The following is a 254,399-nucleotide window of genomic DNA, read 5'->3' as shown; positions in this document are numbered from 1 at the left end:
AGTTTCGATCGGCCGGCCAGGAAGTAGCTGCGTTCAGCTTGCCGCAACGAGCCAGCCTAGGCGGTACGATCCGCCTCACCTCTTTATACCCGGGTCGCCCGGACTGTACGAGATATGGCACAACCTCCCCACACTCCCGCTCAACCTCCCAAAAGGTTTCTTCCAGCTTTGGTTACGGCTCCAGAGAGTAGCAAAGTTGGTGTATCGGCAAACATGGATGCTACTCCGAGCCAAGTACAGGCTTTCGAAGAGTGTGAGTTGTCCTTTGGTCTCGGCAGGTCGGATGCTGTAGTCTGGCTGAGCTCACGATATCTACCTGCCTTCGTGCTAATAGACAAGCGAAGGCATTCAAAACAGAATCGAGATATCATCAAGTAAGCGGTTCCATCAGATGAAGCTTCAGTGCATCAAGCTAATCAGGACTTGTGTTCTTGCAGGACAAATGCAGATCGGGCTATGCGGATACGATGCCTAGAGGACGAGAACACGCACTTGCAAATGGAGATCATCAATATACGACACGAAAAGTCGATAGTCGTTGAAGAGTTACGCAGAGAGAAAGAAAGGGCCAACAAGATTCGTAATAACGTCAGTCTCGATGTGGGGTCACTCAGCAAGAGGCTATCGGCTGAAGTGATTATGTTGCCGCACCAACAGCCGGATGTCAAGCAGGCTCTCGACGTGCTCCTCCTAGCCATCCCACAAATCACCCAACTGAGGTCTCTCCTATCATCCTCATCCTCGTCCTCATCATCACGTCGCTCAAACTCCCAACCTTCTACTTCCTCGGACCCATCTGATGGCAGGTCAACAAACACGCGGACGAGGTCGAGAGGTCTAGAACCGGCTACCAAAAAGATCGAGGTCCAGACCTGGTTGAATCGGCCAGCAATCGTCAAGGCAGGGAAGCCGACGTTGGAGAACTTGGCAGAGGGTATCGAGGAAGCCGGGGAGGACCTGAAGATGGTAGAGATGCTGGTTGAGGATGCGGTCCCGGCGGAAAAGTGAGCAATTTCAAGCGACCGCGAAAGTCGCGCATAGCGGTTCACTGACCAGGACGGACATGTCAGGTCGAAGACGGTCGACTCGAGCTTACCCGGTCCGGCTGCCAAAACCCTGCCCATCAAACCAGCGGGACGTCGTCAAAGCGGACTGTTCCGACCAGTAGCCGATGAGGCCTCGAATCCGTTCGACCCAGCCAGCACATGTCCTGCCGATATCCCTCTTTCAAACGACATCTTCGACGTACGAACTTCCCCTACAAAAAGACCCGACTCACAGACGTCTGGGTCGACTGTCAAAGCCATGAACCAGGAGCCCGCTAGGCGATCTCCCCGGAAAAAGCCTGTGAAGAAGAATTATGCGGATGATGAGCGAGACGAAGAGGTCATGCCGGTAGAGACCGCCACGGTCAAGGGAAAAGAAAGAGCTGTGGCCTCGCCAACCAAAGCTGCGATCAAGAAGCGACGATCGCTGAAACCTGTTGAAGGCGGGCTTGCTCTGAGGTTGGAAGCACCCGCCGAAGCAGTGGAGTTCGTGGATGAGAGCGACAACAAGGTCGGTGTAGATCTTCTCAATGAGCTGCCAAAGAGGGGCACAAGAGAAGGTGAGCAACTTTCAGTTTCAAGGTCGTGGGTGGGATTCACGGATTGACCCTTTCCTTTTTCAGCAACACCCCCGCTGCAATTGCCGGCGGTACACGAGCAGACTCTGATGCGTATGGCCAAGGCGGCGAGTGGACCCGCAGTCGCCCCAGTCTTGGTGGTGACGAGCTCGCGATCGACAGAGCTTGAAATGCAGGAAGAGGAAGAAGCTGGAGGCAGGCAAAGGAGAGCAAGAAAAAGCGTCAATTACAAGGAGCCCAACCTGCACTTGTGAGTTTGCATGTGTCAGTCATACCTGGGGCGACGAGCTGAGAAGGCCGAGGATGATTCACAGCAAGATGCGCAAGCCCGAGTCCGTCTCAAACGGTCACTTGTATGTGTCAGGTCCTTCGGCTACGAGCAGTACGTCGCGAGCGAGAAGCTCCACACCATCGAATACGCCCGGTCGTAAAAACACCACAGCTCTGGTACTCGACGAGACGGATGTTCCGAATGTTCCCATCGTCCCGGTCGGGTTGAGAGCCGAGGCAGGACTGAAGGGGGACGGACAGTACGGGTTGAGCAATCTAGAATCCGTCAGCACTGGAGTGATGCGACGCAAAAGCGTCTTGCCGAAATCGAGGAGAGTCGAAGCGCTAAGCGAGAATGCGCAAAATGACGAAGGCAGTGCGGGAGGCAGTGATTACGAGGTGAGCAGCGTGACGAGCATGCTGTATGGCTTCACAAGCTGACGTATGGTCGTCTAATAGCTCCCAATGATGAAGGATCAAGGTGGGACGCTGGGAGGAGAAATCGAAAAGATTTCTTCCCGACGTCGGGCACGGTTAGGTACTCCAGAGAACGGCAGCGGTGACTCGCCATCTCGTCTCCCACTTCAGCCCGTACTCAATTCGAGCCAGGGCTCGGTGGAGAGGCCGCCCGATCTCCCCAAAACAGACGACGGCGTGGCGCGACGAGCGAGACGGCGATCTACCTTGTTTCAGACCACGATCGGCGAGGTTTGAGGACAAAGGTCGGCAGAAAACTGTACACGTGTAAAAGAACCAATAACGACACCCTGCAGGGATATCTATAATCAAGCAAAAAGCAAAATTCACGATTCTCGGTTGCAATATTCTCTTTGACGGACGACTACAACTTGGCTTTCGCATAACTCTTCCACCTCAGATATTTCTCCTCGTGACCCTCCTCGATCTCGCAGCACCGTTCGACGACGTCCCTCACGCGTTCCCGGATCCCCTCGACCCATTCGACCTCGACCTTGGGATCGAGTTCAAGTCTCTCGGCCGTGTGCCTCACAATCCTCTGCTTGAGCTGTTCTTCAGTCAGGGCGAACGCTCCCGATCCTTTCGCCGAGCCGGTCACGTACGACTTGACGACCTCTTCGCTTGGGATCCCCCACGCCCTATATTGACCCCAGGCCGCTTGGTCCTTTTTACCCGACGTATTGGATTCTTCGAGCTCGTACATTAAGGGAGCCTTGTCGAGGACTTCGGATTTGGATCGGTCGAACCAGGTCGTCATGAGCTGTTTTTCCTCGAGCGAAGGGTCGTCCAAGCTCGACGGGACCCATGTGGGGGTCTCCTTTTTCTTTTCGATCAGCTTGTGGAAGATGCTGTTGACCATGTCACCGGTGGGTGAAGACTGGAAAAGATTTTGTTTTCAGTCGGTGTTCTTATCATATGAACCCAAGCACGCGGGAAGACCTACTAGGAACGCCGTGGTCATGGCGAGATCCCGGTTCAGCTGCGTCTTGAGATCCTGGTCCTTTTTGGCCTGCCTGTAGTTTCCTAGGGCGATCTTCATTCCCGTCGGGCTTCTCGTGTCCATGACCTTGACTACGCCCTCTGCCCAGTGTCTCGCCCGTGCATCCCATACGCTTCCTTGTTCATCGGCGATAGCCTCTCGAAGAACGCTGTAGATCTTGCTAACCGTCGGCTGGGAAAAGGCTTGGTCCAAGAGTTTCCTCACTGATCCGCAAAGAGGGGAGATGGCCTCCGGGTTGGACTTTGACGAGTATTCCGCCGGGTCTTCGGGGAGTTGAGAGGGGCGAGGAGGAGCCGGCACTGAGTGTTTCGTGATCAACGCGGCGAGACGGGGAAGCGTGGGGTCTGAGAGGTTCCTGATCTCTTCGACCAAGCCGGCCAGTGCTGTCTGAGGGACGTAGTGTGTGGCGATCCCTAGTTCACTGTGGGCGCCGAGTGCACCTCGCCTTAGCTTTGTTTTTTCCTGACTGACTGAGACTATCGACTGCTTTCCACTTACTAAACAGCCCTTCCATGCACGCTCTCTCCGACCAGACCCAGATAAGCTCCGATAGCGCCATCGAGCTGGGCCAAGTAAAAGCTCGCTCCGACATCCGGTGCAAAGCCGATAGCGGTCTCGGGCATGGCAAAGTTGGTAGTGGAGGTTGCTATCCTCAAGGGGGCGGGGTAGGAGAGGCCGGCTCCTCCTCCCACTGCGAAGGCCAGATTGGATAGCGAAAGAAGACGAAGGATAGGAAGATGAGGAGGAGAAAGAAAAGATGTCAAGCTCAGTGAAGATCGATAGATGGTCAAGGTGGGTATGAGAAGACTCACTGGTGATCCCCTCCATGAACACCACATAAGGCTTGCCCAGCTTTGCCAACGTATAATCGAGCGTGTTCTCCCGCTTGAAGAACTCGAGAGCTTCTTCTAGTCTCCCTTCACGGGTCACTACCGCTACGGCTGTTGGTGGAGGATGTTGCAACAACGACTCGTGAGCGTCGTATTGCGGGAAGGGACAATAGCACGTCACGCATGACCCTCACCTTTAACGTCGCCTCCAGCACAGAAGGCCCGACTGTCTCCCACTCCGAGTACGACTTTACACTCGGGATCTTCCTTCCACTCCTTGATCTTGTCCGCCAAGGGCCATACGATGGACGGGTCGAGCGAGTTGAGCGCTTTGGGACGGTTGAGTTTGTAAGTCCGGGTCGAGCCTTGGGATTCGAAGAGCACCGAGGGGGGCTATCGAACGCGAAATCGAATCGAGCTTTTAGCAAGATAATCCTGACCTACGCGAGACAAGTTGAGACTCACACCAGTCTCCTTGCCAGGTTCTGAAGCCAAGGTGGACGAGCTCATGGTCTGCACGATACGAGTGGGTAGCTGATGGCGGGCGGTGACGAATGACGATGATGGTCTGATCAATCGAGTCGACAGTCGAGATCCGATGAGCATCGGGGCAGCGATCTTGGCGTCTTTGTGAGGATGATGAATGAGTAGCAAGATGTCAACCTGTGAAGTGCATCGAGGTCTGATAACAACGTCTACCACTCCGACTCTCTCCAAGCTCATGTCGAGAGGTCGAGGACCGGCAACCCTCACGCATCCTCTCGGCCGAGGGGGAGGGGGGGGTGAGCCAATCTTTCGGGAGCAATTGTCCCATTCAACAACGGTTACGGGCGACGACACAGCGGGGCAAGGGGGACCGGTAAAAGGCAGTTATGCGCGCGTGTAACTGCCCAATCCTAACTGCCTCTTAGCGTACCCCAAGCAGGCCCTCAATTAACGGGCGCGTCACAGCTCGCTAGCGCCCGACGCGCTTTTACGTCTCTTGACGCGACGCGCTTATCGCGTTCTAGCACCTACACCCTCGCGTCTCGAGAAGCATGTAATAAACTTACTACTAACTACTACTACGATAGGGACTTTTCACCCAGACACATCTAGACATCTCTCCACGCTTTGACGACCCCCTAACGACTCTCTTACGACTCACCAACGGCCCGGAAAGACGCCAGTTAACGCACCACCCCTAGAACCGTCAAAACCCGTCATCGAGAAGCCAAGAAGCTCAACTGGTAAAAACACGGTCCGAACGGACAATGTCCGGTTCGGGGGAGCAGTCGGAGCGGGGTTCTGTAAGTACTCCTTATCTCCCCATGAACTGCCCCGTTAACTCACTGATGTCAGGGATGGGCACACAAGGACCGGGAGGGGAACAGCGTCGAAGCCTACGCTCCCCGTAAGTTTTACCAGTCTTGTATCCGGCCTCTATCAGGGTGATCGATAGCTAGTTAGCTGATTGTTATCTATTTGCTCTCGTCAGTCAAAAAGAACAAGGGGAAGCAGAGGGAGCAGGCTGTTGGTAAGCTTCTCAACCGCGTCAAGTGCTTCTCAACTGTCAATTAACTGACCGGTATCCCCCGTGTTTGTGGGGAGTGCTTATGTAGACCTGGTGGCCGACGGTATTGATCCTACTCTCGACGACGATGACTTGAGCGATTTGTCGAGCGATGATGAAGATGGTGAGCCAGCCACGCTTATGTCACTTCAACCTGCCTCTAACCGAGCTATAACTGACGAGTTGTGGCGCTCCTTGTTCCGACTTAGAGGTCGCACGCCAACGCCCGGCCGCCCAAACAAGTCGGAGTCCCGAGCTCGAAACTCTCGAGCAGGTAAGTCCTTACTTTCACCTCCACAAAGGCCTACTTACCTGACCGTTAACTGCCCGATATAGATTGCTGCTAGAGAGCTTGCCGAGACGAAGGCAGCGGAGGACAGGGAAGCTTTGCGAGCGATTCAAAGAGAGGTGAGTATCGACTATGAGTGTTGCTATGCGTCTCCTAACCCTCCCTTAACTATCTGGTTATGTATTCTTTCAGAACCTCAAACGCAAGGCGACCTTTACCGACCTTCGTGCTGCGACCTACAAAGTCGTACGTAGTCAGCGCCATAACTCCGTATAAACGTGTCACTAAGTAGAGACTTACTGGGCTGTTTCGCGACGTTTGCTAGAACCGAACCGAGACCGTAAGTTAAACCCCCTCTAATCCGGACACTTACACGACAGTTAATCGCCATTTATTCCCTCACAGGACCTTGGGCCTATGAGGGAACCCGGACGTCTAGTCACCAATCATCAAGTGAAAGACGCAGTCAAGGTGCTACCCAGCCGGTTAGCCGCCCGTTATCACGCTGTTCTCGAGAAGCGAAAGGCCTTGCCTCCCGTCGGCCAGAATCCGACGATCAAGAGCCTTGTTCCGGTGATCCATACGCAAACGGCTTTACTGGACGAAATCGTGGCTCTGACAGGGGAGATAGCGAGCAGTTATCAGTGGGTTAGGGCGATGCATATGGTCCAGGATCATCTACGAGCCCAGCTCACAGTCGAGGACGAAAAGCTCAACGAAAGGATCAAGGCTCTCGAAGCCGACGCTGGCGGCTATCCAGCACACCCAGCACCCGCGGCTGCTCCCGCTCCTGCCCAACCGGCCCAAAACACCCCGGTAACCGGCATCACTATGGCCGATTTGAAGACCGCTATCAAGAACGATGAAGGTCTTCGAAAGGTTCTCCGTGGTGTCCTGGTTGGTATGCCCCCGAGCGATGTTCCTCAGGCCTCCGTAGCGGGCCCATCGGGGACCTCTAACCAGGCCGCTACAAGCGCGACATCGCCCACCGGGAAGAGGTCGAGACCCCCGCGAGCGACACACCGAGACGTGCGTTGCAATCACACATTGAGACTGTCACTTAACTGATGTTTAACTGCCCCCTTCCTCCCCCGTCATCAGGCCGGTGTCCATTACGCCGTCAAGAAGCTTATCGGCATGCAGTGTCACTGGGGCAGGCACCTCCGTGACAACCACGACGACGAAGGATATCTGGTCGAGAACGACTGGCCACTCCCCATGGAAGACGGCAGTTTGAAGGCCGATATCGAACTCGCCAACGGTGATGTCGAGGTTTCGGCGTGGCGTCCGGATTGGAAGGCGGTCAAGGTTGGGTCGGCGAAGTAAGTTCCTGTTATCGGCCTTTCAAGTACCTAATAACTATCCAGTAACTGACCGGTTATACGGCATTTAGATGGGCTCCATTCATCGAAGAATGTCTCGCCACCGTCAAGGATGGATGGAGGCCATTGAAGATGGGCGCAATCGACGACGACGACGCGATACGGGCCGCTATCTGCCAGTATTGTGCCACACGAGTGGGCAAACAACCGGCGATTGCGGAGAACGGAGGCAAGCCGTTCGCTGTGTGGCAGCGCCGACGATTTGGGATGGTAGGTCTTTTTTCAGGGCAAAAACAGCGTGGTTATCGAGCAGTTATATGGCAGTTGACTGACTTACCCTTGGTCTGGGTACTTACAGCTTGCCGATCGACGACTGGAGCACTTTGCAAACAGTCCGACGAACAAGACCGTCAAATCGTCGATTTACACCCTGTTAACCGGGGTGTTATTTGTCCCCTCGCTGCACTGTGCCGACCCTCCCGATACTCGTCGATACCCGGTCCTTCCCCAAACTGGCCCAGATGAGCCCGATATCGAGACCGATGGATGGAAGGTATGGAGGCGTTACTGCTTCGACGGTAACAAGGAGGCTGCCAACAAGTGCGACGAGCTCTGCTACCCGTACTGGTTGTCTGACGAGGTGAGTGCTACGTGATGTCGTAACTCCCTAATCACTGTCAACTAACCCCGCTGTTTGATGTCCGTTTATGGCCACTTAGTATATCGGAGTCGGGGCCTTCCTCGATGCTATCCACTTGGAGAAGTATCGATCCCAAAACTCGTCGAAGCCCCGTTGGGTGGGACCTAGACGGTATTGGCCGGTAAAGAAGCCGGTTACCGACGACTTAAGGGCCAGTTTGAAGGACGACACGACGAAGCCCGACCCCGACGGCAAGGGCTGGATCATCTACCGGTCGATGGTCAACGACGAAGCGGCCCAAGATTGGGAGGCTAACGACCCACTTTTGTGGGCGTTAGTTTACCCCGATCCTCCTATCCCCGTCGAGCACCAAGGGCGCCCGTCGATTGAGACCTTGTCTCAAGCGCAGCACCGCGGTGTGTGGGAGTTATCGAGGACGTTAGTGGCCTGTCAAAAGCCCGACTTGACCGACGAGCAACTCCTCGACCTCGCCAAGACCTACGCCGCCATCGATCAGACCGAGCTCATCGCTGCCGGTGCCGCCGACATCGAGGAGGATCTCGAGGACGAGGAGATCGAGGACTAAACGGGGCCATAACTGGCTAGATTCAAGACGGTTACTAGACCGTCAACGTCAACATGTCTCTCGGGGGACTTTCTACGGCTTTGGACTTACGAAAAAAAGAAGAAAAAAAAGCAAAAAAACGAGGTATATGTATATTAGCAGGTGGGTTATGAGTCGGACATCCGACAGTTACGATAGGCCGAGGTTGCAATTCCGGTCGACGACTTTTTACGAGCAGGGAAACGAGATCGAGTTAATGTCTTTAGATGTCGTATATCTGGGCGGTTACGAGGGTGTTATAGGCCCTCCTTTTTTACTATACCATATAATGTCGGTCCCTGCCTACACACGAGTACATGCTTGGACGGCCCAGATAAGGTGATTTGGGGGATTATTGCGGCCTCCTAACTCCCATGTAGCTGGCCTGACTTCGAGCAGTGTCACGGGCTTCAGCGTGCTCATGACGAAAGGTTCGAGAGGAATTACTTCAGATGGCGCCTTGAAGGTTCTAGCTTCGTAGAGTCGAACATCCACGGCTGGGCTGGTGGCTTGAAAACGGTCGATTAACTGCCTCGTTACATGCTAGTAATAGGTCGCACTCACTGCTGGTAATAAGCCGGAAGCACAGACGGTACACGATGGTCACCAAGAGGTACAGCTCGACGACCCATGCAGACCAGTTTCGTGCTTGTATCGCCCTCGTAACTGACCAGTTGTACGTCATACACAGCTGTCAAAAGCCAGAGACCTCCCCCTGGAGTGGTGTTTGCGTTATGAGTCGTAAACGCCTTCCGAAAACAGAACAATGTGTCCTTGTAAGCGGCCAAGTTAGCGGTCCGATATGAGCCAATTGCACTCGGCCATGATTTGAAAGTCTTGTTTTGGTTGGCTATGCCCCTGTATCTAACTGCCACAGTTCGGAGCGTTATCTGGCGAGGGGAAGGGGGATTAGGGAGCTGTTCTCCTTCAAGATAGTAGTCATGAGAGGGGTCCATCTCGCTAAGCCTTGTCCTGATAGCCAACAGGCTGTGCTTAGGTGCTTCGACGAGTTCCCCATTGAACGGTGTTAACCGCTCGCTATCGGGTGCTGAACGGGCCAGTTGCAGACAGGTTTCAAGCTCCTTGATATCCCTGTTCATCTCGTCGAGTAATCTATTGGCAGCAGCGCCCGAAGACTGATCACTCTCCATAAAAGCCTGGTACTTATCAGCCAGTTGCTGCACAGTTATCCGTTCTGCGTCGGTCGTGGCATCACACAGAAGCTGCGCCTGCAGGAGTGACGACATGGCGGCCTTGTAACGTCCCTGTAACAGGGTGGTTTCGACCTGCTTGCCGTTGGTATTGATGGCCTTGAGAAGTTTGCCCAGGCGTTCGGCTGCAAAGACCCATAGCGAGTAGCTAGGGCCATGTAGCAATATATCGTGCACTAAGTGGCTCAATTGATGCCAGTTACGGGTCCGTTGTATGCCCGGGTGCAGCTTGAAAACCAGATCCTGCCAGCGACGGATAACCTCGGCCAGATATTCCACCTCTGACTGGCTTATAACAGGCCTTAATGCGAGTATATTCACCTCCGATAGCAAGAGAGAACACTCGAGCTCGTCATCAGAGAGTAGAGGGTTGTGCTGAAGGCTGGTACTGCCTAACCGTTCGTTGTGGCGCCAAATAACAGGCCAGATAAGAGGCACATAAACCTCCGTAAAGGTCCTCCATTGAGCCGACGTCTTGGTGCCCCCCTTCACATCAAGGAAATCCGTTCCGATGCGATGATAGATCCCGCTTGGTAATAACACCTGGAGTGATTGACTTCGGTCAGTTAACTGTGGGCAAACAGCCAGCATCTGCAACACTTACATGGCCAATAGCTTCACCGATCATGACGAGATTTGCGGGAGTCAGGATGCCTCTTTTTGCCAAGGCTCGTGATCCAGTGCTAATACCTACTCGAACTCTTGGCTGATGGATAACTGGGCGATTATCGGGCCGTGTCCGGGCCGTTGAGCTCGATGCGATGGCCGCTGATTGGGAGTCTCGCATCGCCCTTTCCAGGGTCATCTCTTCGATGCTACCCTCTGTGGGCCCCGTTACCGGCTCGTTAACAGGCCGACACGCAGGTGGAAGTTCATCTTCAGTGTCGGTATTGGATCTCGACGATGCGTCGGACTCTTCTAGAGGCTCATTAACCGCCAAGTACTGGCCCAGTTGTAGGCATTTTCGAAAGTAGGTTTTGTTGTTGCCCTGAAGGAGATTGTGCATGGGATCGAAGACAGTATTCTGGAATTTGTCGAAATAAGGAAGGAACATACAGGCCGTTAAGTGCCCTGTAGCGTCGGCGTAAGGGGCGTGTTCGAGGGCGGTTTTCATCATACTGTTGGTGAACTTTGCGGGCCGATATAGGGGTGGTTTATGTCCTCTTCCACGTCTAGGAGCCAAAGCCCAAGCTTCACGTTCGTACTCGTTGCGCTCCACCAAGAGGTCCTGCTCTCTATTGTGCTCATGACGGGCCTGTAACACAGCGGTTATCCCCGCGTCGGCCTTCCTCAACACACCCAGATTGTGCTCGTGCGAGTTCCGAAATGGAAAGACTAGAAAAGTAGGTGTTCGATTGAGGGCCATTTTACGGCCTTGTAACTGGCTACACTTACCATGGGTATCTGCCTGTTGCTGGTGTGTCGCTTCACATCGAGTACAGATATCCTTGAGCGATGTTTGCGAGCCAGCCCCTATTGCGGCAATTGCCGCTGGTCTATCAGCGCAGATAGCAGCCAGTACCAGGCGGCATAGACGGCCGTTAGGAAAATCTGGAGTCTTGATGGACACCGGTTCCTCCCAAGCTTGACGCAATTCTAGCATGGTAGGTATCAAGAATTTCCAGAGATTGACATGACGGGGCTCTCTCGGGCCTGTACAGGGGTAGTAAAAGGGCAGTTAAGCAGCTGAAGTGAGACCGACTTCTTCGAACCAGGAATCAACGCACCGGGAGTCAGGCCACAGCACATGATCAGGTTCTGAACCCCCCTCAAACCCTGTGGTAAGTTGACCGCTTGGAGGGAGATATGACCCACAGAGTAGCCAGTCGTAGACATCGAAGATCGACAATTGACCCAATCGACGTAAAGGTTCATGTAAATAACTGGCGGTTCACCGTCTTTTGGGGGGTCACTTATGAGACGGTTACCGTCTGGGCCCAAGATCTGATCTAGCGCTGAACCGCTCCACTGGTCCCGGTAGATCTTCTGGCCAGGGTGTTGTGAAGCATCCCAACGGGCCGCTAACTGCCGTCTTTCTTGCCAGTTGAACATCAGTTCCTCGATTCCTGGATGCGCAAGGACACGCTCGAGCTCAGATTTGAGGGGAATTCGAGCGAAGTCACGCCACCAGGTTTTCGCTTGCGATCGGTCCATCAGGTGCCCACATTCTGGGCAGATATCTGGCAGATTTCGGGGGAGCTTTGGAGAGTGGATTGATGATAGAGAGACTGGGGAGTTGATGTGGTACAATACGGCTTGACAGTCCATGTTCGGGCAGACAGGGTGGGTGATAGAGGGCACATTTGCGCCCATTAGAGATCGGACCGTCCTAAGAGTTTTGGCTGGATTTTCACTCAGAGGGGATGGGTTGACACCTCCGGCCGCTAAGTGGGTCGTAAGTACCAAGATAACGAGCGTATTGAGGGTGTATTCCACTGCTCGCCGCACAACCCCAGAGGCTGCTAGTAACAAGGTGTGGGCGTAGATCAACTTCTCCATGAAGGTTGTAGTAGGTCGATCGGCCTCGCAACTGGCCTCTAGGGGTGCAGTTGCACCGCTGATCCATGGCCTATCAATCGCTGGAGGAACGTCCCTCGGCCATAACGGGCGGAAGTCGTGAAGCTCAGATGCATAGCTGGAACAAGGTATGTCCATCGGTCCCCTATCTGCCCGACTCTCCGGCCGATACGGGGGAGATGCAAGTGATGGAGCTGGAGATGGCTGCCTGTTAACCGGAGTGTTTGGTGGGTCGCAATCGGGGGTTAGAGGATTCATAGGGTTTTCCGGGTAGTCGACCTCGTAGTTGGCATCTGCATTCACAAGGTGACCTGACGGCAATGAGGGAGGGGGAAGATTGGGTTGTAACGGCGAGATAACGGGGGTGGTGTGGGCCGGCTGTAAGGGCGAGTCTGGCGGCCCCCCAGAGCCAATGGAAAGGCTCCCCCGGACGAGGTTGTTATGGACCTCTAAACTGGCCGCTAAGCGGCGGATATGTGTCACATATGTTTTGCCGGAGATGCGACGTCCTGAAGGCCCACAACCTTGGCATCGGCAAATACCAACCGTCGATTTGGGCTAGTAATGGGGATGTTAAATGATGGTTAATAGCCTGGTGAATGCACTTAAACTGACCACCCGTTTCGCAAGCTGGTCAGGAGTGCAACCAGCAGGAGGATAATCGGTAAGAAAGTCGGATTCCATAATCGCAAGATAATCGATGATAAACACAGTAGTTAAAGAGGGGTTACAACATGGATTTGGGGGACGGTTGAAGGACTTGTTGACAATGACGCGTCGAAGAGTTTGGACTTAGAGAAAAAAAAAACGATTTGAGGGTGTCAAAGGACTTAGCGAAAAAAAAGGGGACTAAATAGGGCCCATAAAAGGCAGTTAGGTCAAAATCGTAACGGACCTCCTGTAACTGGCCTCTAACCGGCGCGCGTGTTTTGTAACCGGCCCCCCTTGCCCCGCTGTGCGAGTTAACCGGTCATCGTCGTTGGTTGCATCTTCGTATCGATCGTATCGGACAATCACAGGCAGTCATATATATACATGGGGGGTATCGTTGCTCGTATTCTCTATCAGTGATTATCTATGTCCTTCTGTATTCAGTATCGAATCTCTTTTCATCTATAGCTCTGCCTCAAGCCGTAGCTGCGGCCGCACCGCCTTTCGACCTCGGCATGACCCAGACCGGATGAACAAAGATGAAAGTGAACGTCGCCAACAGGATCAACATGCCGTCCAACAAGTTGAACAGCGTCTGGTTCTCGATGATCTTGCCGTTCCATCCCTCGGAGAGTTCGATGGATCGGTAGATCGATCTATACGAAGCCAAACGAAGCGATGAGGATCAGCGTTGATCTCGACGAGACCGGTTCGGTCTGGAAGATAGACTCACCGGATGAAGATGAAGAACGTCGCCACCACACAAGCCGCCAACAAGATCTTGGCTCCTCTGATCTCCTTTTCCGTATACTCGACCCCTTCCTGAGCCGACCCAAACTTGGTCTTTGTCCCCAGCCTAGAGGACGACTTGCCCCGCCCACCCCACCTGGTCTTCCCGACCGCCTTCTCCGCGTCGACCCCTACGTTCGTGTTGGTCGATTGGGGCGAGACGATCCCCGAGTCCAACCCGGAATCGATCCTCTTCTGATCATCGTAGGCGGTCTTGTACTTTCGAGTCCTCAACGCCTGGGGCCACCACTTGAACAGCTCGACCTGTTTCGCGCACGGGCGGTCGGTCCGGAACCTCCAGACGAAGGTGCCGAGGACGAGCATGAAGGCGAGCATGATGACCAGTTGGAAGATGACTCCGCCGAGCTGTCAAGTCGGGGACGAACCGAAGATTAGCTTTCGAGACTTGGCTGGAAAACAAGAACTTGAAGCCCTGAACTGACCATGATGTAACCCCCACGGTTGGCCTCTTCCAGAGTCTCCCCGCTCGCCGCTGTTCCTCCTCCGATGGCTTGGACGACGAGGGATACGATGTCACCTACGACAAAGAGGACGGTGTATGAGAGGGGGTGGACGAATGCGTATCGGGGGCTACGTTGGGAAGGAAACAGGGCGAAGCAAGAAAGTCGTCTCAGCTTAAATCCAGGCCTCCATCTCCGACTCGACATGAACCAGAACGCACCCAAGGACCGGAATGATCCTCCCCAACGCGATATAACAACCCGCCTGCAAGAACGCCGGCGAAAAGATCAAGACGGCGATCTGGGCCATGAACGCCGTCCTGTTGCTCCTCCACACCCCGCCCTCGGAAGGGTCCCATTCGACGGATTTCGAGGCGATCAGACGGGCGGACCAGCCGATGAGTTCTCCTAGGGTTCCGAGGAAGAAGGTCAGGAGCGTCCAGGGTTGGCGGGAGATCAGGCCTAGGACTAGGTGGGCGACTGCGAAGTGTTGTCAATTGGCGGGGAAGGAAGGTGAGTGGAAAGACGACAAGAGGGCCATGTCAGAACCAGGTCTCGTTTCGACTTGACACCCGATGATGATCAAAAGAGAGACTCACGAGTCGTCAACCCGAAGAAGGCTACAAAGATGGCAGCGGTATACAGCTGGATGTTGTACCCGTAGAAATCGTACTCGACGTCCCCTTCAAAGGGGTTGATGGATCCGGGTACGTAGTTGCAAGACGAGTTGCCCGGGGAACAACCTCCCATGTAAGGGTCGAACGAGGTGGACATTGCTAAGGTAGGGTTGCGAAAGGATGGTTCGTGGTGATGTGGTGATGGGCGAATTGTTGTATCGCCTTGATGTGATCTCGCCTTGTGATGAAGGATGTAATGTTGGTTGTAGGAAGTCGGAATGAGATGTGGCGATGTTCTGAGGAAGAGTCAAAGGAGGATGTCAATTGTTGACGATCAACCTGACCCGACTATATACTCGTCGAGATGGTCGTCCGAAATCCCTATCTCGATATCGAAACTTGATCGTCAACCTCGGGCAACGGGCTCACGGGCACGGATGGGGGAGTGGAAAGAGTCATCCCATCGCAATACACCGAGGGGCATGGGGCGAGGGGCAGTAGAGACCTCCTTTGATACGAAACACAGCAAGCATGGTCGCACAGCGATCACCGATCCTAGCGATCCCATCGATCCACCCACATCTCACGGGCTCGCATCGGGGTAGTCCCCTGCCCGTGTTTTGTGAAAACGACATCGAGGGAGAAAGAGGGAAAAAGAAGTTGCTTGCCTCGGTACCGTGTCGTCTTTCGATTTTAGCTCGTTCCATTCCCTGTCAACATCGGGCATCGTGCCCCCCCCCTCTCCCTCCTGCCACCGATGTTGCAGTGTATACCGTTTCGTCTGGTCTCTGTCGTCATCGCCGAACCCAGCGACAAGCTCTCAAGCCACAAAAGCCACTCGGTGTGTCACCCTACGACACTCAACAAACACGGGCACGGGCATCTTCGTGCCCGCGTTCGGATCCGCGTAATGGCGCGTCACACAGCTGTAATCATGTGAAGGGACACGGCCCCGAGATCCGAGATCCCCTCTGTTTCTCGCACTCTTTTGTTTCATGACGTCGTAATTCGTAACGAACGTGTGACGTCCAGCTTGAAGAGCTCGACAGCCTCGACGACTCGACACCGATCTGAGCTTCTCTGCGCCTAAGAGTTTCTGAATCCCAAACATGGTTGCATATGCTGGTCGCCCTTTGAGACTTCTGTTGCTCTAGTATGCTCATACGTACGAGGTTCAACAGCTTATTGTGATAGATCATAGACGGATCCGACTGCAACAGACGAGCAGATAATCGTTTATGCGGCGTAACGCATATGATACAATAAGCGTTCGATTCGATACAACGGGCGAACGGTCCCGCCACGCTCAGACCTGGAGTCAACCCTGGACGCTTCTATCTAGAAGGTTGAACTTCGTCAGTGAGAAGGCAAAATCAAGGTATACCATATTGTACAGGCTGCATGCTGCGCCTTCAGATCGTTTCGTGTGAACCTAGGCGGCTTACGACCAGATGTAACAGATAGAATGTTTAGTGTATACAAGTCCAGTACCAAAACGCCTGCTTCATGTTCTGATTTTGATAGCTAGTCTGAACGGAATACAACAACTGATATGTGCTTTTGAAGAAGAGATGTATCCTTTGAGTTCCGCCCGCATCCGGTTGGAAGGTAGATAACACGAATCGTAGCCGATGTCATGCCGTCCCATCTGATGCCCTCGAATCTGTCTTTGTAGAGCTTCGATCGCTCGGAAAGTGTTCAAGCTCGATCCGATCTAGAGAATTGGAGACGAACTGAGGCCTGTTGGGATCCAGGCCGATCATCAAGTCACAGCTTTGATAATCCTGTAACATCTCCTTTTTCCGAAAGGGATAGCACAGGAGGTAAATATCAGCCAACATCTAGTCTTACAGCTACACTGTTCAAAGCTGTCGTATAGACTCACAGTTGCAATGCTTGAGTCGTCGGGGCTGATTGACTTCGAACTTCCGGTTTCGAATCCGTTCAAGCTGAGGTCGAAAGAAACATCGGTGCCCGACTGCGTCCCTCCTCAGGATATAAGCTGAGTTCGTGCAACAAGCGTTAAAGCTCCCTCACCATCAGCTGGGTATGGAAGTCTTCCCTATCGTCTCGAGCTCTCTTAGCTGCACGCCCATCATAGCAGGAAATACTTCTAGATAGTTTAGTTTCTGCTGCCGTCTTCATAGTCAGCAATCCAGGGCACATTATGTGAAAAAGTATCGAGTCACCATGTGATGTCGTGCTCTCGTCATCTTCGCCCTCTGATAGCTTACTATCGCGATCACAGACAAAGTCGAGTAGTCCTCGGGTTGTCCCGAGCTGCCTTTTACCGAAGTAGAGGAAAGGGCGATCTGCCTTGCGGCGACAGTTGCCTGCTGGCCGCGAACGATGAGCTTCTCAACATCTTGATCAAATGTATTCGTTCTCGTCCATCTCACCTCTTTCCATTTCTTCACCTCTTCTGGCGGGAAGTAGACGTCGTTTTTGCAATTGTTCAATAATGCCTCAAGCTCCGTCATCTGAATCCGAAAATTAGGACGGTATTATCTCCCATGGGGCCGGTTAAGCTCACCTGATAATCCCTTCTTAGTTCGGCAGCCTTCTCGAACCATTCTTTTGCTCTAGACCATCCCACTGCGCTTGATGATTTGCCCAATGCACACGCAAGATCGCACAACACTAGTCTCCTATCCTTTGTAGACTGCTTGATTAGGTATCTATCTACCGCCTTTACAAAAGGATACGTGATATTCTGGATTCGTCCCGTGTCGGCCAAGCTCCGTCGGAGTCCGTGTAACCGGTTCATTACCACTCCGATCTCGTTAAGAAATTTTCCTTCTCGGTCTTTAATGCGATCCACCCCATTCTGTTGTACGTAGCGGTCAAGATCTTCCAGTCCAAGCTTAGTGGATTGAATAGGCGTTCTCCTACCCAGATGCTTGTGCTCCTTGAAACTCTCGCGATCTGATGAATCACTCGGTGCGAAAGACTGGTTCATCGACATAAATGAAAAGGGCGCTGCAGTCAGCAGCCTTTGAGTAGTCGTCAAGGTGTGGTCAGGTCGCCTGAGGAAGGTACAGTACAAGATAATCTTATGGACGGCCGATGCGAATGTCTGCGTTGTATACACCCGATGACCTGCTACTATATAAGGGGCTTTTTTTGCGCAGTTAATATAATTGATATTTCATTGATTGCTCCTTTCATTGGATTGAAAGTCAATCTCCGAATCACTGATTTCAGGTTGCTGCAGCCGACAAGCTGCTATACCGATCCCCTGCGATGACAAGCGCCAGATCACTCTGAAAGGGTGAGTATCGCCTAAGGTGTTGAGCTGAAAGTATGGCTGAGTAGCATATGGCTCTTGGCGATATGACGTGATTGAGTGCGGCACAGCAACCTGTAAGCGCAGGTTTTAGGTCAATCATGCGCGAGATGATCTTTTGGATTAGGCTGCGGTTCTCGGTTCCTTCGGATAACAGTACAGCCGCTTGCACCGATGCAAGCTTGTGTCTCGAGTGCTTGTGTCTCGAGTGGACCTCTTCTACTCTTCAAATTCCCTGTCGATAAGTAGCATGGACCGAATAAATGGCGAACGACTTTCCATGACCGGTCGGAGAAGACGCGTCGCTCAAGGATTGACGGTTTGATGGTCAGGAGTCTCAAAGTTTGCAGGAAGAAGGACATTACATGTCACAGGAGAAAGTGAGTCGTCAATCGATCTAAGGCTAGGTATTTCGAGATACACGTTCGGTAATCGGCTGCAAGAAAATGTCTCTTATGATGAACTTTCATCTGATGAACCGATACGCTGTGTTCAAACATGTTCACTCTCTCTAGAGATGGTTAGGGGTAACGGAGCTTTTTGAATTCGGTTTCGATATCGACGAGACCTAGTGCGACAGCTGATTCTTAATATTACAGAACACGGCCTCAATCTATGCAAACGAATTCTCTATGTTGGAGCTGTCGCTGAGGCGTCGCTTCGATCTGTCGGGACAGCGTATTCCGTTTCTCCCTGTGTCATTGCCATTGGTCCTGTTGCATCGACTTACTCTGTCTGGCGTAGTACTCCGAAAAGAGCTCATGCCGATCTTCGAGATGTGAGCGACCAACTCACCATTCTCACGTGAGATAGTAAAGCCCCGCTTCCTGTACGCCATAACGACTTGGTCCCACAGTCAACGCCGACACTTGGGAGTAGCTCAGCTGAGGCTACGAAGCGCGCCTATGAGTTGAGGCGATATACGTCTTGTACTCACATCTGTATTTTCAAATGAACCAGGCTTCAAGCAGTGTGTTTCGAAATCCATCGAGCCGTCGATTTCCCGGCGGCTATAGGAGCTGCAAAGACTTGATGGCTTTGTTGTCCAAGGTGTAAGTCGACTGCACGACGACGATGCCAAAGTCCCATCGAGCCATGGTTTGAGGTATGTTTCCTCTTCTGCGCCCCTAAACCTCTTGCCGAGACTCGAACCATCGGGCTCTGCACGGTGATCGGTAGAAAAGTTGCCATGAGACCGTTTCGAACCTGTCTCATTCTGTACAGATCCAGAAGACGGGTCGAAGGCAAAACAACATAAAGCTTAGATGATTGAAGCGCAGTCCATGCTAATTACAAGGACGACATACTGCTGCGACATCAGACACGGATGAGGACGCCTCTGTCTGGATCGATTCTGCTGTCCCTTCCGCAAAGCTGGCAGCAAGAGTGATCTTTTTTTGCGTAACAGTTGCCTGGCCATCGCCATCACAAATGATGAGCAACTCGATTCGTGGGGTAATGTGCGTCGCTATTGTATGTCCCTCACATTTATCCAAGCTTCAACTTCGTCCACTGGAAAGTATTCATGGTTTGCGCAGTTTTCACCGAATGTTTCGAAACGAGGGAACTAGAACAGGGGATCGAAAAATCACTGCAGAACGACGTCCTGGGTCAGCTGCACAAGGCTTACGTCGTATTCCGTCTTCAGTCTTTTGGCCTTTTCCTGCCATTTTCTGCTGCAGAGATTTCTCGCAAGTGCAGAGAATAGTAATCTCCTATCGTCTTCAGATGGCCTAAGTAGATAGGAGTCCACCAGCGAAACCAGAGCATATGTGATGTTTTTTCTGTCTTGTGCCTTCAAGGTCTCATTGATCTCATCCAAAGCCTCGATCATATCTTTGATTATCAAGAGGAAGGATGTTGCTCTGTCCTCAGATGGCCCTTCAGCGCGTACATTCTGCTCTATGTAAGCTTCAATGTCCTCTATGCCCTTGGCAACAGCTTTAGTAGGCCTGAAATTGAGATGCCTGTGAGGCAAGAAGTCTCCATAATCTTGTGATCCGTTGCGCATCTTGAGCCAGATGAAGAATATGACCGATGATCTAGGCAACAAGCGTGGATATCCAGCGGGCAGCGTCTACCGGCAATCCTCTTTATATGTACGGCTAGTCAAAGACCACTTGTAACCAGCCTCGATGGATACATCCTTTCATGGTCAATCCCGAACCCCTTGTTTCAGTCGGTACTTCAAGGCGCCACCGTTCTCTCCGCGGTACAGGGCAGACCGGCCGTGAAAATTCGTACTGCACACAAATTCAGATCAAAGACGTAGAGGTGGGCAGGACCACTCGGGTGGGCCTGATGGGTGGCTAACAAGATTCGTTTGCTCATGTCCAGAAGGAGCTCTTGGATTTCGAGACCGTCCTAGCTGTACCTGGAGCAGTCAGTCTGGCAAGTGAGATCCAGACCAGGAAAAAGTATTTGCAGAGTCACTTTTACGTACAGAATGAGACCTGTCGAGATCCCTTTCTGGGACACCATGAGCTCGTTTGAGCCTCCACGGGTAGCAAGAGCTATAACTCCTGGATCTCTCCCTCTGCGTTGTCCTCTTTGATCCCGTCCTCGATCTCTCGTCCATCAGATACACCAAGCAGGAGCGGAAGCAGGCTATACATGCCGGGCTTGCACGGTCTGCACGACAGGATCTCGTTAGACTTCCTGCCACGAATGATGAACCTTAGACAGAGAGGACAGCTCGACTGGCAGACGCGAGGGCATGACGCGATGACTCTTGTGCTCTGAATGCGTCGTCTGCACGACGCCACATCTTCTGGCCTCTGATCCGCTCCGAATCGTGAAACGCCATCCTCAGTCCAATGGAGACGGTCAGCCGACCTGCGATTAAACTAAATGCTGATGGCACTACAGGTCGAAGCGAATCACGGGAGCACGGAGGAGTTTCAGGTTGATGATGAGATTGGCAGAAAACACACGATCCCTCTTTACTGAATTACAAAGCCAGGAAAAAGTATATAGGGGGGTCGGCGAAGAGAAGAGACGATGGGGTAGGCGGGGGTGTTATAGAAGGGGGAAAAGGGCGCGCTTATCGGGCACCGGCCATGGCCTTCTGCATGGCTCGCTTCAAGCCGAGCTGCGCTCGCTTGAGCTCGTCACCGGTAGAGTCGGCGTTCTCGAGCTTCTCCAAAGCCTTGGCGAGCTCCTGCTCGATCTGAGATCGGGCACCTCGCTTGATCTTGCTTCCGAGCTCGGGCGAGGCCAAGTTGGTCTCGACCTGGTGGAGGTACGACTCGAGGTCGGACCTGGCCTCGTGCTTGGTGCTGAACTCCTTGTCAGCGGCCTTGAACCTGAGGGGTGCGAAGGGAGGATACGAATCAGTACTTGTGCCGGGTAGATATGCGTCGCAAGAATCGAAACTCACTGCTCGGCATCCTTGATCATCTGGTCAATCTCGGCGCTCGACAATCGACCAACAGAGTTCTGGATGGTGATGTGAGCCTTTCGGCCAGAGGCCTTGTCCTGGGCGGAAACCTTGACTATAGGTTGCAAAAGTCGAATTCCTCATCAGCTCTTCGTTTCGGTAAACTCGCTGTGCTCGCCTCTTGTACTCACGCAAACCGTTGGCATCGACTTCGAAGGTACAGATGAGCTCGGCCTGACCTCGGGGCATAGGGGGGATACCGGAAAGCTCGAACTCTCCCAAAAGCCTGTTGTCCTTGCAAGCAGTCCTCTCTCCCTCGTAGACGGGGAATGAGACGGTGGTCTGGTTGTCCTCGACGGTGGTGAAAGTCCTCGACTTGTTGGAGGGGATGGGGGTGTTTCGGGGCAAGACGACTCCGAAGACGTCACCCTGCATGGCAACACCGAGGGAGAGAGGAGCGACATCGAGCAAGAGCAAGTCGGCGGTCTTGTCCGAGGTCATTCCGGTGAGGACGGCAGCCTGGACGGCGGCACCGTAAGCGACGGCCTCGTCGGGGTTGATGGACTTGTTCAAAGTTCGTCCACCGAAGTACTCGGAAACGAGCGACTGGATCTTGGGGATTCGGGTAGATCCACCGACGAGGACAATGTCGGTAACCTTGGAGGCGGGGATCTTGGAGTCCTTGATGACTCGGTCGACGGGGTCGATGGTCGACTTGAAAGCGGCGGCGTTGATCTCCTCGAATCGGGCTCGGGTGATGTTGGCAGAGAAGTCAACACCCTGGAAGTTTCGCAAGCGCAGACTTTGATCAGCTCCTCGTTCCACAACTGTACGATCTGGCACAAGCATCGCTGCCCACTCACGTCGAACAACGAGTCGACCTCGACGGTGGTCTGGGTGACCGAGGACAAGGTCCTCTTGGCTCGCTCACAGGCAGACTTCAACCTCCTGACGGCCCTGACGTCGCTCGAGATGTCGAGCTTGTTCTTCCTCTTGAACTCCTGCTTGAAGTGCTCCAACAAGGTGTTGTCAAAGTCCTCTCCTCCCAAGTGGGTGTCACCAGCGGTGGCCTTGACGGCAAAGACACCTCCCTGGATGGAAAGAAGCGAGACATCGAAGGTACCACCACCGAGATCGAAAATGAGAACGGTCTTCTCCTCCTTGGACTGGGTGTCGAGACCGTAGGCGATGGCAGCGGCGGTGGGCTCGTTGATGATACGCAGAACCTCGAGACCGGCGATGGCACCAGCGTCCTTGGTAGCGAGACGCTGAGAGTCGTTGAAGTAAGCGGGGACGCTGAAGGTCGAGAACGATATCGAAATAAAATCAGCCATCCCGTTTCGAGAAGTATCGAACGTTTCCAAAAGCTCACGTAACAACGGCCTTGGTGACCTCTCGTCCGAGCTTGGCCTCGGCAATCTCCTTCATCTTGGTCAAGACCATGGCGGAGATCTCCTGGGGAGAGAACTGCTTCTTCTCCTTGAGGTACTCGACCTCGATGACGGGGGCACCGTCTCGGTCAACAACCGAGAAGGGGAAGTTCTAACGAAAAAAGACCAACGCAAACAACCTTCAGCGACATGACGTCCCGAAAACTGACGAGCGACCGCTTCTCCTCACCTTCATGTCCTTCTTGACATCGGGGTCGTCGAAACGACGACCAATCAGTCGCTTGGCGTCAAAGACGGTGTTGGTGGGGTTCATGGCCGAGACGTTCTTGGCCGAGTCACCGATGAGCCTCTCCTCCTCGGTGAACGAGACATACGAGGGGGTGGTTCGGTTACCCTGGTCGTTGGCGATGATCTCGACTCGGTCGTTTTGCCATACACCGACACACGAGTAGGTGGTACCCAAGTCGATACCTGTTGTTTAGCGGCGACGAAAGTAAAGAATGCCCCAAGTTTTAGCGACCACGTTCTCGAGCTTGCTTGATATGGCGGTAGCTGCAGTACGTACCGATTCCGAGCTGGGCCTCGATCTGAGCGTCTTCAGCAGACATTTTTAAGAGTTTTTTTTTTCGTTAAAGGAGAGTGAAAGGGAAGGTTTTAGGGGTTGAGCTGTTGCGGCGTGAAAAAGTTTGTTTGACGGGTAAGAATTCGGTTGCAAGTAGCGATACGTCTAAAGAGCTGATGGGTACTGACACGATGCTCTTTTGATTTGAACAAGAAGGAGGACGGGTGGCAAGAGGATGAATCTGGAGTGATCGATGATGATGGAGTGTTTGAATAGCTCCTACACCCTGACAGTACCGTCGTCGTACCGAAGCTTGGACCCGCTCACACACAGTAGGTCCTGGGCTGGGTTGGCTCTGGCTGAGCAGGGGCCTGGCCTGGCCTGGGGATATTTTTTCCTCGGCTAGTTCCCCCTAAGCGCACGCGAAAATGTCACACACTAGAAGCGCATCTAACATCATCTACCTCGCAAAAATGTGTCCATGTCCGCGCAAGGGCGTGAGAATCGCGCGAGATCTAGTGGCGTTCAGAGGCGTCTCGACATGATGGAATGGGATTGCCCCTTGCAACTGTTCAGCTTGATGTGAGCTAGACTCTCACTACGCTCCGAAAAAACCACGCTGGACTCGAACGTTGCCGACCTATGATATTGGTTTGCGCTTGAAAGGTCGGCTGACCATGGCGAACAGCAGCGACCGACTGCGTTTGTGCCCAGCGACGTTTTATCGTATGGTCTCGTCGAGCCTCATCACGGTGCATGTTGAGCAAGAAGGCGAAATAGGTACGACATCAGGCGAATCGCTCACGAGCACACGTGTGCAAAACTTGAGTTCATGACGAATAGTGGTGTGCTGTCGCGTGATATTCTGCTGTGCTCGACTCCTTTCAGCATCGAGCCTGTTCAAAGGAGAAGACCGTTTCAGCTCCAAGCCGTCGCGGGCATATAATGCGTAACCTGTGCATAGCGTCCTCGTAGATGTGATTCTATGTGCTTTGATCGGTATCTCATCCCTATCCAAGTATAATGAATCAAGAATACCGATCGAATAACATTGAGCTTAGCAACCTCTCGAAGGGCGATCAAGGATCCGACAACGCTCGACCCGACTCCTCGAAAATGTTCATATCGACCGGAGCTCTCAGCTTCTTGACCTCCGTGTGGGAGTCGGTAACTCAGGACATTGGAAATTGTTTGCCGTTCAAAGGCGGATCAAACTCCGCTCGAGAAGGAGACAGAGAGGCAGAAGACGAAGAACGGGGAGGCTATGAGCAGGTTACGGGTCTTTACGGATCTGAGCATGACCAGGTCATTTACGACGCTGATCGAATGATACGCCCAAGCATCGAATCATCTCCCGGCGCAGAACAGGAGTCACACTCGAAGGCTGAAGGACATAAAACCCTGGCTGCCACCGCCTCTTCCCTTCAGAAGAACCCCGCCTGAGCGATCTGAGCTTGGTACATACGTATACAATACCTGTTGTACAATCCGAAATCGTATATCGTAGCAAGGTCCAGATCTTCTGGAATGCGACGCCTTTGGACTCAATTTGGTACTGATGCCCAGTTTGTGGCTATAAACCCGGGGTCTTTTCAGGTATCTAGCTGTACCGCTAGGCTGTCTTACTTCGTCGAATTGCCAAGAGTCCAATCAGCCAAGCTTCTGCCTTCACAACGTGTCAGTCGTCCGATGACAGCTGAAGACACTTGCATTTCGACTATGATAGTATAGATAAAACTTATGGTCGTGATTCAACCGAAGGGAACTGTAGAGAAGTGAGATCCTATTACTCTCAGGTAATCTCACGAGACCTCATACCGCTGTTCTCGAATCTGATCCAATTCTAATGACGTTCGATCAGCATGGTGAGCGGGGTCCGGATCGAGTGGACGAGGTCTTGCGGAGCAGCGGTGTAGTAGGAAGAATCAGGCGAACTATATGCTATATGCATGGGTCATCAAGAAAGACTGGTGAAACATGGCACACGCGTATCAAAAGTGTCGCGTATCCACTGCAGTTCTCCTGTACAGGAAATACCCTCCACCATGATCCCGACGTGACGACTGAAATATGCCATCGGTATGCTACCTAAAATCATGCACTCAATGACGATCTGGTTCCGGTTCCGCAACTTGAACAAGATGTCGTCTTGATCGTTTTGAGTAGCACGGGTCTTTCAGTCGATAGACCTGAAACTCGATCCATCCCCGCCTGGGCCAGGGGCGACGCGCTTCCAACACACCCCCTGCCCCGCTCAGTCTGCAGCCCTCGGGCCAATCGTTTCGCCTGCAAACCAAGCTCGCGGATTGCCCCGGTTTACCCCGATTCACCATCCAGAGTCAGCAGTCGACCATCGAACATCATCGAGATCGACCAGCTGGTTAGACAGCATAATCCTTCTCTTACGGCCTGTCCTAGCTCTTCTCAAGCTCAACGTCGATTCTCTCTCGCCATGGCCATCATCACCGCCGCTCGTCCTAGTCTCTTGAGGGTTTGCGGAGCCGGTGAGTTCGAGCTCGCCGCCAGGGACATGGTCTGGGAGGCTCATGCAGTCGTTGCTTTGAATTCTTCTTGCCCGCCCTACTTCAATTTGCTCGCTCTTCTACGCTCGTGTGCTGGACAATCTGGATGATGTCTGTCGAGGACTGGTTGCTGGCGGATCGGGACGGTGGATTGGACGACCTGGTTGTGGTGGTATCGAACGGCCAATTCGATGTGTCTACTCGGAACCGCCGATCGAATGCGGACTACACTTGAATACCACATCGACGATACACTGCATGTCTGCCTGCGGAACATATGGCTATGGATCGCTTTGTGGAACGCACGTCTCATCCGGCGATCTCGCGACATCTTCGACCTCACCTCATATTCGGCCGGTGAACGTCTTGCGAAATTCGCCCCGAAAACATGTTCATGACATGTTCCGATCGTCCTCGTTCTACGGACATGATGGCTCTCATCTATCTCTGGAATACATAATCGATACCGCTCATGATACGCCATGCGGCCATCGCGACCTGCATGTATTCCTTCTACCTCTCAACCACATCGATAACAACCCAAACCACAAACTCGCCTTCACACGCTGCAACGTGTACGCATCAAACACCTCCTCATTTCAACTCGAAATCGACATCCCGGGTTGCCTCTACAGCCCCGGCGCTCCGATCGACCGGACTCTTCGCCCCGGCCTTGTTCAGGCAGGCTCGGAGGTGAGTCTCGACTCGTGCCCACGGACCGGCCCGCAGTCCAGTGGAAAGGTTTCGGATCGCTGACTTTACCCGGTCGCCTTTGGCTCGCTCGTCTCGCAATCGCAGGTCCATCCAGACCGAGTCGTTGACCCCGCAAGAGAACTTGGCGTTGCTCAATGCTCAGAGGACCGTCAGGCCCAACTCGCCTCATTTGACCATCTACCAACCTCAGGTATGTATCGGCGTTCTTGCCTTGAACAGAAAATCAGAGCACACAAGCTCACTCATTTCTACCCCTAATGTCTTTGCCTGGACAGCTCACCTGGGTCCTCTCCTCCCTCAACCGAATCACCGGGACCGCCCTCTCCGGCCTCCTGTATGCCGGCGCCCTGACGTTCCTCCTCCACCCCGTCTTCCCCGCCATCGACAGCGCTCACTTGATCGAGTTCGTCGCGGGGATGCCTGGATGGCTGAAGACGTCGATCAAGTTTACGTTGGCCGTCCCGTTCACGCTGCATTCGTGGAACGGGATCAGGCACTTGATGTGGGACATGGGTTACGGTAAGTAGAAGGCTTGAATCACTTTTATCTCTCTGTAACTCGACGAGAACTGACGCCTCTTCTTGCTACGTCTGCGTTTGCGTCGCTGTCTTTTAGCCTTGTCCTTGAAGGGAGTGTACGCGACCGGGTACGCCGTACTCGGATTGACCGCCATCTCGAGCATCGGTCTGGCCATGCTCTAAGCTGGTCGTCTTTGAATTCGCCTTTCCCAGCCGTGACGAGACTGTCTCTTGTCCGGTAGCCCTGTCCATTGTCTATCTATGATGATCTCGCTGTAACCATACGATCGAATAACGATAATTACAACCGTTTCGTGCACGTCGCCCGTCTAATGAAAATGAAACGCGACGCGTTTGAACGCGTTTCTGAGAATTCGACGCGGTGCGAGGGTCGAAATGGCTGGACTGGATGTTCATTCAACCAAGTCGTTCGACCATCATCACGACCTCGTATACCTTGCACACGACTGTAACGACTGACCTCTCGGAATACCTCGTCTATGACGTGGTGGTACTAGTCTGGATATCATATCTTCTGCTGGTCAGGAACATAGCGTCCAAACGCACACCCCTCCCGAACGATCGATCAGGCCACCCGAGCCTCGATATTCATACCCCGGGCGAAATGATGATGAAGATCGCTTCGTTCCCCCAAAACGGCTCGGGATCCTACGACACCCTCAAGGGAAAAGACAAGATCTTGTTCGACAAGGTCATTGTGGGGATAGTGAACAGCAAAAAGGTCGTCGTGGTAGCTGGAGCGGGGTTGAGTTGTAGTAGTGGGATACCTGTGAGTCTTTCGGTTTTCGGAGTAGATGGATGATGATCGACGATCGATGATCAGCGTTGGGATCAGCGTTGGGTTATGGGCGGTTTCGGGGTTTGAGCTGATCGGGTCCGAATTGGATGGTTAATCTAGGATTTTCGGTCGGAGAATGGACTTTACTCGTTGGTCGGGCAGATGGAATCGGACAATACCCCTTCAGGCAGCAGCAGCAGCACATCATCACCACCCCCTTCCAACCCCTTCCAGACGGGTAAAGACCTATTCACCTCGACAACAGCCTTTGCGACCCCCCATTCTACCTCGCTCTACTTGCGGTTCATCGGATCGCTCCTCCTAGCCTCCCGAAAGGCAGAACCGACGAGAGCGCATAGGTTGTTGAAGCGGATGGAGGACAAGGGGAGATTGTTGAGGATCTGGACGCAGAACGTGGACGGCCTCGAAGCGAGGGCGGGGTTGAGTGGAGGAAGGGGGTCCGTGGGAGAGGAAGAGTTTCGGACGGGCAAAGTTTCGGCCAGGCCATCAGTCTTGATACCGCCCTCTTACGCATCCGTTGTCGCTCGATCCAGACCGGGACCGGGACCATCTACTTCATCTTCACTCGCATCACGACGTCGATCCATCGCCAAGCCTCGCCCGCCGGTGACGATGGAGTTGCATGGCAACGTCCATTACGCGAGGTGCAACCTGTGTTCAGAGGAATATGTGACGAGAAAGGAATGGGTCGATGAGTGGGTGCAGGGCCGGGGGATTGAGTGTGAGGCTTGTGGAATCAGAGGTAGGTTCGAGGTTGCCGTTGGACAGCTCCCTACTTCATATGCCTCGGTGCTGATCGTTTCGTCTGTATCACTCGGTTCTCGTAGCCATCGAGAGAGAATTCAGGAACGCACGGGCGATCAAGACGGGCATGCTCCTCCCCTCTCTCGTCCTGTACGACCAGCCACATCCACAAGGAGAAGAGATCATCACCTCGCAAGACAAGGACCTGGCCAAAAAGCCCGACTGCCTGATCATCATGGGTACCTCGCTCAAGGTCGTCGGGATAAAGAGGCTCGTCAAGGATTTCATCAAAGGGATCAGGGAGGATCAAGCTGCGGCCCGTATCAAGGCCCAGGCAGCGGCTAAATGTCTGGCGAAACCCGCCACCCCGAGTGCCGCTGCGCGAGCAAAGAAGCCGTTGGACAAGTTGCCGGTGATATTCGTCAACAAGACCCCGCCGGACAAGGAATGGGAAGGTCTGATCGACGTATGGATAGAGGCCGAATGTGATGCGTTTGCAGAGGGGTGTGAGAAGATTTGGAGGGGAGTCAGGCCGGGTGATTGGGAGGTACAGGAGACTTTGGATGATTGTCGGGTCGGTTGGAAGCAGGTTGAAAGGGCCGTGCAGGGGGACAAGGGGAAGGCGGTCGGTAAGTCCGGTTTGATAATATAGTCAAGTTGTATAATGGAAACTGATCAAGGCTGTTTGATTTGCAGCTACGCCTTCCACACCCAGAAAGAACAAGGAGAGGAACCCCTTGGGATCCGGGTTAAATGTCATCAACCGCCCCGAACCGACGACCGCCACTCCATCGACGCCTAAACGAAAGTCCACCATCAACATCTTGATGACTCCGGAAAAGACGCCCTTACGATCAGCGACCCGAGCCTTGAAACGAACCCGAAACGACGATGAAGAGAATGACCCGTTCAACAGCTCGGCGGGCTCGATCGCTCTGCCGCCGACGCCTGAACAGACACCAAAGAAACGGAGAAGACACACGGATTACGGGCCTGCAAAATGCGTGGCGAAGTCTGTGACGGCATCGGTGCAGGAGCCCGTAGGTGTATCACAGCGGCGATACAGGACCAGGTCGCGGGTGTCGGGTTTCGATAGTGAGGAGTCGGACCTGAGCGAGGGCTTGGCTTGAAGAGCGACGAGGTGCTTTAAAATGGTGGGAGCAAGTGAAAAGTATTTAGATGTAGCAACCATAATGAAGACGATTAGAGAGACGTCGCGCACATTGTATCCGTAACGAGGCGATCAGCGCCCTTTTCCACCGAGGTGGTTCATGATGAAACCTTGAATGTCATTTTCGTCGGCGCAATGCAGGAGCGACCGTCATCAGCAAGTCTCGATCTGACGACAGCTGGCGGAAAGCGAGATTCAATAACGACCGTCATCTGTAAAACATGCAGATTTTACCCAGCGTCGTGCTACAATCAATTTGAGCCAAGGGTGCCCAGCTATCCATTGATCGTCCTGCGCCTCTCTATCTTGCTTATGCTCTTCGCTTCTTCGACCTTCGCCGCCAACTCACAGTGGTTGAGAGAGCAACCGGTAATCTCATTGGTCCTCTCTCTCGTTCTTGTCTGATACCCCGTAATTCCCAGGGCCATGGGCAAATCCATCAGGTGTTCCTCATCTTGATTTTCGTTGGTCTAGTACAGTCTAAGCAGAACTTGGAGCAGGAGCAAGCAAGGAAGGCCTCAGCAGGGTCAATCGTATCGAAAGAGAGTAAGAGCATTAACAATTCACCTTGCGCTAGTCCTGAGAATGAATGCCCCTAGATATGAAAAACCTGGCGGCCATTCGGTCATGCCTCTCACTCCAATGCCATCGCCGAATACCGAAACCCTGTTGGAGGCGCTGCTGCTGTGAGAGAGATTACGACGAGTTGTGGTCCATTGCTGAAGGGGCAAGACTGAAGGATGGTAGACTTGCACCAGCTCTGTCCGATTGTGGTCTACTTCAGCCTTAGTGGAGACACTTTGCTGTATTCAGTTCCTGCCTATGCCCCGGGAATTACCGTACTTAACCATTCCTTCAAATGACTCTTCATCAAGCCTATCTTTACCGACCGTGTCTTGACCAACTGAAAGGCAAACTCCTTGGGGCACTGCCAGAATGCAAGAGCAGGTGTCAAGTCGTTGAGCGCTGTGGGGAACTGCTTGGTCAAAGCCATCAGTCAGCTTCTTGCCGCTGAGGTCATGGACAGCTGCAGGACAAAACACCCGATCAGATGCAAAATTGAAAGCAACCTGGACACTGCGGGCGATGGACGCTTCCTATTCACCATTTATGATCTTGCTAGAGTACTTCAGAGAAAGCTTTCTTCCCTGACTGTTCTGCAACACACTTTTGCAATAACGACATGCAACGCCGCATTGGGACGAATCTCACGGCTGTGGTCACGATATTTCTACTTATCTACTTAAAAGGAGACTGGCATACAGTGTCTACCGGGATAGGGAGCCGGCCTGTCAGTGTAGGGTTCCCTCCTTCTTCGTATGAAGATCTATACTGTTATAATGGGATCATGACCTGCCCGGCGTAGCGGACTCTACAAGGATACAAAGCGAACACATGCGAAGACAAGGGCAGGACATCTGATCATTCTTCCATATCTTCGTCCTCGTCCTCGTCATCGCTCGCCTCGTCCGCCTCGTCCGCCTCGTCGTCGATCAACCCTCTTGGTCGGTCATCTTCCGAGTCGTCGTCCTCGTCATATTCATCCTCGTCGTCATCGTCCTCTTCATCTTCCTCGTCTTCCTCTTCTTCATCATCACTGGAAGCATAACCAAATTGCGTCAATTTCAGAGCCATATAGAATCTGCAAGAGCTTCCGCTACTCACTCGTCATCCGATGCCACTAGCAATTCTCTCGAAGCCTTGCCCTTGCGGCCATTCAACGCTCTTACACGAATCTCGCCATCGGCCTCGTCATCATCTCCGCCGGCGCTGCGACTCTCGGTCTCTCTCCGGCTTTCCAGTCGCACGTCCTCGACCTCGCCGATATCCTCCTCGTCACCCTCGATCTCGACATCGCTGTCCATATCTTCGCCATCGTCCGAATCCTCGTCATCGTCGTCGGTCTCTGATTCTCCCTCGACGTAGAACGTTCCCTGTCGCTTGGGTTTTGGTGGTACGAGCGATTTTCGAAGCTCGATCTGGGCCAAAGCAAGGTCGAGCCGTCCGGATAGGGAGAGGAGAGGGGTATGAAGTTGTAGGCGGCTCTGCAAGAGTTGCGAGAGCGATGCGAGGTGGACAGGCAACGAGGGGATCTACGGGACATCATCGGGGTCAGCTTGGATCTCGTGCGGGAGCGATCACGCTAATTGCTCACGGTCATCAGAATGCTACCTCTCTCAACCAAGACGCCCCGGATCCATGCGACGACACAACCGCCCTCCTTGCCGCTCAACCCGCCTCCTCGTCCACCACCTCGCTTCTCGAACCCTCGTCCCTTTCCGAGCCTCTCGACGCAGGCCTTCAACAGCGGCAAAGCCATCGATGCCGGCAGCTTCCTGATCGTATTCCTGATCATGCCCGGAGTCGAGTTTTGGGGAGAAGTCAGAATGAGGGTGAGAAGCGACGGGTCCGACGTGTGCAAGGCTTGCAATAACAACCGGGTCAACGATTGGGTGGATTGCGGGCCTAGCTTTTGTCCGCCGTCTTGACCCTCTTCCTCCTCCTCTTCGATATCCCCATCTTCGGCCTTCTTGCTTCGTCGTTCTGACGACCTTGCACCGGAAGGAACGTGATCGGGCTCCAATACGGCCAGACGTTCACCCAAGGTCAGATCGGCTAGATCTCCCTCGACGGGCAACTCGAGGTCTTTTTGAGCGAGATTCTTTTCCTCTTCCGTCATAAGCGCTCGAGTGGCGTTGTTGTTGGCACCCGCGGTAGATTCCTTGAATCGTTGCAATGGAATGGCCTGCCAATACAGAGCTATTCGTCAGTCACCAGTGAAGGCTCCGTCAGTGAGTAGCTTGTAACTCACGCCCTCTGCAGACTCGCTGGCGACCAGTTCCTGCCCACTTCGCTTGACGACCACTTCCGGGATGATCCCACCTCCAACTTCCCGGTATCGCTATCATCACAAAACCGTATGCACCATTCCGCATCAGCTCTCGATTCAGAATTGCCAAGACCCGCGAACTCACAATCTTCTCCCATCGAACTCGTCCCACACCTCCCATCCACCCGACAACGATCTCCTCCTGTGCCTCGTCATCAACATCCATACCGCCATCCGTCTCTTGCTTTTGGCCACCTCTTCCCGCGCTGACACAGGCCAAGATCCGCATACCGACATCCTCGTTCCCCAGACTCGGAATGACCACCGAGACCTTGGAAACAGGTTTGAGCGCGGGGACGGGCGCGGACTTCTTGCCCCGCTTCTTCTTGCTCGAGGACAACGAGTTCGAGTTTGCGTTCGTAGATTCGGTATCTTGAGTAGCGGTGAACGACGAGGCGTCCAGCGTGTAAATGCTGATCTCACCAGACATTGAAGTCGCGTACATCTCCATCTCGTCTGATTCCGGGTTGATAGAGACCGAGATATTATGAATGGGTTCGGAAGTAGGCGAAGGGATCGTAGCGATGGTTTCTACGTTCTGTTCCCCTGATCCGTTGGGGGTGGCGGACCAAACGGTCCCGACTCGGGATTCCTCCTCCACGGTGATGAACCTGACTCCGCCCAGGGGGAGTGCGACGATCGTTCGAATAGGCTCGATGGAGATGGATTGCGGGCGGGTCCATTGAACCTTTTCTTTTGAGGGGAGTGACGTGCTGAGAGGAAGAGGGAGTGTGAGGACGGTAAGATTTGTCGAGGCGATGGCAATGTTGACGTGCTCGGCCGAGTCGTCCAGGACAGAAATGGCGATCGGAATAGAAGATGAGGTCGAGGTTGAGACGGAGGCTGGGGTGAAACCATCTGGGAGCGGGGTGGAGAGTTGTACAGATCCAGTGACAGGATCGATGATCTCAAAGGTGGTGGATGAGACTGTGAGAATATGGTGCTCGCCTCCCCGGGTCAGTGCGATAGCGGTGGATGGTGTCGTCGAGAGGTTGACGACCTTGGCAGGTTTCGCTCCTGTCTGTCCGGTAGTATAGTAGAGCAACGAAGCTGCCTGGACGACGACGACGCAATCCACCTCTTCCTCGTTGGTGCCCGATCCAGCCGGGCCCGAAGCGCTCTTTCGCTTTCTCTTCTTTTTTGAGGAGCCATCCTCCTCAGCATCAACTTCCCCAGAGGTACTGGCAGCAGACCCTCCCATAGCCATACTCGCCCAAAAGACCGCCCTAGCACCCCGTTTACCCTCCTTGACGTCCAGCGGCAGATCCCACTCCTTGACGATCGAGCTCCTCTCGACGTCCCAACATCGTAAGCGTTGACCGCCAGCAATTCCAGCAGATACGACGGCGGCGAAATGTGTTTTGGTGGGGTTGAAGCTGGATAGGGAAGGGTGGGGAGGCAAGGGTTGAGTGTGAGCGGGTGCCGAGTTCAGGGTCGAGGTCGATTTTGCGCGGGACGAAGGGTCGCCCTTTTTGGATTTGTTCGACATGTTGATAAGGATGTCGTCCGTTCGTTCTAGAGAGAGAGAGAGAATGTGTGTGGGGGGAGGGAGATACAAGTTCAAGAATGAGAGTTTTGTTGAACCACCTCCAACTTGCAGCTTCTCCCTCGAGAAATCTCGTACGCGAACAATTTTTTCACGTGATCGCGAACCTCAGAAGAGGCGGCGATTCTGAAACTATATCATCTACACATGCATTCGTGCTCGACCTCTATCGATGTTACATGCACAAGTTCGCGTAAGTATTGTATAGCAAAGCCGAGGCTATCCTCAGGAATACGCCGAAGTCACTCCCTTCCAAGCTGCCGCGGCTTGTCCCGCCACGGCCGATTCTTCCGCATAACTGTAATTTAGAGTCTGTTGTGCCAAGTTCCACCTCATCCGTCTCCTCGTCCGCTCGTCGACATGTTGCGCCATACCGTTGATGTTATTTTCGGGTACGACCCACATGTCGAGGTCAATATAATACGATCTGGATTCGTGAGCCGTAAAAGTGATGGTGGCGTGTACTCTCGAACCACGGTTGACAGCCAGAGGTTCGGAGAGCAGTAGACGGCATTGCTGCCAGTGTGTGCGTTGTGCTGATGTCGAGGAAATATCAAGCTAGTAAGTCTACCTATTCGGTCTGCAACCGAACAATGGGCTTCGAAGCAGCCTGTATGCAAAACTCACCAAATGGACCGGTATCCAACTCCACTTCCCATCCATCCTCAGGCGCCTCAGGCAATTCAGGAGGATCCAGAACATTCTCTCCACCCGTCCCGTAATAACTATAAACAGCGGCCTGTTGAGCCATCTCCGCTGGGGTAGGGACCGCGGCCCAAGCGGCTCTAAGGAGCTCGTTCTCGGAGTTTTCGTCGTTTTCAGGGCTCGATGAGAGGGGTTCGGTACCGCGAGGTGGGAGGAAGGATAGGTCGAACCATGATGCGATCTGTCACAACAAAATTCAAAGGCGATCCTGTGTCAGCCGACTTGCCGTCATGAATTTGTTTTACTAAAGTCATAGCTTTCCGGGGATAGACTCACCCCATGGATCAACCCGACCTTACTGACGTCCCATTCCACCTCGACCTCGAATTTTTCCAGTTCCTTTTGCGTCAACGTGTAGAAATCGAAATTTCGGGGACATTCGGCTTCCCCAAACAGGGTCGCTGGGTTGATAGGACCCACGACAGGTTGAGCTGGAAGTGATTCAGATCGCAGTTGTGGAGGTCCGATAAAAGCGTGCAGAAGGCGAAATGATAGGTGGAGGGTCTTCAGCGGATTTCCGATTTGATTCAGCTCGTGGGATAACCACTTACAGAACACTTCTTCCCGAGCGGCATCCAACAGTGGACTGAAATCCGTCCCAAACAGTCGTTGATTGAAGAACGACGCCTGCAGCCGCAGAAGAAGCAGAGCAATGAATCAGCCAGAACGAGTTATGCTATCTAGGAAGAAGGAGTTCGTTCGCGGTCAAGACTGACCTTGGTCTCGGTCTCTGTCCAGAGTGCCTTGTCTTCCAAGGGCACGAACCACAGCTTCCCGCTGCATGGGTATAGGGTCCCGTTAGGTTTGAGATAAAGATCACGGGCCATTAGGAAAGATTCCACCTGTCCTCAGTGTCCAAGTCCAAATTCATCCACTTGAAATCAGTCCTGTTCGATATGTCAGGCGGGTTGCATGTAGTGCTCTGAATAGCCTCACCATCCTTTCGTGGAAAAGCAACACTCCGATGGGTTCAGAGACGATCGTGTCCACCTTCCCATCAGCTTCTCCGTCTCCACTCAGATAGGAGCCGATCTCGGCCTGCGTGGAAGGGGTCTCGATCTTCCCTCGAACGACGCGGATGGATCGGAGGTGGGGGTTCAGGTCGGATTGCTCGGATAGGGAGATGAGCTGTATTGATGGTCGTCGTCGAGTCATCGAGCATATTCAGCGAGTAATGAGCTGCATGTATATCTTGGGGATGAGCATAGAAACTCACCTGCGACATCTTTTCGGCCATCGAGCTTGCTTCGACCGCGACGACCTGTTCGGCACCTGCCTAAGCAAGGTGTCACTCTGATCAGCGAGAACCAGGCAGGGCCAGGCTGATCGACCGAATCTTCTCACTTGGGCGGCCATATAACTCAGAATACCGGAGCCTATCCATGTCATTCGTAGAGAGATATCAGCTGACGATGGACAGAAAGAATTCTGGCACGATCACGAACCTGCTCCGAGGTCCATCACCTGTTTCCCTTGAAAGGCCACCTTTGCATTCCCCAAGATCGCCCTCCGGTAAGCTTCCGTACGAGCGGTATCCCCGAGCATGTTGGCCTGGGATTGTAAGCTGGAATAGTACTGAAAGTAGACTGGTAGATACAGCGTCAGATGAGCGTGCTGAATCTTGATGTGTGCCTACAAAGCTCGAGCTCACAGTCGGTGTCTTTCGAACCCTCTTCGCCGGCTCCATCTGGACCTTTATCTGAGAGCATTTTGATGTCGGGTGATTCGGTCATGATACAGTAGTGTTCCTTTCAAGCAGTGCAACAATGTAAGTGTTATCATATGTAACAGATCACAGATCTTTTCCTGCAAAGGATGATCATATTTATGATTGTCCGTCTCTATGGCGGATGATGTTCGGTGATCGTCGACCCATCGCGGGGTCACGTGAAACGCCCCAGGACGTCGTCCAACAGATAGTACACCCATACACCCATACGAAGCTGTTCGGCAGATAGACAGAGACAGAAGATCGAGATCAGAACGGCAAATCATGATATATGCTATGCGGTGGGCTACCCTCTAATTACTCTAATCGATACATAAGCGACGTGGACGACGTCTTTTTTACGACAAGAACCTGAATCCCTTGGGCACGGTGTTGGCGTCGACCGGGTGATCCTCGCCAGCCTCCTCCCACTGCCTCTCGGCCTCCTCGAACTGTCGGTTCATCTTCCTCAGGATCAAAGAGAACCAGAGGTTGCAGCCGATACCGACGACGAAACAGCAGAGGGTGATGATGTAAGAGTTTCGGTAGGTAGGTCCGAACTGCTTGGACCAGACGTAGGATCCGGCAATGTTTCCCAGTTGGGAGACGGCGTTGAGCAAGGCGATGGCCACGGCTCGGAGGGCGGGAGGTCGGGGGAAAGAGCTGGCCATCCAGGAGTACATGATGACGTAACCAGCGTAACTTCCAGCTGCGAGGGAGATGGACAGGAGGATCAGTATTCGTGAGATCGCGCAGAATCACCCCCGAGTAGTTTGGACTAACCTTGAAGGAACAAGGCGAGATACCGGGCGGCAGTGTTCATGGTCGCGATCGAGATGACGAATCCGACGATTCCCATGCCGATGGGCCAGACGGAGTGCCAGAACTTTTCCTGCGTCTTGTCGGCGTGCCACGAGTTGACCAGGGCGACGATACATGAGAATACCCAAGGAGGCGCACAGAGCAACAGGGTCTTGGTCCTGTCGTATCCGAGGGTACCGGCGAGCGTGGGGAAGTAGGCGTTGAAAGACAATCCGGTGACGACGGCGATAAGACCCAACATGAGGACGTAGAGTCGAGACGTCCTGAAGGCGAGCTGAAGACCGTAAGTGATCGGCTGTTGCTCTCCGTCCGTGTCGCTCTCTCCGGTGTCCTCGTACAGACGAAGCTGAGCGACGTCGAGTTCCTCCTTGGTGAAACCCTTGGAGTTGTGAGGCATATCGGGCAGCATGAATCCGGCGACGACGGCGACTCCCATGGTGAGGGCACCTTCGATGAAGAACAACCAACGCCAGGCGGCATGTCCGAGGACGCCTTCCATGTTGTTCAAGATACCGGCGGCGATGAGGGAACCAAAGGCGTTCGAGATCAAGTTCTGTCAGGGGTTCAAGCGATGAGCACCGGTCGAGGAACTCAAAATCGGCTTTTTGTGCTCATGACTCACTCCGCAAAAGAGGATGGTGTATCGCAAGGCGATCTCCTTCTTGGTGTACCATTTACTCAACATGAACAGGGCTCCGGGCAGGAAGACGGCTCTGAAAAAGACGAGGCAGATTTATCAGCATTCTTCCTGGAACGCTCGAGAAAACGAGAATTCGGCAACTCACTCGACAAATCCGAGGAAGAACCTCGCGACGAGGACATCGGTAAAGTTGCGGCAGACACCAGTGACGACAGACTGCACGCGACGTGAAACGGATCAGTCGAGAGTTCCACAAGTTAGGGTAACACGCGCGCGGCGCTGCCAACGGGCACTCACGATCATTCCCCAGATCAACATGGCCGCAGCGATGTACCACGAAGGATAAGAGATCTTTGAGAGGATCATGTTGGACGGGACCTGCATGAGGATGTATCCGACTGGACGCGCGAAACAGCAACTAGGATAAGCGCGCCGATTGGCGTTTCGAGGCATCTGAATAGAAGGCTCACCGTATACGATGGATAGGACGGTCGCGAACTCTTCGCCCTTGAGACCGAGGTCCCTCTCGAAACCGGCCAGTCGCGCCTGAGAAGCGTTGTTACGGTCGATATCTGCGTGAGGGAAACCGGACACCGTTAGTGGTGAAGCGCGATTCCTTCGCAGACTTCGGCAACTCACAGTTCAGAATGTAGATAACTACCAAGATACTGAATCGCAAGTCGAGCTTGAGCTTGAGCTTCTTCTCGACCTTGAGGCGCCTCTCGTAGGTCATGTCGGTGTGGTAAGGCGACCCGGTGGTGTGCGGGAGCGTCTGGTCGAGCTGGGTCTCTTCGACCTTCATGACTTCCGATTTCGACGTCATGGTGAGCAGAGAGTCTAGTTGATGGATAGGAATCGCTGAATGAGCGCATACGGGCAAGGCGGCGCCGAGCAGACATATCTCAGCTCGAGACTATATACTCGACCTCGCAATGCTCTCTCGGAGAAGCCGGAGAAGACCTCTCCGGGGGTGAGAGGGGCACACATGTCTCCATGTCCCCCTCGATGCATCTCCATTGGCCCCAGAAGGGGTCTTCGAAAAAATCAGCTGGGGTGGCGCGTTCGAAAAATGACCGAGGTGCGGCAAGAGCCTTCGGTTAACGTTAGCGCGCGTTTCATGCCCGTGCCCCGCTCGATCGAACATGTGTCCTCCTCCACTTGCTGCCTCGGTCGACGGTTTCTATTTTCTGTACAAGCGAGGATCACTCTCGGTCGACTGATCGCACAGGCTGCATGCCATCAACCTGCGGCAGGATCCGCAGGAATGGAGGTTCTGATCCTCCGCGAGCAGGTGTGATCGCGGGGCTCGCGGGGCTGTTCTTGACGTTCCCGCTGAAAGCGCGTCGCCTGCGGCGCCTACATGTCAGATTTTCCCCTTTGGGACTTGTAGTTAGTCTAGACCCTGATGACCAACCCTCCCTAGTGTTCTCATGGCGACGCAAGCTTCGTTGTTCTTCAACTGAGAACTCTAGGTAGGTGCCGTGTATAGCTCCCAGTTCCCGAAATTAGATCCCTGATCCGAGTTCCATAGCTCCCGCAAAGTCGAGATCAAATTTTCTCGCCACCGATCACTGGATGGAGAGACAACCTAGAAGTTCGACAATCGAGCAAAGAGCTAGAGTCCAATCCCTACCGGCTACGTCAACCTCACGCTTAGCACCTGGAGGATCGGGAAAGAAACTTTCAGCTCCCCCTTCGAGTTTAGCTCGTACGACAATCACCCGAAAAGGTACTACCGAATCAAGTACCAAATCGTCGACGTCGACTCAGGATACGTCATCGAACCCGAATCCTACAAAGACGACCGATCCGAAAACTTCTTCGAATACAGTAGACGATCTAGCTTCAACCTTCAGCAGACTCAAGATGGATCTTCCAACGTACTCAGGGAGTAGCTCCACCAGGGAGGCCAAAGATTTCATCAGGAAATTTCGACAGTCGATGCTACTCTTGAAGGTGACCGAGGACAAGGATAAGGGAGCGTTGTTCTCTACCTGTTTCGAGCCTGATTCAGCTGTTGAGAGGTGGTACGAGAAGTTGGACGAAGCGACGAGGGATTCTTATGCGAGTGCGGAGCGGGCCTTCAACACGGGGTGGTGTGACGCAGTTCGTTCGAAAGACCAAGAACGTGCAGCGCTGGAAGGACTGATGGAAACGAAACTCGAAGATGGAGACGTGGACGTGATGATGCCTGACGGGAAGACGTACCGACACGTTGCGTGGTCAGAAAAGGTAGGAGAGTTAGCTGCGAAGTGCTCTTCGGAGACGACGGATTACACGAAGGGCGTAGCGATCTTCAAATGCATCGGAAGTCATTTGCAAGATATCCTACGTGGAGCCGTGGACATCAACTCGTTTGATGCGGTAGTCGAGTACGTCAGGGAGCTTCCTCCTCATGTGATATCGTCGATTCAGAGGCAGAAGAGGGTGGACAGGAGCTTGCTCGGATTCGGTTTGAACAATCGTGGTAACCAAACAAACAGGACGATGCAAGCTCCGATGTCGCCGACCTTGACCCCGCCTAGGAGTTTGAAACCGTTGGACTACGGGAACGAAAGGCGTGGGAGCTTCGAGAATGTTCCGCCTAGATCGAACGGCAACGGGTACTATGGACAGCGACCTGGAGTACGATACAAAGCGATCGAAGACAGGCAGCAACGGCAGATCGATGAGTACCTTAGGCGCAACAACGGAGTGATTAACGTCAATGAAGAGTTTCCGTTGACCCCGGGGACCGAGCCTGTAGGATCCATGGAGTGCTGGAAGTGCGGGACGAAAAGGCCGATGCCGCACCTTGGCAAAGACTGTACGAACGAACAGGTACCGCCAGCGGAGCAGCAGTATAGGTACCACAAGGGGAACGCAATCAGGACCGGACAAATCAGGGTAGACCGTCAAAGCGATGGACAGGGCTATAGCGGATTCGCCAGGGGAGCGAATGCGGTACCGGTCAGGTCGTTGGGTTTGACGTTCGAACACGGACAGATGACGCCGGAGGAGGAGCTGTTGGGCATGGATTTTGACCAGTACGACGATGAAGACAGAGGCCGAGGAAGGTCGTGGATCATGGAGGCGGGAAATGGTGGAGGGTCGAGCCGATAGAGGTTGGTTCGACCCGAAATGAAGACCTCGAACGATGGAAGCCAGGAGGGAGAGCGGAAGGGGTATTGAAGGGAGAGGAGGATGTAGCGGTTAGGCATGTAGAGACAGATCAAATCGGGACACCCCCGTGTACTGGGCTAGCATTACCAGTACCCACTAGGACGGAGGGCCTGAACGCCCTCCAAGCACCTCTCGTGAGTAAACGAGCTCGCGATGTGAACGAAGGGCAGAAGACTGCTGATGAGGCACCACCTGCGCCTCCCTTCGAAGACCCGACATACCAAAAAGGGAATGGACAAGTCATCACGCTATATCCGGAATACAAGGGTCCCAAGCCGAAGCCTTTCGCATTACGACATACATTGGAGTCTTATGGCTCTTACGAATGTACCGCTGGTCGTAAGGGATTCGTAGATGGAGGAGCAATCACTTCCGTGATGGATTCCAGTTTCTACGACTTACATGCCACCGGTCTGGAATTGCAGCCGAGTCAAACGATGATCAAGGTAGCAGATGGATCAGTAAAGGCTTGTCGTGGTAGAGTCAAAACGGCTATCCGGTTGGATTACGATGGGGGATCTATCCGATCACCTATCACATTCGAAGTCATGGATAGTGATGACGAGTGGAGCATCCTGTTTGGACGCGACTGGCTGAGACAGATGCATGCGGTAGAGGATTATCGCCTCGACACGCTGTGGATAGCCGACGCCGACGGTGCTCCACAAGCGTTCAGATCATACTGGAAAGGAACGGACCGAGCCAAGGAGATGATGAACTGTTGGCGAACGGATATCCATCATTCGGAGTTACAACGCCAGATGGAGACGGTGGAAGCTGAAGACGAATCGGTGCTAGATCATATCGAGATCGGACCGGACCTCAAGGACGACGAGCGAGAGCGAGTCAGAGCTATGCTGTTGAAATACAGACGAGCGTTCGCCCTAACGACGAAGGATATCGAAGCCACGGATCTGGGGGTACACGACTTTGAAGTGGACCCGTCGATCAAACTGTCGACCCGGCCTCGGCGTATTCGAATGACACCAGACGAACTACGGGAGGCTTCAGCTCATGTCGACGAGTTACTAGAGGCGGGAGTTATCGCACCGATCGCTCCACAGGACGTCAAATGCGTTTCGGATGTTATCATGGTTCCGAAGAAGATGGAGGTTTCGCAACAAAAGATCGAGGAACTCATCGAGAGTGCGCTAGACGGGAAGACATCTGGAGCGTCGTCTGGAGGCGATAGAGGCGAGATGGTACCGAAAGGAAAGAAGTTCAGAATGGTACATAACTACAAACCGCTGAACCGGGCCACAAAGTCGGCGCCCTACTTGCCTGGTAACCTAGGTGAAATGATCTCTCGTCATTCGGGCAAAAGGTGGACGAACATCTTGGACCAGTTGGGGGCATACTATGCATTCCCACTGGCGGAACGGGTACAAGCGTATACCTCGTTTTACGTCGAAGGCAGGGGGTACTTCAAATATCTCCGAATGGCCCAAGGTCTGACTGGCTCCCCTGCGACGCAACAAATCGGGATAGCGAAGGCGTACAAGGAGATGTTTACGAAAGGAGAGCTGTCGTGTTGGATGGACGACATGTTCACTTCGGGCGATGATTTTGAGGCGGTTCTCAAGACAGTCGAGAAGGTTCTGAATATCGCGCTGAAGCACAAGTTGAAGTTCTCCGCGAAGAAGACTAAGCTGTTCATGTCGAAAGCTACGATAGGCGGTCAGATCGTCAGTCGAGACGGTGTACAAGCTGACCCGGGCAAAGTCGACGCCATAACTCAATGGAAGAAGCCTACGACGGCGCTGGAGTTATTGACGTTCCTCTCGACGGCGGGATACCTTAGGCCCTTGATAAAGGACTTCTCGAAGATAGCTGATCCATTGCAGCGACTAGTTCGAGAGTGTAAGGCGGACAGGAGTAAGGGCAGAGGCCATTACAGGAGTTCGCTGGAAAGGTCCAAAATTGGAGACAGTTGGGGTCCTGAACAAGACGAAGCTTTCCGCGAGCTGAAGCGTGCGATCTCGAGTGCTCCGGTGATAGCGGCACCGCTTTACGATGGTACCCCTTTCCATGTTGCAGTGGACGCGTCAGCGGCGGGATTCGGAGCGCATTTATACCAAATGCAAGGGAACCAGCAGCGGACGATCGAATATGGATCGAGGAGGACTTCGGAAGCTGAAGCCAAGAAACACAGCTTTATCCTGGAACTGAAGGCTGTGCGATGGGCGTTGGGACGTTTTCGCAGCACGATATATGGAGCGAAAGTGATTTTGCATACCGATTGCACCGCAGTCAAAGGTTTACTGAACTCGGACAAACTGACGTGGGAACAAGCGTCGTACAAAGAAGCGATATTGTCTTACGATATCATCGAGTTCGTCCACAGGCCGGGACGCCTGAATGCGGTAGCGGATGGCCTTTCGAGGAGCGGATTAGGTCCCCCTGAACTTACGGATATCGAGGCCGGTTGCGACAAATTCGTAAGAGAGGTCTGGCGGCTCTCGGAAGACGAACATGTCGCTTTGCGCAAGAGGTTCGAGAAAGATCGATTATACGCGATAGTGGTCTTCCTTACGGGTTTGACGCTCACGTCCGATGATAGGGTCCTACAGAAGGCCAAGCAGTACTGGATCAAGGACGGGAAGGTATGGACGAGACATCGGGCATTGAGTGTCGACGTCGAGGTCGTGACGGATAAAGAAGGACCAACAATAGCGATCCAGAGTCATGAGGATGGTGGACATCTGGGACTAGAGCTGACTCTGCGTCGTACGCAGAGAAGATACCATTGGACCAACATCAGAAAAGACGTCGAAACGGCGTGCGCAGCCTGCCAAAGGTGTCACCGTTTCGGTTCGATGTCGAAGAGGAAGTCGTTGCAACACGTGCTAGCGAGAACAGCTCCTTTCGAGATGGTCGCTGTCGACTATGTGCACTTGCCGGAAGCAGCGACAGGGGAGAAAGTAGCTTTGATAGCGATCGATGTCGCAACGAGGTATATCTGGACCTGGACTTCGACTAGACCTCCACATAGCCAAACGACTATCGACTTTCTAAGGTGGATGGCAGCCTCATATATGCTTCCGCGGGAGGTTTATAGTGACAACGCTGGGGTCCTAGTCGGCCGAGATGTGAAAGAAGCGATCAAAGGGACGATATTTACGACAGCGGCGCCTTACGAACACGTAGGCGTTGTCGAGAACGCGATCAAATTGGTCCTAGACCGGCTGCGCAAGAGGTTGGACCACGACCTGTCGAGCGTAGAGGGCGCCTTAGTCGGAACTGATACGAGCGCGTGGCCTAGCCGCTTGAGGGGAGCTATCGAAGCATTGAACAACAGGAACCTCGAATACCTAGGCGGGTATTCACCGCGGGAACTGTTGTTCGGCATCCTGGACGATAGGACGGTGCCGGTAGAACTCGGTGATGGCCTAGCTGAAGGGGAACTGATGCGCCGTGAGGCGGTACAGGCGTTCGAGGACCATAGGACGCGCAAGGAGAAGTCGACAGGAAAAGGACCGCGATTCGATGTCGGGGACCTAGTTCAGGTATACAACCCTAGATGGGACGCCACACACGAGACCGCGAAGAAGCTTAAGGTCAAGTGGGGTGGACCGTATAGGGTCGTAGGTCTTGGGAGATCGTCGGCGAAGATTGCAACGGTAGATGGAGCCATGAAGGGGTCGGTAGGATTCGGAAGGTTGAGGCCTTGGCTGGGAGTGATGAGGGACAAGGAGGCAGAAGACGAGGCGGAGGAGAACGTAGGAGACGGGGACGACGGAGCGGGAAAATAAAAGAAAACAAAAAGAAGAAAACAAGCATCACGACAAAGTAAAGACCGCAAGACGGCATTGATCACGACAAGCACACGACCCTCGCGAACTCATGGACGACGGGCGTAAACGAAATATATACAAGACAATATAAAACACAAAAAGAGCGGATACGATTCAAAGAAACGACAAAACACAAAACGACAAAAAGAGCGGATATGGACATTCTAGTTTAGCTTAGCGGGGGGTGGTTAGTAGCGACGAGGGCGTCGCTCTCGAGAGGATGGGGGTGAAAGCGCGTCGCCTGCGGCGCCTACATGTCAGATTTTCCCCTTTGGGACTTGTAGTTAGTCTAGACCCTGATGACCAACCCTCCCTAGTGTTCTCACCGCTCGAGTGCAAGGCGTTTCGGACCGATGCCAGAGCTGCCCCGTCGAACCCCCGCGACCCAAAGGAAGGAAACGACGACGCGTTTGAGGAAAGTGCCGCAGGAACGAGAGTTTCGTTCGTGATATCACATGCTTTCTCGGGTGGCCGATCGTTGTCGATCTGTCTGCTGTCACTGAGTCAGGCTACTTACCGCTGTGTAATCGCTTCGTCATCCCCTCTCCCATCATCGTCATCCCTATTCCTTCCCGCCATGTCCCGGAAAGAACAAGCAGACAGGATCCGCAAAATCAACCGCAACGGTCAAGCGCTTGTCAACCGAGTCTTGGCACGGCACAAGAGGTTTCCCCTACGAATCGTAACATGGAGGACGATCTTGAAACCGGGTTGGAAAGAGGCTCTGCAGCGACTCTTGCCTTTCACAGCGCTGTTGTTGTTTCTGGCGCCTTTTACCACCGTTCAGAGCGATTCGTGGTGTCTTGTCAAGTCACAGGGAGGATATCTTTCCGCTTGGGATGGATCAGCGTGGAACAGCTTGTAGGTATCGCGCCAGTCTGGAATCGAGGCGAGCTCTAAGCTGAAAGGTTGACGAGATGACAGCATGAACGACTCGGCGCAGACGACCTCTTCGGACGTCGTGGGACCCTGGACGATCCGATCATCAGAATGGGGGCTGCTACGACTCCTGCCAGCTCTAACGATCATCAATCTTTTTCTCTTCCTCTGGTGCAGCTGGGTCGCCTATCATATCTGGCACGATGTCAAGGCGAACATCATCCTTCCTCACTCACAGCCGGCAGTCTCGGCAGCTTCTAACTTTTTCGCCTGTTCAGGCGGTCTCGCTGCGGCATATGGGGCGATGTTCTGCATCGAATTGAATGGGTGGGATTGGAGAGCCGCCTATCAGTCGACGGGTTTGACCTCCTCACAGCCGTCCGGGCTAGCGAAGAGGGCGCCTAGTGATCAGCTAAAACTAGGTCCTGGTCTGTACAGGTGAGACCGATTAGAATTCATCTGGGGCATTATCTGGGTCGATGACTGATCCCAAACGTCGGATCAGCGCTTTCGCAAGTCCTTGCGTTGCAGCTGTTTGGTTTGGCTTGTTGTGGTATCAACAGCATCAAGCGGCCAAAGAAGACCAGCGGGACGAATCGGAAGTAGCAGATGGCGATCAGAAAGTTTGAGACGCGGCGGACGCAGTGTGTGATGCAATTTCGAGGAATGTCTGGGGTTACTGCTACAGTACACAAGCACGATCTCATCACATATGCGCTTGAATCGATCGTTCATTCAAGGTCACAGGGTCTGATCGGACAACGGACAGCGCACTTGGTCTCCCATTAGCAAGGGTTCTCGACCCTTCATGACTGCGACGATGCATGCGTTTTCTTGAGCCTCTCACAAAGCCTTTCGTCATGGTCATCGCGTCGATACAGATCCCAACAAGTTCTACACGAAGGTCAATTGCAAACTGATCGGGAATATCCGGGATCGCCGGACAAAGGAAGACGAGATCACTTCGACCCCGCAGTGTTCGACTGGCTGGTTAGACTGGGCAAGTCTGATGCTGGCAGGGTCTCGATTGTCATAGGATCGAGCGCGGAGTATTCATTGGCGCCCCGTGTCTCGAACGACCCGTCGCTTTTCCGCACATCGTGAGTGTCAGTCTTGGAAGCGGATGCGGTAAACACACAGCCGGGTATAGTAGTCGCAGATTCGGGCACACCGCCCGACGCAGCTTGATCACCACCTCCTTGCCTGTCGCGTCGCAATCCCCTCGGTAATCGGCTCTTTCGAGGCTCTAAAGGGTCGTAGAGAGGAGCGGGAGGAGGAAAAGAATCTTCGAAGCCGTGGTGGCGAGGATTGTTCCCAGTCGAAAGCACAGGCTCATTCCATCCGCTGTGGGACTGGCCGAGCTCTTCGTGGTCCACTCCCCTTGTCGCGTACGCATCCCGATGACCGTCACGATGGCCTACCCTGCCACGTTCGAAAAAATCTTCGGTGAAGCCAACAGCCAGGGCGACATTTTCTATCACTCGTCGCTTCGCCTGCTCAGTTGTGTTCCTGGTAATGTAAAGGCCACAGGGCATGATCAAGTATGTCGTTGATACCTCTTAGAGACAGACAAATGGCACTGCTGATGATGGGTACTGCAGATTCCCGCCATCAATTGCAAGGGGGAGGGGGAGGGGACTACGACTCGCTCGATAGAGCACCGCTTATATGCTTGTGGAAGAGGGTCCTCCGTGATCTTGCGTCAAAATCGCGTAATGACCTTCCTTTGACATGGAGCATGCTGTGCAGGGTCATGTGATCGTGATCGATCGCGACATCTTAGCATGCTATGCCGAAAGTTACCGAATCAACCACTCGATATGCCATACGACCTGGGCTATGCAAACGTCGATCACGTGCTTACATAGCCCTCCGAGGAGACTGACGACAAGCAGGGAAACGCTGGAAGCCAGTTGAAACGGTACAGATCAGGAATGGATTCTCGTTGAAGAGCTTTGGAATAGCAGACGGTGACCGGACAGCCCGACGGTTTATGCGGGTTCATGGTGTTAGGAGTACATGGAACTTCATTCCACAAATGCCGACGATCAAGCTGGCCACATTCAGTGATGAAGGGTGGAGCACGGCCGTGACTTGCATTCGATAGCTCTTGAACCGGCTGCTAGCTCAAGTGGATTGGGTTTGACTGATTTACGATAGTCCTGAGCGACGCCATCGCGCAGTGAATACAACGTCGTTGTAGAAGATACCGTTCGACGTTCACACTCTCCGCTCTCTTCGGTCTGTCGGCCTAAGGGCGGATCTGGTTGCGGCTCTCACGGATCAATGGCACCTTGATCAATTCGTATGAAAATGAACAGATATGGTATCCAGACATGTCGCGCAGCCATAACGAGAACTTTTGCTATATTTTAATCGAGATGCGATGTGTAGGTATCTTAGCGGTTTGCCACCTGCCCACCTGACGCATATGGTCATCTTCGCTTCGGTGTTCGTGATCCAGATTCTGCTTCCGAATGCCCGAAGTCGATACAGCCGAGCTCGTTTGTCCGCTCGTGATCCTCTTGATCCTTGATCAACCCTAATATCGAAATGTCTACCTGCTACCTGCCACCCGTTTCTACGTCTGGTCATGCCAATCAACACTTCACCATAGAATCGTCCGAGAAAGTACTATGTCTGGTTCCAGAACTCCAGAACAACCGATTGACGAAACGAATTGCCTTCCGCCTTCGTACGGCAAGTCAAATCGTGATCGATCAGGGTCATTCTGATGAGCCTATGAGCTGATCTATGTCTGGGTCACTGCATACTCCGCCTCTCGTTATCAGAGAGCCTTCAGAATAGACCGAGAATCCTCGAGCCCAGAACGACACATAGTCAAGCTTCTTCTGACCACCAGGTCCACTCCTCGACCCAGACTCGTTCGACGCCCTTGGATCTTCCGCCAATCCGACCTTTCCGCGGCGCGCCCGACGAAGACATTCAACACTTTCTCGACAAGCTGCGTCTTCGATTCCGGCTGGATGCTAATGGATTTCGAGATGAAGACAACAAGGTTCTCTACACGCTGACTCTGTTGGAAGGACAGGCATGGAGGCTCGTACAAGGGGTCGGAATGGATGGAGCGGACGGGCATGGGGGTCCGGTAGGAGAGAACCTCGAGGATTTCGAGGCGATCGCCGAGTTCTTGATGAACGCCTTTGGGTCCCTCGAGTCCCGTATACTCGCCCAAGGCGGAGAGAAGGCAAGAGCGTTGGCGGCGAGGAAACTTTCCGCTGTATACCAGACGTCGTCTGTCTGGCAATACCTGGCCGAGGTCGACCGGTGGGCAAGGAGGACGGGATGGACAGAAGCCGCGATCATCAGCGAGGTCAAGATGGGGCTCGAGCTCGAGTTACGGGGGGCCGTTTCACGGGAGATGACGAGGCAGCCTGGATTGCGACTCGATTTCAACGCTTTTCGCAAACGAGTCTTGCAGTTGGATGAGACGATACGCGAGGCTTGGGAGGAGAGGAGAGACGAGGAGATGAAGGCGAGAAAGTGGGATGCTACGTCGCGGGGGGTGGATCAAGCAGACGATTACAAGCCGGATGATTTAGCCTTGGCAGGGGAAGGACGAGGGCAGGGAATTAAGCAAGCTCGAGGTCGGCGGGGAAGGAACTGAACGTAATAGCAGAGGTGGATATACCACTGCAATTATCATCGTCGCTTTCATAACATGTTGCCCTGCACGGACCGCCCATGGAACGAAGAAAGCGCTCAAGATCTTGAACAGCGCAAAACCGAACCCACCCGCTGATTGGATCTCGCATATACCTGGCCGTTCATTAGATTTCGCTAGGAGACAGCTGCCTGGCAACCTGAAGCAGGTTGGCCCTGGCTTGTTCCTGACGATCTCGAGCAATAAAGATAAGCAAGAAGATACGTTTCTTGAAATACGGCCCCAGGCGCTGCGAGATTTATTGCGGGCAGATTGCGCCGCTTCGCCTTCAGTCCTTTGCACAATTGCACTTCACTGCTCTCGTTGTTTGGGCACAAAGTGTAATTTCGAGCCCGGCCGTATCATCGGGTCCTCTGCAGACCTGATGAAGGACAACCGCAATCAGGCGGTTGGACAAGCTGGGAGGTCGCGCGCGGACATTGAGAGTCATTCAGCAATGTCCGCGAAGAGCTGACCATGCACTCAAGTGACTCAAGTACTCAAGCAACCACCGGTCATCTGTTCTGGAACTCTTGTAATTCTATACAACCCCGAGCTCAAAGCTTAGCCATTACCTAGACACTGAACGTGATCATTCCATTATCGACCATGTCGTTATTCGCCGGAACGAGTTTTGTAGCGGATCCCAACAAGCCGGCGTCCGAGAACACAGCGAGCACGCCCACGGCCATCGCCGCAACGAGTTCAGGTCACACTGGTATGAACCGATCCTACTCTACGACACAAGCACGGAGGGGGAAGAGCCAGGTCCACAGCTGATGAGGCCGAAAGCTTCGGATCGTAGCATGCGTCCGGATCCTTCGGTCTGTCACGCCATGATACTGGTTCTTTCCTCTCCTCATTCGATGATGATCGAGAAGACACCTTTTCGCTAACGCATCTCGTGAGGGGCGTCCGACTCTGCCCCCCTTATTAGGCGTACAAGATGGAAGTACGACGAATAATGCAACAGGAACCAGCGGAGTAACTCGTCCAATCGTAGGGGCTGGTACTGAGATCCCGGTATCCTCTTCGAGCACGGCCAATAAGACGGGGTGGTCCGCTGCTCTTCGGTTCGCTCCGGCAGCTTCGAGGAAACCGAAAGCTGTTTCCAAACCTTCGACATCCACGAATACTACGACAACAGCGACGACCACGACAATCCCTAGCGGCTTCAAACCTGTCTCTATAAACGCACCTAGCACCTCCTCGACGTTCTTCGCGGCCCCAGTTGTCCTCGCTTCGGAACCGAAAGAGCCTGGGGTGCCGTCGACATTGACTTTGGTGGACGGAAAGAAGACTTTCAAACCACCCTCGATGACGCTAGAGGGTATTATACCCGGAGGAGGAGCGGGAAGTAAGAGAGGGCACCCGGGCGGGGAGGCCGATGGGAGGGGGAAGAAACGTTGGAAGAAGAACAAAAAGGTGTGTATTGTCTCCTGTACATGCTGTCATCTGGCAGTTTCAGGTCCTTTTGGGTCAGATCAACCATGACCGGACTTCCCAAGCGTCGTCACTTTCAGCTCGCTAATATTCACTCCTACCATGCTTGACAGAAACAATTCGAAATGCCCGTCCACATCTTCCAGCCTCACGAGCTCTACAACCCCGCTGAACCCAACGATTTGCAGCTGTACAAAGAGTACAGGAAGGCTAAGCGGGAGGAAACGAGGGTCAGACGTAAGGAGGAGGAAGAGAGGAAACGGAGAGGAAGTGAGAGTGAGGCGAGTTATTATTCGGAGGATGAGCGGGAAGAGCAGGAGGTCAGGAGGGATGGTGAGTCGCGCTTTCCAAAAGAAATTGCTTATTCTGCTTTATAGAGTGTCGTGTGAAGGGGAATTGACTTATGCTTCCTTTTGAGCAACTCAGCTCCTAGGACGTTTGCACCTCCCACATCCTTCTACAATAGCCAGCCTGGAGAACCTCCTGCGCCAAATTACACAGAGACGGCTCCTCCGCCGGACGAAGTTGATGCAGCTCGAAGGCAGGCGATGCAATATAACAAGAACGAGACGGCGGATGAGGCTTATGCTAGGCGGTTGGCGCTTTCGCAGCCTCAAGCGCAGATACAACCGGTACCGCAATTTCAAGTGGGGACGGGGATTGGGGTCGGGTCTGGAACGAACAGGGCGGAGACCGCCGATGAGGCTTATGCGAGACGGGTGGCCATGTCAGCCGGCGGTGGAGGCGGCGGTTTGGGGTCAAGTGCTGGGTCTGGAACCGGATACGGAGCGGGTTTGGGAGCCGGCGCGGGTGGGCCTCCAGCCTTTGTCAGACCGGCAAGTTCGATCCCGACGTTCGTCGCTTCGAACAACACCTTGGTCCCACCTACATCGATGCCGCCTCCCTCCACGAGCTCTCCAGCGCCAGCATTCGTTCCTTCTGCACCTGTTCCGAGTGCGGTCCCGGCGGAAGACAGGGCGGCTCAGATACAACAACGTATCGCTGCCGCCAAAGCTATCGCCGAAAAGATCGCTGCTCTCAAAGGTCCGCCGGCTGAAGAAGAGGTTCGGGCAGTGGTGAAAGAGGTCGAGGAAGTGAAAGACACGACGGGCATGAGTGGAGAAGATGTTGTGGCCATGCTTGCCAAGGAGGTGGAAGCCAAGACCGGGTCGACCGAGTGAGTCCAGGTGACAATCAGCTCTGCCCGGCCGTAATATTGACCGTTTGAATCGTGATTAGGGCGCCGACGGGGACATTCGCAGAGAGGAGTAAGCCGAAGAGGTCAACTTGACTTGCATCCGGAGCGGTTCGTTGACCCGTTCACCCTTTGTGACACCTCAGTGATGAAGAAGTGGGGCCATCAAGAGGGTCAAGGACTCGGCAAACAAGGCGATGGAATCATCCACGCCTTGGCGGCGGAAAACATCGACGCATCGAAAAAGAAGAGTCGAAGCGGATGGGTTCAGGCGAGCTCGTCCAAGGGAAAACTGATCAACTCGAATCAAGATACGAGGCGACAGGAGGACAAGGAGAAGTACGGAGAACCGAGTCAAGTGGTCTGTCTTTCGAACGTCTTGGCTAGTCCGGACATGGCGGATGAGGATCTGCAAGCCGATATTGGCGATGAGTGCGGGAAACATGGGTGAGCAAATCACTCTCGCTGCACAAGCGATCACGAGTAAGGACCACGCGCTAATGACACTCTGCTTTTCAAAGAATTGTCGAGCGAGTCGTCATGCATGTCGTTGATCCACCACCAGCCGAGCCTTCAGACGGGTTCCGTATATTTGTCGTCTTTTCCGGCCTGGCAGGAGCTTGGCAGACCGTCAAGATGCTCAATGGCAGGATGTTTGGCGGCAGAGAAGTGGTAAATCCCCTCGGCTGCTTGGCTTCAACAGTGTGCAAGACAAAATGCTGACGGCTTCATTCGTCATCTGTGTCTAGCGTGCGACGTACTTTGATAAGGGTAGATTCGATCGAGGCGATCGATCGGGCCGTCTGTTGTAAAGATTGTAGGGGATGTGTCTTGTTTGTGTCTTGTTGAAGATGTGGACAAGGACTCTCGGTGGAAATTCGTTCCTCACCCATGGAATTTCCCTGATACGTTCGCGCTGTAGAGGCGAACCATCACGAGGCTTGACGGCACAACTCTCGGACTGCCCTTGTTCTGCTCTTCTCGCGATCATCCCAGGGTTGTTGTCATACTCTACAGGCCTTGCTGTGCACCCAGCTTCCCGACGATGAACTCCGATTCGACCCTTATACCAAGCGGTCAGAGACCACGCTATGGCTCCTTATCCGATACTTCCACACATGAACGTACCCGTTCCATTTGCATCGCGCGACAACGAGGACATTTTTGAGCGACTCAAGGATCGGTCCAACGAGACCGCTGAAGACTCTAGCTTTCACGTTGGGCTCCTGTTCGGTCAGCCGGTACGCCCGAGCGGGCAATATGTACGAGTACAATCGCAATGCAAGAATGGGAAGGGTGTAATCTCATGCCACACAATGCAGAATTACCAGAAGGGCGATCTTGCGTAAGACGCCAGACCCAGCGAAAGCCCTACTTGTCAGTCGAAAGGCCTGGAAAAAACGATAACTACCCCTCCTCCTTTGCTGCTGCCGATCGCTTTGACATTTGTATTGCGTTCCAGAGTCTTTCCCTCGCCTTTACGAGCGGCAGATCTGACACACCATTGAAACTCCAAATCATGACTAGCCGTGAACGATAAAACCCTTGCTGCTGGCGCCGCAGCAAGTGGTTTCCAGAACCACTTACAATGCGTAGGAACTGCATCGTATAGCTTGGCCGTAATTGCCATCAAAGCAAAGGGCGACCCCCCAGAAGTTGCGGTAGTGTCATTATTGAATGGGAGGAATCGGAGGGAGGTAGATTTATCCCAGCGCCGTCTATTTTGGCCTCGGTGGAGGCAGAAGTGCTTTGCCATATCCTTACCCCGCTGCCCCTCCGTACTGGGCTGCCCCTGCCCAGATCTCTTGCTCAATTCCACATTCGCCCACCATCGAATACCTGCGAGATAGTACATTGGCCAATGATCACGAATCTGCTCTGTAGCGGCTTCACTGACCCACTCGTAGGTGGATCCTGAAACAAAGATTCGACCGTTTGGCGTCGTTCTTCCTTGCACTCGTGTTGACTTGCTATAAACATGTTTCAGAATGAATCAGAATATCTACTCATCCTACTATCCATCTCGAGTCAGATCCCCGTCATGCGGCCACAAGATCCACCCCATGCCGTCCCGGGTTGCAAAGCCAAAGTCGGCTCAACTCACAGGAAGATCACAGGCCACCCTTCCAACAAGGCTCGTCACAACGATCAAGCAGCCGTCACTCGACTGATTAAAGAAGAAAAACACCTCCGACTTGATGTCTGCGAGGACTCCCGCCGGAACTCCATCTGGCAGGCTTTCCTTAAGGATGGATCTATGCATATAAACCCGATTTACAACAGGGCAGCTTTCAAAAGTTCTACATTGGGAGAAGTAAAGATATCGAACAGCAACTGGAGACTCCCTTCCGAGGACCGCAATTATCCGTTACACAAAAGACAAGATGGAAAGACAAACCGCATGGTACTGTCGTGACCTTTGGACCCGACTTCGTCCCAACTGCGATTTGGTCTGCTCTTTGGTTCATCCCTAATCGCGTGCCATGGCAGTATCCACGCCCCGGATCTGCCGAGATCACAGGTCTGGAAGAAAGCATAAATCGGCGTCGACATATAGTCTCTTATACATCGTACGGCTTATGGAGGGCCTCCAGCCGTAGCTGTATACCACGCTAAATTGCCCTACATAACCCTATTTGGGATCAACCTTCTCCATCCCAGTAGGTGGGCAGTCATCAACACTTCTCAGCTGAACAACAACATTGGTCTGCAAGCTGATAGCATTGTTACCGTTCTCTCGGTACGAGATATCGGTAGAGCAGCAAGTCTGGCACTACCTTTGTCCACATGGCCCGCAAAAATTCCACCCAAATCACCCTTGCCATGGCGATTGCTTGCTATGTCGAAGGGCCTGTTGATGATGAGCGGACCCAGACTTACGTCAGCGCCTTTCAACCTGAAACACGCGCCGAACAAAGGGCCCAAAGGGACTTTTTCGTTGTGGGTCTTGATGGAGAAAGGAAGAAAGTTTTGGTTTTGTACGGGTAAGGGCAAGTCGAAGAGCATATAGAGGTATTCCTCAAGTTCTGTCGAACACTGCACGACCATCTGTTTCTCTGCCAGCGTCAAGATCAATCCAAACCGACCCAAGTCGATATCATGACCCGTCAAATGACTTCTGAAGGCTCGCAAGATCGTTATCTCGCGCGCAAAGCTGACGAGGAAGACCTCGACGCCATGGTAGAACTCTTCAACGGTTTCCACCAGTGCAAGCTCTTCCGACTACTTTACCCCGGAGTCAAGGACGCCTCGGAACTCTCTTCTACCCATCGACACGTGCTTGTTCAGTGGTACAACTCGCCAGTCCGCCGACTCGAAGTGATTGTTGATCAAGCGACCGACGAGGTGATCGCCTTCTGTAGCTGGGCTTTGGACGACTCGCTAGACATGCCGTTGAAGGAAAAGTATTATAGAGGCCCTGGAGCTAATACCGAGGTGATCGATGCGTTCCTCGACAAGATCGAGCATTACGATGAGTTGCTCTGCCAGTTTCCTGACTTTATCTGTAAGCGCCGCTGTGATGGTTGGTAGCGAGTCGATTAGCTGATGACGACTCGACTTTATAGATATCGACTGGATCATTATCTCAGAGGAACACCGGAACAAGGGAGTCTTATCGCTTCTCCTCGCTTGGGGATGGAGGTGGGCTGTCCAGATGAAACGCTACATCATCCTGGACTCTATCGAAGGTGAGCCCTTGCACAAAGCGTCGATGTTGCGAAAGTGCCTTACGGGGAAGTATGTCGTATGCGATTCGATTTGCAGAAACCACGAAACTCTGGGAAGATCGCGGATTCGTCAACCTGACTGGCGCGAAATCGCAATGGAGCTTGAACACCCTGGAAAAAGACGAAAATGATCCTAATAACGCCGCTGCGAAAGACATTCCATTCGGACCCGACACGGTCGGTACGGCAGAGACAGGCCAGACGCAAGTGAGTCCAGTCGTCATGATCTTGCCTGGTATAGGTGATGTGCCGCTGACAGCTGTTGGGATCGCGTAGTTACAACCGATGATTGCAGACCTGGAAAAGCTGGGCCAGAGCCTGGGCAAAAGCAAATTTGAAGGGAGAAACGTACATGGGGATTGGGGTTGGAACGATCTGCGTTCGTTCAAACTGGCATTCCATGGGTCCGTCGAGTACAGGATCAAACCCGCCGAGCCCGATGTGTAGCGAGGCGTTTGTACCTTCTTAACTCGATGAGTCTCTGTTTCAGCTGTTCCGTACGTTGAGCTGGAAGATGTCATTCCTAGCGTAATGTCCCGAAACGTCCAGGTCGAATTTCCCACGGATGATCGTGTCCAGATCGAGTTCCGCCGTCAATACCCTACAATGACCCAACCGAAAAAGCTCATTGGTCAGCTGTCGAGGCGAAGTTACAATTTCTGCCGATGAGAAGGGCTTTCCAGACCCACCCTTCTTGTCCCCGCAGAGGACCTGCCAAGATGGTACCCATCGGATCGACGATCATACTTCCTCCAGCGATCTTGACGTCTTCCTCGGAAGCCGATGCCTCGCCTGCGGTAAATGAAGAACCTTGTACGTGGTCCTTGGCTTGAGAAAAGTATGGTCCGCATGTCGGATGGGCGATATTAATGTCAGTCCCATGATCCTTATCTTCAGTATCGGAGTGGATTCGGACTCATCTGATTGGCGCTCAGGACGAAACATCTCCCTTCCAAAGCGATATGAACCATGGTGTTCGCCCAGACTTCCCGCCCGTCCACCGTCGGGGCGCAGTATATCTGAGTGCCTAAGTCGTACAGGTGTTGGCGAAAGAGAGGCATGTAGTTTTCCCAGCAGATTGTCGCGGAGATGTTCAAGTTCAAGGCTTGAGAGGAAGACGAGGAGGATGGAAGGGTGGTGTTGATGAGCTTGGCGTCGGATGCGTCTCCTTGCGCCCAGACGAGTCGTTCTGAGGCGGTCGGCATGAGCTGAACGGCCTGAAATAAGCTTTCTCATGATCTTAGATTGTATATTCATGGAAGCACTCACCTTTCTCCTCTTCCCGATCAAGCCTCCTTCCGGATGCACCCAGACGACCGTACAAAACAACGATCCTCCGACCTTTTCCTTCTCGATCACCCCGCTGACGATCAAGACACCCGATTCGCGGGCGATCTTCTCGATCCGGGTAATAGCTGGACCAGGGATAGTGATGGCGGCATTATGGTAGTCTAGGTAATCTTGACGGCCAGAGGAGTGCCGTTCGCCGATGACACAGCCGAAGGTCTGGCCCTTTGGGTAACCGCCGATGCTATCGAACGTAAGCCCACCCGACTACATTTAGCAAGTATGATAGGAGACAACAGTGAGAGCCTTTTGTACTGACAATGCTTCAGGGAACACGACCATCCCACTTCCATCCCGATCTTTCGCGACCTTGACGAGCCGCTCCATCTTTTCCAAGGTCGCGTCGAGGTCGTAGCGGACGGTACAGGCTTGGACGACCGAGGCTCGGATGGTGTTTGTAGGAGACATTTTTGCAGTGCAGAATGACGAGTTTGGGGCGTTGGTACGGATCCTGTGAAACGAGAGGCTACTCGGATCGATAGATCAGGTCTGTTATTGCAGACAAGTATAGAACCGGTCAAGGTGTCCAAAATCCGACTCATCTGTCGAGGTCAACCCCCTCGTCGGTCATCGCCGACATTTGCATCCGCAGGGGAACATCGAATTGATGATGTGCTTGGCGACCAAGTCGGAGTTGTATATCGATGCTACATATCTCGTGATTGCCTACAAGCGCTCCAGATACAACAACCTCAGGGCGCCTCAATGGACCTCGACACGTTCAACGCCGAGCCAAAGCTCTTCTAGCCAGGATCATCAGAATCAGAGCGTACTTCTCGAATTGGTCCTTGAGCATGAACAAGATTCCTGTTCATACATACGATCAGCTCCTCGCCCTCTCCTCTGATACGTATGGGAACACGGTGGACATACCTTGCGACAAGACCGCCTTTAAGATCTGAGCCGACATGCCCTGATACCACCCCTTGAACCCATGTTTCGCATAAGTATATTGCAAGAGCTCGACAGCCGAAGTGAACTTCTTCTTCTCGACCGAGGCCTTCCTTGCTTCTCGTTCTGTTTCTCCAGTGACATGCGGTGTTGAAGACGAAGCTTCGGTCTTGTTCGCCTCGAGGTCGGTGGAGGTGACGAGATGGTCGCCGTGTTGATGAGCCGGTTCGTGCTTGACGACATCAGCAAACGACCCGGGTGGCGATACCGACGTCGTTGTTTGAGGTTGCTGTTCTGACGTCGAGGGCGACGCTGTCGAGTCGATCTTCGGTGATTTTGCTTGGAGACGTACTTTTGCCTGCGATCGCAGTTGACAACGGAAGCTTCAGTCTCTTGCGTGGAACCTCGTACGAACGCTTCGATACTCACAAAGATGTAAGGATACGTGACGACCGTAGCCAACGTCTTGCTCGTCATACCCAACAAGAAGCTCCACCCCGGTCCCAAATTGAGGGCCTTCGCCAGCGCAGCATCGTCCCCGCTTGAGCCAGCTGCACGAACAGCAGCAGCGGCCAAGACCATCCCTTTCAATTTTTCAAACACGCCATACGTGATAGCAGGGTTCACTGTGAGCACCAAACCCGGTTTCAACCCCGTCCACAGGCCCGTCACGCCGGACTCTTCGATGATGTCACGGGCCGTATCGAACATGCTCGGATCTCGAGTTTCCGGGCTGCCCTTTGTGCGTTCGTAAAGTTGCTGACGGGTAGCGATGACGGCTACGGGGATGGTAAAGATCTGAGCGAGAGCTCCTGCGAGGGCGCCGAGGAGGAGTTCTAGGGATGTAGATAGAGATTTGGAGGTGCGGCGTTTCAGAACGGCAGTTCTTAACGAGGAGTGGAAGAAGAAGTAGGCGAATTCTACATGAATCGTCCAAGAACAGAAACGTTCAGAGCTGCTCACAGCATGTCTCGGAAAACTGCTGGCGACCGGACTCACGCATGCTGAAAGTACTAATCATGTTCGCTCCGAATCCTCTGAAGAACCCTTCTAAACCTTCGTTCTTCCACGTCTTGAGTAAGACTGCCAAGATGGCGTTCTTGCTTTTCCTATCAGGTCCGGTCAATTTCGTCACGCTCGAATCGGTCGACGAGCCCTGAATTCGCGTCTTGACCCTGTCGGCGAGTGCAAATGGCAATGAATAACAGAACTTGACAGTGACTAGTAGTATACCGTGGCAGTACTTACGTATCTAATGGGTAGACGAGAGCGCTGCTGACCACCGCACCCATAGCCCCGGCGACGGCATTCCCGAAAGGCGTCAACCGCTCGGTCTTGAGAGCTTCTTTCAAAGTGATGTTCTTCGCCATCGTACCCAGATCCAGACGGATACGCCGAGTCAGATTCTAGAGAAGCTATTGATACAGAATGTCGTGAAACAGATGTCGAACCTGTCTCGTTCATATATTATCGCAGTTGAGTCTGAAAGATGATGCAATCAGCACGCAGCGATCCTCCTCTCGGGTACTCTCGCGTGATTGCGATTAACCGGAAGAACGGACATCGATGACAAGAGTTTGATGTCCGCTTGACATCCTTCCTTCGAGGTAGGGTGCAAGTTGTTTTGGCAGTGGAGACTGACACAACAAGTTATCTCATATGCCTAGGCCAAGTGATACTGACAATGGACATCAGTGACCCCAGAGAGAGGTGGATGAGAGTGCCTGTAGTTCATCGATGGCAAGCATTGCAGCTTTATTATGAAATGGCATAGAAGTCACAAATCAAATCCTCGGGCGGGAAGGAGTAAGGGAAGTATAACGGTCGATCAAGCTCTCTCAGATATAGGTCCGCATGCGGTGAACAGACCTCTTAGTGAACAAGCTTGAGAGCTGCCCAAAGTCTGTTGCGGTCGAGAAGGTATCAGTTGACCGTATCCATGCTCTTCGGTGCTGTCGTGTACGAGATCACTCACAGAATACGATAGATCACCATGATTGCTATAAGAATGCCCGCTACGAATCGAAGCATGACCATATATGTATAAGTCTATTTGGCATGATTCTGAGGAATACAGACCGATGCTCACCCCACGCGCCATAATTGATGTCTCCGATCTTGAGCGCGTTCAAGACGTCTTGCCCGAGAAGTTCATCGGGGCCAACTGAGGAAGGATAAGGACATCCCGTGCCGTCGCAACGGAATCCCAACCCTCTAAGATCCGAGTTCGCCAACAGCTCAAACGCGTACTTCTGGTAGTCCATCCTGGTTGGGCGAGTTCATAATCAGCTCCAGAACGACCACATAGAACACCCCAGTGTTCTTTCCGGTCTACCAACCAGTGGAAGGAGTAGTACCAGAAGCGAGGAAGATTGATGGCCCGGATGCTGGTAGAACCGACCGGCATTAAAGAGTACTGTAGCGCTTAGCATGAAACGGTAGACGAGATCACTTACAAGTACCCTCCAACGCTCATCCAGAAGCCGTTCAAAAAGGCGGACACCGCCAATGCCGCTACGAAGATCGGCAACAAGGCGGCGACGACCAGGACTTGACTTTCCGCTACGTAAATCGATAGGAAGAGGAATCCAATATATCGGAATACAGCCGAAGCGTCATCATTTAGGCCCTACAAGAGAAATCCAGTGAGACAGGGCACAGCGGAAGTGTGCGCGGAGGTGATTGAGAGGTAGGACTCACGATGCCCCAGTACATGATGAGGACGAACAAGGTCGAACATGCGAAAAGGAACGGTATGGTCACGATCGAGTTGGCCAACACGAAGGGCAGGGCACCGTATAGGCCGTTGGCCGTTTCCTTTACGAAATTGGCGCGCTCTTCCAGGACTAAAACGTGTTAGATCAGCTTCCTGTACATGTACCCAACTCAGGTTCCGACTTACATCCGGGGATACCTGCTACTGACACTAATACATGAACACATCTTCAGTACAATGGCCGATACCGGTGCTCGACTCCAAGGTAGAACTTACTGAACGCAAGGAAAGCCACCGAATAAAAGTGCACGGAGAGTCGATCATTGACAGTGCTGGCTTCATCGCCCAGTCTGATCCATATAGTAGCGAGCATCACGCCCATTCCTACCGGATTGATGGCAGGTTCAGTCTCGACGGTAGACAGCGAAGTAAAAGCCAGCTTTCGGACAGAACTTACCGGCATACATGGCGGCACGGATTCCATAGGCCAGTAGATTGCTGTGAAACCTCGACATCAATCAGTCGGACCTTGTCCAAAGCTGGGTAATCATCACCGATACTCACCGAGAATAATTCATTGCCATACGTCGGGAGAGGATGGTAGTATGGTACCATATCTTAGGAACCCGACCTATCTGCCCTCCTTCGACTGTTTCGATAGGGTTGTTCGAGCCGACCGGGACGTACGCAGTCTCGCTGGCCAACGAGCGCGACTTCCACTCCAAGTAATGGCTTTGAAACCGCTGAACGGTATCGGGCCCGTCTTGAGGGTCCATCTCATTCGTCCGGCTGAAGTCCGTGTTGAGCAGTTGCATGGCAACGTCTGTGGGTGGTACCTACAAGAAAGGGTCCATATTCAGCTCGGCGGCCACGAGAGCTTCAGCAACGGTTTATGACTCACAAATGGCAGAGCTTCCGCGCCAAAGTCGGAGAGGAAGACGTCCAATTTTTCGACTGGGCCATGGTAACACATGCGACCTTGCGAGAGCAAGACGAGGTCCGTAAACTCGTTGAGGGTCGAATACGAAGGTTGATGAATGCTGGCGAGAACCATGATGCCTTCCTTGCGCGCAAGAGCTGCGACGCAGGATACCACCTCTTTCGCCGCCGTGGAATCGAGCTGTGGAAGCGAATTACGTGGGAGTAAGCGGAAACCCCATCAGATACGACAAATCAGATCATGGACCTGTCACAGCTTACACCGGAAGTGGGTTCGTCCAAGTACAGAATGCGACTATACATGACACGTCTGTTAGCCTTCGACTGTTACGAAGCATACCTGCGCTGGATCTGTGACCTACGGATAAGTGATTAGACTGCATCCAATACTAACCCGACGCTTCTGTCCTCCACTGAGCCCCCTGCGGTATGGTGTACCAATAGGCAAGTCTGCGCAGGCATCTAGACCAAGCATCTCGACTACGCTACTAACGCGCTCTTCGACGAAAGCGGCTTTGGCAGTGGGGTTAGAAAGTTGCAAAGCGAAGCGTAACGTCTCTCTGGCTGTCAAAGTTCCGAGTAGTGCGTCCTCCTGCTCGACAAAGGAACTATCGGCCGCCCCATCCAGGTCGTCAACATCAGCTTTCTGTCGAAAAGCTACGGACTGTACAACTCACGACAATGCCTTCATGTCCTTGGGCTTGACGGTCCGACCGTTGAGTGAGACCTTGCCTCCTGCATCGAACCGCTTCCTTCCACTTAAGAGGTCGAGCAGAGTAGACTTGCCTAACAGATGAGAACGTGTTAGAGACGAGTCGATCTCGATCGCGACGTTCGAAACACACCTGCACCAGATGGGCCCATGATAGCTTTCGGTCGACAGTACATTTTCAGTTCATTACGTTTTCTTCGCGATCAAGCAGTATCATGGAGCAAGACTCACCTAGCATATCTCCCCCCCGCATGGAAAAAGAGATGTCGTCCACGAGGACCTTGATCTGCGTCTTCTTGGGCTTGACAGTATAACGCAAAGACGAGAATTCAAGGATAGAGCCAGAAGTTCTGGACTTTATCATCCTGGACAGACCGCTTGTGGGGGATGAAAGAAAGTGTTGGGGGTGAGGTGATCGTCGGTCTGAATGCGTCGTGCTTCAATAGTTGGAAGCCGCAGGAATCGCCGAGGTGTCGAAGTCGAAAGCGCGATGAGACGAGAAACCGAGAGGTCAGAGGGGATAACAGGGAAGGAAGGAGAAAGACAGGCGTCCGGAATGCTTCTTGAGCCCTTGAACTCTCTGTATATATATGGATTTGCCACGAGATCTCTCAAAGGAAGGAGTGAAGGATCGCCATCATCGGGATCGCGACGGTGGTGGATCATTCGGAAACGACGGAATCAAAGTTTCGTATTTGCTTCCGCAACTCACGTCGACATCGTAGAACCTGCGACGCGAGAAGTGTCGAATCCGAATGTACACCAAAAGTGCATCAGTTACAGCTTGGCTCTCCTAATCGTTTACTGTCAATGTGGCTAGAGTAATCCGCCTTGTATTGTCGCTGACCAACAAAACTCGCGGTCTTCGGCACGACCATTACGCGAGATCCAGAATCGATTTCTCGATTTCATGCAGATGGTCAGATAAGGTCGTTAGCATTCGACAGGACGGGCCCCCCTGTTGGCCTACACATACAATGCTTCTGCAATTCAGAGATATTTGCCAACATGACGGAGATCAGAGCGAGACCAAGAGAATCGTCGAGATGTGTTCAAATCTGGGAAGTGATCGCTGTTCTCTATGAACAGCGCGGTCAATCCGCATAGCTGCGTTTTGAGTCTTGCTAAGGAGTCAGAGTCGAACCTGCTACTCATAATGTTAGGTCTCTTTGCGGAGCGGAAGATGAACCTGAGGTCTGAAACGGCAGTAAACACGTGGAAGCGGAACTCGTGCACATATGACAGGCGAACTCCAAGTCGTTCATGCTCGGCGCTCCACATGACCACTTGCATTCGTGCGACGAGTGCATGCACTACCACTGTAGAGAGGCGAATTGCATCTAGAAGCGCTGTCAATCCTCTGCGCGCTCTGTTCAGGCTGTGCTATCCATTGCAGCTCGCAGCTTGTGCGTTTCGCCCGCCAAGAATGACAGGCGGCCTTGGAAGGTGACATCTCATCGGAACGGATCACAACAGGCAACTTTATTCAGATCCCGTTCACGTGAACAGGCGGGATCATTTATTGTATGACTGGCAACAACCACCGCGTTCGGGTTCTCGGTAACCCCGAGATCTCTCCGATGCACTTCCCAAGCCGAGGGCCTCGAGGTCCCCGTATTGTTCGCGCATTGACCGAATTGGGCGGCGGCCTGGAATATCTCGAGCTGTTCGCGCGAGTCCTCCTTCCGCAAGACAAACAATACGGTTGCATTCCGGTGACACCACAACAAGCGAACAAGCTTTTGCCCTAGCGACCTGGACCTGGACAAGCCCTGTGTCGGCGCGAATTCAATGTCGACAAGTTGTCAAAATCACACGCCGTCGACCGGATATACTGTTTTTACCGCCTCGACGCCATCCATGGATCTGGGGAAAGAAGGGTATCGCTTCTCCCCCATGTTTCGATCCTGGAGAGGCCGAGCATGTCTCGGCCGTCAACCCCACCCGTTTCGCGATCGAAGTGGCTGTACCAGCCTCCTAGTCTTTCGACGTCTCGTACGGTCTCGATAATACGAGAAAGGCCTGCCGGGTAGACCTTCATCCCGGTAACCCGTCGGAGAAGAATCCACCATCTTCTTCTGCTGAGACACACACACACACACACAGCTCGCCGGCCATCTGAAACCGTCGTAGCGGTGAATCCACCAGCTCGGACTTCCGGTCCGTATCGAGATGTACGAGATCGTTAGCTCGCAAGCTAGAAGCAAACCATGGGATAGCATTTGCGTCCACGTAACCTCCCGAACACTTGCTAGCGTCCGCATCCCGCACTATCTCAACGCTATCCGTCATCCATCGACGATATTCGGAGGTCCGCATCAGTATTGCTGCGAAGTCGTACGAGACGATTCGCATCATCATCGATCTGGTTCGTCCACGTACGCCTCTCCACATCTACTCTGGGTACCCCACACAGGTCGAAGACCGGCATCAGATATTGGGTACGAAACCCTATGCAGCGTTTGACATGCGCTTCTCTACCCTTCCGAATAACCACCGGCCGTGTTCGGGTGGATCTAGATCGCGAAACGAAACGACCGAGAACGCGGGGGGAGAGGTTGGGGTACAGCGCGAAGTCTGGCAAGCGAGCGATCGGCGACCGGGAAGCGTGGCTCGTCAATACCCTTGTTTGCCGTCGTATCCACCTACACCCATGTCTCTCGATCGTCCGCCGGAGCTGTCTTTGTTGTTGTTCTGCTGGCCAACCGGGTATCCACGATTGCCATGTCCATCCCCGCTCTCACTCGCCGTGTTTGTCGTATGTAGTCAAACAACGCTTCGTCATACGCTCCACCGTCTCCATCCGTATTGCATTCGTAGTCGTCGTCAGTGGTGTCATACTTTCTCTACCTGCTCCCGTCCAACTCGCTCGCAGCATCGAGACAGTTCCGAGGCGAAAACAAGGAGCAACCACGGAACCATTTACTCCCGCGATCTGAATCTCGCTGACTTGGCCCGCGCTCGGTAGGATACTACTAACACCGCGCTCAGATTCCAAGGGTAGCGACGATCGACAAACCCCTCCTGCGCCGCCGCCTTCCCCGTTGGTCCGCGCCGAACCGATCCACCGAGCAGTCCAGTCCCAGTTCATTCTCTCGGTGCGAGCGAGCTACCGTACGACACATCACCACGTACGAGACTCATAGATCGTCTGAGCCCCGCGCTGTGACCCACCAAAAACACACACAGACGTTCAAATCCCTCTCGACCGGCAGACAAGAGTGTGTTGGTTTACCGATCCAAACCAACCTTTGAAAACTACGGCCGTCGAATACCAAGGATTCAACAAGGACGGGCATCCGTCTCTTTTTTTCGCCGATCCCGATATCCGGAACCTCACCACATAGAAAGTCTGTCACCGTCAAACTCCCCCTAGCACTCGCTCAGATTTTGAATGGCGAGCGTCACAACGACTACGAGTACGATCGGTTCATCTTCATCAGCAGAGATTTAGATATAATACAACCTTCGTATCTTTGGATCTTTTCCCCACCCCCGCTTGCGAGTCGAACATTGCCACACCACCATCGAACGCATACGCACTCAGGGTTCATATTCCACAGGAGTTGGGAAACGTCATACGATCGGGATCTACCCCAAACATCGACGTCACTTAGGATCGACACCACTTGCGCCAACATACTCGACTCGACAGAACATTGCTAGGACTTAGGATAGATTGCTACACACACACACACACACATAGCATCAAGAACCATTGCCACTTGCCGTATAGTTACAGGTAGATCGTAGAAGGCGTTTCACAAGGTTAGTCTTGGTTCCGCCTTCCGTTTCGATTTCTAGAATGTGCTGGTGGGACCTTTGAAACGTGATGAGAGGAATACCCAAGGAGGTGTATCACCTGGCTCATCAGGGCTCGAAGCGATCACGGGGCATGAACGGCAGAGGGATGGGCGATCGAGATTGATCGAGTTCGAAACACGGCCGGGCCGGGGCCAACGGGGAGGACCACACACAGCCCTAAGCGACAATCATTCCAAAGGAGGTCTGAGATGGTGGATCGACGACGACCAACGACTTGGTTGCCGGTTGCGAGCCTAGGCGAATACTCGGTAGAGTCACTCGACCGGGCTCGTCGGAGTCTAGCCAGCGATCAGGAGGAGGTGGAAACAGGGGTACGAGTGCAAGGTGCAACGTGTGTCCTCTTTCGAGGTCGAGAGCTTCTAGACCGTTGCCGTGAGACGCGGACGAGGTTGGCCGAGGGGAGTTGGTCGGGAGCTTGGATAAAATGATCGACGGTTCCATGCCGAAAGGACGACGAACAACGGCGGGGGGGGGGGCCACGGTCTGTCGATCCACGCGTATCCCCACCGCCGACACACACACCTACATCTACACCTACCTCTCTACCTCTACCCATTTCCTATCGCTATCACTATCACACCATCTTGTCTCTATCCACCCGTCTACCTCAAAGGTTTTCTCGGTCTTGGTATCCATCTCGATCACCGGACTATTTCTCCGCCGTGCCAGGCAGGATATATAATCCTGCAGGCGACCTCGCCCTCCCTTCCGATCCATCTGCCTTTCGATCTTTCTCTGCTTGATAAACCAGACATCGCAAACTTCTTACCGAGCAACAACGATGGCTGACGTACATCTTGCCTCTCTACCTCGCCTCCTCCCCTGTACCACCACAACTACCCAACCGCAATCATCCCAATCACGACGACCTATCATGGCTACCTCTACCAACGCCACTCTCGCCAACTTGCAACCTCGTCAAACGCATCGATCGCGTTCGATCTCGTCATCGACCAACTCGACGCCTCGCATATCGACATCGAATCGATCGACGCCTTACCTTCGTCCTTCTCCGACTTCTCGACGTCGTAATCGTCACTTGTTGCCTCGCCAACCGACTCTATCTCGTCAACCTTCACCTGCGCTCGACACATTGATCGACTCGCTCGAACAATCTCGACTGAACTCTCGAACTCGACAACGCGCCCGTCCTTTCCCGCCTCGCCCTCCCACAGCCGCGACACCCGCCATCACACTCGCACCTACCGACATTACCGCCACTACCGTCAAACCGACCATCAAGTCGAAAGACAAGATGGCTTCCACATCAACATCAACATCGATGCATGCCGGGCCTTCCTCGTCGCAGGGACAAGTCCGCGTCAAGCAGGAGGAAGGCCACGTCAGGGTCAAGCAAGAGGAAGGCTGTGAAGCTTCCTCTTCGACGCAACACCAGCGACACAGTCAGAGTCAGGCTCAGACTCAGAGGATTGACGAGAGGCCGAGGTACAAGGACCCCTACCATGGCCATGAAGAGACCGCCAAGATGTCGGCGCGATTCGTAAGCATCATGTCGTTTTCGATTACATCAAAGTGGTTCAAGAAGCTCACTCTCGATTGTCCGGTTTGTTAGATCATCTCGCTGTTCAACTGTCCCGTGATACCTCCCCAGACTGGACCCAACAGTCCTCAACCTCCTTTGGCACATTTCATTGCCGTGAGTTCTGGGCAACAGGCTTGCGCTTCAAGTTCACCTGACTGACGTTACATCACGTTCGCCTTCGTAGTACGCCCTCCACCGAACACGTCTCCCCCACTTTGTCACCCTCTCCGGCCTGCTCCTTCTTCAACGCCTCAAAGCCCGTTACCCATCAGCGCGAGGTTCTTCCGGGCACCGACTGTTCATCTCGGCGTTCATGATCGCCAGCAAGATCGTCTGCGACGACACGTACTCGAATCAGAGCTGGTGCATCGTCGCGCAAAAGATGTTCGAGTTGAAGGAGATGAACCAGATGGAGAGGGAGATGTGCGGGTACTTGGAGTGGAACTTGGTGAGTCGCCGGAGTCAGGTGGTAGTGCATGTGGGCTGCTTGCTGATCTACCTGGAGATTACTTGTGATAGAACGCCTCATCAAACGAGATCGACGCTTTCGAGGCCAAGGTCAAGGCCGACCATTCGTCCATGGCTTACAACGCCCGCAAGGCCGCCATGAAGGCTCAACAAGCCGCACAGCAGCTCGACATTGCTCGACGGGAACAGGAACACCAGATTCAGTTCCAGATGCAATTGCAACAGCAGCAGCAGCAACAGGTGCAGCGACCGTCGTCTTCAGGTCCTCGACCAATGAGCGGAATCGACTCGGCACAGAGGGTCACCGCGGCCTTGCCTCAGCGCACACCGTACACAAAGGCCTGGGCTTCACGACCACCGTCGATGACAGCGCTCAACTCGACCGCTTCGTCATCATCGTCGAGCGCAACCGCTTCGTCATCATCAAGACGGCTGGTCACTCCGATCAACAGCTCGACGACATCACCCGTACCTGGCATCGTCCAGCCTTTTCATCAACGTGCTCCTCCTACCCGGGTGTCGAGCACTTCGAGCGTCCCTACTCAGATGGCGACCCTGTCATGCTCTGCCAGCAGCAACAGCCACCTGAACGGTCACACCGCCGGGCACCACCACCACCGCACACATACGACCGACGTACCGACGTTTCACCCGGGTTCCAGCGCTCCTGGCATCGTTAACAGTCCGTTGACGAACGCTCGACGGGGGTCAAAGGCGGGTCTCGTGGGGCCCAACGCCAAGCTCACTTCGGCTAGCCGGTCGAGTTCGGGTTGGAGCTTGAACAACATGATGGCCAGCTCCCACGTGAACAACAACAACAAGCGGGACGACACGCATTTTAGGTCGGGGGAGTTGGCAAGATCGGGTTCTGGAGCCGGGACTTATGTGAACACCCTGAGCGGGAGGCAGTACGCGGTTACAGGATGTGACGATGCCGACGAGGACGATGTCGACGCCTACGCCTCGAGGTACCCTATGGCCGTCTCCCCTGGACCGGTCGTTGACGACTCTGGCATCCACTCGTTGTCGACGACTTGGCCCAGGACGATGATGGACAGGCAACAGGGCGGACCTTCGCGACAGCAGGTGCCTTCCATGCGGGTCTCGCGACATCAACAGTTTCGGGACGTCCAGTCCAACCCTAGCTCGCCAGGATCTACCGGGTCACACCTGCGCAACTCCCCACATCCCTCGTTGACGAACGATAGCAGCAATCAGTCGAGTCCCGACAGCCAACTGTGTCGGACGCCCAGCCCCGCGCCCTCGTTCCACAGGCCTGCACATGAGCGGTCGTTCTCGTCCTCGATGACGGTACGGGGAGGTTCAAAGCCTATGCCCATCCGGGGAGCGCAGGATCGATACCAGGTCGCGATCGAGTGATCACTAGGTGTCCATTTGCTCACTTTTACGACTCGGCCTGGCTCTACGATCATCACCATACCACTGGACACGAAACATCATACCTCACAACTTCGACTCTTACGCTCGTCGTCAAGGACGGAGCTCCTCATATCATACCGGCATTCAACCTCTTCACGAACAAAGCTTCACGTAAATCACAATCACTATTCGGAACAAGATACAATCAGACGTCGAGGACACCTCTCGTCTTTGCGCATGGTCATTAGATACCCCTTCTTTCGTCTCATAGGATAGTCTCGCAATAAAAGAAACCTGTTGTGTCATATATAATTTGTATCGTTAGGGACGGCTACTATCGATTCCAAAACACTACTATTGTTTGTATCGGACCCATGTCGGGATTTTGACACCAAACTATCAGATGAATTAGAATCACTCACCGAAAACTTCCAGGACGAGCAAGATTTTCACACGCGTAGTAGATGACGTGTGACGTTCGACATCACGTGATGACCGATTTCCGTGAGCCCGATCTGGACGAGATCGCGCGAGAGCCACGTCGGCGATGGTGCTGACGTCGACATTCTCCATTGCGAAACGTCACGACCGCCGAGACCGCCTTGTCTCGAACACGATGTTGATCCCGAGTCGGTCAACCTTGCAACAATTCGGTAACTTCGTACGTCCGGTCCGAAGGAACCGAGGTTTCAAGTCCTCTTGGAGCCCGTGGAGCCGTTATCACGAGGCGCCGCACGTCGCCGCAGTTGGTGTGAACCAGATATCTGTGCGCTTGATGCCGCCGGCTTAGTGCGCAGTCGAAACGAGTAGGTCGCCGGTCGTGTGATTCGAGGGGAATATTGCTGGAACAAACAATCTTCCGGGGGGAGAGATCTGGATCGGCGTCATCCAGGGTCGAATCGTCTGGCGCCTGGACGCAGATGCGCGTGACAGCCCGTCAGCCCTTTTTGCGCCTCCGGTGCCAAGTGTCGAGGTTATTAGAGTTCACGGCCATCAAGCGATATTCTAGTGTCCGAGTTTCAAGGCCAGCGGAGATAGCGATCAGATCAACAAGCGCTTGCTTTCGCCGACCCCGATCCCAATCCGCAAGTGATGATCCTCTGGGCCGACTTTGTGGATCGATGAGTCGTATCTTGTCGAATTGGTAAACACGAACGCCTTCGTTCGCCCCGCAGATCGAAGAAAGACCTCATTGAGACGTAGTCAGTCGGTTTCCCTGCAACCCATGCTCTTGGACGAGAGCAAGTGCTCAGCTCGATGCATACCAGTAACAGCGATAACCAGGCAGAAATATGCTGTACGAGCTTTGTTTACGGAGCGAATATTCTCTGCATGCAGGTCACACCTGCCTTCCTTTGTTTGCGGCGCGCCACGCGCCGCCACAGGAGAGGCGCCCCCTCCGTGAGTATATCATAAGCCCAGCGAGCGCTGCCTGCCCAGACGAGGATGCGGATTGGACTGGTATCCATGAACAGCGATAAGACATCGCCTGCTATCCTGCAAAAATCATTGCGCTTCAGTTCTCATGCGAAAGTGCTACCAGAAATGAGGGTTACCACGGCGACAGCCTTAGGATCGAGTCAGTCTCGACTGGTAGCAGTCATGGCCAGAGTTTTTGTTGTGTCCAATCGATGAGTCCCTATAACGATACCCGTAGGCCTGTACCGCTTCATTCTAGCGCGCTCACTGTGGGACTCGCTACCACGCATACTCAACTTGCCCCCTTGCAGCAGGCTAACGTATTTCAATGGACATGTCTTGAACCATCGAGGTATGTGCATGGTCACTTGACCAGTGCACTGTTCCTGGGATCACTTCAATGGGATGAATCGATTGTGCAGGTGCCGCTGGGCTTTAATGTGTGCCAAAGAAGGGATACTTGAATAAACTGCTTCTTTCGTTTCGTTCCCTTTCGCTGTAGGTACAAAGGCTACCTGCGAGCAAGCTATATCATAGGCTAACTCGATACTCAAGGCCGGAGGACCCCTTGGCTTCAGTATCTGTTGAATCTTCACATTAACACGGCAGGAAGGAGTCGAGGACAAAACTCCGATCAGACATTGCCGTGCAAGCATGATGAACCGGGAATCTCGAAACCTATCCGCCTGTGGTCCCGTTGACTGCCTTGTATAAGCGATTTTGTCATATCGAAACTCATTCATTCGCGCTGCGACAAGCATTTACAGTTCATTCCCTTGTGTTCGGTTACACAGACACGCTTGTCTGGCGAACACTTGTCGCAGCCCAGTTTTCCCTGAGGCGGAGATTTAACAATGGCGTAATTGAGTCTGACCTCCTTTGCTGAACGCGGCTTCTAGCGGTAGCTCACCGATACTTCTCAAGGTGATACAAGAACCCACATCCGATGTATGGTGATGCCTCCCGGTTTAAACATTACAGCCCTTCCTCTTAGACTCTAGCGTAGATCCCCTAACTCCCTCTGAACGACAGCTCCTACAGACGCACTCAGCCATGGTCAGTACATTCATTGCATGCAGATGGAAAATCCACTTACAACTCAGGGCTTCGATGGGACGGACGCAGGTCGTTACCCTTCTCACTGAGACTGAAAGGCTCAAAAGGTTCGAAGAACTCTTGGAGACGAAGGTGAGCTTTTCGTATGTCATTGCCTCCATGAAATGACACTGACAGAACAAGGTCGTACTATATTGAATAGAAAGGCAATCCTACAGCGTACGATGAGGTAAGAGTAGATGAATGACATGGGATCGAAGGGGACAACAGAGAGAAGTCTGATGCCCCTTCGCTAACAGGCGATGAAGGCGATCGCGGAGCAGAAGAAGTTGATCGCGCAATTGAAGAAGCAGGAGACATCCATTGCTGGATCCTTTGAGAGTTCCAGCGCCCCAGATCCATTATCGACAAGGCCCGACCGCTCCGAGCAATCGGTCAAGAACTCTCAAATTACCAATGACACCAGCTGAGATAAGGGACAATCTCGTCGGCGAATCAAGGTTGGATGATATAGGACGAGAAGCTCCTCCTTGTATCAGACACCAGTTACATGCTATGGGAAACCATGAAGTATGAGACGAGGTAATGCGTTTCGAGCGTTTGCATCCACCACCGCTAGTGATGCAGCGACTTTTCAATGTCTCGGAGCTACACCATCCCGAAGCTGAATCGCAACCGAGGTCCATGCCTGCGAATCACTGACGCAACGTCCCGCGTCTGGCAAAGTCGCAAGTCACAATCGCTTGTTTCACGATTTCGATTTTGCATTCTTAGCGCGCGATGGTGCCTAGAAGCAGGAATCGAGCTGTGTCGATTCAGGTGACTTACACCGACTTCCTCTTATTATTGTTCGTTTCGAGTTGTCTCGTCGTGTTGTCCGTATTTGAGATCGTGGAACGATTGTCGAGTATGGCCTTGATCATGAACCTGATCGTCGTCACCTGACATCGATGTTTTCCGCATTCGCCAGGGTTGCTTCTTGCCGTCGTCAAGGAGAAACAAAGGATTACAGAGACAAAGTCGCTAGTTCTAGCTTTGAAGATACGTATAGAGCTCTCGTACAGGGGAGGCTATCAGAATGCTTGATTGTTCAAGCTGATAATACTAGTACGTCATATGATGTGTTCGATGGTCGTGTTAAATGAAAAGGCTCTCGATGAGAGAGCCGCAATGAACTGTAATCTGAATGCCCATCGAGACCAACGAAAAGGTGGCTGACACGACCTACGTGCAGGATACTGGGAATGGTTGCCAAGAGCTGTGTTATTGAACGTGACTACGAGTACATGCAATATCTGGAATGTCCCAATCGCGGTGGCGATAGCCGAGATTCCGCGTCATCATCAGCGCCGAAGGTGGATGGTGGATGTCTCGTGACCTCAAGAGGTCCCTGCAGCCGATCACGTAAATAGGATTCTTAGCTCATGGTTCTTCATTATTACCTGCTGATACCTAATTCGTGATTCGCATGAATCTCGATATCAAGGGTTCTTGATCGATGATTCTTGATCCATAATAATGTTCTTTCGCGCGTTTGAGACGGCAATCAAAGGATTACACATTTCGAGTTGCTTCTTCAAGCGTCTGATGAATCATATAAGGGGCAACAGCAGGGCAGTCTCAACCGGACCGAAAATGGATCGTCCAGCTTGGTGGCTGGTGTGTGCTCACCTTTTCCATTCACGCATCGCTTCCACGACATATAGATCAACACGCTATCTAGAATGGAGAACACTCGTACTCCGGGAAAGGATGAGGCCAGACAAAGTGCTATAGATGCTCGGCAAGTAAGCGATCTTTACTGAGTCCGTAAGAATGTTTTGCTTGCTCATCGATCTGGACGAGTCTCAGATAGAGATACAGGAGCAGCAACGTCTTGCTCATCAGGAGGTAAGTCGAACGGCTCAGCGAAGCTCATCTTACCCCCCTGATGAAGCCTGTTACTGAACGGTTTTGTAAAAGCAACAAAATTTGAGGGCAGCAAAGGAGCTGCTCGAGAAGAGACGGGCCAAGGTCGACCAGGAATTCTTGGATCTCAAGAAATACCGCGCTATGTGCGATGCTTACCTGAAACAAGCCAAACCTTTCGAGTCTCTCGATGACTTCAGTTTTCGACATACCGTTCTCCCTGATTCAAGTGTTGTGCCCACCGAGAGCATCAACACCGAGGGGGGCGCATCAACTACTGGCGGTTCTAGCACCTAGTCCTGTCCGTATCAACGCGAACCTCACTGTCAGGTTTCTCGAACCGCTCGGACCTGTTTGCTTGTCAACGTGACTATGGTACCAACCGAAATGTATACTATTGAGAGAATTAGATTGAATGATATTTACGAAGATAACCACTTATGCATACGACCTGACCCTCAATATTTCTATAGGCGGTCAGCTAGTCAATCTAGCTCTGAGAAGCTCTCCCTGGAAATCTCTGAGCGCAAGAGGCGAATCAAGCACGTAAAAGAACGCGCCGCCCCATAGGAGACCATGTCGTCTAATCCCCGGATCCTCGCGATCAAGGCTTAATATATGATGCGATTGATATACGCACATAAGATATGTGACGACGAGCGTCCAAAGTAAGGAACCTAGGCCTCCGGACCAGATCATGATCGACGATCGTGGTACGAGCATTCGACCCATTATCGAAAGACAAATCTCGATCGAGAGACCCCCATTGCTCTCGAACCGGCTCATCTCCTCTGTATTCGGCTATACAAAGGAGCGCGACCTGCTGTCTTTCTCGCCTGGCAGTAAAAACAGGGCGGAGCACTTGAAGGATCACCTCGGGGGAGATCGGAGGCTTCTCCATGACGACATCGGTCATCATATGTCTAGAAAACCCTTTGTCGACTTGCTTATCGGTCGCAATAGATCGGTTTCGCAGCAGCTGACGTCAGGTGAACACAAAGGATCAGCCATATAGAATGCCTTTCGATTCATGATTCTCAGTCTTGCGTCTTTATATCGAACGTTCTCGATCGAGGCGTCATCGCTCAATAAGACGAGCGCCAGCGTCGAGGAACATCTGGATTGTATCTCCGGTTCGCGTGCAGGAGTAGGGAGCCCTTTGCAAGAATGCGGATACGATCTCATATGCTGTCGACATCGATAGCTGCCGAAATCGTGCTGGTAGCTAGTATACGGGACGGTCAATCACAAATCATTTCGCTAGCGGGACCTGGATATCTCGTTAGTATTGTCAATAATTGATATCGTAGATCGCCAGGTCGAGATCGATCCTCACTTCCATTCCTTTGTTATGATTTTAGGGGCAGCTGCCGCTAACGATGTATATACGGGTGCTTTGCAACCTGAATTTTACGATTTCTGATTGAAGAGCTCTTTCATTCAGTCAAACTACCCTGTCCTAACTTTTACAGTACTGACCACTCAATCGCAACCCAACGCAATCATGTCGGATATCCAGGAAGTCAAACCTCACTTCGAACCCTCGACTATCACTCTCAATCTCCCCCAGGAAGACAACTTCAATCCGATGATGAAAGACTTCATCGAGAAACAACTCAAGTCTGACCATAAACTCGACAAGGTTAGATTTTGCTCAGGGGTCGGAGTGTTAATCGTCTTCGTCCCAATGCTGACAGATCCATATATCAGACTTTGAGCCGCAAAGAATTTGGCGATTACTTCGACTCCAAGCACGCAGCCGTTAACGAGATGAAACCCTCCACGAACGAAGAGTACGAAGTAAGTTATGCTGCCCTGTAATCTGTATATGTCGAGGCTGATCCCAAGGGATTCAAACTGCAAGGAAAGGCAAGACGTAAGACTTCTCCATGTGTCCCTTCCTGTCGGGCAAACGGAATGCTAAAACCCTGTCTTCTCTAGTTGATGAAATTTGTAGAATGGTTGCACGGTTTGGAGGTGGAGGCCGAGGGGAAAGATGCACCGAGGTATTTAGATTGGCAGATGGCTCGGCAGATTGAAGAATGGAGCAGATCGGGAAAGAATGGCGACGGTTCGTCCCGAGCGGACACCGGACCTGACAGTAGTCTCGGAACCGCACCCGGGACCGGCGAGTCAGGTCAGACTTTCTAATCTCATCAGATACATCCACCTTTCCATGTGATTCTCTGAGGACCTTGTACAGTGTGTCATCAATTCGAGATGTCGGAATGAGCTGCAATGCGAACGCGAAGTTGAACCGGCTGACAAGGAGGCTGAAACGCGATGCCGAGAGAGAGCTCTGTTGCCGAGCGAGAGATTTAACCATCCGCGGATCACCGTGTACCCTTCGGTGGCCGTTACTCATCATCACGCATCATCGAGCCATCAGCCATCTGCACAAGATCACAAGATCGACGTCGTCGTCTTTCAACTATACATACCCATACCCATACTTAGTTACTTACAGCATATACTCAGTATTCAGAACTCACAAACAACCAGATAATCCAAGAACAAACTACACACCCCATAATGTCCTGGTTCAGGTAAATCTCGTTTTCCGCGCGATAACACCCCGATCGCCGCAAGCTAAATAAACATCTATCCTCTTTTCCTGTACCGTGTCTTCAATCATCCTTCATTTGTATGACGATGACAGCTCAAGCAAACAATCCGCCACGGCCTCTTCCGGAGAACCCAACTTTTGGCCCGTCTCGTCCCTCCAAACTGGGTACGGAGAGTTGTCTGATAAGGATACCGCCGTACGTCCTTCGCTATGCCGTATCTAGTTCTCGAAGACTTGTACTGACAATCCCTATGAATCCCTACCTACAACTCATCGTTGATGATGGTGTGGTAACCGTGACGACTCGTAGTGGGCATGCGCGACCAACCGAGGGTTCCAGACCGAGACCCAGATCTGGTACTCGGTACTCGCAGACGGTAGTCTGCTGCTGCTCCAAGTCATCTGGAGTTTCATCGGGTGAGCTTTCTTTCCCCTCCCATTTCCTCATGACTCCTGCACTCGTGTTTGGTGTCGATACACTCTCTTCAGTCTCAACGTGCTCAACTCTGCGCTATCAACAGAGTCTGGCCAGTCCCCGCTCAAACGCAGATGACGTTCAAGCTCTACAACCCGACGACCAAGAAGTCCATCTGGCGTAGTCTGAGCGCGACCGGTTTTACCGTGGACGCCAAGGATGGGAGGAGTTGCAAGACCAACGAATACGTACGTCCTCTCTCCGTCGCAGATATCTTAGGTAGATTATCTGTTCCAGGAGGGAACTGATATCGTTAGAACTTTGTCTCGCAAAACAATAGGAAATCAAACATACCGGCTCAGCCTCCGGTTCCGAGACCTACACCATCCACGCTCAGTTGGACAAGACGACCACCCTCAGCCTCAACCTCGTTCGACCCGCAGATGCACCCGGTTTCAAGCTCGGAAAGGGGGAAGAAGGGGGTTATTCGAGGTTTGGGAAGAACATGGGGGACGATGGGTTCGTCATCCAGTGAGTACCAAACGAATCGCCAGGGTAGACGATTGCGGCAGGAATTAAAGGAAGCAGCGGGGCTGATGGGGTGTTTTTTGCGTTGGCAGCCGATTCCACCCGCACGTCCAGTCGTCTGGGCAGATCATGATCGACGGAAAAGTCATCGACGCCAAGGGCGAGGCCATGTTCGTCGCCGCTATCCAGGGTCTCAGGCCCGATGCTGTAAGTCGAAGAGCCGGTCAATCGGCTTAGCACGAAGCTTCCTGCTGACGATTTATGTTTCGTTCAACCTGCAGGTCGCCTCGAGGTGGAACTTTGCCTTCTTCACGACCACCCAAGCGTCCGAGGACGAAAAGCTCGGAAGCGTCCGAGCCATCCAAATGGAATTCGAGACCCCCGACAACTACGGTGCGAAGGGTCCCAAATCCGGTCGGGTCAAGTCCAACATCGGTTGCATCTACTCGTCCAAGATTGGTCAACCGCTCGTCGTCTGCAGCCAAACGGGACCCGACGACGCAGCGACCGTCTACGGGGTCACCCGGCCGGAGCCCGTCTCGTCGGGTGATATCTGCCGGGCGACGCATACTTCTACGGCCAAGGACCCCGAGACGGGATACGATGGACCGACTGGGTTGAAGTTCGAGTGGGTCGGGAAGCAGATCGGACAGCCTGGCAAGCAGGTCAAGGCTAGTCTCGAGGTGGCGACCAGTATGGACGTCGGCAAGGGCGGATTGATCGAAAAGGTACATCGTCATCATCGCATGAGTCCTGTACGCGTTTGGCTGACAAATTTACGTTGGGACGCACTGCAGGTCAACGTCCTCAATGAGATCCCTTACCTCGTCCGAAAGGCGCTCAGTTCGATCACAGGTACCAAGCCTTACATCTTCCAGGTGAGCCCCATCTCCAAACCCTGCCGACTGTCTACCTCGCCCGACTGACTCTTCCGTAACGTCTTATAGTTCCACAACGAAGCCACTCTGAACGTCACAACCGGTGACGAAGAGTCGATACCCGTCAAGGGCTGGTTGTTCAACGAGGCCACTTTCGTCTCTCCCTAAGATTCAGCGGAATCTCAATCGGGTCCGGTACCTCTGCCATTCCCCCTGCACTTTCCTTGCTTTTCGACTTCACCATAATCTCTGTCATCGCCTATCTGGGTGTATATAATGTGTATCATTATCTTCTATTGCCATTCGGATTTCAAGAGATCAGGAATTGTGGCTTGAGACAGCAGGAGCGATATGGAGGGACGTCTACTCTTGAAGCGTATCAATTTGTCGAGAGTCTCCGTCCGAATCCTTGATGGTATGACACGACATAGCACATATGCTAGGAAGGCCTCAAACTCGAGTGATATACAGATGTTTCGAAGTCACGTTGGCCGACCATGCTCTGTAAGGCATTTAATGCAATCAGTCACTTCGTCGTGAAGCATTCTTTCGACCAGCACTCACGTGTTGACAAAGACGGTTTGTGTCTCGTCGATGATGAGCGCAGGACCTTCGACGAGGTCTCCTACTTCTAGCGAATCGAGCTCGAACACCGGCACATCCTCCCGGCGGCCTTTGGTCGATCCCGGTGCTGAAACGTAGACGGACTGGAAGCTGTCTACCTTGCTGGATCCTGCAGTGCGCTCGACTTTGCGCATATCTAACCGAGCGAACTCTCTGAAGACAGATTCACCCAGGTCGTCAAACGTCTTTCCTACGCCTTTTACCTGCAAGGTCAGGGGTTTCAGCTCATATCATTTACAGGTCGGAACCACTGAGGATAGCGACCCACCTTGACATCGTCGACCACGACCGGAGTGTCAAGCACGAAACCAAACTGCTCCTTGTAAGCCGCTTTGAACCCCGCCTCGAACGTTGTATCGTCCTCTGCCGTGATCATCAAGGCGGTATCCGTCCCTTCGAATCGCATGTTAAGCATGCGATCTAGCCTGATCTTGTTTTCTGGGAAACCTTGGCGACGGAGTTCAGCGGCTACGCCCTCACCGAGCCTGTTCAGCGTTTTTGTCAAGGCGGGGATGGTTTCCGAGTTGTAGGCCGTCGAACTCGGTTCTTGACTTTCAAAGACTCGTTCGGCTAGCGCCAGACCGTATGCCGACAAGATCGACGAGTAGCGGTGAATGAGTATCCGAGTTATACCCAGGTTCTCTGCAATCTCGCAAGCGTGCTGTCCACCGGCCCCTCCGAACGACGAAAGACTGTTACAGCGGCGGGTCAGCTGCGTCCAGTGAACAACACCATCGCTTGGATTCGACCTACACATGTTTCGACGTAGCATACCCCCGCGCTTCCGTTAACGTCCGGATCGGCCTTGCCATGGTCTCGTTGGCGACGGTAACGAAACCATAGACCATCTCGTCGAGCGTCATCTCGGACTTGGTCTCCGCCCGAACAGTTTCTAGCAGCTCCTTGAACGCGCTTTCGGAAGCTGCTGGATCCAGTGGCTCGTTCTCGTTGGGCCCGAAACATTTGGGGAAGCTGTAGCGCCGAGCCGTTTCAGCCTCACAACGTAGACGAGATGCTCGGCTCGCGCCTCGACTCACTATTTTGGTACAAGTCGTCCGAGAAAGAGGTTCCCATCCGTCAACGCCAACGGTCCTCCTTTTCGATAACAAGCTGGACCCGGGTGTGCTCCCGCGCTCTCTGGACCCGCTTGGAACATGCCGTTACGGAAGGTGAGACACGAACCTCCTCCAGCAGCCACCTGAGCGCCGGGATCAGAGCTGTTAGTAGTGGTCATAACCGTGTCATGAACAGCGTCGAACTTTCACGCACGGTATTGATGTCCAGCTGTGGGCTCTGGATACTGATCCCCGCCGTCGTCGTCTCGTAGACAATCTCGTACTTGCCATCAAACCGACTGACATCCGTCGACGTCCCACCCACGTCGAATCTGTCAAGGAAGGCCAACTATCAATCCGAATGCAGCCAGGCAAAGATCCGGCCACTGCCTGTAGCAGAACCGGCACTTACCCGATCACGGGTGACGGATTCTCTTTATCCCAACTCGTCAATGCGGAACCTACCACTCCACCCGCCGGGCCCGACAAGATACTCTTCAGGCCAGAAAAGTTCTAAGCAGACCCGGTCAGGTATCAGCGCCTGACCCATGATTTCGACTCAGCATCACCCAATCCGACTTGACCAACCTTCAAGTCACACAACCCCCCATCACTCCCCATAAACTCGACCTTCAACCCCCCTTCCCTTCCCCCTTCAAACCCTCCATAAAACCCGTCCAGATACGCTCCCAACACCGGGGTCAAGTACGCGTCCGCCGTACTCGAGATCCCCCTGGGTACCATCTTGATCATCGGTACCAACTGTGAAGACAACGAGATGTGTTCGAACCCGATCTCTTTGGCTATCCGACCTATGGCGAATTCGTGTGCGGGATAAGTATAGGAGTGACAGAGGACGACGGCGATGGATCGATACCCGTTTAAATAGAGGGTCTTGAGTTGGGTCGTGATGGCGGGTTCGTCGAGTGTTTGTAGGACCTGGACGGCCTCCCCGCTGATCCCGCGGACGATCTCAACCTCCTTGTCTGTCCCTTCATTTGCACTCCCGCTTTGGTGATTCTGCGACCCGACCCCGGTGTACCCCTTGACCACCTCTCCGTCCTCTCCGAATTTGACCGCGTTCCCCGCAAACGCCGGATCAGAGGTATACCCTACTAGGGTCACCCGCTCGTCCACCTCCACGACCTCCTTGTACAGCGGAGAAGGTCGCTTGATGTTCAGATCAAAGATCCTCGGTCGGGACTGACGCAAGGTAGTAAGAATAATGATCTATCAATACCCCGCTTCAAACTATCCTTCTTGTTAGGCCATGACTATAGTCATACCTGATTGCCTATACTCAAGAGGTCCTTGAACCCCCGAGTGATCAAGAGCGCATGACTCTCTCCTTTCCGTTCGAGCAGAGCGTTTGTAGCCACGGTCGTTGAGAGTCTGACGAATTCTACGATGCATCACCGGGTTCATGGTATGGTTTCAAAACGGGGAGACGCCGGAAGCCAAAGATGATCAGCATCAGAAGACTACAGAGCCTGAAGAAGAGGTCCAGAGATCAGGACTGACCGATCTTGTCCGTCGGGAGAGGTTGTCCGCGAGGGAACGTCTGCCCCGTTCGTCTTTCCAAGGCTCTTCTGATCCCCTCTACGTTATCCCACATGATTCGAGTCAGAAGAACCAGGGTTCATATCATAAAGCGTGCAGGTGTTCGTATAGCGTGCACATTGAAGAAGTGTGATGAACGAGATCGACATCAGCATACTTGATCGATTACAGAGTCGCTGCCATCCTCTCAACCCACCTGTAGGCGCATCAGGGTAATTAGATGGATCGGAGGATAAGAGCTTGAGGATGAATTCTTTCCGGCTAGACGAAGTGGGGGTTTCCAAGTAGGACCTGTACGATGAGCAGATGATACCATTCAGTAAACAGTTTGTGAACTCTTTTCCTGGTGGTCGTTGTCGCAATTTCGTGGTAGACCGATGATGGCAGACGAGTGGGCTTACACAAAGACGTCGGTGAATGTACCGCCCTGGAAGTACCAAACAGCGGAACAGGCGGTGATCAAGTATCAGCTCGAGCATAGACACATCGCAGGTTGGAAGTTGCCCAGCCGACTTGCCCTGTCGATGCTTATGCGGATCGAGTTGTCCGGGACGTTTTGCGTGGTAGAATCCAACATTATTGATTTCGTCTCTGATACTCTGACTAGTTCTGATCCAGGGTTGCCAATGTGATTCGATGTCAGGTCCTGATTTATAGCTTGACAAGCATAGGTCATGATATTCCCGGAAACCGATAGGAAGTGGATATGGTTCCGATGTAATTCCGGGTGGATAGTCTGACGAATATCGCTCGCTCTCACCCGATAGATAGGGTCATGTTGGGGGGTATATAAACACCATCACACCGTCTTCGACTGCGTCGGGTGGTGGACTCTAGCTCTGGACCATTCACATCAGCTCAAGCGCATACTTCATCACGTTGCCCGTCATGACTACCGACAAAGCAGACTTTGATCCGATCCTCCTGTCGCTCTTGTAAGTCGTCTTCTGCCGACACCCCGTACGCATAGTCAAGCTCAGACCTCTTGTACCTTCCTCGAACCCCGCAGCTCGAACCGCTTCATGTCGGTCGCAGAAGCCATGGGAAGAGCTCTTCAACAGACTTCCATCTCTACAAACATCAAAGAACGACTCGATTACAGCTGCGCGCTGTTCAGCGCCAACGGCGACCTGGTGGTAAGCTCTTGCCCACGCAGCCTACCCTATGTACCAGTACGCTAATTCGACTCGCACTCCGATGGCGTGCAGGCCAACGCTCCCTTCATCCCCGTACACTTGGGATCCATGTCGTTCGCCATCAAGTACCAACTAGACCTCCTCGGACCATCCTTGAAACCGGGAGATGTGTTGCTCGCCAACTCGCCCGTAGCTGGAGGATCCCATCTACCGGATCTGACCGTCATCACCCCGGTCTTCGCTTCATCTTCTTCTTCCTCCAACAACAACTCATCGACTTCAACCTCGTCTTCGGGTAATCAGAACGAAGGACCCGTCCCCGAGGCTGGGAAGCAAGAGATAATCTTCTTCACCGCCTCTCGGGGCCACCACGCAGACATAGGCGGCGCCCAACCCGGGTCCATGCCTTCCTACTCGACCTCCCTCTCGCAAGAAGGAGCCGAGATCGTCTCCTTCAAGCTGGTCACCGAGGGCAAGTTCGACCGAGAGGGATTGAGGAAGAGGATGGTGGATGTGCCCGGGGAGGTGGAGGGGTGTTCGGGGTGTAGGGATTTTAGGAGCGTGGAGAGTGATATCAAGGCGGTGAGTTCCGAGTGCCGAGTTCGAGCGTAGCGAGAGCGAGGACGTGGTCGAGGTCGAATGGACGGGCTGTGACTTCGTTTCCGTCTTCGACTTCGACTTCGTATGAGCGTCTCATATGCCGTCTGGATCACCGCTGACCCCAGGAACACTTCCATCATAGCAAATCGCCGCCAACTTCAAGGGGATCCAACTCCTCCACGCCCTCATCGCGGAATACGACCTGGAGACCGTGCACGCTTATATGAAGCATATCCGAGAGTGAGTTTCTCGTTTGCAGGTATATCGTGATATGCTGGGAGCGCTGAACCGTCTACGCGGTTGCGGTTGGGACTTCGTGTAGTAATGCGGAACAAGCGGTCAGGAAGATGTTGATCGCTGCTGCCAAGGTGGCTGGGACGGATACCCTCTCTGTAAGATTAAATCTGGCCTGCTCGTACTACTGACAGTATGCTGATGACCCACCATTGACACTTGGAACTTCGCCATCTCGCACCGCGTGACATATTTTGATGTCACCGTGGTGGGTGACTGTCGTAGGCCATCGACTACATGGACGATGGATCCCCTATCGCACTCAAGGTTACCATCGACAAGGACACAGGAGACGCGACGTTCGATTTTACGGGGACGGGGCCGGAAGTGAGGGGGAACTGGAACGCGCCGATCTCGGTCGTACATAGTGCGATCATCTATTGGTAAGGAGTTACCCACGGTATCAGGCAGATCGAAGAGGAATGAAGCTGATAGCGGCCGGAACCGACAGTATGAGGGCGATGGTCGACCAGGATATACCTCTGAACGCCGGGTGTCTGGTGCCGCTGAACAGTATGTCTCCATTCACTACTCGCATCGACCCGAAATCGAAGACTGACAAACATGCGAGCAACGAAAGTCATCATCCCCGAAAACTCTCTCCTCTCGCCTTCACCCGAAGCGGCCGTTTGCGCCGGTAACGTCTTGACTTCGCAGAGGATAACGGACGTCTGTCTGAAGGCGTTCCAGGCCTGTGCGGCGAGTCAGGGGTGTTGCAACAAGTGAGTCCGCGGCACTTCGCGCTCGATCCTGGGAGTACTGGTGGGTCTGCGCGCTGACAAGCGAGATGAATAGCTTGTCATTCGGAACCGGAGGGAAGGATAAGGAGACCGGGGAAGTTTCCCGTGGCTGGGGTTATTACGAGGTGAGTCGTACTGGAGGCTGTTTGCGCGTCGATGTGACATCTGAAAGAACTTCCTTGGTAGACCATCGCCGGAGGTAGCGGCGCGGGACCCAACTGGCATGGGACTTCTGGTGTACACGTACATATGACGAACACGAGGATCACCGATCCGGAAATCTTGGAAAGACGATATCGTAAGCCAGATATGGTCATGACCGTTGATTTACTGTCAGGCTCATTCGCTCTGCTTTCTTACAGCCGTAATACTGCATCAATTTGGGTACCGCCCGAACTCTGGAGGCAAGGGCTTGTATAACGGTGGCGATGGGGTTATCCGGGAGATGGAGTTCCTCCAACCCATCGAAGTATCGTTATTAACAGAAAGACGCGCTCGACAGCCTTATGGAATGGCAGGCGGGGAAGACGGACAAAGCGGGCTCAACCTCCAGATCAGCACGATCAAGAGGAAGACGACGGATGGCAAGGAAGAGCTGGTCAAGCGGGAGAGGAATTTGGGAGGAAAGGCTACTGTAGCGTTCAACGCAGGGGACAGGCTCGTATTGAACACGCCTGGTGGAGGTGGATGGGGAGTACCCGGGGGACCGGCCGAGGTGAAGAGCAAGGTGGAGAGCTTTGCTTGGGAACCGAGGGGGAGTTTGGCGGAAAGGAGCGCTTTGGAGGCGGCTTTCGGCGCATGATGGGACGGCGGGGATTGTACCAGAGTCAATATGGTTGTACATCAATGCATTCAGATAGGGACTGCTCTGAATCCGCACCGGCATGGAAGAGGCCCGTCCACGATCTGTCAAGAGTGCTCGGTTCGCAATGAGACCGATCTTCTCAGTTACTACCTTACGTCACGCGTCACGCAACGAACGGAACCAAATCGCAAATACAGGGATCTAGGTCGAGAGGTTGAACGCTATCCGTGATCCGTGCTCTGTCTCCTTGCGACGTGACATAGACCATCGACCTAAGACTTTCAAGGTCGGTAGAGACAGACCCTCAGGTAGCAAATAGACAGAAACGTCAAGATGGCGAAGAAGAAGAAGGGCCTCGCACCCGTCAATCGAGGTTTCGCTACCACCTCTCAACCGAAAAAGGCGGTACCCGTAGTCGAAGAAGCACCGGAAGCTGAAGAGCCGGTCGTCAACGAGTCTAACAACCTCAAGGATGGAAAACCTGGAGGAGGCGCAAAGGCCGGTGATCAGAAGAATGGTACAGCGGCTGATGGAAAGGCTGCTGCGACGGGCGAGGACGATTGGGAGAACGAGTTCGAGCTGGAAGAAGGGATCTACCAGGGTTACGTCGAGCGGTTGCAAGAAAAGGGAGAAAAGGAGATCAACAGAATCATCAAGGTATGTGAATCCATCTCACTTGCCTGAGAAGCCTTGAAAGCTGACCTTTACGAGTGCAGGCGATCGACTTTGATAGGCGGATGAACAAGGGGTACATCACCCTGAACCTCGAGGAATCGTTACAAGAAGAACTGCTCGAGCTGAACAAGACGACGGTGAGACGACGTACGTCGTCCTTGCCCTATTTATCAGTTCTTTGCGCATCGGAATCTCGAGTTACTTGATCTGATCACGATCTGTTATTAAATTATTACATAGCGGCCGAACCTCTCAAAATACCAACAACCCAGCAAGAAAAGGAAAAGACGCTTCTGAAGCTATATATCAATTTCGGGGTCTTGACACGATTAGGGTATCAAGAAGAGAAGGTTCTCAAGGTAAGTACGATATTTCCTTCGTTACTTCTGGCTCGCTCGATTGAAAAACAGGGAAGCTGAAGACTGTCATGTCAATGATTCCGATGTGCCTCTGCGTAGTGTCTAGAGGTAGTTGGCGAGAAAGGAGGGTGGGAGGAAGGACTCGATTGGGTAAGTACACTGGTAGTTTCCACGAAAAGGGCGGAGAAGCTTATTAAGGATGATACGTTATAGCTCTTGACAAACGTGGGAAAGCCTGAACAACAGAAATAGAGAAACAGAGGGTTCAAGCGAGAGTCACGGTAGGTCCTGGCTAGTCGTCGAGTTGATATTTCAGATCCGGACAGATTGACCTACTATGCATCGCTCATCCCTCCAGGTGACCATAGACGAGCTCATACTGTATCGAATATCAAAACAATGCATCCACTACTGAGAACGAAATCAAGTCAAGCTTTCAGGAAAACCACGAGAGAAATGGCCGCACGGGAATCGGTCTACTTGGACAGACGAGAAATGGCATTCCCTGAGGGAAGCATGGCGCTGGTGAAAGGACGATTGAGGCGAAGGAAATTACTCCAGAATTTCAGCGACTGATACGCTCGACCATGTTTGTCCCCCAAGAGCACATGAAAGGCCCTGAAGAAGCTGTCGATGTGCTTCAAAGCTCTGCAAGGCTCAGGGTATCCCTCTTCGAAGACGAAGTCAACGCTGGCATCCAATGACTTCATCAAGCGCCCGGCGATAAGGGCGTTATCCGGACGAAAGAGTGTGATCCAGTCTAATGCAAGCTGCGAGACCCCCCTGCCATTCTTTTCACCGTTGGTCTTCAGGTTCTGAACATACTACAATAGCAGGCGTGTTCCCGTATCATCCTGTCACTCAGGGTGGTCTGTGTTTGATATTCCTCTGGCATAGGAATTTGACAGACATTTGTAATCCTGCTGACGGGATCGTCAAGCTCCTTACTGAATTGACAAGCAGAATAATGCGACTTAGACCCCCATAGGATGCTGTGTCGGTGTGCTATCGCCACTGCTGCTTTTTTTTTACTGCTGTATCAATCGAAGGGACGTGGTCCGGCTACTACTGGGGTGGAATTTTGGGAAACGGACCAAACGGCTGATGATCTGCTCGATATGCTTGTGATGTGTCGATATGCAAGAAAGTGGAATTTACATGTCGCTGGCGAGCCTGACCTTCGTCCGGGCCTGGGTGTAAGGCCGCTTACTCATCTACGTCGTATAACCACGTTGGCTGCCGTTCCTCCTGAACGCCTATGTTCAGATCGAGTGCCCTACTGCCCCTCCCTCTCTCGGATTCTCCTCTCCCGCTCCTTCCTCCTCTTCTCCCTCGCCTCGTTGCTCCTGTTCGGGAACGGCGTCGATTCGACCTTTTGAGGCGTCTTGAGTTTGATAGAGTCGTTGTCCCCTAGTTCTGTATGAGGGGTCAGGCGGAGACCTGCAAGTAGAATAGAAAGTTGAATTTCAGTCGACAGGATTGGACTGAGAAGGCGACGAGCAGGGTGGGAGAGAAGGTGGAGAAAGGGTGGTCTTGGGCTTACGATAGATCGGACCGTCTTCCTCCTCTGCTGCCTCTGCCTGGATCCTCGCAGCTTCCTCGGCCTCCTGTTGCCTTTTCAATTGCGCACGTTCCTTCTCGATCCTCTCTCCCTGCACGATATTCTCCCTCAAGATCTTGGCCACCTCTCTCCAGTGTTGCAGCTTTTCCAAGTACTCCGGCTCTGTCAGCGAAGTGGGTTCCGCTGCAGGGATCGGTGTTGGGGGTGGAACGACGGTCGCCCCGGAGCTAGATGTTGTTGCTGAAGACGAGGATGCCGGTGTGGAACAGGATGTAGGGGGAGGAGCGGCATTGCTCGGTTTGATCGGCGAGGTGAGGGTCGGGGAGAGGAAAGTGGTACGAATGACTGAACGGAACTGGTGCTGTGATGCGATGTCGCCTGCAAGAAGCCCAGTCGTGCAATAATCACATTATATGAGTAAGGGTTGTAATCAAGGTTAGCAAACAATCCTAAAGTAGAGGAGGCGAAGAGCAAGCAAGAGCAGACTCGCCTGCGAATGTCGAGTTGGAAGCTCGGATGAGCAGCCGATACACCGATCTGGCCTGGTTTGCTAGTGGTCCCGGTGTGCTCATTGTGGCTGATTTCTAGGTTGTGTTGAATGGTTGAAAAGTGTTGTACGAAATATGATAGGAGATGTTGTAGGTGGTTTCCAACTTTTTCTCTCCTCGGTCGAGGTCGAGCTCGCGTCCGAAGCTAAACCCTAGGCATCCTGGTTACGTTTTGACCCATCTCTACATCCATGGCCAGACACCATAATAATAAAATGTATCAACCCAGTTGCACGGATACTCGATCATACAAAGGAGACTCGACTCCTCTGTACGGCCTGCACGTAAAGTAACTTCGCCAGCCGTTGATCTGAAAAAAACGAACAGCCAACAGGCTCGACCGGTCGATCGGACAACATCGACGATCTAATCGTAATATCGTAAACAATTCAGAAGTTGCAAGTTGTCTGGTCGTCGTCGTTGATTTGGAGACCACCATCTGGAGCAACCTACAACCCTCATTACTGAGGTGCGGCTGACCCCTAGAAGTCTAATAAGCTCGAGATGTCCCTCTCGGACGAGCTCGCTCAAGTTCGAGCAGAGATCAAGACGTGGGAGCGATCGTTCAGGGCAGAGAACGGCAGGGATCCGAGTAGAGACGACATCAAGGCCGTTCCCGAGATCAGTCAGTATCACAGCCCTCCTCGTTCGTCTTACTATGCTGATAGAAATCACACGAATTTCGTAGCTCTCAAATACAAGCTATACAAAAGTCTGAGTAAATCGAAAGACCTTTCGTCATCCCAGCCCGTCAGCTCTCAACCTTTGCAATCGCAATCACAATCCCGCCCACCTTCCCGTCCTCCAACAAGACCCCTAGATAAAACACCAACATCGAGCACCCGGTCCTTCTTCCAATCGGTCTCTAGTATCTCTACAGCTGCATCTATATCGACACCTGTAGCGGACGACCAGTCAAATCCGTTCTTGGAGAGTACGCCTGTGGTCAGACGCGGATCCTCCATGATAACAACAAGAGGGAAACCTTCCACTCCGGTGCAGGATGACACGTCTAATCCGTTCTTATCCCCGACTGCCGGAGGAAAGAATGGCTCGACCTCGACGTCAGTCTCGGAATCTCGGTCGGGGACGAACGGCGTAGCGGCTGGATCGTTATCATCGGCTAGACGCAGCAGCCGACCGTACGGACCTAGCGTACCCGATCCTTCGTTCCCCGATCCGTTTGCTAGTCCATCGAAATCTCAAGCTCGGGTACAAGCGTCGGGATCTAGATCTTCGACTTCGGTCTTGAGAACCCCTGGGAAACCATCGTCATCGTCCCAACGAGAAGGACAAGCGGGGTCGTCTGCGGAAGGATTCCTCTTCGCGCCCAGCCCGTCTAGGTTGAAATCGCTACTAGAGGCCAACTCGTTATCTCGCTCGCCTTCCAAAATGTCGCCCCCTGCTGGACCTTCCGCGGGGCAAGGGATGGGTATGGGCATAACGCCTCGGACGAAAGCTAGGAAACGATTACGGGGGGAAGAGGTCGAAGATACGCCTAGACCTAGGGGTAGGGGGTCGAGGGGATCAAGCGGGGCCAAGGGTTTCTTCGGTTCGGATGGGCTAGGACGGGGAATAAGCGATGATGAGGATGACGATCGGGCTGAGGATGAGGACGAAGACGAGGTTCTTGGGCCGACACCGAAGAAGGGGGAATCGGGAAGGAGGGGGAACTTCAAGACCCTCTTTGGGGTGGATGAGGAAGAAGACTCTGATCTTGACAACGACGTTGAGCTGGGATCGGAGGGGAACCAAAAGAAGAAGAAACGAGGGGAGATGGGAGATAAGATCGCGGGTGCGACAGGCGGAATGGGAAAGATGTTCAAGAAACGCAAGATCGAGATTGGGGAAGGGTCAGCAAGAGCAAAGGACATGAAGTCAGGCGTTGTGAATGGAAATGTCGCCAAAGATAACGGCAAGGGCAAAGGGAAGGAATTGCCCACCAACGGGTCGACAGATATGGGGCCCCCGAGTACGCCTAAGAAAGACCTGAAGGAGGTCGCTCAGAGCCCTCGGTCGGCTAGCCAGGCAACACCGCTCAAGGGCAAAAAGTTGGCGTACCTCGCTCAGCTCGATAAGCAAGATGGTACAGCGGAGGAGACCGACAATTCGGAAGCAGTACCTGGCCTGGACCTCTCACCTGAGGATAAAGGCCGAATACACGTCGAAGAGGATCTCGTCAGGGAGATCGAGTACTCGGATAGTGATCCAGAGGATGAGAATCCTGCGCTCGATGGGAATGACATGGCGCTTGATGCGGCGCCTCGAAGACGGACGATGAAGGTCAAGATAGAGCCGTACAGGTTGGATCAGCAGCGTCGGGTCGCCGCTGCAGGTGGAACAATACAGGCGCGGGACCTACGGGGTGGCGGGAGACAGTTCGAGCGGACGATGTCTAGTTCGAGTACGGGTGGGAAAGGAAAGATAAAGACGGTCGTACGAAATCCTGATGTTCTCGATGAGGGTGACGTCATCGAGGAAGTAGCAGAGGAATCGGACGAAACCGACAGCCTGTCCCGCTTAACCCTTCGCTCGCCCGAAAACGACATCTTGAGAAAAACGATGGCATATCACGAGCGTAAAGCCATGGCCATCTTTTCCACCAAGGCCGCGAATGATCTGCGGCTTAGGCGCAAGGGGATCGAAATATTTGCCGCCGGAGAGGGATTCGAGGGCGAGGATGACGATGGTGAGGTAGAAGATTATGGTCGAGATGACGAGGAGAGTGAGGGGGACGACGATTGGGACAGCGAACCGGAAGGATGGAAAAAGGTCGGACTGGGAGTCGACGATGATTGGTAGCGCGATGTGGGATTACATGCGAAGTAACCTCAAGCGGCAACGCATGTGCAGTTTAGGCGCATATCGTCTGTTTCACCCATGACTAGTCTATGTACGATATACGAGGTGCCTAAAAGCATTCCACCGAGATTTAGGCCAGCTATCCCAGACGAATTCGGCCCGGTCCGAACGACCTGAATTTGCCTGGGTACGGGTATTACTTCAAACTCATCGCCGTTGTATATTAACTTAGGGCATGCTTCATTGCGAATGAGTGGATTCCGATCGATAAGCATGGGCGGAGCGACCATAGGCGCAACCGTAGGCGGAGCGATCGTAGGCGTGATCGTAGGCGTGATCGTAGGCGCAACCGTAGGCGGAGCGATCGTAGGCAGAGCGACCATTGCCGGGAGGGTAGTCATGGTTTCCGGACTACAGACCAAGGGCAACAACATCAGTCAAATATTAGAAGCAGCGAGATGGATTCTGCTTACCTTTTCCCTTTTTCCTTGACGTTTTCCTTGCCCGCGAACATTATCTCATACGGTCGTTGCGCTTGTCACTCAAGGCAGGTGGGACCCACGATTGATCTGTGTCTTTCCATGGTCTGTACCGAGAGCGAGGCTGGGACCACGGCTAACTGCACTTGATATGTTTGCAGATAAGTTAACTTGTTCAGCTCCGAATAGAATCGAGACTTAAGATTGATCTGACCGCATTGGTGTGCCTTGATCATCAACCGCTCTTGAGAAGCTGGCATCAATTCCCCTAGGTGACAAAACCTTCTCATTTCGACCGCTTGAAGGGTGGACATGTGCTCAGGCGGGTGCCGACAACTGCTCTGTTCTGGTAGGCGGAGGGTGTAGATATCATGGGTACAGCACATTGTAACAACATGCTCGACGTATCAACAAGCTTGCAAGAGTATCTGTACGGTGTCGACATGCTCAAGCATTCGGGGCCTTTTGCACAACAGTTTTCATATGCCAGATTGTAGACCGCGTTCATTAGGACCTGCTACCGAGCTTTGATTTACAGAAGAACCCTGCTGCATGTGTCGCCATGTCGCTACCGAAGATCCAGCTGCGATCGCTTCCGTGTGAGAGTAACCCAAGCATGGCTTCATGTAGCTATGGCATGACGTGTACGCCTGGTGATTACAACCTCACAGGCGAGTGCGGCATCCTTCCAGTTAAATGATCCCTCTGAGAGAAGTCAACTTGCAACAAGCTTGGCTGGAACTTCCCCGGAAGAAGAGGCGCTTCACCGCGAAGCCAGTGCTAGTCGCTTTGAGTGAAAAAATAGCTACCGCCAGTCAAGGGGTCCTTTACTGAGGACCTTAAAGGGTTTCTTGAGTCTCCTGTTATTGTGGATAGCTTGGGCTGCTCAGAATCTCATGCAAGAAATCGCCAAGATGTCCCTGTACATGTGGCAGGTTGGATTATGGGCTGGAAAGGGAGGGGAGAGGAGGAAGGGGACAATAACCAGATGGCCAAGAACCTAAAAGTCTGGAGTATTTTGGGCGTTGAGTGGCCCTCTTAGCTTGTTATCCAAGCAGACCAATGGATGGGCGATGGATGGAAGTCTTTCCTGCATCCTGGGCTCAAGCGCAAGGCGTTGTAGGGATCACCGAGTAGCGCTGCCGAGACGAAGCGAATCAACCACGACAATACGCACTCAAACTGTATCACAACCAAATTGATCAAGCCACCGTGGGTGAAACACCTTCGGAGACAGAATTTACAACGAAAAAGAATGCAACCAAAAAAATACCCAACACACTCGAACCCAGAGGCAACGAGACATGTACACACACTTTTCCTTCTTCTACAAGTGCCAACTTCTACAAGTCGGCCAACTGCTTGGCGAGGCTCTTAGCCTTGGTCAACTGGGACTTCAGACTAGAGTTCTCGATACGGATAGACTGGAGTTGACGCTCGGCTTCGGCCAATTTGGCGCGCAGGTCAGAGACGACCTTGTCCTGCGAGATGACGCGAAATGAGCGGAGCTACTGAGAAAAATCGTGAACGTGCACTCACATCGCCCGGGTTTTGAGTGGTGATGGGGGTCTTGTCGCCGGCAGGGGTCTCGACACGAGCCACCTTGTCCGCCTTCTTCTCCTCACTCCCGCTGACATCCACGACGGAGGGTTTGGCCTCTTCCTCGAAATCGTCCTCATCCACAGGCGCCCTCTTCTTGGCCTCGGTGAGCTCCTCGTCGTCGCTGTCCGGGTCGTCCTGCTTGATCTCGAGATCTTTGGGGTTGAAATCGGTCGGTTCCGGAACCTTGGTGGCCGAGAGCATAGGGACGTCTTTCGGGTACTCTGCGGTAGCTTCGGTAGCAGGGGCGACAGCTGGAGTGGGGTTAGGAAGCGAGACCGATCGAGCCGGGGTTTCCTTCTTTTCTGCCTGAGCGGGAGGGCTCTCAACCGGGGTCTCCTTCTTCTCAGGTTGAGCGGGAGCCTGATAGGCCGCCTGCGCCCTTGACTCCATGTCGATCAACTTGGGAGGACCCTTTTTGCCATCCATCCATTCCTTGGCGGTAAATGCGGCTTCATCGGAAGGAGCAGGAGGGAAGATGTCTGCCTGGAAGCTTTCAGCCTGTGAAGTGGCGCAGTTTTCGGGTCAGTTGATTGCCATTGTCGGAATAACCTAATCAGCATCACTGACTTTACGGGGAACGACAAATCCGATCGGTTCGACGGTGCTCGTAGTGAGCTTGAATCCACGAGCGATCTCGTTTTGTCCGACATCGACAGCGTGTCGAGGCAAGAGGGTGAACCCTCGTTCTGGTACAACAGCATGGACCTCGTCGTCAGTTTCGGCTTCGGCTTGGTCGAATATAGTACGCGCGCGAGTGTGCGGACGTACGAGGATCGGCACTCTTGTGTTCGTTCAAGTAGAACAGCTCGTCGTCAGCGTATTCGTAGTACCTGCGTCGAGAAAAAATGGGATCATCGTGAGCCTGAGTCACCAGCCTGATCTTTTGTGAGGATGAATGATTTACCTGATGTTCCCGTCTCTACGAAAGACGAAACGCGGAACTCTTATCAGTCTCCATACCGAAGATTAACAGCCGCCTTGACCCGTCAACTCACCCCTTTCCGGCCAACAACAAGACCGAGTTGCCCTCGACATAATGCGGCATAATGACACCGCTGCAGTGCACAACCGTGCCAAAAAATAACGCATTGAAGAGAAGCATACAAACGATGTCACATCAGCGTCCATCTCGTGCTTCCCCTAGGATATGAACCCGCGCCAACAAAGGAGACGAAGGGACGTAGACTCACGAACTGCTATCGATATTCTCCGTCGAGATCGGCTTCAAAGTCGCCGTATCCCAAAGGATCATCTGTCTGTCCGACATCCTGGAGAACCCGGTCGTCACCGCCCTCTCCCGATCGCCCAACCAGACGACCCTGGAGCCCTTGATCCCACCGTGGCCGTCGGCCTGTTTAATAGGGTCGGAACCCGCTCGGGGGTCGTACATCCGGATTTGTTTATCTCGGGAGGTCTGTCGTGAGGGAGGTCATGTGAATGACACGTTGCGACATGCATGAGATCGAGGACGAAGAGATCAGCATCGGGGTGAACAGACGATTCAAGAGAAAGGCCAACTCACGGTGATGAGCAGATCTCCGGTATAATTCCAGCAGACGCTCTGTACGGTATCCTTGTGCCCCTTGAGCTCTACGAGCGCCTCGTCAAACTTGCCCGAATCCACGTCCCAAAGCCTGACGACGTGGTCCCCACTAGCACTGGCCAACAACCCCGAAGCTACGGGGTTGAAGACGACCTGTCCGACCTTTTTCCCCTGACCGGCTTTGGGGATAAAAGCCGTATGTTCCCAATCCGAAGGGGTCGTCCAGTTCTCTTCCCCCCATCCGCTGAACTTGCCAGAGTATCCGGTACCTTCGGACCCACGAGCAGAGTTGGAGATCTCGCTCTCAAAGTTCCAGAGGAAGATCTTGCCATCCTCCCCTGCGCTCGCCAATACAGCTTCTTTGTGCGGGTGCCAAGCGGTATCCAATACCGGTCCGCTGTGCCCTCGGCAGAGGGGGAGGAGGTCGGGGAGTTTCGGGGTGGGGATCGCTGGGGCGGAAAAGGGAGAGAGAAGGGGGAGGACAAGGAAGGCTCCACCACCGGATGCTTGGTAGTTGATAGAGAGGAATTTGGGGTTGGCTTTGATCAGGTCGGTATCCCAGGCCGAGGTGGAGACCTGCGCGGACGCACGTCGAGGTTGAGCACCGCGTTCAGGTTGAGAGCGGCGATGCGTCCAGGAATGGTAAGAATCCGACAGGGGCACGGGATATATGGTCAAGAGGTAGACAGCAATAAATGTCATAAGAAAATCGGTGACCAGATCAGCAATCATCGCGACTCAACCACAACCTCCCCGGACGCGTCGCGCTGCTGACCTTCAAGTTCTCATAGTTGTGCTCCTTTTTCGCCTGTTGCGAATAGGTATGACGGTATTTACTCGGTCGGACGAATCTGCTCATCTTGACAGTAGTGAGAGAGGTGGTGTGTATGAGCTGGTTTGCAGGGATGGAAGGAGGTGTAGGATGGTCGATATGATTGAACGATTATGACGACGTCGCCGGTATGATGCGATACTGATCGATGATGAGGTGGACACGCTAATCAATTCGTTTTTCCCAATGACACGTCATACACCGCAATCCTCTCTTATCAATCATCGGCTCGGAGTTGACCGATCGACGTCAGAGTCATGTTCCCTCCATGTCAGACGTTTCTTATACCTCATACCTAAACGATCTGCCTTCTGTACTACGTACTTGTGAGGACATCGACGTCAACCACCGCAATCGACCACCTGATCAAGCCTCTCATACAATGTCGACTACATACGATCTTGCCGATCTGGCACGCGTCGCTCTCAAAGGCAAGACCGTCATGATCGTGAGTGTGTATCAGCCAAAGTTCTTTGCAACAGCAGTAAGAAACTGACTCACGTATACGTATATTTGCCATCCCAGACGGGAGCCACAGGAGGGATCGGATTCTCCACCGCTCGTCTGATGTATCGTGCAGGGTGCAACCTGATCGTTACCGGAAGTAACCAAGAAAAGATGGACAGGCTGCTGGCGGACCTCGTCGATGGGGAAGGCAAGGTCTGGTCCTATATATGCGACCTTACCAAGCCGAAGGAGATCGCCCACATGATCGAGAGATCTGTCAGCGAGTGTTCACCGGTAGACATCCTCATCAACAACGTCAGTGGTCCGATGCCAAATCGCTTTCGTCCATTTCTTCCAAGCTGATGTCCGGCCACCTCGTGTTCAGGCTGGCTTTGCTCTGAAAGCCACCAAGCCGTTCTGGGAGCAGGATCTCGACGATGTGGATACCGTCATGGACGTCAACGTAAGAGGTCTCATGCATATCACACGTAAGTCCACCAGCCTGACAATCTCCCGGATCGTTTCCTGTGGCTAAAATCCGCCGAATTGTAAGGACAGACGGAATTCTTCGGTACCACATGATGAAGCGGTCTCCTCAGCCGACAGGCACTGTCTTGTTCGTCTCCAGTATCACCGGTAGATAGTCTCGAGGTAGTGGGGTCTGGCGACCGATGCCATGGCGGGTGCTGATCTACGCGAATCGATAGGTCATCAAGCTCCACTTAAGGATTTCAACGAAGCTTCCTACCATACCTCGAAGGTTAGTAGTAGCCGTATTCTCTGTCTCTGGTCTCTTGCCAAAATATTGACAGACCCTTCCGATGGCCTTGCTACAATAGGCAGCCGTCGAAGGATTCGCCTACGTGCTGCGGCACGAGACCTCCGGAACAAACATCCGAATCCTCGTCCATCGCCCCGGCACCACCTTGACGGAATTCCACTCTCGGCGGCTCGAATACGACTCTTCGTCGATCGACGACATGTTTTCGGGCATGTGCGCTTTGCAAGCGGACGATCTTGCCGAGGGGATCGTCTGGCAATGCCTTCAGCCGGAGCGGGTCTCTGTCGTTACGATGGAGACGTTGCCTACTAGCCAGAGGAGCCTGTATCAGGTTGACAGGAAGTGGGAGGAGCGTAATCGGGTTTGAGAGGAAATGTCGGTCAGTACAAATGCGCTCGGGTACTGTTGTTGATGGATCGATGTTCAAATCGCCGAAGCCGATTCCAGGATGTGGGATGAAGCCATTGAGCAATGTACCAAACGGCTTCGTGGCCACCATGCTGTATCCCATGATTTATGATCCTCAAAGACGTGGCCCATGAAGGCTCAACATGCGCGGAGCCAACACATGGGACATCCTCAAAGCCAACGAGAAGTGGTGCTGGGGGAAGAGGAGGAGGAGGAGGAAGGTGCGGAAGGTGAAGGAGACCCACCCCGCCAAGAAGAACAAGATCGGCAAGACCAACATGACCTATAGTCAAAGCAAGGACAAGTAGATGCTATTGGGTTGTGAAGCAGAGAAGGCAGGTGGAGGGTATGAAGGGCGGCTTACGGTATATCCACGCGATCGTCGGATATCATCGAGATGATTGCAACTGTTCCAAATGTAGAAAAGCTCTCATCTGTCCTGGTCGTCAACGACATCACTTCTCACGGACCAACCAGAGTCTACATAACAGACCTACAGTGTCTTACAATGTCAGTTTTCATGGACAAGCGTTCCAAGTTGGAGAGTTTTCTTTAAAGTGCCGCGTTATTTGGTGCTATCATGGTCGGGCAGCAGGAAGGATCTTCCCAGGTCAGTCGACATGGCAAGGGACGCGATCGATCGATAAGACGTCCGCGCGACCTGGCAGACTGAAAGCGAGGTGATGGATTTCAATGCTTGATGACATGTCGCCGACAGCTTAGCGTCTGTCCCGTCAAAACAACCTCTCCGAGCACATTATTGACCACTCCTAAAACAGCCAGTCGAACCTGTCATGGAAGCGGACCCGCCTCCCGTCATCGGCATACACTTATTCCGAAGTCGAGGTGAGCACTTCGTCTTGATGCCGGGAACGCGACCTGTCGCTGATCGAGATCGAACGAGCCGCAGACCTCCGGCCGAGCAGTCTTTTCGACGTCGTCATCTCGTGGCAGGGCCAGAGCGTTCCCCTGGGAAGGACGTTGGAAGATTGGCTGCTCTCGTTGTGATCTGGGACGACACTTCGCGATCGACATGAACCACAAGGCTGAACCCACTACGCGATGTCTTGAGTATGACCTTGCATCTTGCAACTAGACGACCATACCGTGTCCGATCGCCTTTGTAACCTAGTCTAACATGTCCTCATTCATCCATATCCGCACCTCAACGACTATGAAACCCCGGTCGAACACCGAGCTGCACTGTTGATGTCACGTGACATGCCCGTAGCCCGACCCGACAAGTCGTCTTTCGGCCGAAGCTCGTCCAACTTTCGGGTGATCGGGTGGCGAACGAATGAACATCGGGCCATATACACGTTGCAACCTCGAAGCATATATACACCACCGGCCACCAACAACTCTTGCCCCGAAACTATACACACATCGCATCTTTGCTACGATCTCTCTTTCTCTACAACACCAGCTCACACGCACACACATCTACCATGCCCGCCCCGACGTCGACCCCACGCACGCTCTACGACAAGGTCTACGACGACCACCTCGTCTACTCGGCCGACCAGGCGTTGATCTACATCGACCGACACTTGGTACACGAGGTCACCTCGCCTCAAGCCTTTGAAGGGTTGAGGACCGCCAAGAGGATCGTCAGAAGGCCGGATTGTACGCTCGCCACTGTGGATCACAACATTCCGTGAGTCGCTTCGTCGAGAAAGCTAGGTTCGGGCTGTGGAGCTGATGTTTTCGCCACTCCGTCCTTTGTGTTCTTTTCCTGTTCTGTTTCGTATCGGTAACCTCTTGTCGGCAACTTACCCTTTACCAACACTATCACCCCGTTGACTCTCTCCACAACTCTGGCCCAACTTGCTTCTCTCCGCCTCACGCCACCTCAATTGTCAATCTCAATCCACCACCTGCCTCGAAACCTCATCACACCGCATCACACCACCACCCTTATTCCGACTATCAGCACCATCTCCCGAAAATCATTCAAATCGATTCACTCCTTTATCGAAGAACCCGACTCGCGAGCCCAAGTCGGAGCCCTCGAGGACAATGTGAAAGAGTTTGGCTTGACCTATTTCGGGATGGGGGACAGGCGACAGGGAATCGTACACATCATCGGGCCTGAACAGGGGTTCACTCTGCCCGGAACGACGGTGGTCTGTGGGGATAGTCATACGTCCAGTGAGTTCAGATTCTTTTTTCTCGATTTCTGTTTGGGGGTCTTTCGGCAGGCTGGAAAAGCTGATTATTCTTTCTCACGCTCACGCGTAGCTCACGGAGCGTTCGGCGCGCTGGCTTTCGGCATCGGAACTTCCGAGGTCGAACACGTCCTCGCCACCCAGACCCTCCCCCAAAAGAAATCCAAAAACATGCGTATCAACGTCGAAGGCGCCCTTCCCGCAGGATGCAATTCCAAAGACATCGTCCTTCACATTATCGGTCTGATCGGGACTGCCGGGGGAAACGGATGTGTCATCGAGTTTTCTGGGAGCACGATCAGGGAGCTGTCTATGGAGGCGAGGATGAGTATCTGCAACATGTCCATCGAGGGAGGAGCTAGGGCGGGGATGATTGCACCGGACGAGATCACTTTCGAGTACCTCGCTGGGAGGCCCCTGTGTCCTGTCGGTGAGGAGTGGGATCAGGCGGTCGCCTACTGGAAGACCTTGAAGTCGGACGCCGGAGCGCACTATGACGTCGAGGTCGAGATCAAGGCCGAGGACATCGCGCCGACCTTGACCTGGGGAACCAGCCCGCAGGACACTGTCCCCATCACTGGTACCGTGCCCGACCCCGAAAAGGCTACCGACCCGATCAGGAAGAACGGTATGAAGAGGTCTTTGGAGTACATGGGCTTGCAGCCGGGCCAGGTGATGGAGGAGGTCAAGATCGACAAGGCGTTCTTGGGATCGTGTACCAACGGTCGAATCGAGGACTTGAGGTCTGCGGCCAAGGTCATCCTCTCCGCTGGCAAGGACGCCAAGGTCGCCGAGGGCGTCTACGCGATGGTTGTTCCCGGTTCGGGGTTGGTCAAGCAGCAAGCCGAGGCCGAGGGGATCGACGTCGTCTTCAAAAAGGCCGGTTTCGACTGGAGGGAAGCCGGATGTTCCATGTGTCTCGGAATGAACCCCGACCAGTTGAAGCCCCAGGAGAGGTGCGCGTCGACGTCGAACAGGAACTTTGAGGGTCGACAGGGACAGGGTGGGAGGACGCACTTGATGAGCCCTGCCATGGTCGCTGCGGCGGCGATGACGGGAAGGTTGACCGACGTCAGGAAATTCGTCGGCGAGAACGTCAGCGACCACCCGGAGATCAAGGTCACTAGCGTCTTTGACTACATGGACGCTGCGATCCCCTCCCCTGCCCCCATCCCCAGGGAGACCAAGATCGTCGACCCGAACGCCAAAGCTCTTCCGGAAGCCGTCGACCCCGCCACGGCCGGTCTTCCCAAATTCAACGTCCTTACCGGGATCGCCGCACCCATGTCGACCGCCAACATCGACACGGACATGATCATCCCTAAGCAGTTCCTGAAGACGCTCGAGAGGACCGGGTTGGGCAAGGCCGCCTTCTTCGAACACCGATACGATCAGAAGACCAAGGAGGAGAACCCCGATTTCGTCCTCAACAAGGAGCCGTTCAGGCGGGCCAACATCTTGATCTGTACCGGAGCCAACTTTGGATGCGGAAGTTCGCGAGAGCATGCGCCTTGGGCGATCAACGATTTCGGAATCAGGTGTATCGCTGCGCCTTCGTTTGCCGACATCTTCTACAACAAGTGAGTCGCGGCCGTGTCTGACATCTGACAATGGTGATCATGCCGCTAACATCAGACGCTGTTGTTCACGCTCACCCTCACCAGCTGTTTCAAGAACGGCATGCTGCCCATCGTCTTGCCTCCCGCCGAGCTCGAGCAGCTTCACGCCGACGCTTCGGCCGGACAGGAGCTCACCGTCGACCTCGAACGCAAGGTCATTGTCAGGCCCGATGGCAAGGGAGAGATCTCGTTCCAGGTCGACGACTTCAGGCGTCATTGCCTTATCAACGGGTTGGACGATATCGGTCGTGAGTCGAGATGTTCCCGCATCTTTCGCTATATAGAACAAATTTGCTGACTGCTGAGAGCATCCGATAGTCACCCTGCAACACCGCGAAGAGATCGAACAGTTCGAGACCCGACGGACGGCCACCTGGCCCTGGTTGGACGGACTCGGTTACGCTAAGAAGGGAGGCAAGGTGCCCGTCAAGCCGGCCAGTCCTCAGAAGAAGAAGATGGACTGGTAGAGGGCGCGCTTGTCTGGCTGCCTCGCGGTGGTGATACGATAATGAAGAAGAACAAAAACGACGATTCAGCAAGGACGTCGACTATATTACCTTATCTCGATTTTGGTCGTGGCTTTCTTGACAGTAAAATGTATATACTCGACATATATTATACCTTGTATTGGATTTTCAGAAATGGATTGTTCTTGTGTTTGGAGTGCAAAGAAATCAAAGCAGAAAGACGGGCTGATCCCTTGATGTCGCCGACGGACGTTATCCTGTTTGACTGGACCACACTCGATTCGCTAATTCGCTTCCGGCGGATCCCTATCTGCATAATCATCACCTTGCGCCTTGAATCAGGTTACTCATGACTCATGTCACTCAATTACACAACTCTCTCTTGCTCATCGAACAACCTTCAACGTCCCTTGGGCTACACCCATCGCCAGCCATGTCCATATCAAAGTTAGTTGGCGTCTCCTTTTCAGCAGCGCGGCAGTCACGTCTCGAAGCTGACCACTCAACCTCGAATCCGCAGGTCCACCCCGATCGCTGACCCGCCATGCTTCGCTCCATTCTCGACGTACACCTCGTCCACAAAAGTGAGTCTGCCCTCGAACTTCATGACAGGCCCACCTCTGACTGATCATGCTTGCCGATCGTGCAGAGGAACAAGAAGGCCCTCGCTTCGACGCAAGACGATTCAGCTCTGGAACTGGCGGCCACGACCAAATCCAACGACCTCAAGCTGAAGAAGGCTTGGGAGGTCGCCCTGGCGTCAGTAGTTACCGCTCTTACATAGACCTCAGGAGAAACTCTGCTGAAATCATGTCCATGATAACGCTATCCCCTTTTAGTCCAGCCAAATCTCTCCCCATGCAAGCCATCATGCTCTACATGTCCGGCTCGGGCATCCAGATCTTCTCTATGGGGATCGTCTGGATGTTGTTGACGAGTCCGTTCAAGGCGTGTTTCCAGATCATCAAGAGTGAGTTTGACTTCTACAGTAGCTCGTGTTCCACATATCATACTGTATCGTCGCTGACAGGCAGAACTCTTCTTTGCGTTCGTTTATTGCTTCGCATGGACAGCTTTTGAACCGTACCGACAGGTTACCGCCACGTCGTCTGCTTCTTCACGATCCATATCGACGACCACATCATCAACACCCACTCGGAAAGGCAAGATTACCCCTGATCTTCTTACCGCCATGCTCGTCTACGTAGGCTGTCAAGCGCTCGTGTAAGCCTCAGCTTCACCTGTCCCTACCACCTGTCGAAGAGTTTTTTCCACGTTTACAGAACTGCTTGCTGATCCTTGTTCACGGTTTCATGTTCGTTCATATCTCCGTCTTCGGCACTCAACGATAGGCTCGGACTGGGGATTTACAAGTGTAAACAGATGGGACTCGTTCCTACCGGGACGGGCGATTGGTTACAGTTCGAGAGTCGGGCTCCGGTAAGCCACCTTCTGCTTCATGGTTCTTTCCTGTGCTGAACACCCAATATCGGTCTCATGATGTTATGTCCGGGGTCGGATGTGCTCAGGCGCCGGAATGGTCCGCCGTACGATTCGGAGGCATGGGAGCAGGGTATTGACCGACAACCTGTATCGTATAGAATGTACAGTGATGATGTCGACAAGCCTTAAGATCGTTAAGTACGAGTTTAAAGATGGCTCGACCCAAGACGACTCGCTCTTTCTCATTCACGGATTCGTTAAGAAGGACGTCTAGAGAGACGATGTGGACTTTCCCGACTGTGTTCAACCTCCGGTGCTAAAATCTTAGCTTGGTAATGCATCGTTGCACAATCAATCAGCTCAATCCTGGTGCGAGCCGGAGCTTGGTGTTGAGCCAAAGACGACGCACTTAGGGCAGGTGGCATTACGTCAGTCGATGGAGTCGGAATAAAGACCGAAGCAGGATCAGTGCTTTCAGCGGGGACTGGCATCGCAGCTGAGCGGAGGACTACAGCAGGGATTGACGTAGTAGCCCAGCTGCTGCGTATTGGAACAGTAACTGAGCTGCCTGTACAAGGCAGGAGCAGCGGGTTTCACAGCGGAAATACCGCAATCAACGTTCTTAGACGTTTAGGTTCTTCTCCTTGAAGCCTGAGCTCCGCTATATCTTAGTGGGCCTCATGTATCTCCTGATTGATTCGCGTCCTTGTCCTTGCTTCAAATCCATCTTCCGCTTCTCTAAGCTCATGAGCTTCATTGCTGACCTCATGCTCTTGCGGAGTTAAGCCCGACCACACAGATACCCTCCAATATGCCAAAGCGAGGAGCGCTGGATGACTGGATACTTTCCACTTGCGCCAATTCCTGTTGATGCTACCGATCTTGAATCCCTTCACGCACCTACACCTATATTGCCGCCAATTTGAGACCTAAAGGAAGGCACAGATCTAACAAGGATGTTGTCGTCAGCGGCAACTGAACTTCAAGTGCTGCTTTTACCTCTACAGCTGATCAGAGAGACAAGTGATTGTGACCGGCCAAACTATTGGAAAGAACAACAGAAGCTGGAGTTCAAGGGTGACGCTTGGCTAGAGGCCATCGTAGCTATCACCCATTCAAATGGAGCTTTCCTCAGCTCTGCCCTCCGCTCCAGCTCTTTTCGATGCGTTCCTTTCTGAATTCCTGACAGAGGCCCTGGACATCGCATAGTGAGCTTAGAAGGAATCCGAGGGCAGGAAGTAAATGCAAAAGAGAGGTACCCCTGATAAACTCTTTTCCTCCGCAACACGACTTCTTTCGCTTCTCGATTAAGTCTCCAGCGAATCATCCTATACTCGATCGGTAAGCATGTCTCCTTTTTCTTACATATAGAGATCTGAGCTGATCGATCCTGTCAGATATTATGGGCAAAACGGGGACGAGGACCCCGGCTGCGTTGATCAAGAAGGGGGGAGCTACCTTGTACGTCAAGGCTCCAGCAAGCAATTTGTGTATCGCGTCCACCCATTTCGACTCCTTTGTTCTTCTGACGGTACGACCCAGTGAGATCCCAAAATCTCCAAGTACGGAAATTGCTACGAAATCGTAGAAGAGGCTTGCGTTGTCTAGCAGAAGCGTTGACAAGTGTTTCATGATTGCCTAGGCTTACATCGCGTGCGATACGGTAAAGAAGTTTGACAAGCGACGAGTCTCGGGTCAGCACCTTCTTGGTAACCTCTTGAAGATCTTGAACCTCGTCACCAGATCAACTGGATAGCTGCACTATAGCTCGACCTGGGATCACCCGCAATGAAAGTCGATCTACCATGGACTCTCTCTTTACATTCCAGGAAGAGCTCAAGTCAGAGGCAAAGAATCTGTACCAAGAGATCCGCAAGAACTCGGCTCAACACGATTCCTACAATCGACTGCATTCGATACAGCACGATATCGCTTTTGTACGCAAGGTAGCGGAAGAATGGTATGATGGCGAATTCAAGGTGGTTGCCAATCAACGATGTGGAAGCTGGTATACCGACCCCGAGGTGAGCAGAACGACCACCATTATTGTCACGCTCAAGGAAATCCGATTATTCGCTGACACTCTCTTGATTCTTGCATGGCCCGACATAGTAGGCTCCATCGACAAGCTCATCCACCTATGCCTACTTCAAGTCTACCGACGGGCATACCAACGCCTGGGACTTTAGTGTTCGACGGTCAAATCTATCATTGATCGAGTTCGCCGTCCAGCAAGGCGGGTTCATCATAGTCGATAGCACGAGACGGGGGAAACGGATGCCCGATGCCTTGTCCAAGACGATACCCATCTGGTCAGTCTGAAGTCGGTCTTAGCTCGTCATTCGAATTACGCTCAAGTACATGCCATGTACGTTCCCCGACTTGCAGGTGCACCGTCATCAATAGAGCTGTCCTGCGACTGAACCCAGAACTAGAAAAGAACGAATGGAACACCCAGCTGTATACCCCGCCCAACATCGTCTCTGCACAGGAAAAGAGTCAGATTGAGGAGCGTATAGAAGGATGGGTAGATCATCTGGTCGTAAGTCTATATCAGGATGGCGGAGTACCAAGTCTCCAAAGCTAAAAAACAGATACCTTGTCCTTCTCCTTGGTCTCGGTAGAATTCGAGCTTGACGATTCCTGCCCTCCCTCGTCCTCTTCGACCGATCTTTATCCACCCAGGTACAAGTTACCCTCCCACTCTTCCTTTAATCTCAGCTACAAGATCACCAGTATCACCTCCTCTACCACCTTTCATTCCGATCATCTGTCTATCGGCATCTACGTTCATTCCCCACGGCGGTCCTGAACCGAAACGTGACGCCTATGGGACGTTCGAATACGTCCAAGGAAGCGGGGACGACGACGAGCTATGGGGCAAAGGATTGAAACCGGGGCATTTCTTTTCGAACCGGGAGGAGATCTTGTCGGCGAGTCGGGAAGATCTGCCAGAGCTCATCGCGAGGTTGGTCGAGCGGGGTCAAAGTCAAGCGGGGTCGGCTCTGGTCACACAGGGGTTGGATGTATGGAAAGAGATTCCAAGGGGATCGAAGATATGGCTAGGGACGACTTCAAGCGATCTTCCGATGGACTTGGGTTCTTACGCCTTGATCACGTTTGAACAATCCGACAAGCCTTCCATCGAGACCGTCAGCAGCGACGAGACCTCGACATCGAAACAACTCGTCTTGCGGTTGCAAGAAGGCAAGAAGAAGAAGACCGACCTCGATTACGCCACGCAGGTTTTGCCCGCCGTCGTCGACTTCGCTCGGCGTGTCCGATCTCAAGACTCGGACGTACAAATCCTCGTCAGGGATCCGACCGGGAAGTCCCTGAGCGTCGGGGCGGCAGTCTGTCTCTCTTGGCTGTTCGTCCAGTCCGACCGGTCATTGCGACCAATAACCAATTCCAAGGAAGACGGAGCTGTACAGCTACCACCACTTCCCACGCCAACTAAGGAAGACCTGAGGAAACGCCTCGAGTGGATTTTGGACGAGAGGCAGGGCGTCAATCCTAGTCGGCACGTTCTGAAAGCTGTCAACGAGTACCTCATCTCGGCCAAGTATAAATAGCACGTCGAGCAGAGGGGGTATAATATTGTATCATATCGCATAGCATGGATGTTGTCGTACAAAGGGATGGCGGCTGCAATGGACGGTGTTTCATGCTGGGTGTCGTGTAACGTGGACGGTAATCATAGTTCAGGCGGGATCTCGAGCTGTTGCCTGACCTGATCCCGGATAATCTTCTCGAACAACGGCGTATCGTCTCTGAATACCTTGCAGCACTGCCACAACCCAAGAACCCCATCTCATCAGCCTTGACGCTTTCGACTGATATCCGAAACCCCACCCTGAGGCGCATCGGGGGGGCCGAACTGCTCCGGCTCGAACCCGGACTCACCTCGATATTAGCCCCACTCTCGACATTCGGCTCTGCGAGCATGCTCAGTACGCTCATCAATACGCTCCTCACCCCTTGCACTGGTGACCAGCGCTCCGAGGCCTTTTCGTAGTGCAAGGGATCGTCTCCGGGGGTATGGAGGATGGATATGCATACTTCGCCGTTTGAGTAAACTATGTGCCAGGGAGATGTTGAGTGTTGAGAAGCGGAAAAGAAAAAGATGGTGGAAGCGTTGATATCAGCGGAAGTTTAGGTGTGAGAAAAGTTGGCTAGACTAAGCATGGTCCGACTTACCGTTCGGATGATACACAGGAGGATCGAAGACCATCTTGAACGGGTTTAACGGGTAGTCTTTAGGCTGTGCGAGTTCATTCCGGGATCATCAAAGGACATCAGTGGCATTTGCGAGACATCACCGCGATACGATGTGGATATGGTGGAGATTTGTAAATCAGCCTTCCTGGCGGAATGACACCCGAAGTGGTCTCGAAGACAAAGGAGAGACGCTTACAAAGCTCAATTTCGCACAGAATACTCCTCCCTCCTGTCATATCGCAATCAGACAAGCAAATCATCTCTCAGTGATCTATCCTCTCGACGTTCATATCGAAACTCTGATGAGACCCCTGTCATATCAACCCGGACAGGACTCACATAAGGCGTCCCCTCGGGTCCAACTACGAGCGCTTCCCACTCATAGAAATCATCCTCCGAGATCGGTCCTGCTACGAACATGCTCTCCTCGAGGGGTTCTTTCGACAGATCCTTGTATTCTTTGGCCAGCCTGTGTATATCGTAAGAGTGTTATGTTCTGATCGTCAGTGATCAGTGATCAAGTGCAAGTGAAGGTCGTCGTCTGGGTCGCGTGATGGGGTGATCTAAACTTGCCTTCTGACCGCTGTAGAGTTATTTCGACCGCTCATGATGTGCCCGGGGTTTGACTTTACGTTTCAAGAGTATAATATGTTGAAGGATCCTGATTTGAATGCACCGAGTACACGCTGCTAAGTATATGAGTATATGAGTATATAATGCACTCCGTGAACATCCATAATGCTCGTTGCTCGTTGCGACGGCTCAAGCCGGTATGATGAGACCGCCGCTGCCGTAACTTGTTATTACTGTTGTGGGACTGCTGTAATTCTGCAACAAACCGCTTTGCGACCTGATACTCTCTTCCAAGCCCCATCATGATCGGACCCCTACCCCTTGACAAATCTGGTTACTCTGTAAGCACAGACATATCGTGATTCGGCAGAGATAATGCAAGCACGACATCAATCGATTGATCATTGACAACTGGTATCAGCAGAGTACAGACAAATGACTTCATAGTTTACACAAGTTTTGCATACACATCCACTCCCTCTTAGCTCAGTTGGTAGAGCGCTACACTAGTATTAAACTAGAAGCAACATCGCGATATGTAGCGGTCAGCCGTTCGACTCGGCTAGCGGGAAATAACTTTTTTTTTCCGGCCGTTCGCGATACCGACGGCGATCCCTTCGCATCCGTCGTCCGGTGATCGGCGACGATGTGAGACATCTTGCCAATGATGATCAGGCAAAGATCATTGTGGGTCTCGAAAGCAGGGCTACAGGCGCCTTGCTGGGTACTCTTCTTCGATTTCCTGCTCTCGCTCTGGCCGGAGTTTCGTAAGTGTATGGACAACTTTTCAACTCGGCAGATACGCGGATGCGCTATTTTGCAATGACTGATGTATTCGCAGTGACACTTTCAACTACCGACAATACAACAATCACTACAACCCAAGAAGAACCCACAGCCACACTCTGCAAATCGAAGACTCTACATACATCCAAGCACCACATCACTCGCGCTCGAGTACCAACCCGCTCACGTAACTCACGCTGCTATCCCTCAACGTCTCGCACCGACTACTCTGCTCGTACCTCACAAACTTGATCTCGAACGGAGAACCCGATTCGGAGGACGAAGACGAGTGGGTGGTCGCGGACAGGTGTTCGAGCATGGATAGGAGCTGGATGACAGGGTTTCGCCCGCAGATGGTGTTCTGCCGCACGCGTTCAGGTTGGTTAGTATTCACTTTGTGCGATGTTCCGTACATACAGGACCTGGTTGCGAGAGGGACGAGGCCCGGCCGGAACTCACCCCAGTCCTTCTCAAATACTCTCTGAACTTCTTGCCCGTCCCTTCCTTCCCAGCGCCACGCAGGATCTCGATAGCCTCGTGGTCCATATACTGGATGCTCTCCCAGATCGGGGTCGACAATTTCTCAGCGACGTTATGCTTGGAAAGGGTGACGAGTTCAGGCGCTGACTTCGACGTCGATGGCGAAGACGAGGGGGAGGGGACGGGCGGGACGGGATTGGCGATGGACGGCGGGGAGGGGTAATAAGGCGTATGAGAAAAGCGAGTCCCCCTACGATCGCGATGATAACGATCCGACGCCCCTCTATCAGCTTCGCCCCGTATATCCTGCACTCGGATTGACAAGGCCAGAACGTACCAATGGCAGAAATCCGTACTGATCACCCAGAAAGTCCCCGGATCCTTCCAATACTCTGCCAACACCTCGGCATACGCGTCGACCTTAGTCGGGGAGACCGAGCCAACGAGGAGAGGAATGAGCTTCAGATCGGGCCTATCGGGGTTGGACCGTGTACGTGAAAGAAGGCGGAGGTTGAAATATCAGCTCGTCATAAATACGTACGACCGAGAGTGCTTGAGGAGACCATTTTAGAGAGCTTTTATCAGAAGACAAGGCGAACTCACCGGTTAGAGAATACGTGCCGGATATAAGGCAAGTGCATCTCCAAGCTGTGTTCATCCTCGTCCGCCTCCTTGTCCAGCTTGTCGAACAATTCGGTATGTTCCAGGTCTTTGATGACTGTTGCGGAGCATATACCAAGGAGCAGCCGTGTTAGTACAGCGCAAGGCATGCGCGAATTCGATCCGGAGGAGAAACTCGACGACGGGGGAAAGGCGCAACAGACACGCACCATCGAGGTCCAAAGGGATATCGCCCAAAGGCGTCCCATACTTGTGATGCTGGGAGAGGGCAATCTTGTCGAGGTGATAATGATGAGACGGGCCGAGCAAGAAAACGCGTTTGCTGTATCAGAAGCGAGCGAGTATTGATGATCAGATTCGACGTCCTTGCGTGCCAGCGGCCAAAGGAGAAGGGGACGAAGGAAGAAGAAAGACGGGAGATACTAGCATGGACTCCGTAGGAATAGCTGCATAGGCCCAAGCAGCCGCTGGAGCAGAGTACGAGTACCCAGCGTGCCTGTTATTCCAACCCAAGACCACGCTCAACCCATCTCAGCTTCTGATGATCGCGACGAGACGGATATGCCCAAACTCACGGTCCAATCAACGCCTTGCACTTCTGGATAGGAGGGTCAAAATCCAGCTCGGGGATCGGTTTGACCGCGGAAAGATTCTTCTCCAGTTGAGCTCGGAGGGTGGCCGCTGGAGTAATGCCGAGTTATAGGAGCGGTTCAGATAGCGAGGGGTGTGTGGAGGGCTCACGGTTGTTGCTGTACCAGCTCCCCGCGTGGGTAGCGGATCTGACGGCAGTGCGTGTTCAGCGATAATTCTCTATGACAGGCTCGACGGGAACTCACCTTGTGCTCATCTCGAGATGTGGTCGAGGCTCTACTTGCTACTTGATAGCTTGATGAAGGATGGCGATGACCGAAAACAATTATGTCTGAAGTGATCAGAGATCAGCATCAATCTCGGTCTCCATCGATATTGGGGGGGGGGAAGCAAGGGTGATGACGAATAAGGTGCAGCTCGAACGGACATTACAAACGTTGTTATGCCCGCCGCAAGTCTCCCTCGGCGCCCGACCCGAAACCGGTTTCAGCCGAAAGGCCGTTCGGACGATCTGCGATCTACGACCCGCCTTTCGGTCAAAGCGATGCAAATCATCGACCGATCGGTGGATCATCAGAGCCTTTCCTTCTGATGTGGATCTGTGGGTGTTCGCCGCGAGGCCCAACCGCGTGGAACGATTTGCGTGTGATCGCCCGATTCCTTGCTTCGCGCTCGGGCTTTGTCGCTCAAGTGCGAAAGTGTTTCAGATGGATGCACGCGATCACCATGATGATGCCTGCATTGTCCCTCCCCCTTCCGCCTTCCCGCGGCAAAGGAATATGATCATCAAGGTTTCGATCACCCAAAAGGAAGATCATCCCGTTTCGATTCTCCCTCTTCTTGCCGTTTCCAGAACAGAAACCACGCGTACCAGGCGCGGATCAAACACGTTGATGACGGTATGATGATCACGTTCAAGCTGCGGGCTGACGCAAGGGCAAGAAGGGACAGGTTCGGTTGTTTACCGAGGTAGACCAGTTTTGATCTCGATCGATCAATCGATGACCGTCGCAGACTCTTGGCTCGGCGATACCCACGATACCACTAGGTATATAGCACGCAGACCAATTCCGTGGTCGACGACGGCCTTCCCGCCGCCTTTGGCGTGCAGAAGCACCTCTCGGCCTGATTTCGATACTAACTGACCTGCCTTTCGACGAGCACATAAAGGCCCTTGAGAACCTCTCCACCTCGGTCCGATCCGGCCTCCCGTTAGCTGTTCGGCCGGAATCTTTGACTGTGGGAAGACTTTCCGGTATATAGCTCCACAGTTCTCGCCTTTCGATCCCAATTATCATCGCGACACCCCGTGCCACATCAACTTCGCATAGCACGAGTACGGCATAACATATCTTGTTTTTATCGACATCCACCAATCCTCGAACTATACAAGGACCCAAACACCCCCGTAGTGCACCACTTCCACCAAAATGTCAACCGCAACCCCAGCGAACATGCTCATCACGAGCCTCTTCGCCATCTCTCTGCCCCTTTATACCGCTTACCATTCCGTAAGCCCCCGCTTTCCTACTACCTGGACTGGATAGGACGAAAAAGGCTGATCATACGATTTTAATACGCCGTGCGGATTGTGATCCGGTAGTACAAATTCGATGGGATGAGGTGTCTAGTCCCTTCCCGGAAAAACGGGGTTCGGACGGGGATGGTCGTGAGTCCTTTTCGAGACCAAGGACAACATCTCGAGGAGAAGCCCCCTTTCGAATAAAAAAAGCTGACCATATTATTGATAACTGCCGCCTGGTGCTCGTCAGTGGTTGATCATGCTCTGTGATTTCTGTTTCCTCGTCTGGGGAGTCACATTCGCCTGGTTAAAGTATAAACACGGATGGTTGATGCAAGTCCCCCCGTTTCATCCTTTTCGACCGGTCGACTTTGGTTACAAGTACTGATTTGCCGCATCTGTGTCGTTGGCGCTTGCCGCGACAACAGGTTACCGGAACCATGGGGATTCGTCCCGACCCCTATCACGCTCTGGCCGAAGAGCGAGGATTCGTTCGTAAAGGCTTGCAACGTCTGTATCGTTGTGGCTTTCGTGCTTTATGGTGAGTCCCGGTCGGCTTAGGCTGTTGAAGAAATTTTGTTCCCGGAGGATTGATACTGAAGTTATACGCATCGTCTGGTCGGATGGATTTACTATAGACGCGGTCAACTTGGTGGGTCTCGCCAAGTTCAGGCAACACGAACACGCGTGCTGGACAGCTAACACAATGCCAACCGAATCGCAGGAAGAGACTCTCTACTGGATCTTCCTCCTCCGATCGATGAAGAAATCCCGTTCGACGCGTACTCAACGACTCGCCCGATGGCTCAATTCCCGAGTCTTCTGGATCTGGTTGGCGTTATCGATCGTCTCCGCTACAGCGCACATCACGATCCCCTTTGCCCCGGGTTCGAACAACAATGAGGCAGCGAGGAGGATCTTCTTGTTCGAGGGGGCGAGCGCGACCATGAACGTGTATGTCGACAGAGAGGCAATTGCATATCGGCTGAATGTTGGGGCTGACTTGGAGATGACCTTGCGATAGCGTCTTGAGTATCATTTTGGGGTATTATCTACCTGGTTTCATCAAGCAGGTTCGTGTCGTAGCGCCTGCAGACATTTCGAAGGCTGGAAGACGGATCCTGACGATCCACACTTATCTGTACAGGTGGCGGATCATGGAGGAAGTTCCGACGTTCTGTCCAAATTGACATTTTTCCAGGGTAGGACCCGGCGCACTTTCCGCCCTGTTGATTTCACATGGTTGACCAAAGCCCTCTCGATTTGTAGAGATGAACAAGCTCCGCCTGGTCTTGCGTTTCTTCTTTGCGGCGGGACTCATCACCATCGGAGTAGACGTCTCCACAAAAGAGTTCCGTGTAACCAGGAATCGGTAAGTCTCGGATCTTTGGCTCTCGAGGAAACCCTATATACTGACCCCATACCTGTTTGTCTGGATATAGCTTTGCCAATGACTTTGTCTTTATCACCTTGGTCATGACCTTTTGGCTGAGCAACGTCATCTCACTCATGGTACGCCCGACCGCTCCTCGTTCTCGAATTGGCGGGCACTCGAAGCTGATCTGTCGACCTTGTGCTCGATGCCAGCTCTACCTCCCCGTCAGCTGGCACAAGGCCGACGGGGCAACGAACGGCATGATGATCCGGCGCAGAGCGACCGGTGCCGATCTCGGACCTCATGCCCGTCGACGGTCTTTCCAAGTCGGGTCCGGTGGGGGTGGAAAGGAGGATCACAAAGCCCACGATGATCTCGACGGGGACGCTTCCCAGTTGATGACCCAGCACAGTATGGAGCACCGTACGCTCGTCACCCTCTTAAGAGAGCGAGGTACCATCCTGGACCACGAACGTGTACCGGAAGACGCCTTATTCTACGACAACCCCGTCAGGGACGACCGGGGGGCGTCTTCGACTACCGCTACAACCCCCAAAGAGACAAGGGTTGGGAGGTACGATCATAACGACGACGAGGAAACGGGATACGGGTTCGGTTCTCCATCCTCGGCGTACCCCACGGAGACGTCGACGGTACCTTATGGATTCAGCTCCCCAGCCCCCCCTAGCACGTCTGCGAAACGCCAGAGTAGCTATTCCGAAAAGATCTTTGGCTCGAAACTACCTTCCGCCGTGAGCTCCCGCTTGTTCCTCGAATATGGTGAAGCCTGTGCTGATCGATAACGCCTTCCTGATCTTCGTACTGGTACAGATCTCGAGGTTCGCTGGTCCATTCGCTGGAGTCCCGGTAGAACCAACCACACCTCAAGAGGTCGTTATCCAGGTATCCAAAGAGGTGGAGGTCACTCATGATCGTCACCACGAACCCGCTCGAGGTCCCGGTTCGTACCCTCCAGGCAGGATCTGAGAGGGATCCACAAGGATTTATTCCGACGTATCAGGTAGTTAGAGGATTCTTGTAGAGGTTGTCATAGTAGAATTGCCATGGATGATCAAGTCAAGGTTCAGGTCGATCACTTGCTAGTTTCTCTTCACCCGCAACCCGTCATCGTCTCCCCGGTTCCTGCCCTCAGTAGCATGCCTGTCCATCGTAGCTACAGTGGGAGCACATTCAGCTCTGCACGTCACCTTGGTATGCGGTCCTCCCGTTTCTGCCCTGTCGAGAGAGAGTTGGACATCCGGAACAGGTTCCTTCCTTTGTAGACGGCCCAAGTTGCCATTATTATTCAGCATTGTATTCGCTCTTGACTTGATCTGATCCTGTATGTCGGTCGAGGTAGGTCTAATTCCAAGATGCAGACGGTGGTATGTAAAGTTCGATTCGAGACGGATAGGTTGCGGGCGAGGAAATGGCAAGTGCTGAGAAGTAGAGGTAGTAAGAGAAAGGCTTCAGATGTATTAGTAATTCTTTCTAATCCCTCCCGAGGTTCATTAGTATTCTCTTTCTAATGACCAGCCAGACCGCGCTAGCAGCCTTGAGGGCGATCGCCGAGCGGACAAGTCCGTCAGGGGAAAGAAGAGACATGTTCAGATGACATGCCACACCACAACTATCTCCTCCTCATCAGCATCGCCACCGTCACGCCACATTGTAGCGATTCTGGATATCTACTAGGTCTTCAACTCATCATTCTTCATTCGTCATCGCTCTGGAGTCAAATCTGCCAAGAAAGCGCACCTCTCGACCTCTGAGCCGATTTCGGGTCGAGCCCGACGCCTCGACCTGCTCGGACGGCGAACGGTAGAGCTTCTTACCATGTCCACCTCTCAGCCTCGCCCGGAGATTGTGCTATCAGATGGATTCACCCACATCCGTAAAGTCCTCATCGGCAACCGCGGCGAGATCGCCTGTCGGATCATCAAGACATGCAAATCTCTAGGACTATCGAGCGTATCCATCTACTCTCCAGCGGACAGGTCCAGCTTGCACGTCAGACAAGCCGACGAGGCGTACTTATTACCTGGACCTGATCAGACGGCTTATATCGATGAGCAAGCCATCTTGGACATCGCAACAAAGAGTGGAGTGCAGGCTGTCATTCCTGGTTATGGTGAGCTTCTTCTCGATGCTGGTGCTCGCGTGACCTCGGAGTCAAGGTCGTTGCTGACCTTAGTCGCTGGGCTTTGTTCCTGCTACTTCGCCGATAGGTTTCTTATCCGAAAACGCTGGATTTGCCGAACGGGTCGAACGAGCCGGACTCGTCTGGGTCGGGCCTTCGTCGACGGTGATCAAGCAGTTTGGGCTTAAACATACAGCCAGGCGGTTAGCCATGGAAGCTGGAGTGAGTATCATTGATGACCGCGATTCGATCATACGCTATTGAAGGGTTGTAGTAGATCCGAGCTGATCATCATCTGTTCTGTTTGTATTTCCTGTACGGATAGGTCCCGGTCCTAACAGGCTCGGGGCTGGTAGAGACTGTCGAAGATGCCTTGAAGGCTGCAGAGGATGTCGGCTATCCCGTATGTACATACCATCTTATCTCAAAACCATCAGCCTGAATATACCTCCTGACCTTACCATAATCTCCTGAACCTGTCATCAGGTCATGCTCAAAGCCACCGCAGGCGGCGGAGGAATGGGCCTCCAGATCTGCCACACCCCTTCCCAAATCCCCTCTTCCTTCCAGACCGTCTACGACCGTTCAAAGACGCTCTTCCACGACCCAGGCATGTTCGTAGAGAAGTACATTCCCGAATCCAGGCACGTGGAAGTACAGGTCTTTGGGAACGGGATGGGCGGGGCTGTGCATTTTGGGGAGAGGGAGTGTAGTATACAGAGGAGACATCAGAAGGTTGTCGAGGAGTGTCCTTCGCCGTTCGTACATACTAGGCCAGGTAAGCGGTCGAGTTTTTGAGATGGACGGCAAGGAGCGACTTTGCTAACACGGTACTATCGATGGGACACAGGGTTGAGGAAACGGCTGACGGATTGTGCGGTCTCGTTGGCGAAGAGCGTTTCCTATGGGAGCGCAGGGACGGTGGAGTCAGTCAGCTAGTTCACGCCGCCAGTATTTCCCTGCTGATTTCTATACCCTTTGGCCTCCGCTAGGTTTTTGGTAGATGACCAGACGGGAGATTTCTACTTTCTGGAGATGAAGTGAGCGTGCTTCGCGGGACGAAGCGTTGGCAAGATGAAGCTCGAGGTGGATACTAAGGTTCGAGGTAATCCTTTGCAGCACTCGACTACAAGTTGAACACGGGATCACCGAAATGTGTTACGACGTCGATCTCGTCGCCCTTATGCTACAACAAGCCGAGATGCAGGCCCGAGATCAAGGCGGAGGGATCGACCTCGAATCGTTGAGGTCGTTGCAAAGAGAAGCTCCTCGAGGTTTCGCGATCGAGGCCAGGATCTACGCAGAAGTACCTTCTCGTAACTACGAGCCATCTCCCGGTCTCCTGCAACATGTCGAGTGGTACGAAGCCGCGGACGTCCGGATCGATACGTGGGTACACTCGGGTACGAATATCTCGTCCTTTTACGACCCGATGATTGCCAAGATGATGGTCTGGGACGAACAGTCGCACGATGCGGCGACCGAGAAGATGGTTCAGGCGTTATCCCGGAGTCTCGTACAAGGATGTCCGACAAATATCCGATTCCTATCAGCCATCGTCGATAGTCAGGCTTTTCGGAAGGGTGAAACGACGACCTCGTTTTTAACCCGAGAGGCTTTCGATTTTCAACCTGCCACACTCGATGTCATATCGGGCGGGGCATATACTACCATTCAGGACTGGCCGGCTAGAAGAGGCGTCTCGTTTGGCGTGCCCGAATCGGGTCCGATGGATGCAGTCTCGTTCAGGCTCGCCAATGTGATCGTCGGGAATCCTCAAACTATGGAGGGCCTCGAGGTGACGCTCATCGGTCCAGAACTGCTCTTCAACACGCCCGGTATCATCGCGGTCACAGGAGGAGTCATTGATGTTTATATCGATGGTGAACCCGTCGACATGTATATGCGACACTTGGTCCCCGCCGGAAAGAAACTGAAACTGGGATACGTGACTTCGGGATGTCGCGCTTATATCGCCATCAAGGGAGGGTTCCCATCCGTGCCACTCTATCTTGGCTCCAAAAGCACGACGTCGACATTAAAGCTTGGGGGCTATCAAGGTCGGCAGCTGTTCCCGAACGACCTACTAGAACTGGATCCAGCATGTAAAGAATGGGCGGTCCATCACGAACCGTTCAGTCTTCCCGCGAGGATCCGCTTGGATCAATTTTGGCGTGACGACTGGGTCTTGTACGTGATGCCCGGACCTCATGACGATCCCGAGTTCGTGACCGAGCAAGGTCAGCTTAGGCGAAGATCAATTTCGTCTGTAATCCCAGCTGACGCGCCGATGTATCGCAGACCGCGAGATCTTGTACTCGACGCGATGGAAGATCTCGCACAACGCAACGAGAAGCGGGTACCGGTTGAAAGGTCCACGTTTACGCTGGGCGCGGACAAGCGGAGGTGAAGGAGGCAGTCATCCGGCCAATGTGATCGATGAGCCTTACCCATATGGTGGCATGAACTGGAATGGGGATGAGCCGGTGCTCCTGCCTGTCGTAAGTACTGCCTTTTTTCAGCGAGAAGTAAACTCCGGGCTGAAGTTGAAAAATAAGGACGGTCCTATGGCTGGGGGCCTCGCCACAACGACCACAATTGTCCGAGCTGACCTCTGGCGGATGGGTCAATGTCGTCCAGGGAATCGAATACAGTTCAAGCGCATAACGTGGCAATCGGCGCGGGACCTGGCCGACCGGATCGAGGCGTTCATCGAGATGGTTCGGCGATTCGTCGAAGGGCAGGTAGGCGAGGAGGATCTATCGGGATTAGATATTGAGCTTCCAGATGGATGGGATGAAACTGTTCTGCACACGGTCGAAGGGGACGAGGCGAGTGGGACCGCGTTGGTCAAGTTCAGGCAGGTCAGTGATTTTGTGAGATTGCCACTCTGACTTCTGTAGACAACGTAGGCTGACGCTCATAGATCGCAGGCCGGAGATAGCCATATTCAAGTTACGTATGGCCCGATGACTGCTAGCGCATTGATGCGCTCGCACGTCCAGCAAGTCATAAACCGTATTCATGACATCGAGATTCCCGGTGTTGTCTGCGTCACCGGAACGACAAGAGGTGAAGATTGATGCCTTGCTCCCACTTGTGCCTCTACTGACGACCTTTTTCACGAAACAGCCTATAGCGTACAGTTTCATCCTCATCAAATATCACAAACTGCGCTCCTACAGGCTTTGGTCAATATCGAAAATTCCCTTGTGAAATCCCACGATCCACTACCCAGCCGGATCTTCAAGTTCCCTGTCCTGCTCGAGGACCCCATCTTCAAGGTAGCTGTTGCGGACTATACCGCGACGGTTCGAAGTTCGGCCGTCTACCTCCCTGACAACATGGACTACATCGCCAAGTCGAACGGCGTATGTGATCGAGAAACGGCGTCGAGATCGATCGTCGCCTGTCCTCAGTGAGTCTCAACTCAGAAAATTTGTAGGCATAACTCAGGCGGTCTGATCGCGCATGTGGTACAGGCTGGTCACTGCGCTCAGTTTCCTGGCTGGGACACCCTTCATCTTGCCATTGGATCCGAGGTATGTCGAGGTCAAATGTTTGCACAGAGCCTCTGTTTGACACTCATCCGCATTCGATCGGTCAGGCTAGTATATGTTGCACAAAAGTACAATCCAACGCGTATGTTCACGCCGGAGGGGACCGTCGGACTTGGTGGGCCTCTACTCGTTAGTGAGTCGGCCAGGCAGGGATCCGATTCGTGCAGCAGTCGACTGACCTTGATCGTCCAGTCTATCCTATGGAGTCCCCTGGCGGCTATCAATTCTGGGGAAGATCGCTCGCTGCATGGGATGTAAGCGCGCCTGTCATCACCTCAACATTCTCCTCATACACTGATCTGTACGACCGACACCCTACAGGCCTATGCGAACAAACCCGGATTCACCAAACCCTGGCTCTTGCGCGAATTCGATCAGATCCAGTTCTACGAGGTGGATCAGGCCGAGTTCGACCGATGTTACGAAGACTTCAAGACCGGTCGGTTCCGCTTCGAAGTCGAAGAGACCACTTTCGACCCGGCTGCATACAAGGTGTTTCTGGACTCCATCGAGCAGGAGACTAAGGATTTTGTGGCGAGGAGGAACGCGGCGAACCTGGTCTCTGGGGAAGAGGAGACGAGGTTGTTGGAGGTATGGCATGCTGATAGTGCCGAGCGGGATGGGGACGATCGGAGCGGGGACGATGTGGCGGTGAAAACGATAGATGGTAAGCCTCGCAAACTCCTCAAGCAGATAATCCCATACACTCTCGGTCAGCGCTTATAACCTTGCCCTTGTCGCCCCCCTTATATAGACCGAAGCGTTCACGTAGTGGCGCCCATGACATCTAGCGTATGGAAAGTGCTGGTCGAGGCTGGCGACAAGGTCGAACAAGGTCAGACGCTGGTCATCCTGGAAGCTATGAAGATGGAGATCCGTGAGTCCGGCTTTCGTATCATCTCAACGCGAGATCGACATCATCGTCCCAAACCTGACGACCCCGTCTTCCTCCCATCTCTAATTGTGACCGTGGCAGCAATCCGAGCGGACGAAACGATGGACGGCTCGACCGTCGTCAAGGTCGTCGCCAAACCGGGTAGCCTGATGGATCCCGGTCAGACGTTGGTGTTATTATCATCAAGATCATCAGAATAGGCGGGGCGCAAACGACCCGACTAAGAGGTCCGGGTTCTCTTCAACAACAGCAAGAACGGGTCGGATGGCGTAAACGATGGCGGATGGGGTGGAGTGACGATAGTGGCAAGATTCGCTAAGAAGCAGCGAGTTTATCGATCGAGCGGGAATCTGGGATAGCGTACGTTTCACTTCGAATCGAGTGGAAAGGGTCATCGGTTTAGTCTGTAAAGGATGGGCGATATGCGCCAATAGCGTATGTAGATGTAACATCTTGGGTCAAGGGGTCCGTAAAAGCGTTGTATTAGCATTGCCATAGCATACCCACTGAGCGAGGCGTGGAGTGACACTGAGGAAAATGACCCGTTGGTGTTGTCATCTCATCGAGCCGTATGTGCGGTACGGCGGAGGCGGCGACGACCAGAACACAGTGATGATCACGTCAGGTGGCAGGTTGTCAGCGCGTCAGCTCGTCCGCTCGTCAACTCGTCAGCTAGTCTTCACTCTGAGTATCCGATTGACGATGACGCCCTGATCGCCCTGATTATGAATCGCAGCTCGCGAACCTCGCAGTTTGAAACGGCCTCGGCCTAGATCACGATCGGCCAACTTTTGCCATTACGTTACCTTACGGGCCCGAATAACCGGTCCCTCGCTGATCTTTTGCATAGCCGGACCCGTGTAGCGCGTTATCGCCGCGCGTTACGGTGCTACCGGTTATTCGATCTTCGCTAGTGTGATGATTACCGGTGGAATGACGGCAACGGGCGCCTCGAACAACAAATGGGATGGGTGAGGAGATGGCGATTTTTCTGCAAAAGCGGTCAAAGGGGGGGGTATATAGGAAGGTATGTGAGGAAATGGTGGTGGTGCAGTATATCGAGTCTGGAATATCGCCACAGATACGCATAGACATCCTCGATACCTTACCTCGAACTTGCTGGTTCCCGACGATCATCGCCTGATCGGATACTTTTTCCCCCTCTACGGAATCAAAACCAAATCGATCGAGATCACCTGACCTCGGCGCGCTACCCCCTATCCTCGAGCCCTCGAGCCATGTCGTCCTCCCAGCTCGACAAACAAGAACCTCAATCCTCGGCCTCGTCCATCACCGTCGCCGAAAACCATTACCACTCGCACGACCCATCTTTACCAGCGAAATCGAAACCCGGTTCGTTCGAGGACCACACGCTCAAACCTCGACCTTGGATCCGCAAGACCACCCCTTACTCCAGGATCATCGAACAACCCTACGATGGCGCGGGGACGAGGGAACAACCTTTCCTCATCGACTGGGTGTCCTCCACCGCTCCTTCGACGGATATCGGGGAGAAGGGCAGCGATGAGTCCAAGTTCGTCGACGTAGAGAACCCCATGACCTATGGGAAAGCCTACAAGTGGTCCATCGTCGTCTTGGCTGCCATGTCCACTTTGGGGGTGTCGATGGCCAGTTCGATGTTGTCCGCCGCCGTGTTCGACATGCGGGTCGATTTCCCTGGCAAATCAATCGAGAGCTATATCATGGGTGAGTCTTCCGAACTTTCGCCTCATGTTCAAGCCAGAACGTCGAGAGCTAATTTGCCTTTCCCGCCAACCACGACAGTCACCTCCGGCTTTGTCCTCGGATTCGTCCTCGGTCCCTTCATCTGGGCCCCCATGTCCGAGATCTACGGCCGTCGTTCCCTCTTCATCTACACCTACATCGCTTTCACCCTCTTCAACGGCCTCGTCTGCGCCTCCCAAAACCTCGCTACGGTCATCGTCTTCCGTTTCCTCGCCGGAACCTTCGGAGCGTCGGCCATGACCAACGCCGGAGGGGTCGTCGCCGACGTCTTCGAGGCCAAACAACGAGGTCTCGGGATGGCCGTGTTCGCTTCTGCACCGTTCATGGGCCCAGCTATCGGACCCATCATCGGCGGGTTTTTGGGTGAACACCGGGGCTGGCGCTGGGTAGCCGGTCTCCTCACCTTCTTCTCCGGTTTCCTCACCCTCCTCGGTTTCCTGTTCCTGCCCGAGACTTACGGCCCTGTTATCCTACGTCAACGAGCCAAACGGTTGTCCAAGATCACCGGGGACGTCTACCTCTCCCGTGGAGATGCGAGCGCTCCGACCAAGGCGAGGCAGGTCTTTGGGAAGGCTCTGGCTATGCCTTGGATCTTGTTGTTCAAGGAGCCTATCGTCGCGCTCATGGCCCTGTACTTGGCGGTGATCTACGCCATCCTCTACGTGAGTACCAGCCGGGTCATTTTGACATGACGTGCACGTTACTCATTCCTCTCCTCCGTCTTCCATGATCACTCAGATGCTCTTCACGGCCTTCCCCATCGTCTTCCAACAGAACCGCGGATGGTCCCCCGGGATCGGCGGTCTCGCATTCATCGGTATCGCCGTCGGCGTAGCCCTCGCCCTGGCCTACGTGGTCGTGATCGAGAACCCTCGATACTCCCGTAAACTGAAAACTCAGGGCGGTTGGCTCGTCCCCGAAGAGAGGCTCTTCACCGCCATGGTAGGCGGCATCATGCTCCCCGCTGGTCTCTTCATCTTCGCTTGGACCGCCGTGCCCACCCACATCCACTGGATCGCTCCGATCATCGGTTCAGTCCCCTTCGGGTGCGGAATGGTGCTCGTCTTCCTCGGAGTGCTCGGGTACCTGGTCGATGCCTACTTGATCTTCGCCGCCTCGGTCCTCGCTGGGAACACGGTCGTCAGGAGCATCTTCGGGGTAGCCTTCCCCCTCTTTACCAAACGCATGTGCGACAACCTCGGAGTCAACTACGCTGGAACCCTCATCGCTTGTCTCGCCTTGCTCTTCGCTCCTTCCCCCTTCATCTTTTACGTCTACGGCAAGAAGATCCGGAGGTCGACCGCTTTCGGACGGATCGGGGACGATATCGGTCAGATGCTCAAGGCGGGCATGACCCCCGTGCAGATCCAGAAGGCCATGGCCGCTGCTGCTGCGGCGAAAAAGGCCGAGGGCGAGAATGATGTCCCCGCCGTGGTGGACGTCGAGGCTTCGATCAATGCGCCGGCCATCGCTTCTGCTGGTGACGACGCTGTCGGTGCCGCGCAGAACGCTACGAAAGAGCAGGTCTAGAAAGACGAACGCTCGGGACAAACGCTCGGGAATCCACGTACGACAACAATAGATGCAAACCGATTAGATGCGTAAATAGATCAAATAGATACCAGTTGTAGCCAGTATCCCACCCATCAGCATGGATTATAATGATCGTACAGAGAAGCGCAGTTGTTTTCTTCGTGTTTCAGGTTGACTGCACGGACATGGATCGCTCATCCTTCAAGTCCGCTCGTGGGTTTATTGACGATTCGTCATATTCCAGCCTCACAGAGCCTCAAAAGGTTGCACTACACTGGCTAAATGGACTCCATCTATCTGTACATCACAAGCGACTCAGGACAGCCGGTATCCTCTCCTCATGGCTTCTGAGTCAGAATCAGAAGATAGCCAAGAATCGAGCGCAATGTCCAGCGAGGCTGACGTGCAAGGGGACGAATCAAGAGAGATCCCAACGTTACTAGAACCGGCAGGTAAGCAGCTGATATGCCCCTTTATGCAGGGATAAGTCCGCTAATCGCAGTCAAATCTACAGGGTATGGATCATCCTCCTGCGGTTACTGTTCACCTCCAGGAGAGAGGAGCTCATCGTCGACCAGCAAAAGCTATGGCAGTAAGTCCCGATGACTTATTTGGCTACGCAGTATCTGATCGTGTCTGGTCTTTGGGGCACCTACAATTAGTGATCGCACCTCAGATGTCGCCTAGAGTAAGACTTACTATACAAATAGCCTTGGCTTTAAGATCTGAAACACGAGAAGCTGATTCATATCGTATCATTCTTAGGTCTATCAACAGCTCATCGACCGCGGCTGGAGACGTTCCGGCGACTACGTCTACCAGTAAGCCCTTACATCCCCTTCTCTCCTTAACACCCCCCCCCCCGGGGTACGCTAACCTGAAAAGAAAACCTCCTTCGCTTCTGAGTAGCCCGGATAACGCGAACACATGTTGTCCGCAACTGACAATCCGGCTAGACGCCATGGCGTTCAAACCCGAAAAAGATCGAAAGCTGCGACAAATCTTGAATAGGTGGAAGAGGTTTGTGATGGAAGGGAATGAGAAGGAGAAGGAAACGGAAGAGAAGGTCGGGTTACCCAGGAGTACGGTTGGAGCGACCAGAGCTTTTGGAGGCGAAGATGGCAAGAAGGGACGGGAAAAGATCGAGATTGATGAGCCGAAAGAAGCAGATCCAACCACATCTGCGAGCGGGTACGTCGGTCAGCTTCCTTTACTCACCCGCTCGCTCTTTGCTAATCCGCAAGCTCTCGACATGAGAGGCCAACGGAGAATAGTAGTCAGAAACGTATCCGAGAATACCCGGACCTCACAAGTGGTCCAACGATAGAGGGTCGGAAACGTCAGAAAGGGAATCAGAAGCCCAATAACCAGAACAACAAGAACAAGAACAAGCCGTTCGACTTTCCCGAAGAGTTACATGCACCAGAATGGATCAATGGAGGACCAGCCGCAGCTCATCAGTTCGAGGTCAGTCCGAACCTTACCAGACCATCGCACAAGTCGTCGGTTCTTACAACCGCGTCTCGGTCCTTGACCAGATCCGACTGGTCAAAGCGGAAGCCACGCCCGAGACATTTGCACTGTACGACAAGTACCAACAAGCCGTCCATGGGGATAAACCGGGGAAGAATACTATGAGCAGTTTCAAGAGGTTCTTGTGCAAGAATCCGTTAGGCGTAAGTTCGTCATCGCCAGCATCGAGCTCGAAGTTAAGATTCGAATCAGGGCTGAGCGTTTCTCTTCAATCTCGCAGTGGCAGAAGATGAAATATCCGGAAGGTCAAGATGTACCCGCCCACCTTCCTACTCACTACGGAGGATATCATCAACGTACGTAGGGCATCCATCAAGTTCCACGAAGATCCCTCGCTCATTTTGTCTCTTCAATCCCGTTGTCCTGATCCTGAGATAGTCTGGATGGTGGATGACAAACTGGTGGCCTTCTCCGTCATCGACATTCTTCCGGGATGCGTATCGAGCGTCTACTTTGTCTGGGATCCGGATTATGCCTGGGCGAGTTTAGGAAAGGTTTGTCGGCGTTTGTGACACCGATCGAGTCGGGACTCTGGAACTGAAGGGTTCGATCTGGTGATATCGCAGCTTTCAGCCCTAAGAGAGGCAGCTCTGGCAAGGGAGATGCAACAAGCGGGAATAGATGGCGCAGGATGGCTATACATGGGTCAGCTTTCCTGCCATGTCCCATCCTGGGATGACAGGCTGAACAAAGCTGCGATCCGATCGGACAGGCTTCTACATCCATTCTTGTCAAAAGATGCGTTACAAGGGCGAATACTCGCCTTCTCAATTGCTCGATCCTGTGAGTCTTGAGACATCCGGTTCAGGTGTTAGATCAGAACTGAGGAAGCCATATAAAGGGAACGAATACATGGCACGCTCTCGAAAACGTGAAAGGCTTGCTGGATTCGCATCCAACCGGCTATCATCCATTCGACGGTAGCGTCAACGAAGCCTATGTGAGTCGGAATTCGTCAACGACCTCCTCCGTCGGGACAAAAGGGTCGGATGCCTGGCCAAAACCTCCGCCGCCAGGTTTCCGAGAGCCCCAGACTGTCAGCAAGGAAACGTTGAGGAATCTGGCCGTCTTTCTCGGAGACCAGCTCGTGCTCCTCAAGGTAAGACAACTGATAAATATGTGTGGCCGCAATGCGATGGCTGAAAGGCACTGTCTCAGTCCGTACCCTTCCGACGTCCTTCACAAGGCCTCGAGATGGCTTCTCAACTAGTCGCGGCGGTCGGAGAGGACATGATCGCGACAACAAAGACGCTCGATCGTAACGTCTTCATGGCGCTCTAAGAGCTGGCTTCGCCTACAAGCATCGATAGCAGCACTTCGCGAGCCTTCTTCGCATCCGCTGTACCCTTGCTGTCCTTCATGACCTGACCTACGAGACGCATGACGACCTTTTCTTTGCCTTTTCGCACCGATTCAGCTTCTGCAGGGAGCTTTTCAATGACGGCACGACACAGTTCGGCTAGGGTGTCCGCTCCAGAATCTCCCGCAGCGACAAGGCCCATCTGAGTGGCCAAGAGCTTGATGTCGGTATCGGCAGTGATAGTAGCTTGCTCAAGCAAATGCTTGAGTAAATTCTTTGCGGCGGTGCCTGGAAGTGGCGATATGTCGTTTAGGGGCACAAGATTATCTGCAGCGACGCGGTACCGAACTCACCTGTCATTTCGCCAGTTTCCACTAATGCAAGCAAACTGCTCAGGGTCTGAGGTGGCACCCGATCCCATGTCCAGATCTCGTTCTTTCGAGCGAGTCTGCCTAGTAACTCGTTGACGATCCAGTTGACAGCTTGCTTGCCATCACGAGACTGGTCGTTGCCTACGACTTCTTCGAAATACGCGACTCCGGACCCTTCGACATCGTCCATCGAAAGCAGCACTTCGGTGTCGGCCAGCGAGACTCCGTACTGCTCCGGCAGGCGTCTACGGACGTCGTCAGGCAGTTCCGGCAGACTCCGACGGATACTTTCGAGATATCCCTGTTCAATGGAACCGTTAGCTGGTTGTTCAGAGGAGAAGGCGGGGGACATTGTGCGAGGTAACTCACCGGTAAGATCACGATGGGTCCAAGGTTCCCATCCGGCATGTACCGATAATCCTCGGCTTCCTCTTTCGTCCGCAGGGTAAACGTCTCTCCCTTGGCCTCGTCGAATCCTCTCGTCTCTTGTCTCAGCGGTACATCCGGTTTGTCGAGGTAATGCTTGAGATGTCGTCTCCGTTCATTGTCTGCAGGCCAACACACTGCTTAGTAAGCTCTTCGAAGCTCAAATGTCGACTAGAACTGACCTAGTGCTGCCATCATAAATCTAACACTATTCAAGTTCTTGATCTCACAACGAGTCCCGAACGGGGTCCCGGTTCTGTGAATGGACACGTTTGCGTCGACTCGCATCGAGCCCTGTGCTTAGCGGTCAGCGACGGGTCATTCGGAGAGTTTCGATTATCAGCACACCTTTTCCATGTCACCATCGCTAGCCTTGATCCTCCTCAACAGAGCTTGCAGTTTCCGAATGAAAGCACCGGCTTCCTTAGGAGATCTGCTCAGGAAAGATATTAAATCTCTTCACGATCAGCGTTCCACTTGGCTTTGCCAGACTGCGGTCAGCTCGGCATACCTCATATCCGCCTCGGTAACGATCTCCATCAACCCCATCCCCGCTCGATTCAAGTCGATATGGGTGCTCCCATCCGCGAGCTTTGTCGTCTTGGCCGTATCCTGTCGCGAGTTACCCAAAGATTAGTTCAAAATCTTAAACCGCATCGCATGCAACAGACACATTTGCAGCGACCGTATCCTCACCTGTTCGATCTGGATTTGTTGGATCCTAACGGTTACATCCCGATCGAGCGTAGGGTCGAGGTCGGGTGATAATTCGATTTTACCCTCCGTAGCAATCGGGTCTGCTCACCATGAGTACAATCGGTATCAGGGATCCGGTCCTTCGTCGAAGAGGCGTGATCTGACCGAGATGTGAGCTTACTGTAATGTTGCGTGATCTGGTATGAAGCCGGAATATCGTGGTAAAAGTAGTGTTTCCTATCAAACGTCGACCTGGGATTCTGAAGACAACGAAAACTCATATCAGCGACTCCAGTCTCTCGGTTGCACGATACGTCGGCAAGGAAGAACGGGGCTTACTATCGTGCAATTCAAGGCTAGTGCCGTTGAGACGGTTAGATCTACCGCTTGTCGATTCAAGACCTACACCATCAGCACGATTCCCATCAAATTCGATATTCGGCAAGTTACCGACACATCGATACGATAAGAATGAGCTATCATCCCTCAAACATAGAATCACGAAGAACATCCAAATAGGGCTCACCGGCAAAGTCCCCGGGAACCCGGCATCGAAAGGTACGACGTTCGTATTCGGTTCCTCCTCGAACGAAGTCCTACTCGCCGAAAACAACTTGTGATCCGTCCGGATCTGAGCGTGGATTTCTAACCCGATGACCGTCTCCCAGCCTTCCAACCCTGGCTCGGAGACGGGAGGTGGTGCGGTTGATGTTTCTCCCAATGTCCTGCTTTGATGCGCAGCTGCAGAGCTGTAATTCCGGGCAGGTGTAGAACTAGAATCTCGATAGAGGTGTCTTGAAGAAGGGATGATATTGGATGAGGAAGCGAGCCTTGCAGAAGAAGGCGAGGCCGGTCGTGCATTCCGAGCTAGAATCCGGATAGACCTCGGATGTCGTAAAGCCCGTGTCAGGCGAATTATCGAACCCGCTGGCCGAGGCAAACTTTGCATCTTGCCAAGGATACCGGTAGTACAAACTGGTGACGTATATTCGGCCCTCCGAGTGAGCTATAGTCAAGAGGGATCTGATAAAAGGTTAATCAGCGATATACTGCGCTACTACAGCGATGCCTTACGCCGGGTCATACTCGTGTTGGAAGGTTGAACGACGATCGAGGCTCGGACTTTTTGACCCGAGACTCGTCGTTCGCCTTGGCAGGACCATCAAGATCGCCGAGGTATCGTTACGACAGCATGTCTTGATAGATGATAGAATGGTATGTCGATGTAATGTCAAATCACATATGCGTATGACGACCAAGTAGAAATACATGATCAAGATCAAGAGCAGGCACCTAGGTCTCTCGCCTACGGAGCGTACGGAGAATACAAAAACCTAATCAAAAACCTTCTTCCGACCCGCTTCAACCCCCTCCCTAGTCAAGAACGTCGACGACCGGTTTTATCCTCGGTTAGGACACCCAGCGCACTTGCAGACGTCCCCACAGGTACAGGTGGTCGATGAAGGGCCGCACGATTGACACTTCTCGCCGCACCTAGGAAGAGACGAACGACACGAAATGACGGACTCGGGTAAGCAAAAGTAGAACGTATAACGAGAGAGGTCGAGATGAGATGCCAGAGCGGGAACTCACTTGCAACCGGTCTTCTCCTCCTTGGCCTTGTTAGGACATCCCTTGCATGCACAGTCGGAACAACTGCATGATCCGGCTCCGGTTGAGGAACACATCTTTCCGCACCTGTACGTCGCCGAACCGACCACAAGTAAAGAGCTCGTCAGCGTCGGTGCACAAGCACGAGTGAGGAGAAAAGAGAGGGGGAAGTGGGACACTCACGAGCATCCGTCCTTGGGATCAGAGTCTACCGCCTCGGTCTTCCTGTTCGGGCACCCTGCGCAGGTGCATTGTCCAGGGCAGGAACAGGCTTCAGAGCCGGAGACGGGGGAGCACTTGGTGCCGCAGCTGTTGAGGCCGAATTAAAATCGAGGACGAGGACGAAAGAGGTGGGCGAGAGCGTCAGCCATGGAAGTCGATGAGGATGATGAGAGGATTGGATGATCGACCGGGACTTACGAGCATCCGCCCTGAGTCTGCTTGATCTCGGCCTTCTGGGATTGACAGCACGACATTGTTGATAAGTGTTTGTGTTTTCGGGGAAGGTTTGGGTGTGTAATGGCGAGGGTGTTTGCGTGTGCAAGAAGATGATCGATTGTGTGAGTTGTCGAGTCGAGATGAAAGAGTGATAGAGTTGCTCGAATGTCCAAAGTTCTTGTAGGGTTTATATATTCGACTCGTCGACTCGGACAATTCCCTTTGATGGCCAAAACAGCGCAAAACTCGCTCATCTCCCCCCCTCGGTACGGAGAGTGGCGAAAACAGCGCATTACTCGCTTAGACGTCATTTTGGATCCGCGTGGATCTTCTGCCCGATCGCCTGCCGATACCGAGCTGGCGAAAATCGCGCATCGTGACGGCATGCATGCTCGGCATCAATACCGCAGCCCCCTGGCAACATGCCGCTCTGCTCGGGGCTTCGCGCTTGGGACATCGGGTTTGGCTGGAAGTTTCGAGAGGCAACGTCGCGATGTCGAGGCGAATCGAGGCGAGCGTCGAGAGGGATTTGTGCCATCATGCTGGGGGAGATTATGCCATCTACACCGAAGCGGTCGACAAGAACGCTGTGCGAGATGATTCTCGAAGAAGATCGAGTTATCGTCGTTCGCTGTCCGGCGCAAGACGAAGCGCAGACGGCGAGCTCTCGCGTCAGGACCGCCTACATGGAACCGCAGGCTGTTAGAACTGCTCACTGTCCGCACTGACAGCTGTAACAAGGTAGGGTTCAAGAACACCGGAGATCAGGGTAAGGCAATGTATCCGTGCTGGTCGTCGCGTATAGGAAACCGAAACGAAAGCGCAAGTCGGCATGACCGACGCCGAAACCTATCCATTTGGGAAACAACTCCGCGCGACACGCAGGCTTTGCAGCATCACACCCATGGATTATACGTCCAGTCCATAACATGATGGAGAAGCACACGAACGAATTCTGACGGCTCAGCTCAGCCTTGGAAATGTGCTAGACATGAAGACGATATGCCACGTTGGCTCAAGAACCGTGATTCATGTGTCGTGATCACGTGCCGATTTCGTTCTCGAAAGGGTGTAGTATGAAAGGAAGTCTTTCGTTTCAGCCGGTTGAGACAGGGGAAGGATCTCTGTGTCTTGACTATATAAACTGTGATACGTTGGTGCGGCTGGTGTCTAAATTGAGTTCGACTAGCTGAATGGCTGCCATTATCCTGACGCGAACAAGAGATTTCCAACTCGACGGTCGACCATCTGTCTGACATCATTCAATATGCCTGGATCCACTCACGACCAAGAAGCTTACTCCTACTCCGGCCGTAAGCGTCCCAATGTCCATTTCGTAGCGACACTCACTAACCTGCCGCTGCGCAATATGGTTATCAGATTCGCACACTCCCTCCACTCAGCAGAGCAATGGAGGAACTTACAGCGACTACAATTACCCGGCGTCGTCTGCGAGTCATGGAGGGTATACTGGTACTGGGGTCCATGATCAGCAACAGACTGCGAGGGAAATGAACAATCAACGGGAGCAGGACCAATGGGCGGCTGATCAAAACCGCAAGGATCAGGAGGCAGCCGAGAGAGCAGAGAAAGCACGTAAGAGGTTGCAAGGAGTGACTTGGGAGCGTGGGAAGTCCTGGGACGGGAAATACTGAACAGCATTCCAGTTGTGACTGAGCGCGCGTACACTTGTAAACTATTCATGTCAGGTCATATCTTTACGTATCACAATCGACGTACGGGGCGTATCAAGACGATCCTGTCTTGGCATTCGCTTGCAACCCTTCCAAAAGATAACGCGACCTTCTCGATATGACTAGAGTGAAGCGATTTTACTGCATCAGATCCAGATTCAATCTGGAGCGATCGACGTCTTTACGGAAGAAGCGCGCTCGCCGGAAGTGACAAGTCATTGATACTGCTCATGCCCCGCCTCGTCTGTCTCTCGCCTTCACGGGTACAAGCGCTCTCGATCAAGCGAAGAGCAACGGATGAGGACGATATCACCTGACTGATGCGTCAAGAAGCATAACAATGTAGGCCCTTTGTGATAACGTGTTCGCCGCGAGATTACGCCATAGCACGCTTGGTTTCGCACAACGCGACCAGCGATGAGGTTTACTGCGGCTGATTGTCACGATACGCTCGATCAGCTGACACTGATCTCCTCAGATGAACCCCCCATGTTGTGTCAGGTGGGCAAGATAGCATGGCTACGGCAGCGTATCTCGTCCGACTGGGCCGACAGACAACTAAGAACCTGGAGAATCTTGCCGCTAACCACAAAGGAAGAGGTGGTAGACTCACTGGTACGATCGCGAAAATAGAGGGAGGGTCACGACGGCCGCTTTCGCCATCATGCGATTGAAAGGAGAAATGACGCTACGTACACAGCCCCTGCTGCGTGAACGGCTTGCCGAGCTTCTTCTTTACCAGATGGCAATATCGGGGGCTCATCACGTGATGCCTTCAAAGGCTCGTTTCACTCTTGAAAGGCCTTCAAGATGACGAATAAAGGGGTGCTAGGGGAAGAGTACGACTGTCGAGAATCAGGTCGGACGGCAGTTGGACGACAACCCCTGGGTTCCGCCATTCGCCGCCATTTGTAGTGGGCGCGGAATGAAAGGGAGTCTGCCCATAGACATCGCCATTGTTCATACACACTGCGAGGGCAAGCCTTCCAGACGAGTATAAATGACAGCCTCTGGAGGGAGGGATTTCCGTGTCCCCTCTTTTAGATGGTATCATCCATCACTCTCACTCCAGCTTCATTGCGCTACTCTTATCTTACCAAGTACAAACTCACTTTGACCCGATTACAATGGCCTCTTTCACAGGTAATGTTGACCTACTGTATATTCAATGATACCTCCACAACTCTATGACTGACATATTGTCTGCGATATCACAGGAGATCAAAGTTTCCAGACGGAATCGAGCGCCCCATCAGGATCTTTTGTGGACGGAGCCTTTTTTGTGGGCGATTCAGGGGATTTGACTGCGAATCATTCAGTCAGTTGGGTTGACTGGCAGAAAAACTACGAGACGAGAACCTTTCGTGCCGCCACCCTGGCAGACGCTCAAAGAATCAAGGAGGAGAAGGAGAAGGAGAAGAACATCTCGGACGTCCAAATACATTCAGAGGGATTGTTTGCCGTCTTGGACGGGGCGGGAGGCGCTCAGCTGAGCATGCGCATTGACGATGCCAAGGCCGCGCGAAACGCCTTGAAAGAGATGGTTCAACACGACAAGGAGGCGAGCGAGAAGATCGAGCTGATTCCGATGCTCGAATACTACAAAAGGCAGTATCCGGAGGCATGGCACGCGACGCAGTGAACGACGGCCGCACCTGATGAGGTGATTTCCAGCTACAGTCATCGTCTGCATCCCTCGATACTGTGTCGACCTTCTGGTGTAAACTGTACCCGTCGACCGTCATGTAGATGTATCAATGGTTCGTTCGCAATAGGGAGATGACACAGAATCATAAGTTTACGTAGATCGAGGATATTTTTGTTCCTGTGCGGTGTCATTCACGGGTAGGTGATACTGCGTGGCGCAAAGTAACGTATCCTGAGAATCGAAAGAAAGGGTTAACCAAGATTCCTATCTTCGAAGCGATCAGAGGGTATTTGTAGGGCAAGTAAATCGGGCAGCATTCAAGCGCGGACATGTCGTTACGATGACTCCAAATTCTTGCACACATCGATTTCGGCTTGGAAGGCTGGCTGTCATCGTCCACGAATGGCAAGGCGGGCGTCACGAGCGCCATCACGACGGGTACTGGATACTGATAGAACACATAGTCTGCATCACGTACGTCGCAAGGTTCTAGCGTTTGGGTCGATGCGTATGATCATAATCCCATTACCAGGTCCTCGCAATCGCAAATACATTCGCTTCAAAACATTTCGAAATCAGGCTTTCAAGTTGTATCATACAAACTACCGTATTTGACGTGTCTCTGCTTCATGCGTCTTAGTCTGCCGTGATAATGCTTTCACTGAGAGTGTTGTGGTTCTTGTAGGACACTACAAACCCCCTCATCGAGCGTTCTCTACATCTGTAAAGGTACTCAAGAGAGATGTAAAAGGGTTGAAGTCAAATCGCTTCGGAGTGCGGGTTTTGCTCAAAGCTTTGTGCTTTTCATCTTCATGGGATACCGAAATTAGGCACATTTATCCTACTTTACGCCGTTCCAAGAGAGTATGGTATACGTTCCTTTGCCTAGTGCAACATTCGTATGATAGCGCTATCTCGAGGTGTCGGGTTTGAAGCACATGATAATGGCGTGATATTTTGCAACTGCATGTTCAGCTGTGTCGACAATCTCGATACAGGCGCGAACGCTCATATCAGTGATAACACTGTATCGCTGAAACGATTGAGGGTATAGCATCATTTGCCTCATATAGGCGCAGCTCGCGTCTGTGCGAACGCTTCAGCTGTGCCTGTGAATCGCCTACAGCGACTCAACTTCTGCGCTCGAGCGCTCCCACGGGGAAATTTCCACTGCACCGGCAAACCACCATCTGTGGTTAGCAGGAGATTTCCAGGAGGTATCATCATCGCTTCTCTTTGCCTCCCGATCGATTCGTTCCATTGTCCCCCACCAGTATGACGTGCCCACCCGTAGCGATCCTTTCATCTCATCACATCACACTAACAGGGAATTTCTCACAACTCTACCGCGGCCGATACTCGAGCGATCACCTGCTCACACATGGGCGTGACAACATGTAGGGGGATCAAAGGAAGCGGCGAGCTCGCCATCGACCACTATCGAGAAAGAGAGCTAGATGGGAACGGATATAAAAGCTGAAGGGGGAAAGTCGAATCGGCGCCCTCCACGATCGTCGTCAATTTCTGCATATCATCACCTCCAAACAGCGCTTCTGCACACCATCGCGCATTACCATTTAACAAAAGCCTATCTTTTTTCCAGCGATGTCTGACCATACCCAATCAGGTAAGACTCTTCGAACAACTTGCAGCAGTGATTCTGATTAGCTGATAGTCGCCTGCTGACTGTTTGTTCGGACTTGCTAAGTGGGAAGCTTCAACTCTGAAGTTACAAGCGTGGCAACTCACGCGCCCGCATCGGGCACCAGCAAAGCCTCTTCGGGCGGTCGTCGGTCCCACTACGAAGTGTGCGAGGTGGTAAACGGCGCGGAAGTGTGTATTAGCAAACATGTCACTTATGAAGGCGCACAACAAGCATGCCTAAACTGGGCGAAACAGGCCAAGATCGGAGAACAGATCGTGCCGCGTTTTACTCATGGGCCGATGCCGGAGACTATCCACTGGAAAGGAGTCACAAAGGCAGGAGTCGTCGAATACTACGAGACCTGGGAAGTGGCGAAAGAAGCTGCGAAGAAGGACAGAGAGCTTCGTATCACTATGATAGAGGGACCGAGTGAGTCGAAATTTCCAAAGATGCTACAACCGGTATGCGCATCTGATTCTAAAGCCTTCTCATATCCAGTGAGTGTTGAGGCTAGAGTAGCGCAGTAGACGTATCCGTGTTGAAAGGGTAGAAAGATTGTAGTTTGTATGGGGAAAGCATGGCATCAAACATCGCTCTTCTGTTGTTGTAAGGTAACTTCTTCTTTCACCACAAAATGGCCATGTCTACCGAGATGCGAGATCATACGAGAGGCGAGAGGCCTGACGATACCGAGCGCCAACAAGCAGTGGCTTTTCGGCGCGATTTTGTATGCCTCAGAACGCATAACTGCTATTACGGGTATCAACCCAACCAACGAGTACGCCTCCACTTCTGAGGCCGCACTTGTATTAAGATGGGCAATGAAGATCCGATATGTCATAGCAACTAGATAGAATCAGGCTACAAGAAACTGCCAGCACAAAGTCAGATATGTTCGGAAGTGTCGCCAGGTGGGCCGCCGCGGGATTGCTCGTCGCCGCCGCCGTTCGAGCCGGTCTACCAGGAACAGTGGAACATGCTCATCAACTGACGGCCGAGAATTGGGAGGAGAAGACACGGAATGGGATGTGGTCAGTATCTCGGCTTGCGGTGTCTTGAGATACGGGATGTGATGCTGAAGGCTCGATCTCTACAGGCTAGTGGAGCATTTTAGTCCTGGATGTACGTCTCGTACCAGTCACGAGACCAAGGCAGACGAGCTCATCGTGTAAATCGAACAGGCGGGCATTGCCGAGCTTTCGCTCCCACATACGAGAAGCTTTCGGAGGAGAACAAAGACCTAGAAAAGAGTCGAGGGATGTTCTTCGGGCAAATCAATTGTCAGGTGCAGGGAGGTAAGTCCACCCGGAGCTTTCGTTGGACAGGACGTTCACAGCGGAATGTAGCTAGCTCGTGGAGCTGACTCGTGGCAATGGATACACTTGTGACAATAGATCTCTGCAACTCCCACGAGATCAAGTTCTGTAAGTATTCTTCGTTCTCGATCAAAGCACTCATCATGCGAAAGGACGTTCCTCACATCTGACTCGACTCCCTTTCATCATACAGACCCCCAACTGAAGCTCTACCAAAACTCGCAAGAAATTGACCAATACACCGGCGACCGCTCCCACGGCCACCTCACCGAATACGTACAGGACAAGTCCCGCATCTTCGCTCGGTCTTTGGCTCAGAACGTCTTGGTAGAGTCTGGGCGGGAAAAGGTTACGTCGGGGGTGAATGCTGAGGGGATCAGTGTGAATGCGGGAGAGGAGGAGTTGGATAGGATGATCAAGGATGGACCGGTCTTCGTCAAGTTTTACGCACCTTGGTGTGGACAGTGAGTCGGTGTGGTATGGTCAAGTTGTTAAGTAGTCACGCTGACATTCAGCTTGCCGATATAGCTGCAAGAAGTTGGCTCCAAGTACGTAATCCGGAACTTGTCAACCTGAATCGCGATCGGCCCTAACCAACTCATCTATCTTGTGCTTGCCTATAGCCTGGGCTGAGCTAGGCACAGCGATGAAAGACAAGCTCGCCATCGCCGAAGTCAACTGCGAAGCACTACCCGCCTTGTGTAAGAAACACAAGATCACCGGATACCCTACCTTGAATCTGTGAGTACGATACGAGCCGCATCTGACTGATGACTTGGGCGTCCACAAAAGAAGAAAAAAGCTGAGAAAAGCTGAGCGCGATCGGAAATAGGTACAACGCAGGCGCCGTCAAGCCTTACAACGGGCCTCGAAAACTGAACAAGATGCAAGAGTTCGCCTTGAACGCCATCATACCGTAAATTTATTCTTTGAGGGCGTGTCGACGCGTAGAAGCTTACATAGCCCTTCTTGTAGACCGACATTGCATCACGTCGATGCTGAAGAGCTCAAGACAGTACAAAAGCGGAAGGACGTCTTTTTCCTTTTCCTCCATACTTTCGGCACGAAACCTAACGATCTGGTATGACGCCCGTGATCTTCGTCTTCTGAATTTGGCCGACTGACGCTGTATCCACAACAGGCTATGCTGAAAAAGACGAGCACTTATCGAGCAAACGACGTTGCCTTCTACCAATCCTCAGATCCCGACATCTTCGCTTCCTCCAAGATCGACGGTACCAAAGGTAGCGTCCTGGCTGTTTTCAAGGATCACATGGACAAGCCCGTTTCGACCCTTTACTTCGACGAGGCCCACCCATCGACCGACCAGATCAACACGTTCATCATGTCCCACAAGTACCCATTGGTCACCGAGCTCACGCCTGACAATCACGAAGAACTCTTCAACTTGCCTACTAGGGCGCTGATCGTCCTCGCCGCTTTGAAACCGGGTAGCAAGAACCGGAAAGAGTTCGAATCTGACCTGGCGTATTTTACCAAGGTCTCCCGAGCATGGCAAAAGGGTGGTAGACAGTTCTCCCAGCCGGTTCACTTCGTGTGGACCGATGCGACGAGGCAATCCAAGTGGTTGAAGCACACTTATGGGTAAGTTTCGGCGAGCAGCGGGAGAGGTCGAGTCGAGCTAATCAGGTGAACATGTGATACAGTGTCAACCCGAAGAAGCTCCCGGCTGTCGTCTTGATTGACCCACCTGTGAGTACGAAAAGCCATTGGATAACTGGGATCCGAGTTCACTAAACGATAGTCTTCATACGACAGCTCAACCAATACTACGATACGACACTCGAACGGGACTCGCTCAAGTTCGACGGGGCTAGCATCTTTTCTACCTTGGAGGGGATGTACCAGCATTTCTTGATTCCAAAGGCTGCTAGTTCGGCTCTAGAAAGGGGTTCAAAGGTGAGTCTCTGGATGTGGTCTTGTATCAAGGCGATTTTAAATTGAACTTGTCGCCATTTGCAGCAATTCGAAGACGGAGTGATGGGTTTGATGGTGAGCTACAATTCCTCTCGGATCCGCCGCCTTATCGGTATCGCTGACTCCGCGTTCCTGTCACAGAAAATCGTCGCCCGGCATCCATTCTTGACGTTTTTCATCCTAGGGGCCTTTATCGCTTTTGCGATCTTTGGCTTGGGACGATTCATCGATTACGACTTGAACAAGACGAATGCGGCGAATTCAAGGTTAGATTGATGTGGCTGTCATTAGCGTTCCGTGGAGGTTGTTGTAGCATTAGACATTGTTATTATCGGATGGCTTGAGACAAAGGCTTGGAGCATTTATCCAGACGCATCCTCAGTACGAGGGGGATTGAATACCACAGGATCGGTTGTTTACAAAGTCGTGGCATGAAACTCGATCGTGCCCGATGATGCTCAGAGGTCAGACTTGTAGTCGACCATTGTGAATATGCGCAATCGTCATAATTCGAGGTCTAGCATGTACAAGGATTTAGACGGCTACAGAACACCAAGTGTACACCAATTAGTCCGCTTTTCTACCGAGATCAACAGATACAAGTAGATCGGTCTGTTGTCAGGGATAGGCCAGGCCAGAATCGTATTAGGACTCCGGCAACAGCCGAAATTAACGCAACTATCGACTCGGCTTCCAGGTTCTGGCCATGAGCTTGTTTCGCAAAGGCGACGAGAGCGACTCTGGCAGCGATGCCGAGAACGAGACTCGAATCAGGTCAGAGGTCGCATCGAAGCAAGGTGTCTCCCCTGCCAGTCCCGATGCCAGGGCGGACGAGCAGGAAGACGCTGGAAGCGATGAAGAAGGAGGTCTCTTTGGGAACATGATGGACCTGCCCGACCCGAATGCCGGACCATCGCCAGAAGACGAAGCGGAGACATCGACCATCAGAATCCGGGATCTTTCTGTGCCCAAACACCTTCCTTCGGCCTTCGTCCTCCCTAAGAAGCTGCTCTCCGAGATGCTTTACGCCAATACCAAGACCAAAGCAGCGTCGGCGAGCCAAACCAAAGATCCAGCTCTAAAGGGAATCCCTACCAAATTATCGGTCGTAAATCTGAATTATACCGACTTGAGTAAAGGTTCTCGGGCCAAACGAGTCAGGTTGGATGTGGAATGGTCGCCAGACATAAGCGCTATGAAGAATAACGTCAAAGGTGCAGGAAACAAGAAGGCGTTAAAGTCCGGGTCGACTACGCCCGCCAGTCGACCGGATACACCTGATCTTCGGCTCTCAGAAGGTCTAAACAAGCTTTCCCTTTCCTCATCTACCGAACCCGGTGTTCCTGCTACCTCAATAGCGACTCCTCCTGCACCCCCTGCTAAACCGACGTACAAGTACTCGATGGAGATGACCTCGACAGGATGTGCAACTCTGGTCGAAGCGGAAAACTACGTCTCCCTCGTCCTTCTTCACGAGCTGACCACATCAACACCCCATTCTTTGATGCTTGAAACGAAGTCGACTGGGCTGGGGATTGAATTGCCTAAACCGCCTAAGCCGCCTGCGCCGGTCGTGGTGAAGACGGACAAGCCGGGCGAGGAGAAGAAGGAGGTTCCCGCGGCGGTAGATCCCAAGACGAAGGAAATTCCAGTATCAGGTACCGACTCGAAAGACGATACCAAACCTCTTCCCTCCGATCCGGCCAAACCGACCGAAGAACCCAAACCCGAACCCCTATCTCCGCTCGAAGCGTCCGTTCCCCTGTGGCTTCCCGAGTACCCGCCGATCAACTCCAAGTACCTACCTTTACCTTATCGGGACGTCTGGGACGAGCTTGAGAAGATCAGGACGAACTGGGAAGATATGGCCAACCGACAAGTTTGGCGCAAGTTGGATGGTCTGATTAACCCCAGCGGGAAGAAAGACTCAGCAGAGGAGTCTGTACCTGTCGAGGAGAGCGGGAAGGCGGCTGAGCCTGTAGCAGGTAGTCAGGCCAAACCGAGAGGAAAGAAGGAGCGGACGAATGGGCAAGCGAAGTTGACGGAGCCCGACCAGAGAATCTTGGATTCGTGGCAGGTCCGAGCGAACAGTCAGGCTTATAAGAAGATGATGGTTAGTCGAGCGAGAAATCCTCCTCAGCCATGACCTATTAATGCTCATATCAGTCGAGATCGAAATCAACAGGAACAACGAGAAACGTTACCGATTGCTTCATTCAGGGAAGAAATCGTCAACACGCTCAAAAACAACCAGGTTTTGGTTTTGAGCGGAGAGACCGGTTGCGGGAAGTCCACCCAATTGCCTTCCTTCATCCTGGAAGATCATCTGTCGCGAGGTCTTCCCTGCAAGATTTACGTGACAGAGCCAAGACGTATCTCGGCTATCTCCCTGGCTGAGCGAGTCTCGAGAGAGCTGGGAGATAAGGGGGTTGATGCAGGGGGAGCTGGGGATGACGGTGGCCTGGTCGGATACAGCATCAGGCTGGAAAGCAAGATGGGGAGGAATACCGTAAGCACGACCGATGGTGCGAAGGTTTTGCATATGTCGCTGATCACGATCGCCATTACCAGCGGTTGGCTTTCGTGACGAACGGTATCGCTTTGAGGATGTTGGAAGCTGGAGCCAGCGGATCAGAGGGACGCGGTTCTACTTTCGACGAAGTGACCGTAAGGCAGACCTATGCAATGGTGCGATCGTCGCACTGGCTGACCATGAGTTTTCATTACAGCATATCATCGTTGACGAAGTGCACGAGCGGTCTATAGACTCTGATTTCCTGCTCATTGTCTTAAAGTCGCTCATGGAGCAGAGACCGGATCTCAAGATCGTGCTCATGTCGGCTACTTTAGAGAGCGAGAAGATCTCGGAATACTTTGGCGGATGTCCCGTGCTGAAGGTACCAGGCCGAACTTTCCCGGTTAAAGTGGGCTATCTTGAGGATGCTGTCGAGTTTGCCGGCTGGGCTATCACCGACAAATCGCCTTATGCCTTGAAAGGTATATTTCAAACCGCCCTCTCCCTGATGAAGCTCGAGCTGACTGTCCCGCTGTGTGGATCGCAAACGCAGGCCGTCAGAATCGAAATCAATTGGAATGGGCGGAGGAACCAGCTCTTGACGATGACGACGAGGGAGAGACGCCTGTGCAAGCCGATCCGAAGCAACTGTCGTCGGCGCTGTACAGCCAGGATACCGTCAAGACGGTCAATCTGCTGGATCCCAAACAGATCCCGTACGAGCTTGTCATCCGCCTTCTCGAGGAGCTCTGCCTCGAGCAAAAGTCGCCTTACTCGCAAGCGATCCTCATTTTCTTACCGGGTCTCAATGAGATCAGAAAGCTGCATGATTTGCTACAAGACCACAAATCGTTCGGTATGCCTCAAGACTTTAGGGTATACCCGCTCCATTCGAGTATCTCGACGGAGAACCAAGGTGCTGTTTTCGAGATACCCCCTGAAGGCGTGAGGAAAATCGTGCTGTGTAAGCCGTACAGCACAGGCAATATTACAGGGAGATCTTACTAATTTGTAATTACGCTTGCCGACCGATATAGCAACAAACATCGCGGGTAAGCTTCAGCTCAAACTAGCACAGCTGATAACAGCTGATAGATTTCCGCTTCCACAGAGACTGGTGTAACCATCCCTGACATCACATGCGTCATCGACTCTGGAAAACACCGAGAGATGCGTTACGACGAGAAGCGCGCGATCTCGAGATTGACCGAAACGTACATAGCTCGCTCGAACGCTTCTCAAAGAAGAGGTCGTGCGGGTCGTGTACAAGAAGGGTTGGCGTTTCATCTATTCACCAAAGCCAGGCACGATACGCAGGTAAGACCGTAGCTTCTTGACTTTTTATGATTTGGGGATACTGATGAAGTTCCGTGCAGATGGCTGGACATCCACTTCCCGAAATACTTCGGTTGTCATTGCAAGACCTTGCCCTGCGCATCAAAATTCTCAAGGTAAAGATCGGCAATACTATCGCCGAGGGACTCTCGCGAGCACTTGATCCTCCTCTTCTGGTGAACATCACGCGGGCTGTCAACTCGCTTATTGAAGTGGGAGCGTTGACCTCGACCGAGCAAATCACACCTATGGGTCTTTTGCTCAGTAGATTACCCGTCGACGTTCATCTTGGTGAGTACGGTTTCGTGAACTCCCTCACGTTAATGGCGCTCAGAATTCGATTACGTTTTACGAACAGGGAAATTCCTCTTGTTCGCTGCACTGTTCAGGTGTCTTGACCCAGCGCTCACAATAGCTGCCACCCTGAATTCGAAGTCGCCCTTTATTACACCCTTTGGACAGGAATCCGAAGCAGACAGTATCCGGTCGTCTTTCAAGACAGGTGAGCTTTCTGTCGATCGAGACGCAACCAGCAGAGGAGCATGCGTCAACAGCTATATCCCTTCCATGGCTCTAGGCAATAGCGACTTTCTTACCATCGTCAACGTGTTCTCCATCTGGCGACGTATGGCATCCACCAACCCCAATCAGGCAAGGACTTTCTGCCGAAGGAACTTCTTGTCGTACCAGGTGCGTCCATCAGCGATGCGGAGTGAAGATACATGTGCTGATACCGCGACGAACCCTTAGACTTTGCAACAAATCGAGGAATTGCGACAACAGCTTTACTCGTCAGTAGCGCTTGCCTCCTAATCATGGGCGGTTGCTGATCTCATACCTATTCCAGCTACCTGATCGATTCACAGTTTGTGCCATCTACCAAAGCTGACAAGGACGAAATCAGCCGGTGTGTGCTGCATCGGCTCCTCGTCCGGGAACATGCGGAAGGGCATTGACTGACGCTGTGACCTATTCGCCCATTACAGGGCAAGATATCACAAGGGCTTCCGAACGATGTTCGTTAATATTCCAGCAGCGTACAACGAGAACGCGGAGGATGAGAAGTTGGTAGCCGCAACCCTGGCCGCCGGACTTTACCCCAAGATCTTGACAACGAATAACGACACCGGAGGTTTGAAGACGCTTACAGGAGGTCAGGCCATCAGTATCGTAAGCGATTGGTGTACAGGACAGAATCAGCATTAGCTAAGAAACTTGTTCCCGCAGCATCCAAGTTCAGTCAACTTCCGCATGAAAATGAGCGAGTTCGAAGCCAATCACATCGTCTATTTCACGATCATGCAATCGAAAAAGGTATGCATCAGAGGATCAGAAGTTATCGGGCGGAAACGAGTTGGTCATTCAAACGTTATACCTGCCAGTTGTACGCATGGGAGACTGGCCCGGTCGAAGACATGGCTCTGTTCCTGCTTTGTGGAGAACATCTGGAGATCAAGGTTGGTCCCCCGAGTAAATACATCACGGATACACTGTGCTCATACCCATTGCGACGACTAGACCTGGTCGGGCGCGGCCATCATCGATCGAAAGATCCGATTCAACGTGTCTGGCGATCTATTGTTGCATCTCAAGCGACTACGAGAGGAATTTGCGCAAGCGCTCTCACTCAGGATGAGTGGCAAGCAGTTCAACGAAGATCAGGCAAAGTGGTTCGAGCTCGGGCTTAAATGCCTCATGACGCCCCCAACCCCAAAGGAGGAAACGATACAACGCATAGGAGTTCAGATCAAGTAATGTAGCACAGGCATAGAAGACATTCTGACCATTTGTAGCGAAACGAGATAGACGGCATAGGTTTGTTTTCAAGTCATGATGATCATAATAGCCATGAGCAGAAGAGCGGACGGATCCAGAGATACAAGACGGACCATACGGAACGGAAGGATGCTACCCGGGTTGACAATTATTTCGTGCTCAAGTGAAGTTCATTAGACGGTCGAGATGCTATAACGGAAGGGCAGTACCGCTTAGCATGAACCCCAGGGCGAATCAAGAGAGCAAACTTACATAGCCTCGGCCTGGTTGAGGGCTCCAACCATCTTGATGCATTCCTTGCGCCTCGAAACGATATCAGGAGACTCCTTCAACAGTTCCTCCAGGATCTCAGGTTCTGGTAGACATGAAGCAATCAGTACAGGCGGCTGAGCGCTGTTTTGGTCAAGCATCATGCTGCTTACTGTAAAGATGCTCCAGAAGCACACGTTGCATGTTCTCCTTGGCAAAGTTTACCAAGGTCAAGGTGATGGCTTTTGGCACCATGTCGATCATTTCGCCTATAGAGAAGCACAATTAGCGACAGGATTCTCAACCTCCCCCACTCGATTTCGTGACTCACGCTTTACGATAGAAAAGTATGACACGATCAAGAGCTCTGAAGGATGATGTTTTCCTAGTTAGCGATAATTTCCGAATACCAGCCTCCGGGACGGATTACGCACTGATGACCTCGGTCTCCATCAGTTCTCGATCGTTTAAAGTTGCAACCGGTCGAATGACGGGGGGCGGCTGTACGGAGATCGTCTGGTCAGCTGAATTCGCCCCCACTCCTCTGCACACATCACTCACAGCCTCCATGACAGGGGTTCCCTTCCTCTTGGGTGTCTGGTCCTTCTTGAAGAAACTGTTAAAGAAGCTAGGCTCCTCCTTCTTGTAGTCGGCATCGAGGTCCCTTCCGTTGTTGAGCGCACCGGGAGCGAGCTTGCCCGACTTGGGGTCAAGAGGCTTCTCGACAGGCTTGTTGGCGTTGAGACGGTCTTGTACGATCGACATGGCCTTGTGACCGTTCAAGAAGTCCGGGTGGGTGGTGTTGACGTAACAAGCTTGCATTCTGCGGAGCAAGCACAAGAACGCTGAGCTAACCGTCCGTCCAGTTGGATCAATCGGTCCTCTCTGACTCACGCTACCATATCCGTCACCAGCTTGTTGGTAGGTACCATCGATTCCTTGAAAAAGTTGATGACGACCGCGTTGAACCTGTCTCGCAGTTCCGGGTATCGCTTGAACGATGACTATGCGGTATCAAAACGGCTTAACTGACGGTCTGAACCTCCAATATCTCCATCCGGGATGCTCACCGTCTTGACCAAAAGCTGACCCAAGATCCTGATCAGCTCGTCGTACACGAGCTGACAACATCGCAGGGCGGGTTCCTCCAATCTTCGGATTTGCTGCTTGACAATGACCTCAAAGGCGGTCGTGCCGACAAAGAGGGAGGGAGTCGAACCCTGAATTTCGTAATCCACATAATTGGCCGTAAGTACCCTCTATCAAAACCCGTCCGCACCGACAGACTCACGGCAGAGTTGTACAAGATCGTCCTGATATCTCCATCCTTGTTCTGATCAAACGGATCGATCCCCCTGACTCCGTTGTTGAACAGCTCGTGGAAGACGAAACTGATACGAGCTCCACCGGACAACTCGTTGAGCGAGAGGTCGTTGGTGTTTCCGTCGATCATGGTACGAAATTCCGAGCAGAATTCGGTGATCGTGGAGAGGACCACGCTTCCCTGCGAATGCCAACATTTCCAAGAGGGATATTTTTTTTGGTGAGCCAAACTGGACTGAGTGTCGACAAGACCGCCTCGACTGGGACGACGTACCGGGTTAGTCTCGCCCATAGCACCTCCAAGCGCCTTCAACTCCCCCGAGTACTTGGCCAACTGCGACCCGATCCTCGCCTTGATATCCGGCAACGTCGATCGAATGTGGTGCATCAAGATCTATCGTGGACGTATGATCGTACCGCCAAGGGAACATCTTAGCCACACATCCAGCCCCGAGCGCACCACCAAACCATGGCGACGACCGAGGACTCACGACATTCAACTTTCGGGCCAAATAAGGCGTCCCGCAGTACTGCGCCTTGCTCGCATAACTAGCGTGGTTCTGGAAGAAGTTCCTCTCATTCTCCAAGGCCGACCCGATCGACTTGCTCTGTTCGATATCCCTCTGACCTCGGTTGACGACGGGGACGTAACCGAGTCGCAAGGGAATGATCCGGCCGGCGAGGATATCAACGACGTCGGTTCCTTGGTCCCTGCAAGATTTTCCAAACGAAAAACAAAAACAAAAAATGTTGAGCCTCCAGATTGAGGGTTAACGGGGAGAAAGCGACTCGACTCACATGAGATCGACCTTGGTCAACACCCCGATCGTCCTCGTCCCTTCCGGATCCACATCTCTAGCCATCTTCAACCCGTCCGAATTCGCCAGATCCGTGTTCGCCGCCGTCACAGCCAAGATGATTGCATTCGGCTTGCTGATAAACTTCAACAACATCTCCCTGATCTGCCTCTCGATGTCCCTAGGCTGATCCCCCACGGGAACTTTTGTCAATCCGGGCAGGTCGACCAAAGTCAAGGTGAGGACGTTGGGGGAAAAGATACGCAGGTTGATAGGGTTCGGGGAGATGCCGGCGTTCTTTCCCGTCATCTTTTCGGTATCCCTGACGATCTCGTCCCGGATCTTGGAAAAGTCGTGGAATTTCTGGTTGGGGAGATGAAGGAATTCACCCCACTCGTTCTCGTTGTTGGCGTTGGTGCGTTCCTCTGATGCGCCAAGCCACATATGCTCATCAGTGCCTTCTTCCCCTTTCTATCAACCCGGATGCGAGTCGGTACTGACCAGGCTCCCCATCCTTTTCCTCCTTGACGGGCTTGTTAGCCGCCGGCCGGTTGATCAATTGCAAAACCTGTCGTAGACCATCCCACCATCTCACGTCAGCATCGTTTCACACATCTCGAAATCGAGCAGAAGAAGGCGGCTCGGGCGACTCACCAAAGGTCGACGGGTGACGATACCCGTTCCTCGAGGTAAGAAATCTCGTCCGACGATGTTCTGCTCCCCGCACGCACAAAGCCGAAAGCAGTATCGTAGGTAGATCGAATTGATTCCGCCATCGCCATGAGAGGTAGTTTCGCCAAAGAGAGAAGTCAGGGTATATGTAGACCAGTCGGACCAGAAACACCATGCGTGTAAAGAGGATGAGATTCCGATCAGCTTTCAACCCTCCAAGAGCTTATCGCAGTCGAAGGGAATGTCCAATGGTGGAAAGAAGAAAGACAGGGCCAGACTGAGACTGACCTCGAGCACACTACTCTTCCCGCTACTCTGCGAGCCGATCACCGTGATCTGGGGTAGGTCCTATGTATACCACATACCACATAACACATATCGTATGAATCGCGAGAAGGCAGAGAGGGTGGAATATATGGTTAGATTTCAACCACTGCGCTCATGAAAGGTAAGAAAGAGGAGGTGGGCTTACGATATTGTTGCTGACCCCGATAGATGCGAATACATCTTGTAGCTATGTACCATGATGAACCAGAATCAGCAGTACCATCGTGATCAGCACCACCGAGGTTGACAAGACAGAAGAGACAGAAGAGATTGAATAAGAGTGTCAGTCATCTTGCTTGCCGTAGTAATCGCTTGAACCAGGTCGCTAGCAGGACGAGACGAGAAGAGGCTGTGTACGGTATATGTAATAATGTACGCCATCTTCGTGTACTCTCCTCTCGTCCTACACCGGTCCCGACAATGGGGCGATCGTCTCACCTTGTTGATGAGTGCAATGAGTTGTTGATCCATCTTGTCAGATCTCTATGTGTATTATTTGCAAGAAGCTAGATCCGAGTTGACCAAGTCTCCGAAGTAGACGATGATGTGTATCTATATTCGACGTTCGATGTTCTGATATCGGTCGTAGTCCCGGTATGAGCTAGAGCTATGAAGTGACGACACCCTCCCTCGGACGCGTGGCCCAGCCCTAGGCTGCCTTAAATCTAGGTAAGATGACTTAAGGTGGCGAGCCATATTTGCGTATCGACTCCTACACAGCAACGATTGGTTCTTGACCGATCTGAACGCACAGATCGTCTCGAATACTTCTCACCTTCATTCTCTAGGTATTTGAGTGGTTCTACGATCGGTATAGTCTTGTATATGGTGGTGATTATGAATTAGGTCGACGTTGATTCGAGAGGCGGATCTCGGAAAGTGGCGGAACTCGCGAGAGTCGGGAGTCGGGGGTGGAGGCGAGAAAGTCGAGGATATGACCAAGATGGATCGGTTAAGATGTGCTCTGCCTACCCATACCTACCCTATCTTAGCCATATCATAATAGCTGCGATTACAATCATCTCACCCCGAGTAACAAACCCTCTGAGAGCTAGTCAAGAGATCTACCGCGCCGTAATCCTTTCTACAGCATAATCAATTCGATCATGGCTTCATTCGCAAGATCCTCATCTAGCACCATCTCCCGGACTCTGGTCCAATCCATTCGAGCTCAACGTGAGTTCAGCAACTCTACAACCACAGGCAAACTCATTTTGAATAAGAGACTGAGGATGAGTTCTCACTTTCTACGGCTTTCACTTTGGACAGGTTCCGAGTTGATCCAGGGAAGCTCTCGAGGTAAATCCCAAGCCCGCCTCCCAGGTCTTTTTCCTGCATGGACCCGCACAGACCCGCTTACAGACAACACTTTATGCTTACCACCGCGCCTACAGGAATTCTTAGTAGTACCACTCGATACATTCCGACCTCATCCGTCCAGTCCAGCCGGGGCTTATCGACCTCGTCAGCCCGCCGAGGCTTGATCTCGAGTGCTGAGCGGGGCGTACGAGCAAAGAATGTCGGTCGGAGTTCAGCTGGGTTTGGTCAACAAGGTGAGTCCCAATGTGCCATCAGCTTGCACGAACCACAACAGTATTGACTAACCTATTCGCTGTGTGTCGATGGCAGTCCGAACAATGTTCATCCAGACCGAATCCACGCCCAACGAAGCCTCCCTCAAGTTCATCCCCGGAGTCCCCGTCATGTCCTCCGGAGGAACCTACGAGATCCTCGACGCCCGTTCTTCCCTCGTCTCACCCTTGGCTGTCCGGTTGATGGGCGTAGACGGGATCACCTCGATCTTCTACGGTCCTGACTTTGTCACCGTCTCCAAAGACGATTCCCAGCCGTGGAGCATCCTCAAACCGGAGATATTCAGCATCTTGATGGAACATTTCACCTCGGGCAAGAACCTCTTCAAGGATGACCAAGCGGAGATGGACGGGCCTCAGGATACCAAGATCTTGGATACCGACTCTGAGGTCGTCGCCATGATCAAAGAACTGCTCGACACCCGCGTCAGGCCTGCCATCCAGGAAGACGGCGGGGACATCGAGTTCAAAGGATTCGAGGATGAAGATGGCGAGGGCATCGTCAGGCTCAAGTTGAAGGGGAGTTGTCGAGGATGTAGCTCGAGCAGCGTGACGCTCAAGAGCGGGATAGAGAGGATGTTGACGCATTACATACCCGAGGTCAAGACGGTCGAGCAGGTCAGTCCCGCTTGGTGCTTTGGAAGCTTTTCCAAGCAATTTCCTCCCCGAGAGCGTGGCTCATCTTGGAAATTCGCTTCTATGGAATACTTTTCACGACCATTCAGGTCTTGGACGAGGAGGAGATCATCGCTCTGAGCGAATTCAACAAGCTGGAAAAACGTCTAGCGGCCAAGAAGGGCAAAGACGCTGGTTCTGAAGGAGGGTGAGTGCACTCGACTCGTCAAATCATCCGGCTATCGTTTTGTATATCGTGCTGATCCTGTTATTGCTGTTGGTGGTATCTCGTGTAGTGATGGAATGTCGCAATACATGTCCCTCTAGATCTAAGCCACGATCGAGGGTATTCGGCGTAGCATTGTATTGTACTGTATCTATACCGCAACGAGGAATATCGTTCTGTACTTGCGGTCCGCCTGTGCTTGGCATAATTGAAGGCAAAACCTCTCGCAACTTCGCTCCCGGGGTCAAGTACAGGTATATCGTCTGTATTCTCGCTGTGCTAGCCTTTACCAGCTTCGGCGCTCCACCTCGGCCTCGTGTCGCAGTGTCACCTCCAAGATATCCACCCGGTCATGCCGGCCAGTCGATAAGTCATCTGTCCGATAGATTTCCGTTTCTCAAAACCTTCCGTTCAACATATCCCAAAGTTTGTGAAAAAGACTCTGAAGAAACCTTAACGTATATGTCGGGCCAAGAGGCGTCCTTTGGACGGCAATCTTGAGCGAATCACGGCCTTCATGCTGCAAAGGCTACAGCAGGAAAGTATTGGCGGGCGAGCGAGTTGTCTGGTGGGTGTCTACTTACATAAACAGCCACCACCTGTAGAAAGTTGTTTGGGACTCCTGACCAATTTTGTAGGAAGCCAACAAATGTTTCGGCAAATGAATGGATATTGTAACCTTGTTCCTGGCCCTGCCACAGTTCCAAGTCGCTGCAAATGTCGCGTCTTCAGGAAGTCACTACCATTCAGCCTCGCGCAACAAAGCTGGCCAGCTTCAAGGCTTCTGGTGACCCGAGTCATGCGGGTCAACTTTCCGTGTGCGTGAAGGCTATCCCGTAGACTCTCTTAATAATATGCAAGCTCAGTACTCTACAACGGCAATCCGTTCCCGGCCGGGGACTGACTTTGGCCTCCTCCTTGGTGATGTCACGGTAGATCCACTCGATTATGCGACAGGCGGTAAGAATCCAGATCTTCACAGTCTCAATACTATTATATTTGAGATGAACACGTCTGGCTGCAACCTCGAGCCGGTGAACCAAGTATTCCTTGAACTGGATGTGTAAACACTTCCCGCCAGAAGGTCGAAACCTGGTCTCGGAATTTGCATCCGCAGGCTAGGACAGTGTCTCATCAGCAAGTGACGATGAAGCGAGGGATGATTGATCGTTAGGAGCAAGAGATGAAAACACTCGCAGTGTATGTCAATGCCATAGCAGCCTGTGGTATAACCACGCCCTACGAATAATGAGTGAGAATCCTGAAAGATCACGGCACAAGCGAGACGTTACGAGATCACCGTAGTGCTGCGTTCTTGACATCCCAAAAAATCAGCCTTCAGACACGCAGCTCACGCAGACGATCAGACACTGCTCAACCCCCCAAATCTCAAGGACCTCAACCTTCCTGCCCATAGCACAACTGACAAGATGGAAGCACTTGCAGTCATGAGGATTGAGGATGCTGCGGTTGGCGGTGCAAGAATAAATGCTCTTCAACAACGAGGACAAGGTAGGGAGAGTGCGAGTCCGGGAGATTCTTCGGTGAAATTCCGGGGATGAGCGTCGGGGGGAGCATCATTGTCCCGTTTATGATGTCGAAGTCGAGTACAAATAGATCGTCCACCATCATATCACCGCCCATGCCGCCCACGATCAAGATGAAGATATGTACCGATCCTCGACACTCGACACACTTCTCATAGCCGCCATCTGCCTCGCCCAACATGACCACCCTGATCAAACACGTCAACCGCTACTGTATCACCCCCTCCGGTCTCGAACTGTTTGCGAACTTTTATTACCCGCCCCATTGCCAGGATAGGAAACCTAGGGGGTTGTTCGTCGCTTATCATGGAGGCGGGGTCATCAACGGCTCGAGAGATGAAGAGTTTATCAATGAACCTGTCAGACGTGAGTTGGCATTTCATCGAAGTCGGTAACGTCAATGCCGTTTGGAGTTGTTCTGTTTGTGGGATTCGGAAATGAGATTGGCGAGCCGAGGCTGACCTGATTTTGATCGCGATCACTCCTGGTGCTACACATAGGCGCCGTACTGGACAACGGCTACATTCTCGTCCAACCGGGCTACCGTCTCCTGATCCCAACAAACGGCCACGATATCATCTCAGACGTCCGCAACTTTTACGACTACCTCGCTTCCCCGGCTTACACCCGGACTTTACCGGAGAACGTGCGGCCTGATCTAGGAAAGATCGTCGTCGCGGGCTTTTCTGGTGGAGGGTACGTCTCAAGGTTGGCGGCGATCGAGCTGATCGAGAGCGCCAAGGAGGGCCGACGAAAGGGGATCGAGTGTACGGGGATGGTCTCTTACTTCGGAATGGGCGGGGACGTCTTCCAACCAGACTGGGCGGAGAACAAGACTGGGAAATCGGACCCTATGGACGAGGTCGAGCATCTCTACAAGCGCAAAGAGATCTCGGATTCGCCCTACACCCCCGGGCTGAAAGGGTGGGAGAACAGGGTGGATAGGGATATGATCTGGGATTGGTTCAGGTCGAACGGGGTCTTTGTCGACGTGCTCGCCGGGACCCGGGGGACCGTCCTTAGAGACGCTTGGGCGAAGGCCAACTCGGGCTCGGATTCGGTGTCGAGGATGGAAATCGTCCGACAGATCGTCCCTGAAGAACACCACCCGGTGATCCCCCAGATCTGGTTTGAGACCCCGTCGAACGCCTCGTCCTTCCCACCTAGCATCTACGTCCACGGGACCGCCGATGACAAGGTTCCTTATGCCGAGAGCGTCTTGACTGTCGATCAGTTACGCAAGGCTGGGAAGGGAAAAAATGAGGTCGAGTTCATCACGATCGACGGGGTGGATCATGATCTCAAAGTACCGGGAGAGAGCGAGTGTAGGCCCGAGGTAGACGAGGCGCATGGGAAGGTGGCCGATTTCATTTTGAGGCAGCTCAGGGCTTGATCCCGATCTGGGCGAGACGAGACGGGGGTGGTATGAGGCGTGTACATGATCTGTATGCAGAGCTCAGATGATATGATACCAATCATCGAGTCATCGAATTAGATCGTTTATTTTCCCAAGCCTTTCGAAGCCAAGCTTGTACGAGATCAAGCACCGAGTCATCAATTCCGTCAAACCTTGTTCCGGTTCCATCCGAAAGGGTATCGTAACGGAAGGAACTGAGCCCCGAAAGAGGGTAATGTTCGGTTCGAGATCGTCCTTTGAAAATCGTCGTTCGTGATCACTCCACCTGCATCGGGTGCAGTAGGGGGTAGGGAGGTAAGGCGCAATAGTACCTTTGTTCTGGGCGACGACCAAAGGGGAACGACAACCCTTTCGAAGATCCTTTGTCGGACAGTCTCGTGATCGTCCGCTGAGGGGATATATAAGGTAGAGGTCTAGCTGACGGAAACAAGCTTTTCCGGATCGACGTCGATCGTCTACTTTATATATCATACCGCACAGCGACTTTACGATAGAGCACACGCGCGCGCTTATCGAAATCACGAATTCGCCCCTCGACCCCGACCTCTTTTACTTTTACATTTGCGAGCCATGGGTCTTCTTGGCTTTCATACCAAACCAGCCCCGCTGCTCAACCAGAACTACACTGTTTCTCCCGAGCGGAAGAGCAACATCTTGTCTCAACTGACATTCGCTTGGGTCTACCCATTTCTCAAGGTGGGTTTCAGTTCACAAATCCAAGCGCGAAAGAGGCCATTCTGAAACTGCCAGCCATTTTCTTTTGTCACACATAGATTGGGTACTCAAGACCCCTTCAACTGACTGATCTCTGGAGACTTGAAGACGAAAGGTTGTCCTGCTATCAATCGAACTTGCTCGAGAACAACTTCTATGAGAAGTATGCGCATGTTGATGCGGCATTTCAACAGCCTCAACCTGATGAGGATAGTGTCCGAGCGGAGAGAAGCGGGTCGGTTAAGGTTGCCATTGACGGCAAAAACGAGACGTCAGAATTGGGTCACAATAAGGAGGAGCTTGAGGCAGCAGCCACACAGACCTTACAGCCCATGGTCTCACGAGCGGATTTACCTGGTGCCAATGTCAACCCAAAAGCTGCCTCTATCCGACAAGCTGAAAAGACCTTTGTGCCTTCAACCAACCGCTGGACATGGGTGCTGCCACTGTTCTTAAAGAAGAAAGACATATCTGGTTCAATGTTGGCAGAGAAACATGAGAAGGCGGCCATGCGAAGCCATTCAATCCGCCTATTTTGGTCTTGCCTTCGTACCGTCCGGCGAGATCTCCTGATAGCGCTGTCAGTTAGACTTGTATCGCGTGAGTGACGGTCTGGCACTTCAAATACGCTTGAGGACTGATCTGATTGCCCAAATGTTTGATCCCACATGTAGGAGGCATCATCCTCGCTTCATCTGTTGCTGTCAAGGAGTTGATACGTTTTGTCTCGGAGTCCCATGCATGGAGCAAAGCCTCAGACGACGAACGGATCAACTTGAGTCAGCCGAAACATATCGGCGTGGGGTTTGGCCTCGCCATAGGTCTGGCTGCCATGCAACAAACTGCATTCATCCTCAACGGAGTCTATGGATACCGGTCGCTCTTTGCAGGGTCCCTGCTGCGGATAGCTCTCATTGACCAAATCTCTCGGAAATCCATGCGACTTTCCACAAGAGCCCGGGTCAAGCAGACTGCTGGCCGACTGACAAGTGCAGTATCAGGGGATGCAACTTTTATGGATACAGGAAGCACCAGCATGGTTGATGTCATTGTGGAACCCATTGCCATTACAGTGGGCTGCGCGCTGTTGATCTACAACCTTGGGTACAGCGCCCTGGTTGGTGTGGGTGTATTGTTCGCATCATCACCAATTTTGACTGCAATGATGAACCAGCTCATTGGCAGCCGACAAGAACAGATGAAATTTATCGACAAGCGGTTGAGGCTTCTAAGCGAGATATTCAAATCAATTCGTCAGATCAAGCTGTACGCATATGAAGCGTTCTTTGGAGAACGGATCATTCAAGTCAGAGAAAAAGAACTGGGACGGCTCAAAGTCATTGTTTGGAATCGAAGGTAAGTAACAGCATTCTGATGTGCATCAACTGCTCTTTAGACTGACTTCAATCTCCATCATCAGTATGGTCATTGCCACAATGACTTTCCTGCCAACTCTTGCTGCGGTCTTGACTTTCATCACCTATGGACTATCCGGTCACAATCTGGAACCTGCCGTCATCTTCTCTGCATTCCAGCTATTCAACATCATTCAGACACCTCTTCAAAATCTACCCGCCTCATTTGCCAATCTGACTGATGCATGGGTTGCCCTGACCCGCCTCTCAGACATCTTTTTGGCTGAGGAATACTCTGGAAGCGGACATATCGAGAGCAATCCGCACTCTGATGCAGCAGTAACGGTCCATGGAGATTTCACATTCGAATCCTCTGAGCCCTCCAGCAACAGCAGTCAGAATGAGACTGCAGGAAGGGATCGTAAAGCTGAAAAGGAAGAAAAGAAGCGGAAAGCTGTGGCTGAGCGCGTGGCCAAAGCACAGGAAAAGCAAAGCTTGCCCTTGGTGGCAGAGGAAGAATTGGAAGATGTGGCCAGCATCCGTCCTCCTTTCATGCTGAGGAACATTAACCTGTCAATCCCACGTGGAGCATTTGTTTGCGTAATTGGCCGCATTGGCTCTGGCAAAAGTGCACTCATGGCTGCCTTGATCGGCGAGATGCGGCAGATCAAGGGCAACTTAGAACTTGGAGGCACGTTGAGCTATACAGCACAACAATCTTGGATACAAAATGCCACTCTCAGGGAGAACATCACATTTACCAATGACAATCTGGATGAAGAAAGGCTTGCAAATGCCATTACAAGCTGTGCTTTATCCAGAGACATAGAACAGCTGCAAGATGGTCTAGATACTGAAATAGGAGGTGAGCAGAGTGTTCAAATGTTGATTGCATCAATGGGTCTCCTGACAACACTGCTTGATTGCAGAGCGCGGAATCAACCTATCAGGAGGTCAAAAGGCTCGAATTGCACTTGCACGAGCAGTGTATCATGATGCAGACATTGTGCTGCTGGATTCTCCACTAGCTGCTGTGGACAGTCATGTTTCAGCTCACCTGGTTGAGAAGTGCATCTTAGGACAAGGTGCACTTGGAAACAAAACCCGCATCCTTGTGACGCACCACCTGGAAGTTTTACCAGATGCAGATATGATCTTGGTCATGGAAGAAGGGCGTATAGCTCAACAAGGAACGTACAAGGAGCTGATGAGTAGACCTGGCCTGCTACAGAGTCTCATGGCAGAGCATGGAAACAATCAGGCAGACCATGGCAAGACGGGAAGTGAAGAGACCGCTATCGCTGAGAAGGAAGACAGCAGAACTTTCAAGGACAAGCCTCAAGATGCCACTTCAAATACCAAATTGATCATGGATGAGGAGCGCAATACTGGCAGCATATCCTGGAGAATCTACATGGCTTATGCACGTGTCATGAGCAAAGAATGGTGGTTCATCACATCAATCTTGATGTTGATCTTTGGCCAAGCAAGTTCTGTGCTCAACACACTCTTCCTGGGTTTCTGGAGTGGTCAGTCAATCTCAGGATTCAGGCAAGGAGATTACATGGCTCTTTATGCAGCCTTTGGTGCCGCAAGTGCCCTGTGTGCATTTGCCTCAAGCTATGCAATGTTCATGGCAGGGGTCCGCGCCTCCTTCATCATGTTTGACAGCGCATTGACAAGTGTCTTGCGCTCACCAATATCATTCCATGATGCAACTCCTGTTGGCCGGATTATCCACCGCCTCACAAAAGATGTTGAGAAGCTGGATGACAGGTATGTTCAGCTCGAACGGAACAGACCATTGAGAAGATGCTTATGATGAGTTGCCTCCATCCTTGATTCTCATCCACTAGGCTCACCTATCAATGGTATTCTGTCCTGGTCAACTTGGCTGCAGTTGTAGGCACCATATTTCTTGTCTTCTACAGTAAGTTACTTGCCATTTCTCTGAAAATCATACCGTCTCATCGTTACTGACAAACACACTGGACTTGCTTTTGTCACCTAGCTTACCCCTTATTAGGGATCCTCTTTCTACCTCTCACTCTCATTTATATGGCTGTAGGGAAATTCTTCAACAGGTCATCTAGGGAGATCAAGCGTTTGGATTCTCTACAACGGTCATTTGTCTACAGCTCTTTTGGAGAGCAGTTGGGAGGACTTTCCACTATCCGGGCCTTTGGTATGCAGGACCATTTCCTTAAAAGGCTTCAAGAAAAAGCAGATCGACAAATGCGCTCGGAATACCTCATTGTCACTGCCAGAAGATGGCTTGTGCTTAGGCTTGACAGTCTTGGCACTCTTCTGATTTTGGGAATTGGTCTCTTTGGAGTTGGGTTGAGGAACCAAGTTGACCCTATCAAACTTGGAGTTGTCTTGACATACTCCATCAGGACCGTTCAAGTCTTTGGCTTGATGGTACATTATGCTGTGCAGGTTGAGCAGGAAATGAATACTGCTGAGCGAGTGAGTTACTGTGGGTTACAGTGAACACATCTCTGCTGATGCCAACATGTCTTTCCAGGTTTTACATTATATTGACTTGGAGCATGAGGCTGCACCAAGCTTGGGATGCGATCCTCCAAGCAACTGGCCTCAAAACGGTCATGTCATCTTTGACAATGTTCAAATGCGCTATCGACCGGATCTGCCACTGGTACTGAAGGGCCTTACATTTCAAGCACAACCTGGGGAGAAGGTAGGACATATCAAGCATTCAACATAGAGTCCCACTGATCCTCTGCACTTCTTGACAAACAGGTGGGGATCGTTGGCCGTAAGTTGGTCTGCGGACCAATGAATTTGTGACTGTAGGAGGCTGACACTATTGCTGCCGTGTCATAGGGACTGGAGCAGGGAAGAGTTCACTGGCTCAAGCACTGTTCAGAATCGTTGAACTGGCAGAGGGCAGCATCAAGATAGATGGCTATGACCTGAGAAATATAGGCTTGGATACCCTTCGTTCCCAACTATCAGCATTACCGCAGGACACCCTTCTTTTCTCTGGAACGATGAGAGAAAATTTGGATCCAACAGGCATCAAATCTGACCATGAACTCAATGATATCCTTCATCGTTGTGGCCTGGTTCCAACTGCTGCTCAAATTCAAGCTGGATCTGATGTGGAACGCTACAAGAAATTCCAGTTGGATGCAATCATCAGTGATGACGGCGAGAACTTCTCGTAAGTCCAGCACAGGCTAGAGGCTGCCACTATAATGCTATTGCTCATTCAGTTTCCCCCTTGTGGCAAATCTCTCCCAACAGAGGAGGAGAACGTCAACTTGGTGAGTTTCTTGCATACTTGGTGTCAGACGACTTTGGCTGATCTTTTGCATACCTCAGTTGCTCTGTGTCGAGCCCTTGTGAAAAATTCACATGTCTTGCTACTAGATGAAGCTACCAGCAGTGTGGATCCTGAAACAGATGCAATCATCCAAGATTGCATCAGGAAGGAGTTTTCTAGCACAACTCTGTTGTGTATTGCTCATCGACTTGCCACTATAGTAAGGGAGAGATCATTCCCTCATTCCAAGCCTTGTCTTGCTGATTTATAGTTGATCTTGAATTGCAGGCGTTTTATGACAAGGTGCTGGTGATGGATGCAGGTCGGATTGCTGAATTTGCCCACCCGTTAGAAGTGAGTTTGGGAGAAATGTTCTTGCTTTTCATCCCAAAGCCAGAATCAGCTGATACTGGTGGTGGCAAGTAGCTGTTTGATAGGCCCAACTCGATATTCCGTTCGATGTGCGACGCAGCCAAACTGACCCGTGAAGCTATCATCCGGATTAGAGCAGGAGAGAATGCGCGCAATGTTGAGGGAGAGATGGAAGCCGGAATGCAGCCTGAGAGCGGTGCAATGGAAAAGATCCCGGACGAACCGTATACGCTTGGAGAAACGGCCAGAAAGGCGGACCAGGCTGATGAAATTGTCGCGGTCATCCCGACTGAAGATCACGCCACTGACAAGCAGAAAGACTAGATAGAAAGAGCGAGTGCGAGTCATGATCGTATCACGCATGCAATATGTATTCTGAATTCTCTATGCTACATCCGTCGCTTTCGCTACATATCTCATATATGCCGTCGAATATGGCAATATCTCGCTTGCTAGTCGTGTGTCGCAAGACGAAAGGCTATACGATTGTGTCGAAAATATGCTTTATAGTTTCCGGCCAGGAAGAGAAAAGCAGTGTCGTGAGTTTATGTCGTTTCATCAGGAGCGCCAGCGAACAAGAGACGCGATGATGGCGGAGTCCCTAGCGTTCCTCGATCGAGCTCAATTGAACCTCTAGACCTTCAGTGTGATCCCGTCGAGATCATCCCATCAACTTTTCCAAGTAACGTTTTCTCAACGGCTCGACGAGCTGATCCGACAAGCTGACGGGCGTCGGGATCGGTTTCCCTCCAGCGATCCCCATCGTCAACCAAGTATCCACCAAGCCCATCGTCGCCGTCGTAAAATAGACCCAGGTCCATACCCAGCCGACCGGGCCTTGGACCCGTTTGCCCGTGATCCGGCGAAAGAGAATCTCGCACGTCATCCCGCACGCCATGAGGATGAAGGATTTGGCGACTGCCCAGTTTGGCGAGGTGTGACCGACGAGTGTGAGCGTGCCGAATTCGTGCATCGCCGCCGAGATGAAGAAGGCGAAAAAGGGGGCGACGAGGGAACGGTATTTCTTGGGTACGAGGCGCGTGGGGACAGTGAATGCTTGCTGAGACGAGAAATACAAGGTTAATCGTTAGAGCCAATCCCGTTGCATACAATGAAAAAGTTGATCCGCAACTGACTCGGAAAATCTAAAATTCGAGAATAGACGCAAGTCCACCGTGAGCTTCTCGATACGTCCATGACGCATCTACCTCTGCTTTCAAAAGCTATCACGAACTCACCTGATGCCACCTCTTCCCCCAAAACTCCAACAAGCTCGTCGACCTCCAAGGCTGGTTCATCAGTCTCGGCCACTCGGACGACGGGTTGCCCAAGAATTTGACGCCGACGAAAGCCATGATGTGGTAGCCTAGACAGAGGGCTGATTTGTTTGCGGTATTTCAGGATCAAAGGAAGCAGGATTAGAAATCGCCACCGAAAAGAACCACGAGAAGGGATTCAGGTATGATTTGCTCACCCTGGTAAAACGCAAACCCCATCGCTCCTCCAACCCACCACCTGAATCCAACTTCCAGAACCCATCGCTCCCAACTCGCCTTCTCCCCACTCAACCCTTCCCTGACCCACCCCCACCGCTCCATCATCCTGATCCATCCTCCTACCGCCTGCGCCACGCTACCACCTTGCGGCCTCCCAATCCCCCTGTACCCAAGCCCATGAAACGCGTACATGGTCGCATCGCTCCAAAAGTAATGATAAGCCGCCATCTTGAGCTGGTCGATGGCGAACTTCTTCTCGGCGACGTCCGTGGGGAGGTCAGGGTATGGAGGGGGCGCTAAAGGGGTTCCTGAGGACCAGCCCACGAGACGGGATGAGCAGATCAGGTGGGCTGCGTCGAGCGAGGGGGTTGTTCGGTGTGTTCGGTGGGGTCCTGTGGGAATAAGAGAGTAGGAGAAGAGGAGGACGGTATACTAAAAGTACGCATATAGTCAAAAGAAGGAAGGGATACGTGAGTGTTTCCTAGATGACTATCTGACCGGACGTACGAATACGGCAGCGCATCCGAATGCAAAGTTGAAGATGTTGTATTTCGGAGCTATAGTCGATCAAAAATCATCCATTGTCAGTTATAGCCATCAAATCTACACGTTTCAAACAAGTCGACCTACTCATGATCCTATATCCCAGCCACGCCTTCCCAATGCTCCAAAGACCAACGGGCAGCAGAGCCGCCCTGACCAAGCGAGGTCCCGTCTGCTTTCCATACTTTAGCAACAAGTAGGCTTGTACGTAGAGAAGGATGAAAGGTAGAGTGATGATAGGTAGGACCGAGGGGCTGTACGGTTGCAAGGTGGATAGGTCTATCGTGATCATGGTCGACGGGAAGAGGTGGAATGCGTTGAAAGGTGGAGGTCGTGAGTCGTGATGCTGTCCGGTTCGTTCGAGATGTTCGTGCGCAGGCTTTTCAGGATTCTCTGTGTGCTGATGATGATGAATAGTTGCTTGAGTGATATTGTGTTGTGCCAAGGATGATGTCGATGACGTCGATGCTGATATTATGATTGATTCTTCTGATGAACGACGTCGTCGAGAGACCCGGTTGCTTGTCTACCCAAGGACGAGGGGATGATGACGAATATCACCAAATCAAACGGACATTGACACATGTTTCTGAGAAAAGGATGATTGAATAATGTCCGTGTGGGATATACAGATTCCTGATCCAACTTTTGAGACAAGCGGATCGAGACGGGCAAGGAAGGCAAGAGGGAGGCACGGCTGGTCGCTGAGAGATGTCAGTGTTGCTAGGCAGACAGTACTGATCACTACTGATCACTGGTGGAATAACAAACATCCAACTCCATATGCGAGGGCAGGGGCCTCGGCACCGAGTTGCGCTGCGCCACTCCTCTTCGGGTTCGGGTCCGCCGGACGACGCGAAGGTCGGTAGCGGCAAAAAAGTTATTCAGAATTCGATCATCTTTCGATCCTTCGATGATCTTGAGACATCCGTAGATGACGGGAGGATGGCGACGGTGGTAACCTGCACAGAGGCCGGAAGTCATTTATGCATCTATAATAATAATACTAGTCTCCGAAAGGTCGAACGGCGGCTGGGTACCGCTGTGCATCCATGAGAACGGGGAACGTCTGGCGAGCTAGTCCTTGCCTCCGTCTGTTCATTTAGCGTCGCGGAGTCGGTGATCTCTGTCTGTGTAACAGTAGCCGACTGCCGACTGGCGACCAGTCATCGTCCAAGTCACAGCCTATGGCTCTGACAAGGTCTTGCTGTTCCAGTCGTGGCAAAGTCGTGGTCCAAGCTCCTGGGTTGTGAGCGGGCGATACGAATAGTAGTCAGCTACTCTGTACCTCGGCCTTGGAACTTCGCCCCCTGAATCGCGGATCCGAAGAGGGATTCACCTTGCACCTCATCTCTTCGAGAAGACCGAGAGAAAGTCGACCAGTTCAATCTACCCGCCGATTCCCACATCATACAACCCATCACATCACCCCCACACACTAGCTACACTTTTCTCACAGACCACTCGCACGATCATCCAGAGCTCCCCGCCTCGTGTGCGGGCCCACCCACGGTAAATCATGGCCATCCAGCCCGATCCCGCCTGGCAGTACCCAGGTCAAGGTCGAGGACAAGGTCAAGGTCAGGCAGCTTTCGGCCAACATCCGCGATCTCAATCACAATTGCAGGCCATGCAATTGCAGCAACAGCAGCATCAGCAGAAGCACCAACCACAGCAACAGCAACAACAGGGACAGGTTCTGCCTTTACGGCCGCCTCATTCGATCAAATCGTATTCAGAGGAGATGATGTACTTCAACCATAACCACGGACCGAATCAGAAACAGGGCCTTGCCCACGCCCACGGTCAGAACCAGATGCAAGGCCAGAATTCGGAATTGGATATCAAACCGAATATCCAGCATAATCCTTACTCTCACCCTATATCCCGTCATTTCCCACAATCTAACGCGGGACCGGGCTCTTTCGATCCGTATACCATGAATTCGAATATAGGCATGGGCATGGGCCCGATGGGGATGGGTATGAGCAGGGGGGATAACGCCATCGCCTCCGGTAGCGGTACGAACTCAGCGTCAATGGCAACTGCAAGCTCCGGGTCTGGGTCTGGTTCTGGACCGGTAGGCGGGGGTAGGACTGGGACGAGTGGAACACCGAGTACGAGTACCGGGTCTGGCTCAGGGTCGGGGTCGGGGTCGGTTCCACGATCAGGAAACGGATCAGGAGCTGGGGCTGGAGCTGGAACATCGACTGCAAATGTGGCAGGAGCAGGGTCCGGTTCTTCAGCTGGACCCGGGAATTCAAGCTCGACAGGACCAGGCAATTCAAGTACAACTGCGACTGCGAATGCGAATGCAAGTGCGAGTGGACCAGGGGAGGGGAACAAGAAACGCCGACATAACGTAGGGAAGGCTTGTGAGAATTGTCGGAGACGGTAAGTCTCGTCTTCTTTATCCGGGAGTTTTCTTGTGATTCCCGGGAGTGAATACAAAGCATGAGGATTTGATGGTTGGGGGGTTCGATGGGCTGATTCTGGTCCGTTTTGAAATGTGGGTGGGTGGGACAGGCGGGTCAAGTGCGATGGAGTACAGCCGTTTTGTGGGACTTGTAAAGTCTACAATGTGAGTTCTATCGCTGCCTTTCCAGTGTTTTTTATCGTCGTTTGTTGGTCCTCAGCTGATGGATGATGCATCTTGGCTCGATCTCGATCTCAACCTCAACCTCGATTTCAACTTCAACCTCTACCTCGTCGCCTTCCTCTCCTCGACCCTGCCTCGTACAACAGGACGAATGCTCCTGGAACCCACGTGAAGACTACCGAAAGCCCCTCTCTCGACAACAAGTCGAAGCGCTCCGTACTCGGGTGGCGGATCTAGAGAGGATGTTGAGGGACCATGGGTTGGACCCGGGGACGGGAAATGAGGGGAGTGCGGTCGAGCAGGTTGGGGGTGGAGGTGCCGGTGGGACGATTGGCGGTACGGGTGGTAGGAACGATGGGGTCGGAGGGTCTGGTGGTGGTGAGGGAGGAAGGCCCGACGAGACTAGAGGTGAAAGGGGGGTCGGCACGGACAAGCCGATGTTGGAAGGACCGGAGGATTTGAGGGATTGGTCACAGAGTCACTTGGTACGTTCTCCTTGTCCGCCTTTTATCCAAGCCAATATCGCGATCTAACCCTTCAACCTCTCGCTCGCAGGTCGAACACGAATCCGGCGATTTTCAGGTATACGGCCCGACCTCTGCTTTCCGCCATCTAGGCAAACAACACGCTAGTACGACCGGAAGCAGCAACGAATTCAACCCGGATTCCTCTCCACCTGCATTCGGAAGCGGTGGAGGCCCAGGATCCCCGTTCTGGAACGATTTCAGGAGGTACCTGCCCAGAGAAGTCTCGTTGACCGAGGATCAGCACGAGGCGGCTTTGGATAGGTTCTTCAGGTATTACGCTCCTTGGGGTGAGTTGGCCGTTCCCGGTTCTTGTCGTGCTGGTGCGAAGGACTGAACAGGTGGGTTTTCAACCGGCAGGTCAGCGAACGCACCCGATCTTGTTCCGAGAAGACATGGCCCTAGCTCTTTCTTCCGAGACGCCCATCAAGACTCCGCACTATTCACCCATGCTACACAACGCTATTCTGGCTATCGGCCTCTGTTACTGTGACGAACCGCACCTCCGTACGCCCGCACTGAGAAAGGTCTTTGTCACGGAAGCGAAAAAACATCTAGAGACCGAGGGGATGAACCCGTCGGTCGCGACCGTTCAGGCGTTGGCGCACTTGGCTTCGGGACACAGTGTGGATGCCGAGCATAATTTGGGGTGGCTGTATATCGGCATGGCACTGAGGTGTGCTCTGGCTCGTGAGTTTGACGTCGTGATGATACGGTAGTGCTATCGGACAAAGCTAATGCGTTGCTGCTCGTCGCGAAGTCGGACTGAATATGGACAACACGCCAATGTTGAAGAACGGCAAGATCACCGAGGTTCAGGCTCGGGAGGTGAGTCTCGTGCGTCTTGTACGCTCAAATTGTCAAAGCTGACGTGTTCGACTCGCAGCGTAATGTCACATATTGGACGGCGTTCATCCAGGAAGGCTTGTGGGCACCTTACATCGGACGGCCGGTCTACGTCCCGGACTGCACGTGAGTACAGATCTCTTCAGACCTTTGATCTTGAACAACGTGTAACAGGGTGTCTGATCGCGTTTGCAAATCTCGATAGGACCCCCGCTCCAACCGTAGACGAGCAACTAGACAACCTGATCTGGATTCCGCACGATATTCCAGGCAGAGTAGTGGAGCTCTCTTTGAAACCGCAACCGAGCATGGTCAGCTCGACCTTTGTCGAAACCGTCAAGTTGATGGAGATCGGGGCGCGAATCATGAACACCCTGTGAGTCGAATTCTGAGCTTCTCGGTTTTCAGACCCGCTGAATAGAGCTGGTCATGCCCTCATAGATACGGGATCAAGACGGATATCGCCACTTTGACCCGGTCAGGAGTGATCAGCGAAATCAGGTTAGCCCTCTTCGATTGCATACTGATCGCAGGCTATAGCTGATTCTCGTCGATCAAAAACGCAGTCTGGCACTAAGCACATGGCTCGAGAAGCTACCACCTACGCTGGTCTTGAATAGTCACTCTGCGAAACACGCGCTTCCTCACATCTTGATGATGCACCTGAGTTGGGCATGGCTGGTCATCCTTTTGCATCGACCGTTCTACCGACCGTTCGCGGGTTTGCCTGGGAAGGACACCAAGTCGCCAAATTCCGCTGGGTACAATGCGGCATTGGCAGTCAAGGTTCGTCTGATATCGACAACAATCACCGGACGCTACAAGCTGATATATCAACTGCATAAACAGCACTGCGACCGCGCTGCTATACAGATCGTCGCGCTCTTGCAGACCTGGCACAGGCTCCACGACCTTCGGTTCACTCCACCAACCGCGTTGCAGTGCTGCTTCGTGGCGGGCACTACCCACCTCTTGTCGTTTGCGACATCGCGCACGGAAAAGAAGAAGACGGACGCCTTGAACCGCGCACAAGACTGCATCAGGCTGATGAGCTACATGGCTGTTAGCTGGCCAGCAGCGCAGCAGAAGCAAAAGTTCCTTGAGGATCTCTTGGTCGAATACGGAATGACCGCCAAGACGCGATCCGGTGGAAACACACCGACGGAAACGGCACTGCGAAAGGAGGCACGAGTCCAGCCGCCCGTCGTCGTCAAGATCGAACCGCAGACGATGCCAGCTATGCAGCAGTCGTCTGGACCATCAGCGCCCATGCAAATGCCGACATTCCACCAGCAGCAGCAGGACCCACCGATGATGACGAATTTCAACAACATGTCCCAAAGCTCCAGCTATATCGACCCCATCCTGGCGGTACAACACATGTCCATGTCGTCGAACAACCCGGTCAACATGTTCCAGCCGACGCCGCAGCAACAACAACAGCCGCCACAGTACTCGGGCGGCAATGTCGGTCAGAGCATGAACAGGTATGTAGACGTAGCGAGCCTCCTCATGATTGAGAGACTGACCCATGGCTTCTCTTCGCAGTCAATCGATGCTTCAACCCAACCAGCCCATGTCAGCCGTTAACCAATCTTATGTCCCCATCAACGACTTCGACATGCAATTCGGCAACTTCGATTACAGCCTCCCTCCCTCGGACAATCAACCCCTTGAGGCAGACTGGGACCCGAACAACTTTGTTATTCCAGACATCCCTGCGCAACGATACACACAAGCACTCTTCGACCATATCATGCAGCCTCATACTCAGTTGGGAGTACACTCTCAGCAACCGCCGGCACGCCGATGAATAAAGGAACAACGCTTTCCTGATACGACCTTTCGATTGTAGCTCCCCGGAGAGCATTAGACAATATGCAATATTGAGCACGCAATTCGCTTGCCCTTTCATTGCGGCTTGGCCCAGCAGCGCGATCTCATCGCCGCAGCTTTCTCGGCCGATCCTTGGCCACGTCAGCTGACGGTTGTCAGGCATCCTTCCAAAGAGCTAACGAATGATGTCTGAAGCTTTCTCCTAAGTTTTGGCGCGGTAGCCGCTGAACAATGGGTGAGCTGGAGATCCTTAGATCAGAGAGTCTCAATGAATCCTATCGCCATCGCTCATGACTCTTACGAACCAGGGAACTGGCCACGAGCCGTTACCGCCCCCGCGAGGAGTCAGGGTTTCTAGGGGTTAATTACACGCGATCCTTTCATGACATATCCATGCTTCAGGTAGAGCTTTCGTACAGTCCATGCGGCCATATAGTCGAGAGCTCGGCTGGCGGCATCCAAGCAGAATCCAAGTCGCCTCCCACAAGTAAGGTAGATCCCCATCCCCGTTTTGCACATTGCATTCTTTTAGACTCTAATTCGTTTGAGGCCAACATGGAGCAGACCACAAGCGCGAACCCTACTAGGTTACAAAACATGCGCCGGAAAGCATTGCCAAGTCTCATCTCGCGTGAGATACATGAAATATTTCAAGAGAGCGACACGGTTTGGGCGAGCGAGCAATGGTTTCCAGGTCAGTCTTGTGTAACCAAGAGCGCATTCAAGTCAAGCTCATCGATTCCGACATGACCGATGTTCAGCTCGTAGACGTGGACGCAAGATGCACCTGGCGAGGGCAATATTCTCTGGTTTCAAGGATAGAAACTCCAGCATCAAGGGCGTGGCTGTGATCAACAAAGAAGTTCAGGCTGCCACTTGGAGGGGCTATAATGCTTGGGGCGGCGCCGCCAAGATCGTCACGCACGTCGTCTGGGCAATCATATTAGCAGATTGCGTCATAAAACAACAAAATGTGTGGATGGACAGAGCAGAAAAATTGTTGGCCGACGGCGAACCAACTCGTGCAGATTTGATGGAGCTGGTCAGGGCGATCTTCGATTATCTCGCATCCGTGAGAAAGTTAAAGGAAACCTCGCCCACTCCAACCGGCATTCACTGCGAAATTCTGAAAGTGATCGAAACAAGCTCATACCAGCTTAAAAAATATATCGAGGGCATGGCATTGGAGCGATCCACCTCACAACTGCTGGGAGACACGGATATCGATGCCCTAAACTCCATTCTTCTGAAAACGATCGAGGATCTAGGCCTGATACTTTCCGACTCGAGCGAGATAGACGTGGCTGCTCAGGCAAGAGCCTGGGACGCCGATAGTACTGCAACGTCCGTCCAAGAGAGCACTGAGACTCTGTCTTTGGAACAAGCATCCATCGTCAGCCATCTTACGGGAGCTTGCGATTCCCAGGGGGACTGGTCGTCTCGCGATAACGCGACAAGCATAGCCGCGAGTCTTCTGAAACATCTCGCAACAGTAGTACAAGAAACGCCATCTGTCAGCGGGAAAGTTCCCGATTCTGGGCATTCTCATTCGCTTTCGGCGCCATCCAGGTTCGAAGGTTTTGTGCCGGATGTAGAGGTACTGAAAGCCCAACTACGGGGCTCAATCATCTCCGCCGTATTTTCTGAAATGCCTCAGGGTCAGTATCGCTTGTTGATTTAGTCTGATAAGTGAAGTTGATGTTCTTAGCATCTGTTCCACAGATCAGACCCTTCTCGACTACATCGCCTTGACACACCGACTTTTTGCCGGGCTCAAGGACAAACATCCGAACTCATCCATTGTCATGATCACGACAATTACCATGAAGGAGTGCGGCCTCAATCTATGGCGTGAAGCAGCTGAGGCGGCGACCAATGCTGCTTGGCGCGTAATCCTAGAACGAGGTCTCATTCCTTCAATCGGAGATCGGAGGACTATCTTTTTACGAGGGACACCATTCGATGAGGCTCGGCTTCAGGTCCAGAAGGAACGAGATGACATGCTCCTTTTACGGAAAGTCTCCCCAGTTTATACCCTTCTAGTGGATGAAATATCCACTATAGCGAAATCGGGTTACGACGCCATCGAATCTGCCCTAAAAGAGGTGTCTCAGACAACTGATCAGTCGAGCGGCCGACTTCCTCAGTGGCAATTGAACCACAAGCTCAACGTTACCATTGCCCAGCTCTGTTGTCTCACTGAAGGCATGCAGGATATCGAACCGGATCAATCAGCAGAGATATCTGAGATGCACTTCGGGCCCTCTGACCATATGTCGAGTGCCTCATGCGACTCGGATGGGGCCACCACGTCGTCTGGATCTAGTGTTGCGGGTGACTCTGTCTTCTCGTATCAGTCACTCAATACCTCCAGAAGTAGTCTACACCCAGATTTCCAGTGCTAGAATCTGAGTGGCTATTCGTCTCTTTGCGATGGCAATTATGTACAAGCTGTATTCGGATCCAACTACGCAGCCTGACTTAGTGGATGATTGCTTTTCGTAATTTCCCGATTCATCCAGGGGGACCATAAGCATGTTCTCATCCCTTACAGTCAGGGATTTTCATGGGTGAAGCAGGGGGAAACGGAGAGGAGACGAAGGTTCCTTTGTCCCGTTGTGAATGATCAATTTAGCTCCTCGAGGATGTCTACGGGGTACTGCTCAGTCAGTTCCCTGTATATCTATCACAGCCCTCATCCGGAGACAAGGCATCCGTGTCGGATCGATCAATGTATTTCGAACAACGACCTCATAAGTAATATCGGCACAGACTACATACCCGTCATGACTGATCTGAGAAGCAGAATTACGCTGAATGTCGAAACGTTCCTGCAACAGCCTAGAAGTCAGTCCGGTCGTCCCAGACGCTGTCTTCTCGTGATCAACCTCGATACTTACTTATCCTGCTCCAATACGATGCAGTCACCACATTTGAACGATACTGTGACGCTTCGAGCCGTATCTTCCGCATGTTCAAGGACCAGAACGGGATGTGGAGCGTTGATAAGCTCATCGATTCGGCGAATGCCTCCAGGAAGGATGTCTCGACTACTATCACCATGGTCGTATTGGAAAGATTGACCACAAAAGGCTTGATCCCTCGATTGAATACCTGGATCGGACCTCATTACGGCATGAAAAGCGTTGGGCAGGACCTAGCGTCTGTCAACAAAAGAGTAAAGACAGTCATTCGCACAGCACCGGTTCGTCGGAATGATTATATGGCCGTATGGGAGTCCGTTTATGCCATACTCCTAGGGGCTTTGCGAACGGAAGGGAAAGAATTCCTTCGATTAGCTGTAGCAAGATCTACCGATAAGCTCCTCGACTTCGTCCAGGATTGGGCGGAAGATGGAACCTGCGAAGGTATCCTGGAGGCATGTTCATCAACGTTGGATCGCTCTCTGAGCGAGTCGACCTGCTGGTCACTCGCTCCCACAGCGGTTACGAACCATCTAGAGTCTGGCGGCGATCCTTCGGAATGGTTGCCCGAAGCAGAACCAAATTCATCCAGCTATGGATCACTCTCGTCAGTCGGGGGCGACCTGGCAGACCAAGCAGGGTTCACTCAGAACCTCCGGGGTCTCATCGGCAATAGGGTGAGGAAATGCGACACGGCTGAGGATGAGCTTGCTCGTCTTTTGAAAGCTGAGCGAGATGAGCAAACCGGACTAGAAGCCTGTCTGAGTACTTTCACGTTCTCCGCCCCGGGCGGTGTAAAATATCTTCCCCGAAGGGGATCGATCGCTAGCAGCACAACGAGCAGTGAACCACCATCAATCTTCGACGAAGAGGGCGGTGATCCTTCTAGCAGGCGCAGTTCGATCTCGTCACAAGGATCCAGAGATCTTACAGGGTCCATTCCAGAACAATCAAGTTCGATGAATACCCTTGATAACGATGATTGGCGCAAGGCTGATTGGCGCAGTGCTTGTGATGACAATCCCGATGTACCAGCGGGATACGTTAGCCGTTATTAGATTGTACGAGCACGAGCGACATACTACACCCCCTCGTGTTAGATCCTGGTATCAGGAAAACACTGAAGATAATGTGATACATGCGATGAAACGTAGCAGAGGGGCGACGCGCATTGTATGATCGATCCGGCGATCAAGTAACCGGATGGCGATCAACTTGTACAAGGCAATCGTTCAAGCATCAATTCATGTCACACCCTGTTTTTCTTATAACCCCATCATAAGTCTGTAGAATCGTCACCTCATCATTATGCCATCCAAGACTCCTCAAATAACGTTACATCACCTGAACAAGAGCCGGAGCGAGCGATTGTGTAGGTCGCGTACCGAGTCTACTGCGCTGCTACCCCTATCTATCGATTGACGAGACTACGTCTCCTACTTATATAGTCTGGCTATGCGAGGTAGGACCGAACTTTGGTAATATAAAAGACTTTCAGCTGAGTCCAGCATATCCTTTGGGCGCTCTTTAGGAACTCGAGCTACCGTACGAAGTGAAGGTATGGCTACGAAAGCCCATCCGAGCACCATCCGAGCTCAAGACCATACATCCTCTCGGTAAAGTGAGTCCGGGGCCGACTTGGGTTTGCCATCAAGCAGAACCTAGCTAATAACTGAGTTGAAATTCAAATTGCGACTTCGTCACAGGCTCCGGTCATGACGGACGGCGACCTCGTCATCGCGTAAGCCCTCGATCTCCCCACTCAACCCAACCCTGCACAACCCAACTCACATCCATTATCGTCGACCTTACTAACAGTGAAAGCGGAGCGATAGTCGACTACATCCTCAATACCTACTCTCCCACCCCACCCGCTTATTCTCTGCATGACTCTTACTTCTCGCACTACGCCGAGGGGAGCTTGACGTTGTTCTTGCAGATGGGGATCACTTTCACGGGGTCGGCGAGCATGGCACCTTGGTACATCAAGCCGGTCATTGATGGTTTTGTCGGGAAAGTGAAGGTGAGTCTGAGGTATACTGGCTGCAAAGTTGTTACGTTTGTAGCTGAGGGACGATCATTCTCATTCTGGTATATAGGCGGGCTACGTAGATGGGCAGATCAAGATGCATTTCAACTTCCGTAAGTCTACTCTCTCGAATGGGTTATTGACCGATTTGCGCTGATATCGAAGTATTATTGCGATCCGGTCAATAGTGGAAGAAGAACTGGGTAAATCGCCTACGGGTTGGTTCGGGCATAAAGAAGAACCGAGCGCTGCCGACGTGAGTCTCTTCTTCCACCTTTCTTCTGCCTCTCTACAAGTATACCGGACGCTGAACTGACCTCTGCCACCTCGACCTCAACCTCGGGCTTGATCTTGATCTGCAGTACATGCTCCTCTACCCGATAAACACCGTCATTTCTGACCCTTCCCGCGTGTCCGGCCTGACCGTGGGGCCTCGTCTACAAGATTGGATGCAAAGGGTGAAATCGCGGCCGGCTTATCAGCGAGGCTTTGAGCGATTGAAGGAAGAGGAGAGGAAGGCCAAGGAGGAAAAAGAGAAGGTTGAGGGTGGGGAACAGACTGTTGCTGTGGAGCAGGCTGGGAGTGGGACTGCGTGAGTTCCGGGAGGTCTTGAGCAGGTCAGAGCGTGAATGAGGACAAGGTCTGACGGTTCCTGCTTGACTTGTGCTCGGAAAAGCTAGGAGTACCATGAAGAGCAAACTATGAAGTGATACGACCCCTACAGAGAACACCCAGATGGGCTTAGCAATTTGACGAGGAACAACCTTTTCGAATTGTATCATGAGGCCAGCGAGCTCGATCCTGACAGTTTGCGTAAGAGCTCGATGCATCAAGGGCATATCGTTGAGACGCTCTCAGTCGAGCGCAGGACACGATCGAAGGGATGCTTTGTTTTTACACTACAATATGGTGTGCATGCAAGATGCGACTGTCTGGCCCAGTCAGGGCATTGTCCGTTGCCATGCTGTATGAACGATCTTCAACTGTAGGATCGCTGTTCCGTCTCGGGTCCGCTATCCCCAATTCCAGCTATCTCGGTCCCCTCGGTCCTGACCAGTGTCATCGCCCAGTATACAGCTCGGCATTGACCTCGTCCACCGCTCTCCGTGCCGCTTTGAGATTCTCCACGCACTTCTCAAAGTCCGAGTGGATGCACACCGAGAATGGTCCTCCCTTGACCCCTATGTCCAGCTCCTCACCGGTCACGCTCGGCAAGACCCCCGTCGTTCCCAGCTTTTTTGTTACCCCGTAGATATATTCTGGAGTCATCGGGTTGCTCTGGGCCACCCCGAGAAGATGGCCAGCGTTCGAGTAGTTGAGGTCGACGAATGCTTCGGGGATGAAAGGGATGCCGTGCTTGGCAGCTCCGGTTTGATGTAACGTGTTCGGAAGACCGTAGAGAGGGACGTTGAAATGTTTGATGGCTCGCATGGTTGCGTCGTTGAAAGCTTCGTCGGTTTGCATCAGGATGTACTGTGAGATCGAAGATTGAACAGGGGCATGGTCAGCTTTGGTAAGAGGGACTGGATCGAGTAGCAGCAGATGACTTGCCCACATTCCATGCGGCTTGATATGGTTGAGCGGCAGACCGGCTTCGTCCAGGAACACCTTTAACGCTCCGACCTGATATAGTCTACGGGGTGTGCGTGGAGAGTTAAGCTGATGCAATTCTCTTCCGTAAACATCGGATAACGACTCGACTCACACTTCTGCATAAGCCTGTTCCGGCGTCATCACTAAAAGCCGTCGACCGAACCCGACCTTGTCTGGGAATCCAGGATCTACAGGGGCACCATCATACGTTGATCAGCTCTTGCTCTTCACCTATCAGATCACTCTGGCCTTCCTTGTTAAACTCACGAGCCCCAACCTTGATCCCATGCTTCTTCGCGGCGGCGATCGTCCGTCGCATGATGACCGGATCACCAGCGTGTCCACCACAGGCGACGTTGGCGACGTCGATCATGGGCATCAACAGCTCATCCGAGGGTCCACAACTCCAGTGACCGAACGATTCGGCACAGTCTATGTTGATCTCTATCCGGGGCAGCGATGGGGACGACATGGTGTAAGGCTGGGGTTGAATGTGTCCTTGATTTGGGCCGGTGTTATGGTATCTAGCGGAGTGTAAGGGACGTGATCGAGCAGTCCTCAGATAGGGGTTATTGCATGATGATTGATAGAGAGAATGTTATAACAATCCAGCTCGTCGAAAATCGTAAACTATCTCTCCGTGGCCTCGGTTCGAGTTCTAGAGACAAGTCGATCTGGACGTCGAAGCGTCGGGTATCGTATCGTCGTGTCAAACAAAAGTTGTAGCTGTGTACTTCGGTTACCCCTGTCCACGGAAGATGCGTTGATCTTCCCTCTGGTTCGAATTCCTGATCCATTCATCTTCCCGATCCCACACCGCCCTTTGGGTACCTGGAGGCAACAGCTGGATGGCGCACGGAATGTCAAGAGGCAGCACGGTGGGGGTTCGTGTGGCATGTCGTACACGGACGGATCTCAATGCCATACGACTAGGTTCAAGCCCGGATAAATGCTCCGAGCACAGGAATACAAGAGGAATACGAGGCGTAGAATGGGAAGTGGGCAGAAGCAACGACACCGCACTTTGCCCAGGAATTCGACAGGAGAACACACGCAGGAAAAAGAAATAAATTCCGAGCGTTTCGGCGCTTGTACGGGTGAAAGCGAGGGGGTTGGAAGGGCCAAAGCCACCCGGAGGATGTGTCGCCTGCAAATCTCGTTTCACGGTCAATCGTCATTCGGAACCTTGGCTAGGGTAGTAAACTTCATTCATTGTTCCACATTATCAACGAGCGACGGGCGGGGCTTCCACCCACTCGTCGTCCTCATCAATCACAGCAGGCTTGACTTCGACCTTGTTCTTTTCTCTAGGCTTTTCTTCCCGCTTCTCCTCTTTCCTGCGCCGTTTCCTGTCTCTCTCCCTCGCCGATTCTTCTTCCCTACCGCCTTGATCGTCCGCGTCACCCTCGTCATCCCCCATATCGAAACTGAGCATCGTCTTGGCTTTTGCACGGTCCCGCTTCTTGTCCTTTTTCTTTATCGACAACTTGGGAACATCAGACTCGGGCTTGCTAGTCAGGCGATGGGCGCTGGGAGCAAAGACCGGTCGGGCAATATCGCCGGCGATAGGCAAGTTGGAAGGGGGAGGCGGGGCTGGCGAATATTCCCTGTCCGCTATCGGCTTTGGCGCAGGTGCTGCGGAGATTGCAGGTTTGCTCTCGATGACCATCCGGTCTGCCGCATCATTGTCATCCTGATCCTCATCATCGCTGTCGTCCCCCTCGTCGTCACTAGCAAAGATGGCTTTGAATATGTCCATCTCGGGCTTCTTGTACGTCAAGGTATCTCTACCCTGATTGACATCTTCTGCCAATCCGACCTCGCCGATATTACGCGGTTGGCGTTCCTTAGGCGGTTCACCCGGAACAGCAGTCTCTTCGGTCTGGCTCGACTCTGCGGGTGTTTGGTGGACGAAGTTGTTCTGCCAAGCGACATCCTGTCCAGGAGCGCTTAACAGGGGTTTCGTACCCAACGCTCGTCCTGCAGAAGGTACAGACGCCTCGGCAGCTCCCGATTCCTTGGGTTTCGAACCAGGCGGACCGTCCGGCCAAGGATTGGCCACGCCGAACCGTTTACACAGGAGCGCATGGGGGACCCAGTCGGATGTCACTCTGGTCATCTTGCCGAACATCCCCGCCCGAGCGGCCTCTTCTCGCGGGGTCAAGACCTCTTTGATCTCTTCCTCGAGCCTGGTCTTGTCTTTCCACTCGTCCACCTTGTTCGGGTCCGGAATGTGGAGACCGGGTTTAGGCTGGACCATGTCCTGTGCCGATAGCTTGGACGAGGTGAAACGGTTGGCCATGGCGAAGCTCAGCGGACGGAACATTTGCGCCGACTTGGCAAAGTCTGACAATTCTTTGTTGATCTGGTCGAGTTGCTTGACCGGAAGCAGCTTGGGGTTCGGTTCGCTACTGTCGTGCGTCTGTGAACGCAGATACGACGTGTATCGTTCTTGTTTCGCTGGATCGTCGCCGAACGGTATGAACCCCTTCAGAGCGGCCGATGCAGTTCGGGGAGAAAGAGGCGGGACGATCACCCCGTCCCGCGCAGCCGCAGGCTCTGGCTTGACTTCCTGCTCGGGTTCCATTGAGACGCCCGCTTGTCGGTCTCCCGGGATGACTTGAGCCAGCCTCTCTTTGCTCTTGGCCGACATGTAATCAAAGATCGATTTGGAGGGCTCCTTCAGTTGTTCCTCTCCTAAAGCCTTCCCGCGCTGTGATCAAGACCATATTAGTCAAAGGGAGGTTCACAGTCGACAAATGCACAACTGGGACTCACTTCATCCGCCGTCATCTGCGGTCTGTTGCGCCCTGTCGGTATCACAGGCTCCTCCTTCTTCACGGCTGCCTGATCCCACCGGCGGTTCGTCTGCCACACCCGTGCGGGTCGAGGTCGCCATCCTTCTGGGATATCTGGGAAAGGAAACCTGCAAGCCAAAATTGTGTTTTTCAGAATAGTGTCTGCGTGACTCAGTCAGCCACGGGCGGACGACATACCACTTGTCGTTCGAGATGACGTTGATATCCACAACGAAACCGGGAATGACAGGTCGACCATCGTGCCACGTATATCCAGCTGAGCCTGAAGCTCTAGCCTTGTTCCTCGGGTCTTCATTACGTGGCACATTGGCTTGCCGTTTCTTGTTTCGATCCGCACCCACCATGCCCTCGCCAAGAAGAACAACGCCATGATCCATATCATCGTCTTCATCCCGATCGTACGCTGTCCTCCTGTTATCCAAGTCTCGAAGAGCGCTAGGTCCGGAGGAGTAGATGTCGAGGTCGTCCTCGTCGGCATCATGACCCCCCAAGCCGAACCCTGAACTGATCTGCGGTTCTGAAGGGGCGGTACGAGATGGTCCAGTTTGGGTTTGAGATTGAGACAAGTTCATACCGCCGCCCCGGATATAACCTAGACCGGAACGATCTTGCTTGTTGTCGAACAATAGCAATTTGGTATCTCTCGGAGCGAACGTGTGTTTCTTCCCGTCCTTGTCCCGGGCGTCTCCCATTCCCATTCCCATCCCCATGTCCATGTCCATCTCTTCATCTCCATCCAAGTCGTCCACGCCAACCCGAGATTGAGTTTGACTAGGTAGAACGCCGACGTGGGCGGCCCGTCGTCCGATCTTGCGTTCCTGCAATCTCAGCTGCCTCGCCGTCAAGCGTGGACCGACCCCTTGACCGGGCTTCCAACCCATCTTCATCAGCAATTTTTGACCGATAGAGGAGGTTGAGGGTTGGATGAGCGAACTCAGGGCCGAGGTCAGGGATCTGATCGAGGTCAAGGTCAAGGACGATATCGTCCGGGTTCAGTATCATTTCTACGGAGACGAGACGAGTTGAGTCGAATTGCGAAGGACTCACCCTTCCCCAGCCTGACCCCCCAGTTCAGCTGCAGTACCGAACCCTTCCCCAGATCTGAACGTCTCGGTGTTTTCCAACTTTCTGCTATCCTTGAGATCGGCCAGATCTTCGTCGTCCATGAAATCCTCGACGGCTTGGGTTTTGGAAGCTCTTTGGCCGCGGGATGAGACGAATGTCGAGGGCGTCCATCCTGGTCGGATTGAAGGTTCAAGAATCAGCGGTCGGGGTTTAGTAGAGTATACTAGATGTATGGCTGGTGCCAGCTTGTATCTGTAGATCGCTCACCTTCTTTCGATCCGACGGTGTTGAAGTACCCTGCACTGAACCCTCCGGTGAAAGCTCCATGGAACCGCCTTCGACCCTGTTCGTCCCTAACTTCCTGCTTCCAGACGGGTACGAACTCGTTCTTGTCCCGTTTAGTATCAGCCAAGGAAGGTAACGGCGTACCAATCTGGAGTAGAACGGTTGGTGCAAGCTGTTAGCGGGCGAAATGGATATGGGGAGGGAAGGGGTATGACGAACCAGGCAGAAGGATTCGTTCAGGTTGGTACCCTGTTCTTCCATGTGGTCGAGCTTCTTTTTGAGCCTCGACGTCATCCTGGCAGTCTATGTTGTGGTCTAGGTAAAGTCCTGGCAGGCTGCGATGTCGTTGGTGTGTTGGGATGGAATACAAGTTATGAACGAGTTACGATCGAGAAGTCTGTCGAGGTTGTAACCCTCGGCGACGAAGCGGGAAGCGGCAGGGGCACCAATCGACTCGAAGGCAAATTACTAATTACTAATCGACCAAGCGGTAGTTCAAGGTTCCATGAATACTTCTTGGCATAGAGGGACTTGCTTTGGTTCTGGAAATATGCATGCTTCAATCACATCTGAGCGTTTCATCGTTTCTCATTATGACCATGATCAGGCTATATCGCGCCACATGCCAGTCATCCGTAATGATGTTGTTGAGCTTTTCATACGAGTTGGCAGTTTCGAACTGATGGCCAAATGACAATCGCCGATTTGGCACATCTGCTTAGAAGTAGTCTGTTCTCCTCGTCCCGACGTCCTGAGATTTACCCCATACTGCCAGTCCCCCAGTCGCATCCTCCTCTTCCTTCTCCTTGACCGCGCCGATCTCCTCGGCATCCCCGACAGTACTCGTATCGTCCGCGATGACAGGAGGAGAGGTTTTCTTGGTGACATACCCCACCGACCCGGGTCCGAACGCCGGACGCGGCATAGTGAACGGTTTGGCAGCGAGTACGGGTCGACCGGATGGTAAGAGCGTCTGGAGGGTCGATGCGAGAGGGATCGGTTGAAAGTGTACCTGCGGGTCAATGCTCCAGATCAGCGGGGACGCTCAATTTCGGTCTGAACAACAGTGGCGGGCACTGGGGATAAACTTACCGTCTGGTTCATATGCTTGTAGAGCTTGGTAAACGCCTCGATATCGGCTTCTTCGACCCCCAACCTTCCCTTCCTCTCTTTCCTCTCCTCCCTCCCGCCCGAGTCCAACTTGAGACCCTTCATCTTCTCCTTGAACCCGCTCGTCTTGCCCCCTCCGACCTGTCCACCCGATTGTAATTCCCTCAAGCGTTTCGCAGCGTCCTCCAACCAGGCCAGAGCCAGTCCGATCTTGCTCCCTCCGGGAGTCTCTCCGGCTTCCACGCCTAACCACTTCCGAGCTCGGATATCCGCCAAGCCGGATTCCTTTTTGAGGTAGTCTAATAGCGGGCGGTCTATGTCCTGGCCGTTTGATTTCAGGAGACTACGTGCGCCCGAATAGAGCGAGGCGACGTGCAGGTTGAGTTTGGCTAGCAGGCCTGGAGGTGGATGGCCCTTGGGTAGCGGGAGAGAGGTCGTCTGGAGGGTTATGGAGGGGTGGAAGGGGGAGAGGAGTTTTAGGATGGCGATGGCGTTTGCGTCGGCGAGCGTCATCCTGGGTAGTCACAGTGTGGTTACAGAGAGGGTGTTCAGCACAGTATCCAGCTAATTGGCTTGACACAATGATTCGAACTCACATAGCCAATGCCCTGATAACCTCGACATTGCATTCGAGCGGCATCTTCCCCTTCCCCTTCCCACCTCCGGAAACCCCAGCCCCTTTCAGGCTCAACCCTTTCAACGGGTTCATCTTGGACATCTTCCTCCCCATGATCGGTCTTACGTCGGGATCACCCTCGGCATCAACTTCGTCCCCGATAACTAGCTCCCCCAGCTGTCCCTCCCAACTGGGGATCAACTGGTTGGCTATCGTCTCGAACACCCCGGAGGCTCGGCAGAGATGGTCCGCGGCGTTGGAGAGGTTGTCGATCTGACGTTTTTCCATGGAAGAGGTCATGACTTGAGTCGAATTTGAAGATAAAGAGGATGAGGTGGTCGAAGCGGATTGAATGAGGGATTGGGAGAGGTTGTTTAGGCTCGCTGCGAGGGCTACGAGCACGAAGATGAGTTCGTGACCGAGTGCCCAGAGGTTGATCGATGATGCTGATGGTGTCAAGGGGGACTTCCAGCTGATGGCTGTCGGACCATAACAAGAAAGAGGTGTCAGTATGTAGTGGATACTGACGAGTCATGTCGAGCGATCTCGGTCGAAACTCGAAATGCTCACCCAACTCGGACTTTGTGAGAATGTCATCCTCGTCCAGACTCCCGATCAACCCGGTCAACAATGGCAAGTACGACTGAGCAGTCTCGACGACAGAAAGTAGTTCTCCATCTCCCTTGCTATTGCTATAAGCCTTGAGGGCGTCCCGGAAACGGCTCCGATGTTCGGTAGCATCGGTCAGGTGGACCGTGTACGACCTCGAGCTCGTGGGGTCGGTGAAGAGCGAGGAAAACGAGACCAGGCTCGTCTGGGTCGGCGGGAAGACGTAGGGCGGCATGACTATCTGGCTGGGGTGAATGAAGTGATGGATTCCTGAATGGCTACGGAATTGTAAAGTGGTTATAAGAACGACTCTTTATGATATTGGTCAATTGGTCATTTGCCAAGCCGAAGATCTCCCCGACGATGCGGTGACGTGCACGAGTACGTAAAGCGCCAAACCTTAAATTTCGAATATGCGCAACGACCATCGATGGATCATTCACGTTTAAAGTCGCATTGACTGCGCTGACGTTGCAGACTCGGCCATACTTTGTGAGCAAGCAGAACTTGATGGCCCAGGCTGGCAATATCAACTCGGCCGATTTTTCGGGTTTCTGGGTGACGCTTCACATCTGATCTTTCAGGAACTTCTACCGCTCCCCAATAAATTCGACATCAATGGATTCGATATCGACTCATTCTTCACCAATCTTGGTGATGTCAAAGCCGATGCCCTCGTTCAACACGTCCTGTACTCTGTCATGTCGTTCCCGTCAAAATCCGATTGACTTTTGAGGGCTTGAGGGACCTCAGTTCTTGTTTAAAGCTTGATGAAATGAAGTGGTACATCCGGCTGTGCAACCGGGGTGATTTCTACAGTTTGGCTCTGCTAAGGGCGATCAGGGGATACACGATCTCTTCTTGTAGAGCGCTCCCTGCCACGCCTTCTTTAACATCAAAGGAGGCTACACGGGTAAGTTTCAGCTTCCAGCTCGCCCGTCCAACCAGCATAAATAGCGGCGCGAGCGGTTCCCCGGAAACAAGCGATAGGGTTTATTCGATCGAATCAAGTCTCGAGACCTATATCCCTTGTTCCTCCACATCCGCAACTACCACAATGTGTGAAGGCGATATCTTGTGTTGTTGCTGTACGGGTTGGGGCTCATGCAGCAAGAAGGAACCAATTCCCGTACGTCAAATGCCATCTGGGTCGCAGTCGCAATCGCAATCGCAACAATACAGCAGCGGAGACGTTGAGATGCGTTACCTGGGACCGTCGGGCGCGGCGAAGAATGGTTCGGCGGCGAATGCGCCTGTCTCAAACTCCCAGTCTAATACGCAGAGACCAGTACCGGAAGAACCCGCATCGACCTTGCCTCCTCGGTATGCAAACGCTCACAGACGAGAGACTCCGGAATCCCCGGCTGCCAACTCGGAGGAGCCCCACTTTGGAAATTCATCCAGCTTTCCCACATCGTCAGTCGGTGGATCGCTTGGACCCGGATCGTCTGATCACTACACAGTCCTCTCTGCACACTCTCACGGCTCCGGTGTCGGGGACGATGGCGGCTATTTGGAGGCCGGAGAGTCGCAAGGATCCTCCAGCCGAAGGCGCTGAACTACGATCCTCAGCGGAACACTTTCAATCTGATACAATGCGTCTCTATGCACTTTGTAGTATACACACTGTACGTTTGATCCATCATGAAGCGATAGGCGAGGATGTTAAGAATGCCCCGGCAGCCCATAATGATCGAGATCGACACGGCCATGACGGCAGTGTAAGCGTTCGGGAGGCTTGGGACTCAAGGGCCATCTCAGACCAACGACATGTCTCTAGTATGTCTATACGTCTCCCCGCTACGACCCGCGCATCTACCACCGAGTGATATCCGCTTCGGCCTCTCCAAACAGACTCTCCTTCTTCACCCCGAACCCTTCTTCACCCAGAGCGTCCGTGTCGATTAGAGGCTCCCGCTCGTAAACTTCGGGAAGCTTGGCCTGGAGCCACCGTTGGATGTGCGAGTTGATCGCTTCAAACTCGAGCAAGAACCCGTCGTGCCCGTCCGGCGAGGGGATGATGACCAACTCGGAATCCCGGATGGATTTGGCGATCTCGCGTTGTTCCCTCGTCGTGAAGAGACCGTCGGATTCGATGCCCATAACTAGAGCAGGGGGTAAGAGGGAGAGAGCGTGGGCGAGGGCAGAGGTCTGTTCTTCCTCCGAAGCGTCCGAGCTGGGGAAGGGGAGTTGGTGCGAGAGGATCGAAGGGTCGGAGTCGAAGCACGAGGGGAAGGAAATGTCGTGCGTGTCCATCTTGCGGGTGATGTGGATGTAGCAGTTGGCATCGAATCGAGAGGTGAACTAGGGGGTCCCAAAGGGAGTTGAGACTTGTCAGCACTGGACGTCGCAGAGGCTAATCCGACAAGACGCCTCGCCTCACCTTGTCACCCTGGTAACGCAAATAACTTTGGGCAGAAAAGACCTGCCTCGAAGCCCCAGTCCCGAGCTTTCCCTCTTGCTGAGCCGGCGTCCTACTCCTACTACCTCCCGGCATGCTCAACTCGAGATTGGTCAACCCGGGACCTCCAGCGGCTTCGCTTTGGGTTTGAGTCTGGGTCTGATCCTGTTGATCCACTACGGTGGGGAGGGGAACATGCAGCTGCTCGAGCACTTCACGGGTCTTTTCCAGGACGGGCGTCCCGGCTTTGCTAGACCCGGTGGAATCCTTCCTCGCTCGATGTCCGTCGTTGTGAGCCCGGAGGTTGTCCTCTCCCCTGGGCGTGACGGTACCCGATCCAGCACCGGATCCTCTCTTTCTACCGTTCACACCTCCGGGGGATAGGGCTCCACCTCGACCCCTTTTAGCGGGCTGACCGTACTTGCGGCCGAACCGGCTCTCGAACGAGTCTCGACTTCGGTACGTCAACAAGGCGGCCATTCTAGCCGCCGCTAATCCTCTCGTCGGCTGTCTCTCCTCGATCCGCCGTTTCCTCTCCTCTTCCGTCTCGTTCGGCACGGCGTCATCGTCCTCGCCCTCTTCATCCGAGTAACAGTAGTACCCGTCGTCGTAAGCCGGATCAGAGTAGATGCTCTGACGTTGAGCTTCTCCCCAGGAGATGCACCAGGCGGAATGTCGGGCGGAGGTGGCGATGGGGATGATGTGGCGGATGTAGCCTTGGGGGGTGTTCAGGGGGTATTCGAGGGTCGTCATCCCGCCCATGGAACCGCCGATTACGACGGCGACTTGTTTGACGCCGAGAGAATCGAGGACCAATTTATGTAGCCTGGCAGATAGTACAGCTTTGCCGGTCAGAACATGTCTTTGGCTGACAACCCGGGTTGATATGAGTGAGAGGGGAGACTCACCTGACATCGTCCTTGACGCTGCTCCCCGACAACTCTGGACCCCACTTTTTCCCCGTCTCAGGGTTCAACGTCACACTGCTCACGGTCCCATACGGCGACCCGATGACATTCGCACAAAAGATGAAGTACCTCGTCGGGTCGAAAGCTTTCCCCGGGCCCAAGAGCGGTCCCCACCAGTCTTCCACGTCGGCGCTCCCCGTCAGGGCGTGACAGATGATCATGACATTGTCCTTGGCTTCGTTCAGCTTTCCCCAGGTCTTGTAGGCTACGGGCACGTCGGTGAGGGTCTCGCCGGATTCGAGAGTGACTTCGGGGATGATGGCGTAGGTCTGGTCGATGAGGGCCGCATAGCTTGAGGACGGTTGAGACAGGGTTTCGAGGTTGGTCTCTATTTCGTATGGAGAGATGTAGGTTAGCTGTATGGCCGACTAGCCTGACCTGGCTTCCAGGGACTCGCTTGGGTATGACATGGCTCGTTCAGAGATGTCTTTTCTAGTCAGTTGTAGGTTATATGTGGCTTTGTGAAGCTGTTTGAGGGGGTCATTGAGGTGTTTGGACAGATGTATGTCTTATCGAAGAAGTCGAACACCTCGGAGCGAGTCATCGCGATTTCACGGAATCGTCATACGGACATGGACATGGGGCGATGGCGACGAGTCAACGCCCGGCTGCCGGACTTCTGGCTTCTGGTTCAGTCAGGTATGATGCTGATATGCTGATGATGATGTACGATTGTAGGATACAGTGGGGCTCGAAGCATTGGTACAACGAGCGAAGAACACAACGCAGAGTCTGACCTGCTTCTCAGACCAACCTCGCCCGAGGTTCCGAGTTCGCAGCACTACTACTCGTGCTCTTGACGGTCGCATCCACTCCCCACTCTGGAACACCGGCAGGTCGAGCTACTCGGACGATGTCGTATTCATCAGACCCGATGCCGAGGTTTTGTAGTCGCTGCGAGCAGGACGGGAGGAGACGTTTAGCCAAGAAGATGGTTGTAAGAAGAGCGGATGGCTCACATAGTATTCTTCCCGTAGATCGAGCTTCTTCCTGCCTTTGCTCATCTTGAGCTCGTCTTCCTTCGTTATCTGGGTTCGGGCCGGTCGTCCGCACAGCGATAGGTGGTGGGTCGTTGAGGCGAGACAAGCAAGAACCGAGTTCATGATCGTCAGCCTTCCTCGTAACCCGTTTACATCTACTCTCCCCTTCTTCGCAGCGACTCACCGTCTGAACCTTGGTATCATGATAGTCATACCTCGTCTTCGTGAATCCCTGCAATCCATAACTCGCCAGGACGACGATGGACAAGAAGGGCACGCCAAAGTAGAGAAACGGCCGGTTGCGGAGTCGTGAGGCGACTGTTTTTTGAAAGGGAGTCGGGTTGAGGGGTTGCGAGGGGAACATTGAAGTTGGGAGATGTGGTCTTCCTAGGGATACGGTGTGGGCTAGATGATGTACGTCGCTATGATGGTAGGTAATCTAGGTCGGTACTGTAGCAGTATGAACAGGAAGTGATAGAGGCTGTAGTTGGAGACGTGAATGCCGCGATCCCCGATGACCTCGATCGCGATTCCCGGAAACCAACAGTCAAGGTCAGAGCACAGAGTCAAAACGAGAACGCTCTCGATATGGATATGCACAGTACTGCTCAGAGGCTAGGAATACATCCCCAAACATCCTTCGCCTGATGGCCTATGTCGATGTTCAACGTCGAAAGCTCGAATCTCCGCCAACATCTAGATGTCGGATCAAGGGAGGCCTGCTCGGCCCTCATGCACCGAATGCTTCAGGCCAGATACAACCATCACAATCGGATCAGACATGATATGCAGTGGACTCGATTGCCAAATCGAAATGTATGTTGGCATTTGTAATTACGACAGGGCAGAGTTTTGCAACGTAAAAATGATTCGTGTTCGAACAATCCTACATCGGTCGACCTCGGTTCTGAGGCTGCAGGTAGAGATGCAAACCCTTGTGTTTCCGGCATCATGAACAAAATTGAGATTCAACCTCGCTTTTTATCAAACACCTTGAGGATCAGTGATCAGAACCATGCCAAAGACCGTTGAACAACACCTTGACAAGGTCGACAAGGCGAAAGCGGCGGTCAACAAATTTTGAGCACCACTTTGACAAACCAAAGGGGCAATCACGACCGCAGCCATGGAAGTCAATGAGAAGTTGACCGTAAAGTTGGCGGGCAATACAAGCCAAATACTATATACCACCACTGCAATCGGGTCGATCACACATCACATCCAGTGGAATCTCAGAATCGATCTCTCGACGTATTGTATCTCGGTACGTAATATAGGATCCTTGTACAACGATCCTTCAGCCTTGAGCAATCGTAGCGGCGGCTTGACCTGGTACGACAGGACCTCTAAACCTGGAGGTGCAGGCGCAAGCCCTCGTCCTTGCTAGCCAGATATTCCTTCGGGTTCTCCTCGTACATCTAGAGGGGAGAAACAACCGAAACACGTCGACGGCAGAGGGGCGATAGGGAGCAGCAGCAGGAGAGAGGATGAAGATATCGAATCAATTGAGAGGGCCCCGATCTTCCAGGGTTGCGCAAACTCACTTTTGCATGCAACGCCAGCACCTGCCTCTGAAGGGTCCTCGTGTCCTTCTCCGCTTGGAGCTTCGAGCCCCATCTTGCGGACCTCGGCCATGACCAGCTCGCCGGCCTTGGTGGCCTGCTTAATCTCGGCCTCCTTCTCCTCCTTCTCCCTTGCCGCCTTCTCCGCCTTCTCCCGCTTCTCCTGCTTCTCCTTCCTCTCCTGCTTCTCCCTCTCCTTCTTCTCCCTCTCCTTCTTCTCCCTCGCCGCCCTGGCTTCCTGGCTTTTCTCCTCGTCAGAGGGGGCGTCGTCGACGCGGGTCTTTCACCCGTCCTTCCCGCGTCCACCACTCGCGGAGCAGGTGGCCCTTCGTTTAGTGCCGGTCGTGCCGCTGGTCGTGCCTTCGTTGTTGTCGCTGGATCCGATGTACGTGGCTTCGTCGTGGTCTTCTGGGTCAGGCGGCATGATGATTGTAGATGTGGTCAGGTGTGATAAGGTTGGATGGGTACGGACGAAGGATCGACTCGAGAGAGTGCTAAGATGGAGTTCTAGATCTAATTTTCTCCGACTATCCGCGAAGGTCAGGCATGCGCTAGGTCACCCTGCATGGAAAAGCGCCTGTGAAGCGCAAGTCGCAAGTCGCATGCCAACAAAAAGCGCAAACAAACTCTCTCACGCGTTCCTTGCCATTGAATGAAGCAGTCACGTGCTTGTGGGATGACGCGTCAGCCTGTATCATTATGGCAGTGCCCCGCTGGGTTTCCTGTGAGGCTTTGAAAATCTTGTACCTTTTGGTCTTATTAGGTTTGATGGCTTTGTCAAAAGCAAATCGGAATCAAAATCGGAACCGGATCTTGCGCGCCCAAGAACTGGAATCATCTAAATATATAGACCTCCAGATCGACAACCACATCGTAAACAGAAACGTAAATCAACCTTGCTTTTTACCAAACACCTTCCACATCAGCAATCACAACTATGCCGAAGGCCATCGAACAATACCTTGACAAGGCCGACAAGGCAAAAGCGGCCATCAATGAATTTCGCAAGAAGAAGGGACTGGAGCCCTACTTTGACAAACCAAAGAAAGCAAAGTTGACAGTGTCACAGGAGGGCTAGCCGTGTAAGCGAAAGGTGAAGTCCAGCGTGGTAGGGCACTTTACTGTAAGGAACTGCTCGTAAGGGTGGCTAACCGTCAGGATAGTGACCTTTACTCTTGTGCAATGATCAAGTATCGAGGAGATGTAATATCAACGCTTGAGTCCTGTTCGGTACTCAAGCGTCTCATAACAAGTACGCTACGTTACAGACAGCTAAATACTCAAGCCGAAGCGTACCTGTACCGTCAAGTCTGATCTCGAGAGCGACGCGTACGTAAGGGTCGTCAGGCTTGTTGATGATCTCGGCCAAAAGTAAGGCTCAAGTTGCGCATGATGTTGATCGTCCTGTGGCATTATCTTGGTACGGTGTTTCAACAAGTAGGTGATATCTACGCTCATCACCATCACATGTGCCCCAAATAGTCTTGGATTCTTAATTGAACTATTATAGGCATCCGCGGTACGCATGTTGTACACACGCGGGATGTAGGTTTTCACCTCGTATGGAGGTCCGTTCAGAGATCCTCTCGGAGACCCTCTCGGAGACCTATTAGGAGATGTGTTTGAAGATGTCTAACTAGCACCTTGTAGGAGTTAGACATCCGTTATTACAGTCATTACCCTACCCGTACCTTCTAGTCCCGTGTTTTACTATTCAGGCTTGCTGGCAAGCCTTATATGAACTAAAAAGCCCAGCGTTGCAACATCCTTTTTGTGCAGGTGCAATCTAAATATGGAATGAGCAAGCTCAAGCCCCCTTCAGCATCAGTTCTCCCATCACCTGACATCTGTGCTTAGCTAGTCTCATGATCATCGTTGTTGTCGCTGCTCCATGCCTCATTGACATGTTTCAACTGGTTTCTGGATGCTAAAATCCTGGTAATTCCACTTCTTGTTGGGAAGATGCTGTCTTTTGCTGTGCCCAATGAATGTATGACCCCCACATGTGCATTGCCATCACAGGCCAAAGAAGCCAAGGGTCAAGCCTAGAGCTGCTGCCCAAAAAGGAAGGCCAACAGATGATGCTAAAGAGAAACAGCACCCTTCTGCAACCAGTCAACACAAGCAAAGAAAAGAAGAAGAAAGCGCGGCGCAGCCGCGCAAAATTTTGGCACCTTTGTGAGTATGGGCTAGGGAGCTTGGTGAGTCACGTGTGGGTGTGAGGAGGTGCACAACGTTCAGCCGGGTTGGCCCAATGGTAGGCGGGACGTCCGCCTCGAGTTTTGGCACCTTTGTGAGTATGGGCTAGGGAGCTTGGTGAGTCACGTGTGGGTGTGAGGAGGTGCACAACGTTCAGCCGGGTTGGCCCAATGGTAGGCGGGACGTCCGCCTCGAGTTTTGGCACCTTTGTGAGTATGGGCTAGGGAGCTTGGGGAGTCACGTGTGGGTGTGAGGAGGTGCACAACGTTCAGCCGGGTTGGCCCAATGGTAGGCGGGACGTCCGCCTCGAGTTTTGGCACCTTTGTGAGTATGGGCTAGGGAGCTTGGTGAGTCACGTGTGGGTGTGAGGAGGTGCACAACGTTCAGCCGGGTTGGCCCAATGGTAGGCGGGACGTCCGCCTCGAGTTTTGGCACCTTTGTGAGTATGGGCTAGGGAGCTTGGGGAGTCACGTGTGGGTGTGAGGAGGTGCACAACGTTCAGCCGGGTTGGCCCAATGGTAGGCGGGACGTCCGCCTCGAGTTTTGGCACCTTTGTGAGTATGGGCTAGGGAGCTGGGGGAGTCACGTGTGGGTGTGAGGAGGTGCACAACGTTCAGCCGGGTTGGCCCAATGGTAAGGCGTGACTTTCCTACGCAATAGGCACAGGTCGAGATTCTGGGTTCGACCCCCAGGCCTGGTTCATTCTTTTTGCCCTTTTTGGGCGTTCTGGCATGATAAAACCCTCAACCTACACTCACACAACTCCACCCCAAACAGATGCCAGGAGATAAGCTAGTATTCTGGCTCCAAACCCCAGGCGATGTAGGCTGCACACCTCCGAGATGATGCCCCATCAATGTACATTCTGCCCTATTGACTTCATTTTGCCTTGTTTTCCATTTGATTGCCTTCAGGATCCCAGTGTCAACAAGGCCCATTTGAGGTGCCTCCTGGACTCAACTCCCTGGCATGTGTGCTATCCCACCCTTCCCACCTCTACTCTTATCCTTCTCCATCAACTATTGATGCTCCCCAAAGAGCGTTCTTGACAAGGTCCAACTAACTTGGCAACAGGTCGATGACGAATCGCGAATCGCGACCGTGATGATCGATCATCGACTGAGCGACCTGATGGGCTGATCGTATCGAACCGACCCGCTGCGTCAACAAGCCCTACACCGATTCGTACGACTGTCACGACGTCCCTTCAATACGGTCTCACCGCCCACCATGCCCAGCAACGCCCAAATCGATCCGCTCCTCACCGAGCTGTTCGAACGCTCCCCGCTCCCGCCTCTCGAACCCGGCAAGACCGTCTATTCGACATCGCTTCAGACCCGCATCAAATCCCTCCAGACGACTCCGGCTGTCAAGGCCGCTCTGAACCTCGCCAACGACGATATAAAGGGCTGTCACGATATCGTCGAAAAGATGCAAGGCGAGAGCACGGCCGATTGTCTTCACGCGATACTGCATCGGCGAGAAGGTGAGCTGATGGTCGATTCGGCGGGGATGTTCGGGGCATTCGTCTAACCCTTGCGCCTGATCATGCTCTTCAGGCGACTATTGGAATTCGAATTGGTGAGTAAATGCTGCGGAGAAAATCTTCTGCCAACGCGACACCGTTCTGACACCCCCTCGTGTACTCGCAGGTGGTGGTCCCGAATCCAACACCCCCTATTCCCGTCCACCCGCCAATGCAAAACCTTTGTCAACGCCTGCGAAAAGTCGACTCCGGGATCGGAAGAGGACGGAGAATTGCGAGAGCAACAGTGGCAAGAGATGAAGAGGGTCGTCCGATGGGTCGTCGATAACAAGGCTTGAGAGATATAGGGGGAGGTGCGGTCCGAGATAGGGGTTAGGGATTGTATCGCTTACGTCCAACTGTATCCATACTTCTTAGCGGCACTCCGAATCCATGAATCGAGTACGATATTATATGACTCCGAAGATCCGTCTCTCAGGACCCATCAGCCATGATATAGTCATCGAGAACGATGGATCACGAATGGCCGCACGAATTCGTGGTTCACATTCGCCGTTTCTTGGCCTTCCCATCAGGTTTGGCGTTCTAAGCCCTGCTCACTACGGAGATAGCTCAGCTTCATGACCTGGACTCAAAGGCGCTCTAGATCATCAGCCGTGAGAGTGTGCCTTGTCCCCCTGCCTTGAGGATCTGCTCGAGCATTGCCACACATTTGTCTCTTGCGGATGGTATCCAGACTGGCGCGAGTGTATACTGCATCGACAGGTGTATGAGCAGGTAGCCACAGTCTTCGTCGCCAAGACAAAGACAGAGTCGGTATAATGTATAGCTAGCAGTACAACGATAAGATACAAGCACAAAACCGATACAATATCCGCAGTCCAAGTCATTTCGTAAGGGAGCGCCCCATGATCGTGTATCCGTCAATCAGTGCCTGCAATCCGCACTTCGTCACCACTCATCCACCACGTTCAGATCCACATAGGTCATCACGCTGCATCGATCCACACGGACGTCTGCATCCTCGTCTTCCTGTCCCGTGCGATCGCTCGTCGACGTCGTGCCCTCCCCTGCATCCAGACCGACGTACTTGCGCTCGGGCACCGCCAGACGATACCACTCTCCAGCGTGAGTGACGATGACCAGCTGCAACTCTGGCACGTAGCCTAGGGGATCCGATGCCCCGACGCCGACCCTCGCATCCCTGACAGCCTGCCAAGCGACGACGTACCGGTCTCGAAGTGCCAACTCGCGCATGCTCGGACCCGACGAGCTGGTTCGACCCAGAATTTGAGGCCTCGCCGAGGTCTCCTCCAAGGGCAGTCGGAACAGGGCGGACGACTTGGCCGCCTGAAAGTATTTGGGGACGGGGATGTACGGTCTCAACAACGAGTTGAGGGCCTGTTTCGGCGTGACGCTACGAGATGAAGCAGGTGATGTTGATCAGTGACGCGTGTTTCCAGGAGAAAAACACCGCATGTGATCTGTGATCCCGGGACCCACCTCTGATTCCTCTTCGCCGCCTCGGTCTGCGCCGCCGTCGGTTTGTTCTCCCCCAGAACGTCCCCCCAGACATGTACCGTCCCCTTGTCGCTCCAACAGACCATCCACAATTCCCTTCCCAGCCTCTTCTCCGCGTTGGCCGGACGATAGACCAGGTCGACACCCCAGATCACGGCCTTGTCGACCCCTCTCCGCAGTTCCCTCTCGAGCGAGCCCGTGGCGACGTTCCAAACGCGGAAGATCGACCCTCTTTCCGAGGACGAGACGAGGTATTTCCCGTCCGACGAGCATGCCAACGAGGACAACGTGTGGGAATGCGCGTTGATGATGGGCGACCGAAAGGCGGCATGAGGATGGGAGTCTGACTTCAACGCCGTATTCGATTTCGCCGCTCCAACAGCCAATGTGGAGGACAACTGGACGAGCTGGACATGACCCGGTTGTCGGCCCGGGATGGCCAACAAGCATGATCCCACGTCGGCAGATAACGCTGCGAGGCCTTTACGTCACAAATCGCTCGTCGCCGGGGTCAGCACTTCCGCCCATGACCCCGATGTTTATGCTGACGGACTTACCATCCGGGTTATAGGCCGTCTTCCATTCTTTCCGCTTGACCAACCAAAACCCTGCCTTCTCCTCCTCACCTTTCCTCGACCCCTGCGTGTCTCTCATACCACCAGTGGACGACGAGTCTCTTTCCGTCTCATCGCCGCGAGATTGCGCCTTGTCAGACTTTGGATGCATCCCGTATTCGTACCAGATGACCGACTCTGAGAGTACGACGATGAGGGTGTTCATCCGGGTCTCTACCGCACGTACCACTTCGCTATGATGCGCAACCACCAACCAGATTCCGATTCCAAATTCGATGTCGTCAGCCTGTATTCTCATCCCCTTTCGGATATACCGATACGTGAGATCCAAGCCGGTGAACTTACGGATACTCGATACTAGCGATCACCCTCCCCACTTGTCCCTTCTTTATTCCCGGCCATCCATTTTCTACTCCTCCACCATCTCCATCTCTATCTCCTTGACCGTCCTGGTCTGACACTTCCGGGGCTGATGGTACAGGCCACTTGTCGTGATAGACGACCACCTTGTTGGGAGGGAAGACTGGTTCTCGACCGCCTCCTACTAGGGCGAGCAAGGGGGTGAAGGGGAAAGGGAGGGCGATATCGAGTGAGCCGCCGAGGTCTGTCGAGGATGGCACGCGTATCAATATATGATCAGTGTCGCGGTGACAGAGTCAAGATGATGACCAGGCCCGGAAAGGATGGCAAGAATGTGAGAATGGACGATATATAGCTTACCTCGCTCGCAGAGCTTGATAGGCTTGGCTTCCTCTGTCGGTCTCGTCCTGGCCGGCCCGTCGTCCAGGTCTTCCTTCTTCTTCCCCTTATCTTTAACCTCTTGTATATCAGCTTTGTCGATGTTGACAAGAGGCGAAACGGGCCGTATCGAGTTGTTCCAGATGGTATACCCTTTTTCGCCAGCTACGATGAAATGTCCATTCTTTCTGCTCTTCAGCTTTGCCCGGACGTCCTTTTGATGATCCACCTGAGAGTTCTTCTTGTCTCGCCTCTTTCTCTCACTGATTGGGTTTGAAGACTCTGCTGTAGGTACAGGTTCTGGGATGGGCAGGTTGGTAGGCAGGCCCGAGGAGAAGCTGATCGACGCATAGGTCGGTCTGTAGGTCTCGACGAGTTGGGCACGAGCGAGGTTCATCCTGGTCGACTTTCGGATAGCATGAGGAGTGGCGGAGGACGTTACTTGCACTTGGTGGCAGTGAAAGCTTATGTATGTCAGAGTGATGCCTATGTTGACAGCACTTATGGGTTATACCTGCACGAAGGTTACAAGCAAGAACGACAAGAGATCCAAGAGATCAAGCAGCAAGCAGGAGGTTGATGCCCCGGATTCGGATATGAGCGAAAGGTCGCTCCCGATCGAAACATACAGCCCATCAGAGACCGGTGGTGTTCTCGATATCCAGTCCTCAGAACGACGAGGTTGACAAGAGCTCAGTGATGCAGACCTTCGGTAAGGATTCATCTCTCTAGGAAGCGACTCGTCAAGAAGCAGGCCTGCCATGCCGGTTTGTCGTCAAAGTCGACGTTCTCCCCGATTGTTCTCGTCATCGAGGAGGCGCTTATTGGCAAGAAGCAAGAAGCTAGAAGTAAGTCATTTCTTCTTATAAGCTCATCTAGGCCTGTGATCATTTCCAGTTGCTCATTCAAGAATCCGTTGTAGGTGTAATGGCATTGCAGCTCAAGAGCCCGTACCATTCAAACAACTATACCCATCATCCTGAGGTCTTCTCTTCCGCTCGTCATCATCATGCCCAAGAGCCAACAGTCGCCAAAAAAGAGTCCCAGCAAGCTGCACATTCTGGAACCCAATTTTGGCTATCAGGTCACGATCCCGGGACAGCGCATAGTGATCCCAGTCGGACTCGGCTGGGCCAATCACCCTGAGTGTGATTGAACCGGTGGAGGAGGCATTGTCGATGTAGGGCCATTCATGAGTAGCACGAGCAAGCTGATGACCGGATGATGAGCGATTTCGATCGAGCTGACAGTCTTTAGGCGACAGAAGAACCACGATGACAGGCCGTACAAGTACAAGGTGGACGTCAAAGAGGAGAGTGATGATGATTGGGGTGATCCTGTTGACCGGGGTCCAAGTGTGTTGACACGTCTGGCCAAGATCAAGAGCAAGAATGCTCTGTTTGAGTCGTCGTTGTCGGGAGCTGATCTGTGGTCGTTCTTGCAGCCAGTAAACCTCGTGCCACTTGGTCTGCAACCCGTAAGGCAGCTGAGATCGATAAGATCCACCTCTCTTGAATTGGGGCTGATCGGTGATAGTCAATCCCAGTAAGCCTCTCCATCGAAAGACACTCACCTCCATCACATTCCAAAAAGAAAACTCTTTGTCATCATCCATGTCGTCTCCCTTGGCCCCCATGCCATCTCCCTCGGCCTCCATGCCATCTCCTTTGGCTACGGCATCGACCTTGGGGGTACCATCTTCTCCCCCAAGTAGATCCAGCACTTCGAAAAGACCAGGAAGCCCCATGGCAAAGGATGGCAGTAAACGACAGAAGGGATCGGGCGATGTAAAGGGAAAAGGCAGAGACGAGGAAGAGCCTGACGGTGTTATAGCATCCGCGGTACGCGTATCGCACACCCGCGTCGGGTAGTTTTACAGGGACCTCCGAGGGGATTTCCCGTACGGAGTATATCTAGAACACCCCCTATGTGTTTACTGTAATGTAGTACTAGTTGTACTACATCCGTTATTACATTCATTACCTTACCCTTACCTTCTAGTCCCGTGTGATACTATCTCAGGCTTGCAGGTAAGCCTAATAGAATAACGGATCTACAAACTTCACCCCGACTAGAAACCCCTACGCGATGAACACTTCCTTCACCCAGTGTTTTCGCCCCGATGGGACCCCCCAAGGAATCCCGCCAGGGATCTCGCCTGTGCTGTCCGAGGATGGACAAAGCCAGCAGGTAGATGGGGAGGGAAGGTTTTTGTGGTTGCGAACGACGGACTCCGGAACGGAGACCACCGCAAACGAATTGCGGGTGTTTGCCAACCAGCAACCTCAAACGCAGGCCACGCCGGCCAACAACATGGGAACGGTCCCCCCACAAGTGGTACCAACCTCTCCTGCGAGCAATCCCGCAGCCACCCCAGCTCCCGTTGCCGCCGCGCCGGACTTGAATGCCCTCTTTCAATTGATGGCCAACATGCAAGTCCAGGTGCTGGAGTTGGCGAGGGCAAGGGAGTCGCGGTCGACGTCGGACGAGGCCCGGGCCAAACTGTTTAAGTTTGGAACGCCGGACAAGTTCGATGGCAGCAAGAAGGAGAAGGTCCGAGGGTTCCTGGACCAATGCAACCGGGAATTCGAGGTGAAACCGGGCGTCTACGTTACCGACCGCCTGAAGATGATGTACGCGGAGTCGTACATGGAAGGACAGGCCGCCGATTGGGCCCGGGAATACTCCACGGGTCGGGTGCCGGCTACCTGGGAGCAGTTCGAGCAACTGCTCATCTCCACTTATGGTGGAGGACGAAACATCGCGGCAACCGAGGCCGAATTAGTTCACTTAAGGCAGGGCACCAAGAGCCTCGCGACGTACATCACCGAGTACAACGACCTCTTGGCCCTCCTCCCCAACGTCTGCGAATACTCTCGCCGGATGCTGTTCAGGGCCAACCTGAACCAAGCGTTCAAAGACGCCATCGTCCCTATGCCGGGCCAAGAAACAATGACTTTGGTGGAATTCCAAATGGAATGCCGCCGGTACGAAGATCAGGCGGATGCCAGAAGGCATATATCCTCGGGAAACCGCTACAACTCGGGCGGTAACCGACAAGCGAGTAACCACTCCGCCCCCCGTAACCCCGTTGTGGTCAATACCACCGTTGCGACTCCTACCCCCGCCGCCAACACTTCCACCGCTGCTCCCATGGAACTCGATGCGGGCAGGATGAGGCGGAACGACCCCTGCTACCGGTGTTTCCAACACGGGCATGTAGCCGTCAACTGCCCCAACCAGAGGGTCCCTGCCCCTGCTTGGTTCAAGGGTAGGAACAACGGTCGGATGAACGTCTCTGGTGCCCGGGTGCAACCCGTCGAGACCGTCCCGGAGGGAGGTTGGGAAGCCGAGCTCGCGAGGCAGAACGGAGAGCAGCCTTTGCTCTGGACCCCGACTGATTAGACGTACGGTTGTGTTGTTATTGGCTCATCATTTGTTGTACCCCCACGGCAGGCCCGGCGGGGATGTTTTTATCACCATTCACTTTTTCAAGCACCCGACTTCACAGTGACTACGAGAGATACACTCACCAAAGTATACGCCATCAAAAGGTAACTGTACAAGAAGTACAATACGAAACATGTCCCTCGCGAGGAGTAAACGCATACTACTGAAGAACACAACCTGAAACGAGTCCCTCGCGAGGAGTAAACGCACAAGTCCCTGGCGAGGAGTAAAACGCACAAGTCCCTCGCGAGGAGTAAACGCACATAGAGAGAAGAAGACGAAGTCGGGACTCTATTATGGTATATCAAAATACAAGAGAAAAAAGAGACCCCGACGTAAAAACAATCCGGAGAGTACAAACACGACGAAACTCCAAAAGACCCGGAAACCCCTCACTCGTCGCCTTCCGAAGCGGGGACGACCTTCTTCTTCTTCTTCTTGCCGGCGGCGGGATTCGGCGTCGGGGACGGAGGAGGGGAAGGCGTAGGGGTGCGGAGGACGTCGGCGTCGTACTCCTCGCCGACCGGTCCGTCAGCAGCGACGGGGGGTTCTCCAACATCCTCACCATGACCTTCGAAGAGGAAGTCCCGATAGGACTTGTCCTCGTCCCACGCGTCACGATCGGGGATGGTGACGGTCCCGTTTTCGTTGGCGACGTACGGGTGCTTTCGGCACCACGACAGGAAGTACCTCTTGCGGTACTTGTCCTTGACAGCGAGCCAGGCGGGATAGCATCGGGTCTCTACAAGACAATCGGTCTTGTTCGAGAGAAGGGGAAGAACCTACGCGAAAGGCGAACGTTAACTCCGAGGCAGATTCCCGCCGGGGGCTCAAATCGGAGCGACTGCTTACCATGAGCTTCATGATCCTCTGAAATTCGTCCGCGACGGCGATGGCAACCGGATTGGGGACGTTGGGGATCGTAAGGACCTCACACGCCGCCTGGTACCGGGTGCGGATACCGTAGGCCGGATCGAAAACCGTCATGAAGGTGGACGGCAAAGGGGCGCACTTGATGTTCGTTCCCCGGCAAGGGAAGCAGGAACTCCCCTGTCCAGAGGATTTCCCCGCGTCCGGTAGAGGGTGGCGGCAAAAGAAGATGCCTTCGAACTCCATCACGTTGTACCACCCTTTGACCCCATCCTCGACGTAACCGGGAACCGAGTTTTCGGCGGAGAGGTGGAAGCGGTCCTCGTGACCGAAACAGTTGAGGCAGCACCACTTCCAGCCACCACGGTACTGAGCCTACGTACGCACGATTGGAATCAGCATACGACAACCCCACCGGAGAGAATAAAAGAAAAGAACAATACATACCATCAAACCGTCGAACCCCGCGACGTTTCCCTCCTTCCACAACTTCTTGAGGGAAGGGATGGAAGGACTATCGGCCAAGAAGGCCGTGCGAGCAAGTTCTTCGGACTCAACTTGCCCCTCTGAAGGAGCGACCGACGTATTAGCCACAGCGGACCCCACCCAGACGGATACCACTCACTCTCGTCGGCGGACTTGGTCTTGGGGTATACGAAACCCCTGCCCCGATCTTGCTCGAGCTTCGACGTCCCTTTCGGAGTCGACGGAGAGTACGGCTTATCGCCGTGGTTCTTGGAAGTCTTGGGAGTGGGAGGCATGTCGAATAGAATAGAAAGGTAGATGGGGGATAGATAGCGTAGGAGGGGAAAGTGAGTAATAGCGAAAGGACACCTACGACTTACTCCCCACCTCGCAAACGCGAACGCGAACCCCTTTATACCCTACATCCCTGCTGCTACAGCGGCCCAAACAAAAGAAGAGTTGCGATACTAGCAAAGAGAGCAACTAGAACAATACTATTGCTATGGATATGGGCATATGGAGAGAGGGTATCGTACAACAACAGCGGTATAGACGTCAACATCAACGACGGTCTCCTTTGTTTACACCTCCCGAACAATGAGTCGGACATGCGCCCATCCGGATGTCCGCGCCAGGACAAAGAAAAGAACAACAAACGAGACGCGCCCCATCGGGCCCGAAATTCGGGTACCCTGTGAAACAGGTAGACGTGTGTAAGCGACGAACGCTTACCGGTGGGAAGGGCAAAAGGAGAGAACAAAGGCGCCTACATGAAACACGACCGGCGCTGGCCGATCTGGAATCTCGGCCTAGGGGGGGGATCCTGTTATAGCATCCGCGGTACGCGTATCGCACACCCGCGTCGGGTAGTTTTACAGGGACCTCCAAGGGGAGTTCCCGTACGGAGTATATCTAGAACACCCCCTATGTGTTTACTGTAATGTAGTACTAGTTGTACTACATCCGTTATTACATTCATTACCTTACCCTTACCTTCTAGTCCCGTGTGATACTATCTCAGGCTTGCAGGTAAGCCTAATAGACGGCCAGCAGTGAGTGCAAAATGGGTGTCAAAGGATCAATGGCAGTCCTCCATCAAACTTATCCCGTTGCACTTGGTGGCACAGAAAACAGGTCAACCACCCCTAGCGAGTTCAAGACGACAAGAAGCTGAGGGTCGTCCAGGAATCGTAAAATATTCGATAAATGTGATCAAAGGCCCGGGATCATAATAGTCTCATGATACTTGCACCAGGAATCATGCTTCTGAATACGCCCGCGGCCCACCCGAGCATAACCTGTCAAGTTTACTACTTTTCATATGCAGATGTTATATGCAGATGTCATACAATGATCCTTCTACGTCTGTCTTGGATTTGGAAGACGGTGGAGGTGATCGACGTGATGCCAGGTCTATCTCTACTTGCAGCATCCCAATCGTCTGGACCCCTGCTTCTTCTCATCTCTGATATCTCCTTGCACATGACTCGAACTTCCCAGACGAGAAGATTGACTTTGAGTGCGGGTGCGGATGTGTTACGGGATCATCACGTGAGCCGACTACCGACACATGGACTCGATTTACGGACATCAGCATACACCTAAGTCCGGCTCGACGAGGCGAATCCGATTCCCTCGGAGCAGATTCGGTCGCCCCTACCATTCACCGAAACAACAATACGTTCCCGGTACATATCACACACAGGTACAAGGACCTCGAGGTACACGACAACTCTACTCAGGACCTCGACAACCTTACTCGACGTACCTAGGGACAAATGAGAACTCAAACCCGCCTCCTCTACCGAATCCGGTTGCTCTCGACAGGATTCGGCTGTTCGCCATCTCGTTCTTCCAGTTTCGCCATCTCTCGCCATTCTTTTCTCTTGGGTCTTTTCAGTGTTCGCCAGCCTCGCCTCCGTACTCGTCTCCGTATAAATAGCTAGAGGAACTTGACCGAATTCGATAGAGGACGCTCTGTAATAGTAATAGGTCAAGTCCCGATATCACATTCAATACACGCCTATCTGACTTGTTACAACATCTTCAAGACGTGTTGCGGAGAGGTTACAACTCAAGGACGTCGCTAAGTATCTACGCTTCATCGTTTTACCTTAGACCGAATCCGGTACCTCACACCGAGTGATCACCTTCCTTATCCATACATCTCTGGATTCGTATCCCGCACCCGAACCCGCTTCATCTAAGCGGACTTGCGACATTCTCCCAACTACCTGCGATTCACCTATAAGCACCCTACGCCTTACGACTTAGGACCTAGCTCGATTAGCGACTTCCACCGTAACAGCATATCGGAACTTCTTTATCGCACCTGGTTAGGACAATGTCAGTCTTTTCCGAAAACCACGACCTGCCCCCCGAGGAAGAACAGCGGTTCTCTCGAGCCAGGACCGGCTCAATCGAAACGAATCCGGCTCCCAGGGAAACGGACTCTGAACGTATTGGTCGTCTCGAAGAACAAATCCTAGAACTCATGCAGACGATCAGGAAACAAAGAGACGAACTCGCTACACGAGAAGAGATTCCGGCTCCCCTTCCTCGAAGGCAGTTCAACATCTACCCATCCAACCCTCCATCTCTAGCGGGAACTACTATCGACCCTAGAGAACTTCACCGACCTTCGGTGGCTCGGTCCAGGGATCCCTATACCCCTATGAGGGACGTTCCCCTTCGGGAGAACGAAGCGGATCTGCTTGCCAAACGGACCAAGGAACCGAAGCCGGCTGATCCACCCACGTTTAAGGGAGACGCTAAGGAGTTAGACGAATTCATCGTCAAACTTAATATGGTCTTCCGACAATTACCTGGACGCTACCCCACTGGAGGATCCAAGATCGATTTCGCTATCGGATTTCTTGGAGGACGAGCTTTTAAAACGGTTTCGTCTTATCTCCAGTTGGATGAAGCGGACCAACCCCTTTTCCTACACGACTACGATGCCTTCAAGAGATTCTTGAAGCATAACTTCGGAGGCTCCAACGAGAAAGCTGCAGCCCAAGCCGCTTTAGACAAGTTGGTTCAAACCGGATCCGCTTCGTCTTACTTCTCCGAATTCACCCAGTACAGTCCCTTGTGTGGCTTTAACGATGAAGCCCTTATCGCCGCAGCCAAGAAAGGACTGAAGGCCAAAGTGGTGGAACGTCTCGGTATCCTGAACAAAAGGATGGAGTTCGCAGACTTCAACGAGTTCAGGAATGAAGCTGTCGACGCGGACAATAGGCTTCACGATGATGGAGTTCTCAACCGAGAAGATGAGAAGCGGAACGCTCGCAAGGATAACAGGAAGGAACCGAATCCGGTCCGATCCGAGCGAGTTGTCACTGAACGGACCAAAACCTACGAAAAGGAGGTCGTCAAACCCAGAGGTTCGACTCCTTACCAAAAGGGTCCTATTACAGATGAAGAAAGGAAGAGGCGACGCGACCTCGACCTTTGTACCTATTGCGGGAAGGCCGGACACTACGCTTCAGCCTGTCCTGTTCTTGCCGGCAGAGGAGGAGGAAGCACCCCCAATGTCGAGAGGGCTAGAAATGCAACAGTCGAAGCAGTTCCGGCTCCCACCTGGGCGAACCAGGCGAATCGAACCGAATGGATCAAGTTTCGCTTCCAGGGGCAAGACCCTTTGATTACGGTGGATTTCCATGCAGGCGCATCTTCTTTCACGACGGACGCCCTGATCGACAGTGGGGCCAGCTGTAACTTCATTCGACCCTCTGCGGAGGTACTCCAGCATGTCGAGGCAATCCCTTATGATCAGCCGAAGCGACTCCGGTTGGTTGACAACCAACCTAACCCGAATCAGCGAGGAGAGATCACCCATTACGTGAATCTGATCTTCTATGTCGGAGGACACATCGGTCCTTACTCCCTCGACTTCGACATTGCGGAAATTGCGGCCCCGGATATTATCCTAGGAGTCCCATTCGTTAAGGGTCTTCGTACCATCACGGATTGGGACACTTGCGAAATTAGTTTGATCAAGCCGGATTCGCCTCTCAAGGGAACGAATCTGGAATATTTGGAGCGAAACCGGTTCCTCCGAAGACAAGACCCGGAAGTTGTCGACACAGATGTCGATCCTCGAGCGCTACGGGAATTGGGTCTGGAACACGACGACGAAGAGGATTACGACATCGCATCGGAAGAGATGCGTCAAGTGATCCCAGTTGAGTTTCATGACTACTTAGACGTATTCAGGAAGAGCGATTACACCAGCCTTCCTCCCCACAGGTCGTACGATCACGTTGTGGAACTACTACCAAACGTGGAGTTAAAACGACTCAAGCCCTACCCACTCTCCGCTGCGGCAGACAAATGGCTCAAGAATTGGATCGACGAATCGAGGCGGATTGGGCACATTGAACCGAGTTCGCATTGGTTCGGTTCCCCGGTCTTCCTCGTACCAAAGAAAACTCCTGGAGAATTCCGGATGGTTACCGATTTCCGAGCATTGAATAATGCTACCAAGAAGAACGCGTATCCGCTTCCAAAGATCAACACCACCTTAGAACGAGTTAGCAGAGCTCGCTTCTTCTCCAAATTCGATATGCCAACTTCATATCAGTTACTTCGAATGCGAGAAGAGGACGAAGATTGGACGACAATCCTAACTCGCTACGGGTCATTCAAGTCTCGAGTCATGCGAGAAGGTATGACCAACGCAGGAGCCAGTTTCCAGTTCTTCATGAACGATGTGTTCAACCCCCTATTGGATCAGGGTGTTACCGTATACATTGACGATATTCTGGTGTATACGGAAACGAGGGAGGAACACATTCGGCTCATCAAGGAGGTTTTTAACCGGATCCGCTCCTTTTCGCTTTATTTGAAGCCGAAGAAATGCGAGTTCTTCAAGTCTTCTATCGAGTTCCTCGGCTACATCATCAAGGATGGGCGGATCGCGATGGCTCAAGACAAATTGGAGTGCATCCGAACTTGGCCCAAACCGACGTGTATCAAGGAAATTCAACGATTTCTCGGATTTACCAACTATTACCGACGATTTATCAAAGGATACGCGGGGTTAACACTTCCGCTTGTGAAGTTAACCAAGAAGTCCGAGCCGTGGATCTGGGACGAGAGGCAGGATGGCGCGTTTGCTACACTACTTTCGTCCTTCGCAAGCGAACCCGTTTTAATCCAAGCAGATTCGGACGAAACCTGTTATCTTGAAACGGATGCATCGGATTACGCTATCGCTGCCGTCCTTAGCCAGCGCTACAAGGACGAACAGCTGCACCCGGTGGGATTCTTTTCAAGAAAGTTGAACCCGGCAGAAATCAACTACACCGTTCATGACAAGGAGTTACTTGCGATCGTTGAAGGATTCAATCACTGGAAGCCAATTCTGCTCGGGATGGCGAAACCGATCGAAATCCTGACCGACCACAAGAACCTCGAGTATTTTGCCACCAACAAGCAGCTTAATCGTCGACAGATTCGATGGGCTGAAACATTGGCGGATTTCAACTTCTCAATCCGGTACCGACCCGGAACCAAGGGAGGTAAACCGGATTCGCTTACACGCCGACCGGATTACCACCCAGGTAGAGGAGGTATTAACTCTTTCGAACACAATCAGCCCAACTTCACCACGCTCTTGCCCAAAACCTTGTGGCTCGACAACATCAGGGATTCTGAACTTTACCGAAGAGCTGAAGAGCAGGATCGGGCTGCGATGGATGAGTATATCCGCGAGATGGAAGCGAATCCAGAAAAAGGGGGAGATGGAGATCTCATCGACCGCATCATCAGCGAGGTAAAAGCAATCGCGCTGACTGATGAATTCGCTTCCACGGCATTCAAAGCAATCTGGAAACAGGACGAAACGGATCTGGTTACCGGAAGCGAAGCCGCTTCGGACGAACAAATCTGGTCCTGGACCAAGAACGGTATCCTCAAGTACAAGGACGCTATATACGTCCCTGACTGCGAGGAGATCAAGCTCTTGGTACTAAAGGCACGACACGATGCTTCGCTGGCTGGACATCCCGGGAGAGAACGAACTATCGAACTTATCTCAAGGGATTACTACTGGAACGATTTGAGCAGCTTCGTGAAGGTTTACGTCGCATCTTGCGAGGTGTGCCAGCGAGATCGTACCAATCGACACAAGCCTTATGGCTTGTTGAAATCACTTTCGGTTCCGTTTAAACCGAATTCGGATCTTTCCATGGATCACGTGGAAGAACTACCAAATTCGGAAGGATTCAACTCGATACTGGTAATTACCGACCGATTCACCAAGCGAGTCAAGTTCGTCCCTACTACGACAACCTCTACAGCTAAGGACTTAGCCAAGATCTTCCTCAAAGAGGTCTTTACGCAGTATGGGTTGCCCGACAGGATCGTTTCGGATCGGGGAAGCAAATTCACTTCGAAATTCTGGAAAGAATTTACCGCGCTTCTCAATATCTCGAGCGACCTGACTACAGCCTACCACCCTCAGAGTGACGGAGCTACCGAACGGGTCAACCAGTCTCTCGAGGGATTCCTTCGGCACTATAGCAGTTATCACCAAGATAACTGGGCGAATCTGCTTCCCTTAGCCGAATTCGTTTGCAACAACGCGAAGCATAGCGCCACCGGTATTTCTCCTTTCATGGCAACCTTCGGCTACGAACCACGATTCGACGTCAGTCTCGACAAACACAGGGCTGAATCTCTCGTCGCAAGGATCGAAGCTAGGGATATGAAAGAAGTTTGGGAACAGATGCGAGTACAGATGACTGCAGCTAACGAAAGAGCTGCCAAGTATTTCGACCAGAAACACCAAAACCCTCCCGAATTCACTGTAGGATCGAAGGTCTATGTTTCATCGAAATACATCGCAACCAAACGACCTACGAAGAAGCTGGATCACAAGCGATACGGTCCCTACGAAATCATCGAAGCAATTTCGTCTCATGCGTACCGGATCCGCTTGCCGGCCACACTCAAGGTTCACAACGTGTTCCACATCGACATGTTGGAACCACATTACGAGAACCCATTTGGTGGACGAGTACAGACTCCTGGGCCAATTGTCGAATCGCCTCACGATGACGAGTACGAGGTCGAAGAGATTATCGACAGCAGGATCAGGAGACGCCAATTCGCGTACTTAATCAAATGGAAAGGATATTCGGGACCTGAAGGACAAGATTGGGTACCCCTCGAAGATCTCAACAATACAGCCGAGGCACAAGAGGAGTTCCACGTTCGGTTCCCGACTAAGCCAAAGCCTCCGGGTTGGGAAGCGTAGCTTTCCCGAATCCGCTTCATTGAACCGATCCCGGCTGGACCGAGGTACGGATAAACATATGTTCTGAACTCTTCTGGATCTCGTCTCGGACTTCTCGCTCGCATAAGATTCATCGTATCAAACGACTCGGATTGAAAGAAAATACAAAACCCAAAAACAAATTATAGACGAAGCGGAGCCGCTTCAATCCTTCTTGGCTCGCTTCGGCGGGCGACCATCATTCTCTTCCTCTTCCTCGTCCTCGTCCGGATCCGCTTCCTTCTGCTTCCCCTTACCCTTAGGAGTCGACTTGCCCCCCGACTTCTTCGAATCCTTCGGAGTCGACACGACTCCGGTCTTCCTCTTCTTGGGCGTGGGCGCCGGCAGCGGGTTGATAACCCTCTTGAAGGCCGCGTCACCTTCCGCCGCGATCGCCTCCCGGACCTTGTCGAGGTCTTCCAAGGCCTTCGAGAGACCCTTTTTGATGCCCTCATCCTCGAGCAGGTCGGCGTAGATCTGAATACGGTCTCTGGCCGATTGCTGCCAAATTCGGTTGCTATTATAGGCGTCACGTGACGCGCGACCTACGGTGCGCGTCGCCTCGGGGTCTCGTTCGGAGACCCTCTCGGGGACTCTCTCGGAGACCTTCTAGGAGATGTTCCCGTAGACGTCTAACTAGTGCCTTGTAGTAGTTAGACATCCGTTATTACATTACTATGCCTACCGTTACCTTTCCTCAGTCCCGCGACCTTATTACCTCAAGACCCGGCAGGTCGGCTGCCAGGCCTTATAGAATAACGGATCACCAAAGGACCCCGGCTGGGAACGTGAAAAGGGGTAGTGATGGGATCCCGCTGCACATTGGTGCTAGCGGTAACCCTAGTGGTCCGGAGAGCCACCTCACTCTGGTAGGAGTGTTCTACCCGCAGGGGATTCCCGTGCAGGCAGTGATGATGGTAGATTCGGGGGCCACGGGTATGTTCATGGATCGGACGTTCGCGAGGATCCATAACTTTGATGTGATAGACCTAGAGAACCCTAGGACCGTCACGGTCATCGACGGAAGAGAGATAGTGGGTGGTCAGATCACCCAGAAGGCACATGCTATTGTGCGGACAGGATTGCACCAAGAGAAGGCGGAGTTCTTCTTGACGGATTTGTGTGGGTACGCGGCGGTCCTCGGGATTACATGGTTACGACACCATAGCCCACACATCCAGTGGGATACGAATACGGTCACCTTCGCGGACGACTGTTTGAAGAAGGGGTGCGTCAAGAAGGTAGAGGTAGTATGCTCCCCCGACGAGGTGGAGATAGAAACGCGGAATATCGATCCGCTGTCGAGAATGAAGGAGCCGATCACGGAGAATCTCGTGGTGGCTCAAATGCAGATGACGAGGGAGGATGAGGAGCGGGCCCGCAGGCCGGACCTGTGGGACTGGGACGTCAAGCCCACCGACTCGATTCAAAACGAACTCGATCCTCCCGAGTACATGGAGAAGTTGCGAGACGTTGTGCCGAAGAAGTACCATGAGTACCTCGGAGCGTTCTCCAAGACGAAGGCAGACTCGCTGCCGCCGAAGCGCTCGATCGATCATGCGATCGAGCTGAAGCCTGGGACAACTCCCACGTATGGGAAGTTGTACAACCACTCGCAGAAGGAGACGGACGCTCTCAAGGCGTGGTTGGCGGAGAACCAGGCGAAAGGGTTTATTCGACCCTCGAAATCCTCGTGTTCGAGTCCGGTACTGTTCGTACCGAAGAAAGGGGGTGAATTGAGGCTGTGTATTGATTACCGCCGCCTCAACGAAATTACCGAGAAGGACAGGACCCCCCTGCCGCTTATCTCGGAGACCTTAGATCGCCTACGGGGATCGAAGGTATATACAAAGATGGACCTGAGGGGAGCGTACAACCTCCTGAGGGTCAAAGAGGAGGATGTTTGGAAGACCGCGTTCACGACACGCTATGGTCTGTTCGAATGTCTCGTCATGCCATTCGGTTTGACAAACGCGCCGGCGACGTTCCAGCGCTGGATGAATCAGGTCTTCCAGGACATGTTAGACGTGTGTGTGGTCGTCTATTTAGACGACATATTGATTTACTCCGCCGATCAGGAGACACACGACGAGCACGTACGGGAAGTGCTGAGGAGGCTACAGGCGAATGGCCTGTACGCAAAGGCGGAGAAGTGTGAGTTTGACACGGCGGCGACGGAGTTCTTGGGGTATGATATTGCCCCTACGGGGGTCAGCATGAATCCGTCGAAGGTGAAGTCGGTGTTGGAGTGGGCGGCGCCTCGAAATATTCGAGGCCTGCAGTCGTTCTTGGGGTTCGCGAATTACTATCGCCGGTTCATTCAGAACTACTCCAAGAAGATTCAAGGCATGACGGCCTTGACGAAGAAAGGGGTGAAGTACCACTGGCCGGAGTCAGCGGATGCTGCCTTCAAGGAGTTGAAGAAGGCGTTCACCGAGGCGCCCATCCTCGCTCATTACGACGAGGAGCGCCAGGTGGTACTGGAGACGGACGCATCGTCAGGCGCGATGGGAGCGGTGATGTCGCAGGTAGGGGACGACGGGAAACTACATCCCGTGGCGTTCATGTCGAAGAGCCTTACGCCGGCTCAACGAAACTACGACGTACACGATCGCGAGCTGCTCGCCATCGTGTACTGCTGCCAGATATGGCGGCATTACCTAGACGGGAAGTTCCCGGTGAGGATCCTTACGGATCACAAGAACCTGGAGTACTTCAAGAAGGACAAGATGTTGTCCCACCGACAAGCGAGATGGTCTCAACTGCTTAACCAAATCTCGTACACGTTGGAGTACAAGCCGGGGACAGAGAACGGGAAGGCTGACGCGCTCAGCAGGAGAGAGGAGTTGATGGAGGAGACGGAGCCCAAGCAGGCAGAGACCCTGCTGCGCCCCGTTAATGCAGACGCGTTGGTGGTCAGCGCAGCGACGGTACAACCCCCGTTGAGGTTGTGCGGAACGATCCCCGTTATAGGGGATTGGTTTTTGAAAGCGTTGATCCCTGCGGGACAAGAAGATCCAGTCGCGAGAGACCTGATCAAAGGCGTCAAGGAGGGAACCTTGACGAATAGTCGGTACAGTCTGAGCCCGGGAGGCGCGCTCATGTACGACGGGCTGGTGTATGTTCCCGATGCGGGAAGCTTGAAGACGGAGCTCTTGAAGAGGCTCCATGATGGGAAAACCGCCGGACACTACGGGCGGGACAAGACGGAGGACCTGGTGAGTAGAGATTTCTACTGGCCGGGCATGAAGGCGTGGATTAGCCAGTATGTGGCTAGCTGCGACAAGTGCCAGAGGAATCGGAGGCCAAGGGCCAAGCCAGTCGGGGAGCTGGCTCCCCTGAAGGCGGAGACGGAACCCTACCAGTCGATCACGTGGGACCATATCACGGACCTACCGGAGTCGAGGGGTTCGAACGCGATCCTGGTGATCGTCGACCGCTTCAGCAAGCGGGCACATTTCGTGCCTTGTCGGAAGGACAACGACGCCAAGGTGTTGGCACAGATGTTCCTGCAGGAGTGGGTACGATTGCATGGGTTTCCCCGGCAGATCATCTCGGACAGGGGAACGCTGTTCACATCGAGGTTCTGGAGAGAGTTCTGTGAGTTGTCCGGTGTCGAGCCTAGTTATTCGACCGCCTTCCACCCCCAGACGGATGGCCAGACGGAGCGCAGTAACTCGACGCTCGAACAGTACTTGCGGACGTACGTCAATTACCAGCAGGACGACTGGACCGATTTGTTGCCCATGGCGGAGTTCGCCTACAACAACTCGAAACACTCGGCGATCGGTATGTCGCCGTTCATGGCATCGGAAGGGCGGGAGCACGCCGTCGAACTCCCCATGCCTATCTCCAAAGATTCGGCCGTGGAGTCGATACAGGAGTACAGAGAGCGGATGAACAACATCTGGGAGTCTGTTAATGTCGCGCTGAGACAGGCCCGCGAGGATATGGTGAAGTACGCGAATCGGAAGCGTACGGCGGTACCGGACGAGGGGTACAATGTTGGCGACATGGTGATGTTGTCGTCGGCCCACGTCAACACCGTGAGGCCGAACAAGAAGTTGGAGTGGAAGACCTACGGCCCGTTCAAGATCACAGAGGTCGTAGGAGAAGGTCGCATGGCGCGACGCTTGGAGTTGACACCGGGGATGCGTAGGATCCACCCGGTGTTCCATGTCTCGCTGCTCATCCCGTACAAGCCGAACGAGCTTCCTGGGAGAGCAGTAGACCCACCCCCTGAGCCAGAGGTGCTGGACACCGGGGATTTGGGGTGGGTGGTATCGGAAATCGTACACTCCAAAGAGTTGCGTTCGACGCGCGCCGGGCGTAGGACTCAGTACTACGTGCGCTTCGAGGGGTACGGGGACGAGCACAACGAGTGGGTTAGCCCCTCGGACTTCCACCACAACGACACGCTGGTGCTGGAATTCCATAAGCGACACCCCGAGTTGCCGGTACCGGGCCGTCAGGAGTACGGCGATGCTTGATGCGTTCGGAGCTCGCATCTAGGAGGGGGATCCTATTATAGGCGTCACGTGACGCGCGACCTACGGTGCGCGTCGCCTCGGGGTCTCGTTCGGAGACCCTCTCGGGGACTCTCTCGGAGACCTTCTAGGAGATGTTCCCGTAGACGTCTAACTAGTGCCTTGTAGTAGTTAGACATCCGTTATTACATTACTATGCCTACCGTTACCTTTCCTCAGTCCCGCGACCTTATTACCTCAAGACCCGGCAGGTCGGCTGCCAGGCCTTATAGTTGCGTTAAAACAGATTCGGTTCGTTGAAACAAATTCGACTCACTACCTGCGCTTCCCATCGAGCTCGAGGAAGCAGACTACTCGTCGCCGGAGGAGTAGTCGGTTGTGCTGCATTCGCAGCAGCCGCGGTGTCGGGGCTGGGGACTCGGCCGGGAGGTTCCGGAATCGGCTGTCCGGCAAGCGAACACTTGTTTTGCCGACCAGTGCACTCCGCACAACCCTTCAAGGTCCCAGACCTTTTGGAGATACATCCCCAACTCAACCCCTCGTCCCCGAGGCCCTCGCAGTCCTCGCACTTAGGGTCGTTCACGATACCCTCCTTGGCTTGGGCGCGAGCTAGGCGACGTGATTGCAACTACCGAAACGAACAAGATTTAGCCGAATCCGCTTAAACGCAAGCGAAACGAGCTTACCACCGTCCTCCTGGTCTTCACCTCGCTGGCCGTCCCAACTCGAGTCGAGAAAGGAGGCTCGCCGGGCCTCGCCTCGTGATCGATGATCTCTTGGTCGGTAGCGTTGACGATACCAGCGTGGGCTACAAAGCGGATTAGCTCGAAGCAAACGATTTCGCTTAAACAATACGAATATTACTCACTATCCCACCACTCGGGCTCAGGGGTCGACGCCAACTCGTCTCCCTCAGTGCCGACCGTGCCGATGTTGATCACGCTCTCGTCCCCAATGTCGATGATCGAATCGGCCCCCTCGCTTTCGGCTAAAATCAAGCAAATCTGGTTCAGCGAAGCGAGTTCGATCGAAGGGTACCGAGTACGAACCAGCAACTTCAGGAGTCCCGAACGCTCTTTGATAGCGACTCTCGATCTGCCGTTCGTACGCTGACCCTGGAGACGCGTCGGGCGACTCACCCGGTACACCGCTGTCGTGGTAGTCCGAATCCTCATCCTCGGACGTCACCACCTTCTTCTTCTTCTTCTTCTTCTCCGACAGGTCGTCAAAGAAGTTGGCAGGCGCTGCACCCGTTCGCCGAGTCGGCTGTACGCCCTCGAAGTCGATGGGCCGAGCTGGAACGCGATTATCCAAATTAGCTTCGTCGAACCGGATCCGGTAGAAACCAAACAAAAACGCTTACCGGGTTCCGGGCTCACCGACCGTTGGCGCACAAGAGCACCCCCCAAATCGATGTTCTCGACATCGACCCTCGCACCCGCCGATGCGGCTCCTCTCCCTCGACTCGACCTCGCGCTGTGTCGTCCTTGTCGACTCCGCTGAATCGACCTCCCTCGAGGAGTCCTGGGCGGCGACACGACAGCTACCATCGAGCAAGAATAGACATAGTATCAGGTTACGAATTATCGATTCAGAATCCAAGCAGATTCGCTTTACTCACCCGCACTCGGCCCCGCAACCGGTTCCTCGTCGACCGAATCTAAAGGTTGCCCGGTCATGGCAACGTCCTCGCCCGATACCGGGCGTCCAGTCGGCCTACGAGCTTCCCCGTAGAGCCCTTCCCGACGAGCCGGTTCACCACCTGCGAAAAACCCAACAAGTTCAGCGAAACGAAACCGCCTTTCGGAACCGAATCTGCTTACCTTCCAACCCCGATCGGGTCACCGACAGCCCCCTTATATTCGAGGCCAGGTTCTGGTCGACCTCGTCCGTGTCGTCCATATTGCGGAGTTCTTCGAAATCAAAAATTCCTCCGGAAAAGACCTGGTTGACTTCTATACACAAAGCGGAATTGGGTCAGTTTACGCAAAGGAACCGGATCGACTCGAATCGCACGAACGAGAAGCCGAGTCTCCTGGAGTTACGGTCGAGGCTCGAGAAAGAGTCGAGCGTTCCTCAATCTTGGGAGATACGTCAGGAGACGGCATCGTTGAGTATCTTCGAGAAAGGAAGGACACAATTCGCTTCAATCGAAACGGATCCGGCCTATACCCCCCACTCGACGCGAGTCGATGGACCTTAGCGAAATGGAAAAATCGGTCGCCATCAAATCAAAACAAACGCGTCGTAGACAATCATCAAACAAATTGATGCGATCAATACTTGAAACACAATGGCTCGGGGCGCGCCATTCCGGAGGGGGATATACTGTTACGGGATCATCACGTGAGCCGACTACCGACACATGGACTCGATTTACGGACATCAGCATACACCTAAGTCCGGCTCGACGAGGCGAATCCGATTCCCTCGGAGCAGATTCGGTCGCCCCTACCATTCACCGAAACAACAATACGTTCCCGGTACATATCACACACAGGTACAAGGACCTCGAGGTACACGACAACTCTACTCAGGACCTCGACAACCTTACTCGACGTACCTAGGGACAAATGAGAACTCAAACCCGCCTCCTCTACCGAATCCGGTTGCTCTCGACAGGATTCGGCTGTTCGCCATCTCGTTCTTCCAGTTTCGCCATCTCTCGCCATTCTTTTCTCTTGGGTCTTTTCAGTGTTCGCCAGCCTCGCCTCCGTACTCGTCTCCGTATAAATAGCTAGAGGAACTTGACCGAATTCGATAGAGGACGCTCTGTAATAGTAATAGGTCAAGTCCCGATATCACATTCAATACACGCCTATCTGACTTGTTACAACATCTTCAAGACGTGTTGCGGAGAGGTTACAACTCAAGGACGTCGCTAAGTATCTACGCTTCATCGTTTTACCTTAGACCGAATCCGGTACCTCACACCGAGTGATCACCTTCCTTATCCATACATCTCTGGATTCGTATCCCGCACCCGAACCCGCTTCATCTAAGCGGACTTGCGACATTCTCCCAACTACCTGCGATTCACCTATAAGCACCCTACGCCTTACGACTTAGGACCTAGCTCGATTAGCGACTTCCGCCGTAACAGGATGTGGGTACAGTGGTGGAAAAGTGTGTTATAGTGACGCGCGCGTACGCCGGACTCGAGTCGTACCAACTCCGGCGGAGTTGTTCAAGGAGCATATCGTATTGTACCACTTTGTATTAGCATTGTAGTATATAGTCTTTCATCTGTTATTACATCTATATACCCTAGTCCTACGTTCTACATTACTCCCGGATATGTCCTCGCAGGTATACATCGAGCCGGTCTTCCCTGGAGCCTTCTCGACGCCTAACAGAATAACAGATCATCCGAGTTCCCCGGGTAATGACTTGAACGTAGCAACTGGAGAACCGTTGGTGCTGAGCAGCATAGGTTCTCCCTCTCGGCCGGAGGCTCATATTACGGTCACCGGCACCTTCTACCCGAATGGTACTCCGACGGAGACGGTCTTGATGATCGACTCAGGAGCGACCAGTTTGTTTATAGACACCAAATTCGTCGAGCAACACGGATTCGACCTCATTCCTTTAGAACGACCCCGACCACTCCTGGTCATTGATGGGAGAGAGATCTCTTCCGGTGCAGTTACACACCGGGTACAAGCTAGACTACGTATCGGTAGACATACCGAAACGGCGTACTTCTACGTATGTAGCCTCGGAACTTTCACAACGGTGCTCGGCCTACCATGGTTGAAGGAGCACAACCCCCGAATTGACTGGGAAATGAGCGCAGTAGCGTTCGAAGATAAGTGCGTCCAGAACGGATGTACACCAGCAAAAGAAATAGTATACTCCCCCGTGGATTACGAAGCGGAGGAGAAGGAGTTACGTTCGACGGACCGAATCAAAGGAGGGGTCACCGAAGAACTAGTAGTGGCCTACCTCAAGGCCAATGATGAAGAAGAAGAGAGGGTGAGGCGTCCCGACTTATGGGATTGGGACGACAAGCCAGCGGAGAGTTTCCCGGGAGACCTGGACCCTCCCGAATATATGGAGACGTTACGGAAGGTGGTACCGGAGAAGTATCACGCTTTCCTCGGAGCGTTCTCCAAGACCAAGGCCGACGAGTTGCCGGCACATAGAGACTTCGATCACTCGATCGACGTAGAGGAAGGGAAAGTACCCCCCTTCGGAAAACTCTACAACCACTCCGAAAAGGAGAGCGCCGAATTGAAGCGCTGGATCAAGGAGAACCTTGATAAAGGTTTTATCAGGGCTTCGACGTCACCCGCCGCAAGTCCCGTATTGTTTGTCCCGAAGAAGGGAGGAGAGCTCAGGCTCTGTATTGACTACCGGCGTTTGAACGCCATTACCACAAAGGATCGGACCCCGTTACCGCTGATTTCCGAGACGCTCGATAAGTTAACGACAGCGAAGGTCTATACCAAGTTGGACCTCCGAGGAGCGTACAACTTGTTACGAGTAAAGGAAGGGGACGAATGGAAGACAGCTTTCCGTACTAGATACGGACTGTTTGAGTGTCTGGTGATGCCGTTCGGGTTGACGAACGCTCCGGCGACGTTCCAAAGGTGGATGAACCATGTGTTCAGGGACCTTCTGGACGAGTCCGTCGTAGTGTACCTGGACGACATCCTCGTGTTCTCTCCCGACGAGACTACGCACGAGAGACACGTGAAGGAGGTGCTGCGAAGGCTACAAGAAAATGGGCTGTACGCCAAAGCAGAGAAGTGTGAGTTCCACACAACAGACACGGAGTTCCTTGGATACGACGTGTCCCCGGGAGGGGTAAAGATGAACCCCTCCAAGGTGTCGTCCATAGAACAATGGGCGGCGCCTCGAAACCTGAAGGGACTACAGTCGTTCCTAGGTTTCGCCAACTACTATCGGAGGTTCATCACGAACTACTCCCAGAAGATACAGGGGATGACAAAGCTCCTGAAGAAAGGAGTGCGGTTTCAATGGAACGAATCCGCAGAGACTGCGTTCGTAACGCTGAAGAAGGCGTTCACGCAGGCGCCTATACTGGCGCATTTCCAGGAAGATGCAGAGGTAACGTTGGAAACGGATGCCTCGGCCGGAGCGATTGGAGCAGTGATGTCGCAGAGAGGTTCGGACGGAAAACTCCGACCAGTAGCGTTCATGTCAAAGTCGCTAACTCCCGCAGAGCGGAACTACGACGTTCACGACAGAGAGATGCTGGCCATCATCTACGCCTGCAAGATATGGCGACACTACCTGGAGGGACCTCACCCTATTCGGATCTTTACCGATCACAAGAACCTCGAGTACTTCCGAACGGAGAAGTTACTGTCGAGGCGACAAGCAAGATGGTCTCAGCTGTTGAACAGTCTGAGCTACACCCTGGAGTACAAGCCGGGGGTGATGAACGGTAAGGCCGACGCCTTGAGTCGGAAAGAGGAGCTCCTAGAAGAGAGCGAACCAAGACAGACCGAGACGATGCTACGGCCCATGAATCTCTCGGCTACAGCGCGGGAGATTCCTCCGCATCTCCAGATCAACGGTACCCTGCCAATTCCCGGCGAGGACCTTCGGAGAGACCTGTTGCAAGGTTACGAGGCGGACGAAGTAGTCAAGGCCATCTTGGAGAAGATGGAGAGGGAGCCCAACGAGCAGGGTCCCTACAAGAAGGATGGCGAGGGGTTCCTAATCTACAAGGGACTCCTGTACGTCCCTGATGTGGAGTCGGTAAGGGTCCGACTGATGAAGTACGTTCACGACGGCAAGCTCGCGGGGCACTACGGGCGAGACAAAACGGAGGACCTCCTCTCGAGAGACTTTTATTGGCCCCGAATGAGAGATTGGGTAGGCAACTACGTGGCCTCGTGCTTGACGTGCCAGAAGAACCGCCGTCCCCGACAAAAGCCGATCGGAGAATTGGCCCCTCTACCTGCGGCGAGGAAGCCGTGGTCGTCCATCACTTGGGACCACATCACGGACCTCCCCGAGTCATTGGGCCAGGATGCAATCCTGGTAATCGTCGACCGCTTCAGTAAGCGGGCACACTTCATCCCGTGTCGAAAGGATAACAACGCCTCGTACCTGGCGAAGTTATTCTTCTCCCACTACGTCAAGTTGCACGGGTTCCCTGATCAGATCATCTCGGACAGAGGAACATTGTTCATGTCTAGCTTCTGGCGGGATGTGTGTGCTTTTGCGGGTGTCGAGAGGAGGTTCTCGACGGCATACCACCCGGAGACTGACGGACAAACGGAGAGGAGCAACTCGACGTTGGAACAGTACCTGCGGAGTTACGTGAACTTCCAGCAGGATGATTGGGCGGAGTTGTTGCCTCTGGCGGAGTTCGCCTACAACAACTCCAAGCATTCCGCCATAGGGATGTCGCCTTTCATGGCCTCCGAGGGGACTGACCACAAGTTCACCATCCGGATGGCCGAAGTGCCCAATGAAAGCGCGGATGAGTTCAGGGAGCGACTCTCGAACATCCACGAGTCGGTACTCCGGGCGTTGGAGCAAGCAAGGGTAGATATGGCGAAATACGCCAACAGAAAGAGGCGGCCCGTTCCCGATGAGGGAATGGAGGTCGGGGATCAAGTGATGTTGTCTACGGACCACATCAAGACGGTTCGTCCAAACAAGAAGTTGGACTACAAGACCCTCGGACCTTTCAAGATCACCGAGGTCGTGGGAGATGCGAAGATGGCGCGAAGGTTGGAGCTTCCCGAGCAACTGCGGCGGGTACACCCTGTGTTCCATGTCTCGATGCTGATTCCGTACAAGCGGAACGAGCTGCCCTCGCGGGAACAGGTCCCGCCTCCTCCCCCAGAGGTGGTGGATAACGGTGACACCCAGTGGGTAGTATCTGAGATTGTAGATTCGCGGAGCAGGAAGCGGGGACGTCAGACGCGTACCCAATATCTGGTGCGGTGGGAAGGTTACGAGGATGAGTATAACGAGTGGGTACATCCGGAGGACTTCCACCATGACGACCAAGCGGTGCTGGACTATCATCGACGATACCCAAACAAGCCGAAACCTGCTTTCGAGGAGTACGGTGATGCCTAGGGCGTTCGGAGCTCGCCCGTAACGGGGGGATCCTGTTATAGCGACGCGCGCGTACGCCGGACTCGAGTCGTACCAACTCCGGCGGAGTTGTTCAAGGAGCATATCGTATTGTACCACTTTGTATTAGCATTGTAGTATATAGTCTTTCATCTGTTATTACATCTATATACCCTAGTCCTACGTTCTACATTACTCCCGGATATGTCCTCGCAGGTATACATCGAGCCGGTCTTCCCTGGAGCCTTCTCGACGCCTAACAAAGTGCTGAAGAAGAACGCACAGATCCTTTGAAAGAACACGATCGTTCAAACGAGATTGGTGTGCGTAAGTGCAAAAAAGACCGCAGCAGCGTGAGATGAGATGAGAGAGAAAAAGGGATTCACGACCTGGAAATGGGCAACTCCGATACCAAAAGCGTGGTGGGTGGGAGTGCGGGGTGATCTGACTGCTGCTCTACAAGCTACAAGCTACAAGCATCGACCGGCGAAACACCCGGCCGCAAAGCCACTCGGTGAATACCCACGACAAAGAGGTCAGTCACCATGCCGAACCTTCCAAAGGCCGAGTGCCGAGGGGGTTAGTGGCGTTTATGGGCGTTAGTTACCCCCCCCCGCCTCTTCCCCTTGGCCTGTGGCTGAGTGTTGGGGTTTGTCACGGTTCGGTGGCGTTCAAGCCCCTTCCTCCCTTCCCCTCGGCGCCGAACGCGAAAAGTAGAGGGAGGGAGGGTGAGAAGATGAAGATAACGTGGTCAATTTAGAGAGTGCAACGAGGGTAGAGAGTGAGGGTGAGGGGGTGGAGGTCACACGGCACCACCCGGTTTACAGGCTACGAGGGTCACCGTGTGCAGCTCTTGTCCTTGTCCTTTACATCCTTTCGTCGCGGCTAACACACATCTACGGTACACCAATCTTTCCACCACCTCTTCTCTCTCTCTCTCTCTCACGTCCTCACCACCTACTGTACCACCTAGTCATCCGTACAGTCTACATCGCACCGAACCCTCCTCTTACCGACTCGCAACTCGCACTCGCATGCACACGACCGGCACACCAACACTATCACTTCCGTGTAGGACCCTTGGACGTCCCCGTCCCTGTATATGCCCTTCCTTTAAGGCGACATGACACTCACCATAGCATCACCTTCACCATCACCTTCACCTTCACCTTCACCTTTACCTTCACCTTTACCTTTACCTTCATCGTCAAAGGCTTTAAATTTGGAGGCACGGGTCAAGGTCGATGTCGATGGAGATGGAGATGGAGATGGATTCGAGTCGGGCGTTCGGGACTTGAATTCGAATAGGGATATGGATCGAGATGGGGATCGAGATGGGGACCTGCACTCGAATAATAGGGGTCATCAAGATGGGGACCTGAAACTAAAATCGAAATCGAAATCAACCACGACCGATCTCAATCTCGATCTCGATCTCGAGACTAAAGACCCAAACTCAAACTCAGACTCAACTGAAACCTCAGACCAAGATGAAACCTCAGACCAAGATCCCGACGAAGACGATACGGCCTGGCAGATATTCCTCAGCGCCTACGCCCGGGGAGACCATCTGAATGGGCGGTACGTGCGAGGTCCTCCTCCTTTATATCTATCGCCTTCATCATCACCTTCGTTGTCGACATCGGCATCGGCATCAAGATTGGCATTGAAGTCGACATCGACATCGGCATTGAAGTCGACATCGACATCGACATCGACATCGGAGTCAACTTTGAAACCTTCACTTGCCCATAATAGGAATACTCAATCTCATACGGACCTAGACCTTAGAGGGGAGGGTGTGGGGGTAGGAGGATCGACGACGACGACGAATACGAGGACCAGGACGAGGACGGTGTCGGTGTCGATTTCGATGGGGACCTCTCGGCCTTTCGACTCTACCTCTACCTCTACCTCAAGCCTGACTTCCCACTCAACCTCAACCTCAACCTCAATTTCGATCCCGAACCAGCCCACCCCCCGATCCGAATTCCACACCGAACTCTCCTCCTCGCTCTACTCCGCCTCCTCCACCTCCATCCCCCTCCGTACAGCGCGTCTCGTCCGCCAATTCTACACCACCCACGGGTACTTGCCTCCTCCTAGATCCCCGGAAGAAGGGGTCAGGGTGCAGTGTATCAAGGATTATGATTTGGGTAGGAGGGCGCAGATGAGGAATATACAGAAGGCGACGGAGTTGTTGGCAGGGTGTTTCTCTTCCACGTCTTCCTCTGGCTCTGGCTCTGCCTCTGGCTCTCGTGACGAAAAGGCATCTGAAGGATCTGGTGTGGTCTGTACGTTCAGCCTCTTCAAAGACGACGCCCAACACCACGTAGCCGCCGCCGGCCCCCCTTCTCTAGTCGACTCCCTAGCGCTGAGTATCGGCACCCGGGTCCCACCCCAGATCTCTTTGTGTGGGCATACGATCCTCAGCCCGAAGTCGGAAGGGGGGTTGGTTTATGTACGGGATCTTGCGGGGGATTGGAGGTTTAGCGGGAATCCTTGGGTCAAGGGGAAGAAGAAGAAGAAGGGTAATAAAGAGGAAGGAGAGGGTGATACAAGTAATAAAGAGGAGGGAGAGGGTGATCAAGAGCTCCAGGGGGGGATGAAGAGTTATATCGGGAGCGTCGTCAGGTTGAGGCCCGATCCGACTTTGCCTTTATCGTCGTCGTCATCGTCATCCGTTATCGAAGCCGACAGGAACAACGCCGACAGGAACAAAGAGGACGACACCGTCGCCATCGGAGCCCTCAACATATGTTTCCTCACCGAACCCCTCCTCACCCTCTCTTCCGATCAGACAGACATCATACGACGCATCACCGACATCCTAGAGGGACAACTCGCGCTCACTTGGCAAGCGCAACGACACGAAAAGGAGGTCCGGGCTAGACAGGCCGTCTCGGATTTCCTGGAGGAGGGGTTGGTCAGAGGGATGCGTCCCCAGCGCGAACGAGGGTCGGAAAGGGGAAGGGGTGAGAGGGTGGATCGAACTGCAGATCCTACCACTACTACTGCTACCACGTCCGACGCAGGGGACGAGGGAGGAGTGGCCACAGACAGGAACGGCGACGACGATGGGGACAAGTACGTGCACTTTCGGGCCCAAGCTCGATATGCCGTGGAAAAGATCCGGGAACAGGTGCGAGAGATCGGGTTCGTATGTATACTCGATACGAGTTCGTTCGTGTCCTTCCAGTCCCGACAGAAAGTGAGTTTCGGATGTGAAGGGGGGGTGGGATCGAGAGCAAGTTAGGTTTGGGTTTTTGGAGGGACAGGCGCCGGTGCACTATCCCACCCTGATCTCATCGTCTCGTTCGGAAACAGGCTGATCGGGGTTTCCTCCCCCTTTTTCTGCTTGCGAACCCGTTTAGACCCAGCAAGCGGACGATGACAAGACGATGATGGGCGTACTCGCTTCTTCCAGCGACGAGTCGAGCGCTGCCGCTGCGATGTCGTCGATGGATCCCACCGTCGCTCAGACGGTGAGCGATTTTCTCGACCGGCATGTCGATCACCATCACCGCGCCGATCAGACGATCTTTGTCAAGGCCATTGGGGAGGCTTCTGGGCTCGAACCGCTCTTGCCCTCGGACACGTACAGCCACCTGATCTTGCCGCTCTTTTCCGGAGGAGACGCCCTGTTCGCGGTGATCGCGTGCAGTGCGGACCCCGACTATTCGTTCAGTCGAGGCGATTCCGACTTTGTGAGGAGCATGGCGACCGTGCTCAAGGCCGTGGCCATCCAGGCCCGCGCCATCGAGGTGGAACAGAAACGTACGACGGTGATGAGTCGGTTCAGTCACGACCTGCGTACGCCGCTGCACGGGATCCTCGGATCGATCGCCCTCCTCAACTCGTCGGTGGACAGCGGAGAGCGCGAGCAGGCGGGCGAGCTCTTGACCACCCTGAACGCTGCGACGAGGGAGATGGAGAGGCTCATGAACGACATGCTCGACGAGGAATCGTCGAACCGGCTCGATCAGAGCAGGCGGGCAGAGACGAACGCGAGAGCTTGGGGAGCGGTACAGCGGGGACATCGTGATGGGCAGCACGGTCAGACCGGTTCTGCCACGTCGAGCGATTCGACATTGTCGAATTTTGACTTTGGTCAGCAGTTGCCCTTGTCGCCCGGGTCACAGCGGGCCACGACGACGGCGGCCCTGCCCTTGCCCTTGCCCCTCCTTCCCATCCCGGAGCCACTGCACCAGGCCCTCCTGTCATCCGACCCTCGGGACGCGCCAAAGGAGCCCCTATCGGTCCTGATCGTCGAGGACGAAGCGATCAGCAGAAAACTCCTGGCCATGGCCGTCAAGCGAGCGGTCAAGGGGGTCAAGATCGCGCAGGCCCGGGACGGTGTCGAAGGCTTGACGGCGTTCTGCAACTCGCACCCTCACCTCGTACTCACCGATGTCAACATGCCGATCATGGACGGCATCGTCTCTGCCAAGGCGATGAGGACGGTGGAAGCCGCGCAGGGCTGGGAACGATCGACGATCTATACCATCACGGGGCTCGGGCAGGCAGACGTCCAGAAACGACGTGATGCGTTGAACGTGACCTTGGACGGGTGGCTCGTCAAGGGACAACATCGGATGGAGGATATCCAGGCGATCGTGAGGGAAGTGAATGAGCGTCGCAAGGGACGAGGCGACCACGATCCGCAGGTCGATCTGACGAGGAGGGTGACCGGGTGAAGCAAGGTCGGGCAGGGTCTCAAGGCCACACAACCCGACGATGTGGCGATGGCTGGCGATTCGAAGCCGCACGATTTTGTTGTAACATACCATTTTGGGTTTCATGGGTTTTCCTCACTAGGCTTCTATCGATATGACTCTACAATCTGAATGCCGATCGTTCAGACTTCTGGGATGATAATCATCGGCATCGTCGCTTTTCGTGCTTTCTCGGTCATATGATCGTCTCGTGCCGCGCGTCGCGACCCTCAATTTATGATTGACGACCATGTCACCGCATCCGACACCGCCACCGCAAGTCAATCCGACCTCTCAATGCCGAATCTCTGGCCGCGGCCCCCGCTTTCCCAGCCTCTCCGAACCTCGAGAGAGCCAAGTCGAACCCTCCTCACCGTCCTCGCGTCCCTACTTTCACGTCCTGACGACCTTTCTACGCAAGAACGCCGCGTGATAGATGGCCCCCGGTTGTTGGTAGTACGGTATGCGTTCCTACACGTATCGTATTCGTATGCAAGATATTCGAGGTGTGTGGCGTTCGTGGTCAGCGTGATATGGTATAGTTCAATAGCGAATGGATAGGATAAACATGGGAAGGGATGCCGACGTATAGCACCAGGAGCGAGAAGAATAGACCAGGTCTGTCAGCCTACGATCCTACAGTCCGGGACACGAATCGACTCGAGACCAGATCAGGGTAGATTTCCCAACCCGGTGGGTATCGAAGGACCACGCGGCGCCACACCGGGCCATCATCCTCGCAGACCATCATCATCGCCATTCATCTCCACCATCGCCATCCACCATACACCATCCACCACCATCTCATAAAAAAAGAAACCCAGTCTGAGTCAAACTCACCCTAAACTCCTCATACCCTCTCCTCCTATACCACCCCAGATTCCTACTCTCCTCCCCGATCCTCTCCTTGCCCGGCTCTTTCCCACTCCCACTTCCGTTCTCCTTGCCCTCCTTCTCCTTCTCCTCGCCCGCCTTCGCGTTCGAGTTCTCCTTGCTCATATCGTCGATAACATAAGGCGTCGTATCCAAAGTCAACCACTCCGCACCATATTCCTCGATCGCCAGGTTTTCGAGGATCGTCAGGCAGAGAGAACCTAGGGAGAGGTTTTGGTAGGCGTGTGTTATGTAGAGGGAGGCTGTTTATTTCCACGAGGACGGGATGAAGCGTGGGGGGGGGGGGGGGGTCGGAAATTGGAAAAGTCGAAATTCAAGGGTGGAAATCGAGGTGTAATGTAAAAGTTCAGCCTGGACTCCCCGTGATCTCTTATAAGGAAATGTAGAGGAAGGTCCGAAAGACACAACACAGGAAGTAGCGAAACGTAACATAGAGCTGATATCTCGTCCTCGTCCTCGTCGTCCTCGTCATCACCATCATACGCGGAACGAGAAAGAAGGTGGGTAGAAACGAAAGTAGAACACGCTGACACTCACAGAGCTTGACCGTCCGACTCTCCCGATCGGCCATATACCTCTGCCCTTCTGCATGTAATACCAGGCCTCCCATACCTACGTCAAGAACCTCCTTCTCCTGTTCTCCTCCTTTCTGTCCCTTCATATTCTCGCCCATATCCTTACTCGCTACACTTTCGCTCGCTACGCTCTTGCTCGCTCCGTTCTTGCTCGCTACGCCCTCGCTCGCTCCGTTCTTGCTCGGCACGCTAAAAATCCACAACGGCGTATCCCCCTTCCCACCCTCATCCCTCAGATCCTTCTCCATCCTCTCCAACCCCCAACCGCATTCGATCCGGTACCTCCTGAGTAGATCGTAGTCGGAGAGGGTGGCTCGGCGGTATGAGATGTCGGAGAGAGTGTATGTGTAGCGGTTTGGAGATTTGGGATTTGAAACGGTTGGGGTTGGGCTCGGGGCTGGGATAGGAATAGGGGTAGGGGTAGCGTCGGTGGTCGTCATCCTTGAACAAGATCCTACGGCGGGTCTTGCTTGGTCGATCGTCGAGTTGTCTAGGAACTATCTGGACGCTCGAGTTGCTCTCGTCAAGGTCCTCGACGACGGATCGATATTGACATGCAACAACTCGAGGAGGATCCTCCTGCTGACTCGAAGACTTGACCCCTATGCTCCATCGGATCGGATCTCGGGGGATTAACAGCAGCTCGGAAGCGAATTTTACTTCCGAGAGATCGTTCGGACATGGCCGAGATGACAGATCCAGGATTCAGGATGACAGATCGTCCAGCACTCGAGGACCTCGTCGATCTGTCGAACCTGCCCTCGAGGGAGGAGTCCGGAGACGAACTTCTTCTATTGTGACATCGTGTGCCATCTCACTTCCGGGCCGACATGCGACGCACAGCTTTTCGCACAGATGCGGCCCGAATCACAAATGCCAAGCGAAGCCCGAATAGAAAGTCGATCAACCTGTTCCATTCCACGCGCCGCAAAGCCACAGGATAGGGATAGGGATAGATAACGGAGACGTGCGAAGATCGTTATCTCCCGTTTGATGTGGCTGTGGTTTGATGTTGAACGACTTTCTCCGAGGGGAAAGGAGAATATCGCAGATCTAGATCCCGCATGGCACTTAGGGAGGATGACAAATCCTGGTTCGGATCGCGGCACGGTCGATGAAACCCCGGAGGAGAGGTCGCCAAGCGAAACGAAGCTCGAAGTGAAAGCCATCAGGCGATCAGGCGGCGAACATCGTCGGATGGCGGATGGGCGATGCGTGGGTGTTCGTAGAGATAAGCATCGAATTTCTATCCGATATTCGCTAAGAATCATACCCATCAAAATGGAAATGGAATATATATAAAGACCCCCTGAACGAAATGAAGCTCGATTGACAGTTTCCTTGCCTCTTTCCTCGCCTCAAACCTCTTGAACAACCCTCTCGCGTTTGAGCATCATAATCACCCACACCTCATCACCCCCACCCATCCATAACCCTCTCATAAAACCTCATACCTCCCAAACCTGAAACACCGCCCACAGCATGTTCCCCTCCATCCCTACGCTCGTCACCGCGGCCACAGTACTGGCAAGCAGCGCTCTCGCCTCCCCTACTCCTATCCCCATCGCATCTTCCCAGGTACTATCGCTGGTCAGGAGGGATAATTGGACACCTCCAGCAGGGTTGAACGTGACTTACCAGTCCGAGTATAACGCGTGAGCTTCCTCGTTTTCCGACAAACTTTTCTTCTTCGTGCGGTACCACGACCCGGCTAAACCCATCTTCCTACCACATACCGATCCATATTCGCACCCTACTCTCTGATGTATGTAACAACACCACGCTATAGCTCGTTACCCTCGACGATGATCTTCGCCACAGGGGGGACCATCGCCGGCCGAGGTTCTTCTTCGACGGCAAGCGGGGTGTATCAGGCGGGTAGTATCGGGGTTGGGGCTTTGGTTGACGGTAGGTCTACTTTCCCCCCTCTATTTGGTCTCCGTTACATACCCCTTTCCCACCCCAAGGGGTTTCCCGCTTGGTTTCTGTTTGTTTCTCCCGTTGGAGATCCGCGCTTATCGCTTGATGGTTATGTGATTGGATTGATACAGCCGTACCCGAATTATTGAACGTCTCCAACATCTATGGGGTGCAGATCGCCAACGTCGGGAGTCCTTCTATCGTACGTCTGACATCCTACCTTACTCGCCCTTCATGCTCGCTTTCGCGATACTGTATCGTTCTCTTGAGCTCACGTATCAGACATCATGACTGTTGTCGTATTTCCTCTTATGGCGGTAATACATACACTGTCCGAGTAGAACTCTACGATCCAGCTCAACATGGCCCAGTATGCCAACAAGGTCCTCTGTGCGGAAGATAGTATCTTCGACTCGTTGGTCATCACCCACGGGACCGGTGAGTGGCCTCTCTTTAAGAGAACACCAGAAGAAGAACAATAGGCTGATGACGAAGGTGATTTGTCGCTTGGGTAGATACGTTGGAAGAGACCGCCTTCTTCAGTAAGCCCGAGTCGTAACCAAAGTTCCCAATGATTCGGAAAGCTCACCTTGCCCCTAAACCTCTTCCGTAAAATAGTGGACCTCACGGTCAACTGCCGCAAGCCCGTCATCATCGTCGGCGCCATGCGCCCCGCCACCGCCCTCTCCGCTGACGGACCCGCCAACCTCTACGCTGCTGTCAAGACCGGAGTCTTCCCTGACAGCAAGGATAGGGGAGCTTTGATCGTCATGAACGACCGGATCGGGTCGGCATTCTACACCCAGAAGACGCACGGTGAGTCGCCTTGGAAAAACCTCTGTACTGGACTGCGTCTCGCTCTGGTTTTCGTGCTAACATGGCCTTTCGCTCTCGCAGTCAACTACCTGGACACTTTCAAGGCCCCCGAACCGGGCTACCTCGGCGGACTGTTCAACAACGAGCCTTTCTACTATTACGGTCCTGCTACTCCGAAATGTGAGTCCTTGCCTCTTGTCGACCTGTGCGTTGGTCATCGGATGGCTGATGCTCTATGATGGCGCGTAGATAAGAACACGTTCGACGTGACCAACGTGACGAGCCTTCCCAAGGTCGACATTGTTTACGGGTGAGTGGCGAAATCGAAAAATGTATAATATTCGGATGACACTGACCGGTACAATCCGATACGGTCGTAGTCATCAAGAGACGGACCCCAGGATCTTTGAATCGATCGTCAAGTACGGAGACGTCAAGGGGATCGTCTTGGCCAGTGAGTCCCGCCGTGTCTCCCTCAAGACTCCCTGCACGATCGCTAATGACATCCTCGGCAGGCCCGAACGGTGGAGTCGGCGTCGACTCTGCCATCACCGACACCATCTCCAGTGGTATTCCCATCGTCCGCCACGTCCGTATCAACGTCGGCATGATCGCGCCCTCCGAGACCCCGCGAAACGGCAGCGTCATCAGTTCCGGACTGATCAACAACCAAAAGAGTCGGATTCAGTTGCAGTTGGCCTTGGCTACCGGAGCTGACCCGAGGGCCGTCTTTGAGGATGCTTTGAGGGAGGAACTTTATGGCAACTAGAGGAGAGGCGATGGTGTCGGAGTTAAAACGTAGAATTCAAGCTAGTACTTTCATTATATAGGGGTTTCTTCAGCATAATTTCCCTGCCATTCAGTCTCCATAGGCAGCTAATTGATTCGGTAGCACGGCTGCCTTTTCACTTGTTCAACCTTTACTATCATAATTTTTATCGAAATATCGGCCTAATCTTGCTAGACATATTGCGCTCGATCAGGCTCTTTAGAACCGGCGCTGTCCTTGGTCCATATTTCAGTCGATCTCCAAGCGGATCGCATCGTACCTATTGATAAAGTCGTCCTTTATCTTCAGTTTCTGACACCGTCAGTCTCAAACGAATCTCTGTTGGACCCACATAACGGAAACGCTATAATTGCGGAAATTGACGTCTCCTCCGCTGGCGTTGTAAGGCAACATGAACTCGAAGACGTTGATCTCGGTCGTCTCGTTCTTCAACCAGTCTCCGGGGAAGCCGAACCTAAAGAATGAGACCGATTTCCGTCAGGTCATGATTACCAACAAGGGCAATCGGTATACGCTCTTACAGGTTGCGCAAGTTGTAACACGCGATCCCATTTCGGTCCGAGCACGAAGACGAGGCGTTGTACGGGATCGTCCAGACCAGCTCGTTGCCATTGATCATTACCGTATAGTCGACATCGGAGTAGTTGGAACTCGGTTCGGGGAGGTCCAGGTTGCCCGATGCAGTCCTCGCTCCGGCCTTGAATAAGAGGGGAACCTTGCGTCAGGAGGCATCGCACAAAATTAGGAGGTGGGGCACTCACCAGTTGAACCGTCAAAGTACTGCAAGTCAAGACAGCAATGTTAAGACTGGAAAAGCTGCAGATGGTAGTCTACTTCACTACTTACGCGTTCTTGCCTGCCTTTTCGAAAGCTTGCTCCGGTTGCCAATTGACAGTCCAAACATTGACGTTGTCGAGGGCGATCTCTTTGCGATCATGGGTTGGACCATATCGACTGTAATGAACATAATTCTAAAGGCCGTATGCGTAAGCTGCAAAGATCCTTGCGGCTTGGACGACAAGACACTAACCCAATCTTTGGAAATGTCCGACTGGCCGATGGTAAAGTTGACACCTTCCGGGAAATCGGTAGGAAAGTCGTACACCCCCCAGTATTGGCGATATTCATTTTGATGTAAGGTATGGTTTGGGTCGGCGGCAAAACCATGCCTGAACTCTCCCGCAGTCTTCAAAAGGGGACCAAAAAACCCCTTCAGCAATCGAACCGAGGCTGCTACCCCTCGATCAAGCGCCCAGTCTCACCTTATCTGGAGTTCCGATCCTCCACAATTCCCGACCATGAGTCTCACCAGACCAATCAATTGCAAAAGGCGCGCCCTCTCCATCGCCAGCCGAGACTGTTACCCCATCCATCTCGAGTTGCCCAAAGATGCCCTCGGCGTACACGGTCAATCGGTAGCTCCCTGCCTTGACTCGCGGGATCGCGACTTTGCCACTGGAGCTGACATTGCCCCAATACTGTCCGACCGCTGCAATAAATCGTTATTGGTTTGATAATCTTCCAATTCGACAGAGAGTGTCACACACTGACCATAATCAACGGCATCTTGGAAGTCTACCCCAACCGCCGACAGGACGGCTTTGCCATTCGACGATCCCGATGGCAGATTGACCACAGCGTTGAAGTCGCCTCGACCAGTCGTCCCGACGTAACCTGGAACGAGCTCAGCGATCTGATCATAAAAGTCAGCGGCAAAGGATGAATTCCTAGCATGAGCAGGTGACGGGTATCAGCAATCAGGTTGTGTAACATAGCGCCTCAGACTCACGCATACTGTTCCGCATCGGCTAGCAGAGTCTCAACGTCCCCATCCCGGTTGATGTAGTTGAAAGACGGCCCGAAAATACGGTCAAAGCCCGACGTTTGGTTCAAAGTGGCCGCGCCCCGGTGGTTCGAAGCGTAGTCTGCGATTGCTCACCCCAACATCAATAATCTGTTCGCTGTTCGGATGCTCGACCCACTTACAGTTGTAAATATTGGTATCGACCACAAGATCGCTTCGCAACGGCCCTCCGGTATAACCTTCCAAATTCGAGAACACTGTCCAAAAGCCCAAAGTTGTTCCGTTGGACTCTGAACCGTCCGCATAGAACCCATGCGCCTTGTGACCGCCTGGAAACATCTCCAGGGTTCAACCAGCCCGTCCAGTCTTTCTTGCAAATCATCGTATCTGCGGCTCACCATACAAGTCCGCCCATTCATACTTCGTAAAGTAGTCCGAGCTATTCGGCGGAAGAATTTACTTTAGTCCGGAAAGAACAGGACGTCGTTAGGTAATTTCGCTTACGATTCGGTCTTGTAAGGATTGCCCTCGGTCACATTGTAATACCAAGTGGCATCTTGCACGGTCCTGACACGCAATTCTCGTCAGCAAGCTCCCCTCCAAGTATCGTGTTCGACGATAGTTCTGGGCAGTTTCGCACTTACACCTGATTGGCTATAGCGGCTTTTGAAGGCAAATGCCCGTATTGCACCGAGTTGGTGACCAGATGAGTCCAAATCGGGGTATTCGGGGAGATCTACAAATACGAATCCGTACCAACCCGATCTCAGCGGATGCCTACCACGTATATGCCATATACTCGTGCATGGAGTCTATGTTCCATGCACGGTTCTATGTTGGGATGTGCGAGACTCACCACCTGTCTCAACTCTTGTACGTTTCCCAGATCGATCTCCTCTGTCCCATTATCGAAAGCCAACCTCGTAAAACTATGATACCCCGTCTCGTTCTCCCTCAAGAACCACCATTGCTGGAACAGCTGGTCTGTGACATTATACTGAGACCAAGTGGGAAGTAGAGTCAGTGGGTTTACTGTGCTTGTCGTGTTCTTACAGTGGATTTCGATTTCGATGCTTACCTGTTCGCTCATCATCAACCCGATCCAAGAATCGCCCTGATGGACCGTATAATTCGCTTGACCCGACTGTCCCGCATAGTCTACCACGTCCCAGAGCAGGAACCTTTGATCAGCCTCAGTCTCAGTTTCAATTACGTCTCGATGAACGCTCAGAGATCATTGTGATTGTAGTATTCACAGTGCCGGGAAGACTGAGGATTAGGATTAGACGGCGACCAAACCGAACTATTGACCGCCGGAATACCTTCAAACGCCCCAAACGCGAATCACGTAAAAATCGATTCAGCCTTCCCGTACTCGTCCTTCTTAACATCGAGATCCCTGAGGGTCATCCTCCTAGAAGTGGGAGGGACTTGCAGTAACAATCATAATACCCCATCCCTATCCTCCCCGAGACCGGTCCTAAGACATCGATGCCGTCCATGATCAGACCCGTCATCGCGCCTAGGGTCTTGTTCACCCTACGGCAGGTTACAGTAAGCGGGTCGGGATGGTTCGTTTCAGCGCGCGTGTAGAGCAGGCTAAGGTATGTGGATCAGGGAAGTTGACTTACGAGATGCTCAATCGGTCGGAGGCGATCGTCACCACTATTGTACGTATACGCGTTTATGATCGTTCAGTCCCTAGATCGAAGATTGTACATTGGGTCGTGACGGAAAACAAAAACAGGAACTCACATTGCTCGGTCTCGTTGTGCGTTAACTCGGCCTTGACCGAACCCAGAGTCGCCATTGAGAGTAGGAACGGGATGGCCATCTTCGACTTCGAAGCGCGCTTTGTCGAACCCACTTTGCTTGATCCTATCGTGTCTGATTTACGCTTTCGTTTGATCAAAAGCCCACCGGTCCCGAAACCTCATCATAGCCTGTCCATGAAGTATATATACGATACTACACTCGGAGAAACACCGTCCAACCTACAACGTTACATGCTGCACGAGGGCTCCCAATTCCTCAAAAGTCTCAAAATTGGAGCTAAATCGACTTGTTCATCTCCCGGGCCGGGTGGGGCGTTAGCGTCGAAACGCGGAGGATCAATATAGCGAGCGAGCGATATTCGGGCTGGTCGAGGTTACGCATGGGGCTCGTGATCGAGACGACAGGAGATCAGATGAACAACTGGTGCTCCAGATGTTCTACCCTCCTGACCGTGCACGGCGCTGGAGTTGTCTGTCCGACCTCGATATCCGAACGGGATAATGTCAAATATTCAAGCGGACCTCCTTCGGTCATTGTCCTCGAGTCAGTGCCACGTCATCGGAATCACGTGACGATCCCTTTCGGAAGCATCTCGTTCCTTTCGGAAGCATATTCGCGATTATGATATCCGTTTCTTGCTTTGCCCGACTACAAATCATTTCTCTGACCCGACTATGAACCTTTTATGTAGACTATAAATCCCTTTGAAAACTTCCGTCAGCGACAAATCCTGAAAAACGTCGACGTTACAAAGCGGCAACAGCTGGGACAGAGTGAAGAGGTAATATCAGCAACCCGAAACCTTGATCCGTGGTTTCATCGTGTCGACTCACCTTCGATCTCGACCGAGATTCCACTACGACGGTCATAAAACAAGAATTAGTCAGCTATTGTCGAAGTGCAAGAGAGAGCGAGACTGTACTCACGTGACGGGCAAGTTGCCCACTTCGAAAGCGGCACGAGCAGGCTTGGGATCCGGGATCATGGCCGAGTAGACCTCGTTCATCTCGGCCAGATCGTTGATATCTACCATCGCCAGCGGGAAAGAATCCGAATGAGCGTCATCAGAGCGGATTCAACCATGGGTTCGGATAGAAAAGAGGCAACGAAATTGTCGACATACCTTGCAGCAAGACGGTAACCTTCAACACCCTACTCCAATCCGTTCCCGCCTCCTGCAAAATCTCCCCGACCCTCTGGATACAAAGAGCCGTCTCATTCTTGATCCCACCCGGCACGATAGTCCCGTTCACCAAAGGAACTTGCCCGCTGACGAAGACGAGGTCCCCGAATTTAGTTCCTCCGGAGAGGGTCTTGCCTACGGCGCCTAGGTGGGTGATATCGTTATTCCTACGTTCGAGAGCTGAACTTGAAGGAGCGTGAGAGGTTAAGGGGGAGGCGGTGATGCTGGTGATGGCCAAGAGGGAGGTGAGGAGTCCGAGGTTGAAGAGCATCGTTAAGGTTGGGGCGGAGTTGGTCGAGGCGCGGGTGTTTGTGTAGATGAGTGGTGCGAATGGAAGGTGGAAGTGAGTTGAGTCGACGAGATCTCAACATTGAACCAGAAAGCAACCATGACGACCGTCCTGACTTGGGCTTTATACTCGTTCGTCCTCTGGGATCTTATCAAACGGACCCCCCCGGATCGATCTTCTTGGCCATGGCATGTCCATCTACGGAGCCCGAACATTCGGAAGAGTAGGAGAACAAGAACGTTCATCCGCTATGCTGCCCGCCGACCGACCTCGAAATCTCGAAACCTCGAAGGGCAAAAACGACAAGACCCCCTTGGCATCCAGATCCATCTGATTTCACCTTATCATCGGACAAACGATACAAGCCATCTCTTCGTGACTCGACTCGATTTGACTTGAGTCCGAGAACGAGGTCTTCCATGCGGAGCGATATCCACCTCGAAATCTCGAAGCCTCGAGCCTCGAACCCCAAATCTGAGACCACCTATGAGTGCGACGCTGCGACTATTCTCCCGCTCCCGGGACCCGACCTCCTATCTCTTTCGGCGATGACCCCAAGCTCGGCCAATTCCCGTCTGCCCGTTTGTGAACGCCGTCGGACAGCAAATCAGAGTTGGACGAGCGTTTCAAGGCGGGGTAAGACCACACGGAACGGACCGCAAGTGATGACAAAAGTCCGAGCTTGAGCTTATCATCGATTGATAAGAATGAGATCGCGCTAACAAGCCAGCGCGTGTGGCGTTTTCTTCTTTGCCAAGCTAAACGGGTTCAAACGGTGGATCTGAACCCTAAACGTACCAGCTTTGCACATGGGCGCATGAACGGATCTCGAGCTTTTGGCAGTGATACGGTCGGGATATACGGGGTACGAACCTCTTGTCGAGCGATATCGCACTGAAGCGCCGAGTTCTGCTCTTAGAAGCGAAAGAGAGGAATGGGGTTTTGCCGACGGGTAGATACGCATCGAAGGGTTCGAGTTGGGATTGGAAAAGGACCTACTTGCGACCGGACCGCCAACCCCGAAATGACTTGATGGGTGGACGGATCCACTGAAGGTCGAGCGATAAGCTGTGGTGCTTGAAAGTTCTCCCTGGAGATCCGGTGAGGGGAATGTTCGTCGGGATGACCCGTCGTGCGTCGACTCGGAACGTATATAAGACGGTCAGGTCGTCGATCTCGAGCAAGATCTCGTCCTGTCTTCTACCTCAGACAACTCACTCCCGCGCACACAAAATACCCATCGAAATGAAAGACTCAATCCTCATCTCCCTCCTACCGCTTCTCCTGGCAGGCAGCTCGGCTGTTCAAGCCTCACCAGCTCCCAAACCCTCGATCGAGTTCCTCAAGTGAGTCGGTTCAGGCTCGCTTCTAAGAGGGTTTACATCCGAAGCCGGGGACTGATCATCGTCTTTTCGTCCTAATGATAGTAACGGACAGGTCCACCGCAACGGCGCCCATAACATCCACGTCTCATACGACCGACCTGAAGCTCTGAGTGGCGATGTCATTCTCGTCTACGGTGACTGCGGGTTGGATCACCATTCCAAGTCGCACCACGAAGTGGGCCGATTCAGCTCGGACAACTACAAGCGAGATGGAATGCCGTAAGCGCGCCTCGTTGACCTGTTTCACCATTCAACATGGACTGACCTAAGACGACTTTTTGACATCGTAGCACCCGTTTCGTCTGGCTCACTCCGGAAGACGCCCCCAGTGGCGGCTGTCTCCACGCATTCACCGATGCAGGCCTGGTCGGTCAATCCGCCCCGCTCGATATGCAACATGCCCCCTTCGGCAAACGTAACACCCTGTCCTCTATCAATGACCCTTACGGCGCTTGGTTCGACGGAGTAGCCTACCTCAAGGCCAAGGAACCTGAAGCTTCGTTCGTCGCAGGAAAAAAGGACCAGAAGATCGGGATCATCGGAGGTGGGATGTCGGGTCTCATGTCCGCCTTGTTGCTCGACTCGGTCGGTATCCATAACTGGGAGATCTCGGAAAGCTCTCAACGTATCGGAGGGTGAGGCTAGAATGGCAAATCTACCGAGGTGCAGTGAGCTAACTTGTCATGGTTGTTTAGACGTCTGCATACCGCATACCTCAACGGTACCAAGCCTGAGGATTACCAGTACCAGGAGATGGGGTATGTGCGACCAGTCCTAGTCGATCCGTCCACCGTATCTGACCTTCCACGTTTTTCAGGCCCATGCGATTCCCTACCAGCTTGACCTACACGGGTACCAACGAGACGCTCGAGATTCAAGACCACAAACTCGTCTTCCAGCTTGCGGATGAGCTTAACAAGATGAACAAGGGAGGCGACCCGTCCCTGCAGGTCAACTTTATTCCCTGGATCCAAAACAACCCCAAGTGAGTGTTCCTAACCAAGACTGTTGGTTCAGTATGATTGTGCGTAGACTGACTTTATCCCGCCTCACAGCACCTATCAATACGTCGGAGGTCTTCGAAACCCCGACGGCACTGCACCTCGACGAAGCCAATATGCTGCCCTCGCCGCCAACGCCTCTGCTGGCACCGAGGCTGCTGAACCTAATGCTGCTGTCGAGGCCGCCGAGGAACATCTCGAAGAGTTTATCGGGTACCAGGACAGATACGCTCTTTCCGCTGCCAATATCTTCAAGGCTCACAAGGCTGGCATCGGTAAGACTTTCCTGGGAACTCGTCTTAGAGTATTTTTGGCTGACCAGTAACGATGATACAATCAGAGGGTGGTCTGATGGACTTCTCCGAGTCGATGTTTTTGAGATCGCAAGGACTGGGATGGAACGAGACCTCGGCTGTCGGCGGTACCGGTAAGTTTAAGTCGTTGAGCGAGAGCCGCTATTTTGATTACGATGTCTTATCATGATTCCTATCGTGCAGGAACCCTTTGGGACGAGATCTACGACGGCGTCTACTTCTCTGCCACCACCTGGAAGACCATCGACAAGGGTTTAAACCGTCTGGCCGAGGCTTTCCACCCCATCGTCGACAAAAAGATCACCTACGGCCGACGAGTCAACAAACTCAGTTACGATGAGTCCACGAAAAAGACTTCTGTACACTGGTACGATAATGCCAAGTCTTCCAGCGAGACATTGACCTACGACAAGACCATTGTCGCCGTTCCCTTCTCTGTCGCGCGACTTTGGCGACTGCCGAAATTCAACCCCGTCATGACCGAGGCAATCACTGGACTTGGTTACTCTTACGCCTGCAAAGTCGCTGTGAGTGACATGGTCTCGGCTACTTACGAGGCGTCCGAGCTGACCTTACCCGTGTCGTTAGCTTCTGTACAAGACTCGATTCTGGGAGCAGATCGAGGACCCTATCTTCGGTGGTTGCGGGTCGACCGACTTGCCAGGGATCGGTTCTGTCTGTTACCCCGCTTACAACATCAACGGTACCGGTCCCGGAGCCATGCTCGCCAGTTATACTACTCCCGTCGGACCCTCCCTCTCTGCCATGTCTGAAGCCGACCACGTCGGTATGGTTGTCGAGGCCATGAACGAGATTCACGGAGACATCGCGCGCGAGCAGTACACTGGTGAATACGACCGGGTCTGTTGGGGTCTTGACCCTCATCAAGCTGGATCGTGGGCCTCACCTTACACCGGCCAACACGAGCGATACATGCCCGAATACCACAAGACTCACTCGAACCACATCTTGTGAGTAGCGGCGCGGGCTGTCCACCGAGACCATGGCTGACCTTTTCGCGCCCGGTATCAGCGTCGGCGAACACACCTCGGTAAACCACGCCTGGATCTTCTCTGCTCTTGAATCAGCCACTCGAGGAGTCGTTCAGCTGTTGCTCGAAGACGGTCTCGTTGACGAAGCGAAGGAGGTGAGTTCGAGCGGGACGGCAAACAGGTTGTGGAAAACCAAAAGGCTGACCGGGTTTGGTTCGCCCTTAAAGATCGTTAACAAATGGATGGCGAGGTGGATCTCGGTCTAAAAGGACGGAGTCCACTTGGGAGATATGACATGGGCCAGTCTTCATCGGAAAGAATGTGAATCAAACACTAGAGATTGGGATATAGTAGAGTATTGAAAATTTTGGGCATATTCGCCACTATTCATAATTGTAACGGGATGCAGCATGCCTTTGAGCATAGACAGATTTAGGTGTCATGGTTTGAGACAGCGGAAACGCCCATGACGACCACGGGCCAAGTACCCCGCCGTGTACAGATCTCATCGCCCAGCGCGACACATCTCCTCCTGCCTCTCGGTTCAATCACCGTCCCAACGTTGATACGTCTTGCATCCTCAATCTGTTCTCATCCTGCCCCCGCCGCAACCCTAGATCTCATCTTCAGAATCGTCCATCATATCGGCAAACTCGTCCACCTCCGGATAATCCCCCACCACCACCCTCTCCGGTCTCACAAACACCCCGCGCATCGGTCCAGAGGTCGTAAAGTATCGCTGTCCGTTGACGCTGCGGCGATGAAGCAATCGCATGAGGACCGAGTCACGAGAGGGGCCACCGCATCAGGTGAACAGCATCGTCCAGCAAATACGAGATCATACGCGATATACCGTCTTAGTTTCAATCTCGGATGACCGTACGGAGCAAGACTCGGACTCACCTCCCATCGTTCTTCCCAACCGGTTCATCCAACTCGATCCCGATCCAATCGCCCTTCGCATCCCCAAAGTTCGTCTCCCCTACGAACCGTATCGTCCCCCTCTTCTCCGTGCCATCCTGCTTTGGTGCACTATCGGTACCGGTACTATCGGCATTGATATCCACATTGACATTGAGATCCGAGGGAGTTGATGAGAGGACGATACACCGTGCACCCTCCCTTTGGTCCGGTTTGCGGGTATGCGAGGTGGTTTGGGTTGAGGATGATGAGGTGGGAGGAGCGAACCGACCGAGTTTCCTCGCTTCTAGGTCTTTGAGTACGGTATCTACGTGTTGCAGTTATGTCGGTCACACATAAGCGTATCCTGATCAGCTCCTACTATACTAAAACCCGGACTCGTATTTCTCATCTCTGGAAAGATGGGAAATGTCGAAGCCAGGGGTTGAGGAGTGTAAAGGGGATGAGGACTGACCTGCACGTTTCTCATACTCTTCCTGTGAGATCTCGTATTTCTCCACTTGAGAAACATCGGTAAACTCTCCTCCTGCACGTGCGTTCGGGTCGGTGTTCTCTACCTAAAATAATCATAGGTCACAATCAGAATCAGCTTTCTTGATGACATCAGCCACAAGTCGAACAAGCACAATTCAAGCTGCCGGACCATGTTTCGCTCAAGACAACCGGGAGCTCACCTTGATGCACTGCCATTCCTGTACCCCATACCCATTCAACGTCCTATCCTCATCATCCATCACAACGACGGGCTTCCCCAAGGCTTCCGCCGAGTCGACATCTTCGTACAGGACGAGCCTTTGTGAACGGTACGAGATGCCCGTGACCGCTTCGAGCTTGCTCTAATAGTACATCAAAGCACAGGTTGATGAGAATCCCAAAACAGGCTAGTTTGCGAGTCAGCCTCATCTCGTCGGATTATATAGCTAGCCAGGAGAGTGGTTGGGAGGGAATCGAGCTGGTGATCCAGGACGACCCCCGGCTCACCTTGAGAGCTTGGATCGTGATCTCGGGGTCGTAACGTCGTTCCCCAAAGGTGTCTGGGCTCTGGATAAAGACTTTGAGGGACATGTCTAGCTTGTGTCGTCTGTTGACTAGAGTCTGTACTGGTAGAAATCTACAGTATAGGTCGTATCAGAGATAGATCGAGAAGTGGATGGTATAGTATATAAGTAGTAGCAGTAGGAGGGGTGTCTAGCAGAGCTTGATCGACCTCGGTGACCTACCTCGCCGCGAATATGGAGAATCGAATTACAAACCTCTCCGGTACTTGACCTGCCACTCTCTATCTCTGCTGCGACACCACTACAACCAAGCTAGCAACTCAAGACCTACCTCCGAAATAGACTGTCAGGCACCTCTCGAAGAAATCCTGTGCAAGGCGGACTTCTGGACCTCATCCGGCCTGCATAGTCGCATCGACATCAATTTGACGGAACAGCGACGAATCCCCCAGGCCAGGTGGACCATCATATCCTGGCTACCTCTCCCCCTTTTGACTGGTAGACCTCGATGCCGCTCACAGCCCATCGTAGGCATGCCATCACATCCGTGAGTTCCTGTCATACCCCACGTCCTCATACACACCTTGGATCGTCAGGCTGAAAGTACCGTTCGACCTCACTTTGTAGCTCCTCTCGGTCGTAGGGCCCATATGCCTGTATCAATACCTCCTCGCTCCGAACCTTACCGTCTTTATCGTCCGGCTAGTCACTCAGACCCGTACGCACAAACAGGTCCCCCCACAGAGCCCGAAAATCACATGCTGATATGTTACCCTTATGAACTCGCCCCTCGCCAGGCTCGTCAACACCTCGAATAGCACACCCATCCTCATCCCTCCTGAGCTTATCAGCCGGGGTGATCGCCTCCAACCTCCTCGCCGTATTCCTACACTGGCTAGATGATGCCGTGGCCATGGAAAAAGGTCTCATCCTGGACTTTGTCGGTCTGAGTGAGTGTTTGCTCGTTTATTTACTTCGCCGCATGGTATATGATCAAGACGAAACGAGACGAGCACCAGCTGACCTTATCGCTTGTACTTCGACCTGTTTCTATTCCCCTGGACACCACATAACGAACCCCCGATAACAAACAGAGACCCGCCCTTCCTTCACCCAAGTCCTCTGCCTCGACGCCTTCCTCATGTTCTACCAACTCTTCACCCTGTACATCGCCTACCTCGCAGACCCCCTCCCGGTCGGTTCAGCGGACAAGTTGCTCGAACCTCCCAAAAAGCTCATCAGAAGCTCCAGACGATCAAGAAGAAAGCTCAGTGCTGCGGGAAGACGAGAGGACCGAGCGGGATTGGGGTTGGGCTTGGATGTTTCAGAGCGGGATGGGCCGGGGGAGATCGATCTGGGCAAGGACGACGATGGTGATGATGACGAGAATGGGGATGGTGGTGGCGTTGGCGATGATCTGGACCTGGGTATGGAGGATGATTACGATTACGAACGACGAGCGTTATTAGGACAAGGTGAGCTTCCGAGTCCCCCTCTCAAAAGGTCAAAGAAGTATCAGAAGATTAGAGCGTCCGCCGACGACCGCATCCCATCATATCCCATCATCCCTTTCAGCTGATCTCGCTGGTCATTCTTACCTATCCACCAACCCAGAAACAATCACAGGAGCCTCATCCGACCCGCTATCACACTCAACACCTCCACCCGCACCTCTGATCTTCATCATCCCCCACCTACATACCTTCTTCTCGACGATCTTTACCTACCCATCGCCTGACCAGCCGGTACTCTCCTTCGCCGGCGCCACCCCCGTACTCGGACCTCGGACGAGCGGGGAGCTGGATAACGCCGAACAAGGTCAGGTGCCAGTGAGACCAACACCACCACCACCCACGGGGGATGCCGGTCCGGCTGTACGGATACCAGGAGGGTTGAACGATCGTGGGTTTTGGTAGAGTGGACATTTCGTTATTATAGACGGTGGTGAACAGACCCGGACTTGGCGGGCAGAAGATCGAAATGGATGGACGGGTATGGGAGTAGGACTGGATATTTTGTATCGACCATTGAAATTACATTGCATCGCATGTTAACGGTAAGGAGAAAGTAGGCAGAGCAACGCAGAAAGAAGGTCGTTTCCAAAAGTGAAAATCGAGGATGTCCCACATGTACAGCTCATGGACACCTCGATAGCAAGCAAGCAGGGGTGCGCCTATCTCACCTTCCGGGCCGGTCTTCTGCCCGGACAGTCACCTGGTATTTCATTCACTCCACAAAGACATTCTCTGGAAAGGCTCTCGAACAAGAACAGCATCCTTGCCTACGATGAACATTGGCGACGTCGGAGCTCCGACGGAACGCACATGACCCGGTCCGACCTTTCCCCGGGGGGGCCCGTGGAATCGTCCTCGTGACCGACTTGGAATCACCACCACCAGCGCATCAGCATCTCCATTGCACGAGAATGATTTATGCGAGCACAGAGTCATCGGCCATCGGCCATCAGTCCACATGGAATGGCATGACATGCCATGGGAGGTTGCGCACGGGCGCGCGCAAGTTCTGTCGCGTTTTGCGCCCGCCTCATGTCTCACAATACCATATCGAGATTCGCCGTCATGATCAAGTGATCAAGTGATCATTGCATTGTCTACGAGTGACACCATCGAAGGGTTGTGAACCATGCTTGACCGCCTGCAATCCGGTCCGAGATCCCGGGAGGTCCATTCCCCTCGACCAGAGCCAACTATCAGGCTCGACTCTTGTCTCGAAGGCTGTTGACCTGGGCCTCGAACGAGGGCGGGCAGCATATAAAGGACGTGGATTATGGACACCTCCTCTGAAAAGCTGTACTCGATCATCTTCGGATCATCGGCTTTGGCATCCCTTATCTTTCGACTCGCGAGCACCTAGCGCTTCCCAACATCGACCCGTCCCTTTCCATACCAAGAGCTACGAGTATGCACCCCAAAGTCGCCGTCGCAACCTTGCTTGCCTTCGCGCACATATGCTCGGCCATTGTCAACATCACCATCCCGCCTTATGAGCCCAAGCTCGCTAGGATCGTGCCTAAGAGTCTCGTCGGGATCTCCATCGAGATGGACCGTTGGATTGACTGGTCAGGTCCTGCCGTCGGAGAACCGAACAAGTTGGTCAACCAGCTGTTGAGTAATCTAGCTAATTATACTGGGCAGGCCGTACCTCTTCGAGTAGGAGGCGAGTCGTATACCGAGCGTTGTTACTGTATAAGCGCAGAATAAGTACTGACTTCGTACCCATCGCTCCTTCGCGTCTCGCAGCGAACAGTCAAGACCGAGGCTTTCTCGCACCTGAATTCGAGGTACAGAATCTCACGTTCCCCGCCGCCACCGCGCTCGTACCTCAGCCCGAGGCCAGTCGCATCGGCATCGGTCGAGATTGGTACAAGCTCAGTGGAAATTTCCCACCGGTACCTCCTTTACTTGGGGAATCAATCTTAAAGCGTTGAACGTCACCGAGACGGTTGCACAAGGGGCGCAATTGGTAGGTCTGCCGATATACCGTGCGACATGGCCCGAGGTCGGGGGCGAACTCGACCCACTCGAGCTGAAACTGATCGTGATCGATGCCGTTTCTCTCAGTACGATGACTTTTACGGTTCGGGCGCTCAGGCGCTTGCACATGTTCGACTCGACAGGATCGAGATGGGAAACGAGGCAAGCTGTCCCGACTCGTGACGTCGCCCGTATCTGATCACTGACCGTGATTGTCATGCAGCCGGACATTTACGACTATCCAAACCCCTTGAACCCCAACGCGGGCATCCCCGGCTGGTCGGCTAAACGTTACATTGAGACCTGGAACCGAGCCGCAGAAGGCTTGATCAAGAAGTTGAACTCTGACGTCCCCCACGGCCCGCGCTTCCAAGCTGGTGTCATCGCTGACCCGTTCAACGCGTGGATCTGGGGGATCCGCCAAGCTCTGGTGGACGGTCTGCAAGATTCCGCCGCCGCCAAGTATATCAAGACTTAGTCAGTTCATCAATACTTTGTGAGTCGATTGGCAACGAGCGCGCTTCTTGGACATCCGAAGTCGGTCCTTGTTCAACTCTATCGCATGTCAGGGTTCTCGTATCACTCGAGACGGAATACCCCCTGCGAGTGGTTCCCTGATGGGACGAGCCGGTGTCAGAGGCAACCTGACCAAGCACGCAGAATATGCCGAGCAGACCAATCGAGCGGGTTACGAATACGTCATTGTGAGCACAAGCCAGCCATGACCGAGTTCTTCAACGTCGGGTTGTACTGACTCGAATGGTGCGATACGTACGAGAGCAGGGCGAGACCAACAGTTTCTCCTTGCATGGTGTTCCCGGTGTGAGCAACACGGCCGAGGCGGCTATCTGGCTTGCCGATTATGCGCTCCAAGCGGCCACTCTCGGGGTCAAGGAGTTAGACTTCCATTCCGGTCGAGGGTTTGCGTGAGTCGGCCAGGGATGTCCGGGAGACGCCACAATCGAGGTTTCGCTAATGTACTCGTATGTTTCGATCACGCGATAAACAGATACAACCTCATCCAGCCGGTAGCTTACGAGTCGGACACAACCAACATGAGCATGCCTGCCGGGATTGAAGGCGGGTACTACGGCGCCCTGATGGTCAACGAGTTCATCGGACTCTACCCCGAGGTTAAGATCGAAGAGCTGCCCACTTTCAACACTGGCGTCTCAGCGTACGGCGCGTGGGAAGGGGGTGATCTCAGGCGGATACTGGTCCTCAACTCGGCGGTCTATAACAGTACCGCCAACAGCACGCGAGACTACCAGACCATCCAGCTGATCGGTCACAAGGAACAGAAGACGACCGTGAAGCGCTTCTACGCGCCAGAGACTTTCTCGACTAGTGGTCTGTGAGTCCAAGCGAGTGAGCGGAGTATCTATAGCGAGATTTTGAGCGGTTTCTTTCTCTCTTATCGTCGCCAAATAGTCTATGGGGAGGACAGTCTTTCGAGACAGCGGATGGGAAGCCGTCGGACCAGGTCACATATGAAAGCCTCAGTGGCACAATCTTGAACGTTACTGCGACCGAAGGTGTCTTGGTTTGCTTCAAGTGATTCATTGTGTAAATAAGTTTGTATGGTTTCAGCTGCTCAAAGCAAGAGACGCTTGACTGGGGAAGGATCAAGGGCCGGTCAGCGTTGGCGAAAATCAGATTTAGATGGTTGTATGGGCGGAAATCTTTTTCGCGTTTATTCTCTTGTCGATCGGATCATCAACTTTCGTTAGGACTGTCGCCGGATAAACAGACCGGACATGTCGAAATGAATGCGCTTGCGAGATGCTTGGCCGAATCTGCCAGAGCTTCCCGTTTCAAGTGACGCGCCCGAGGCGATTTGGCGTCTTCTCCTGCGGCAACTGTTTGTCGTGTCATCCCATTTTCGGAAGTCAGGATAGGATGTGTTCAGGACTTGGTGTTGCATAGCGCTGACTTTTCACGGTGACTCGAGGATTCTTAGGCTTGTTGAATCCACCGCCGACCAGCGATTATCCTTCGCCGCAACAAAGCAACAAAGAAGCCGAGCTTTGCCTGGACGTCAGGGAAATCACCAATGACGTGGACATACTTCAAAGAGGAGCTTTATATAACATACCTGTGGACAAGGCTTAGTAATCCTTGATCTGACCGGAAACCCAAGTGCTGATCGGCCTGTAGACGGTTACGTGACTTACGTCAGCTGCTATCCCCTGGGCCACTGTGCTGTACGTTGGCTTTTTCGAGCTTATCTATCAATGTCACAATCATGTCGTCCTTGGCCATGTCTTCACCAGGCTCTTTCAGCTGACCCTGCAACAAATGGATATCTCTACGCAGCGATTGGATCTCCAAGTCTTTGGCTTGCACCGACCCAAAAGACCATTGCAGAATGTGATTCTATCGGCAATCATGCATGTTGACTGACGTGATCACCTTGTATCTATTTGGCGCTCAGGACATACTTCAATTTCTTGATAACTTGATATCAATAATCACAAAGCAAGCGCAAAGAAGTAGACTCCAATATTGAAGAGCAGATTTTGCTCAAATCACATCGCCCTGACTAGAATCAAGACGTTCAAATGGCTGCTGTGCTGATGCCCCTTCAGCGTTTCAAGAAGAATGATGAGATCAATTCCCACAAATTGGTTTGCTTTGTCCAGCATGGGCTGTAGCTCAATCTGGCTCCGGCAGAGATACATGTTGTAAAACTTTGTCTTCAGAATGGATCCCTGTTATAGCATCCGCGGTACGCATACCGAACGATTGCGTCGGGTAGTTTTACAGGGACCTCCGGTGGGACTTCCGTACGGAGTATATCTAGAACACCCCTATGTGTTTTCTGTAATGTAGTACTAGTTGTACTACATCTGTTATTACATTCATTACCTTACCCCTACCTTCTAGTCCCGTGTGATACTATTCCAGGCTTGCAGGCAAGCCTAATACCCTTAGACATAGCCCTGCATAGACTGTTAGTCCTTCCCCCTAATATACATTGAGCGGTCTTGCCAACGGCCTTCTCGAGGCCGAACAGTTGCGGTGCCGGGGACATGGCTCGAAGCAGGCGTGCAATGGCCCTGTCTCAGTCGGGATTGCATCCAAAGTCAACCTCTCCTTACACATCTTCATCATGTTGCCATCGTCCACATTATTGCTTCATGGAAGTGTCAATCTATGCAGCCAGGAGGGACTATGCGGACGACAAAGCATGTCCTCCTTTCCTGACCTGGTCACACTTGGCTCTCAAAGATCTGCATGCAGTTGAAGAGGGATTGATAGTAGCTACTTTCTAGGTCCATGAAGAATAGTATTGACTGTCCTTTACTGAATGACGGAGAATGGAGCATCAAGGGGGACTAAGCGATGTCAGAGAAAGGAGCAGTTGACGACTGCAACAATTGCCTGGCCTCGCAAGTTCTCTGCGTGATGTGATCGATGCGCTCCTTTGAGCGCAAGTTTAACAGATGCCAGTTCCTTTGTCAGAGGGAGATGAAGGAGCAAGCGCGTATCTTACTTCTTTTGATGGACAGGCGGTGATGTGATGGGCGACAAAGGTGCGCGGACCAGAGCTTTGATACACAGTCACTGCTTGGTGCTTGGCGGTAGTCAGGAAACTCATATAAGAGCGATCGTCAAGTTTTTCTCGGAAGGGAGAAGTTGTCCACAGATCGAATGTCAGCATTATTGACACCAGCACTCATCGACTAAAGTGACGTCTCTTGCACGTAAAACTCGATCATTTGCCACAATTGCCATAATGGACCCGTACTATTGCTTTGGCGACGACTGGACGCCAGACACGTATGAAGTCCCGTCGATGTTTTCCGGGGTGTCTGAACCTCAGACTCTACCAGAAGATGAAACCCTTGCGCCAAATGCCGATATCCCCAGTCAACATCAGGCGAGCGAAGAGTCGGATGGTCTTTCGACTTCCACTGGCTTCCGACCTGACTACTCCGCTCATCGCGAGGTCGTCCAGCAGTCTGCTACGACACCTCCTTCTCCTCAGCCTGCGAACACCGGAACTGGTCGACTTCGTCGGTCTACGAGACTAGGACACAGAGCTCCGAGCTATACCACCTATTTCGAGCCAGTCATGGCGATCGATGATGGGTCTGAAGACGACATAAGCGCATTGACAGTGGCGAAGGCGCGCACACGAGGTCCCTCTCGCAGACATGTCAGCTCTTCGCCCTCAGATAACTACACTGATCGAGAAGCTCACACTGACACTGGAAGCTTCGGAGGGAGTCGTTCGGCCATGACGGGCAGTTTCAGCATCCAATCACACACGAGCGGTTTCGTCTCGTTGGTTTCGCACAACCAATTCAACAACAATCGCGTGGCCCTGTTCCCTCGGGACGAACCCTTCTTTGTGGAAACCCCTACGGGCTGGTGTCAAGTTACTTTCACTGCACGTTCAGGAGTGAAGACTGGGGAAGAATGGCGGGGTCTTCGAAGCAGGTTGACTGACTGCATGCGTGCAATCAAGAATCACGATCGGCAATTTGCCTTGACAGGGCAGGTACATGCTCATTGTGGTGCTGTTCTTGCGCTTCTAAGAGCAAGCAAAGACTTCAGGACCATGACAGACACAAACTTCAGTGCTGCCATCAACCGGGGTCTCTTGAGGCTCAATGATGCACTTTTGGTTTCACAGAACCCTGCCTCAAAGCGAGCATTCTCAGCGGAGCAGGAGACCGTGAAGTGGCTGCAGAGCTGTCTTTCGGCCCTTCTTCAGAGTCATCAACTGGCGGAAAGCAAGCGACAGGATGGAAGTGATCCTATCTGGCCAGACTATGTGAAAGTTGCAGACATAGTCTACTTGGGCGAGAATAAGCCGCCAGTCTTGTCATCCCGATAATGTATGAGTGGTATCGATGTGGGAACAAACATGCTTGATGCCCATTTCATCTGTCCATTGTTATAACTCTGATGCTCTTTAGTGTTCCGATCGTCTCTGGTAATACGTACAGCAATTCGTCTACCTTGCTGTAACGACCGAGAAGAATCCGGTCAATCTTCCGCTGACCAAGCACCGCGCGTTGGCTAGAAACATGAGTGGCAAATCCTGGTGCAAGGTGCGCTTACTTCGATGTAGCGTACAACCCTTCTTTCGGATGGCCGACAACGATTGTGGCTTGCACGAGCAGGAGTCAAACAGGAAGTGCGAAGCAGTCCTAGCATTTATACGATGCTTCTCGTTGAAGAACAACCTTGCGCTATGGCCAGTACGCGGAGGAGATTTGCAACGCATCTGTAGGATCAAGGCGCCAATAACCTGACCTACAACGATGCACAAATGCGCCTCTGATAGTGCTGACACGAGTGACGATATGTTGACGTCAATGCGCTAAGGGCTCAGTCGTCACTAGAAACGTGATCATCCGCACCTGCGCTTCCTTTGATCGTCAGGAGGTAGCGTGATGCTGTGTGCATCGAGCGGACGGCTGTATCAAAGTGAACTCGGCTGTCAGTCTCTGTATGTTGCGGCATATGCTCCTTTGATCAGTATTAAGGGGTGGTTTCGGGATCCTCGCTGCCACTTCGCAGCTCCCCGATGTGGTCGCATCTCTATCTCGACTTGGTTATATACGTTCCTGGTTCTGCAATCGTCCCCTGTCTCCCCTTCGAACCATATATTCAACGGTACACTGCCCCCCTACTGAACCTGTTATCGTTGCTTCAGACGCAACAATGGATTACCCCGAACACAGCGCTCATATACAAAGGATCTTGTCCGGATCTGAGGATACACTTGAGCTGTATCTGGAACCTCGGATGTTTCCCTCCCTAAGCGATCGATATGATCCATCTTCTAACCTGCCGCCAGGATAGGTAGAGACCGCTATCAACACAGCGTCAGGACCTCAGACCATGACACCAGGTATGACACGATCTGCTGCGTACCGCCTTAACCATACATACGATCGTTGACGACAGAGATTTGCCACTCTTAACGTAGCATCGTCATTGACGAACGAGTCTGCGGAATGGGAGAAAGTAGCCACAGCTACTGCGAGTCTTGAGCTAGCCTCGGACAAGACCATGTCTAATTCTGTGGCCTCGACACCGGCTGAGGGCAAGCCCCCGCAATATTTGTACGGCAGCAAGAGGTTTGTCCCTGTCCAGACTCCCCATGGATGGTGCTTGATCGAGTTCACTGGACGCAAGGGAAGCCAGAAAGGAAATTCACGCCCACAACTCAACAGCAGACTAGCAGAGAGTTGTCGCAACATTCCCATGCACGATCCTACTCTCGAGCTGACAGGAAAGGTGCACTCGTACTGCTGGTATACCATCTATCTGCTCAATGAAAGCGAGCGGTTCAGAACTCTGATTGACACCAACATCAGCGATGCTATAACGACACGCCTAGACATGATCTTGACCGCTATTTGTCCAGGTGCGCCCAAACCGGAACGAGATGCTCTGGCAAATGTCAAACGCTGGCTGGAAATCTGTTTGTCGGCCGTAATTTGGTGCCTAAATCATTGCGAAAACGTCGATCCCAATTGGAAGACTCGGGACTATGTCAAGGTCGCAGACATTGAGATCCTGGGCACCACTAATGTAGTAACTACACCCCTCTGCCACGACAGATAGCGTTGTATACACGATGCAGGATATGTTTGATTGACTAGATTACCATCCCTACATGCTACCGTGTTATTGGTACTAGCAGTCATGCCATAGACTTGATCTCCCCATCGTCCCACACGACCGAGTGCAATAGTGCGGTCCTTCGTCAATAGGTTTGGGGAAGCTTAAATAACGTCTCTTTAGCTCCAGCGGTACGCAAGCACATAAGATACAGATTTTTTTTCGGTTATTATTGTTGTGCTACTTGGACAATCTGGTCAGCTACATTCCGTCAACAGCCATTTACCGTTCGAGGTCTCAGCATCTCCAGCACAGAGTCAGCCAACCTAACATCATGCGACAAATCTCCAGGGATCACGTCTTCGTATCGATACCACCACAGATCGCGACTGCTTTGGGATCGTTCGAGATACACGCCCCAGTCTTGGATGGAATGACGTCCACCAGACATGTCCTGGGAAATCGGCACGTTGGTCAGTCATCACGAGAGCACGAATATTGAAGAACGTCGCATGAATCTTCGGTTGAGCAGGTACTGCCGCTTTCTCGTAAATTCGAGGAGCAAGGTATATCTGCCGATACGGAGGCAGACTGTCAGATCGCGATGTGCGAAGTGCCGCAATTGCAGCCTGGAGTCGCGTTAAACAGTACTTGTGATGGCCAAACTGGCGTTACCGATCGCGTCGTTCTGTCCACCTACATGAGGCCATACAGTGGTCGGCAGAGTAATCCAGTAGCCCTCATCGAGTGGGTCTCGACTTCGTCCACAAGCTGCACCGACTCTGGAGATGCATTGTGTCTCCGGCCATTCGAAACACCGTCAACAGCCCAGAATACTATCCAGCAGAATTGCAACCGGGTACTCATCGCCCCGAGGTATGCATTTACCACCCAACCTATCGCTGAAGGGAAAACGCCCAGTCTCTGATTCGGGCCCGCAAAAAAAGAAAAGGCATATGAGGTGTGGACGGTGTTTGGCTACGCGATTATCGGATTTGTGACCTGCAAGGGGGCGAGAACGATCAATCAGAGAGCTGGATTTTTGTCGTTGCGAACGATCTGATGAAACGAAAGGTTCTTGCGTCGTATCTAGGGAATTACCGTATATCTTCCAGGTTACTCACCGAATTACCCAGTCTCAGAAAGGATCGGGATCTCCTTATGCCGATCAATCATGCAGGGTTGCAGAAACTCAACAAGACCATGAGACAACTTAGGGATTGATTCCTACGCTCAGGGATGCTGCGATTCAGGGGACCTTTTCGAACAGCATAACCGATGGCTTGCTCAGGAAACTACATATCTGGTTCGAGTTGCTCATGATTGCTCGCTGATTGAGAATAGATCATGGAATAAATGTCGATGAGAAGCTGGGCTATAGGCACCTGGGCTGGCAGGACAGGTAGTCGCGAAAGTCCCGGATCTCGACCATCAGTAACGCGTATACTTGTTGAATTCCTTGTATTCGCTATTCGATCAATCTACTCCAGAATCTTCTGACTTCAGCGTCCATATAAAGATCCACTAGGCACCTCTGACCAGGCGCCCTCGGGTCGACATGCTGTAACGCTCCTAGGTCAATGATGTCCTCGCTGACTTGGCGATGAAACTATGGCTAAGTCTCGCGGCCCAAAGGACCAGCATTGAGTCTTTTGTAAAGGGGCATCCTACGTCCAGGAATGGAGCATCTGCCCTGAACTTGTGGCTTACTAGGTACCGCTCTGTCGATATCAGGGCAGCGATGGTAGCTGGCTAAAGAGCGAGAACATGAATGCGTTCGATCACGTCACCAACTCACTAGCGCGCGCGTCCTCTTTACCTGAAACAGCGTCGAAACCCTATTGCGGCTGACCTATGTGACTGTTCCCTCCAACCATGACGAGCGATCTGATTACGCATTCTTTTGATAGGTGATTGCAATAGGGAGGTCTTTCAAGGTTTAGTGGCAGTCGGCTGCGTCTCAGCAGTCCCTTGTCCGATGTACAAGAAACGGAGCGGACAAGTTGTACGTTTTCGTCATCCAGCGACCATCGGAGCTGCAGAGTCAGCCATGAATCAGTCCACGCAGCAACCTTGCGATTCCGAATTTCACCAATATAGCGAGGAACATGCTTCTAAGTCGGTATCTGTCAACTCGGGTCGATCGCATCCAGAATTCCGGTGCTGCATACCCAGTTGACGTGGGAAAATCAAGATCTTTCGAGATCCCTTGATGACAGCTTCCTACTGGCCAACGATGACAGTCCGTTAGCCTTGACGTCCGATCTTGCCCCCTTTCCCGTCTCCTGCAATAGGAGATTCGAATTCTGTGGGCGATATGGAGGCTGACCGACAAGCCTTGAATGTGCCTGACCCAGAGCTAGGGGTCGCCATGAAGCGATTATCAACAGGACCTACCGTCACGTCACCAGCAGTGCAAAACCTTGTGACTTCAAGCTACATGCCGCTTCCGCCGGTGAAAACCTCGGAGGTCATGTCTCGAAGTCGCTCTCCGCCCTCCGCCTACAGGTATAGAGTCTCAGTTGTTGCTGCGATAGAATCCCCGAACCAATTTGAATGGCCCTCGACAGCTGCAGGCGCGTTCGATTCGCAGAGCTTCGTAAATCCATCTAGTATCACGAATGCTGTGAACAGGTGACAGTCGGAGTCGTGCTCGGCATTGTTTCGAGAGGAGTATCTACCTACCGATTCTACTACGCAATGTCATAATGAGCGCACGTCTTTCAGACTGAGGAAGATAAAGTTAAGTCCGGGAAGGGCAGATCGCTTAATGAAAAACTCACGGGGACCGCGCAGATGGTGAGGGATCTGCAATATTCCCTTAAGCTTGTCCTGGAAACAGGCCACCCGTTCCTCAAATTGTTTGACAGCTTCCTCTCAGCGACAAAGCAAAAGGATGATCTTATGATCTTCAGCGGAGGCAACGTGCGCACCCTTCACAAGATCATTTGCTTGGTGCAAAACGCTGTCGAGGACTAGGGGTCAAGTCAGATACAGTCATAATAGGGCTGGCTACATGTGGCCACAGACTAAGCAAGACCCTCAGATTCCTGCTGATACAACAATCGAGCAAGGATTGGGGCTTGTGTGATTTTTGGGTGAGCAATCACAAGTGTCTCCATTATTATGAGCTGGTATCAAATCATTGGCAGCCATCGAGAATGTCGCATCAAGCGATTAGTAGAATGGTGTATTGCCATTGTGTCTCCGTTGCAGCCCATTTACAAAAGTATATGACCATTCTCTCAACGGGAACCCATCGTGATCAACCAGAAGGGACTTGAATTGATCCTCAAAGCCCATGCCCTTGGGTGTGCTTGTCCGAACCTAAAATGGGTAAAGCATGCTTGGGAGGACGAAGATGAATGGAGCCTGTGAAGTGGTTTTGTTAGTTATCAAGGAAAAGGAGGGCCTAGGTGAGTTTGTGCTCAAACGTCACCTTTGAAGACTCATCTACGTAACGAAATCCCGGCCTCGTTCGCCAGCATGCAGTCGACTGCAACCCCTGACTCGACTCTGGACATACACTCTTGCCATGTTCCCAGACCGCATGCCTGGCTCTCATGTGGCCTGTGCCCTGGCATACCAACATCGCTCAGACTCTCAGAATGGGTCGTCGTCGGCCGGAACAGGCTGGTGACTAGCCCGCGATCACCACCACCACCACCACCACCATCAACGCGAATGACGCAAGAGGCAAGGGTCGCACCCAAGGCGAACGATCTTGCTTACATCAACAACACGAAAACTTGTGATGTGAGTCTGGAGCTCGAGTTTCATGCTACTAGAAGGCTCGTACATGTAGCTGACACCTGTGGTGACCTTTGTACCTTTGGGAGAGTCAGATCTGTAAATTCAGGTCAGTGTAACATCAACGAGAGCCTTCCGAGGCGTTCACACAGCAAATGCTGACATCAGAACACCACGGAAACGTCCTCTTTATGATTCAGGAAGGTCAAAGTAAGTCCTCGATCTCTCCAGCTCTCACGATTCTACGCGATAACGATGCTGGTCATTCCATACTCTCTGACTTGCACCCTTTTTCAGTGCGTCGGCGGTCGACCCTGTGCAGCATGCCGACTCCATACCACCGAATGCGTGTTTAGCGGGTCTACCCGTAAACAACTCTTGCAGGAACACAATCGACCTCGAGGAGAATTGTCTTCGGGGAATGATAGGCTTGGTGAAGCGACGAGCGGGGACGTCAGGTCAGTCGAATCACAGGGGGAAGGCAGGACGTTCAGATCATGTGAACATCGTCACTGATGGAAAGACTTCGTATCGTCCGTTTCCCCCAATATGTCCTTATACGATACACCAGCTCTATACTACCTCTACGGCTGAACGAATCTCCTTCCGCCCCAACAGCACCGACCGACCTCGACTGGATCACCCCTACCCTAGCTTCGATGCCTGTACCCTACGGGATGATCCCCGTAGATTGGTCGGGGATCAGTTGGCCTACCTCCTCTTTGCCTGTCCCTCGGAAAAGGGGTAACGACAACTCGACCGGGGCCGAAAATCAACAACAGTGATACCGTCATATACAATCATCACCTTGGCAAGTATACGCATACTTTCTGCTCCCGCAAGACCGAAGCATAGCGGCATTATGGCGATAGCTTCTCTACGGTGGAGCCGACCTAGTGACCTCCTTTTCGGACGATTATCGCAGGTTGGCATAACGATCTTACGATTCGACGGATGAGGGCGGACGCGTTTGGGAATGCCCGGGATGGTTCTCTATGAGGGCGATTCGGGCAATCGAAACATGGAATTCTGGGGATGGGTGTTCGAGGTCATTGGAAGGACGTGATGAAGTGACCTCGACTAGGAAACCTCGCTGACAACGTGTCGTCTCGTCTTGTCTCGTCCGGTCACTATAGGGATCACGTCATACTTCGGACTGCAAGACCTCTTGGCAAAGATGTTACAGGTTCGAATACAACAATCGCACGAACCGATCGGGCGAAAGGCATTCCAGCAATGACGAGGTATCGAGCCCGAGAGCCGGGGTCCAGATTTGTGGCGATGGGGGGTGCGAACGTTACATGTGAGCTGTCCTGAGCTCGAGCGTCGATGACCGACAAGGCTGACTTTTGCGCAGCTTCCGGGACCGCCTTCGAGATCCCGAGATGCCCAACCCGAATCCGATGTTCCTGCCATCCCGCCTGGCTTACCGGTTCTTGCACGAATACTCGCGCGTCATCTTTCCCGTGCTCGACCTGGTCGCCATCGAGCGATCCATAGGCGCGTCGTTTGACACCTCTCGACCTGGCGCACGACGACCTTTTCCTGACATCGCCAGTCCACGGGTTGAGCGCGCTCGGGACATGCTCGTCCTCGCCTTTGGCGCACAAGTCATTAGTGGGGACGGCGACGCGGATTGCCCGAAAGACATTGCCGTGGTCTGGAGCGAGACCTTGTTCAGAGCGGCTTACGGGATCATGAACGATATGGGCGCGTTTGAAGGCGGAGTCGACTTGATTCGATCGTGGATCATCTATGCCGAGTTCAGTCTGAGTCACGGAAACAGTGGGGGTGAGTTCCCAACTCTTACGTTCAACGAACGACCTGACGCTAAATCTTGACCTGCAGCCGAATTCGAAACCATGAACACGGCGGCCCGATCGATCACCCGGATGGGTCTGCACAAGCGCGGGACGTACGAGTTCGACGTCGCCGAGGTCAACGACTATCGGACCGTCTTTGCCGTCAGTTTTTACTCCGAACAGTGGGCATGCCTGTGCCATGGGAGCCCGTCGATGTAGAAAGTAAGCGCGCGCGCGTGATGATTACTGGGATTACTCCTCAGGATTACAGATGGGTGATGCTTAGTCAGCATCACCTTGGGAGACTTGGGTGGTGCTTAGTCAGCATCACCTAAGTTGGGACTTCACCCCAGTGATGAAAATCTCGGACAACTAGATCATCAATATACATCACTTGACTGTTAGATCTCAAGCAATATCTTGAGTTCTAACAGGTCAGTACCTTTGTATTGGTTAATAGCACATGCCATTGATAAAGCAATATCTTGAGTTCTAACAGTTCTAACAGTCGACCCTCGCCTGGGATGCGGATGCGATCGAAATCGTGGCTGGAATGAAGGAGGCGAGTCCATGTCACCCGTCAAGGTAGCGCACCAGCTGACCCAACACATTTTCGCTCACGTAGAACTCGCGCCTCTCGGTCATGCTCAAGCTGGCCCGATTGGCGGACGAAGTGCAGCGAGCTGGCCCTGTTGTCGGTCGAAGCGGGTATCAGACGAGTGCTCGATCTGTACGAACGGGTCTTGGCTTTTCACGCCGAGGTGGGCGGTCACTTTGGGACGCCGTCGAACACCTTCGGATCGAGCTACCTCGCGAGTTTGATCGGGACGGCGACTATCAGCGGACGTTGGTGCTCTTTACCATCTACGGCATGTACCTTCAGGTCGAGACGTTGTGCCTGCTACGCATGCTCCAGCTGTGCGTCTGGCGAGCGCTCGGACGGGACGGCCTTGGGAACGTCGGACTCGAGGCGGATTAGTACGTCGAGGCACTGGCGGACGAGTGCGTCAAGACGGCCTGCGAGACGATCGACATGTTTGAGCGGCACATCGCCATGTACCCGCATACTCCTGAGGTGCGCGTTATTCGACGGGTTTTCCTTTTGCTGTCCAAGGTCGTCAGTGGCTGACCTCGTATCCCTCGCAGCTCTCGCTCTCGTCCATCTTTATGCTGTACGCCGTATCGATCGTCTATATGGACGTCCTCCGCCTGCCCGTCGTCGTCGCTTCGACACGCCACGCCGGGCACATCGAGTCGGCCCTGAAGAGCCTCGAACATTACGATCACCCGGCGGCGACCTTGGCCGAGGCGAGTCCCCCCCCGGCACCTCCTCGAGTCGAACCTCGATCCCTGTCTGCGTCCGAAAAAGCTGATCGGACGTTGCTTTTTGCTTGGTAATTCGCAGGCCATGTGTCGGGACTTGTTGGTCAACTTTATCGACGAGACGGCAGCTCATTGTGGCCCCCCACGACCTCGTTTGAGACGGATCGCCTTCTCTTGGCGGATCCGTATTCACAAAGTCTATATGGCCAGTATTTCCAAGTTGCAGACTGGGGCAGCGGATCCTATCAATCAGGCCAATCTGTGACGAGTGCTATGCCTTCTTACCATGCCCGGGATCCAACGCAATACACGGTAGCCTCGCGTACACCCAATGCCGCGACAGCGGAAGGATCTTCTACGATCTTCCTGCAATTTAACGGACCGAATTTATCGCTGAGATCCATTTACACCACAGCATCGCACAAGAACGGGCAGCTGCAACTATACGAGCAGATAGACTCCAACAGCACCAAGACATGGTACGTCATGACTCTGCAAGGCGAGTTCAAGCTCAACTTCAGTCCAGGTCGCGAAAGGGAAGCAACCGAGAATGATGATGCCACGCAGATAGCTTCCAGCCGTATGCAGCAGAGGGTCGAGCGTTTGAAGAGCAGATGGACCCTGCTCGTCGGCCTGGTGGACTCTGAGAAACTGTCAGGTATCCCTGAGGACCCCGCTTTCTTTCGTCTGGCGCAAAATTGGGAGGTTGACAGCTTCTTGGGGCAAAAGCAGATCGCTAGGCTCACAAAAGAACTTCTCGTTCCCTTGACCCTATTGTCTCGATCTGACGCTTCATCTCATACTCCTATTCGTGACGATACTGTGTGGACCCAAGTCAACATTTCGCAAGTCATCAACTCCATCGCATTCTTGGAAGAGTGGATGCTCGCACTGGATGTCGCGCGAAGCGTAGCTGATCTGCTAAAGCTCGAGGCAGGGACGAGGTTGTCGTCTTACGAACGACTGAATAGCGGGGTCATCTTATCCTTATACGGGCAGTCGAAGTTCATGCGGCCTTATTTTGGAGAAGCGTGACCCACGAGTGATTGAATAAGCCACACATGATTTAGCAACCGACGTAGTTAGACCTTCTCTTCTTCACATTCCGATCGGCTGAAACATTTACATCGTGAAGGGGTTTCTCTTTGTATTCTTTCCATAGATTAACATGATTCAGGATCTTCTCTGTTAAGGAACCTCTGGACTACCCGACGAACGGTAGTACAATACACATCCTTGGCCAGAAGCAAAAAACATTGACAAGCCTTTGCTACGTGTCTCCTTTGATAAACAAAAGGCGTTCCTCAGTTTACCTTCCGAGATAGGGTTCTCGAAAGCTATAATGACACGCCTATGTAGGCTATGCCGGCAACTTAGGGATATTCGTCCTTACTTCTACCTATCAGCTACGCATCAGCATCACAGAGATTTTGTACTTCCCGCTTTCACGCCTCTGTTCAACCGGTTATCACATCATGTAACACGAGGATTGGGCGCACCCAGAAATGGATCGCGGTACGCTTGACCCCAGTACAATCCAACAGGGATACGATCAAAGATCGTGAATAGGAGGGTTTGGTCACACCGATAGTCTGGCTTCCGGTATCTCACATGACGCTGGCTGGCAAGACAACCCACGTCCAAACCTAACGGCTGTTTCGGTCCCGCCTTATCATCGAACAGGCAGGCTTGGATGAATTTGAGCCTGGCATCGTTTCAGATCGAGAGTCACACAAGGAAGTGGCAACATGATGGAGCTGGTAGTGCTCCAGATCAGCTAGTGAAACGTCGGATCGGGCCAAGGTGGACCGCAATACCCTTGCCTATCGGCTACCGGGACTCAACCCGCCATGCCTCGCATGTTCATGTGCTTCGCATTTCAAGCCGATCGGGAACGGGATCCTCATTAGGAGCAGGCTTGCTCATGTCTATGATAAGCGGTACAGCAACCCCGAGACCACATGTTGAGACGCTGACGGGTCAAAGTCCAAGTCAGCTTGATATCCCCGCATTCTTCGATTTGCTTAGCGCTCCGCAGGTTTCAGCCACCAAGCCATCGCGCTTGTCTGCTCG

General features: G+C 53.0%; 68 protein-coding genes and 2 non-coding genes across 70 annotated transcripts in view; 41 read left to right on the top strand and 29 right to left on the bottom strand.

The window, feature by feature from the left end:
- Positions 1-2,672, top strand: part of HD553DRAFT_203787 (uncharacterized protein) — a 2,735-nt gene extending 63 nt beyond the window's left edge. The window contains exons 1-8 of the mRNA XM_046177116.1: positions 1-253; positions 335-374; positions 438-588; positions 658-1,004; positions 1,071-1,606; positions 1,670-1,874; positions 1,939-2,293; positions 2,354-2,672. The exon at positions 1-253 is cut by the window's left edge and continues 63 nt beyond it. Coding sequence (XP_046037690.1) covers positions 115-253; positions 335-374; positions 438-588; positions 658-1,004; positions 1,071-1,606; positions 1,670-1,874; positions 1,939-2,293; positions 2,354-2,608 — 2,028 coding nt within the window. The 5' untranslated portion in view covers positions 1-114 and the 3' untranslated portion in view covers positions 2,609-2,672. The remainder of the gene's footprint in view (positions 254-334; positions 375-437; positions 589-657; positions 1,005-1,070; positions 1,607-1,669; positions 1,875-1,938; positions 2,294-2,353) is intronic.
- A 16-nt stretch (positions 2,673-2,688) lies between these two features.
- On the bottom strand, positions 2,689-5,024 carry HD553DRAFT_308642 (ClpP/crotonase-like domain-containing protein). Its single transcript, XM_046179569.1, has 6 exons — positions 4,667-5,024; positions 4,396-4,594; positions 4,184-4,312; positions 3,870-4,062; positions 3,315-3,792; positions 2,689-3,248 (listed from the first exon to the last, which is right to left on the bottom strand). The coding sequence occupies exons 1-6, from the start codon at positions 4,922-4,924 to the stop codon at positions 2,736-2,738; spliced, it is 1,770 nt and encodes a 589-aa protein (XP_046037689.1). The 5' UTR covers positions 4,925-5,024; the 3' UTR covers positions 2,689-2,735.
- Positions 5,025-5,454: 430 nt separating this feature from the next.
- Positions 5,455-8,590, top strand: HD553DRAFT_323065 (uncharacterized protein; the record flags this gene model as incomplete). The annotated part of the gene is made up of 13 exons (XM_046181361.1): positions 5,455-5,490; positions 5,543-5,594; positions 5,679-5,717; positions 5,803-5,877; positions 5,963-6,027; positions 6,090-6,161; positions 6,235-6,288; positions 6,368-6,382; positions 6,448-7,071; positions 7,144-7,364; positions 7,436-7,634; positions 7,723-8,004; positions 8,084-8,590. The coding sequence occupies 13 exons, from the start codon at positions 5,455-5,457 to the stop codon at positions 8,588-8,590; spliced, it is 2,241 nt and encodes a 746-aa protein (XP_046037688.1).
- A 4,734-nt stretch (positions 8,591-13,324) lies between these two features.
- HD553DRAFT_349069 (RTA1 like protein-domain-containing protein) lies at positions 13,325-15,357 on the bottom strand. The gene is made up of 5 exons (XM_046183435.1): positions 14,837-15,357; positions 14,459-14,717; positions 14,220-14,367; positions 13,721-14,142; positions 13,325-13,643 (listed from the first exon to the last, which is right to left on the bottom strand). The coding sequence occupies exons 1-5, from the start codon at positions 15,009-15,011 to the stop codon at positions 13,463-13,465; spliced, it is 1,185 nt and encodes a 394-aa protein (XP_046037687.1). The 5' UTR covers positions 15,012-15,357; the 3' UTR covers positions 13,325-13,462.
- Positions 15,358-21,007: 5,650 nt separating this feature from the next.
- HD553DRAFT_308634 (putative heat shock protein sks2) lies at positions 21,008-23,805 on the bottom strand. The gene is made up of 8 exons (XM_046179568.1): positions 23,661-23,805; positions 23,476-23,576; positions 23,140-23,381; positions 22,892-23,061; positions 22,383-22,815; positions 21,711-22,299; positions 21,520-21,634; positions 21,008-21,445 (listed from the first exon to the last, which is right to left on the bottom strand). The coding sequence occupies exons 2-8, from the start codon at positions 23,516-23,518 to the stop codon at positions 21,184-21,186; spliced, it is 1,854 nt and encodes a 617-aa protein (XP_046037686.1). The 5' UTR covers positions 23,519-23,576; positions 23,661-23,805; the 3' UTR covers positions 21,008-21,183.
- Positions 23,806-25,814: 2,009 nt separating this feature from the next.
- Positions 25,815-27,533, top strand: HD553DRAFT_308630 (cytochrome b subunit of succinate dehydrogenase, Sdh3p). Its single transcript, XM_046179567.1, has 5 exons — positions 25,815-25,976; positions 26,630-26,687; positions 26,793-26,898; positions 26,984-27,227; positions 27,324-27,533. Exons 1-5 carry the CDS (start codon positions 25,925-25,927, stop codon positions 27,407-27,409), a joined length of 546 nt encoding a protein of 181 aa, XP_046037685.1. The 5' UTR covers positions 25,815-25,924; the 3' UTR covers positions 27,410-27,533.
- A 155-nt stretch (positions 27,534-27,688) lies between these two features.
- HD553DRAFT_294340 (DHS-like NAD/FAD-binding domain-containing protein) lies at positions 27,689-30,184 on the top strand. Its single transcript, XM_046178462.1, has 4 exons — positions 27,689-28,016; positions 28,146-28,788; positions 28,874-29,419; positions 29,487-30,184. Exons 1-4 carry the CDS (start codon positions 27,852-27,854, stop codon positions 29,918-29,920), a joined length of 1,788 nt encoding a protein of 595 aa, XP_046037684.1. The 5' UTR covers positions 27,689-27,851; the 3' UTR covers positions 29,921-30,184.
- A 1,038-nt stretch (positions 30,185-31,222) lies between these two features.
- On the bottom strand, positions 31,223-34,378 carry HD553DRAFT_349065 (uncharacterized protein). The gene is made up of 5 exons (XM_046183434.1): positions 32,937-34,378; positions 32,774-32,863; positions 32,117-32,707; positions 31,627-32,054; positions 31,223-31,558 (listed from the first exon to the last, which is right to left on the bottom strand). Exons 1-5 carry the CDS (start codon positions 34,338-34,340, stop codon positions 31,384-31,386), a joined length of 2,688 nt encoding a protein of 895 aa, XP_046037683.1. The 5' UTR covers positions 34,341-34,378; the 3' UTR covers positions 31,223-31,383.
- A 105-nt stretch (positions 34,379-34,483) lies between these two features.
- Positions 34,484-36,882, bottom strand: HD553DRAFT_308622 (S-adenosyl-L-methionine-dependent methyltransferase). Its single transcript, XM_046179566.1, has 10 exons — positions 36,754-36,882; positions 36,548-36,688; positions 36,447-36,478; positions 36,319-36,378; positions 36,039-36,230; positions 35,819-35,944; positions 35,654-35,729; positions 35,379-35,533; positions 35,025-35,283; positions 34,484-34,933 (listed from the first exon to the last, which is right to left on the bottom strand). Exons 1-10 carry the CDS (start codon positions 36,833-36,835, stop codon positions 34,623-34,625), a joined length of 1,434 nt encoding a protein of 477 aa, XP_046037682.1. The 5' UTR covers positions 36,836-36,882; the 3' UTR covers positions 34,484-34,622.
- Positions 36,883-37,083: 201 nt separating this feature from the next.
- Positions 37,084-39,165, bottom strand: HD553DRAFT_308621 (major facilitator superfamily transporter). Its single transcript, XM_046179565.1, has 7 exons — positions 38,912-39,165; positions 38,743-38,844; positions 38,570-38,670; positions 38,418-38,488; positions 38,255-38,345; positions 37,594-38,185; positions 37,084-37,519 (listed from the first exon to the last, which is right to left on the bottom strand). The coding sequence occupies exons 1-7, from the start codon at positions 39,093-39,095 to the stop codon at positions 37,170-37,172; spliced, it is 1,491 nt and encodes a 496-aa protein (XP_046037681.1). The 5' UTR covers positions 39,096-39,165; the 3' UTR covers positions 37,084-37,169.
- Positions 39,166-42,195: 3,030 nt separating this feature from the next.
- Positions 42,196-42,537, top strand: HD553DRAFT_270463 (uncharacterized protein; the record flags this gene model as incomplete). Its single annotated transcript, XM_046177664.1, has 1 exon — positions 42,196-42,537. A coding segment is annotated over one exon (342 nt), but the record flags the coding sequence as incomplete, so codon positions are not given.
- Positions 42,538-44,106: 1,569 nt separating this feature from the next.
- HD553DRAFT_260725 (uncharacterized protein) lies at positions 44,107-44,328 on the top strand (the record flags this gene model as incomplete). Its single annotated transcript, XM_046177408.1, has 1 exon — positions 44,107-44,328. A coding segment is annotated over one exon (222 nt), but the record flags the coding sequence as incomplete, so codon positions are not given.
- Positions 44,329-45,561: 1,233 nt separating this feature from the next.
- Positions 45,562-46,891, top strand: HD553DRAFT_349062 (uncharacterized protein). The gene is made up of 3 exons (XM_046183433.1): positions 45,562-46,089; positions 46,153-46,545; positions 46,613-46,891. Exons 1-3 carry the CDS (start codon positions 45,806-45,808, stop codon positions 46,734-46,736), a joined length of 801 nt encoding a protein of 266 aa, XP_046037678.1. The 5' UTR covers positions 45,562-45,805; the 3' UTR covers positions 46,737-46,891.
- A 1,777-nt stretch (positions 46,892-48,668) lies between these two features.
- On the top strand, positions 48,669-50,091 carry HD553DRAFT_308616 (uncharacterized protein). Its single transcript, XM_046179564.1, has 2 exons — positions 48,669-48,807; positions 48,900-50,091. The coding sequence occupies exons 1-2, from the start codon at positions 48,744-48,746 to the stop codon at positions 49,733-49,735; spliced, it is 900 nt and encodes a 299-aa protein (XP_046037677.1). The 5' UTR covers positions 48,669-48,743; the 3' UTR covers positions 49,736-50,091.
- Positions 50,092-50,313: 222 nt separating this feature from the next.
- HD553DRAFT_203565 (uncharacterized protein) lies at positions 50,314-53,361 on the top strand. Its single transcript, XM_046177115.1, has 8 exons — positions 50,314-50,489; positions 50,709-51,196; positions 51,328-51,547; positions 51,641-52,391; positions 52,454-52,482; positions 52,556-52,856; positions 52,931-53,081; positions 53,159-53,361. Exons 1-8 carry the CDS (start codon positions 50,381-50,383, stop codon positions 53,219-53,221), a joined length of 2,112 nt encoding a protein of 703 aa, XP_046037676.1. The 5' UTR covers positions 50,314-50,380; the 3' UTR covers positions 53,222-53,361.
- Positions 53,362-55,508: 2,147 nt separating this feature from the next.
- HD553DRAFT_340810 (uncharacterized protein) lies at positions 55,509-56,584 on the top strand (the record flags this gene model as incomplete). Its single annotated transcript, XM_046182588.1, has 4 exons — positions 55,509-55,914; positions 55,976-56,098; positions 56,175-56,344; positions 56,414-56,584. 4 exons carry the CDS (start codon positions 55,509-55,511, stop codon positions 56,582-56,584), a joined length of 870 nt encoding a protein of 289 aa, XP_046037675.1.
- A 39-nt stretch (positions 56,585-56,623) lies between these two features.
- HD553DRAFT_328352 (carbon-nitrogen hydrolase) lies at positions 56,624-57,892 on the bottom strand (the record flags this gene model as incomplete). The annotated part of the gene is made up of 5 exons (XM_046181865.1): positions 56,624-56,738; positions 56,827-57,028; positions 57,054-57,345; positions 57,407-57,668; positions 57,744-57,892. 5 exons carry the CDS (start codon positions 57,890-57,892, stop codon positions 56,624-56,626), a joined length of 1,020 nt encoding a protein of 339 aa, XP_046037674.1.
- Positions 57,893-58,069: 177 nt separating this feature from the next.
- On the bottom strand, positions 58,070-59,829 carry HD553DRAFT_282679 (mitochondrial carrier domain-containing protein). Its single transcript, XM_046178160.1, has 5 exons — positions 59,624-59,829; positions 59,375-59,550; positions 58,805-59,295; positions 58,358-58,733; positions 58,070-58,291 (listed from the first exon to the last, which is right to left on the bottom strand). The coding sequence occupies exons 1-5, from the start codon at positions 59,743-59,745 to the stop codon at positions 58,206-58,208; spliced, it is 1,251 nt and encodes a 416-aa protein (XP_046037673.1). The 5' UTR covers positions 59,746-59,829; the 3' UTR covers positions 58,070-58,205.
- Positions 59,830-60,015: 186 nt separating this feature from the next.
- HD553DRAFT_308598 (P-loop containing nucleoside triphosphate hydrolase protein) lies at positions 60,016-63,994 on the bottom strand. Its single transcript, XM_046179563.1, has 19 exons — positions 63,719-63,994; positions 63,590-63,643; positions 63,455-63,470; positions 62,974-63,179; positions 62,876-62,899; positions 62,708-62,816; positions 62,393-62,638; positions 62,292-62,325; positions 61,993-62,211; positions 61,656-61,927; positions 61,549-61,589; positions 61,368-61,475; positions 61,278-61,301; positions 61,076-61,221; positions 60,832-61,004; positions 60,715-60,762; positions 60,465-60,640; positions 60,351-60,390; positions 60,016-60,278 (listed from the first exon to the last, which is right to left on the bottom strand). Exons 2-19 carry the CDS (start codon positions 63,618-63,620, stop codon positions 60,248-60,250), a joined length of 1,944 nt encoding a protein of 647 aa, XP_046037672.1. The 5' UTR covers positions 63,621-63,643; positions 63,719-63,994; the 3' UTR covers positions 60,016-60,247.
- Positions 63,995-67,849: 3,855 nt separating this feature from the next.
- Positions 67,850-68,720, top strand: HD553DRAFT_270506 (uncharacterized protein; the record flags this gene model as incomplete). Its single annotated transcript, XM_046177665.1, has 3 exons — positions 67,850-68,068; positions 68,141-68,224; positions 68,295-68,720. 3 exons carry the CDS (start codon positions 67,850-67,852, stop codon positions 68,718-68,720), a joined length of 729 nt encoding a protein of 242 aa, XP_046037671.1.
- Positions 68,721-76,761: 8,041 nt separating this feature from the next.
- HD553DRAFT_203269 (oxidative stress survival, Svf1-like protein) lies at positions 76,762-78,988 on the top strand. Its single transcript, XM_046177112.1, has 9 exons — positions 76,762-76,887; positions 77,001-77,103; positions 77,218-77,324; positions 77,429-77,570; positions 77,663-77,853; positions 77,943-78,057; positions 78,132-78,578; positions 78,648-78,728; positions 78,798-78,988. The coding sequence occupies exons 1-9, from the start codon at positions 76,874-76,876 to the stop codon at positions 78,894-78,896; spliced, it is 1,299 nt and encodes a 432-aa protein (XP_046037670.1). The 5' UTR covers positions 76,762-76,873; the 3' UTR covers positions 78,897-78,988.
- Positions 78,989-79,178: 190 nt separating this feature from the next.
- On the bottom strand, positions 79,179-82,544 carry HD553DRAFT_328348 (5-oxoprolinase; the record flags this gene model as incomplete). Its single annotated transcript, XM_046181864.1, has 12 exons — positions 79,179-79,230; positions 79,293-79,555; positions 79,621-80,044; positions 80,106-80,324; positions 80,390-80,550; positions 80,622-80,739; positions 80,820-80,920; positions 80,996-81,610; positions 81,694-81,809; positions 81,929-82,006; positions 82,164-82,258; positions 82,453-82,544. 12 exons carry the CDS (start codon positions 82,542-82,544, stop codon positions 79,179-79,181), a joined length of 2,334 nt encoding a protein of 777 aa, XP_046037669.1.
- Positions 82,545-82,792: 248 nt separating this feature from the next.
- Positions 82,793-85,603, top strand: HD553DRAFT_308583 (5-oxoprolinase). The gene is made up of 11 exons (XM_046179562.1): positions 82,793-82,902; positions 82,977-83,103; positions 83,176-83,685; positions 83,846-83,943; positions 84,026-84,095; positions 84,223-84,380; positions 84,449-84,510; positions 84,578-84,719; positions 84,793-84,862; positions 84,924-85,035; positions 85,100-85,603. The coding sequence occupies exons 1-11, from the start codon at positions 82,856-82,858 to the stop codon at positions 85,537-85,539; spliced, it is 1,836 nt and encodes a 611-aa protein (XP_046037668.1). The 5' UTR covers positions 82,793-82,855; the 3' UTR covers positions 85,540-85,603.
- Positions 85,604-85,875: 272 nt separating this feature from the next.
- On the top strand, positions 85,876-86,828 carry HD553DRAFT_340801 (uncharacterized protein; the record flags this gene model as incomplete). The annotated part of the gene is made up of 5 exons (XM_046182587.1): positions 85,876-86,199; positions 86,259-86,364; positions 86,458-86,576; positions 86,676-86,726; positions 86,790-86,828. The coding sequence occupies 5 exons, from the start codon at positions 85,876-85,878 to the stop codon at positions 86,826-86,828; spliced, it is 639 nt and encodes a 212-aa protein (XP_046037667.1).
- An 856-nt stretch (positions 86,829-87,684) lies between these two features.
- HD553DRAFT_308577 (uncharacterized protein) lies at positions 87,685-88,868 on the bottom strand. The gene is made up of 3 exons (XM_046179561.1): positions 88,628-88,868; positions 88,120-88,515; positions 87,685-88,016 (listed from the first exon to the last, which is right to left on the bottom strand). The coding sequence occupies exons 1-3, from the start codon at positions 88,707-88,709 to the stop codon at positions 87,853-87,855; spliced, it is 642 nt and encodes a 213-aa protein (XP_046037666.1). The 5' UTR covers positions 88,710-88,868; the 3' UTR covers positions 87,685-87,852.
- On the top strand, positions 88,869-91,755 carry HD553DRAFT_334576 (uncharacterized protein). Its single transcript, XM_046182151.1, has 2 exons — positions 88,869-89,310; positions 89,374-91,755. Exons 1-2 carry the CDS (start codon positions 89,190-89,192, stop codon positions 91,485-91,487), a joined length of 2,235 nt encoding a protein of 744 aa, XP_046037665.1. The 5' UTR covers positions 88,869-89,189; the 3' UTR covers positions 91,488-91,755.
- HD553DRAFT_340798 (uncharacterized protein) lies at positions 91,517-92,001 on the bottom strand (the record flags this gene model as incomplete). Its single annotated transcript, XM_046182586.1, has 2 exons — positions 91,517-91,898; positions 91,961-92,001. 2 exons carry the CDS (start codon positions 91,999-92,001, stop codon positions 91,517-91,519), a joined length of 423 nt encoding a protein of 140 aa, XP_046037664.1.
- A 1,948-nt stretch (positions 92,002-93,949) lies between these two features.
- On the bottom strand, positions 93,950-95,970 carry HD553DRAFT_262883 (putative Coronin-like actin binding WD repeat protein; the record flags this gene model as incomplete). Its single annotated transcript, XM_046177434.1, has 8 exons — positions 93,950-94,066; positions 94,136-94,254; positions 94,337-94,398; positions 94,473-94,487; positions 94,564-94,623; positions 94,759-94,982; positions 95,091-95,687; positions 95,887-95,970. Coding segments are annotated over 8 exons (1,278 nt in total), but the record flags the coding sequence as incomplete, so codon positions are not given.
- A 355-nt stretch (positions 95,971-96,325) lies between these two features.
- HD553DRAFT_340796 (putative oxidoreductase) lies at positions 96,326-97,538 on the top strand (the record flags this gene model as incomplete). Its single annotated transcript, XM_046182585.1, has 6 exons — positions 96,326-96,391; positions 96,469-96,705; positions 96,776-96,878; positions 96,949-97,026; positions 97,098-97,150; positions 97,230-97,538. The coding sequence occupies 6 exons, from the start codon at positions 96,326-96,328 to the stop codon at positions 97,536-97,538; spliced, it is 846 nt and encodes a 281-aa protein (XP_046037662.1).
- A 1,396-nt stretch (positions 97,539-98,934) lies between these two features.
- HD553DRAFT_308567 (putative 3-isopropylmalate dehydratase) lies at positions 98,935-102,024 on the top strand. The gene is made up of 5 exons (XM_046179560.1): positions 98,935-99,236; positions 99,513-99,730; positions 99,821-101,327; positions 101,412-101,614; positions 101,685-102,024. The coding sequence occupies exons 1-5, from the start codon at positions 99,028-99,030 to the stop codon at positions 101,831-101,833; spliced, it is 2,286 nt and encodes a 761-aa protein (XP_046037661.1). The 5' UTR covers positions 98,935-99,027; the 3' UTR covers positions 101,834-102,024.
- Positions 102,025-102,266: 242 nt separating this feature from the next.
- Positions 102,267-103,413, top strand: HD553DRAFT_340793 (putative endoplasmic reticulum protein; the record flags this gene model as incomplete). Its single annotated transcript, XM_046182584.1, has 7 exons — positions 102,267-102,280; positions 102,354-102,417; positions 102,483-102,592; positions 102,673-102,803; positions 102,907-103,057; positions 103,186-103,273; positions 103,363-103,413. The coding sequence occupies 7 exons, from the start codon at positions 102,267-102,269 to the stop codon at positions 103,411-103,413; spliced, it is 609 nt and encodes a 202-aa protein (XP_046037660.1).
- Positions 103,414-105,048: 1,635 nt separating this feature from the next.
- On the top strand, positions 105,049-106,855 carry HD553DRAFT_282656 (tRNA A64-2'-O-ribosylphosphate transferase). The gene is made up of 4 exons (XM_046178159.1): positions 105,049-105,300; positions 105,392-105,588; positions 105,665-105,818; positions 105,901-106,855. The coding sequence occupies exons 1-4, from the start codon at positions 105,082-105,084 to the stop codon at positions 106,849-106,851; spliced, it is 1,521 nt and encodes a 506-aa protein (XP_046037659.1). The 5' UTR covers positions 105,049-105,081; the 3' UTR covers positions 106,852-106,855.
- HD553DRAFT_308556 (ubiquitin conjugating enzyme) lies at positions 106,856-108,465 on the bottom strand. The gene is made up of 6 exons (XM_046179559.1): positions 108,071-108,465; positions 107,837-107,966; positions 107,694-107,726; positions 107,477-107,540; positions 107,183-107,355; positions 106,856-107,066 (listed from the first exon to the last, which is right to left on the bottom strand). The coding sequence occupies exons 1-6, from the start codon at positions 108,103-108,105 to the stop codon at positions 106,974-106,976; spliced, it is 528 nt and encodes a 175-aa protein (XP_046037658.1). The 5' UTR covers positions 108,106-108,465; the 3' UTR covers positions 106,856-106,973.
- An 80-nt stretch (positions 108,466-108,545) lies between these two features.
- HD553DRAFT_t34 lies at positions 108,546-108,642 on the top strand. The gene has a single exon. It is a non-coding gene; the product is annotated as a tRNA-Thr (tRNA).
- Positions 108,643-108,836: 194 nt separating this feature from the next.
- On the bottom strand, positions 108,837-110,853 carry HD553DRAFT_308555 (MEMO1 family). The gene is made up of 9 exons (XM_046179558.1): positions 110,794-110,853; positions 110,699-110,736; positions 110,533-110,638; positions 110,385-110,453; positions 110,167-110,279; positions 109,940-110,054; positions 109,674-109,808; positions 109,316-109,586; positions 108,837-109,217 (listed from the first exon to the last, which is right to left on the bottom strand). The coding sequence occupies exons 1-9, from the start codon at positions 110,802-110,804 to the stop codon at positions 109,014-109,016; spliced, it is 1,062 nt and encodes a 353-aa protein (XP_046037657.1). The 5' UTR covers positions 110,805-110,853; the 3' UTR covers positions 108,837-109,013.
- Positions 110,854-111,978: 1,125 nt separating this feature from the next.
- On the top strand, positions 111,979-114,896 carry HD553DRAFT_349042 (uncharacterized protein; the record flags this gene model as incomplete). The annotated part of the gene is made up of 12 exons (XM_046183432.1): positions 111,979-112,059; positions 112,152-112,217; positions 112,321-112,382; positions 112,499-112,611; positions 112,709-112,722; positions 112,795-113,024; positions 113,095-113,143; positions 113,218-113,272; positions 113,340-113,442; positions 113,513-113,582; positions 113,658-114,197; positions 114,277-114,896. 12 exons carry the CDS (start codon positions 111,979-111,981, stop codon positions 114,430-114,432), a joined length of 1,539 nt encoding a protein of 512 aa, XP_046037656.1. The 3' UTR covers positions 114,433-114,896.
- A 200-nt stretch (positions 114,897-115,096) lies between these two features.
- On the top strand, positions 115,097-120,566 carry HD553DRAFT_349041 (allophanate hydrolase subunit 2-domain-containing protein). Its single transcript, XM_046183431.1, has 17 exons — positions 115,097-115,576; positions 115,674-115,807; positions 115,911-115,988; positions 116,072-116,363; positions 116,436-116,511; positions 116,578-116,625; positions 116,705-117,825; positions 117,887-118,086; positions 118,144-118,449; positions 118,519-118,657; positions 118,718-119,003; positions 119,068-119,127; positions 119,193-119,278; positions 119,338-119,399; positions 119,467-119,812; positions 119,900-120,022; positions 120,122-120,566. Exons 1-17 carry the CDS (start codon positions 115,282-115,284, stop codon positions 120,238-120,240), a joined length of 3,771 nt encoding a protein of 1,256 aa, XP_046037655.1. The 5' UTR covers positions 115,097-115,281; the 3' UTR covers positions 120,241-120,566.
- Positions 120,567-121,092: 526 nt separating this feature from the next.
- On the top strand, positions 121,093-123,459 carry HD553DRAFT_202898 (putative mfs-multidrug-resistance transporter). The gene is made up of 3 exons (XM_046177111.1): positions 121,093-121,747; positions 121,826-122,448; positions 122,525-123,459. Exons 1-3 carry the CDS (start codon positions 121,279-121,281, stop codon positions 123,314-123,316), a joined length of 1,884 nt encoding a protein of 627 aa, XP_046037654.1. The 5' UTR covers positions 121,093-121,278; the 3' UTR covers positions 123,317-123,459.
- A 245-nt stretch (positions 123,460-123,704) lies between these two features.
- Positions 123,705-126,086, top strand: HD553DRAFT_340787 (arginine-tRNA-protein transferase; the record flags this gene model as incomplete). Its single annotated transcript, XM_046182583.1, has 13 exons — positions 123,705-123,771; positions 123,834-123,911; positions 123,982-124,007; positions 124,085-124,140; positions 124,229-124,510; positions 124,579-124,786; positions 124,858-124,995; positions 125,073-125,148; positions 125,231-125,346; positions 125,419-125,497; positions 125,565-125,635; positions 125,694-125,951; positions 126,063-126,086. 13 exons carry the CDS (start codon positions 123,705-123,707, stop codon positions 126,084-126,086), a joined length of 1,479 nt encoding a protein of 492 aa, XP_046037653.1.
- Positions 125,854-128,821, bottom strand: HD553DRAFT_202801 (GatB/GatE catalytic domain-containing protein). Its single transcript, XM_046177110.1, has 11 exons — positions 128,732-128,821; positions 128,172-128,668; positions 127,985-128,047; positions 127,827-127,905; positions 127,646-127,746; positions 127,461-127,561; positions 127,298-127,382; positions 127,132-127,243; positions 126,893-127,071; positions 126,506-126,824; positions 125,854-126,440 (listed from the first exon to the last, which is right to left on the bottom strand). Exons 2-11 carry the CDS (start codon positions 128,592-128,594, stop codon positions 126,130-126,132), a joined length of 1,773 nt encoding a protein of 590 aa, XP_046037652.1. The 5' UTR covers positions 128,595-128,668; positions 128,732-128,821; the 3' UTR covers positions 125,854-126,129.
- Positions 128,822-130,001: 1,180 nt separating this feature from the next.
- HD553DRAFT_323039 (uncharacterized protein) lies at positions 130,002-132,051 on the bottom strand (the record flags this gene model as incomplete). Its single annotated transcript, XM_046181360.1, has 4 exons — positions 130,002-130,376; positions 130,424-130,482; positions 131,119-131,390; positions 132,002-132,051. The coding sequence occupies 4 exons, from the start codon at positions 132,049-132,051 to the stop codon at positions 130,002-130,004; spliced, it is 756 nt and encodes a 251-aa protein (XP_046037651.1).
- A 3,258-nt stretch (positions 132,052-135,309) lies between these two features.
- On the top strand, positions 135,310-138,327 carry HD553DRAFT_202769 (thioredoxin-like protein). The gene is made up of 14 exons (XM_046177109.1): positions 135,310-135,712; positions 135,778-135,803; positions 135,863-135,976; positions 136,076-136,105; positions 136,191-136,461; positions 136,526-136,545; positions 136,621-136,738; positions 136,830-136,913; positions 136,973-137,078; positions 137,139-137,602; positions 137,665-137,710; positions 137,777-137,917; positions 137,981-138,010; positions 138,077-138,327. The coding sequence occupies exons 1-14, from the start codon at positions 135,573-135,575 to the stop codon at positions 138,209-138,211; spliced, it is 1,725 nt and encodes a 574-aa protein (XP_046037650.1). The 5' UTR covers positions 135,310-135,572; the 3' UTR covers positions 138,212-138,327.
- A 1,112-nt stretch (positions 138,328-139,439) lies between these two features.
- On the top strand, positions 139,440-143,540 carry HD553DRAFT_270145 (P-loop containing nucleoside triphosphate hydrolase protein; the record flags this gene model as incomplete). The annotated part of the gene is made up of 15 exons (XM_046177650.1): positions 139,440-140,048; positions 140,121-140,444; positions 140,507-140,602; positions 140,665-140,932; positions 141,004-141,407; positions 141,546-141,767; positions 141,827-142,076; positions 142,144-142,287; positions 142,363-142,475; positions 142,536-142,576; positions 142,633-142,692; positions 142,772-142,955; positions 143,013-143,099; positions 143,168-143,242; positions 143,304-143,540. 15 exons carry the CDS (start codon positions 139,440-139,442, stop codon positions 143,538-143,540), a joined length of 3,114 nt encoding a protein of 1,037 aa, XP_046037649.1.
- A 60-nt stretch (positions 143,541-143,600) lies between these two features.
- HD553DRAFT_308529 (Dynamin central region-domain-containing protein) lies at positions 143,601-147,479 on the bottom strand. Its single transcript, XM_046179557.1, has 17 exons — positions 147,368-147,479; positions 147,075-147,116; positions 146,891-146,950; positions 146,585-146,644; positions 146,432-146,498; positions 145,932-146,355; positions 145,625-145,844; positions 145,408-145,527; positions 145,102-145,314; positions 144,881-145,030; positions 144,705-144,814; positions 144,372-144,633; positions 144,245-144,311; positions 144,142-144,177; positions 143,984-144,079; positions 143,814-143,916; positions 143,601-143,750 (listed from the first exon to the last, which is right to left on the bottom strand). Exons 1-17 carry the CDS (start codon positions 147,398-147,400, stop codon positions 143,735-143,737), a joined length of 2,079 nt encoding a protein of 692 aa, XP_046037648.1. The 5' UTR covers positions 147,401-147,479; the 3' UTR covers positions 143,601-143,734.
- A 556-nt stretch (positions 147,480-148,035) lies between these two features.
- Positions 148,036-149,463, top strand: HD553DRAFT_323035 (uncharacterized protein; the record flags this gene model as incomplete). The annotated part of the gene is made up of 6 exons (XM_046181359.1): positions 148,036-148,105; positions 148,199-148,228; positions 148,324-148,482; positions 148,559-149,139; positions 149,247-149,344; positions 149,433-149,463. The coding sequence occupies 6 exons, from the start codon at positions 148,036-148,038 to the stop codon at positions 149,461-149,463; spliced, it is 969 nt and encodes a 322-aa protein (XP_046037647.1).
- Positions 149,464-150,955: 1,492 nt separating this feature from the next.
- Positions 150,956-152,736, top strand: HD553DRAFT_349033 (Alpha/Beta hydrolase protein). The gene is made up of 2 exons (XM_046183430.1): positions 150,956-151,275; positions 151,410-152,736. The coding sequence occupies exons 1-2, from the start codon at positions 151,089-151,091 to the stop codon at positions 152,300-152,302; spliced, it is 1,080 nt and encodes a 359-aa protein (XP_046037646.1). The 5' UTR covers positions 150,956-151,088; the 3' UTR covers positions 152,303-152,736.
- A 160-nt stretch (positions 152,737-152,896) lies between these two features.
- Positions 152,897-158,380, top strand: HD553DRAFT_340777 (multidrug resistance-associated ABC transporter; the record flags this gene model as incomplete). The annotated part of the gene is made up of 14 exons (XM_046182582.1): positions 152,897-153,022; positions 153,235-153,640; positions 153,715-154,396; positions 154,461-155,260; positions 155,325-156,171; positions 156,252-156,325; positions 156,407-156,864; positions 156,923-157,096; positions 157,159-157,174; positions 157,243-157,582; positions 157,666-157,685; positions 157,744-157,904; positions 157,973-158,038; positions 158,111-158,380. The coding sequence occupies 14 exons, from the start codon at positions 152,897-152,899 to the stop codon at positions 158,378-158,380; spliced, it is 4,440 nt and encodes a 1,479-aa protein (XP_046037645.1).
- A 30-nt stretch (positions 158,381-158,410) lies between these two features.
- HD553DRAFT_308521 (uncharacterized protein) lies at positions 158,411-160,565 on the bottom strand. Its single transcript, XM_046179556.1, has 6 exons — positions 160,183-160,565; positions 160,060-160,109; positions 159,531-159,984; positions 159,295-159,434; positions 159,193-159,201; positions 158,411-159,116 (listed from the first exon to the last, which is right to left on the bottom strand). The coding sequence occupies exons 1-6, from the start codon at positions 160,385-160,387 to the stop codon at positions 158,718-158,720; spliced, it is 1,257 nt and encodes a 418-aa protein (XP_046037644.1). The 5' UTR covers positions 160,388-160,565; the 3' UTR covers positions 158,411-158,717.
- Positions 160,566-163,414: 2,849 nt separating this feature from the next.
- Positions 163,415-165,654, top strand: HD553DRAFT_270535 (fungal-specific transcription factor domain-containing protein; the record flags this gene model as incomplete). The annotated part of the gene is made up of 8 exons (XM_046177668.1): positions 163,415-163,508; positions 163,579-163,908; positions 163,979-164,046; positions 164,105-164,190; positions 164,270-164,440; positions 164,506-164,565; positions 164,631-164,844; positions 164,914-165,654. Coding segments are annotated over 8 exons (1,764 nt in total), but the record flags the coding sequence as incomplete, so codon positions are not given.
- An 809-nt stretch (positions 165,655-166,463) lies between these two features.
- HD553DRAFT_308518 (uncharacterized protein) lies at positions 166,464-168,351 on the top strand. The gene is made up of 3 exons (XM_046179555.1): positions 166,464-166,594; positions 166,662-167,558; positions 167,623-168,351. The coding sequence occupies exons 1-3, from the start codon at positions 166,498-166,500 to the stop codon at positions 168,303-168,305; spliced, it is 1,677 nt and encodes a 558-aa protein (XP_046037642.1). The 5' UTR covers positions 166,464-166,497; the 3' UTR covers positions 168,306-168,351.
- Positions 168,352-170,090: 1,739 nt separating this feature from the next.
- Positions 170,091-171,558, top strand: HD553DRAFT_349030 (thioredoxin-like protein; the record flags this gene model as incomplete). The annotated part of the gene is made up of 9 exons (XM_046183429.1): positions 170,091-170,196; positions 170,273-170,286; positions 170,356-170,445; positions 170,531-170,565; positions 170,643-170,847; positions 170,924-170,966; positions 171,042-171,109; positions 171,216-171,445; positions 171,534-171,558. Exons 1-9 carry the CDS (start codon positions 170,133-170,135, stop codon positions 171,556-171,558), a joined length of 774 nt encoding a protein of 257 aa, XP_046037641.1. The 5' UTR covers positions 170,091-170,132.
- HD553DRAFT_308509 (uncharacterized protein) lies at positions 171,534-173,404 on the bottom strand. Its single transcript, XM_046179554.1, has 4 exons — positions 172,714-173,404; positions 172,559-172,634; positions 172,405-172,486; positions 171,534-172,326 (listed from the first exon to the last, which is right to left on the bottom strand). The coding sequence occupies exons 1-4, from the start codon at positions 172,916-172,918 to the stop codon at positions 171,913-171,915; spliced, it is 777 nt and encodes a 258-aa protein (XP_046037640.1). The 5' UTR covers positions 172,919-173,404; the 3' UTR covers positions 171,534-171,912.
- A 232-nt stretch (positions 173,405-173,636) lies between these two features.
- HD553DRAFT_308507 (uncharacterized protein) lies at positions 173,637-176,961 on the bottom strand. Its single transcript, XM_046179553.1, has 6 exons — positions 176,835-176,961; positions 176,598-176,763; positions 176,313-176,502; positions 175,443-176,219; positions 175,225-175,372; positions 173,637-175,159 (listed from the first exon to the last, which is right to left on the bottom strand). Exons 1-6 carry the CDS (start codon positions 176,907-176,909, stop codon positions 173,672-173,674), a joined length of 2,844 nt encoding a protein of 947 aa, XP_046037639.1. The 5' UTR covers positions 176,910-176,961; the 3' UTR covers positions 173,637-173,671.
- Positions 176,962-177,103: 142 nt separating this feature from the next.
- On the bottom strand, positions 177,104-179,231 carry HD553DRAFT_308505 (uncharacterized protein). Its single transcript, XM_046179552.1, has 4 exons — positions 178,912-179,231; positions 178,322-178,820; positions 177,708-178,239; positions 177,104-177,627 (listed from the first exon to the last, which is right to left on the bottom strand). The coding sequence occupies exons 1-4, from the start codon at positions 179,183-179,185 to the stop codon at positions 177,334-177,336; spliced, it is 1,599 nt and encodes a 532-aa protein (XP_046037638.1). The 5' UTR covers positions 179,186-179,231; the 3' UTR covers positions 177,104-177,333.
- Positions 179,232-180,500: 1,269 nt separating this feature from the next.
- Positions 180,501-182,987, bottom strand: HD553DRAFT_308503 (Alpha/Beta hydrolase protein). The gene is made up of 4 exons (XM_046179551.1): positions 182,717-182,987; positions 182,260-182,647; positions 181,334-182,177; positions 180,501-181,254 (listed from the first exon to the last, which is right to left on the bottom strand). The coding sequence occupies exons 1-4, from the start codon at positions 182,727-182,729 to the stop codon at positions 180,766-180,768; spliced, it is 1,734 nt and encodes a 577-aa protein (XP_046037637.1). The 5' UTR covers positions 182,730-182,987; the 3' UTR covers positions 180,501-180,765.
- HD553DRAFT_202357 (cytochrome c oxidase assembly protein COX16-domain-containing protein) lies at positions 182,936-183,790 on the bottom strand. Its single transcript, XM_046177107.1, has 3 exons — positions 183,484-183,790; positions 183,279-183,347; positions 182,936-183,213 (listed from the first exon to the last, which is right to left on the bottom strand). Exons 1-3 carry the CDS (start codon positions 183,661-183,663, stop codon positions 183,064-183,066), a joined length of 399 nt encoding a protein of 132 aa, XP_046037636.1. The 5' UTR covers positions 183,664-183,790; the 3' UTR covers positions 182,936-183,063.
- Positions 183,791-187,676: 3,886 nt separating this feature from the next.
- On the top strand, positions 187,677-187,760 carry HD553DRAFT_t35. Its single transcript has one exon. It is a non-coding gene; the product is annotated as a tRNA-Arg (tRNA).
- Positions 187,761-188,030: 270 nt separating this feature from the next.
- HD553DRAFT_349024 (uncharacterized protein) lies at positions 188,031-189,335 on the top strand. The gene is made up of 3 exons (XM_046183428.1): positions 188,031-188,546; positions 188,620-188,641; positions 188,713-189,335. The coding sequence occupies exons 1-3, from the start codon at positions 188,291-188,293 to the stop codon at positions 188,882-188,884; spliced, it is 450 nt and encodes a 149-aa protein (XP_046037635.1). The 5' UTR covers positions 188,031-188,290; the 3' UTR covers positions 188,885-189,335.
- On the bottom strand, positions 189,336-191,875 carry HD553DRAFT_282618 (uncharacterized protein). The gene is made up of 5 exons (XM_046178158.1): positions 191,363-191,875; positions 190,988-191,246; positions 190,625-190,875; positions 190,050-190,548; positions 189,336-189,963 (listed from the first exon to the last, which is right to left on the bottom strand). Exons 1-5 carry the CDS (start codon positions 191,775-191,777, stop codon positions 189,498-189,500), a joined length of 1,890 nt encoding a protein of 629 aa, XP_046037634.1. The 5' UTR covers positions 191,778-191,875; the 3' UTR covers positions 189,336-189,497.
- Positions 191,876-216,780: 24,905 nt separating this feature from the next.
- Positions 216,781-219,773, top strand: HD553DRAFT_294266 (uncharacterized protein). The gene is made up of 2 exons (XM_046178461.1): positions 216,781-218,210; positions 218,374-219,773. Exons 1-2 carry the CDS (start codon positions 216,873-216,875, stop codon positions 219,694-219,696), a joined length of 2,661 nt encoding a protein of 886 aa, XP_046037633.1. The 5' UTR covers positions 216,781-216,872; the 3' UTR covers positions 219,697-219,773.
- On the bottom strand, positions 219,774-221,954 carry HD553DRAFT_308490 (uncharacterized protein). The gene is made up of 3 exons (XM_046179550.1): positions 221,146-221,954; positions 220,555-220,850; positions 219,774-220,185 (listed from the first exon to the last, which is right to left on the bottom strand). Exons 1-3 carry the CDS (start codon positions 221,621-221,623, stop codon positions 220,108-220,110), a joined length of 852 nt encoding a protein of 283 aa, XP_046037632.1. The 5' UTR covers positions 221,624-221,954; the 3' UTR covers positions 219,774-220,107.
- Positions 221,955-222,490: 536 nt separating this feature from the next.
- HD553DRAFT_202201 (asparaginase) lies at positions 222,491-224,985 on the top strand. Its single transcript, XM_046177106.1, has 10 exons — positions 222,491-222,838; positions 222,973-223,091; positions 223,235-223,305; positions 223,445-223,541; positions 223,619-223,645; positions 223,722-223,919; positions 224,001-224,099; positions 224,169-224,229; positions 224,300-224,373; positions 224,435-224,985. The coding sequence occupies exons 1-10, from the start codon at positions 222,666-222,668 to the stop codon at positions 224,686-224,688; spliced, it is 1,173 nt and encodes a 390-aa protein (XP_046037631.1). The 5' UTR covers positions 222,491-222,665; the 3' UTR covers positions 224,689-224,985.
- On the bottom strand, positions 224,938-228,176 carry HD553DRAFT_294261 (galactose mutarotase-like domain-containing protein; the record flags this gene model as incomplete). Its single annotated transcript, XM_046178460.1, has 19 exons — positions 228,145-228,176; positions 227,945-228,052; positions 227,889-227,893; positions 227,770-227,835; positions 227,592-227,671; positions 227,370-227,510; positions 227,158-227,249; positions 227,018-227,080; positions 226,912-226,952; positions 226,696-226,842; positions 226,499-226,634; positions 226,261-226,436; positions 225,972-226,198; positions 225,740-225,895; positions 225,556-225,680; positions 225,471-225,489; positions 225,231-225,406; positions 225,041-225,163; positions 224,938-224,968 (listed from the first exon to the last, which is right to left on the bottom strand). Exons 2-19 carry the CDS (start codon positions 228,028-228,030, stop codon positions 224,938-224,940), a joined length of 1,890 nt encoding a protein of 629 aa, XP_046037630.1. The 5' UTR covers positions 228,031-228,052; positions 228,145-228,176.
- Positions 228,177-228,987: 811 nt separating this feature from the next.
- HD553DRAFT_349018 (Endoribonuclease L-PSP/chorismate mutase-like protein) lies at positions 228,988-229,743 on the bottom strand (the record flags this gene model as incomplete). Its single annotated transcript, XM_046183427.1, has 4 exons — positions 228,988-229,052; positions 229,123-229,145; positions 229,216-229,315; positions 229,413-229,743. 4 exons carry the CDS (start codon positions 229,741-229,743, stop codon positions 229,036-229,038), a joined length of 471 nt encoding a protein of 156 aa, XP_046037629.1. The 3' UTR covers positions 228,988-229,035.
- Positions 229,744-231,006: 1,263 nt separating this feature from the next.
- Positions 231,007-233,719, top strand: HD553DRAFT_340753 (flavin-containing amine oxidoreductase-domain containing protein; the record flags this gene model as incomplete). The annotated part of the gene is made up of 11 exons (XM_046182581.1): positions 231,007-231,107; positions 231,189-231,365; positions 231,437-231,781; positions 231,842-231,904; positions 231,964-232,131; positions 232,202-232,422; positions 232,488-232,574; positions 232,645-232,988; positions 233,050-233,432; positions 233,494-233,608; positions 233,681-233,719. 11 exons carry the CDS (start codon positions 231,007-231,009, stop codon positions 233,717-233,719), a joined length of 2,043 nt encoding a protein of 680 aa, XP_046037628.1.
- A 111-nt stretch (positions 233,720-233,830) lies between these two features.
- Positions 233,831-235,577, bottom strand: HD553DRAFT_308480 (CAP Gly-rich domain-containing protein). The gene is made up of 5 exons (XM_046179549.1): positions 235,356-235,577; positions 235,049-235,210; positions 234,829-234,931; positions 234,357-234,681; positions 233,831-234,205 (listed from the first exon to the last, which is right to left on the bottom strand). The coding sequence occupies exons 1-5, from the start codon at positions 235,437-235,439 to the stop codon at positions 234,067-234,069; spliced, it is 813 nt and encodes a 270-aa protein (XP_046037627.1). The 5' UTR covers positions 235,440-235,577; the 3' UTR covers positions 233,831-234,066.
- Positions 235,578-235,668: 91 nt separating this feature from the next.
- HD553DRAFT_308478 (uncharacterized protein) lies at positions 235,669-237,493 on the top strand. The gene is made up of 5 exons (XM_046179548.1): positions 235,669-235,919; positions 236,000-236,090; positions 236,170-236,322; positions 236,467-236,847; positions 236,948-237,493. The coding sequence occupies exons 1-5, from the start codon at positions 235,881-235,883 to the stop codon at positions 237,286-237,288; spliced, it is 1,005 nt and encodes a 334-aa protein (XP_046037626.1). The 5' UTR covers positions 235,669-235,880; the 3' UTR covers positions 237,289-237,493.
- Positions 237,494-238,293: 800 nt separating this feature from the next.
- HD553DRAFT_340750 (uncharacterized protein) lies at positions 238,294-240,424 on the top strand (the record flags this gene model as incomplete). The annotated part of the gene is made up of 8 exons (XM_046182580.1): positions 238,294-238,556; positions 238,640-238,781; positions 238,954-238,995; positions 239,090-239,343; positions 239,405-239,570; positions 239,650-239,792; positions 239,876-240,220; positions 240,298-240,424. The coding sequence occupies 8 exons, from the start codon at positions 238,294-238,296 to the stop codon at positions 240,422-240,424; spliced, it is 1,482 nt and encodes a 493-aa protein (XP_046037625.1).
- Positions 240,425-242,605: 2,181 nt separating this feature from the next.
- Positions 242,606-245,454, top strand: HD553DRAFT_323016 (uncharacterized protein; the record flags this gene model as incomplete). Its single annotated transcript, XM_046181358.1, has 3 exons — positions 242,606-243,649; positions 243,825-243,929; positions 244,792-245,454. The coding sequence occupies 3 exons, from the start codon at positions 242,606-242,608 to the stop codon at positions 245,452-245,454; spliced, it is 1,812 nt and encodes a 603-aa protein (XP_046037624.1).
- A 4,776-nt stretch (positions 245,455-250,230) lies between these two features.
- On the top strand, positions 250,231-253,361 carry HD553DRAFT_349013 (uncharacterized protein; the record flags this gene model as incomplete). Its single annotated transcript, XM_046183426.1, has 8 exons — positions 250,231-250,504; positions 250,559-250,992; positions 251,050-251,165; positions 251,629-251,886; positions 251,983-252,078; positions 252,150-252,338; positions 252,409-252,511; positions 252,580-253,361. The coding sequence occupies exons 2-8, from the start codon at positions 250,587-250,589 to the stop codon at positions 253,359-253,361; spliced, it is 1,950 nt and encodes a 649-aa protein (XP_046037623.1). The 5' UTR covers positions 250,231-250,504; positions 250,559-250,586.
- Positions 253,362-254,399: the final 1,038 nt, after the last annotated feature.

Source organism: Filobasidium floriforme (assembly GCF_021052385.1).
Source record: "Filobasidium floriforme strain CBS 6241 chromosome Unknown HD553scaffold_7, whole genome shotgun sequence".
NCBI lineage: Eukaryota > Fungi > Basidiomycota > Tremellomycetes > Filobasidiales > Filobasidiaceae > Filobasidium > Filobasidium floriforme.
Note: the sequence above shows the minus strand (reverse complement) of the source record. Positions and strands in the feature narration are given on the sequence as shown.

Excerpts from the sequence above, each read along its gene's own strand:
- HD553DRAFT_308521 (XM_046179556.1), bottom strand. The coding sequence starts at position 160,387 with ATGATCACGATAGACCTATCCACCTTGCAACCGTACAGCCCCTCGGTC. Across the intron at positions 160,110-160,182 it reads GCTGGGATATAGGATCATGA|CTCCGAAATACAACATCTTC; the intron begins GTAGGTCGACTT and ends GATCGACTATAG. Across the intron at positions 159,435-159,530 it reads GGGGTTTGCGTTTTACCAGG|CCCTCTGTCTAGGCTACCAC; the intron begins GTGAGCAAATCA and ends CAAACAAATCAG.
- HD553DRAFT_308583 (XM_046179562.1), top strand. The coding sequence starts at position 82,856 with ATGACTACCGACAAAGCAGACTTTGATCCGATCCTCCTGTCGCTCTT. Across the intron at positions 82,903-82,976 it reads CCGATCCTCCTGTCGCTCTT|CTCGAACCGCTTCATGTCGG; the intron begins GTAAGTCGTCTT and ends CGAACCCCGCAG. Across the intron at positions 84,096-84,222 it reads CTGGGACGGATACCCTCTCT|GCCATCGACTACATGGACGA; the intron begins GTAAGATTAAAT and ends TGACTGTCGTAG.
- HD553DRAFT_308621 (XM_046179565.1), bottom strand. The coding sequence starts at position 39,095 with ATGACGTCGAAATCGGAAGTCATGAAGGTCGAAGAGACCCAGCTCGAC. Across the intron at positions 38,489-38,569 it reads TGTTGATCTGGGGAATGATC|TCTGTCGTCACTGGTGTCTG; the intron begins GTGAGTGCCCGT and ends CGTCGCGTGCAG. Across the intron at positions 38,186-38,254 it reads ACACCATCCTCTTTTGCGGA|AACTTGATCTCGAACGCCTT; the intron begins GTGAGTCATGAG and ends AACCCCTGACAG.
- HD553DRAFT_202201 (XM_046177106.1), top strand. The coding sequence starts at position 222,666 with ATGTTCCCCTCCATCCCTACGCTCGTCACCGCGGCCACAGTACTGGCA. Across the intron at positions 222,839-222,972 it reads TACCAGTCCGAGTATAACGC|CTCGTTACCCTCGACGATGA; the intron begins GTGAGCTTCCTC and ends ACCACGCTATAG. Across the intron at positions 223,092-223,234 it reads GGTTGGGGCTTTGGTTGACG|CCGTACCCGAATTATTGAAC; the intron begins GTAGGTCTACTT and ends GGATTGATACAG.
- HD553DRAFT_282618 (XM_046178158.1), bottom strand. The coding sequence starts at position 191,777 with ATGAACCTCGCTCGTGCCCAACTCGTCGAGACCTACAGACCGACCTAT. Across the intron at positions 191,247-191,362 it reads TATCAAGCTCTGCGAGCGAG|ACCTCGGCGGCTCACTCGAT; the intron begins GTAAGCTATATA and ends CATCCTCGACAG. Across the intron at positions 189,964-190,049 it reads GCGGCGAAGAGGAATCAGAG|CGTCACGCCGAAACAGGCCC; the intron begins GTGGGTCCCGGG and ends TTCATCTCGTAG.
- HD553DRAFT_282679 (XM_046178160.1), bottom strand. The coding sequence starts at position 59,745 with ATGGCGAAGAACATCACTTTGAAAGAAGCTCTCAAGACCGAGCGGTTG. Across the intron at positions 59,551-59,623 it reads CTCGTCTACCCATTAGATAC|GGTCAAGACGCGAATTCAGG; the intron begins GTAAGTACTGCC and ends ACTCGCCGACAG. Across the intron at positions 59,296-59,374 it reads GATTAGTACTTTCAGCATGC|AATTCGCCTACTTCTTCTTC; the intron begins GTGAGTCCGGTC and ends CGATTCATGTAG.
- HD553DRAFT_308567 (XM_046179560.1), top strand. The coding sequence starts at position 99,028 with ATGCCCGCCCCGACGTCGACCCCACGCACGCTCTACGACAAGGTCTAC. Across the intron at positions 99,731-99,820 it reads TGGGGATAGTCATACGTCCA|CTCACGGAGCGTTCGGCGCG; the intron begins GTGAGTTCAGAT and ends GCTCACGCGTAG. Across the intron at positions 101,328-101,411 it reads GCCGACATCTTCTACAACAA|CTGTTTCAAGAACGGCATGC; the intron begins GTGAGTCGCGGC and ends CACCCTCACCAG.
- HD553DRAFT_282656 (XM_046178159.1), top strand. The coding sequence starts at position 105,082 with ATGGACTCTCTCTTTACATTCCAGGAAGAGCTCAAGTCAGAGGCAAAG. Across the intron at positions 105,589-105,664 it reads TCCAAGACGATACCCATCTG|GTGCACCGTCATCAATAGAG; the intron begins GTCAGTCTGAAG and ends CCCGACTTGCAG. Across the intron at positions 105,819-105,900 it reads GATGGGTAGATCATCTGGTC|AATTCGAGCTTGACGATTCC; the intron begins GTAAGTCTATAT and ends TGGTCTCGGTAG.
- HD553DRAFT_203269 (XM_046177112.1), top strand. Across the intron at positions 77,325-77,428 it reads GTCATCTGGAGTTTCATCGG|AGTCTGGCCAGTCCCCGCTC; the intron begins GTGAGCTTTCTT and ends CGCTATCAACAG. Across the intron at positions 78,058-78,131 it reads AGGGTCTCAGGCCCGATGCT|GTCGCCTCGAGGTGGAACTT; the intron begins GTAAGTCGAAGA and ends TTCAACCTGCAG.
- HD553DRAFT_308503 (XM_046179551.1), bottom strand. Across the intron at positions 182,178-182,259 it reads AGCGTCAAGGACGATGTCAG|GCTACATAAATTGGTCCTCG; the intron begins GTGAGTCTCCCC and ends ACTATCTGCCAG. Across the intron at positions 181,255-181,333 it reads TGCGTTACCAGGGTGACAAG|TTCACCTCTCGATTCGATGC; the intron begins GTGAGGCGAGGC and ends GGGACCCCCTAG.
- HD553DRAFT_294340 (XM_046178462.1), top strand. The coding sequence starts at position 27,852 with ATGATGATGAAGATCGCTTCGTTCCCCCAAAACGGCTCGGGATCCTAC. Across the intron at positions 28,017-28,145 it reads GTTGTAGTAGTGGGATACCT|GATTTTCGGTCGGAGAATGG; the intron begins GTGAGTCTTTCG and ends TGGTTAATCTAG. Across the intron at positions 29,420-29,486 it reads GGACAAGGGGAAGGCGGTCG|CTACGCCTTCCACACCCAGA; the intron begins GTAAGTCCGGTT and ends TTTGATTTGCAG.
- HD553DRAFT_308490 (XM_046179550.1), bottom strand. The coding sequence starts at position 221,623 with ATGACGACCACCGACGCTACCCCTACCCCTATTCCTATCCCAGCCCCG. Across the intron at positions 220,851-221,145 it reads GAGTCGGACGGTCAAGCTCT|CCTCCCTCTACATAACACAC; the intron begins GTGAGTGTCAGC and ends GGAAATAAACAG. Across the intron at positions 220,186-220,554 it reads GAGGGTATGAGGAGTTTAGG|GAACGCATACCGTACTACCA; the intron begins GTGAGTTTGACT and ends CGATACGTGTAG.
- HD553DRAFT_349033 (XM_046183430.1), top strand. The coding sequence starts at position 151,089 with ATGACCACCCTGATCAAACACGTCAACCGCTACTGTATCACCCCCTCC. Across the intron at positions 151,276-151,409 it reads TATCAATGAACCTGTCAGAC|GCGCCGTACTGGACAACGGC; the intron begins GTGAGTTGGCAT and ends TGCTACACATAG.
- HD553DRAFT_202898 (XM_046177111.1), top strand. The coding sequence starts at position 121,279 with ATGTCGTCCTCCCAGCTCGACAAACAAGAACCTCAATCCTCGGCCTCG. Across the intron at positions 121,748-121,825 it reads AATCGAGAGCTATATCATGG|TCACCTCCGGCTTTGTCCTC; the intron begins GTGAGTCTTCCG and ends CAACCACGACAG. Across the intron at positions 122,449-122,524 it reads TGATCTACGCCATCCTCTAC|ATGCTCTTCACGGCCTTCCC; the intron begins GTGAGTACCAGC and ends ATGATCACTCAG.
- HD553DRAFT_349065 (XM_046183434.1), bottom strand. The coding sequence starts at position 34,340 with ATGTCGAACAAATCCAAAAAGGGCGACCCTTCGTCCCGCGCAAAATCG. Across the intron at positions 32,864-32,936 it reads GAGTTCGATGGGAGAAGATT|CGATACCGGGAAGTTGGAGG; the intron begins GTGAGTTCGCGG and ends TTGTGATGATAG. Across the intron at positions 31,559-31,626 it reads CTAGTGGCATCGGATGACGA|TGATGATGAAGAAGAGGAAG; the intron begins GTGAGTAGCGGA and ends TTATGCTTCCAG.
- HD553DRAFT_308507 (XM_046179553.1), bottom strand. The coding sequence starts at position 176,909 with ATGACGTCGAGGCTCAAAAAGAAGCTCGACCACATGGAAGAACAGGGT. Across the intron at positions 175,373-175,442 it reads GTCATCTCGAACGACAAGTG|GTTTCCTTTCCCAGATATCC; the intron begins GTATGTCGTCCG and ends TTTGGCTTGCAG. Across the intron at positions 175,160-175,224 it reads CGCAGATGACGGCGGATGAA|CGCGGGAAGGCTTTAGGAGA; the intron begins GTGAGTCCCAGT and ends TCTTGATCACAG.
- HD553DRAFT_308505 (XM_046179552.1), bottom strand. The coding sequence starts at position 179,185 with ATGCCGCCCTACGTCTTCCCGCCGACCCAGACGAGCCTGGTCTCGTTT. Across the intron at positions 178,240-178,321 it reads GTTATCAGGGCATTGGCTAT|GATGACGCTCGCCGACGCAA; the intron begins GTGAGTTCGAAT and ends GTGACTACCCAG. Across the intron at positions 177,628-177,707 it reads ACAAGCATATGAACCAGACG|GTACACTTTCAACCGATCCC; the intron begins GTAAGTTTATCC and ends ATTGACCCGCAG.
- HD553DRAFT_202357 (XM_046177107.1), bottom strand. The coding sequence starts at position 183,663 with ATGTTCCCCTCGCAACCCCTCAACCCGACTCCCTTTCAAAAAACAGTC. Across the intron at positions 183,348-183,483 it reads ATGATACCAAGGTTCAGACG|ATAACGAAGGAAGACGAGCT; the intron begins GTGAGTCGCTGC and ends GCCCGAACCCAG. Across the intron at positions 183,214-183,278 it reads ATCTACGGGAAGAATACTAT|CGACTACAAAACCTCGGCAT; the intron begins GTGAGCCATCCG and ends TCCTGCTCGCAG.
- HD553DRAFT_308518 (XM_046179555.1), top strand. The coding sequence starts at position 166,498 with ATGCGCCGGAAAGCATTGCCAAGTCTCATCTCGCGTGAGATACATGAA. Across the intron at positions 166,595-166,661 it reads GAGCGAGCAATGGTTTCCAG|CTCGTAGACGTGGACGCAAG; the intron begins GTCAGTCTTGTG and ends ACCGATGTTCAG. Across the intron at positions 167,559-167,622 it reads ATTTTCTGAAATGCCTCAGG|ATCAGACCCTTCTCGACTAC; the intron begins GTCAGTATCGCT and ends TCTGTTCCACAG.
- HD553DRAFT_349041 (XM_046183431.1), top strand. The coding sequence starts at position 115,282 with ATGTCCACCTCTCAGCCTCGCCCGGAGATTGTGCTATCAGATGGATTC. Across the intron at positions 116,364-116,435 it reads GTTCGTACATACTAGGCCAG|GGTTGAGGAAACGGCTGACG; the intron begins GTAAGCGGTCGA and ends GATGGGACACAG. Across the intron at positions 118,087-118,143 it reads AGCCGGTGCTCCTGCCTGTC|GACGGTCCTATGGCTGGGGG; the intron begins GTAAGTACTGCC and ends TTGAAAAATAAG.
- HD553DRAFT_308630 (XM_046179567.1), top strand. The coding sequence starts at position 25,925 with ATGGCCATCATCACCGCCGCTCGTCCTAGTCTCTTGAGGGTTTGCGGA. Across the intron at positions 25,977-26,629 it reads CTTGAGGGTTTGCGGAGCCG|CCCCGGCGCTCCGATCGACC; the intron begins GTGAGTTCGAGC and ends TTGCCTCTACAG. Across the intron at positions 26,899-26,983 it reads TGACCATCTACCAACCTCAG|CTCACCTGGGTCCTCTCCTC; the intron begins GTATGTATCGGC and ends TTGCCTGGACAG.
- HD553DRAFT_308598 (XM_046179563.1), bottom strand. The coding sequence starts at position 63,620 with ATGGTCGTGCCGAAGACCGCGAGTTTTGTTG. Across the intron at positions 62,212-62,291 it reads TGGACGAACCCACTTCCGGT|CTCGATTCCACGGCGGCGAA; the intron begins GTAAGCTGTGAC and ends TCGCTTCCACAG. Across the intron at positions 61,590-61,655 it reads ATGGCAATGAATTATTCTCG|CAATCTACTGGCCTATGGAA; the intron begins GTGAGTATCGGT and ends GAGGTTTCACAG.
- HD553DRAFT_349024 (XM_046183428.1), top strand. The coding sequence starts at position 188,291 with ATGCCCAGCAACGCCCAAATCGATCCGCTCCTCACCGAGCTGTTCGAA. Across the intron at positions 188,547-188,619 it reads GATACTGCATCGGCGAGAAG|GCGACTATTGGAATTCGAAT; the intron begins GTGAGCTGATGG and ends CATGCTCTTCAG. Across the intron at positions 188,642-188,712 it reads GACTATTGGAATTCGAATTG|GTGGTGGTCCCGAATCCAAC; the intron begins GTGAGTAAATGC and ends GTGTACTCGCAG.
- HD553DRAFT_349062 (XM_046183433.1), top strand. The coding sequence starts at position 45,806 with ATGTCCCGGAAAGAACAAGCAGACAGGATCCGCAAAATCAACCGCAAC. Across the intron at positions 46,090-46,152 it reads GGATCAGCGTGGAACAGCTT|CATGAACGACTCGGCGCAGA; the intron begins GTAGGTATCGCG and ends ACGAGATGACAG. Across the intron at positions 46,546-46,612 it reads CTAGGTCCTGGTCTGTACAG|CGCTTTCGCAAGTCCTTGCG; the intron begins GTGAGACCGATT and ends ACGTCGGATCAG.
- HD553DRAFT_308577 (XM_046179561.1), bottom strand. The coding sequence starts at position 88,709 with ATGAGCACACCGGGACCACTAGCAAACCAGGCCAGATCGGTGTATCGG. Across the intron at positions 88,516-88,627 it reads TTCCAACTCGACATTCGCAG|GCGACATCGCATCACAGCAC; the intron begins GCGAGTCTGCTC and ends GGCTTCTTGCAG. Across the intron at positions 88,017-88,119 it reads GGAAGACGGTCCGATCTATC|GTCTCCGCCTGACCCCTCAT; the intron begins GTAAGCCCAAGA and ends TTCTACTTGCAG.
- HD553DRAFT_308529 (XM_046179557.1), bottom strand. The coding sequence starts at position 147,400 with ATGGATCAACAACTCATTGCACTCATCAACAAG. Across the intron at positions 145,845-145,931 it reads TTGACCAAGGTCGATCTCAT|GGACCAAGGAACCGACGTCG; the intron begins GTGAGTCGAGTC and ends AAAATCTTGCAG. Across the intron at positions 144,815-144,880 it reads GTCAGCTTTTGGTCAAGACG|TCATCGTTCAAGCGATACCC; the intron begins GTGAGCATCCCG and ends GATACCGCATAG.
- HD553DRAFT_308509 (XM_046179554.1), bottom strand. The coding sequence starts at position 172,918 with ATGTCGTCCCCATCGCTGCCCCGGATAGAGATCAACATAGACTGTGCC. Across the intron at positions 172,487-172,558 it reads GAACAGGCTTATGCAGAAGT|ACTATATCAGGTCGGAGCGT; the intron begins GTGAGTCGAGTC and ends CACACCCCGTAG. Across the intron at positions 172,327-172,404 it reads TCAAGCCGCATGGAATGTGG|TACATCCTGATGCAAACCGA; the intron begins GCAAGTCATCTG and ends TCGATCTCACAG.
- HD553DRAFT_308616 (XM_046179564.1), top strand. The coding sequence starts at position 48,744 with ATGTCTGGTTCCAGAACTCCAGAACAACCGATTGACGAAACGAATTGC. Across the intron at positions 48,808-48,899 it reads TTGCCTTCCGCCTTCGTACG|AGAGCCTTCAGAATAGACCG; the intron begins GCAAGTCAAATC and ends TCTCGTTATCAG.
- HD553DRAFT_203565 (XM_046177115.1), top strand. The coding sequence starts at position 50,381 with ATGTCGTTATTCGCCGGAACGAGTTTTGTAGCGGATCCCAACAAGCCG. Across the intron at positions 51,197-51,327 it reads GTTGGAAGAAGAACAAAAAG|AAACAATTCGAAATGCCCGT; the intron begins GTGTGTATTGTC and ends CATGCTTGACAG. Across the intron at positions 52,857-52,930 it reads GATGAGTGCGGGAAACATGG|AATTGTCGAGCGAGTCGTCA; the intron begins GTGAGCAAATCA and ends TGCTTTTCAAAG.
- HD553DRAFT_308555 (XM_046179558.1), bottom strand. Across the intron at positions 110,454-110,532 it reads TGCAAGGCGTTGATTGGACC|GCACGCTGGGTACTCGTACT; the intron begins GTGAGTTTGGGC and ends TTGGAATAACAG. Across the intron at positions 110,280-110,384 it reads GCTATTCCTACGGAGTCCAT|CAAACGCGTTTTCTTGCTCG; the intron begins GCTAGTATCTCC and ends CTTCTGATACAG.
- HD553DRAFT_308556 (XM_046179559.1), bottom strand. The coding sequence starts at position 108,105 with ATGAGCGGTCGAAATAACTCTACAGCGGTCAGAAG. Across the intron at positions 107,727-107,836 it reads GACCCGAGGGGACGCCTTAT|GAGGGAGGAGTATTCTGTGC; the intron begins GTGAGTCCTGTC and ends GCGATATGACAG. Across the intron at positions 107,356-107,476 it reads TCCTGTGTATCATCCGAACG|TTTACTCAAACGGCGAAGTA; the intron begins GTAAGTCGGACC and ends CCTGGCACATAG.
- HD553DRAFT_349069 (XM_046183435.1), bottom strand. The coding sequence starts at position 15,011 with ATGTCCACCTCGTTCGACCCTTACATGGGAGGTTGTTCCCCGGGCAAC. Across the intron at positions 14,718-14,836 it reads CTTCTTCGGGTTGACGACTC|TCGCCCACCTAGTCCTAGGC; the intron begins GTGAGTCTCTCT and ends AACACTTCGCAG. Across the intron at positions 14,143-14,219 it reads ACCGTGGGGGTTACATCATG|CTCGGCGGAGTCATCTTCCA; the intron begins GTCAGTTCAGGG and ends CCGACTTGACAG.
- HD553DRAFT_202769 (XM_046177109.1), top strand. The coding sequence starts at position 135,573 with ATGTTCGGAAGTGTCGCCAGGTGGGCCGCCGCGGGATTGCTCGTCGCC. Across the intron at positions 135,713-135,777 it reads AAGACACGGAATGGGATGTG|GCTAGTGGAGCATTTTAGTC; the intron begins GTCAGTATCTCG and ends CGATCTCTACAG. Across the intron at positions 137,918-137,980 it reads CTCTAGAAAGGGGTTCAAAG|CAATTCGAAGACGGAGTGAT; the intron begins GTGAGTCTCTGG and ends CGCCATTTGCAG.
- HD553DRAFT_308622 (XM_046179566.1), bottom strand. The coding sequence starts at position 36,835 with ATGACCGAATCACCCGACATCAAAATGCTCTCAGATAAAGGTCCAGAT. Across the intron at positions 36,689-36,753 it reads GGGTTCGAAAGACACCGACT|TCTACTTTCAGTACTATTCC; the intron begins GTGAGCTCGAGC and ends TGTATCTACCAG. Across the intron at positions 34,934-35,024 it reads GTTGGATACCGGTCCATTTG|CACAACGCACACACTGGCAG; the intron begins GTGAGTTTTGCA and ends CCTCGACATCAG.
- HD553DRAFT_294266 (XM_046178461.1), top strand. The coding sequence starts at position 216,873 with ATGGGGACCTCTCGGCCTTTCGACTCTACCTCTACCTCTACCTCAAGC. Across the intron at positions 218,211-218,373 it reads CCTTCCAGTCCCGACAGAAA|ACCCAGCAAGCGGACGATGA; the intron begins GTGAGTTTCGGA and ends GAACCCGTTTAG.
- HD553DRAFT_202801 (XM_046177110.1), bottom strand. The coding sequence starts at position 128,594 with ATGCAAAGTTTGCCTCGGCCAGCGGGTTCGATAATTCGCCTGACACGG. Across the intron at positions 126,825-126,892 it reads GACCCATCGTGATCTTACCG|GGATATCTCGAAAGTATCCG; the intron begins GTGAGTTACCTC and ends TCCATTGAACAG. Across the intron at positions 126,441-126,505 it reads GGAAACTGGCGAAATGACAG|GCACCGCCGCAAAGAATTTA; the intron begins GTGAGTTCGGTA and ends CGCCACTTCCAG.
- HD553DRAFT_308478 (XM_046179548.1), top strand. The coding sequence starts at position 235,881 with ATGCCGCTCACAGCCCATCGTAGGCATGCCATCACATCC. Across the intron at positions 235,920-235,999 it reads GTAGGCATGCCATCACATCC|CTCCTCTCGGTCGTAGGGCC; the intron begins GTGAGTTCCTGT and ends CTCACTTTGTAG. Across the intron at positions 236,091-236,169 it reads CCGGCTAGTCACTCAGACCC|GCTCGTCAACACCTCGAATA; the intron begins GTACGCACAAAC and ends GCCCCTCGCCAG.
- HD553DRAFT_334576 (XM_046182151.1), top strand. The coding sequence starts at position 89,190 with ATGTCCCTCTCGGACGAGCTCGCTCAAGTTCGAGCAGAGATCAAGACG. Across the intron at positions 89,311-89,373 it reads CAAGGCCGTTCCCGAGATCA|CTCTCAAATACAAGCTATAC; the intron begins GTCAGTATCACA and ends CGAATTTCGTAG.
- HD553DRAFT_308642 (XM_046179569.1), bottom strand. The coding sequence starts at position 4,924 with ATGAGCTTGGAGAGAGTCGGAGTGGTAGACGTTGTTATCAGACCTCGA. Across the intron at positions 4,313-4,395 it reads TGCTGGAGGCGACGTTAAAG|CCGTAGCGGTAGTGACCCGT; the intron begins GTGAGGGTCATG and ends CTCCACCAACAG. Across the intron at positions 3,793-3,869 it reads GTGCATGGAAGGGCTGTTTA|TGAACTAGGGATCGCCACAC; the intron begins GTAAGTGGAAAG and ends CGGCGCCCACAG.
- HD553DRAFT_308480 (XM_046179549.1), bottom strand. The coding sequence starts at position 235,439 with ATGTCCCTCAAAGTCTTTATCCAGAGCCCAGACACCTTTGGGGAACGA. Across the intron at positions 235,211-235,355 it reads TCACGATCCAAGCTCTCAAG|AGCAAGCTCGAAGCGGTCAC; the intron begins GTGAGCCGGGGG and ends ATGTACTATTAG. Across the intron at positions 234,932-235,048 it reads AGGAATGGCAGTGCATCAAG|GTAGAGAACACCGACCCGAA; the intron begins GTGAGCTCCCGG and ends TGATTATTTTAG.
- HD553DRAFT_308634 (XM_046179568.1), bottom strand. The coding sequence starts at position 23,518 with ATGTCTGCTGAAGACGCTCAGATCGAGGCCCAGCTCGGAATCG. Across the intron at positions 22,816-22,891 it reads GTCACCAAGGCCGTTGTTAC|CGTCCCCGCTTACTTCAACG; the intron begins GTGAGCTTTTGG and ends CTCGACCTTCAG. Across the intron at positions 22,300-22,382 it reads AGGTCGACTCGTTGTTCGAC|GGTGTTGACTTCTCTGCCAA; the intron begins GTGAGTGGGCAG and ends CGAAACTTCCAG.